The sequence below is a fragment of the Camponotus vicinus genome, unplaced genomic scaffold (assembly GCF_025532165.1).
Source record: "Camponotus vicinus isolate PSW18456_S1 unplaced genomic scaffold, iyCamVici1.0 SCAF_1, whole genome shotgun sequence".
Lineage (NCBI taxonomy): Eukaryota > Metazoa > Arthropoda > Insecta > Hymenoptera > Formicidae > Camponotus > Camponotus vicinus.
In genome coordinates this window covers 1,535,015-1,779,879 of record NW_028141945.1, presented here as the reverse complement: position 1 = coordinate 1,779,879, position 244,865 = coordinate 1,535,015, and the positions used below count along the sequence as shown (strand labels likewise).

Here is a 244,865-nt window from a genome sequence, read left to right as displayed (position 1 = left end):
GTGACTCTGCTATAAAATAATACCGAAGCGATAAAATATACATGTACGACGTGTGTCTGTGAGATATTGTGTACGCGCGTAGGAAGGTGACGTCGCAGGTTGAATTGGAACATATTGATACATTGAGATTTAAGACAAGATCGTGGCTTTGATTCGTCCCAATGTACCGTACACTCATGCTTATTAATACTACAATCGGTGCGTTATCGTCTCATAAATACGGTTGGCGATACGAAAAATCACGCGTCGCCGCGGGCTTGACGCGAAGCGTTAAATCAACCCCTCCTCTTCCTCTTTTCCTGCTGTTGTAAAACTCATTGATGCAAATAGAGCGCATTTGTCACGGTCGTTAAGAAACAAATCGTTCCGTTCCATCACGATCGAGAAACCGTTCGCGCTGTGAACGATCCTGATCGAAATATTCATTGAGATATTTGATTATTTCAAATATTGTATTCATTATCAGTTGCTTTGCAATTATTGTAATTTTATATTTTTTTCATGTTGACACCTAAACGTATGCATATCGTTGCCCGTAAACATTATGTAATATACTATATGAAGTGGATTGTAAGTGAAATGTAACAGTAACTGTTGTCGCAACAATGTCTCGCGAAAAGGAAGAACCATTGCATTGTGGCAAGATTTTATCATTGCAATCGGCGAGCGAACACAACACTGTAGGCCGTGTTTCTCTTTGCAGGGAATGCAAGAGTCATGTGGGTTTCGAGAAAACAAGCGAAATAATTGGACCCTAAGATTCGGCGGAACGCGCGAAGACATATGTGACATCGTTGCTGTTTTTCTTTCGGGAGAATGCAAAGCTTCGGAATCTCGAGCGCATGTAAATTCTAAATTTAAACTTCAACTCCAACATTGCCCCCAAATTTTTCTTGATGTTTCTAATATTTTATTTACATTTCTAACATTTTATTTAATTACAATGTTTCTCTTGTATAATGCTAATTGAAAAAAAGCCTTATTTTCTATCATATTTAACATGCATTTAATTTCAAGCGAATATTTATATTTTTGTGTTTGAAACTTTGACAGTCATATATAAATATCAAGATTAAGAAGACAAAAATGTTTATGCATATCGCGATATAAAACGGTGGCGTCATTGGGCAGTGATAAAGTTTTAAGACGCGGAAATAAAAAAATATGGGCCGCCCTTATAAGGCAGGATCTCACATACGCGTGTATTACAAGACGGCCGAGAGTCACGGGGGTAATTTATGACGCGGGACAAATTATGCCTCACCGAACCGGTAAGGAATTTGTGTGCTGCCGAAGGTACCAGTTGTAACTGCCTACAACGAGTGTTAATTGAAAGCCACACTCCTAAACAATTATAAATATCTTCTTATTATTATAATCAACCGAGTTTATGTCTCCCCCACTTATAACGCGTACAAAATTAAAAAGGAAGAAACCAAAAAAGATATATATGTAAACAGTTCCTCTCGAGGTAAATTTGTCTCCAGAGATATTAAGAATACAGTATATAACTATTTTTCTTAAAATATATATATGTCTTCGATAATATATTTAGCTGTGCAACTTATAATTTCATTACGCGCTTAATGAAAACATTATTACAAATAATTAAGCCGTTGAAATATATATTTTGTAGATATAAATACAAATTTTTAGGAGTTATAAAAGCAAAAAATTTAATAATAATAAAATTGAAAGTAATATTTAAAAAAATTATCCTTTCAAAAAATATAAAAACAGGCACCTATCGTAAATATTGTTTTGTAGAACAATATTATTTTAATTAAAATAAAAATTATAAAAAATAATATAAAATAATGATAATTAAATTTAATTTAATTTTTAAATTTTTTTATAACTAAATTTAAATTTTTAATATTATTAATATTTAAATTTTATTCTTAGTATTTTTAATATTTTAATAACTCTAGTATCTCTATTAAGATATCAAGAAAGTTCTAAAGATCTTAATAGCTCTAATAATCCTATTTGCTGGCTAAGCTAGCGAGAAACCGAGATTTGAGAAGCGTGACTTAATCGCATGCTCCGATCGCAGAGCGTTTTATCGTTTTAATCGAAAGCACCGGTAGCATTCTCAATTACATGCCATTGCGTGAAAAGAAAATATAAAATACGCTTTCAAAAATATACTTTAGAAGATACCTTATACTTTTTACTAGGTATTCTTGCCAGTATTAGGCACTTACTTTGCTTAGCTTATGTAATTCTTCGGGCCATATTGGACTTATCTTTCATCGCTTCTAGCCACATTTATTCTGGCTACATTTAGCTTCTTCCATTTCTAATAAAGATCAAAGAAGGAAAGAAATTCTTCTGTTGCTAGCTAATTACTATCGCCGGCAGATAAGCGTGAAAATTTTACTCTTATATATACTCTTATATATACTCAAGCGACCTTACGATCGTTAATTGAACGTCGTTTTAACGTAATTTTACTTTAACTAAAGCCAAATTGCTAATCAAAATTAATAGATTAATAGATTAATATTCTTATAATAATATATAAAATAATTTATTTATAATAAAATGTAGTTTATAATAAAATAAAATTAATCAAACTTTTATGTTATTTATCATATTACATGTAATTTAATTAATTGATAGCTTGTCTTTACATCAGCTAAAGCAAGTTTTTTAATATGTAATATAGATAGATGAACTATAAAAAATTAAGATAAAGTTTTTTAATACATTATTTATAAAATACATTGGTTAAAATTTATTAATTAAAATTTATTAATTTTCTATCGTTTTTCATTTTAAATTTTAATTTACTTTTACATGTATTTGAAAAATATCTATATTACAAATTATTCAATTTAAGCTGTTCTAGTCCATCCGTTTTAAAATAATGAATCTACTTACAATTTACAAATCCGTTTTCTCTCTCGAAATAAAATAAACTAAAATCTTTTTCACTTTGATCAACTATTTGCGTAAATTAATTTAGTGAATCATATATACGTGTATATATTTTAGGCTTTATCAAATTTTCAATTTCCGAGAGAAATAATTTTATTTGACGTTAAAGAATTTTTCTCTTAATTTTGGTAAATTAATAAAATTTAATTATTGCAACATAATGACTTACTTTTTTTTCTTCTTTGTTTTATTAAAGTCACACAAATTTTTCTCGATTTCTACAGCGATTTGCCTACTATATGTTGCGGCCAATTTCAGATATTCCCAGCACCGAACTAGCAAACAGATGCGATTATTCATTTTTCCTTCCTACTCCGGCAATACCTCTTCCTTCTTGAATAATGTGCATATCTTACCACTGCGGTTTATTACAGCAAAAGCCATTACCGCTGTCATTGCATGCTCACACTGTGTGTTTGAAAAGAGTGTCTCTATTAAACGCGTTATATACGTAGCACGTATGCACGTGTGTTTTATACGTTGGTTGATATATTAAATAATAATCCAATTAGTCATTTTATGTCTAAACATATTGTTAAATATATTTCCATAATATAGATATAATATATTTCAATTTTATTAATACTTCCAAGATTAAAATACTTTATTAGAATATTATATAATTATGCAAAAAAGCTATCTAAAGTTTCCCAGCATACAAACATCATCATTTATGAAATACATCATATTTATACCCGTCAACGATAAGAGACACGCATGTTAAATAATCTCCAGAATATAATCTTAAGTACAATAATTTCTTCTAATAACAACCTAACCGAAAGACATTACTTTAAATTGCATGTTTCGTCGATCGATGACCATCGGAAGGCGAAGTATGTACACATATACATATTTCGTGCATGCGATCCTCTCGAAGTCGTTCGACCGCAGGGACCATCTCGTCGGTTCCACTTCGTTCAGTGATTTGTAATTACTGCTACTAATATGATACACGTCGGCAGTAGCTCTCATTCGAAACGGCAAGCCAATTATGAGTTCGAGACGAAGGCTGAGGGCAAAACGTTATGCGGAGCGAGCTGCAGACGAGTCCAACAGGCTCCGGGAGCTTTACGATCTTACACGGCGCCACAGGTTAATCATCTGAATCTTCCTCTCGCTCTTACAGTCTCTCGGTTGCGGATCTTTCGAACGGATTCCTCGATTCTTCCTGCAACGGTTCCTACCGATCGCTACTGTCTTTGCTGATTCAACGCAGCTTCTCTCGGATACGCTGCTGCTGCTTTGGATACCAGAAGCCCCAGGGCCATACACGCTTCTTCTACATGGACCACCTCCTACGGTCCCAATCTCGTTTTCGTAAATCACAATCATCGGCGAAAAAATTGATTACCGGATCGCGCACTCCCCGCTGCCGTGTTTACTAATCGTGCAACACGATACACATCGGTAATTGGCTAAGAGACGATATATAAATAATTAAAAATAAAAATTTACGATGAAAAATATACAGGCGAGATGCAGCATATGTATGTTGCAACATATTTATAAAAAGTCGCCTCCTGCGTTTTAATGTATCACTGCGAATTTAATTTTGAAGGCTAAAATTTCTCTCGTTTCATTCGCCACATGAACCGCCAATTCTTTAAGCGTGCATATAAATCTTTTTAGATTAAAATATTATTTAGAAAATAGAACTTTATTAGCGGTTCTCCCTGTTAGATTTCATAATTATATTTTTTCACACTTTTCTCTTAAAATAATAAAAATAAGTGAGCCCTTCCCTGTTCAAATTATTGAGTAAAATCTCGTATTTGAATTACGTAAATGACGAACGTATCCGGCTTAATACGATAGCGAGTGAAAAAGACGTATTTCTCGGTCTCACGTGTCCCGGAACTCGATGTAATTTTCATGGAAGATCTGTGTAAGGTGCTAATTAACGTTCCAATAGGATCGACACCGTTCCTTTTCCAAGCGTGCCGCGCGATTCCAGGAACAAAGCCCGAATTCGTGACGCGCCGCCGCGTTCTATCGATCCCCGTCATCGCGATTGAGATGACAAGGTAACGTGGCAGTTCCGTTTCGAAATCATCGGTTTCAATCTTGCGAGAGGGATCTGTGTTTCGAGCATGGTGCGAGAAGTGGTTGGGAACGTGCAAATTGATTTGCGGTCAGTCACATGTCGATGCACGGTCCTGGCGCCACAGTTGGCATTCCGGCATTTCCGGAATGGCATACCGCCTCTCATCAGATCCAGCCTCGCATTAACACGGCTCCATATTAGCAGGAAAGGAGATTCAAGCACGGTGGATTGCCGACGCAATCTCGAGTGACAGTCGCATCGAACACGAAATGGTTAAATATGAACGATCTTAAAATTTATATATAATGTAATAAAAACATGAATATCGATTTATTATCACAAACGCATATCGATTATAAAATATTTTAATCATTATGATATTGTATTAAGCTACGATTTTTTTCATTATTTTTAATTAGCATATTTATAAACATCTAACGCATATATTAATTTGTATTATATATATATATATATATATATATATATATATATATATATATATATTAATTTATATTATATTTATTATATTTATTATATTTATTAATTTCAATTAATAATAAAAAAAATTTACTTCTCTAAATAAAAAATAAAAAATCTTTATTTGACTGACTGGGTAGTTTAATTATTATTAATAAGCGTTGTCGCAGCTTTGCGGAGAAAAGGTGATGCCTGAGCAGCCCGACTGCTAATTTTCTCTTCCCATTGTACACCACCCATCTGGAAAACCATGTAAAGGATAGAATTTCCGGCTCGTCATAAAATTCCGCGACGATCTAACTAACTCCTGAGCGCGCGTAAAACCACGGGTGGCATTGCAGTGTACCGTAAAGTCCCGTTTACACCCGAAACGCGAGTGGTCTTAAGCCAGGTCGAAATCATGTGTGGGAACCAGGACCGCGCGGCACAATGGCAGGCTTATTAAAATTCCTGGCTGTATTTTATGCGCGCGAGACGGTGGGCACCATCTCGCGAGAAGGCACGGCGAGAAGCGAGGAACGATGAGAAAGAAAGAAACAGAGAGGGCCCTTAGTGAAGGAAAGGGAAGGGGGACAATTGGTAGGGGAATCGACGGGGTACGAGAAGGGGGAAAGCCACGCGACTCTCGGGGTCCAGGCTTAATCTCGCCACATCTACACCTACGCTTACTAACCGACATGGTGTGGGTATACCATAGGTAGGAACACGGGCGCATTTCACCGCGACGACTTCGGGTTTCATCCTTTCGCCGGCCTCGTTCGTTCTCCTTCTTAGGCCGGTCTCGGACAGGCTCTCGAAATTTTCCGCTTTAAAAGACACATGGAACGAATTGTACTTCGTCAATGAGATATCATCCGATCGCTTCATCAGCTCATCCGTGCGATAGAAATAAAAGATTATTACATATCGGTCTATCGAAGCATGCAACAAAAAATAATCTAAAATTAATTTAAATTGTCTAGTTAATCGAATTATTTCTTAAAATTTATCGCATCATGTCTCGTGGTAGATCTCGTAACTTTGTTCGTTAGTCGCGTTCGACGAGCGCTAACAGCAATCTTTGGATTATTTCATGATTACGATACCTTGCGGACAATGAAAGATAACGAGCAGAAAAATCTGCTACGCATTAATGCCCCTCCCAGTTATTGAGCAAATCGTGGAAATCCCCTTTCGGCTTATCGTACAAACGACACGCAACGTCGTTGCACGTGTTGCACCTATGCGAAAGTATCTACCGCCAGACTCCTACCGTCGAACATCCTATAGTGCACCGCTAAAGGCGAGTGCGTTACCCTCGCGCATTGCACGCTCTTATCGCGCGACGACCGCTTATCAAGCGCCAGTCTGGCCAGACTCCCTCCGCAGGTGAATGCAGATATGCAATCTACCTGTATTCGCGTTTCCGACGAGAGTGCGCGCGGCTTAGAAAGAGGACTCTTTCTGCATGTCTCTCCTGTGAGTCTCTTATCGCGAATTCCGGGCCGCCACGTCGTGCACCCCACCATCACATCCGGAACGGTAATTGAATTCTCGGTACTCGTAGCAGCGACTATTCGTCTTACGTTAAAGAGCAAATTTGTTTCGTCACCAACACACACACGTACATGTACAGCTCGTTCTCAATAACAATTCCGCAAAATGAGACAGACGAATTCATTAATCGACGCGAGTAAAATTGTCGTCAGATAGCATGAGATCAGCGTATTTGTCGACTCATAAATTATGAAATAAATGTAATTATAATGACATATTTTGGTTCTATTATTTCATTCTCTCTCTGTACGTATAAAATTAAAAAGAGGACGATAATACGGAATCGCTCTGCGTAATTCCACAATATGCTAATTATTTTCGCAAAAACAAACCGTCGAGTAATAATTAAATTTAGATGTTCCTAGTATTCGAAATGACGGAAGGCCATTACTAGGAACGTGTCGAGGTTGTTTTGAAGAGCATAAGTCGAAAACTTACATATAAAAATATACACCTGCTGCTGAAGCGAAGAATCTTTCCTATTCGCGAGAGGTCAAGAGCGTTGAATGAAATTCTTCTACGCGAAAGTTAATTCGAGGAATTCCGACATCTCTCGTCGAGCTCTTCCTGTCCAAGGATCCTCGTCCAGTTGGCCGTTCGCCAGAAGTAAATTAACGTAACGAGGAAAAGAGAGGCAGTTTTCACCGGAAATCACGCGGCAACGCGGCGCAGACAAAAAGGGACGAAGGGAAGAAGGACGGAGATTTCTCCCGGCGAAGGAATCCGTTGCCAATGCACCTTCGATGCGTTCACACCCACGACCGAGTGGACAAGCTGCCGGACCGGGCAGCTCGTACAGTCCCCGCTCCGGGAGGAGAGGAATCGAATTCAATGGGGAACCATTGTTATTTATCTTCCTAGGCGTGTTCTGGCCCGGGTCCAACGGCCCACGTGGCCGCGATTATTTATAAAATCGGTACCAAATAGGGCGCCGTGCTGGGCGTTAACGAGACCCGTGTCACTCCGTTGTGCAATCCGGAATGGAGAGCCGCTCTTTCACGAACAACGCGTAAAAAGAACACGGCGCCTCGCTAATGACATCGATAGTCAACCCACTTGTAAACTCATCGTGCATGCATGTTTTACGTTGATGACGCAAAACTTGGTACGCACGGGAGTAGTAGTAGTAGCAGCCGATGTTTTTCTTTGCGAGATGTAACATCCCTCTCACTTTTTCAGGATCACTCTTTATCAAATATAAGATGACTCTTATTAACACGATTACATTTTTGTTCACGCATTATCATTGATGCGATATTATTATTATTATTATCATGAAAGATTTGATTATTTAAATTTGATATATAATTATTTAATTTATAACATATTTATATTTATATTTATATTAATTTATATTAAAACATATTTATTTATATTAATTTATATTAATACACATATATTTATATTTATATTTATATTTATAAATTCACCCTGCAAACAGCAATATTTATCACGTGTGTTTAATAATCGATTAACGAATTAAACTATATTAGCAAAAATATCTTGCTTTCTAACATCTATCAGATGCAATTTAGGAAAAGTCTCTTACTACATGATACGTTATCGCTCAATATTTAGTATCGCAGAATAGATTAACCGGTGCCGTCAAAGGTGCGCGACATTAAATATCGGGTGCATGTACGCATTATTCTTATCGATACACTATCTCATTCACCTATCGATATAAAAAGCTTGCTTTCAATCTTTATCCTGACTCGCTAGAGAAGCCTATATATTCGAAACAGTCAGAAATCCAAGCAGCTGTGAGAGGTACAGGTTTGGAGAAAGAATAAAAGTTGGATAAAGCGATAGGTAAAAGAAGGAGCAGCCTGTAGATTAACGGAAAATGAGAGTAAAGTCTGGGCGCCTGAATTATTCATCAAAAAACTATGTGCTTAAAAGGTAGGCAGGAGATAAGCGGTAAGCAAAATGCATTAAAGCCGCCAATAAACTTCGCGCTCGAGTGGAATGCTAATATATTATTCGCCGCCAATCCCCTTCCTGCTAGATATCGTCGGACGAAAACGAACATAGTATAGTGGTCAGGGACGTGGAACATGATAGGATTAAAGTAGCCATGCAAATTTATATTACATCTTTTTATATGTGTGTGCGCGCGCGCGCGTGTGTGTTGGTATCAACACAAGTTTACGTCTTAATCACCAGACCGATTGATCTTAATCGGCGCTCTATCCCTTTCCATAAATCTTGCAAGATCGTCAAGCAGCTTCCACGATCATGGAGGTCTCCTACGAAAAATAATCCACTTCTGAAGTGACATGAATAACATTTACGATGCTCGTGAATAGAAAGTAGCATAAAGGTACGAGATAACAGCTATTCAGACTGCTAGACGATAGATTATGCTATCTATAGATTTATTTGACATAGTGAATCGTATATTTTACCGGTGCAATTGACTTCATATCATTGAAAACGATAAAATCTTATTGCAAATATTATAGCTCTGCCGAGTAATATTGCTATAGCTATATCGTATTTTCATTTTATCTTTCTTGAATATATATCTGCAAATTTATAAATTAATATACAAAAGTAAAAATGTTAATCGAATTTTTACTGTTTTAATTTTCACTGAAATATACATGGATTAATAAAATAATATAATGCTCTATGTTAAATTATTCAATCTCACATTAGACCGCATTTTTTGATATGCGAAAAAAGTGAATTATTAGTGTATATTAAAATATACAAGTGTATATTAAAATTAATAAAATTAATAAAATTGTACTGTGGTTTTAAAATGGTATTGTGGTTTATATCTATTGAAATCTAGTATATGCTCTGTTACGTAATTCATTTTCTCTATGGGAGTTCAAGAGCTTACGAGCGATATTCCTGCGAAGGGAAATACTGTTCAACATACTTGATCGGTATTGTATATGGCTCAAAAATGACGAAAGGATAAATATAACGAGGGGGATAAATATTTATGACATCATTCTCGATTGCTCCTCTCGCGAGGAAGTTTCACACGTGCATTGTGTCGATACATCGAGGATGCATTTTAAAAAAAAGAAAGCAGGAGAGAGAGGTGCATATAACGAGTAAATATATTCAAAAAAGAATACCCTATCACGGGGAACTTCGACACGAACGCGGAAAATTTACGCCGGTTTTACGGTCTCGCTATATAATCGAGTTTCGTTTATTTTACGATTTCGCATCTCCATTCCATAGATCATACTGTCGATAGTGTTATCGTGGAACAATATTTTTGACCAACTCCTCGCTGATATCGAAACGTCATAGGTATCGACATATATCAATCCTTTTATTCTTGCGATCGGTCGAGTAGATAGATATTTATTGGAATTTTGTGATCTACGTAACTGCTATGCATTATTCTGTATATTACACATTTTATTAACGTCTAATCTTATTGGAACAATGGAAATTGTGTTATAACACTACAAATTATTTTGTTAATTAATAAATTTTTTATATGATATAAAAAAGAAATATTTCTTATGTAAAAATAATGTCAGAGTATTCTGACTACTTTTTTAAAAAGAAAAAAGGAAAAGATCCAAGATTGAAATCACAGATTGCTTTACTATTAGCCGAGAGAAAGAATCTTTTCACGTGAGTTCTTTGTTCTGTTCAGGGTGACTGGCGAAATAACGACAAAATCGGCTGACGCCAGCAGGAAATTTCGTAATACTCATTGAATTTCCGAGTCTGTTGCGGTTCCGCTTTTAGAACTCTCCATAAAATCGATTCTGTTGACTTCTTTTAAAACCTATTTTGTGTTCTAACATAATTTTTTTTAAATCAATCTTTTTAAAATCTTTCTCATCTTTGATTTTTGACGATATATTCTCATAAATAACGAATAATTTATCGCAAAATTTCTAAATTTTTACATCTTTGTATAAAGTATTACAAATAAATTTCTACATCTTCCAAATTAAAATATTATATAATCATATGTACAAGTTTAGTATTTAATAATGCATATTAAATAAAATAATATAATTTGATTAACAACAAGAAATTATTAAAGTAGCGCAATCCTGAGTTTGACAGGAGATAAAAATCGACAACTTTCTCATCCCTTTGTATTTTCTATCGTCATCGTGAACTCAGTAACACGAGAATGCATGCCATCAATATAGCGAATGCCTCTCTACATATACTTTTATGCATGGTAGCTGTCACGAGTGCAAAAGTTGTAAAAGGCGCGAATGCATATATCATGCAGGCGTAATGCAATATCAGCCGGGGCCTCTTGGCCCAGGGGCCTGACATCCTGGCTATATACCGGTGTAAGTATAAGTAATGCCTGTTATTTGCCGGGTATTAGTTTTTGCACCGGTTTAACTTATCGTCCTCGTAAAGTAGCGCACAATTACCTGTCTCTACTGTGCGAGTGCCAACGCAGAAGCTCATGACGACCTCTCTCGTATCACTTCCGAGAGTGTTTCTCCGTGAAATTACATTCGCCATAAAACGACGATAAGATAAATTGGAATCAGGAAAAAGATTCACTTGAGGAATCAAGAAAAAGATTCACTTGAAGAAACCAGACATTTACTTACTCATAGGATACAGTTTTAGTTTTAGTACCATAACAATTAATCACTGATGATATTTCTTTTAAATTTAAAAAAACCATCAAATATACATCAAAGAAAATATTATTACCGAAATAAACCACTGATCGAAACAAGCATATTATCTCTGACAATTCAAGTAAGCTATTTTAAAAAATGTTCGTCACGCATGCCGCGATGTCATATATTATTTGGATGAATAATGTCGATGACTTACTTATCTCTAAATTATTATGTCATATGTTAAATTTTCAACTGTCATAATTTCAAATAACTCATGCGATAACGATCAATAAAGCACTTCGTCATAATCGCATCATATGATGACTAATGAAGAATCAAATTTTATTGGTGCCAAATTCCTCGCATCGTAAATAAATGTCATAAATCATTAGAACGAATCGACAGAAACTTGTTATCATTATTGACGTCACAGATAAAAATTTATATCGTTTTTATAACATACGAAATAATGTGGAATTTTATGGAAATATCTTCATTCTTTTAGGTTAATGATCGACTTTCAATTACGTTATGCAACTCTATTTTCAGTTACAAATTGTGGTTATATTCAATTATATTTCAATTGCGTTTATATTCAATATTATATAAAAACGGCCATTCCACTTACGCACATATGTACAATAAAATTCGTGCTTCTAATTCCAAATCTAAACCATCATTAGAATTTTTGAGAATCATTCAGACGCCTGAAAAGCATATTTTTTCACGTTATCGACTTAAGGGATCAACCTTTAGCGAGCATCAACGATCTTGTCGGTGGGCTTTGTTCAAAATTACGAGTTGTCTGTCTCTCCTCTGTTTCCTCATTTTCTATTTTTCTCCCTCTCCATCTTTTACCTCTACGTTCGTGTAATCATTTAGGATCGACGATATTTCCGATTACGGGAGTAGCCGCCGTTACGGATAATGAGCCGATAAGGCCAATCATCGAAAAAGCGGTTGGTACACATTTATATGTGTATCCATTTGGTCCAATTAAGGCAAACCGGTAGCAACACGATCACAAGATTCCAACGATTTTCAAAGATTTATCTGCAGTCAGTCGATGACCGCACATCAAATCAATAACAGGATGATGAAGTAAATTCTATTCGCATGCAGATGTGTTCGATATTTCAGGGAAAGTGTGAGACTGCTGGAATTGATGGATGCGATGTGTCGCATCTTACGATATTTAATAATGAAACGAGAATTATAACAATTTAAAGCACATTCCAATGTATTTGAGCACGTTCTCTCACTGTCATTTTATCATGTTAATTATTGATGCATTAATTGTTTTATGTTTTATTACAACATATGACTTTATCCAAATAAAAAATGTAAAAGTTATAAGTACAAAAAAATATTAATAATAGTTTAATAAATTGCGTTGCGCAAAAATAATATAAAATGAATATATAATATATTAATAAAAATTTTTCAAATGTTAATTACGCTAAAATATTTATATTCCAAAGTATTATTTATATGTCTCATTTATTATTGCATATTATAGTGGCGTTATGGAAGAATAAAGATATTTGCAATATGTATTTCAACTCCCTTTTTTATAAATGAAATTTGAAACATATTTGAGAACGGTGTCCATAGTAAGACGTATAACAAAGGATCTCGCACAGGCATCCGTTTATTCGGATCATCCAAAGAATCGAATACTGGTCGCATTTACCCGGATGAGAATCGGGCTACACAAGGGTGAAAAACCGAGTGAAAGTCCACCTGGTGCTTCCGTTGCTCATGCGAGCGGAGCGAAGGGGCGTAAACGCGCGAAAAATCGACATGGAATTTCCTCGATTTTCCTCGAAGGGCGTTGCGTGACCACCCGGCATCTCCGCACATAAATCCAGCCACGACGGAAATCGCAACGATTAAAAGAGAGGTCGAGGTGACACAATACGGCTGTCTGTCGAATATTTACTGAGGTCAGCTCTTTATTGTTACTAGAGCAGCTCTTCTTCTCCGCCTTCTCATATTTTTTAGTATTTGACATCCTGTGTGAGAACACAGGATATAAAAACAATACTATATAAAAGTATAAAAGTATAAAAGTATAAAATGAATTAAGGATTTTACACGAAAAATAATTTTAAAATTTTCAATAATCAATACATGGGATATTTAAATTCAATAATGATGTCCACGAGTACCACACACATGGAAAAATATTTAAATTATTATTTAATTCGTATAATTATGATAATACGTGATTAAGTATTTGCAAAACGTATTAAATTTTTCCACAGAGTTTCGACAAAGTCAAAACGTTCGTGTCGACTGTAAATGTTCGGGTATTTTGATTATGTGACATTTTCTTTGCAAAATCGCCCAAGTATGGAAAACAGAATCCTTTCTCTTTCCTCTATCCGGTTCCTTTCCCAGGAGTTTGATCTTTTCTTTCTCACACATTCCTCCCTTATACTCTCGGATTGTCACTGTTCTTTCGGACCCCCTTGTTGCCTTAGCGGCAATTTAGTGAATGGACGTCTCCAAGTCTCCAAGTCTCCTCTTTGAAAGATCAGAACAACCGCCTTTTAAAACTTCCTCAAATGGAGGCGTTTCAGAAAAAAAACGGTGTATGCAAAAGGAATATAAAACGAAAAGTCATTCTATAAACTTTTAACAATGTCGATACTCAATAGAGCAAAAATCGAACAATACATCCATGCTATTGTAAATTTCTAATAAATTTCCATTATACATCACGCGATAAATACTTAAAGATAACATTCGATATTATCTTTTTTTAAATAGATTATAGATAGACAACGATTATGCTTATGTGATAATTATTGCATTTATGTGTTCGGATATTAGAAGCGACACGTTGCAGCCCGTAATGACTAACTAATAATGTGTCAAGTTATACGCACCAAGAGTTAATGCGTCTGTTAATTCGACTAGGAATAACCGTTTCCAAGTCTAATAAACGCTCGACACGCAGGATAATTAAGCGTACACGCGCATCTAATTGCGAAGATACGTCCGAGAGCACAAGCGGCGTATCTGGTTCTCGCGTGAAATCTCTTACGAAATGGTAGGGATCGCAGCTGGTAGCGGCTGAGCAGGAGGATCTCGGATAGGATCTCTTTTAACGATCGCTGACTTAATATTCTCCCGGCGCGACGGTACTCGATTTAACGAGGGCGGCATCGCTGCGGGCCACAAAACGCACGCGTGCAGCAAGCAGGTGAAGCAACGGCCGGGAAATAGACCGACCGATCCAGGGACTGGTCCAGGGAGCGGAGAAACGCGCCGTACCTACTGAAAGAAACGCGCGGGAACCTGTCCAGGACAAGCCGGCCAGATAAGCAAGTGCGCGATAAGATACGCTAATTGAGAGATCTTAATTGGAGGCTGCGCGCTGGACCCTCTTCTCGCGGCGGGCATACCGCCAACGGCACGTCGTCTCTTCGCCGCATTTGTGAATCCACGACGCTCATCTTTGACTCGTTTTCACGTCATAAGTATTATAAAAAATATTGTGCATTCCGAAACCGCGGATAAGTCCAGACTAACAAAAAATATCGCATATTTTTTTAGTTTATTAAACGTCTAAAAGAATTTCTAAAGTAAATAAATTCATTCTATGTTCGAGTTAAATAAATATGATTATTATAAATGATAATTGCTAAAATAATGTGCAGGATATTTAAGAGATACACAATATCTGTACCTCTTCATTTAAAGATCATTGTGATGATCATTTAAAAGTATTAATATTGACATGCATAATCGGCTAAGCGAATAAAACAATAAGTAGAGACAAAAATTGACTTTCAAATGAACAATACATAAGTTTCACATTTAGTCGCATGAATCTCATAATGCAGATTTTAAATAATTTATTTACTGTACCGTCGACTGGTCCGTGCATTTCGTGTGAAATCTCGGGACACCAATCCGCCGCATCCGCTACGAAAGCGGATTGCGGGCATTATCCGGTAAGATAGAGTTTCCGATAGGGGAGCAGGAAAGCCGCACGTCGAAGAAGATAATCTTAGGATCTAGATGCGGGAACTTACGCACCATAGGACATTGTCAACCTACCCGGTGACGCGTGAATGTACGTTGATATAGAGGGGCCGAAGGAAGGAAAAGGGGTACGCGAGAGATTCGGCAGGGAGGAGAACGAAACGGTAGACTTTGTGTAAGGATAAGGAGGGTGCAACTCACAACGATTTCACGGGCCGATTTTAAGTTAAACAAACTTGAATGAAAGATAGCGCGAGATTTATGGGGAGCAGCTCGAGATTTGGACAGACGAGATTCATGAACATATTTTTCTTTTTACGTCTTCTTCTCTTTCCCTCCTTCCTCCCCCTTCTATATAAGTGTGTAGAAAATCCTGATTCTTTCTCAACCATCGCTGCAAATAGAGAACCTCTCAGGCGGATCGTGTTGCCGCCGCCGTCAGAACGTGTTTGATGTGTTTGATTTTAGCTTTCCGTCTCGAGTGGATGGATAAGTATATTGAGAGCCTCACAAATCCATCACCGGTAAAAATTCGGCGCTCCCTGTGAAGTTGAATTTCTTTCACGACGCTGGAATCCCCCTTTTTTTAACGCTGTCATAAAAGAATCTACAATAATAATGTCTGTCATATTATTATACAAATTTGGAGTTTATATCTGTAAAACGCGCCATTTACAAAATTATTAGAAATAAATGCATAGCGAGATGCTTTTCCCTCCCTTATAAAGAGAAACAAATTATTTAACGACTATCATTACCGAGTCTTAAACTTTATTATTATTACTCTACTTCGGGGAGAGAAACGAGAGATTAACTACGTCACGCGGGTGAGACAAACCCGTCTTCATTTTTTCGCAAACATTTCTGCAGTTTGCATAACTCGTTGGACCAAATCGTATGTCCGTTACTTTATCGCTCTCTGGAGACTGGTTTAGCTACCGTTCCTTCATACTATCGTTTTGCATGCGAACTAAGGATTATAACCATTAGAGGGATAAGAAGTCGGTGTGATAATAAATACGACGAATAGCAGTGTATGAGCGTGTATTTGACAGTGTTTTTCTCTCTCGTACGGCGGCACACATTATTAGAATTCGCAGTACGTATGCGATTTAAGTTGGAATGTTATATTATTGCTAGTTGCTGCCGGGCGTGCTGTGCTCATTCGTAATAGACTTTTGCGCATCGTAAATAAAACGTGTGTGCGTGTGTATGTGTGTGTATGTGCGCGCGCGCGCACGCATTTGTATGTACGTGTGTCTTTCGCGCTACAGCCAAGATGATTAACGCCGAGCAGCGCGAAGGCGCAATCAAAATCGAATCTAATTTCTCCAATCCGGGATGCAACGCTCGTTGAACGTCGGCCAGTTACGAAAGTGGCTCCCTGTCCTTCTCGTAGAAAAATCTCAGTTCGGCTAATTGGCCGTCGTCCAAAATGCGAAGCACCTGCAAGTGTTCTCTCCCTCTAGGGTCGGTCATCCCCTCGAGACGCATGCACACGAGCACAGCACGGCCGGGGTACATCGATACATCGATTTAGTGGGTAACGGGTGGGCCTCTATATTACAACGCGAATTACAGTGTAGAATATCATCATCGTCGTCGTTCGTTATACAACAATCATCGTAATAATTATTATCATCGTTTCATTGTTATCGATCGTCATCGGGTGTGCCTAAGACAAGTCGGTATTAAATATCTTACAATACACATCATCTTTCATATATATATTTTTATTTATATATATATAATATTTATATTTTACCTTTTTCTTTTTTTATTTTTATTTGTTATGTATACTATCTATCTATAGGGAGGGGTAGAGTCAGATTCATCTCTCGTGTTTTGTTCGTTTCATACCGTTTTCTGGTTCGTCAATGGTGAGGATATAAAAAAAAGGAAGGGACTCGGAATAAGCGTGATGATCTGCTCGCAATCGAGTCAGATGAATGATAAGACGATCAGTATCGTATAGTATCAATACACAGTTTAAAGACCGAGGAAAATTTTTTTCTTTTTGCCAATATGTAAGAATGTACAAACCAGCGAATGTTAAACGAAAAAATCGATGCAATTTCTTCTCAATCTCAAAATTACAAAGTACCAAAACGAGACTCGATTACGAATAGTTCGATGAGATCGCGAGAATGACGCTGGTCGGGAATCGCTTTCTTTCTTCTTCATATATATATATAGGAACGGATACATGTACGAACAAATATATATATACATAGAATGACAGTCAGTGACATATCTCGCTTTCGAAGAGACTCGCAAACTCCATAAAAATTATTCTATCATTTTTTTTTACACATCGCCGTGAACGCCGCGGTGATTCTCTGCACGTCGCTACGTGACGTTAGGCTTACACATACAAAAACGAGTTGGTTAATTTTTAGAGGTGGAGTTACAATACCCATATTAGAATACAATACATATATGTTTTTTAGATTAGTTAACTGTTATTAAATTATAAGCGTCGGATTTTATGCCTTTCTCACGATCAGCTGCTGGCATTTAATTTCTGTTTACACGCGACATCTTATCGTGCTTAGCTTGCACTCGCCACGTGCCGATAACGAATCACCGAAAGGTATAATACTTTGTTACAATTAAAAGCAGTCTGTGATAAAAGAGGCAAACAAGGCTGCCGGAATATGAAAATTGTTGTTCCCGAAGAAATAAATGCTTAATTTATTAAGAAACGTGTTGCAAAATTTAATCTTTGATTCGTTGTACGAAACGTGGCGTCACTACGTGCGTATTGCTCCCTACTTTTTTTTTTAACACACATACAAACATCCGTAGGAATAAGCTTTTCTATGCACTGCCACTCATATGCAATTAAATTAATCAAATATTGAGTATTTGTCAGACTTTGCGTAAAAAACGTGTTTTAACGAGTGAAGGAATGCGGAGAAAAGAAAATATATGTCTTTAAGTCAACTGATTATTCAAAAAAAGTAATTCAAATCTTGATAATGTGTGTGTATAATTGAAATATTACTCCTTATTAGAATTTATGAAAATGCATGTGCGTATAAATGTAAATTTGTAATGAATGCTTACTTTTTTACATACGTGGAGAGAATTTACAATACAAAAATAGATTTTCAAGAAAAAAGTATAAATAAGAATTAAAGACTGATGAAACACTCTCGAGCAAATAATTAATGACATCGTATCAAACGATTCACGGTTGTGACGAAATAACGTTGCGCTAAATGCTAATTAAGGAATGTGACTGACAGAAAAGGGAGGAGAGTGAAAAGAGGAAAACGATAGCAACGGTGAGCAACGATGAAAACGATAAAAAGAGAGCAGCGCATATCTTCATATACATACATATATATATATATATATATATACGTACAAACAACGAAGAGTCTCTCGGGCGTTTCGGCTTTCGTAGTACCTAGACATGATTTCAATAAATAAGCTACCTATATAGGGATTGATCTCTTTTTTTTTCTTTGAAGGGGAGAGGGAACAGGCGCTCCTTACGTGGCGAATCTGCGAAAGTGGAATCAGCCCAGGATGCCTTTCTCGTGCCTGTAGAAGATAAAACGGCGCGACGCGCGAGGACAGCGTCCAGTCGGAAAAATAGAAGCGAAAAATAAGATCGCACGAGACGTTCTCGCAAAAAGAACTCGGCGTCCCTGGCTCCCTTCGTCGAGTCGCCACCGCGTCATATATTCATGTACCTAGCCTAATAATACAGTCTGCGATAGCATTCTAAGGATTAAGTTCATTAACGGTAATGCATTATATATTACACGCATTCACACGCGTTCCAGAGGCGAAATACGTATGCACGCAAAATGCACACAAATATAATATATGCTCGCGCACAAACATGCAGTTCCAACCGATCGCCGTTGTCCGAATGCTCGAAAGGAAAAGTGTCTCGAGATAGATTTCACGTGGGAAATTATTTAGAAAATATACGTCGATAGTTTTTCAATCGATGCCATTTTATAGAAATATACTCTTTATCTTTTCTTTCTTTCTTTCTTTCATTGCGTATCTCATAAGAATTCTCAAAAATTACGTGTACAGCTTGTCTGCTGCCAATATATTAGCATAGAGAGCTCTTATATAAATACAAAAGTAATATTTTTTGAAAACGTGACGCTCCTTTTCGAGCCTTGTTTATATTAAGCCTTCAAATGTCCCGCATCTGAAACATTGTGTTTCTTGTATCTCAAAGCCACGCAATGACATCGTTATTAATCTTCCAGGATATTCTCGATATATAAAATTGATCGTAGCCGTGAAACACATCGACGACTCGAGGGGAAAATATAAGCTTGAATTATTCGAAGAAGAAACTCGGAGAACTGTCGTCGGTCGTCATATACTCTCGGCACGTTCGTAATCGATCGTACCATGAGTTTGTGCGTCGGCGGCGGTAAGGCCTGCGTCGCGAACACGCAGGCAGGCACGCACACATTATTCATACACGCGGGCAGGCACGCACGCACGCTACGTTAGGCGGCGTAATTAGCACAGCGAGCGAGAGAGTCTTGCGCGGCGTGAGCTCTAACTGCGCAGGAGGGCGTAAGAACGACGACGTACGAGCGTCCGCGATGTGACGAGTATTTCTTCGCTGGACCAGCGCCGACAACCCGTTCCCGCTTTGATTCCCGGGGGAAGGAATCAACCGCACCGGACATCGTGATCCTCTTACGCATAAATTTATTCAAACTTGAAAAAAGAGCCGAATCAATGAGTGGGGCACCAGTATAATATAAATAAAATTGTCTATTTTTATTTCTTGGTTTCCTTGTATTGAATTGCACCAACATCGGGCATTTTATCGAATTTTTTATATCAATGTCATTTTTGAACGAATCAAGATTACGATAATTGTATTAATTTTTTAATTTCGGAAAAAATATACATGAATGTATGTGTATAATGAACATTTCACGATATCCGGATACCTTTGTCGGGCAAGTCGAGAAGACACGTCCATCGGCGTGCGTCGTCCGCGCGTCTTTTTGCGCTACCATCGCGGGCCAGTGACCGCGCTCGAAGCACAGCAGCCGTTCGGTTGCGTTTCTACGACGTGAATTTCTTCCATTCGCATCAAACGATCGATTGGGCAATAACGGCTCAAACGAATTTACATGACTGTATCGCAGTTTATCGCGACGCGCAGCATCGAGTGTGAAAGAAATACGTACTAATTGGCCACGCTTCGTCACGAGATTAAGAAAAGAAAGAAAGAAGAATAGATAACTAGGTAGATAAATAGATAGAGCGAGAAAAAAGAGAGAGAGAGAGAGAGAGTGATTGAATGTATAAAAAAAGAGACGAGAACAGAGAGATAACGAACGATTCATCGCGCGAACCAAACTCACGAGGAATCAATGATTAGAAAAAAAAACGCTCTTATCGTTACGAGGTACATACTTGCCTGAAGGGGTCAGTCGGGGCAAGTGTAAATCGAACTTAACCGCGTGAAATCGAGATAGCTTCGTCGGGCGGGAACTCGCGCGCTCGCGCTTCCAGGTCGTCCCGCGTCTCCCTCGATCTTACGTCAAGTGGACGCTCGACGACGACGCCCGTTCCCGCCGCGGAAACGTCACCCGGGCGGAAACGGAAACTGAACGGGCGCAGCTATAAGGCGTGCGTATGTGTGCGTGTGTATGCGCGCGTTCTCGCACACGGTTCTCGCAAGCGGTCGCGTCCACGCTCTCGATTCGCCGACCGAATTCGAACGAATACGTGGTGCTTCGAGTCGCGACTCACGAGGCGCCGTTAAGTGGGCTCCTGACATCCCGACCACGAGCGGTCCACCAGCGTATATATATTTGGCAGTCTGATCTCAGGTTCTCACGGGGTAATGGAGGAGGCAGTCTTGATCGGCGAGCTCGCACGCGGCTCAATACTTGCTGGCCTCGACGAGGAGGCGATGACTCTCGTGTCGTCTCCGGGGCTCCGAGTCCGCTTCGTCCTGCCGCATCTTCCAGCGATTCGAATGCCCACGCGAATGGCGACGCGTGGACGTGTGCGCGTGCTCCCTCGCGCTGTCGGCCTGCAACAGGGAGTTCTTCGTGGCCCTCATCACCGGCGATGGTTTCCTCGAGACGACGTACGGCTCCCGCGGCTCCATACCGCCCATCTCCGCGTTCACTAGGCTGTTGTGGTGGTTTATGTCGGCGTGGGGGTTGTACTTGATGAAGTTGAAGCACTCCTGTCTGCCGTGGGGGTTTTTCATCGGCTTACCGAACTTGTTGAAGCCGATGTATCGCGAGCCGTCGACCACGCTCCTGTACCTCAGATACGAGCCGTTGTATACTTCGTAAAACTGGCACATCGGTCCCTTTTGCTTCTTAGGCTGAAAGTAAACAGTCGACGGTTCGTGATATATTATCCGCTGTTTTTCAATCCTTTGCTCTTCGAGATAATAAGGATGCATGTTAAATATCTTTTTTCCGTCGTAAAAAATTTCTTATCTAATCTAACTTTATTCGCGAAAGATAAATTCCATAAATTTTTCACTTTTATTATAATATAAAGTGTAAAATTGCAAAAGATTAAAAAATGTTTATACAAATCTAAGAGTATAATCAAATCAAAATAAAAATATGGATCAATAAAATTATACTTTTTCCTTTTGAATTCGCGAATTGTGTTTTAGGGAATAGATCGAAATTGAAAATTAAATGTATAGATGATAGATCGATGATTTTCAATCATTGCATTCGCACAAAAGTAAACACAATTATTCGAAAACTCCCCTCGCAAGACGGATTCAGGAAATTGAGCGGTAAATTTAACGCACGATGAATCAGGCAAGATTAAGGCTTGTAATACACGTTGTAAACGTTGAAGCATTAAATCATCAGACTGTTAATAATCCAATTTCTAAATTACAGCCCCGCATATAAGTGATGAATAGAAATTTACGAACAGTGCAATGCGAGGCGTTTACCAGTGCGTGTAAATCTACTCGCTCACTCGGGATGATGGAGTATGTCTACTAATTGGTAGGCGAGTAATTACCAGGCCGACAAGTTTCCACCGCTTATTGAAGCAAATGTATCGTTGACTCTTCTCCGCAAAGATGTACAGCTTCCTACTGAAATCTTCCGATTGTGTGGTGAGTTTCTCTGTAACACACCAAAAGAGAAAGAAACATGAAACACTTCGTAACGCGAATTATTTAAATAAAAGTTCGATAAAGTTCATTACGCGAGCTTAAAAATCGTTTTCAAAATTATTCTCTCCCCGTGGAGGAGAGAATAACAGGAATAAAACAATCTGCATTGTAAATAACTCGGGACAGTCCGAGAGGGACTTTGAAAAAACCCTTGCAATTCCTACCAGCTTCGATCTCGGAGGACAAGCGACAGGATGCACAAAGCGAACCGTTTTGTGCTTCGGTATGCGCGCTGGCATATTTCCGAGAAGAGACCTCGTCGAGGTTTATGGCGCGAGTTGTACCTACAACGACGCTGGGACCCCTCTCTACCAAGGCGTTCTTCGGCATCGAGAAAAGAAGAAAAGACTCGGCTAAGCCCGCCGCCGAGGCTAGTTGGTGCTAATGAAGGAGGCACAGACCGTCCGGTGTGTGCTTTGCCACTTAGCGGATCCTGTCGTGCCTCGACCCCGAAGTGCACGTTGCACCGTAGCCAGCGCCGTCTCTCCTTCTCGCTCCGTGCGTCTTCGTGTCTCTTTTCCTCCACCCTTTCTACCTGGTGTTACGAAATTTTGTCGAGTGAGAAGCAGGCACCCTTTGTCTGTCGGATGGAGAAAAAAAGAGGGACCGACCGGTACAGGTGCACGTCGCAACGTTTTTTTTTTCTCCTTCTCCTTTTCATTTCTAGTGCGAGAAACATCTAATTCAATATGCTCACACGTTGCTGTAACGTCAGAATTGGGTCAGAAGAGATGGAAATTCGATTCCTTTCTTATTCCTGTCGTTTACCACAGACGAGAATGTAACGGATATATTTTTATATCCTTCGTAAAGGAGCATTTACTCTCTTCGATTAAGATAAAAAATCTGTAGTTTGTAGTGCTTTAAAGAATCTATTTCGTTCCGACATATGTTGGTACGTAAGAGAATCGTAATGAGAAGAGAATTAAACTAGAAGGGCAAAAGTTTTGTCCTTTCGCTGATAGGTTTGTCTACAGCCGAACGCAACGTTTCTCGGAAACTTTGTGACGGAAGGCGCAATCTTGAAATCGAGTGTTTGTCCATGGGTTAGTAGTGCGGCATGAGCTTCAGTAGTATAGAGAGAATAAAGAAGGTGAATCTGCAGGGTGGCCCATTTGCCGGAGCCTCGTTAAATTCAAGTGGTTCTCGTCGGATACCCTCCAACATCGAAATCAAGAATGTCTTCGAACTGCCTCGTAAAGTCCTTCTTCGATTCAGTCTATTTTTTCTCTCTCTCTCTCTTTCTGTTTCCTTCCTCGTGCTTATATCTCTTTCTCTTATCCGGCTTCCACGGCTCTCCGTAGACAATAAAAACGACAGAGAGGACTTAATTTCAAACTGCTGTTTCGCTAGCCTTTTACAATCTGCGCCAATTAATTGCGCCACTTACGCTAATTAATTAGGTTTACCTCGTAATGGAGCGTCAATTCCGATAGTATCGTTAAAGAGGACAAATAATTGTCCTTTCTATCTATCGCTCGAGATAGTTTAAGTGAGAAATATCTACATGATTATGTACCCTTTAAAGCGGCGACCGATTAATAGATGGTATAATCGAGAGATATATATTTCGAAAAAACTTCCAACTGATTGCTTAATCATGAAATATTTTGTAATTATTTTGCAATTTAGATAGACGATAAATATACATACGTGGATTTTTTAATAGATTGCTTCGCATACAAGAAACTACATCAGCAATCAAAATATTTCATAATAAAAATTATTAAGAGAGAAAAATCTCATATAATTTTCTATTTGAAAATGCTTTTTGAAAAGTTAATTAATAAATTTTTATGAATAAAAATGATCTATGAATAAAAATCTATCAATCACATATGATACATAGATTACTATACTTAATAATTTTAATAAATCACATATTTGATCAAAAAATTTTTATCTTTTCCGTCGATTGGACGCGATTAAATGATAATTAAGTAGCAAAAATAAAACCTTGGAATTATTTTCATTATCATAAAAAAAATATTTTTACAAATATCGATAAAAGTGATATGTTAAATACTTTCTTCATTAATCGAGATCAGTTTATCGATTAATAAACGGTAACAAATTTTATGAAGCAATCGATAATGCGATAAAAGTCCAAAACATGTAACTGCGCTACTTTAATACGCTTATTGGAGCAACTGCGTGAATTATGCAGCTGTAAAAATTCGAGCATAACGAAACTCTAGCAAGTCAATACGGAATATGCGTTACATGATAATGTAAGTATCGCGATGGTTGCAAACAAGTCAGAAACTATACAAGCCGATACTCGCTCTTCCTTCCGGTTCATGACACCGGAATTTTAGATATGCGTCGCGCAATATCTGCGGTACAACGACGGAAAAAGATACGATGATAACAACCCGATGGCAACGACATTACCGCGTCTCACAAAGTCCGCTGTACGTATTTGCTCGCTCCAGTTACCCATTACCGAACTTTCACATTTCCGGTACCTCGTCGCCGTCGACATCGTCGTCGGCGACTGAAGCAATCGCGAGCAGCGAAACTCTGTCGCTTCGTCTCGAAACGATGGTTATCGTTATCAAAGAAAGGAAGTGAGACCGGCGCGCCATTCGAGTGCTGACGCGTTTGTTAGTAAGTTGCCAGACGCGCGGAGACAGGCGTCTACGGAGCATTGATTTCAATCTTCCATTTGATGGATCTCTCCTCGGCCAATGAATTCTCTTCTCAGAATTTCAGGAGATAAATCGAACGCAATAAGCGAAATCTTGATATCGGCGAAAACATTCAGGATTATTTTCAATTAGGAAACGTTTCGAAAAATAATACGAGTACGCTCTATGATTAAATTTCCAAACTCTGATACTGAGTTAAAGAGATAAAATAAAATATATATGTATAGAATAAAATATTAACTATAAAAAATAATAAATATAAAGTAGTTATTAATTAGATTCATAATGATATATTTTCTCATAATCCCTACCTATCGAGAGAGAACGCTATTCGCAAAATATAAAATTCAGGGCATGCAAGAAGCAGAGCTGCATTCCTTCGCAAGACCTATCCGCAATCGATCGACGTAATATATCTTGGCGAAAGATGCCACATTGGAATTTATTCATGGCGCACTCGCAAGCTCGGCGGCGCGTATGAGAATGAAGAGAGGAAGCCACTAAATTTTTCGCTTCAAACCTCTGTCTTCTCTCCCTCAACTCTCCCTCTCCCTCCGTCCTATTCCCTTTCGCTTCCCACCGGCACGTCGCCCTCGCTCTGGTTCCCTCTGATCGGAGCCGCCGCGAGATTAGAGGCTGCCAAATGAATTAAAAGCCAATTTTAATCAAAAGCGGGCACCGGCTTTTAGGCACGATTACCCCGGATAATAACTAGTAGGATGGGCCTGCGCGCGTAAGAGGAAAAGAGCAAGATAGAGGGAGAGAAGAATGGATCCCATATATTACTTCTACGTGCTCCTCGCGATATAGGAACCAATTCGCCGCTCGTTACAGGTTCGCAACTACCTGCGAATTTTTCTATCACGCCGAGGCAAATTCCGCAAACGATTTTACCCCCGCTTGAGCTATGAAACAATCCAAGAAATTGGGATAATTCGGAATCTTTATCTCGTTGAAAAAATGAACGGGAAAAAATGCCGCGAACACGCACGATTCCACGCGAAAAGTGTCGACGCAGCTATTGACATACGATGAGACGACGATGCGCCGGATCGAGAACCACTGGGGCGCTACAATTTCGCGGCGTCGGCGTTATGAAAGCTATAATACAACGCGCGAGGAAGAGATGGCCGGTACCGACCGTGTAAAGCGCAAGAAAAAGTCAAAAGGGAAAGGCAGGAGGAGAAGGAGAGACGCGGCTCACTCGTTATGAGCGCGCGCGTATAATAGCGACCCTGTCATTAACACCTAAACGCACGATTGGCCGATGCGAACGCACCGGGAACGTCCACTCTTGGACGATGTACAGTAGACGAATACCCGGCGCATCAAGACAGATGGGAATGCAACGCGAGGTATCGCGAGATCAAAGGTGCGACAGGTGAAGAGCCTGGTTTATCGGCCTGACACGGTAATCACAGTCCGCCGCGACTCGAATAATTAAATTCCAGTCCGGATGATCGGTGCTGCTGATGCGCCGATTTTCTGCTTGCGTGCCTACCCCTTTCCCTTTTGTACACAGATCCCCATCGTTTTCCCTCTTTGCCTCTTTCGTGTCGAAATTCGCACGGGTATCAGTCGCGAGGGATGCCCGATTTTCGGGCATTAAACGTCAAACGGGACGCTTGGGAGATCGTTTAAATCTGCAGTAAGTACGTTGCGTCATGGTAATTATAAGCGTGTCACGTCGATCGTATCTGTGTTTATTCGACGTGCGGGGGTAACGAAAAGTCGATAATTATTATTTACCTTGATTGTAAATGATAGTTATTATCGTGTTATTTCTGACGCACTCGAATTATGACTTATCATTCCTGGCTGCGTTCCTTCTCTTTCTCTTTCTCTCTCGCATTCAAAGCTTCTATATTTTCTTGCATATATCTAATAATATGAATTGCAATTAAATCATAGCTCGATATCAAGTACATCTAATGAGAGTAATTTATAGAAAAAATTTATAGAAAAAATAATACACATTTACACAATCTTTTAAATATTTATCAACATATCAAAATGATAATTATTGCATTATTTTCATGACTTCATGACGATATGTCCATAGATTACATAACTCATTTAAATTATCGAGATAGTGTGACGATTTATGCCATTTGACAAAAAACACCGAAAGTCACGTGTCAGCTGTCATGTAACTATAACTAGCACGGCAACGAAACTTCGGGAGACTTGAAATTCCCGAAGATTCGTCGTGTCGCATTCTTCGTCAAAACCTGATATACGACCAAGGACGCTCTCACAGTGTCTCAATCCCCCGTGCAGCAAAACATACGTCGTTCTGCTTCGCGAGAGGGACTTGAGTAATCGCCGGTCAGGAGAGACTTGTCGGCAGTTGAGTGCCGTGAGAGGTGAGAGAGCAGAGTAACACGGAGGGAAAAGGTAGAGGGAAACGCGCAAGAAGGCAGGAGGAGGTAAAAAGGGGCAGGAGATGAAGGAAGAGAAGGAGATACGCGAAGGTGATGGATCTTGGGGAGGTGCAGACGCGGCGCGCAGCATGCGGCGCGAAAACTGGCTCCTCTGTTTGCACAAGCGAGCCTTCTTCCCTCCTTTCGAACCTTCCTTTCGTCCCCTACCTCGACGGCGATCGTCTCGAGAGGAACCGCCTCGTACTCGCTCCCGCACGTAGGGCGGACAGCCCGGTTCGCTCGTCTCATCTGGGATATCGCGCGTAAATTCCCGCGGAAAAATTCGCGAGGGTCCGAAAAATATCGCCGTAGGAAGAGCGGTTTTTACAAAGAACTCATGTGGGAGCTGATAAAAAGTTTAAGCTACGATAAAATTTTCTAATATATTAATAGCGTCGTATTAATAAAATTTGAAAATAAAATTATCATGCTCCGTCAGATGAATGAATAATTCATGTTTTAATAATTTTAAATAAATTTGTTTTAATGCAAAGTTATACGCGAAAAATGATAATGATATTATATACTATTATACAGGGCATATAAACTTTTTCACTTCTCTTCAGAAATTATTAACTTAGAGCTCCAAAATATATCGCTATTTATGTCTATATTGGATAAGACTTAATTTGAGATCACTATTAAGGTCATCGGCAAATTATCATAAACGAAAGAGTTATGTAAAGCGAACGCGAGAAGCGTCATTCATCATAATCCCGTGCTAACGATCCACTCGATTTAAGTGAATCAGCCAAAGATATGCGAAATGTCTGACAAATGTCTGGTAAATGTATCATCTTGACACATAAACAAGCGTTGCCGCGATCATGGTGAATGTATGTCAAGGCGATAAAATACAGGTGGAAAACAAGCAAGCACATATATAAATGTTCTGTCGAGAATATCTCCTCTCCTAGCGTTTAAAAAAATAAAGCTAAATTTCTTGTAGTCTGCTTGCGACAAGGATCCAATAAATAAAGAAAGAAGAAAAGGCGAGAGTTCGATGCACGATAGAGCAAACGGCGAGAGATAAACAGTGTCTAGCCGAAAACAATCGAGACGAAGCAAAATTACGTCATAATTCATCGAGGCTCCTCGAGCCGTCCTCTTTTACCCCCTTCGCCTCTCTCTCGATTGTGCACTCAATGCTCCATTCGCGAAAATAGAACTGCAGTTATTAGTTCGTAAAAATGAAGATTCATCCGGAAAAGCTCTCCGCCGTGGAGGCATTTACTAGTGAAAACGAGAGAGAGAGAGAGATATATAAGGTCTTCGACGGAGGTCGATTGATAAGAATCGCAGTAAATTAAGTTCTTTAGTTGCATTGTGTCTGGATATTACAGACGCAAAACCTTCCTTTTATACACGAAACTATCGATCGGAGCGATAACGAGACGCTGAGATGGTGACTGGAATCGATTTAATTAACGGATTTGATTAACTCATCCTAGATGATTACGTTACTACGCGCTCATAACAAGATTTCCTTCACTTTCAAGGTAATTGGAAGATTATATTCCAAATAAGAGAAAAACTATCGATTAATATTAAATAATATTAATTAATAATATTAAAGTTTGGAGAATTAAAAGAAAAAATCTTCACGAAAGAAAGAAGTTTACCTTAATTGGACTATTATAAAAGTATCTCTCTTTGTTACAAAAATTATAAAGACGTAATAGACAAAAAGATTTTTCGCAAAATTTAAAACATTATGATAAGAACAACAAAGTTTATTGTACATACGTGTATATATGTGTATGTAAAATAATTTTCTTGATTCAAAAAATGTTTTATTCATCGCGTTTAAATGCGATATTAGCAATAAGAGACATAGCGAATTACTGCGATCTTACTTACGGTAGGGTGCATTGTGGTCGTCGCGGCCCATGGCTTTGATCGAGCGGCCTATTACGGTAACATTGCCGCTGCTGCAAGTCGAGTAGAGACTCACGGAGCGCACCATCGCCGGCACCGCCCCGCACATCACCACCTGCAATTACAAGAGCCCACTCGTATATTCAAAATTCCTTAGCCACGTCATTCGTGAAATTGTTTTATCGATGCTCTGTTCCGCGAAAGCCGTTTAATGAAATGCATAAAAAAGTCGACGAATCATTCGATGAATCACAAACGGAGTTCCGTGAAAATGAATTACATAATTGCGAGTACTTTGAATCGCAGCACTTTTAATATCAAATCTAATGTACTTTACGATTTGTAAAGGAATTAATCTTCGCATTCAAGATGCTCGTTTTATGACGGTACTACTTTAGCGTAGCTTTATTTCCGATATTTAATGAATTATTCAAATACCGGGAAAAAATTCATACGCAAGCACGATCGTATATTAAAGAAAAAAAGTAAATATAAAAGGCAGTTAAACATCAAGAAATCGTGAAACAGCGAGAGAAAGCAATTCGGATCAAAATTAGAGAATCGCGTTTTATATTATCCTTCGCGCGTTATGCCGATTTCTCTCGATTAAATAGAAGGATCGAGCTGGGGAGAGATAAGAATTCGCGTGCCGTGTTTTCAGAACAACGACCGACCTGAGAATCGTTAAAGACGCCGAAATTCTTTCACGGCCGCCTAAGAAGAACGCTTTTACGATCGGTTCACATATCATGACATCGAGTCATTCGTTGATTCGCTCGGCGAATAGCGTGCGATAAAAGTGCGCCGTGTCGGAGGAAGACGAAAAGTCATCGTGTTCGGAAATAGCATGCATGAAAATCTCGAGAATTAACGAGCGGACACGAGCAAAACATTAATAGTCATCGAGACCGGCGTCTTGTTTATATCGAAAGTGGCGCCGACAATGCACATATGATCGATGCGATACGTTATAGAAACGTCAAAGAAACATCAAAACAAATAGCTTATCGAACAATCATTAAAAAGACATTATATGACGCGTGTCCTTCCATTTATATAGATCTATTCGTAAAACTCGTTAATATGTATAATTTGAATTATGATATCGAGTAAAATTGTAAACATCCTTATAATCAAATAATAAAAATATTTTAAAATTGATTATTATTAAAAATTCAAATTTGCGTTATTGTTCACTTCAAGATTCATCACAAGCAAATACCGTTAAGTAATAATATCATGTAATATTATCGTGTAATAAGCGCTCAATAATGAACAAACATACATGCGAATGATCGAGTTGCGCTTATCGGTTACAGAGAGCAATTAAATTCACATCGCGGAATTTTATTGCAGTTTCATAATCCTGTAACATCCACCTTTTAATATCTTTGACATGGTCGATCGAACACACGTATATAGCTCAAGCGACAAGTAGAGCTTGTATATAACACGCCTCTTCTCTCTATCGTTTAATATACAAAATTAAATAACGACTATACATATATTCGCCGAAACTTTTTACGATGTGACGAGCGTCACATGCCACAAATTCTGCATTCAATGCATTCAAGTGCATCGCAATACTGTGCGCATCGTAATCATGTTTGTCCTTACGTGCATCGCGATAAAAACTCGACACGCTAATTGATTCCGCGTCATCGCCGCGATATTCGCATTATCATTTAATCGACAGGACTTTCAGATCGTAAAGAGAAGCGAGAAGGATAATGACAATCGTCAGTGAATAGCTTTGCAATTTTATGTATCGGCCATTCATTAAATTCTCACGTCGCGAACGTATCGTCAAGGCGATACTCTCGAATATGCTCGTCGCGCTATTTACCAGACAGTTACCGGCGACATCTAAATTTATCGCTCGCGATTCAGCCAACCATCCATTTAATTATTTATTGGATCGGCGAACCATTTATTGCACCGCTCGAGACCGGTATCCAAGAGATATATAAATCTTATTTAAATACGATTCGAGCCTCCGCGCTCGATGGCACTGTCGCGTAGATTGTTCTTATCGTATTGAGAAGTCGAACATAGATCTCCATTAATTTCAAAAACATAATAAATAACAAATGCCATACAAGTCAAATCTGAACAATTTATATAGTACCATCTTCAAGCCTGAGAGGTTATTTTATTAATAACAAAAATTATGTCCAACAAACGTGTAAATTAATACTTGCTTTATATTTTCCCATTCAAAACTATTTTTAAATGCATTAAGCAAAATTGACAAATCATTTCAATTGTTAAAAATTTAAAAGATCAAAATACATTTAAACATGATGCAACAAATTACAAGTTAGAAAAATAGAAAAATAGAATTGGAAACGACAGAGATCCTCAAGAAAAAACCAATTCTTGATATATCGTGTACGCAGTTAATCAAAGTGCGACGGCAAGCTAGCGGTACCGCAATGAACGGCGAGTACTTAAAAATTCAACGTCAAAACTTATAGCGCTTCGCGGCGCCCACAGCGGGGAATTAAACGTACGCCGCAATGAGTTAAGACGAGTTCAAAGCCGGCAGCCAGCGCCGCCTCGGCCATATAAATTGTCAGTGTTGTAAACGCGTAGGAGTGGAAGCGCCCCGATCATTAATCTATGGCAGGTAAGGCGCGGGCCGACGTAATCGCCGATTTACTCGAGTCAACTTGGCACGAGTTTCAGCACGCGATCCTCTCAGGTCCCGACCTCTTCTTCGCGTGCGCGAGATATCTCAGATCTGACCTAGTCACCCTCGCGCGAGATTGCATTGCCTGCCCCACTATATCTTTGCATATATTCGCGAGCTACAAAGTAGGTGATTTTGCGGCTTCGGCGGAATTGCGGCTGGATTCTCGGATACGAACCTCATGCCGCTCGTTACCGTTCGCGAAAACTAGGCCGACCGATCATCAGATTACCTTTATGCAATTGGTTCGTGCTACAAATGTCCGACACATTCAGAGATAAGATTGCAAACCAATTATAGCGCGATGAATGCGTCAGTCTCTGGGCTCTCTGTACTTGTCTACTATACGTTTCTCTTCTTAATTTTTATAAATCGATATAAATTTTTCGAGATCTCCCTTTCTCCACAAGTCTTTTAAACAACATAATTATGATAGAGTATATGTTATAATCCCATTCGTTTTTTTTCAATAATTTAATATAAAGATAATATAAAAAATTGTATATTCATGCATATATCGTAGAAAACTACAATTTCTGTTGGTGTTAAATAATTAATACAATTGGTACTCACCATCAGGAGGCACAAAATCTTCGCTAAAACGGCAAGCTGTGGTAACCTAGAAACAACAAAAATACATCCATTAGTTAAAAATGTCGACCGGGAATATGAACTGGAATACGCGATAAGACTGTTTTATCGCGAATACATTCCAATTTGCAGCGATTCTAAGTGATTTCGTATGCAAATAAATTTCACTTGATTATATAGTAAACTCGCGCAGGACGGTCATTACTATTGCCAACTGCATATATCGAAAGTATAGGTAGGATGCATTTGATTGATAAGAGAAAATGCCCGAGATAATCAGTGTTAGAAAAGAACACATTACTGCCAATAGATTATGCCGCATATTAAATTTCACTCTAATTTATGCGCATATTAAATTCTCCTCAGATTATCCTTTTAATTAATTCCTGCGTTTTATAAATTAGCTAGTTATTATTTAATTATTTACACATTTTTTACACTAGTCATATTAATATATATTTTGATTTCTTTAAAATTACACAGACAGATATTAATGTAAACAATCCATAAAGCAAATAATTAACATTTTCAAACAGTATCTTTTTATAAACGAAAATAATTGCACTTTTCGTAAATTATATAATTAATAACTTTAGATTTAGGATTAGAAAATGTGTAAATAAATTAATTTCATATATAATTATGTACATATATATTATTACATTTTATGTACATATATATTATTACATATATATATTATATATATATTTTACAATTTTCAGCTGTAATGAAACGCGCATTGTCTCACGTAAGATCAACGTGTGTGGCGAGGAGATATCGGAGAGGATCGTAGAAATCAAGAATATAGCAATTGTAAATAACCCAGTTAGACACGCGAGCTACGTGCGGCAAGCCGCCGCGCCGCAAGAGCGATTGCGTAATGCGAATGCATCTCGTGTTATAGAACGCAGGTGAGCAACGATCGCGGCCGTACACCGGTATAGGAACTCTCTCGTTATCCGTCCGCTTTAATTCGGCTGGGTTATTGGCTCCCCCGATACTCGTGGTATCGCCGGGCTGGACGAAATGTGCCTTTCTTTCGCCTCATCCCGCCTACTCCCACCCATCTCAATGCACTCCCGATGCACTGCGCGGAATGCCATTTTCTCCTTCTCTCTTTCTTTCTCTCTCGGCGTCCCCGATCCTCTTAAAATATTCGCTTTATTTCATTTCTGTTCGACGGAATCTTCTCGCGGCGTTTATTTCGGAGCTATCGGATTTTATCGCTCTTCCATCATTTTCCCCTTTTTTCCTCGAGGCTCCCAATCGCGATACGAGATTTCGATTATGCGCGATTAAACGCCGATGTAAATTAAATTCATTATCTTTGGAACGGGGTATCGGTGCGATCTTTGCAAGAATTACTCCGTTTTGCGCAAGATCCATGTCAGGAGGAAGACACGGTAAGTACGCGTGATACAGATTTCGCCGCGGGTTAGGTCTTTGCCATGCATTCATCATCGCACTCCCCGCGTTATATACATCGAGTCGTAACGTGGAGCACGATATGACGTACGCAGTCGACTCAGGTTTCGAGGTATAATTGCACCGGCGCGACTGCAGCAGCGGTGCGGCGACTCGATTGCAAATACACAACTGTATTCGACATTTGCTGCCGGATGTGTGAAGAAACGATTTATGCTTTATTAAATCGAAAGGGACCTCTCTACGCGCGCGTAAAGTATTCTTTAAAAGAACTTCGAAAGATAAGGGCCACACGGCGGAAATTGAAAATTAATTTAATCACGTATCTCGACTGATCATCATTCCAAATTATCATCCATTCTCGATATAATGATAAACAAATATACCTACAATTTTTTAAAAATTCTTGTTACTTTTGAGAAATATATAATTATAATAATAATAATAATAATAATAATAATAATAATAATAATAATAATAATAATAATAATAATAATAATAATAAAATAATAATAATAAAATAATAATAAAATAATAATAATAATAATAACAATAATAATAAATAATATTTATATACGAAGAAAGTTTGGATAAGTAAACCATATTTACGCATTTGATTGCCGTTCGATGTGACATTCTTGTCGCTCGTACACCGAGAATCACTTAGAATGTGCCACATTCCAAAGTATCTAATTTACGTCAGCAGCGTCAATATCGATTTTTCAATTTTCACATCGAACGAAGATCGCCGTCTCTAAACCAAGGTATACGAGTATCCCACTCGCCGGGATGCCGGTTTACATAATTGCAAACTTAGTCACATCGACGTCCCGCTGACAGCTACTCGCTAGCCGTTTCATTAACGGCCGTGGATCACCTCGGACGCGATAATACACGCGGTGTATCGCGACGAAGGTAACCACAGTGTCGAAAGGCGCGGGGATACATTAAACTCCCGAGACGTCTGACGTAAGGAGGAAAACGTCCGAGAGCGAGATGTCCATGAATGTTTCACGATAAGTGTCATCGAAATGGAAAGAGTGCCCAAGAGACCAAGAATTCCATAGCGTTAGACTATTAGTCGCGATCATCGAGTATTTTTCTTCGTCGCTCCAATTATTTTTATAATTTTTTACATCGCCACTTTTAATTATTATAACATTATCGAATTTATAAATCTCTCTAGAATTTAAAGAGATTCGAATAAAATAAAAGCTGGAGTTAATTTCGGTCACTTGATTAACAAGAGTTATTATCGCGTGTATCGATATCGGTGCACGTGATCGGTACACGAGGCGGGATGCTGCGTACTATCGCGTGAACACACGCACTCACATGCCTGCGTAATTGGCGGTACACACATGACCGCGTCTCGTCATGAAATTCCGGAGATTCGCGAAATTCCGGGACGTCGTGAAATCCGTCCGTGACAAAATTCCAACACGCAAGAACGGTCTGCGCACGTCACACGGTCCGTGACGCAGCATCCCAGTCAATGTTCGTTACTTGCGTCTTGTACCGATATCTATAAATAGCTGACTGTGAAAAAAATATCATTACAAAGAAAAAATCTGTTTTTTTTCTTCAAAAAAAATAAGCGATATTCGTGAGACATAGAATTTTAAAAAATAGAATTCTATAATTTCTTGAAGGTTTTTCACTATGGATCCCACGATATGTAACGAAAGAATATAATCAAGGATAAAAAACGAAATTCCCGAATATAAATCGAAACACCCGAAGAATATCCTAGGACACCTATCCTAAATATATGTCGCCATAACTCACCCAATGATAATCGTAGACATAGCTGCGAATCTCCGCTTCGCGGCGTGTCATCTCAATCCATACATTGTAAACCGTACGAATTACGACCAGCTAGCCGCAATAGCGATTTAAACACATCGTCACAGATTCTCGCGGTTGTAGTTGCGGTGATAATATACGATCTACGACGAATACATACGTTACGCGAAGAATACATTCAGACAGATCGATGACACTTTCACGACTCGGTTCGACTGCACTTCTGTCTCGATAGGCGCGAACAAGTCCAATTTCGAAAGCAGCGTTACATCATCATCATCATCGAAATTCAACAAAAAAATCGTGCAGATTTTCGTGTCGATTAACGTGATGCGAGAGACTCGTATCCCAGCAAGATCGACTTTGCGAAAAATTCTCGAGTCAAGCTTATATACGTTATAAGCAGTGAATTCGCGTCACACACAAGCCTATCAAAGCCTAGTCTAAGCTTTCGAGTCGAGGTTTAACCTGGATTTAAGTAGATATCAACGTGAATCGTAACGCTGACGTAATACGCGAATCCCTGCAGTTACGAGAACGGGATTTCCCAGGCGTTGTAAAAGCGATAATTCGCTCTTTACATCATCATTAATTGTCGAGCAATTAATGATGATCGAATTTTAATTTTGAATATCACAATCGATCCACTATTGACGAGATATTGTCTGTGAACCGCGAATGGAAAATTAAATTACCCTGCGGTGGATTCGTTGGCGCGCGAAATCACTTCTCTCGTTGGGAATAATTGACTTGGAACGACGACCCGATCGCGATAGTAGATCCGAAAAATCACTCCGCGAGTACGCGCGACTTAGACGGGATCAGCACGGTGAATGCCGGCGAGGATGCGACATCCCGGACCACGTGGGGACTCATCTAAAGGGGATTTTGGTGGGGATATTTGTCGCCTGCCGCGTGAAAAACTGCCAACACTTGAATAGGCTCCGACACGACGATGAAAAACACGGCTACCGACCCGACGCCGATGACTCTCAGCTGGACACCGCCTGTCGTCTAGGCGGGGTACGCGGATTTCGTGCATGACTACACCACGATCCTGAGGAGTCATGCTGGAGGATCACGCACATCGTCAATGTCGTTTAATGAGCAAGCTAATCTATCACCTAGATCACCGTCCACAAAACTGCCCGACTCGTATATCGAGACTTGTTTGCGTCGCCAACTAAATGAATTACTATCGAACGGTTTGACATATCGCTCCATGTTATAACGTGTGTGTATGTGTATTGCTGAGGGAAAATTAAAGTGAAAATTATGAAACCGCGTTAATTGATAAATTCAGATATCGTTTTCTTTCGCAATAAAAATTATTATGTACTCGATATATTGATATATTCAATCATAAAAACATAAGTTTACTATTAAACGAAATTATTCGCTAAAGAGCTGAAAGGCATTTGCTAAATCATTCTCCAAGTTTCCAGCATTATGGGAGGGGGCGTTATGGGAGATAAACGACGACGTCTCCATTCAGGATAACCGCGAGATTTACTACCTTTGTAGTGCTTTTGCAGCACGAGCCGATCTACGCGAACGCCCCAAAGGTAAAAGTCACCTGGCATCGCGTCACAAAAGCTGGCTGCGAAATGTTTCCTATATAGCCGTGGCAAATTGCGACAAATCACGCGTGTCAATGGATTCCCAGACGGTTACAGTAAATTGTCGTGACCAATCGTGGTGGCAATGCATCGCCAGCGCATCGCGATCAGCATCAACGCGCGCGGGTCACCATTTGATTTAGAACCCGTAAATTCGACCGCTAACTGACTGAACCTAATCGAATAATAATGGACACAATATACAATCATCGTAACCGATAACATGTTACCGATGCATCTGCTGAGCGACAAAATATTTTTTTTTCCTGACTAATACATATAATAAATAAATATCAATGCGTTTCTTAAAAGTATAAAGATCTTTGCAATAATTATAATATATAAAATGATTGATTTAATTTTAATTATTCTCATTTCATTAAAGTTTTCGCAAATATTTATTTTAATCTTTATCTATTTATCTATCTAAGAAAACATTTGCATTTTTCTTGCCCCAATGCAAATATCATTAAAGAAGCAGCTTGTGATAGCAACTTGTCATCATGTCGTAAAAAAGTCTAATGTTTTTCACAAAAAATATTATTAATTTATTTTATTCACAACTAATCATGGTTAATATAAATAAAAAATATATTCATTTATTTCTCCTTCTCAAAGAGAAAATTTTGCAATTATAATCTTTTTCAATTATGAAGCAAACTAATATCATAAATTTTCCAGACAATATCAAGTGTATAATAAATCTTTCACACATCAAAGAGTAAATTTGGACTCATCCATGTGCGTGTTTCGTTAACGATCAAGATCAATGAGTAATCGGAAATAGTCGCGACCGTACACATCAAATTTCACGCATCATTCTTGCCGGATTTACATGAGCCAGTCATTCGCGCCGTTTCCATGAAAAGTACCTTCTAATCCCGCTACCTCTGGGTTCCAGGAGATTACGCGAATTATCATCGAATTTGTCATCGTCATTTACTAGATCAGAGACAATATTACAGTTGTCTTCCATATGCTTGATGCGTCAGATCATTATTTTGATCATTTAAATTTTTCCGAGAAAAATTGTTTCAATTTTTATACAGTTATACGTGTACTATTTAATTTGATTAATGCTAAAAAAACTTTATATTATGAATAGTTTTCTTTTTGTTAATAATACAAAAATTAAAACAAATTATTTGCTTTTATTATCTTCATTTTTCATCATTCTTATTAAGTAAATGCTAAAATATTTTCGCATACTTCGAGAAGTGTCAAATTTGAATATAATAATTATATTAAATTAAAGTTATACGAGGGGTAAACCGCTGATCAAAATTATGTACACTAATGCCTACTAATGCCCAATTCCTGGGCATTACTGCTAAATTTTTAAAATTTAATAATTTAAATTTTAATAAATTTAAAATTATTATTTGGAAGAAAAGACTTAATAATACTTTAATAACGTCCATAATACGCATTAATACTTCAATAAAATCTAATAATGCCCAAGTAATGCCCAAGCAATGCCCAGTAATGCCTCAAATCTGTACACCGCAATGCCCTCAGCGGTTTACCCCTCGAAGTTATATAAAATACATATTTTCTATGCAATTTCTTTACTTTTGTAATAACAAGAAATTCCTTATAGCAATAAGATTGTTTATAATCTATGTGCAAAAGATTAAGGTACTAAGTCGCGTCACTTGCAAAAATAAGTCGAAATAACGCGAATCGTTCTATGGTGCCGAAACTATGCCGGTCGGGACTAGGGATACAGAGCGTAAATTATCTCATTGATCGAGTCCGACTTTTATTCTAGCACGAGCACACTCGTGTCTCCAGGCTGGTGCCACGTGAAGTGGTGGATAGCCGTCGACGTCGTGCGTTTATGGAGAACGGTTAAAGAGACGACGAGCGACTAAACGCGTCCTGTAACGTTACGTAGAGGACTGTCGTGCGTCAAGTATACCGTGCGGCGAGCGGGATGCAAGTGTAAGGGAGAGAAAGAAAGAGAGAAGAGAAATATAAGGAAGGAAAGAAGAGAAGAGCACAAACAAGAAGAGGAGCCACGCGAGAGGAGTACGCGACGTGGTTTTTGCTCGAAAGCCGCGACGTTCCGCCGGCGTCACATTCATTCTGACACGCTCCTCGTCACTCCTCCCCTTCTTCCCCGCTAAGAAAAAACGGTTAGAGAGTAGCAGACGAGAGAGCAAGAGGTAGATGAGCAAATATCATCGCTGCGAAAGAAAAACTGTCCATAATGATGTGTTAATTTTCGTGAATCGCATATGAGCGACGAGCTGTAGCTCTAACGATAAAAATATCAGTTTTTATTAACAATAAATTAATATTGTATTCCATGTAATATTTTATGTATTTTATGTTGATATAATGTTTCTAATTAATTAACTGTAAAATTATATCCCTCGAATGGCATACAATTGTTTAATTTTTTTATAATTTATTTTTTATAATTTTATTATAATAATAATTCGATAACTAAAATTATTGCTGTTAAAGAATCAACGATTTATAACAGACTTCGAAATCTGATATTAAATTTGATTCGATAATTTCAGATTATTTTAAATTAAAATTCGATAGGCGCTCTTTACACGATTGTAAAACGCATTGACTGTTGAAACGGTGTCATCTAGAAACTCGCGATGACTCACGTTGAAATTGATCTCGTACCCCACTGATGAAGTACCATCAAGCTATCCCTTGCATTCCTAGCGTTTTACTTAGACCTACTTAAAAGGGTTGGATCACATTTGATGCTCTTAGGGCGGGTATCGGTTTCAGATGAACGTCTACGGATAGCTCGGCCCGGTTTGAAACCCGGCGCATCCTGCACGACCATTCATTACTCGTCTCATCTCGGCGTTCGTTAAGCCCTGGCCGTTAAAGAGGCCACGGTTAATTGAGTTTTAGGAATTCATTTCGTCGCCGATAACCCATGATACTCTCTCCTCAACGTACCATGCTTGTTGTGACCGACGTCTGACCGAGGAATTTCGAACGTGACGATATCTCTCAAAAGGAGAGCCGCTATGTGTATCGTCGCACATACTTTCGTGTCTTACGATTCAATGTGGGTGATCGCGATAATCGAGAATGTATTTCAATATAAATCAAGATGCGTCGAAAAGGTTTCACGTGCATTATATCAAGGCTTTATCTCATCATTTGTTATTATTAATTATTATTTTAGCAATCACGATGAAATTATATTTTAATCGAATTTCGTGTTTTATATGATTATCCTACATACTTTTGCATACATTCTATTAATATTTTACTATCAAATTTCGATATAATTAAAACAAAATCAAATTGTAAAACATACAAATAATTTTTTTATATGTATCTACACAAAAATATATATTTTTTTAATTTTATGATCCAATTGGATGCAAAAACTGAAGAATGATTCGTATATCATTTCGTCACGGTTATCATATTACCGAGAATATGATTCATATGACGAATTCATCATCGTAACAAAGCATCGCTATGAGAGCAGTGATGAAGACGCAGCAGTGTATATGTGAGTGAACGTGTGTCTATATCATTTTACGGACATAATTGTTACAATTCGGTTGTGTATTTTTAAATAGAAACAGTCAAGGATGCGCTGACACGTATTATACATGTAGATACATTGTTTGCGACGCGTTTCATGCGAAATCACTTGACTATGTGTGCCGCCTCACGCGAATAAAGAGAGGTAAGGAAAGAAATATAGTGTAGAAAGTTTTGTTTCAAAAAGCAACACGTATCGCCGTTCGATTTGACTCATCCACACCGGCATTTGTTGTTGGACCTTAATCTCTAATGGCTCCTATGGGCATTTAAATAACCATCTCGCCCACCCACCATCACTTAACTCTCTCCATGTCTTCTCTTCTTTGCGTCCTTCTATCTTTCTTTTCTCGGAACCCACGGCACTATCAGAGACGCATGTTCTGATGATCGAAGAAAAACGAGTGCCTTCTCTTGGCTTTCCATTTTTTCCCGTTACAGCTGATCAAAAAAACTCACCATTATTCGCAACTATCGTGAAAATATCGTTCCTAAGAGTCAAGGGTTCTACCCCTATATCGTCGAGAGACACGATTTCGATCGGAAGACATGAACGTTACGATCAGGACGAAAAATCGCAGATGGACAAAGACAAATGTTTCTGGTAATATTGCATTACGGAGATGAAAATGTACGAGGTTGGGAGAAAATGGCTCTGCCAAAATCCGTCTGCGACGGATCTTTCTCGCTCGCGAACTGGAGGATGAGTCACAACGGAGTTCGAGTTAGTCATACGAAACTTGGTTAGTCGATGAATCCACACAAGAGCGAAGACGCACTTTTAGGGCACTCTCCCAGCAACCCGAGCCACTGGGAGGGACAGTATACGTCGCGTTCGATCGATTCGGGCAACGATCCACCGATTAAATTTATATTTATAGCGAATCGTTCGTCGCGGGGATAAGTCAATGTCGCGCGAAATTCCGTCAACATCCACGAGAACGGAAAAGTGCTCTCAAGGAGGAAGATTAAATCGAGTCGTTGACGGAACGTACGCGGAAATTTTATGACCCGAGTTTAATGGTCAGACCATTGATCGTAGAAAATTCAACTTCGCTCTTGATCAGACAACTCGGAATAATCCAAGATATAGCATGAGCTGGAGGAGTAGAAATGTAGAAATCAGTCACCTAATTGCGCTATAGATTGCGTTATAGACATTGGAATGAAACTATATATTTCTAAATTAAACATGATTTAAAAAAATAAAATAAAAATGGAGAAATTAAACTATTGGACTTTTCGAGCAATAATGCAGCGAGGTAATTATTTTATTTGCTTATCTGATTAAAAATTTAGTTTAGGCAAATATAATTATGCATTCTGCGTGAGTAATAATATAATGTTCGATCGTAATTAATTGCAAATATCGCGATCGCTTGTGTATAAGAAGAAATATTCTCAATACTAAAGCAATGAATCGCTGATAACGAGAGCGTGGGAGTACGTGGGAGATAAGACTTGCAAAGTCGGCGATGGAATCCGTGTAATCATTCTCGGGTATTTCGTGGAAACGTGCGGCACGAGTCCGAAATAAGTGTATTACGTCAATGGCTTAACGTACATCGCCGCGATATCTAAGACCGATATGTCGTTCTCGCGGTCAACATTGAACAATCGAATGTTTACTTACCCTAGAAAAGGGATATGATATCGAATCTTGATATCTTTATCAAAAATATCCTCAAAGATCGCCGATGATGAACAACGTCATGTTTGTTGGCAATCTTTTTAGCCGACGAGTATCGTTTACGGCATTAAACCAAACTGATGGATACGCAAACAAGTTAAGAAAGCGTGAATGTATCTAAAAAAAATAACTAAAATTATTACGCGTATATTGCAAATCTATCACAAAATTTCATTAATAGAAACTGTTTAAAAAATAAAAAAGAAATAATATCAAATAAAATGTAGAAAAAATAAACGTTATAGTTATCTAATAAAATATTAATATTAATAAATACTAATAAAATATTAATATTAATAAATATTAATATTAATTTAATAATCACATATTCTTTTTCTAAGAGACAAAAAATTAAAAAAGATGTATCAAAAAGATATGTCAACGTCTTGATCGCTAAGTATTTCATTATGTTGCGATATATATAATTTCTCTCTTACGATAACATTCTCTTTAAGCGGTTTAAATGATAGAAAGTTAATTTACGTCTAATTATCCGAAGCGTAGATAATTACACAGTTAATAGGAGCTTATCGATGCCTGCAAAAAAGAGCATTCGGCGATCCGTGCAGGCGAGAGAGCGGGTCTAGAGATGTATTAAGTTAAGAAACGATTTTAAGCCGCCGTGAAATAACTGACCGGAATCGCTCCGGTTTAATAACTCGGAGCCGCCAGCGCGTTCTGCCGATAATCTTCAAATTCGCGATACACTTATTGTCTTCGTGAACGAGCCGCTTTCGAGTCATTAGCCGACCTAATTAAAACGTCGCTATAAACGTTACACCACGCCGTCTGTGAAGCGCACTTACCAACACGCCTTCTTTCCGATAACGAGCAATACAGTTGGATACAATTAGCGATGAAATCAATCGCCTATATACCTGCGAATCCATCAGTATGCATAATCGCACGAGCGCCATTAGCCGCGTCTGCGTGTTTATGTGTGCGTCACGTCGGTGACGAGATGCGAAGGTCTCCTACTCTCCGGCTTCTTCGGCTGTCTCATACGCATGAGTTGTTTTAGATGTAATTAGTGAGTGATTTGCACCGATTGGCGATAGCAGCAAACTGGAGAGAATGAAAGAGACATAAACAAGCGCGCGCGCGAGAAAAAGAGAGAGAGAAAGAGAGAAAGAAGGGGCCTTCCTGCTCTAGGAGTAGAACCAGTCCGAGGCGGACGTACCGCGGCTGTTTCTCCGCTCGCGGGAGGGACTTTGTCATGGCCGAGTGATATCCAATCGGGAATATATTTAGCGAGAACGTGGTATCCAATCGGCGATATTGCTACTAATTGACCCCGTTACTCGCGGACAATCATCTAACCGCGATCAGGTGGTCTGCCATGGCGGAATTTCGATGCCATAGTATTGGTAATTTTGATCCTGGCGTTTTGAATATGTCGCCGCAGCGTAATTTTGTGCCAATATCATAAATAGAAAATGATTGTTGAAATTTAATTAAATCCGTATGGTAATAAAATTTTATATCGTTTATTTTTCGTGTCGTGCAGATGTAATCTAATGGAATGTAAAGAAAGAAAAGATCTCTCTCGGTGTATTTATAGACGATTATATAAAATAATTTTTTTTTTCACTTCTTGGTCACTTTACTCATTTTATGTCGGATTTAATTAATTTTGTTAGCTCCTTTTGATTTCCGAAAGAATAATGTTTGAGCAAGGCCGCCAATTCCCGTCTGTCGTGTTAAAAAAGCCGGTCGCAAGATGTTACGGTGCCTCGGAATCTACGCGATGCGATTAGTAATATTTCATATCGCGTCATTCGATCTTCGTACCGCGCAGGATGCAAATTATCTAGCGACGTTGGTGGTCCGACTTATTTCTTAATTAGCTTTACTAGCTCGAGGGCGCGCGAGGACGGCAAACGAGGAAATATTCTCGTTGCTCCTTTTTTATCGACAAGCTTCTACACCGCTACTCTTTAGCGGGATCTCGACTTTAGCAGGATCCTCCCGTACCATTAACAAGCGAACATTCGCCCAAGAGCGGCCGAATCGCTTACCGATCGCTCGCTCTCGCCGACATTCAGGCTCGTATCTCTCTCCCGTAGCGGCCAACACACGCCCCTGCTCGTCAATTCCGAGTTCTGTTTGCACTGGGCTTTCCGGAACAAGTGCTAAAATACCCGGCGCTACGCATATATTATCGAATCACGCGGCGATTACACGCCAGAAATAAACGACGCCGCTCCCCTCGGCCATAAAAGAGGAACCTCGAAATCGTGTTAATTGCAACAAATATGGGAAGAGGATCCAACATCATCGGGTATGGTAGTCCGATGGGCGGCAAACAAGTACATTTCCCAGTGGGAATACCAAAAATAGTAAGTCTGCGAATCGTATCGCCAGAAATATATCGCCGGTATCGTCTGCCTGGCAAACTTAATTAACTAAAACTTTATGCATTCGCGCATGCATTCGCTGAAATTTACGCGTGCTCGTGAAAAGCAACTGCATACCTCAATGATGTTTTTTCGCAAATGTTTACTTTTTTTCAGAGTTCTTGCTGCGGAACCTTTCGAATTACACACGAAACGGACTTGACGGACGAATACAAGTAGATAGAGTCCGCACTAGTCAGACATACTTCGCGCAATTTTCTCTCTCTCTCTCTCTCTCTCTCTCTCTCTCTCTCTCTCTCTCGTCGCCCGAATTAAATACTTGATATTAGATTGATCGAAAAATATAAATAATACAATTTAAACTATCAAGTTTATTAAAATATATCTTAATTGCAAATAAGATGGCAAACTTAAGCTGTGAAAGGAAAAGATGTATATCTCGTCTAAGTTTTTTGTCTAATAAAAGGCATTGTGTGCCAACGGCTTCTCTTCCATAAAATCTTTCTTTGTAAAATGGAAATTAACTAAGAAGCTATTCTTCAACTCGCGGCACAAATTTCCATTCTAGCCATTCTACGTAAAGTAAATCCGTCAGGCGCCGCGCGCGCAAACAGATATAAAGAAATCCTCGACGGACGTCTCCACGAAATTCGTCTGCGAAGCGGATATCCCGGAACGTATCGTTCGTCAGGGCGTTTTTATAGCGCAACTTTGTCACGTAAGAGTCGGAGAAAGCGCAGAAGTGTCTTTCCACTCACGCGGTGCATACGCACGTTTCTTCTCTCCCCGGCGCGTTCGTCACGCATGTCTCTGTATGCGTATTTCTGCGAGAGCGCGCATATGCCATCCACCGTCCAATCCACGATGACGTTCGACGCCGACGTGAACACCTACACGTATATCGGGAGTCGAGATACTTTTGTTTTTACGGCTTTACGAGCTGTATCGCCGATTGCTCCGTTTATTCAGGTTCAACGATCAGCACCCGGATTCTAGGAGCGATTCGGTCATCATCCCCGAGCTCCTAAAAAATATCTTTTCTCCTCCTTCGTTCGATTTTCCCTTTCTTTCCGCTTCGCCTTCCCTTCGCAGAACCATTAGAGTTCGCGATTATTGGTTTAAAATAAAATTAGTAAAAAAAAGGAAGTTTAAAATGTAATTCAATCATAATTTTTCTACGTGTTTACTATCCTCAAACCTTTCAATTTTTCCATTTGACATTTTCCAAGGCAAACTATTCTTTCAAAAACGCGCATTCATCCCCCTCTTACATGCATATTCTCACGCCTTAATTATTCGACAATTTGTAAAAGCGTCTACCGAAACATTCATCTCTCGCCAGCGGTAAATCTCGCTTGACGCGCGCGAACAATTCGCGAAGATTTCATTCCCGTTCCTCGGCATCACGAGGCGAGAGACGCACTCTGACCACACTTTGCACGCGATTACGACTCACGCATGCGACGACATATCCCCTGCGCGACCGCAAACATTGTGTCATTGTCATGAGAGCACGCGTAGTATCGCGCGTAGGCGGACCGGCCGGGCGAGATGAATTATACAGCGTGAATGTTTTCGGTCTCGAATTTGCATCGCCCGAACGGCTACCGCCCGCTATTCTTAACCGCGGGGGCACCCTTATTCTCTTCTTCCTCTCTCTGTCTCTTCCTCTCGCTTCACCCTCTCCCCCCCCCCCATTCCCTTCTGTTTGCCGGCCAAAAAGGAAGGAACAAGATGTACGACTTTAGAATCCGCCGGCGTATCTAGCTACGGTTATATGCGCCTGGCGCTACGTGTGGCCGATGCAATCTCTCGTTGAACGTAGAAATTAATTGTCAACGGTCGCGTGTCCACCGGTCACGATTAACGATCCCGCAATCCTCGTAACAGACTTGAAATGTTTTCACGGGATTATTTCGAGAGCAGGAAAAGATGTTGAATTATATCACAAAAGTGACATAAACCGCTCTTTGAAATCTTGATCTTTTCAACGAAGAGAAATATCATTTCCTTTAATTTTTTGCACGCGCAGATATTAATCCTGCTTCTTTCGACGCCTATTAACCAAGTCGCGAGATTACTAACGGGGGATCCACGAAGGTGAGATACAAAGAGTTTGCATAATTCACAAGAGTCCTTTGAGAGAGAATAATGTTCTTTGAATTCATCCTCGTCGCGCACAGACGAACGATTCAGAAATGTAAGAATGAAGTTCCTTGTCCCGACGTCGCGCTCTCGGACAACAATAGGACGAAGCAGAAGCGGCGTCTGGACAGGATGCTTATCGCGGGACACGCGCGATAATAAACGTCGCTTTTACGAGAGCGCGGAAAAGAGCGAGCGCGGAGGAAGGCGGGGGTTGCGAATGCGCCTCGCGTACCAGCAAAAGCGTCGCCGTTTGTTTTGCACGCGCCGGCGGAAACGAATCTCCACGATAAAAGCTAGAGTTACGATCGGGCTTTAAGTCGAGCCGGGAGCAAGAGATTGCTGGCGGGAGCGCTCGGATTCGGATCGATATCGCGTTAATTGCATGCCTTCGCGATTGTGCGCTCGCGGTCGCAATCTCTCCATGTCAGTAACATTCGCTTGCTGGAAATCGCGCTCTTTCAACCAGATTCCCTCTTCATCCTGTAATAATGCACTAAGCTCTCAATTCATACATATTTTTTTCAGATTATTTTATTTTTAAATGTCATACGTGTCACAAATACAAGCATATATTCATAGCTGTGTTATAAAAATATTATATAAATATTAAAAATTATTATATATTTAAAATATAGAATTTCTCAGCGAATTTTTAAAAATTTAATTCGTCGTATAATTTGTACCGCAGAATTTAATTTTTCGAAAATGCTAATTCATTTAAATGAATTCCATGAATCGTGATATATGATCCCCTCTTCTTCATTAACCGTCGGTGCCTCTCTTACGAGTGTGTCACCAAACTTCTTGCTTCGACCTTAGCTTTCTCCCTTTCCCAGATATCGCTCGTAATTTATAACAGTCCGACGTGAGTGAGTTCTGCTCGTAAAGCACGAACGAGCGGGGCTCTCGGCGAGAAGGAAAACAATAGCCGCAATAGCAATCTCCTCGGCGGCAGCAGCCGCCTTCTACCTTGGCGTGTCGGGGAGGGCGATCGGAGAACGGCATACGAGACGCAATTCACCGTCGCCACCGCCACCAGGACGAGAGTCCTGGGATCGAATAGCGCAATGCGACGCGGATATCCTCGGCGACCATCTCGCACAAAGGGTTCTCGTGCCGCGGTCTCGGCGCCGTGGAAAGAACCGAGAGAAACAAAAACGCGGAGAGAGAGACGCGCGCGCATCAGACATGCAATAGCGACGCCCCCGTTGTAAATTATCTCGCGGGTGAGACAGAGGGACGACGACACGGAACAAAGCGCGAGAGGAACGGAGAGACGTGCCGAGACGAGAGAGCGAGAGGAGAGGATGCGGCGAGAAAGGAGCCGCGCATGGCGTTGTAAAGAGAGAGCGGCTCGAGGGGTCCTCTCTCCAGCGGTCTAATTAAGAACTCAGGCTAATTCAATTATAATTTATGCCCCGAGGCTGCGTATCCCCCGAAGGTCCGCGGCCCCTCGGGTCCCCTAGGTACGGGCAATCAATTACACCGGGCTAAACGCCACATGTCCGCGGCACGATAATTTACGACGATTTCGGGCTTTCGTCGATCCTCTCCTTTCGCGAACGTCACGACGTTACAGAACCGGCTAGGTCATCGCCGGCAGGAGAGGTCGCGTCGTCCAGAGGAACGAGGGTAAAGGAGGAGGAGGCGACTGACAGTCCGCCGCTTGACAGGATTGAGACGTTCTAGATTATTTGTTTGGAGTGCAACTCCGCCGCTCCGCCCAGCTCATCTCGCGAGCTCTTCTCCTCTCGACGTCTGCGTCCTGCACTCTTTCCCCCCCTTCTCCCCCCGCTCGCAGCCGCCGCCACTTTCTTCTCGTCAGCAACCACCGATGGGCACCTTTTTGCCCTTGCGAATAGCGAGAAAGCGTGTACGCGGTGCACGCACGAGGAGATAGCTTCGCGCGTGGATATTCTGTAGATGCCAATTTGGGACACCTCGACTATCCCGAAAAAGAGACGTACAGTCTCTCGTAGTCAAATGTCAAGGGCAGTATTTTCTTCTTAGTGGAGGAATATTATTATTATTCGGATCATGCGATAATCGTCGATTCAAATTCAGCTGAAAGAATCATCTGTCGAATAATGCGACTGAAGCTTATTATAATTTATGATTTATCGCACTGGAAATGGAGGTGAAATACCGATGACTGGAAGATATTATTCGCACATTGTGGATTATATTATAAAAACAAATATAATAATTTCTGCTTGTGCGATAAGAATTTTAGCACACTTTTGATACTATTGATTATCAAAGGGCTTATGTAGGATATAAATAAAGATAACATGCAGAGATTAATTATTAATTTTTACGCAGCGCTAGAAAGATATATTTCAAATCTTTGTCAATGCTATCGAAATTCATGAAATGTTTCTAACAACAATTCCACTAAAATTGAAACGTGGAACTCGATAAATTGCGCTAAAGTCGCACAAAGAGACAATGTCAATTTACACTAAGGCACATATACAGTCAAAATTACGTCACTGTGATTTACGACTCGCAGTAGAAACGTTTTCTCAGTCGTTCGCTACTCTAAAGCATCTTCTAAAAGCGCAATAAATTAGCATTTAGGATAAAGTATCCACTCATCTGACAGCTAACAATTAACGTGCATCCACCGAGACATTATTACGAAATATATTATATATGACACCCGCATAATCAATCCCTGGTTCTTCTGCTATTATGATATATCGCGAAGAACTCGCTAATCTATAAAGATAGCGATGGGGTCTTTCAAACTAATGCTTACACCGATACTGATCTTCAGTAAATCCAATATAAACTCGTTCAAAACATATTGATACTTTATGTCAGATATATTGAAAATTAATGCAGATAAAAAAGATTGTTTCAGATATAAACAATTTTTAATTAAAATATTTTTTCTGATATTTGTTATGTCGTAGCACGAATATTGACATGTTTTATGTATTACAGCATAACTAAATATAAATACATAATTTTTATTCCATTTGTCACTCAAACGATTTGTGAACTAATATCTCGTTAAAATAAACTAGTATACCAAGCAAGAATATATTACTCCGAATAGCAATAACTTACTTAACGATTGATACACGTGTGTTATAAGTAGTCTACTAGCACGTGCGTCATCGCAATGTTGAAGCTGATGCGATCGATGTATTTTTTTAATGTTTGGAATACCTCTACGAGATACATACATCTGTATAGAATTATTCACGCTCTAATCAAAATGGTAAATATCGGCCGCAAACGCAAAACAGATGTCGAAATGCAAATTAAGAGAAAGTCCGAAATGTGTGTATATGCATACGGAAGCAACTTCTTCTCATGCTACATGTCGCGTGTCACACGCGTGCACAACTGTTTATACGCATGCGCTATGCGTGGTAGACATATGATGTTTCATGAGAAAATTATGCAATCCTGAAACCTGAACATCGTTCTACGATGACTTTATATCAATGGAATTTCATAGGACGTTTTCAAGGAAATGTCCAATTAAGGTAAAGCATCAAGCTTCTGTATTAATTTCACACATTTATTTTTTAGCATTTATCTTCCCGATTGAAAAAATTAAAATATTTTAAAAATTATTTAAACCCATTCATGCTGATGTGATGTAGTAAAAGGCCTCTATAAATGGGAGTAAAGAGTGAATCGAGTTAAAGTTAGAAATTCAGAAAAAGTATAACGGCTGGGCATAAGAGTAACTGCTTCCTAGTAATGCAACCAAGTAAAAGTAGGCAAGTAGCAACGAGTAGAAAAAATAAGCGGACAAGTTTCTAATTTAAAATTCAATTCATTCTTTCGATCCTTCATACCTTCTGTTATTGTTTTATTAAATCTAAGAATAAAATCGTTATAACTTGTGAAGAGATATTCAGTTGTCTTAAATGACAGAACCGTCTCTAAAATTGGATACTCTAGGATACTCTTGAATACTCTAGGATTTTTTTTAGGGAAACGATCTAATAATTTTTTTAATTTTTTTGAAAATAAAGACTGACTTTTTGAGCAAAATTACATACGACAGTTAAAATTAACTTCACGTACTAATTCAGCAATGCGATAGTTCGAAGAAAACGCAATTGAAAGGAAAGACAACAGAGCGAAAGTATGCCTCGTAAGTTCAAATAGCCGCTTGAATCCGTGAATGACCAGCGTCCTGAACTCGATGATCGCGAGTCTATACTTCGACGAGAGGGGAAGCAAAGAGAACGGGCAAGAGATGTCGTACGCGTCTCGTTCCCTCTATAAATACATTTACCTTGTTTGCGGAGCACTTGTACTTGGCGGCTTGTACCGAATGGAATGCGACTCTCCCTCTGTTTCGATCGGTTTTCTCCAAGGACCATGCGATAAAATTTGGACGTGTAGGACTTTCGAAATACTACAATTGCTTACGAAATTCTGCCATTGTCGGTTGTTTGTAATAATCGGCATTTCAACTATATTTTGAAAATTTGATAAAAATACTTTTTACTTATACGTTTTTTCAATTCTAAAATATTAAATGATTTCTGTAATTGTTAAAGTAGATTTCATTATCTTCTAATTATTATTTCCATGCATTCATTATCATATATATTATATATATTTATTATTATTTATCACAGCATTACTGTATCTTTTTAATGTTTTTAAATATTTTCTATACAAAAATATTTTCTACAATTATGTCTTAATGCGCGAATAATATGTTACATCTGTCATATAAAATTATATGCATAGCTGTAACTATTCGTATGCAAAGTTATAAAACAATATTATTCTTTGTATCGTCTGCGAATATTTCTGATTTATTAGCCAGATATTGCACATCTTATTGTTACATACTTAAATATAAAACTTTGATAATTGTCAACGTAATCTTAATCATTGCACACGTGTGCTGATAATAGGTTTGATGAAAATTCTATCGTTTTCTAAGATGGAAAGAACCCGCTGATGATTTCTTTATCGCGTAAAAGTCACGATCAATAATTTTTTAACGCGCACGATCACAAGCCTTCCGTATATCGGTTAAACGCACAGCTGATCGATTAATCACCAGCGTAACTAATTTGATATATGTTTGGTGACTATGCAAAATCGCGTTTTCGCGATCACATTAATCCAGAAATACTGAAATTCGCAATATCGTACCAATCATTTTAAGCACACACAGTAATTAGGATTTTAACAAAGTTTAGAGAATCGGAACTAGCACTCAGTGCGCCATGGGAATCGATTAGCAATTAAGTTATAAATCGTTGCTCAATCGCCGATAGATCTACCGACGCTTCACGAGCCAATAAAAATGCAACGAAAAAAACGAGTCCGGAATAAGGCATCGAGCGAAGCAGTTTGTTAGATCTTGAAAATTGAGAAGGTTTATTACATAATCAAGAAATAATTTGATTTTTTAACATCAGCGGTATAGCATCGCTTATTGGAATTATTAGCGATATCGATCGAATAAACTATGAAGTATTGAATAAAAAGAGTCAAAAATTGAGAATACTAAAAAAAATTTTGTAATCGTTTTAGAGATTTCAAATTTGGTTTTAAATTTCACCGTGGAATTAAATCGGAAGCTAAAAAATTTTACTACAGAATGTGCGGCTGTTATCATTTCAGAATAAAAAAAAAAGATACAATTAATTTAAAAAAAACTGTAAGTGTATCGTGCGGGCAAATGCGCTTTTATCCGTAATCTATTTGCGCGCTATCTCGTTTGTTCGAGTCATAAAGTCGTATTATATATTATTATTATTATCGCAACTATTATTATTTCCATCGCGCGAAACGCACCATCTACCATCGTGCGATAAAACGATAAAAACGGCGGTCGCAAACGTGTGAACCGACATCACGCTCGTGATAAAAAATCACAAACTGGTAACGATAACAAAGAGAAAATACATACTGCCGACTTTTTATCTCGAGAAACTGTGCAGCGCCCGCAGTTTGCGGACGACGAGATGAATAATTCGAAATTCGTCGCATGCGTAGCTTTCACCGATTTCGCGACATCTTTAGACAATTAAATTTTAATATCTCCTTTTTTTGATCGCTAAAGACAAAATTCTACTCGTAATCAAACAAAACATCTCTTAAAAAAAACAATTTAAATCTTAACGCGTGAAAAATCTGAAAAAGATCGTACGGAGAGAATCTTGCAATTCTGACGGCACCGATTGGCGACTGCGCGTGTGGACCGGTCCCGCTCCCTCTCTCTCGGTGCTTCTTGTCCATTTACATACAAATTTATTCGCGCGTGCAGGCGGCATGAATCGGTGCCGCTTCAAAGTAACCGACAAACGACGTCGCCGATTACTTAGCCCGGAGGGTCGGGCCCGAGCGTCTTCTACATGAATGGAGCCGATCGGTCGCTCGCTAGTCGCGCCGCGGCCACGTTTCATATACGTATGCTCTCGCTGATAATGCCTTCGGTCAATAATCATATGCGGCACGCACGCACGCGGCCAGCCTCGCAGGCCTTCGGCAATGCTAACAAGCCTTTGCGGAAAAAGAGTTGGCGCCAAAAATATTTGCCGTCCGACGACGGCTATACATGAGAGCACTCCGCCGATAGGAAGCCGTCGTTTTTTGTCCAGTCCAACTTATTAGGATTCTTTACGCGCTTCCTAGCTGTAATTCCCCTACGTCTCGTTAATTCTTATAAATTGGAGCGGTAAAGAAAAATATTGATCGCATCTCTGCGTATTGTTCGTAAAAAATGTCAATTGTTATCGATATTTATATAAATAATTAAACGTATTTATATTAAATAATTAAATATGTTTAATACGTATAAGAAAAATTAAAAAGTATTTTTTTAAAAGAGGATCTTTTGTATTTTCTTGTAATCTATTTTGCTACAAAATCTAAGAATTTAAAAAGCAGTTGGAAAGAAAGTAAATGTTAGTTGAAAGATCCATAAATCCAAACTCGATATAATAGGAATTAAAAGAATAGCGATGATAATGGTATAATGTAATGCAATGTTTCTTTTCGGTTGGTCGCGCGCGAGAAAAGTTAAATACGTACTTCTTTCTGTGCTCTGTAGAATTGGTAGATTTCCAGAATTCTGTTTTTATATTATCTTCAAAGACAATCTGTCGGCAGTCTGCTTAAATCTGTTATCTAAATCTATATAGTTACTTATCGCTTCTCAATTGATTGTGAGATAATCGAGTTATATCCGTTCCACATCGATAGAAAATTATAAACAAAAAATTGCAAGCACATATTCTTAGCACAATTTTTAAACCATCAAAGGAAATAAACTTAGCTTTATCAAGAGCGCGAAGCGATTAATAAATAAAAAGAATATTTATCTATCGCATTTCGTGTTATTTGTATCAATCAGTGTCACATCGCTTGCAATAAATCTTCAACGTGATTACAAAGATATAAAAGCGGTGTAGGTATAGAGAAATTCTGCGAAAAGCTGATTATAACTTTGCAAATGCTATACAATTCTCTCGCGTTTATCTTTTTACTTGTGTCAATTTCAAGTTTTGCTATCCAACAACACATTGGCGCCATGCTATATTGGTTATAATCTAATCTCGTGATAATGTATCGATGTACGTTTGTGTATCTCATCATGTGGACTTCGGAAAAACTCGCATAACTCTTACAGATACTCGTACACAGATAGCTATTTATATCAAAAATCAGATGCATAAATGCGATATTTGTAATTAAAGACATGCAAAAGAAAAAAACATGAAATCTTAACATTTTAGACTTGATGCGATTTTATATATTATTTCTTATGTAAGCGCAATACGTATTATAATCTACTTATACCTTACACCTTTCGATTACACTCGTAATCGTGAAATTCTATCGCTATATTAATATTATTATCGCTGCACGACAAACAAAATTTATGAATGATGGATTAAATAATTCATCATTTTCTCAATTTGGCTTAGTCGTTTAATTCGAAACAAAATAAAATATAAATAAAGGTTCTTATCTCGCGATATTGTCTATATCTAAAGTGTCTTTAAGGCATTGATTTTTCAATCGAGCATTTTCTTAGCGCAAAAATGATACTTGATCTAATGTAAAGTAGATGTGTAATTCAAATTATTTGAGACGCTTTTTACTGGCACAGTTTCCTCATGCAATATTACAAAACATAACTTTCAATAATCCATAATTCGATATTTTTATCATTAATATTTTACTATCTAGGCAGAATTGACAATCAATTATTAAAAGTAATTAAAATATGGTAAAAATATATAGCAATTTTTAATCTGTAACTACTAAAAGTATATAAATAATTTATATAAAGTATATTAATAAAGTATATAAATAATTGATGTGGACAAGAAATATTATTCTTCTTCGGATTAAGGGGAAATTACAATTTTAAAGCAGAGAAAAGAGAGATCGAGAGATGTTTATTCCTATCAATAGATGGAAACTCTTGGCAGATATATCGAAGAAAGATAGCGGCTGGGAGGAATAAATCAGGCCAAGAAGTCTCGAAAAGCCTCAAGGAAGCGCTCCTTGATATTCGGAATTTAATCGCTCGTATATCCACCATTACTTCTCTATCTTGAACGGCAATTATTGTCAACCGCGTCCTTTGCCTTTCGGTCGGCAGATGAATCTACTTCGACGCTATCAAGCGCACATTATGTGCGTGCACACGTACACGTACCAATGTACCGCCGTGCATACGTGTAGTACGTTATACTGGCACCAAACGTATATAACTCCGCTTTATCGCAGCCATTAAGGAGACATTAAGTTCCTCTGCCAAGGGAACCAGCTTGACGCTAAGGACAAAAATGGCTCGGTGATTTCGTCGGGAAATCTGAGTACACGACCGCAAGGTCGACAAAACGTATCGGGATGCATAACCGCCGCGAAAGAAGTGCGTCTCTTGCGCAAATAACCGTCGTCGCTATCCACGCTATCATTAATCGAGATTTACGCTCGGTACTTAATATTACGTTGAAAGCGCATTGAGACAAATTTTACAAACTGCCGTCGAGCTTAGTTACGATATCGACGTTGGACCCTCTTTACGATAATGGAACTGCTCATATACCTTGATCGGTACGCGAGAGCGTACAAGGTACACGTGGTACGGTACACGAGAGATTAAAGAAATTGATTTCCGCTCCAAAGAGACAGCCACTTTCATAATTTCGTCCCGACGCGATGTACTCGTGTAGCGGTTTCGAAAATCGGTCGGCGCTGACAGCCAAGGAGACAAAAAGAATAAGAATCGATGGCATTAACATTCCAGACATGAATCTCGATTCATGAGATATGCCAAGGTACGACCAGCAGAAAATATCCGACAATTATAATCACTTTGCACGTCCACTTGCATTCGCGAGACGATTAATACAACGTATATCGATTCGACTCATTGTTCGAAACAGATTACCGGATATTATTGTAGATACACTATCGACAATCAAGATGTCAACATTGTATGCCAGCATCCACGTTAAAGTGAGAACTATATTATGAAGAAAATTTACAACTGTATTATGATTACATAACGATCCAAGAATCATAAATGATCGTGTGTAACGAGTGTCATATAATTTTCTGTCAGACCTGAAATCGGCTTAGCTTTCGTCCCGCACCATTCGTCTAAGATGCTGTATTTACATGCACCTTATTACTTTAAGACTATATAAGTGAGATAAGTACGCGGTAATCCGAGCAGTCGATTGATCGAGTTACACACATCCAGTCGCAACCGTAAACAGAGTATCAGCAATACATTAATATCTGTGTCACCTTGCAACGTATCGCCATTCATGCATCAAGTCGCATTTACTCTCGAAGAGTTTAAATTTATAAATTACAGATAATAATGATATCGTTGATATATAATGTAAGGATTATGCAGAAGCATAATTTATTGCAAACTAAACCTCGAGGCATTTATATTACATTTTGAAACGTCATTCTTTCTCCTTTCGTTCTCTTTTTCTTATCATTTTTATTTAAATTTATAAACTCTATATTTTTAATATATATTTTAATTTATAACTCTATATATTTTTAATTTCAAAACAAGATAATAATTAATTTTCAATAATCACATTACTGGATAAATTATGCAGATATTTGGGAAATTTTTTCTAAAAAAAATTGCAATTATCTGTGTCGATTAATTTTGAGAGCTCAACAAGAATAATACGTACGATTCAAAGGGTTGTTTTGTAACAAAGGCACGGTATCTGACCCAGATTAAGGCTATAAACTGTCCAGCCATAACATTGGTGCACCCGCTATGTTCGCGACACTATTATGATAAGTATACGTTGCTCATATTCCGCTCTCTATATTATTAACAATAGCTTCAAGTAACTGACATTTTACAAGTAAAAATCGTGCTGAGAAGCATAATAAATCTTACGGCAAAATAGACGACGTTGCGCGTTACGGAAGCGCCACTGGTGTACAATGCACCGTTACATTATTAACATATTTAATCGCCGTCATATATTCTCCAACGTGTTTATTGCCTCTTTACTCATTTCGAACCGTCAACCTCGGTTTGTCTGCTTCGGGCTGCCCCGGATAAGCTCGCGATGCATACGCACGTCGACGTGAAAACGCCGCAAAAGTGGGGAACGAAAATGCATCTTGACCACGAAACCACGTACAAATTGACGTGCAAATATTAGTCGCACGCGTTAGCGATTCTCAAACAAGTTCAATTACCACAAAGAGACGTGTGCAAGAGTATAGTTGCGTTGACCCACAAACCCTGACTCGCGTTATTAATCGATAATTTATTATTCGTAAAAAAAAAGTTACGGTGAACTATACAAATTTATTTAATCCACACATGTATGAAAAAATTAAGATTATAAAAAAGAAATAATAAAGAATGTATCGCCACATCCGAATCAACACCCTGCCATCAGAGCACTACATTTAAAGTTTAATCGACGTTCGACGCGCGTGGCGTTTATGATAAATTATACCGCCACGCTGGTGTAATAATTTTTTGCCGACGATGCAATGCTGTAATCACCGATTACAACGCTGATATATAGGTTTGGAAATGATGATTCTCCGATTGAATGCATAATTGCCATCGCGGTGAGCGCGAAATAACAGCGCATCAGGCGTGATTCGGCGCGCGAGCTCTTTCTCCTCGAGCCTAATCGATCGGGCTTTTAAGACCTGCCAAACAGCAGGGTCGCGAACAGGGCCCCGAACGCAACCTCGAATTTGTCGGGGCACGTATGTGTGAACTACGAGGAAGATCTCGTCGTAGGTGGTCTCGATAACGACGTTGTACGGACGTATAGATGACTACTATAGGTAGTGTAAAGTCGTTTTAAAGGCTCGCACGCTCTTTCTCTCTCTTCCCGACTCAACGACTTAACTAGCTAACTTGTCCTAGCGTTTTATTTTCCTCCTCTCCACTTGCCGCACTACGCATTCGTCTATTAATGAAACGATTAGCCAGCTCTCCTCGCTAATTTTGCATCGATCGAGCGTCATTATTAACTGCCTTATCAACGTAATATACACACGACTCTAAGTGAAATTACACTCCATGACAAGAATTAAGTCATATTGATCAAGAATTTATACGCCACATCATCCTATAATATCCAAATATTAAAATAATGAAGTCTTTTTACGTAAAAGATATGCAAATTATATATTAAATAATGTAATAATAAATTAATTAAAAGATAAAATAAAATGGTAATCTAAATTGGTAATCAAAATGATAATCTAAAGCAAAGAAAAAAATGCACATCGAAACAGCAATGTAATAAAATTAATATTAATATAAATTTTTTGAATAATTTCTCCTAATGGATTCGATTAAAGATTTAAAGAGTGTAATCATTTACGCAATCAATAGATATCGGTACATCAGACAGAGCCATTATCTAAAGTGTTTGAACTTCAACGATTGTTTTTTACGGATGTACTTACTTGAGCAAAATTAAAAAATTATTCTTTTTATTATTCTTTTTATCAGTTTCCGTTTACTTGTGTTTCATCGTGATGATAAATCAAGCCTAACGATAAAACAGACAGCAGGAAAAATTAAAGGTAAAATAACTTTTATGTTTGTCCCGAGATAGCATAAACTCAGGCGTCAGTGACTTTTTCGTTGCCTTTCCCTTTCTCTTCCTGGATTACATACAACTATTAACGTATTGATTAGATAGAACGATATTCTTACGTAATATTACGTAACAATATCTTATTCGTTATCCTAATTACTCGATTATAAAGGGAAGCTAATCAAATTCTCGACGATATATCGGCAAGATTCGGCTATCTAGCCACGCAAAACGTCGTCACAACCACCGCGCATCTCGTTCATACTACACGTATGTCAATGACGTGCGGTAGATACTTGCCGGGCACTCCGTGGCTAAACATCCAGGCCGCCCGCGTCGTGAACTGAAGATGTTTGTTTGGTTTTCCCACGAAGAATGCCATCAAGCACTCTCGAAAGAGGCGACCGTGCACGTCGAGTGTCCGCGCGTTTCCAAGACCCGACACTTCGATCGCATCGTCCCCAAAGCACATCGTAGCTACGTTATACTAGGCGAGCGTTATACTAGGCAGAGAGCAAAGTTGTACAACCCCAAAGAGCGTATACCTGAACTTCGAGGAAAAACCGACTTTACGCGCACATTACGTGTTTCCTCCACCGTGTATTATAGTCTATTCATACAAAGTATGGAAATAAAATGAAGGCCTATAATTCGCTTTATCTAGGCACATATCGTCTATGTAATTTTCCACGAAAATCAAACAGCGACAATATATCTTTTTCGTACAGGCTGCATTTTACAATTTAAATGAAAATATTTTATGAATGATGACATAAAAATTACTGAATCGTTATAAAGAAGCGACTCAATAATTATAATGTCATCACTCGCAAAATATTAGCGGCAAATTGCACGCCATTCTATATGTTATCTACTTTCTGATCGTAATATTTGTTCATGTTATCGCATTAAAACAGCGGTTATGCAAATTTAAATGTTTTCTCCATATCTGTTTTATCATTGACTCATAAAATGGAGCAGACAGCACGGCCACGCACATAATGTGTGTATATGATTACGAAACATTTGATTATTTTAATTCTCTACTCGATAGCGTCTTATAAAATTAGTCAAGGCGATATCGGGAACAAGACGTTCGCTCGGGAACGGGTAGAAAATTGTGGGAAGAGCCGGGCACAATCGAACAGACATGAGTTCATGAATTTTTCAGGAGTCTCTACGGGGTCGTCGTCACTAAAAGTCGATATCTGCGGCAGAAATGCCACTGTTTGGTCTCTGTCCCGATCTCTCTATCCGTCTTAAAGAATGTAAAGCCATGCTAACTACATGTAGATTCTCATTCCATGCGGAGAGAGAGAGAGAGAGAGAAAATAAAACTTTATCTCACATAAGCTATGTTTAGTGTACTGGTTGCTGAATAACACGTATAAAACTTGGGCAAACTCTTTCTTATCCGTTACAATTCAATTGTTCAAAACAAGAGATAAAAAATCCAAAGGATATAATGATGAATTGTTGATATTTGATAGTGTTCTCTTTTCGTAACAAAGAAATAATCGCGAGATATGCACAAATTTCGTATGTAGTACATATCATAGTAATATTTTCATATATATTACACAATATTTTATATGAGATATCCAGATGTTAAATAATCTATCAAAAAATATATTAAAAGATAGCATAATGATAATTTAAATCTGAATAGAATTATGCATTAAAGAAAAGAATGTATGCTAATACATATAAAATTAACATTAATATTCGTGATAATTTCGAATAATTTCTATTGATTATATTGATTAAAAAAATTGATGTGATAAATTTCATATAATTCTTTCATTAATATATTCATTAAATATTTTATAAAAAAATTAAGCGGAGATAATACATATCAATTACTTCTTCAATTTATAATGAATTGTATTTGCATATCTTTTATTACCTTCGATCCAATTTACTTTCACGATTTTTCATACTTTTAATTTTAGCAATGATAAGCTTCTGCATACGAAACGTTTTATCTGAAAGGGTCATCGCAATGTAAGTGTATCGAATGAGCCAGTTCTCTCTTCCAGTGTTAATATTTCAACGAAATAATCTATGAAAAGACTAACTATACACCTCCTTCTCAGCCGAGATACGATTCTCGATAATGCAAGCAGAAAGAGCAACGACATCGATCATCTAAATATTTAGTCTCACGATCATTGACCTGTCCCAACCATCTCGTTCATAGACGTATCATCCTGTCTTAATCACATAGTATGCCGAGGACAAGAGATCCTACGCGATGTGTGTGCAATAACGATAACCTGACCGATGCAATGCGCATACGCCATCGAGAAGGGACGATAACGCATTGAAACCGTTATCGCCCTCGTATCGTGTTACAAGCCGAGACGATTCGTGACGCGGACGCGTGTCCGAGAGTCATTGTATACCCCCTCGCCTCCCTCGCCCTTTTATTCAGCGGCTTTACTGCTACCACGTTCGATGCAGTAGCGCTCAATGCGTATAAGAACCCTATCTAAGTTGGTATGCTTATTATCCGTCTATGATAGCTAGCGATAGCGGAATCATGAGAATACATGTGCGTAGAAAATATCGAAGGATATTGAAGCATTTATGTGCTTTGGAAGTATCGTAACTTTATTATACTCGTTAGACGCTCGAGTCATAAAATTTTACATTTACACAAATAAATATATGATATTTTTTGTATTTTTTTAATAGAATATATTTGTGTGATATAGTGTTTATAAAAAAAATAGCAAGCTTATTATAATCGAAAAATAGTGAATTCGGTAAAATATATATCACCATTAATGTTACATTTATCTCAACTATCTTTTCGCTGTAATACCGCAAAAATATTTGGCCTTATTCTATAAATAGAACTTTATATGCGTTAGCATTCTTGGCGACTTTCGTAATGTATGTTTTCGACCTGGAAACACATATGTTGCTTTCGCGAGGTGAACACGGTACGTAATAGCAACATTTACATGAACGAATAAAATTGTCCGAGCGTAAGATCTAAACGTGTGTCTATCAAGGCATTCCTCCCTCTTCCTTCTTCTTACCCTAACTGCAAAGACTAGCTTTTTCAAACCCGGCACCATCCCCTTAGAAGTTACGTGACAGGGTACCGAGTTCGATGCCCGACCAGAGGCGAGCTGGTGGAAATGCGGACAAAACAAGACGCGCTGCTCTCACGACAAGTCAGCGGAATAAAGTTTGCCCGGTGACGGCGGTGGTAGTGGTGGCGATGGTGGTGGTGGCGGCGCCCGAAAACTTGGGAAAACTCGAAGTCTTCCCTGGACCCGATTCGAGCGGGAGGACAGGGGGGTTTAAGCACGACGGTGATACGAGGGGGCGAATGTCGGTGGTGGCAATACTCTAAACTAAAGTCGATGGCCGCCGCTCTTTCGGGAGTTCTGGGTGGGTTGGGCGCGCACGATCAACTCGCCGAGTTCGATTTGTAAACAGGACTCTCAATAATGGAAGATTGTTATAACCCGACCGGCACAGTCCCCATCGTATGTTCCTCGAATAAAGAGAAGCAAGAGAACGGGAATAATACGTGAACGAACTTTAAGGTCGGATGATGCTCGCGAATAGAATGGTCTTTAACTGCGAAAAGTGCCGTTCGATAAAAGTTATTGGTTAAATTTATCATCATTTAGCGATACGCACGTATAATTCGATTGTTTTACAGCGAAGAGAGCTCGTATTAGTAAAAAAAAGTTTGTAATAAAAAAACAAATAAAAAAATATTTAATAACGAGCTATTTTTTGAGATTTCGCTATATTTTTTTCTATTTTAATTTTTCAATGATATTTTAATTTAATAGTACATTAATTTTTAATTATAATTTATGTATTATAGTAAATCATAATAAATTCAACTTCAAAAAATCAGTAACCTATAAATCAACCTATTTTCGTCCACTTGCTCTTTCAATTACGAAATAGATGCTTAAAAAAAAATACAAAATGCTCAAACATCTTCGGCGAGAAAAAGGCGATGATAGTTTTATAGCGTTCAACGTCATCAAATTAACCGCTAATCTCAACTCGTCCAGCCTCTCTATTTCATTCTCAGCGTACCTGTCATCGGCCGTGACGTGCCATTACGTAGCCACGGTAGAAAAGTTAATTGCCGCCGAAGCAAGCCCCTACACCAAGACACTCATTAGGTAGCTCCAGAGACCCAATGACGTCAGACCTGGTAACGAGGATATGGGGGCCGATGATTCCTATGTCGTCTACCCTTATGATGTCCGCGCGCATGGTGGCAGTCGATTCATCCGGACTTTCCGTCCTATTCATGCTACTTGACCGTTCATTGTGATTTACACGATCATTAACGATACCAACCAAATAGAAGGAGGCGCGAGTTAAGAGAGACAGAGAGAGCGAGAGAGAGATTTACGCCGTTTTGGAGGACACAGCTGTTTCTTATATCGCCCGCTTCATGGAGGATGTGCGATCTATCCAAGAACGAATCCTTTTACGAGCACTCTGACTCGTTGTTACGACGAACCGAAATGGAATTCAAACTCATCACGAATTGCCCGGCCAGTTAATCGTAGCCAATTAGTAAAACAACGGAAGAATTTATAGGCGCAGCCATAAATCATCCATGCAAATGTTAGATTTTACAACAGCAGAATTGTTTTTCTGCGAGGGCAGCGTACGTAGTCAACTATCGCGTGCAATATTTGATATAACAAATATAAAGAAATTATTTAATTGGAGTAATTAATCGAAAACAATTCTTTTAATTAATACATATCAAAATTGAAAATAATAATATTAAATAACACGATAAAATCAATGACAATTTCCATAAATATTTCTCATTCTTACGCGTCGCGATACGATGTTTTTCTCTCTCTCTCTCTCTCTTTCTCGTTTGTCTAACGGATCACCGCATCCAAGAAACGGGCTGATTAACTTTTTAATTGGAGCCCCACGCCCGGTAATTACAACCGTCGAACCTCTTATCCTTAGTCCTCGTACTTGGCGCAAGCGAGCGCGAGCAGACGTCCATGCCAGTTCGATAATACGCAAACTGGAAATCACCGTGCATGCACGTCCTCGTTGCCTGACATCATTTACTTTGGTCCGTGACGAACGACGCTCAACCACGTCGCTTTTATCCCGCCTTGTCACTACTATGTTGGTTTCAGACAGCGAGAGATGAGCTCGACTTGATACGGACGCGCCGAAGCAGGTGGACGAGAACAGAGACATAAAGGATCAAAAAAAAAGCCGAGCATACCGCACGGATGATTACGCGACGCGTATGACAAGGCCGATCGGCAGCGTGTGATTAAAGAGCTCGGAATCTCCAAAGCGATCCTTCGATCCCTCTTAGAGACGACACGACTCATTCCTTAGGAAGGATACTTAAATTTGATCGAGGGCCGCTAATATCAATATATCGTTCCATAATTTTATCAAAAATTATTATAAAAAAATATTCTTTTTCAATATAAAATCTAATTTAAGATCACCATATTTCCCGTGCAATGTTTTAATTTTATATCAATGTATAAGAAAAAGCATCAAATTAAATTTCAGCTAAAAGGCCTATCAAAAATTAAGTGCATAATATTTTTTATCTACCCAATCGATACTCAATTCACCACAAAACCCTTTAATTATCAATGTAAAATAACTTCATAATTAAACCTTCCACGTAATATGGGATCGATGTAGTATCAAGATATCGTAAGTATCCCTATTCATCCTTCGCGTGCGAGCGATTAAGTTTCCGAGGTCCTCGTACATGCCTGCGCATCCACGCAACGCGAAACGAAAGAGTTGATTTATTAGAGCGACGAAATGATCCTCATTACATCGCTCGTCTTCTTGACCGACCGGATTCTTGATTCAGACACCCGCTCATCTCGTAGCTCCGTTTCGACATCGGGATATCGTCGCATGTTCGTGATCGCATTAAAATTATCATGTAAGCGACGATTTCGCATAATTGCCGTATAAGTTGCAAACTTTCCAAAGCTTATTAGATACGAAGATGCGATAAGTGCGTATGTAAGTAATCTCTTACATCGTGACGAACCGGCGCGAATACTTAATAAAAGAGTATCGCAGCGATTTTGATATAAAACTCATTATTGGCGCAATAATTTTCGTGTGTAATTTTAACACGTCCTGTGAAATTGGGAAAATTTTAGTCGTTGATTCATTGAATTTTCGTTTGCGATAAAAAATAAATTTAAAAAAATGTAAAATATATAAAAATATATTTCTTCTAGAGAAACGAACTGAAAAAGAGAAATTAAAAAAAATCAATGATAGAGAACGTTCTTCGCTGAAGAGGGTAAAAATTTTTTAGTTAGGCTTATATAATACACTCCCCTTTTATATCCCGCTTATATAGTACACACGCAAACCTAGTGATATGCACGACACGTGCAGAGAATAATCGATCGGGGCTTCAAGTGTTTCTTCGTCACGTATCGAAGAACAATGAGCGCAAATTTCCTGCCATAGGCTGAAAAGCAATTTTCATTAATCTTCATATACTTCGCGAGGGTAAAAGCGGAATGTGCGGGCGACCTTTTTCACGTATTAACAAATAGAAGTGTACGTGTGTATTACATGAATGAATACGCACGTGGTGAACGCTATGTTTCTTCTGCGGCCGAATCTTGAATATTTTCTAGAAAAGCGATATTAAAGTCGTAATAACTCGGTCTTGATTCGCTCGTTCTCGGTTAACGACTATCAATGGTTGTCTCTTAAATCGAGTTTTGCGAGCCGAGAGATAGTAATAAAGAAAAAAAGCGCGGAACGTGAGTACGAAGTTTACTACTTCGTACATGGCATATGTCACATGGAGAGACGATTCAGTCGCCACAATTATTGCGCATCGAGAAAACCACATTGAACGCGTCGCAATCGAAGCATGTCGACTTTTATTTGCCGCAAGAGGTAAGGAACGTCGCGTCGATTCGGCCACGATCATCGATCATTCTTACGACTTTATGGATTTTGGTCCACGCGATTTACTTCCTCCTTCGATAATGGTGGACTTTAACACTTTGTCACCGGTTGCAAATTCAATTGCGGTTGAATGCCCCGAATAAATACGTCATGACCGCGATCGATTTACCAAGTCGCTCGGAAGGTAGTAAAATAAAAAGCAGGTTCATGGAACGAAATATTCAAAAAGGGCAAAAGCGAGATTATTCACGATATTCATATTAAGCTTATCGATCCTCCAATGCATTTAGAACAGATACATTAACGAGCGAATAACCGATTTTCCTATAATATTTCATGGAAAAACGAGGTCGCGATGTTTTCATAATTATTATATATAACTCTCAATTATAAATATCGTACTAGATATATTAAAAATATTATTTCAGATATTTACTATTTACTAAATCTTCATTCTAATTAATTTCTTATTTTACTAATTCTAAATTATTAATTATAATATAACACTCTCAATTAAATATCATGCTAGATATAATATATTAAAAATATTATTTCAGAGATATTTACTATTTACTGAATCATTCTAATTAATTTCTTATTTTACTAATTCTAAATTATTAATTATAATATAACACTCTCAATTAAATATCATGCTAGATATAATATATTAAAAATATTATTTCAGAGATATTTACTATTTACTGAATCATTCTAATTAATTTCTTATTTTATTAATTCTAAATTATTAATTATAATATAAGACTCTCAATTAAGTATCATGCTAGATATAATATATTAAAAATATTATTTCAGATATTTACTATTTACTGAATCTTCATTCTAATTAATTTTTTATTTTATTAATTCTAAATTATTAATTATAATATAACACTCTTAATTAAATATCATACTAGATATAATTTATTTATATTATTTATTTATATTAAAAATATTATTTCAGATATTTACTATTTACTGAATCAATCTAATTGATTTCTTATTTTATTAATTCTAAATTATTAATTATAATATAACACTCAATTAAATATCAAATATGCTAGATATAATATATTAAAAATATTATTTCAGACACATATTTGCCATTTATTTTATATAATTCTAATTAATTCCTTATTTTATTAATTATAAATTATAAACAGATTTCATATAGAGTCATACTGCGGATATATGCGGAAGCATCTTTACATATATATGTACATATTGTAGAATATATATGTGCACCGTTCAGATAACCTGGTAGCCCAAGTGGTTCACGAGAGAGAAGCATATAGGGACACTCGTTCCCATAAGCAAAACTCCCGTCTCTCCTTCCGCGAGAACGGGGAGAACACGCAATTCCAAGGGATTAGACGTCACTTGATACCTGTTCGGCTTATGTCCCGTAACGTACACCGGATGTAGAAATGTCCTGAGCCAGCGCATTGCTTTTACCCGCAGCTACCTAATAGCCAGTGGTAGCGTTCAGTCGCCTCCACTACTACATGTCATGACGGAAGGAAGGGGCGCTCTTGCGATCCTTGCCTCGAGCTTAGAACTCAATCCGACCGAGGAGGGTCTAGCACCGACCACCGCGCACGAAGCACGAACAAATTAACTGGCACGCGTGATTCGCCTGTAGCTCTTGAAAGTACGATTACAAAGTAAAATATTTGACAAAATTTTTTTTAGAAATTTGTGCTAAAGAAAAATAACATTTTTAACACGCACTTATCATTCAAGCCAAAATCTTAATTTTCAAACACTGTTAATTTTCCGCAGGGTTTTTATTATTCAAAATAAATAATGTATGGGATCTTTAAGATCGACCAAAAAATCACCTCAATGAATAATCTCTAAAATTCGAATTTGTGCAAAAAAGTTGATCTCTTTTAAATACATTTACTGTCGATTAAAAAAAAAACATTGCCTATAATCATTGTTAATATTTAAATTGTCAATATCTGCAAAGATTATACGATAATGTACTTAAATGTACGCCCTCAATGCGGTAAAAATATTTCTCTGTCTATCGAATAGAAAGGCGGCTTCACATATGCCGCTGACTGCGATTGCAATTTCTCTTAAATATCGATTTCGATGCAAGTCATAACACGTGTTATCGCAGGTTATACTTAGCGGCTTGTACGTATGTATTCTGCTAGGCTTCCAAGCAATTCTCCGTACGAACCGAAAGAATGAATACTTATGCGTATAGGAGAGAGTACCAGACTTATGTACGCACACGGTACGCGGGGTGTTATATTACTTTCATACTGTATTTGTCGTGTGGCCGGACCTACCAGTTCACGATTGCGAGTAATTTCTACGTCGTTAAGTCGCTGGTTGGACTTTCATCGTCAAAAGATAGCAAGGTTAAATTATTGTATTAACATAAAAGAAAGTGGACTGAAGTCTAATATAAATATTTAAGTAAAGTATTTTTACATTTCATATAAGATACATAAAAGATCTAAATATGAATAAAAATTTAATATGTAACAATAATTAAACTATGAATTTAAAAAAATGCTTTGGGAAATATCGAGAAAAAGCTTTCAGGTAAAAGTATAATAATAATACGTAAAAATTGTTCTTCCAAAGAAATAACGATACTTTTTATTAAAAGCAATGCGATTGCATGCTATATATGAAGTCTCAATGTAAATATCCTTGCACATTTATGGCTTTAAAGTAGTTGGACGAATCGAAGGTACTGTATGTTGCACCTGCCATAATCGCAGGGCAGTTTTGCTTGTAAACGAATGCCTTTACTTAACACGTTATCGTGCCTAGTAATTGACCAAATTACCGATAAGGGGTTGCTAGGAAAATCACGTTCGTTCTCTTGGCCGTTAACTAGCCTACTTATGTTAGACGCTTTAGAATGTTTGTCCCTCATTTGGATACGATAATATCGAACATGGATATTTTGTTAAGTTTTGTAATAAGTAAATTTCGTAAAATTCGAAAAACGATTTTATAGACCAGACAGAATGAAAAAATTAATTATTCATAAAATATGTATAATATTAATTGATTATTAATCAATTACGATAATAATTAGTCATCACTAACTCATTAATTAATCATCAATTATAGTATTAATTATGTGAACGTAATGTAACGCACATTGATTGGAAATAATCCATTCTGCGAATTCGATTTTAATATTAAATGAGTAAAAAGTTCGAAGAATATCCATAGATATTTATTTGTTCGATGAAACTCTGTCGCAATAATATTCGATATCAAACATTGTGATGCAAGATAGATAATATCATTACCGCGATCTTTTTTTTTCCTGATTGAATTGTATCCACGCCTATATATATAAATGCTATTCGATATATTATTGTAATCAACACGCAATAATAATAAAATGGATAATATTCTACTACTTTTACATTCTACCACACCATTCTACATTATTCTTCAATCCGCATTAATATAAGGACTCTACAAATGCAAATTTTAACGAATCAAAATATATTTCGTTAAGTTTTTCGTTATTTTTAGATATTTTCTCGTTTTTAATCTTTTCTTTAAATATTTCTTTTTTGTTAAATAAATTAGGTGTAATAATTTTCGCGCATGCAAAAAAAATTATTAAACGATTAAAAATGATTTATAACATAATTAGCAAAATGTAATTTTGCTTTTTCTATACAACATAAATATTTCACAATATCTATACTTGTGTAGAAAAGAATCCATCTGTATATACGCTGTCGAAATGTTATACATGATGCTTTACCTCGCAAAATATGCCTTAAAGATATTTTATTAAAGAAATGATGGAAACGATTGGACATGAAATATCCATGGATTTCTTTAACAAGGTCTAAGAATGAATTACGTACCAAAATGCATCACGTACAGTCATCAGCCCCGCTAAAATCTTTCCTATGTTCGCTTATTATTCACGTTAGCATACGCTTCGTCGCGAATTTACAATATTTGCACATCGTAGATCGAGCTTTCATGAGCTGTTCCATAAAGAAAAATTTGCAAAGATTTTTCATAAAATGTTAATATTAATTTTCGCGTGGTGATAAAACGCCACTATTATTTAACTATCTTTATATTTGCATAAAAAAGATATAAGTGTCTAATTTTAATGGTAATTATTAGTAGGCAATTAAATCTGATTAAAACCGAGGCTGTTAATTAAAAAAAAATCGCAAATAAATGTGAATAAAAGAGTCCAATTATCCTGATTAATCATTATTAATCTATTTAAAATTCATTGTACCTATTCAATGGATGTAAGGTGCGTGCAGACAAAAATCGCCCATCCATTACTGGAAAATACGATAAAAGCCAACGAGTCGTGAAAGGTCCCAGAATCGCGAGGCGTATGACCATACGGCGTAACGAATGCTGTCACTCAGGTCGAAGCAGGGGATAATTCCCTGCGATTCAGATATTGAGCGCCATACAGCGCAAAATAAATGACCCGCGTTACATACGTTAAACCGTACCGCCCGCGAATGAAATATCGAAAAAGTGCCGGTAATTATAAGGATCAGCAGCAGAATAAATCGGAATGCGGATAATGGTTCTGCGTGATAATGGCGTAAAAAAAATTACAATATGATTTTACAAGACAAAGAAGAATATTCGGACACACGTTTGATATCAATTTGTCATTGACAGAAAAATTTTTCATCGGTTTGCAACGATTGATCAAATATAAAATATGGTGATTTGCATAAATAGGGAGGAGAAAAAGAGAAGAAAATAAAGAAAAAAGATAAAAAGAGTATCGAGTATCATTGTCTAATCACGCGGAGCTCACCCGAAAAATATTTTAATTACGCATTTTCCTTATCTAAAATATGCCTCATTATCGCTGACGTGTGATCTGATTTTTCTCGCTGACAACTTTGCCGCCTTCTGATAATCAAAGTGGCGGAATTCCGAATGATCGAGTGTTTATTCGATAAAAAGCAAGCAATCTTGGTCGCCGTCTTCCTAGACTGATCAGAGCCTCGATCTGGAGAGCAGAATTGAGCGATTTGTTGCGACAGTGTGTCGCCTATGAAATCGAAACCTATTCGCGCAGATCTCTGATAAGTCGGAGTGTCCCACTTAATGATTCGAAAGTCCAGTTGATATTTTTTAATTCGTATATTTAGGTGAAGATGCGAGAGAGAGAGAGAGAGAGAGAGAGAGAGAGATGTTTAGATTAATATATATATATCTCTCTTTCGCGATTTAAAACAAGTCGAGAATCGCTGAAAAATTTTGCTGCGCGAAAAATATTAACAGTAATAGAGCAATTATTATTTAAATTGATTAATATTATCTAAGTGTATATTTTTAATTCATATTCAAATAACTACTAAATTTTTACGAAAACAATTAATTAATAAACACGAGAATCATAATAAAGAAATATCTAATATATTATAATTATATTATAATAAAATATATCATGGGACACATGCAAGAGAGCAGAATAAAGAGGTAAAGATCAAAGGACTAAAGATGCTGAATTCAATGCATACACAAGCCGCAAATGTGTATGCAGCACCGTGAAATTCCCTACCTAACGTGAACAACCGTTGGCTCGAAAGGGTATGGCTTTTCGTTAGCCGACTGCAAATCGTGTCAAGGTCCTGTCGGTTACGTTCATCTGCAGGGGTTACTGGTAACGTAACGAAGGGGTGATTGAGTACCGCTGTTTGAGACCGTTATTCAGCAACGGTGCAAATAAATTAAAAGTGATACTTTAAAAGAGATGGAAGCTCCATTTTTTCTCCTTTAAGCATCTCATGCAAATTAAAATGTAATCTCATTCCAAGAGATCTCGAGGTAATTATAATGCAGATTATTATCGGAAGAATGGCTATTTTCGTACATATAACATCAGGGAAGAAGGGCCTGCAAGAGGAGAGAGAGTCGATCTTCTCCCTTAAACTATTCCAGTAGCATACACTGCGCTCGCAACGGATACCGTTATACAAGCGTTGTCGTACCTGTCTGAGGTAGGACTTGTCTCTTACCGTATTTGAACATAACTGCGCTTTAAAATCGACACGATTTTTCGGGTCCACTCGTTGCTTTACCGTCTCATGTTGAAAAATTCCACGAAAAATTTGTGTCTCAAAATGAACACGTTTTTTTAGACTATTTTCTCAGACTCATCGCGCGTTTACGGATCTAACTTTTATTTTAAAATCAAGCACGTTTTTCGACCAAACAAAATCTGCTGTAATTGCATTATTTTTTTTTACATTAATATTATTATCACGAAGAGACTTCAATCGATCTCGAGCAAATCCGCGTATCGATATGTTTAATCTAAATGAAATCTTAAAACCGAATTGTGATTATTACAGTAAAGAGTTTACTCGAGGAACACGTGCATATAACGTCACAAATGATAAGCTGCGAATCGTAAAGAGGGAGAAGCTTATCTTGTTTAAAATAAAAATTAAAATGTATGAGAATAATTTAATAAATACGCAAATAATAAATATATTACCATCAATATTCAATCAATATCATTACTCATATGTATACGAGTCATGTTATATACACGTGCGTGCCTACGTGTATTTAATGCGATTATTAAAATCCTTTCATTCAATTATTGAATTACACATGTTACAATTTCGTCTCGCAAGCTTTGCCGTTTTCTCGTTTTTTCATCTCGTTTATCCGTCGCTAAAGCGCACGTGAACTTTGACAAACAAGCCCGCCGCGAGATACGCATCAATCACGATCCCGCGCGTGTAAACAACTTACATTTGGTTCCGCGTTAGACGACGTGGATTGACGAGATCGTGAAGGAACCGCGTGATCCGAGGCGGACGTCATCCCAGTATTCGTGTACGAGTACCTTTGTCAGCTCGGAGCCAGGATCATTCACCCACCGTCGTCGTCGTCGTCGTCGTCGCGAACGCAATTGCGCGACCACTACTACCACCACCGATAACAATAACAACAACAACACCGCACGTAGCACCAGCACGCGAATCACAAGAGGAATAAATTTTCTTTTTTTTCGCGAATTTTGTGGACGCACGCGTGTGTACGATCCTCGAGGATATACGAGGGGGAGGATGACTCAAGTGTCGGTGTAGTGTGGCGGGAATGCCGAGATCGTCCTATCGTCCGATCCCCTCGGAATCATCTTAACTCGATCGATTCGCGCACGACTCGATCGAGAGAAATATACGCGAGGCGCGCGAGCCTCCTCTCGTCGACGATCCGATGGAGCAACGCGATCGCGCGCAAACTCTGTTCGTCTTATTATGTTTCTCTCTCTGTTTTTCTCATATTAAAAAAAAATCACACTCACGTGCTAAGAGTGAGACGCATCCAGGCGCGTTTGCGTCAGCAGCGTCGACGCATTGCGTCGGGCTGGCCTCCGGGAGCTGCTTTTAAAATCCTCGCATCTAACGACGCCGCTGTCCCTCTTTGTCACTCTTTGCCTCCTCGTGGCTCACTTCGCGCTTCACTTTTGCGATTCTTCCGATCGAGCCCGATCGACGGACGCTCGATTGTTCGCGCACAGAGTTGTTGTTACACACTACCTCGATATCGATACCAGGAGTAAATTCCGAGTCGCTCCGAAGCCAGGCGTTCACCGTCGCGTCACTATCGCGTCTGCGGCACTGCTTGTATTACACACAGGCACCGGTGCTGTTAACCGAGCGAATCGCGTTAATGGCAGCTGCACGTCACGAGACACAATCGCGCATATTCAAGCGAGTCCGCTTGATCGTGCGAAACTTGTCGTTCATCACCCCGATAATGGGAACGATCAAGAACGAACAATGGCAACGAGAGCGTGCTCTCGAGACCAGCGGTGGTCGACGACAACGTGGCCGGTACGTCAAGTCGCTTGGAAGCGCGCCAACGTTCTATCGTCGAGGCAGGGATGGCGGCGACTACGCGCGCGAACGTAGCCAACTTCACGGTACTCTGGAAAACGCGCGGGAAGGAAACTCGCGCTCTTGTCGGCGCGACGCGCGATCAACCCTTAGGAGCGATCGCGCCCTTCGTCGCGCGCGGAGGGAGGAAGGGACGGAGGAGGCCGCGAGATACAGGCGGATAGATGCATCCGGATCGTTCAACGTAACGACTACGACGACGACAATGCGACGGACACGACCGTAACACGCGTAGCACGACGGTAAGATACAACAACAGTGCCGCTCGTCGTGTATCCCGACGGCTCGAAGACGCGCAAGTCAGCCCCACTAGTGTCGGCTCGTCGGCTTACCTGGCCGCTCGCCTGCCTCGCCGCCGCCGCTCGCCTAGAGTGTACCCCCACCCCTCTCGCGCCACCCCTCCACTCGTATGGTACACGAGGCTGCCCCTCCATCTCGGCGCGCTCTTTTCCCTACTCCTCCTTTTGTCTCTCTCTCACGGCATGCAATCCCCCCGCCTCTGTGCCCGTAACCCTACTTTTCTACCTTACGCACTTTTCTTACCTTACCTTACACACGTCCCGTACTCTCTTTTATACGGTCAAGTGATATGGAAACGCGTTTTATATCGCCCAGGCGAGCCGGTGGAAAGATTGCGGCGATTTCATAGCGACACGTGGCGACGGTCCCTGTGCGTTTCCCGCGTCGCAGGAATGGAGAAGTACTGCTCTCGTAATATTTTAGTCCGTATCTGTGTGCATTTCCAGATATTTTATTCATCTGTCACGCGAGAGAGGATTGGAAGGAAATTTTACGATAATAAAGATAACGCGCGCGCACACCTTTACATGTCGTTGCTCGCAAAGTTCTTTCAATTTTGCACATTCGTATTCCGACGAAATCTCGATATTCCCGTCAATTTCTTTATCGTGGCCGTTGAACACCATCTGCTACCAATTCGAAAAGCGCAACTCGATGTTCTAATCTGCGAGTTATTGTACTTTTCAAGTTTCCGTTATCAGTATATTTTTGGCAGGCTATTATCTTCTTGATACTCTTGATAAAACGGCTTCGAGAGAGGCTTGTTATTGCGTCCTCCGTATAAATTTGCGGCATCGAACGCAAACGTTGCTGTTTACCGCGTTCACATTTTCGGAGTATTTCTCGTCAAAAGTTTCTCGAGACACTCCTCTCGCTATCTCTCGCGAATATTCTTCCTGTCGATTCCTCAGCATCTCGGCATCTGGCATCGCGCTCGCCGCCCGAACGTTTCGCACACTCGCATTTTTAAACCATCACGCAATACACTCGCACAATATAAAACTTAAAGGTCACTTTATAACAGAGACAGGCAGACGGACAATCCGCGAAACGAAAGTGCGCGATAGCGCGTCGATAGCGCGCGGCGGAGGAGGGGGGGCGCGACGCGATATTTACTTATCTCTTTTTATTACTTTCATTTCGCCGCCGGGATGTTCATGACGGCCGGGCGGTATATAAATTACAATGTAGGAGACACACGTGTGGTATATTCCGTCGCACTGTCACTCGGTACGTACGTCCGTTGACGAGCGTCCGATTGCGTAATCCACGCGAGAGAGTTTGTTTTTCTAAGTGACTCACAACCGCACGATTATTTTAATATATTTCAATGAATGTCGAATGTGTTGCACCATTCACGAGGCGCTCAAGGACCTTTTCGCGGGACACACGCACGGATTTCGCGTCGTCCGTCATCCGCACGAGATGAACGAAGATGCCAGCGGGCCGCGGTGAACGGGGACAAGAAGGCAGGCCAGGGAAGATGGGACGGGGAGGAGGAAAAAGAATTCGCGATATGCAGCTCATCTCCGCGGCGGAGAACGAGGCACTGATGACGGGAGCGTGGCGATCGTCGCGAGAGCGCCCGGTGGCCCAACACACAACGAGATAATTAATTATCAATCTCGAGCCGCGCGCCGATTATTCCTGACGCGCGCGCGCGACCGCGCGTGATCGTCTCCTCGTTGTCATCGCATGGCTCGCTCGTTTTGCCTCGATAGCGAGGCAAGGAATCGACGACTGCCAACCGAGCGCGCGTTCCTGCGCTCTGCTTACGCTGCACTATTAAATGCGTGTTCAACAAGGTTTCAACATTCGACATGACGCCCGTCGTCGTGTAGATAGCCGACAATAATGTTCGCATTGTACAACGTTTTGTATAACACGTTACCTTTAATAGGGTCATAATAGTGCTAAAATGTCGGGGAGGGGGACGAGCGATATAATCGTGCTTTGCAGTTCATTTCAAGCTTATTTGTTAAAATAAATGTGTAATTGAAGCTTAGAAATTGATGAGGAAAAATATCTTATAACGACTATCATTGAAAATATCTCTATATCAAAGATATTGTACATTATAAAAATTAACGTTTATCTAATAATATACAATGTGATGTAAATTTTATGAAACATTAAATATTGATATTTCCTAGATTCGAATTAATTTTGTATAGAAATATATTGACCGAAATGATACATCTGTCGATGATAAATCGTTTTGAAAGGCGACAATTAATTTTCAAGTTGTTACTTTAATTCGTTTCGCTCGCTAGACGATTAACCGATAAGTGAGCATTAGGGTCTCGTCATTTTACATTTTACGAGATTCAGTCAGCCGTCCCTTTTCGGCTTTTCCTGAAGTTCCGACTACGCGTCGCCAAATCTTACTCCAAGTGGCCTAATTCATCGAACATCGAGGCATCGCATGGGAGAATAGGCGCCTTTTAGGACCGTATCTCGCTGACAGGGGCCCTTTGATGCGTTTAGAATAAAAGTTTGTTTCGCACTTATAATACATAAATAACTTATGTATAACAAGATCTTCAACATTTTTTAACGTAAATCTTTTTTAATGATTTTTCTACTTAAGAAAATAAAATACAATTTATTTCGTTATCCGTATTTTAATAGAGACAAATAAATAAAACTTTTACAATTATATTAGAGTATATGTAATCTGTTGTAAAAATCGAAATAATGTGTTTTCTTCCAAAAATTAAATTTATTCCGAGAAAGTTTTAACATTCCGATAATAGCGAAAATTCCGAGTAGTATACCACCGATGTATACGGTCCTGATTGTCGGTAGATTTGATCTGTACAAAGCGCTTCTACCTATGTGAATTAATCTGTACCATCTGTGTTGGGCTACCTACCCTCTTATACGTTGCATCCTTTAGAAGCCATTCTAAAAGGAAGTTGCTTCACACACACACATACATTAACAGAAAGAGAAGAGGGTGACGATCTATTGGCATATTGAGAAAGAAGGAGAGAGAGGACGAAAGAGAGACGAAGGTGAATCGGGATGTTCGCTTAATTATCAAAGGCGACAAGTGTCGGATGCCGGTGGTACGAACAAAATTCACTAGAGAAACCTGGTTCGATACCTGAGGCTGAGACTGGCGTAAATCATAGAACAATGGGATACGACCTTTGTTCGTTGGTCGGGGCGGAAATCTCCCTGAGAGAAGATGCCTTCACTTCTACGGTCTACGTTTTTGAGAGAAGATCACGTCGTGTCAGTCGACGTGAAATTCTCGAATATGGAAGCTACGGGTTTATACACGTCACGATCAGTGTTTCGAGATATCTGCTTGACCTTCGCTTGACAAGGAATCAATCAAGGACAGTGGTCGCGTGTCAATTTTTGATAAACTGATCGGGTTAAAGTTTGAAACCCTCGCGAAGCAAGTCTTGATTAAGCACGACGCGTCGAAAGAACGTTCCTTCTTATTTAAAACGAAGCTCGCACGAATGTAAACTAGACTGATAATCGTCACTTATGATTTGCTCGAATGACGAATCGTTCGCAGGAGCTGCCCACATCCTCGAACTCTTCCACGCTGAGTAACCGATGACACGGTCACGGATTGAAATATCCCCTCCTCCTCCTCACTTTTCTTCTATTTTTAGCCGACTCCGAAACGAATGAGTCTGCATACACGAAGTCTTCATTAGACTTGACTGCGATGAATGGCGCGTGCTTTAAAAAAGATCAAACGTCCCGAATTCCACGAGGTCACTGGCAGGTAGTCGACGATTAATCGTTGCTAATTAACGCCATAATCTCATGGAATTCGAATCATGACGATATCCCAAGTAATGCTTTCTATGCATACAGAAAAATAATGCGTCTCGCGTATCATTTTATCGATCATGTTGGAGCTGTGTTACTGTGTGCATAATAATCAGTCTGTATTTTTGGAAGATCTGAAAAAAGGACTCAATTGAGTCCAGAGTTCAACGTTGTAATTATTGATATGTAGAAATATTTTATATAATTAATAACATTATTTTCGTACAAATTTAACGTGGATTTTTCATAAAATATTAATATTTTCTTTGTTAAATATTGACTAAAATAAGATATCTTGTTATTATTAATCACTTTACTTTATTTTCTTTCATCTACAAATACTTTGACCGATGTCGTTTCTCTCTTACCTCGCAATCTGATAATTCGTGTAAGAAATGGAAACGCTTCACTGCAGATGCAATGATTGATGAAACGGCCAATGTAATAATGCCTGCATCCATAAACATCACCGATGTTCTAAAATGCGCGTCGTATTTATTACATCGGTGAATAATTGATACGATAAGTCTTATGTGGACAGAAAACATTTTAAGCGGTTCGTTATGTCACAAACGTTGCGCTTTCCTCTACCTCTATTTGTCACAAACTTACCAGGCTGCAGATTGCAGTCTGTGCGTGCCAATTAGTCACTCTCGTGGCAATCTGCTACCTGCGACCAGTTTTAGAACGTAACAAATCGCGACTTATTTCGTTCGGCATCAACTGTGAGCAAAATATCAGAGAAATATTCTTTTTACTTTCTTTTTAGAGACAACGGGTGATATTTTATATCTCTGGTGTTTTGCAACTGTAAATTTGCATAATTAGTAAAAAATTTATTTAAATCGTTGCTTGAAAAAAGTAAAAAATCGTATTAAAGAGGCACGATTAAATGCATTTTTTATGAAGGGATAACAAAAAATAAGCAACATAATAATACAAAATTATATATCCGGAATATGATGTGCGAACACTTTTCTGTCGATGAACATATTTTTACAATCGAAACACCCTTTATCTTCCAAACTGTGCCTGATCCACGAAATGTTATTATGAGTCATCGCTGTCACAGATTGTAGACTGCGTGCCAATCATGCGTTTTGACTTTAATACATTTATCTTCGCTTGATATTCGTCAGACACCTCAGTTGAGACAGTACCTTCATAAATTAAGAATTTTCAATTGTTATTTTGAAATACACATGTATTTGCAACGCAATTTACATCTTTTAATTAATATTCAAGCTTACATATTTCCTCCTCATTGATAAACAAATATATTTAAAAAATATCTATTCTCTAATATTGTTATATTTTATCATATAATTTATCTAATAAAAATACAAAAAAAAACTAACGGTGCAATAACGCGAAATGTGAAAGCGTTGCAAAACTTCTTAATATAATAAGAAGAGAATGTTACAAGACTATAATACATGCGTGCCACACATTCTACATCGATACGAACAAATGACATACGTATTAATACAGATACGTGCATGAGACGAAGAATCCTATACATGCAACAATTATTATATAGCTGCCATACATCGCGCGCGATAATGATTTCTGCGTTTACATAAGATTGGCGGGAAGGCGCTTTTTTTCGCGGATTACGAAACCGTTCGTTTTCAATAAGGTAATAGATGCGAGAAACAATTTCTTTCCGACTCGCTGGCGGCGGCCGCAAAACACTGCGCGTTAAACACGAAGGGAGAGAAACTGGTTCAAAGAGGCCGAGGAGCGGAGAAGCGGAGACCACGTGGAGTGTCGTGTATAGTAGGCGCGCGTCATACGGGTTCCCTTCGGTCCCATGTAGCTTACATGACGGCTCGTATTAAGTCCCGCGGCGCGGCCTGCGCAGACCGCATTTAATCAGTTTGCGGTCGCGGCCCGCTCTCTTATGCCCTTTTAATACGTTTTCTCCTCTCCCCCGTTCCCTTTGCTCTCGCGTGCGACACCGCGACGTAACTCAACTCCCGCGTTCGCTGCGCAATACCGACGAGAAACGATCTCCTCGCTCCTTTCTCCGGATGGACGCGACGAGGTTACCAGCTGGTGAGATCGTCTCTCTGATCCTTTTGTATGTCCTCGTAGAAAGTAAGTCTGACGGGGCGACGGAATGATTCAATCGGAAGTTCTTTGAAAATCATGCGCGGACGCGGTATTCTTAAGAAGCATAGAGATTGTCAGGATCAACTACATGAACTAAAGAAGAAATCAAGATTTATTATTTTTATTGTCAATTTAGCGATACATTCATTGTTTCGTGTATTAAATTAATAGTTATATTATTAATAATTAAACGTTGGATTGTAAACAAATATAAATTATGATCGCATACGGGGGATGAGAACCTAACCGAGTTCGATTTTCTCTGCCTGTTTAAGAGTTTCCTTTCCTCCCGGAAAGAATCCGGGAGTACGAGAGCGGAGGTTTTTAGAAGGTTTTACGCCTGTTTCAGTGGGCCGACTGGCAATTTGGTGGAATTAAATAATAGCGCCCGTCCCATTAACGTAACGACGCACGGTCGCCGGTGTCTCGCAGGATTCGTGAGAGAGGATCTGGAAGTGGATGGAGGCACGCCAGGTACGCTCGACGTTTTATTTCACCGTAACGTGCCAGAAGGTACACATACCTACATCTCAGAAGTCAGGACCCTCCGAGGATACACTCCTTCCCCCCCTCCCTCCAGGTCCTGTGTGGTCTATCGCGGTTCCTCAAATTATTACCAGCAATCTCCCTGAGATTCCTTCGTCAATCTTAAAATTTGTCAAGGATTCCCGCTGCCAACGCCGCACGCGTATTCGCGTCGACTTAAACGTCGCTGGAGAATTAATAAGTGACGTAGCATTCGCTCGCGAGGAACGAAAATCCTCTCGTGCCAACTCTCAATCGACATAAAATTAACCAGACAGAAGCGAGATACACTACGATAAATTACACAAAGTTCATAAAACTTAATGACCAGTGCATTATTTCCAATTTCGCGATCAAGACTTCTCCACTAATTTGCTTGCGAATTTTCGTACTATTTTACTATGATACTATAGCTATTGTTTTAAGTAACTTATTCTCTAATTTAATAAAGCGTTAGATTAAGTAACAAGGATAACAAAATTAAAAGTAAAAAATTTTGCACTGAATCTTAAAAATTATCTATTTATTAAATTAAAAAATTAAAAGATATATAATATATGTAAGCAAATTAGGTAATAAGACTAGTTATACTAGATTCCAATTAATGAGGGAAGAGGGAGGCCAAGACTTAATATATATTATATATTTTTTTTAATTTTCCGTAAAAATTATCTATTTTTTTTTATTAAATTAAAAAATATATAAAATTTAAAAAAATATATAATATATATTAATTCTTGGCCTCCCTCTTGCCTCATTAATTAGAATCTAGTATAACTATAGTCTTATTACCTAATTTGTTTACATATATTCCGATTTTCCTTCCCTCTTTTAGAATTTAGAATATAACGTAGGGGAAATTTAATCAACACACTAGCCTACGCGAACGATAAGAAAAATTTCTTATTGATTATATAACGCGGATGAACACTATTTCTTTATATCTTACGACATGTCCCATGATTGAATCTTCCAGCGTGCAATAAATCTTGGCTCTTTTAGTCTCTATGAACGACCCTATTCTTCCGAGAAACGGACAAAGCTAGTGAAAGAGCGCGCTCGGCCGGCTGGATGGAGCTGCATGAGAGAAGCGAATGAAGACGTAGCTATAAACATAAAAGAACGTGAAACGGGTAAACGGCGCGGTTTTCAGTGCTTAATAATTCTTTTTATGTACTGCCCCGGGCCAGAAACTCGAGCTCCTCTAACAGCGTAGCCCGGCTGGTTGTATCTCGGCCCGTAGCTACTTCGTAGCGCCTTACGATGTTCCTGCGGCAAATTTACGCGACGCGATCTGGATTGATAATACCGTCTTTTCCACAGTGGGTGTAATATGAGAGAGAAAGACACCTTCACCCCGATATTCGACGCGTTTTTGGGCGATTCGCATGACGACCATAACGCCGCGCGGATCCACCGCAGCTTTGTGACACCACAACTTTCCGCTGCAATAACATTCACGCCTCTACAACAACAGCGCGTCTCGTGAGAGACGAGAGATCCACTCTGCAACAATAATACTGCATGTGTGGCCCGGACAGTGGTGCTCAGGCTTTTCGCATTCTTAAGCGTCACTTACACACGCGAGGCAAAAATTTGTAACCGAGAAGCGAGCCATGATTTTTATATCCCGGTACAATACTATATACAAACATCGTATTCAGATAACAAGTACGTAGCGAAATATTATTGTTGATTTAAATTATTTCTGGTGTGTCTCTTCCGCTTTCGCTATCGCAGCCTTTCTTTAAAGATTGTCTTCTTACTATCTATGAATATGAAGGAAAGATGAGCAATTCCGTGAAAAGTAGAAAATAAGCGCGAATGGCATAAAATGTCACGGGAACGTCGCCAAGAAAACCAAGTTCTAACTTACGAAGGTAATATCTGCAAACGGATAATATAGTATACAGGGTGACCCATTTTAACTTAGGCAGCCAAATAACTCGAAAAATAAGCAAGATAGAGAAAAATGTTTTAGACAAAAGTTGTATGGTTTCGAGGGGGCCATAAGATGGTATCATTGGTTTGACCTTGAAGAGTCATTTGAAGGTCACGTGAAGGTCACTTCAATTTTTTTAAATGGAATACCCTATATATTTTTGTACATTCTTGTAGCTTATTTCGAGAGCTTTCCAAAACACTATAATTAAGTACCTTTCCGTTAAGTACTTTTTGAGTTATGATGCTTGAAATAATTTCTTAATTTTACATAAACCGTAAAATATCTTGTAAAATATTCATTTTTCGATTATCTTACCTTAATACTTTTATGTACAAAATAATGAGAGGAATCAATTGGTGTAAAGAAAACACATAGTTGTTTTTAAGAAAAAATATGGAATTGTTAATTGCAAATTACATATTTTTTCTTCGAAACAACTATGTGTTTTCTTTACACCAATTGATTCCTCTCATTATTTTGTACATAAAACTATTAAGGTAAGGTAATCGAAAAATGAATATTTTACAAGATATTTTACGGTTTATGTAAAATTAAGAAATTATTTCAAGCCTCATAACTCAAAAAGTACTTAACGAAAATGTACTTAATTATAGTGTTTTGGAAAGCTCTCGAGATGAGCTACAAGAATGTACAAAAATATATAGGATGTTCCATTTAAAAAAATTGAAGTGACCTTCACGTGACCTTCAAATGACTCTTCAAGGTCAAACCAATGATACCATCTTATGGCCCCCTCGAAACCATACAACTTTTGTCTAAAACATTTTTCTCTATCTTACTTATTTTTCGAGTTATTTGGCTGCCTAAGTTAAAATGGGTCACCCTGTATATAGACGTGTGTAGAACGGCGCCTTGACAAGTGGCGGATTGTCCTCTTGTTGTTTAAATGATCGCGAACGTGTGAATGGATTTTCTGTTCGCAGAAAGCGCGGCGAACTCTACAAGATTTCCATTTACGGTCTTCTCGTTCATGTTAAACTCTTTCGTCAATCACCAAAGCGTAGACTATAAACCCGAAATATCCACGAGATTTAGAATTGTCTCTCGAATAACTACACAATCCTGATGAAAGCATCGTTTTGCAATCTTCATGTGCAAGGATTCGAATTTAGGGCATTAAATTAGAAAAAATTGCGATTGTGCTTTTTATTTATATAATAGTCTTTAAAAATTTAAAATTTTGCTTAAGAATTTCGATATAAGATGAATACACTACCTCAGATTAAATTTGCACAATCGTGTCCATTTCAAATCGCAATAATATATGATTCTTCAGCAAAGTACGTCAGCTACCATAAAACAATTATAATACATAAGAGATTGTACAGCGACTTTTAAATCATATTTATAACGAGTCTATATTGTAGAGAAGGGCATGTGGTACATTTGAGCGTGCATAGATATGCACGTGTAGTCTGATATTTATAATGAAAGCTTCGTCGTTGATTGAAGAATATAAATAATTCGAGACGCCTGCATATCACGATAAGATTATGCTTTATTCCGTATCCGCTAACCTCCGTTTCGTTATCATATGTACTTTATATATTGACTATGAATGTCCTACGTTAGTGTCATGGTACGATTAGCGAAACACTCGTGCGGTGTGCATCGGACTAGTGTCGCATTTATTATGCGTATACGCCATATGACAATATATACATTCGCAATATATACATTCGTGAATGCTTTCTTCTCTCTCTTTCTCTTTTGGAATGAGCATGGGAAATTATTTCCAAGATTGTATCAAGAAACCGGAAAGAGATGTCGATTTGATTAATCAAAGTAAATATCGTGTATGCGCTCTCTTGACATGATTCAAAACATTGCAATCATATCTATATCGCGCGATGGAATTCAATGGTGAGAAGAATTGCTAAAAATAACATCAATGACGCATATTCGCATTATATTCATCATCAATATTTAAAGATATTAATTCTTTTACTGTTAAGAAATAGAAATATATTTTAAACGCATATTAATAAACTTTGTATATAAAATTAAATACCTTCATTAATTAAAAAAAGGAATATTAATAAAAATAGAATTAATCTCTTTTTTTATACACAATAATTACATAATTCAGCAGGCGATACCTATCTGTGCTTAGATACAAAAAAAAAGATTATTTATTAATAACCATATATATAAAATTATATATGAGACATTATTGTAAAATATATTAAAATCTATTAGCAAATATTGTTAAAAACTATGATATCAAAAAACATAACAAGAAACACCATGAATGCAACAGATATGTCTCCTCTTTATTCACACACTATTACTTATATTTTACGCTTTTTTATTACCAATTAATTGTGAAACGGAATATTTGCAATTTGTGCTGTATGTAATCATTAATTAGAATTATACAATTATTTGTCACGCGTTGCCTCTATCGAGAAAGTACATGCTTGACCGACGACACTCTTGCGAGCAAGCGTTGATTTGATTCATCACATTCGACCACGTGGTCAGTCGTGCGAAGGTTTCCAAAGTCCACGTGTCGATGAAGCGATTAAAGCTCTGCGTCGAAGATGCGTGCGCGGTTAACGGAAAGACTTTAACACATACGCATACTAATCCATTTTACGCAAGTGTCAGATATCTTTCGCGCTAGCATGAGACCGACTTATCATTTTAGTATTATGAGTGCGTGTATACGTGTGTGTGTAAACCATAAGAGAAAGACAGAAAGAGACTAAGAATCTTTCAATTGATGAGCATCCCGATCTTATTAACTAGATGACGTAAATTAAATGATGACATTGCGAATGACTCAAAGAATTAATTGTTAAAAATTTTTAATAAAATTTTAATAATTCTTCGATAAATTTTTCAGATGACGCAATTTTGCAATTAATTGAGATTAATACATTTTATAAATGTTTACAGATATAATTTTCTATTATATATAACTATATTAATTAATAAATAAAATTGAAATAAACATTATAATAATATAAATAAACATTAAAATAAGTAGTGTTTGATCAGTAATCGAAATAATCTCTTGTATAGATAAAAAAATGACAAGACACAATTTTTTCAATAAAAATCATGCTTCTTCAGAATTTTACACGTTCAGAGAATTATTTAAGATCGAGATGAACTTACGAGATGAAAAATGATTTCATCGATTATTTCAGGTATCAATGATTATTTTAAGACATCTTTCTCTTATAAATTTTTATATATAAGTTTAAAAATTTTCTGTTACTGTTATATACATATAATACTTATAATAATAAATTTGTTGATAGAAATAAATGAAAACGATGACACTACGTAAGATATTAATAGCAATAAATAGCTTTATACTATTAAACACTAATCGAATCTTCTCAACCGTGAAGGATTTCTGCATAATGAAAGTACTAATTTCCTGCTATTATACGATAGTTTCTTTATGATTTATGGTCACCGGATGTACCGTACAGATGTGTACACATACACATGCACAAAATAAATCAACGTTTATATGATTATTATCATTGCTCTTGACACATTTTTAATTCACAGCTATCTTATTTTTAATTTGGAATAGATGAGATTTGGAATGTTTCGAAGGTAAATATTCGATTCTTTGATAAAGCCATTCCAATCTGCTAAGATGATCCCTTATTAATTATTATACAAATTTTTGAGACTGATTAATTAATTCCACAAAATCAATACTAATCAATTCTTATTAAAATCATTGATAATCTTTTAGATATTTTCAAAATAACACAATGTATATTCAGAACGTGCGGTCGCATTTTTTGGCAAGATGGGATACGATTATTATATTCTATTTCGAATGGCAATAAAGTTTCCTCGTCATTCGTCGATAGACTTCTCGAAATCCATTCAGCGAATGAATAATACTCAGCAGAACGATTCTCGTAATGTTAAGCGCCACCCAACCGTTTCATATCGTCGATAAACCAACACTCGGCCAATATCGGCCATGGCTAAGATTAAAGCTGTTATCGCTGATGTTATTCTCAATTAATCCTCGATGTAGAGTAGTGTCAACCGCGGCGGTGTAACAGGGGCTTTGTGCAACGAATCGATAAGTACACGATTCACACACGCCGATATTACGTTTTTTAATGCCCCAATTTTCCTGACCTCCATTATATCGAAAAGAGTCGCTACCAGAAATACAATCGTCACTCATATTCAATAGCTATTTCAAGAGGTTAAAAGTACAGAAAACTGACGCGAATAGAAGCTTTCTACATAGCATACATCTTATGTAAAATCTATTTCGCTCTTACATATATACAAAGCTTTTCTTAAATATCTATTTATAAAATATACTCTCTCTCTCTTTTTGACTCTTTTAGAAACATACGTTCTATAAACTAATTTAAATATAATTAAAATATAATTTAAAATACATTATAACATATTTACACGCATAACGTGAATATCATAATTAATTACGTAAATTAATTTAATTAATTACACAAATTGATAATTTGTCTGAATTATAAATAAAAGTGAAGAAACATATCATTAAAATTCGAATTATGAGTTATAATTATTTAAGAAGCTCGAGTTTCTTGCCAAATTGTCCGCGATTAGCAAAGGAATGTATCGTTATCGATTGGCGGTCAGTTAAAAAGTATCGTGCAGATCCGATCTTGTCACCAAATATGTAGACATCAAATATATGTATAGACGGTTAGGTTCAGCAAACCGAGACCGATCCGTCTTGCGAACATTATCGCTGCCAAACGCGACAGTGACAAATCTTAGGACATCCCCATTGATTCTCTCACGCATATTCACGCATACGCAATGCGACGATGTCCAGCAAGCGTTTGCGACGTGTTGCGATCTACGTGATTGGTAAAAGTGGATTTTTATTTTTTGTACTCTTTGTCAACTACAAGCTTCCTCGTGTTTCATCGCTGTTTTAATCCAGTTTGACACATGTTCCATACAAGTATCTACATATACACTGATACGCATGTAAATATAAATAGAATGAATGATTCTCCCTTTCGTAATATATTATTATATAACTGCTTTATGAAAAAGATACGACAATATATTTGTATTATTTTTTTATTCCTAATTATTTATATTATTGGTATTTAATAATTTTTACGCCAAATTAATCGAGTTGGAAAAAATTACATGGAGGGAAAAATTACATGGATTACGACTAAAACAAAATATCTTGGAGACAACGATAATCGACAAAGCGCAGCAATTCGCCACAGCCGCTTACTGATTGCGCCGGTGCAACGCGAGCGACAGTGGAATGCGTCGGGCAAATACGAGCGTAGACAAACACAAGGAGGCTACAACGAAGAGGCTGGGGAAAAGGAGTTCTCTCTTCACAGAGATACAGCTCGACGCGAGTCGACACGACCGGCCGCGGAACGTTCGGTTAAAAGTGTTTGCATAAGCACACTGTCCGACTTCTTCGCGATAGTCGCCATCCATGGTACCGGGGCCACTGGTGAAAAATATTCTTCTCCATTTTCGCGGAATCGGTCTCGCTTACTGTCATCCAGAAATGCGAAATCAAATTGCGCGTTTTGTTTAATGTAAGAGCTGTTAAATTGATCCAAAATTGTAAATATACGCAAATGTATCGATAAGTAATATATCATAATATATTATCCTTTTTATTTATTTAATGTTTAAAATTTATACAGAATTTTTCAAGTATCTTTATTTCTTTTCCTTTTGTATTAATTTTTATTTATATTTTTTAATAATTGTGTGTATTGTAATATTGATAGTTTTTTAAATTACAGCTGATCACAAATTTAGATAATTTTACGAATCAATTTTTGACATTTAAAAATATAAAAATTTTTTACTTATTTATTCAATAAAATAATTAGATAAAATATGTTATTCTAGCTATTCTAGTATTAAGCGATTGAACCTAAGTCTTGTATATGGTATAAACGCACGTTCAATTAAGCGAAACGTTTCTTAGGCGAAATTCCTATGCATTATTCATGAGTAATATGGGACTTCCGGAGCAAGAAGCCGGTGAAATTTCTAGGAAAGCTTCGATACCACTGTGTGAACGAATATAGTGCAAAAAAAAGCCACAGCAGTAAATAAATTACGGCTGTGTGCTATATTAAAGGTACGCGTATATTTATTCTCCTGCGGCGACTCTATACTTTCACGTGGCGTAATAACAGCGTGCAGACACCTGCATACGCGCAATAGTTGTATGAGACCAGTCATTGGTCACCAGACTTCCGGTGACACCAATCGACATTCCATTCTTTCGCGTTCATAAGGAAAAAAAATGCATTTGTATTTGTTGATGACAGATAACTCATGCGCGCAATAACAGACTAATCCCGTAGCTATTCGATAAATAGCAGATAAATACGCCCCCCCCCCCTTAGATGTTACACCGAGACGCCTTTTTGCGTCATAATGTACGAGGTCTCGATGTCTTTCGCGAGGAAATTAGTCTTTGCATTCTCGCGGAAATTTTTCGCACTTAAGAAGAATAAAAGTTCTTTGTTGCAAAAATTTGATATCAATCGGATAACGCTAGATAAAAACTAAAAGATATTACAGATAATACATATATATATTACGGATATTTATAATTGTGTAGAGCTATATATACATTTATATAGAGGGAGGTTATGTAAAAATATCGATGCGATATATCTGTCGAATTTTTCGAAAGCTCAATTAAACAGATTTCTCAGTTCTCTCTTTTTTATCTTTTTTCTCTAATCAAGAAGAGTATTCAATTATATAGAATCTCTCTCTCTCTCTCTCTCTCTCTCTCTCTCTCTCTCTCTCTCTCAATCATATAATTAATCAATATAATCAATAAATAAAATAAATTTTATATAAATATAAATTTTTATTTTTTTATCAGCGATTAAAGATACTAGAGAGAGAATATATGCACTAATTATTGCAAATTAAAATGAAAAATTAGTTTTATTGAAGAGAGAGCACGTGACAATATATTCTTACTTTCATATCTTTACTTGACGTACATTACTTATGCATGCGAGTCTACCCTCCCCGGCGCCAGTTTACAAGACGTTCGATCATGTTTTCATCGTTGGCGTTTTATCACCGAGCGGCGCAGCCCGCTATCAAGTAAATTCAATATTTGTGCGGGAGAGATTTCATGACATTTTGCGGGTTGGCTGAATGAGGATTACGCGGAATCCTCGCGTTTGTTGTTCGTAAGCGGCGTCCTCGCAATCATATTTGCACGACGGATTCGTCGCCGCGAATGTAACCAGAGAAATGCAACATCGTGTTAATGCCGGATTGTGTGTGTAAAGATGTCACTCATATCATCTACATTTCACATTTATAACGAATCATACTCAAAAGATCGTTAATCACGATGAGGTAACGTGACTTTCGATATATATCGTTGTTTTCGAATACGAACTTATTATGCGCGCGCGGAGAGCAACATCAGCATCGCGGTCCTTATAAGATCGCCGGGTTAAAGTCCGCGGAATGCTTCGCAGCAATCACTCATTCATGCCATTGCAATTGGGATTAACATCCGAGCACACGACGCGGATAAAGCAAGAAATTAACGTCGATCGGCGATAACGATCGTCATCGCTGCATCGACGACGATCCAGCTGAGTGCAAAAAAAAGGGAAAAAAGGAGAACAGCCAAAAAACAGCGGGATGGAGGGAAAGAGATCGATCGATCCGTCGTGCCCGACGGTCGCTCACTCGCAAAGGTGGCCGCATTCCCGACGCTTGGCGCCGCATACCCGTCGCACCGAGTCCGGTAAACATGGACGAGAGTCAATAAGTCATAAAATCCAACACTTAGGCATCAGCCATTCGCGTATCTGCGCTTCGCCACGAGGCTCGCAGATCGATTCTAGTTACTCGAGAGAGCGTATCTAGGCGCGGGCGAGCGGTCGCTCCCTCTCCTTCCCTCCCTCTCCTTTTCCCGCGGAGGAGTATATTGACCAGTTACGCGATCAATTGACATCAGATTCCCGGAACACTTGAAAAGATTTTTTCTCTTTTTTTTTGCGAGGTTTGAAGGTGATGGCGTTTTATTACTCGAGGAAACGTGAATGGCAATGAACATTCAACGACTATACATACAATATCGTCGGACGGAATAACGACTGGATAGAAATGTACTCGTGAATTGCTCTGCCATTATAACGCTTCCCGCGTTTTGCTCGATTTTTATACTACTGTCTAAAAAATTACAATGCTTTGTTCATTTTTGTCAATTCCGACATTTCATAATACAAATGGAACTCTAAGCTATTACTATAATATTTATGCTTCCTCTCGACTGACTGGAAGTTTTATGTGTAGAAACTGTACATCTAGAAGGAGAAATAGTTTTTATAATACATTTGCAGATAAGTTCTGAAAAAGTTATTTTTGCTGAAAAGAGTAGAAACGCGGTAAAGTCATGATACTTAATCGTTGGGGAAAGAAGACATTCGTACAATGGAGCCCACACGCAAAATGAACACACGAAATTGGCTCATATCTTACCCGAAGAAATATTTAGCTTTCTTTTCATCCTGTATATTATTTCAGTCAAGATCTCTCGAACGGAAGTGCTTGAACGAAAAAGAGCAAACTCATTTCTCACGTGGTGCTCTACCAAACTTTCTTCAAAAATGTCCAAATTCTTCCTCAAAGAATTATCGATATATCTAGGTGAAATAAACAATATAATTATTTTCTCTAAAGGTATCGTTAAATGCATCCTTTTTATCAAGATTGAACGATCGCGTAGCAAAATATCCAGCATCGTCTAAAAATATCAGGAACTAAATTCATATGGATGAATTACGATCGTACTATTCGACTCGAAGCAAAAACATCCGGCTATCCCAGGCTCCCTCCGCATCTCCGCGACTCTCTGTAGCAAATTCTTTCAGATCAATATCAAATATGAGCGTCACTCCGTGAACGGCGACTCCGAGAACGGAGGGGTACATATATGAGGCGCGAGGCGAAAGACAGCAAAATAATTCATTCGTTGTAAAAAAAGTATCTCCGCTCTTTCTTCGAGATGTTAATCCCCATATATATACGCAAGAGTATATCGTTTCTTCGAGCGAAAATGTAATGCCAGGAGAGCGATCGCGTATAGAGAGAGAAAGAGGGAGGGAGAGAGAAGAGCGACAAGAGTAGAAGCGAAAGGGGAAAACGCGAGTTATAAAATTCGTCGAATGTGGAGTACATGAGCCGTGTCGGGGGATGAACAACACATTAGTCAAAGGCAGTTTACGTGGTCGACGAGTGCGCGGCAGCGAGCGACGCGCTAGTATTTGTGAGCTGTCTACCAATTTGTTTCACCGTTTGACAAATGCATTCGGGGCCAGGACGGGCAAGTAGTTCGGCAAACTACGCGTCTGACGGAACGAAACGGCGCGCGGAGGGGCAGGGAAAAGTGGGGAAAAATAAAGTGATACGAGCGGTGGGTATACGGTCGACGTGTCAGTGACGGCAACTGGGTATAGGTGGCCTCTGCCTGTGTAACTGCCGCTGGCGCTTTGGTAGCGCCGCTTTTCTCTCTCCCTCTCTCTCTCTTCCTCTATCTCTCTGCTGGTGTTGGTACCATGCGCGTCGTGACGAGGTACGTTCGCCGGCGAGGTGGTGCGCTGGTCGGAAGAGGAACGCTGGCTCGTGTTGATCGGAGACGTCGGCGGCAATGTGGTGGTGGTGCGGCCGACAGGGGGGGATCGGAGGGGGTTGGCCGAGGATGGCGGGCCGCCGCCCTGATTTGGGTTACTAAACTGTAAACAAATTCTAACTTTTTGTTCCATCGATTATCGATCGGCGCCCTGGGTGCAGGGACCTCGGCAGCACACCGACGCGGCCGCGCGATGTACACGTCGCCGCCGTGAATAATACGATCGGCGACGCTGCTTCTAACGGGTGTCTCTCCCAAGATCGTCTCCGCGACGAAAATCCGACTCGCGAAAAATTTCGGAAGTGAACGATCCTGTGTACGTCCCGTACGTTGCACTACATCATCGGATCGATTTTGCGAAATTTTACCCGCGCGCGAATGTCGCCCGATGCTTTCGGACGATTGTCTCCTACGAGTTTTCATTCGTCAGTGTATTCTAGAGTATGTTATATTTAAAAAAAGAGATTTTACAACAGTCGTAGTATCAATGCTTTTCATGATAATAGTCAATGCATCGAAAGATTTATCCTCGATGTTTCAAAATTATTGTTTGTATTTTGTGCAAGATCACATTTTCGTTTTGCTTAGTTTCTGATTCGTTTTTCGTCTTTTTTCTTCAAGTTATGTTTTTGTGTCCTAAAATATTTTTAACGATTCCGCTGGTCCATTGACTCCCCAAAGTGAGTGACGTAAACGATTCTTGCCGAACTCTTCATACAGGATTTTTGTTACGACATTTTCCTCACCGTGCCCAAATAAACATGATCGTAAAGACCCAGCTATTAGCATTTCGACTTTCATTTTGGCTATCCGAGTTGTCCTCCTTTCCTTTTTCTTCATTTCTCTTTCATCATATTTTTATCTTTTTCCTTTGGAATTTGATTCTCGAGGTGCTTTTTGATCAGAGAGATAATTAAATTTATCAAAAGAATTTTTGTTATAGATGAAATGAAGCGATTCAAACTTTTGGATTCTTTAATTTTAATTTAAAAATTTGGAAAAAAAATAAAAAAATCTGACATCACGATATTTACTCAATTCCAAGTAAATACATGTTTTTAGTACAGAATTTTTTCTGAAAACAATACAATGTAGGATTTACAAAAAGAACATGCAACTTGCATTATTTTTCTTTTTTTTTTTTTAGTATTCTCAAATTTTCTTTTCGATCAGCTTTTCACGATATGCCAATGAAGAAGAAGAAGAAGGAAAACCAACGAGCGAGAATTTTTTTCATCAAAAGCAAAAGAAATGACTATTCGTCGATGACGCACAAGACACAAAACAAACGTGCCGTCGTATTCGTTTGCGATAAATATAAAAATGCAAATGGGAAGAGGACGAAGAGGGTGCGGAAGGACGAGGGATGAGAGGCCGCGATCGTAAACCGGCGCGACGCCAACGGAGATGCGCGTGAATCGTTTTCGAACATAACAAGAGTAATGACAAGAAGCAAAGAAATATGGCATCGATTCGGTAGTAACTGTTGTTAAATTATGGTATCGTTGATTAAAATTTAATTAATGTATATCAGAACTTTCTCAACTAGATGTTCGCGAGCCATCACTTGTAGTGCCTGTTGTGTACATCAGGAATCAAAAGATGCGATCAAAGCTTGACGGTACGTGATGTATTGTGAATCTAACTTATCAAGAATATCTGTTCTCTGTATTGATTATGCTATTACTGGAATTGCGCTAGATAAGATATATTTTTTTCTGATGTTTCCGACGCAAAAGTATGTTAGCTTACTATGATTCAACCAATGCTCTGTTAGTGGACGAATTAAAATTTTATAGAGACAAAATAAATTTATTAAAATAAATTCTATATATTTAAAAATTAATTTACTTCTAATTATTATTGCGATTGTTATCTTGATGCTAAAATATATGCTTCGTTTTCGAATCTCTTACTGGTTTTTGTCTGAAGAAAATTTAACACGTGAAATAGAATATATATTGTACTACCGCGTGTAATCGAAACCGGATTGGAGAATATGCCACCGTATTAAAGACCTCACACCGAGAGAAGCTCGGTGTATCTTAATCGTCTAAATGAAGGTGCGGTATCAGATTCGCAATTTGTTCCAACTAGAATAAGCCAGATAAAAATATAGTATCGATTAGAGCGAGATATAATTGCGAAATAACTAATGATCATATACTAACGAATGACCGATCGAATCATTTTCAGACGATGAGTATCCTTAACTTTTGACGATCGACACTTTAATCATTTTTATTTTTAATTAATTGTCGTACAGAATGTGCGAGCAGTGCCAGTTTATAGAATTATAAATATTTTTGACTATGCGTTTCGTAACATGTAGCATTAATAACGATTACAGTTGCACAGTAAATCATTGTATTCAGGTAGTCTAAAGCCTCGAGCACACACAAATGTTACAAGATGGAACACCGAGCAAGGCTCCCCTTCGAGGTCGTTGCATCCTTTGGCGCAGCGTGGGGTATATTGTGATGCATTCGAAGCCCTACCGCTCACTTTCGCTCTCTTTGAAAATTGAGCCATTCTTGCAGTCCGAGGGACCAAAATACCTTCTCCCCCACCACCTTCTCTTTTCTCTTCAATGGGACAATGTCTCAATGACTATTCAAATGAGGCCTACAATCGTAAGGCTTTGACGTTTGTTTTTTTATTCTATTCGGCTTATATCGGAGTGTGATGGCCGTTGGTCGCACAAATCGGATTAACGTTTGCTCATCTCTTCCTGTCGGTACCCGAGGAGACGCGGGAAGAGAGCAAAGACACGATCGTCGCTCTTTTCGCTTACCATTGTGCGTAATGCATCAAAATCCGCTCGACAATGTCTCGAAACGTACGTGAGCTGACATAAAGCTGACTTAGGTTCCTGACAAAACTCTGCGAAATGGATAAATGAAGAACTTCCCAGGAACAAGTGTTGCAAACTATTTTCTCAATTTTTAAACAGAGATTAATAAATATTATAATTTACTTGTCAATTATTTAATAAAATAACTTATATTAAATAATGTATTTAATTTTCGTTATTTTTTTTATTCTTGAAAAATATGATAGTTTCAATATTATTTAGTACAAAATGTTTTGTTCATAATATAGCTTAACTAAGCAAAAATTTTTCGTAATAATGCATCATATTTATTATTTTATTTATTATAATCTAAGAATAAACGCAGCATGCATAGCATATATGATTTTGACAGCCTTATGCCTATTAATATTGAATCCCTTTAACGTATAATCTTTGTCACACTTGTCAATCATTCTGAAAGCAGACAATTCAGACAGGATAAAGTGCGAGAACAGGAAGGAAAGAAGAGATTTCGTCGACGTAAGCTGATTAACTCGACCACCGTTTAGCCGGTGATTGTGACTCTATAAGAATGCCGATATAAAGGATCGATCGGCGATCAGTTTGCTCAACTGAAGACTCGTTTAGTCTAATCGTCCTGCTTAATCGTATATAATATCATAATCTAATATGGAATATTTGTCATTAAAGTAAAATGCAATACTTTTATTTTCTCCATTTTTTTATTTTACGTCTGAAAGCAAATCTATTTGAATATCGCAGCTTGCGTAGACTATGATTACGAGCCATTATTGTCGTAACTTTACGATGCGATCACGCATAATGTGTCGGATAAGCGAGAGACAAAGCACGTTCATTAATACGCATCATTCTTTCCTGACTGTTCGTGATGGAGATGAAATTATGGAAAGGTATGGACTTCTTACGAAACGTTTCCGAATAATGTTACGAGATAATAGAACGAGCCAAGCGACAATGACGACACGTTGCATAACCAAATCGCCGAAAGCTTCTAGCGCGCCATCGAGGTCATTCACACTCAATGTACTCCGTAAAATTCCCTAAGTGCTTCAAGACCTCTTGTAACGAATAAGTGCATCGTTAAATTAGAGTAGGGGCTTTAGTAACAACTTTGTTTGTTGAAAACATCTATATAATAATTATCTCTGCGTATATTTTAAACTTATATGAATATCCACTAAACAATTTAACAATTCCATTAATATTTTATCTACTTTTTTCTCTTTTCTTCATTAAAATTTGCTCTACAAAATCATGATCTTTACGAAAAATTAATTAATTTATGAATAAAAATATTTTACTTTTTTTAATAAATCTTTAATCAAACTCCCATCTCCTATTAATATTTCATATTGATGAAATTTTGGGTCCTTATTAGGATTATTCCTAGGCATTCAAATTATTAGTGGATTCTTTTTATCTATACATTATTGCTCTAATACAAACTATGTGCATTTAATAGAATTATTCATATTATTCAAAATATTAACCTAAAAAATTATATTTTCTTTTGTGAAATATATATATATTTTATTTTTAATAAATTACAAGTTACTGATTTATAAAAAATAATCATCTCCATTACATGATGTTTTTTTAATTCTTTTAACTGTTTCGCATATATTTGTTAAAATTATTTAAAAATGGAGATATTTGGATTTTTCAAGTATTAGACATAAAATGTAAATCAATCTTGTTAAATCCATACAGTTATAGAGATAACTGTGTTTTACAAAATTTATTATCGCGTAGCAAAAAATTTAAAATCTGCACGGTCGACCGACCGGTAAACGCAGGAATGCATTCTTTCACGTAAAATAACTTGGGAAACGGCCGACGATGACCAAAGGTCAAAGAAACAATCAAATCTTTCAGTTGGGCCCTGCTGCAAGGTAGTTGCTCTACGAGAATTACCTCGCTAACGAAGGGCCAGCACAAATTTATGCGCCGGGGGGCGGGAGCAGCCGCGAAAAATGGATGGACATTCGTCTGTCTACATTCGCTGATGTCGAAGGAACACGCAGCAGTTCCCGATTCCGCTCCTCAAAAAGCCTCACGCGACAGAAAACAAAATCTTAAGAGCCATAGTTCGCGGAACGAGGCGGCGCTGCGACACACCTACGCCAGTGCGTCGTAATTAAACGAGAATCTCGTCCTATTATCGCGTTCCGATAATCTCCTTCCACCTTGCTTAGCCCCGAAAATAAATACCACGCCGGGGAACTGTAATTACTCCTTGTACAGAAATCCGCAAACGCCCCTTCGTGCCTCGTGGGTACAAAAATACCATTTTTGTCGGGCCGTCGAGGGGGGCGTCGAAAGATATTAGCGAGCGTGTATGCCGCCCCCTTCTGCATTCCCTAATATAAGCAATGAACTGTGAGGCGACGAATATAAAACCCGTCGGTCGTGCCGCGCGTTTGGTTCCCTCATTCTTCCCCCTCGGACTAATAGTCGGCACAGGTTTTGCAAAGTGAAACACAGCTGAATCGCCGAACGTCAGTCCACGTAAATTGCCTAATTTAGGACGCGAGGTCAGACGGGTTCGTCGTTTCTTAGAGGCGACGATCCGACGACGGAGAACGAGGGTCGACATTTGACTCATTAGGCTACCGCGAGTAGAACCTCGTGCCGCGTCCTTTTCGAGAGAAAAGCAGACGCACCGGAAGTGAAAGTAACCGGTGCGGAAACATGTACAGAAAACCGACATGGAACGGCAATATATCGCCGGCGACGTGAGACGCGCGCAATCGAAAGCATGCGCGAAACGCGCAGTGTGAAATCATAATACATTATCCCCCGGAAGTGCTGCATCATAAAACTGTGTTTTCTTTTTGCCGGGAGTGAGACACGGGGAACAAGATTTTCAAATTTCGCAACGCAGACATTATTCTCGCGCGTAACCAGAATTGTCGAAAAATATTACAAGATCCAAGATACGTTCTTTATAAGCGCAAAAAAATGCGTACATCCATCGAAAATAACGCACCGATAGATAGATTTCCTTTTCGTTTCATCTCGCGGCGAAATGGTCGGTAACAAAGATGTTGTTGTCCGTCGTGGATATAATCGAGAAGACAAACGAGGGAAAGAAACGTAGTAGCGAGCGGGTGGTGGGTCGGTAAATTTACTGACGGGAAGAGTAACATCGCGTTTTGCGCCGTTTCTACACAGTTACGCGGATAATAGCAGCCTGCGTCCATGTGTTGGTAAACGGCATAAATATGTAGATTCTAGCGCGTTTACTATATGTACGCGGCACGAGCGAACAAATGAGCGAGAGTGTGCGAACGCGCGGGTTGCCGTACCTCACCTCGCCGAGCCGGAGCAATTTGTAGCACGCGAGGTTTGCATCGGCCTCGGGCCCTCGCCACGCGCCACTCGTTCCCCTCACGGTGCCTCGAATGCATCCGCGCCTCGATTACGCATCAATCCTCCCTACGGTCGCCAGCTGTGAATTTTTGGGAAAGAACGTTGGACCTGTCTCTCGACAAAAAGACAGACAAGGATGCGAATATAATTTTCAAAAATTAACAATAGTATTTTACAACTGGAATTGGTTACTATTAATTATTACTTGTATCATTCTGCTTGATAAGAGAATTTTTGTGGCTTAACGCGTTATGTATTTGCTACCGCAAATTTCACTCGTTGTTATGCATCATGGTCATATACAATTACATGAATGCAACGATAATTGCGACAAGTCAATTCGCTCCCCTAACGGTTTCAACGGGCTGTCTCCCCCGGTTTATTATTGAATGTCGCAGGGGTTGCCGCGCATCAGGAAGATCTAATCCGTGGCGGAAGGATCAGCAGCTTCGGGAATCACAGGAGGGCGTTGACGTGCGAGGCTTTGGAGGGTAAACAGTTTGACAGGACACCGTAGTATTTCTATGAGGGTTCTTGGTAAGCGAAAGAGCTCCATGCTGTATGGCAACCTCATAAATATGTACGAATGCGCGCGTATATCAAGCGGAAAGGGTTAAGGTCTTTGTGGCCATGTCCCTTGCAGCAGGATAAGTCGTATATCGATCAATGTACCCAATAAATACGATTTTATTCTCACACTCGTTCTACTTGTTCCTTTATTATACAAGAGCATATATATTTTCCTTCTAAAAATAAATATTTAATAAATATTCTAAAATATATATTTAATAAATATATATTTCTAATATAATACATTATATAAATAAATGTATATATCAATACATTATATATATTTTGTGTGTACTCGTAATCCTAAGCTAAGTGTGATTGGAGAAGTTTTACATTCGATTGATTGCCTGATATCTGAATGACTCTATATTGATGATTTACGGTGATAAAGATAACGATAACGATAAAAATTAATAGCACAACACAATGTATTTTAGAACATAGTATATCTTAAAATAGGATCTCAAACTTTAGACTCGATTTGACGTTTAGACTTTACACCAAGTTTTCTCATCGATATCGGAGCGTTGAAATCGGATGAAAACCACTGCGCGACTGGATGAGCCGCGTGGTCGCGGAAGATAACTGACAGAGCTTAATTGTTTCTGGTCTGACGAGTCTCAATGCAGTCTGCAATACGCAGCAACCAGAAGGTGCGCCTTTGTTCATCGAATCGAAAGCAAAATTTGCACGCATCGTCGACTGCGAGCTCTCCCCCCTTCCCGAAATTTCCGCTGACAAACCCATTCATCGCGAAAACACTCGTTCGGTCTCGTTCCTTAAATTTTGATCCTTTCGCGCTAATGAACGCTAATGAGTTACTTCGTGCGCGCTCGTTTGCGTCGATTTGTTCCGCTGTGCAAATTCCTGAGATCCGGAAGGATCGTCTATCCATCAATCTCAGTCCTCTTTTTCGCCGATATCGCGAGGCGCCTCCTAGCCGCATTCCACAAAATATCATCGAGCACTGCACGAGTGAATCCCCCGCTTGTGGGAGGATTTAATTATCGTGGTATAGAAACGGAATATTTCTGGACTACTCTCCCCCTTTTTTACTACCTCGATAGAACCGTATGTACCTAATGTGCGCGCCAAATAACTATCGAAATTTCGCGTTCCGAGATGCATTCGCTAAATGCGCTTCGCTGCTGTCATCGAGCAATGATTTAATTGATTAAACGTATTTGAATATAGTTGTGCTATTTACTTCAGGTAGCCAAGCTAATGAAATTACTTTATTGTACAGTGACGCATAAATATATAAGTAGACTTCAACATGTGTTTAATCTTCATTTTTATTCTTCTTCATTATTTTAAATTAATACTATCTCTGTCATTTTATTATTAGTCGTTTTCATATTAAAATCTAATTATCTTCAATAATAGTAATAAAAAAAACCAATATAATATTTTATTTACTCTTCATATATGTACGATTTTACCTAGGATACTTTAATGTTAAAAAGTGTTTTTTATGCTTGCTTTAAGCTACGATGATTACTTTTCCGTTGCACATGTATAAAGAATTGTTATAATATACCAAGTAATCTTTTTGAACCCAAAAAAGTCTATTAAGCTTCCCGCTTATCTCCTACTGACCGATCATTAGAACGAAACTATAGCGGTGTTTGAAACATTGTGATTATCTGGATTTAACCTGCGACATAATAGAGGTGTTTAGGAGTGTATTATCAGGCTAATAAGCCATGAAAGCGATCGTAATTACTATATAAATTACCGAAATACCGCAGTTATGAGCGAGTAATAAGAAGACGGATGCCGATAGTGGCTCAACATTTTGGCGCCTATAATAAAATCACCCTGTGATCATCTTCCTCCTCTTTGATTTTTCTTCTCTGCTTAAATCGCCATTTCCATAACTCTCGTGCGATACTGCATCAGGAATATTATCAATTTTCCTCCCATACTCTATACGCGATGTACATATAACTCAAAAACATATAAAAAAACTTTGCATCATAGATTCTTCGAGTACTAGAAAATGATACCGATAAGAAACCGAATATCAATACGTTCAAAACTTGGTCGAGAGCATATCGTATAATATACGACACGAAACTTTATGATTTTTTTATAGATATATATGCGCGTGTGTGCATATACTACGAGGGATACGTATGTGACGCTTATTTTTTAGTGACGCGTCGGCGCCTTTCTTTCCTGAGGGACCAGGGTCGCGGGGTCAGTTGAACGTGGATCGAAGTCTCCTTTTCTTGTCTGCCCTTCTAAAAGAGACAAGCCGGATCGCGTGTCTTTAACGAGAATGAATACGTGCTTTCGAGTAAATAATCACATGCAGCGATTCACTGCGTTTACGTGCATGCAAACAATCGCCTAAACACGCGAGTATTTTTAATTTATCTAACGTTGTCAAATACTAGATGTAAAAGAATGTTGTAAAAAAAATTTAGAAATTTTTATCATTCAAAGAGAAACAGGTGATAATTTCCTCATCAATTTTAAATATCGATTTTAACCGAATTTTTATTTGAAAGATACAAAGATATTTAATCACTAAAAATTGAATGTAAAAATCTGACAGCTTATATATAATTTAACTTTTTTTTTTTAAGAAAAATCGTATAATCTATAATCGTATTGTTCAAAGAATCCAACTGAAGACGCTAGCAATAGTTTTGGGACACTCTGTATATTATGCCAGTAAGCAATGCGAGATAAAAGGCAACATAACAGGAAGAAAAAAAATCAAGTGGAATTTGGAGGCACAATAACCGAGTAACAACCCTTGCCAAGCAGAATATCGGGGATTAAAATACGAGGAAGTAAAGTTCAGGGGGAACCGGGAAGAATTCCAATTCAGATAACGTACCTCTGACATCAACGATACGTGCTGAATTTTCTCCAACCGAGTAAACCTGTCTATAATATCGAGAATTTACAGAGAGAGAAAGAGAGAAAGGGAGTATAAGAGGCAACTGCGGCGATATGAAAATGACTCTACCATATCTGCGAATGGGAGCAAACGATGTTTATTGCGCGCTACTCGTAACGTGGGAAAAGCAATATAAAGAAAACTACGCTGCACTATAGATAGGGGTATACGCTAGCGTTACCGTACCAATGACTTTTTCAGTACTTTCTCGGTTAGATCTGACAGTAATCTCACGAATTTACAATCGATAAGACGTTAGAGTCGTAGGATCAAACGACGATGCCAAAGACTATGAAATGATATAAGGTAAGGAATGTGAGATCATAATATCTTTGTTAGCTTTTCTCACATAATTTCCGCTGCTTGAACATTTCTAAATATATAGATAATATTATTAAACGTTATTAAATGCAACGTACATGATATAATCTGTCTGTGATCAAAATAATATACGATCTTAAAATATTATTCATATCTAGTTTCATGTATCATTACGTACTATTGTATAATATAAAGAAATAGTATTTATTAAATCATTATAATCAACATGTTTGAGGGATAAGTCTCTTCGTAGCATGAACAGAGCATCGATTAATATGATCGGTATTGATTTTATTGCATAACCCATTTCACTTTTATTATTCGCGGTTCAATAACGCGTTCATCTTATACGAAGTGCGCGCCAACTGCCATCGTGCTGGGGAATAAAATCTGAGATAGGTAGATAGGTAGCCACGAGGCACACAGACTTTCTTCGAAGAAGGCGGCTCTTCTTAGCTCAGTCATAACTAACCGAGACTGAGCATTGCCTCCTCCAGCTCCTTCTCCACCTTCCCGGTGCTCATACCCTCGTCGTGCTAAGGCTGTAAACATTTTGGCACCGCGATGCAAGAACAATAATTTAGTAGGCTCATGGGGTCTGCTCGTTGCGACCAGGTCCTTTTTACCGGCACGACGACCGACTATGGATGTACACGACGAGGATACGTCGGGGTGCTTGTAACGCGCCGCGAAACTTGCGCGTTGAGTTGTCGATTTTTGCGAAACGGCGCGTCCCCGGCCGCCAAGAGGTCGTTGACTGGCCGATTCTCACCGGGAAGGCGTAAGGCTATTCGGGCAGGACGATAATTAGCAGTAAATCACGAGAGGATGCGTGAGTGTACAGCACGTGGCCCTCGTACTCCGTAAAACACAAGGGTGGCGAAATTATAATAATCGCTTCGCACAAGAGAAATGCCGGGATCATGTATTTAAATCTTAACAGACGAGAATCGCCGGAGAAATATTGCCGATTCTCTTTAATTTCCCCTTTTGAGTCCTTGTTTCTAAAAGTAAAAAACTACTTTTATCAATAATTGATAAAAAAAATAAAAAATGTTTAATTACTTGTTTTCGTTATAATTAAATATTGATACTAGAAAATATAATATATTTATCTACTACTATCCTTTCTTTCTCTATAAAAAAGTATATGAATTAATATACATATATCTGCTTTATCATAATTCCAGAAATGATTATAAATAAGATTTAAATATTGCAATATATGAGGTAAAAATAACTTAAAAAATTTCTAAATATGTATTTAAAATTAGGAAGAAAACAGCTTATACTGATATTTTATTATATGTATCTGTATGAGACAATTTTCAATCTCTATAAACTATAGGCAAGTGTTTGGAAATACGAGAAAATACAATAAATTTTAATATTTAAGGACATCAATGCTCGAAAAACGTATACTATTGAGTCCGTCACTCGTGGCTTTTTTATTTATTATTTTATACAGCGTTTATCATTTCGAAATATTTCGAAATAAAACATTCCATATAAATCCAAAAATTTGCTAAATAGCATATCTCTTAATATTTATGTAAAATATTTGATTGTATGTTAAATATAAATCTATTATTATAATTATTGCAAATAAATCAAGATTAAAGTTCATCGGATTAAAGAAAATAGCTTCAAAGTTAGACTAATATACGACTCTTTTTGTCTTGCACCAAGTACATATTGTATGATCTCAATTTAATTAACGCTAGAAAGAAATAAGTGTTTTCCCGTTAATTGCGCTACAACAAAACCACTTACGATCTTCGAGACCGCAAAAGGAACGGTGACGACGAGGAAGCAAAACGTCTGGTAGAACCGCAGGCCCGATGCAGGTAGGTAGGCAGGTATATACGCGTATCCATATGTCTGCGCGTTATGGGACCCCGTATAGGCTAGCGATGCGTTATAATTTTTAAGACTGCGTGGATTGAATTTTTATAGGGTTGTTGGCATACGCTTAGCGGGTCAGTGGTGCTCAAACCGCGACGGTCCTACCGAATTTTACGGCATCATTAAGAGATCTCGACAAGTTTGAACACCATTGACAACGTAACGAGACTCACGGACAACCCTATGTTAGCATATGAATACCGGGGTGGTGAAACGCGCTTGCGAGGTAGAAAACATGACCAATAAAAAGAAGTAGCTTAAAAAAAGGGGCGCCGCGACGGATCAGTTTCGTATAATAAGTCCCTCCGTCGATGCCGAGGGGTGTTAATGTCCCCGCAAAAAAAGGGTAGCTCAAGGGCACCCCACGACCTCGTTACGAAAGATTGTGCGAACGACTCATAATTCTACGCCAATCACACTGAAAATAAAATATTTCAAATTTAAATCTACGCTCATTTTTGTCACATTGGAAATGTCATCCGTAACTAATTAGCAATAAAAATTCATAGTGCGCGTGTCACATAGAGAGTTATTTCAATTATCTAAATTATTTTATCTAAATAAATGTCAATCATTCTATATGAAAGATACTGTAAATAATTTATTAACTTCTAATGCGCGAAAATGATTTATGTGTCTTTTACGTGAATAATTTATAAAAAAGCAAGATATATATGTACATATTGCAGGCAATGAACTCTTGGCGCGTGTCATAAGCGACACCTAATAGGTTCATTCAAAAAATCCATCTAGACAGTCACAGCATAGAATCGGCCGTTCCATTATCTATCGTGGGTCAAAGTTCGTACAGGTCATGGCCGTCTTAATTGGCACATTTAGATATCGCCTATCGTCATTTTCTGATCTTTTGCGGTCTATGTGAGAATTCTCCGGACCTTCTTTTAAATCATTATCTTATTCAATTATTATTCTGTCGCGTCGTGTAAAAAGAATCATTAAAAATATTATCGAAAAAATGACGCAGTTATCAAATAATACTCAACTATTAAATATAAATCAAAATATTATTTGAATAAATAAATTTTATTAATTAGCCTAACGAGGCTATCACAGTTGAAATGTGATTAATGACGCGATGCAGCTTTCGGTTAATAGAACAAGCGGAAGAATGCGCTCGTAATTGGAAGCCGTCATCGTTAGTTCAACAACTCGTAATAAAATACATTGTAAAGCATTCGGATATCAACGAAAATTCCGTCAATTTTTATCGTTTTATATTTCGCCATAAATTATACGCGCGGCCAGCTGTTCTCCATAGTTGAGGCATGACCGTAATCATTTCTCGGGAATGCGTAATTAATTTAAACCGTGAAAGGGTTGGTCCCCGACGCGAAACGACGGGAGAGAATAGAGGGTATAGGTAGAGGATAGAAAGGGAAAGTAAAAAGGGTAATCGGGGGAATTTCGGGCGCGCACGTACATATGTGCGCTCCGAGATGAAAAAGAAAAGGGCGCGCGCTGCGCGATGCAGCCACCGCTGTCGGGACACGACGATATACAGCGGAAACTAGGACACGTTCCTTGGGAATCCGGCAAGGTGAAGAAGAAGAATACCGAGAAGAAAGAAAAAGGAGAACATAAAATTATGGAGAGCAAGCTTCGCTGTAATAACATCAGCGGGTCTTAATGGAGGCATCAGCCGATACTTGTGGCACAATTTCACGGGGTTTACGATGGCGTATATCAGGGATCCCGCCGAGCGGATCAGCCCCCGGGGGACCTACATATGTCCCACTGAGACATTCGTAATTACCTCGTCTTCGTCTCACTCGTTGATCTTCCTAATCATGCCTCTTTGTTTGTCTCTCTTTTCGCCGAATGCGTCCCCTTTTCCTCCCGTGACTCCATCTGTTTTCGTTCACCTTATTTCGAATGGGAACAACGCTCCAGAGGTGTTCTTGATACATCCATAAAAGTTACGAGTGTGCCACGAGTTCAACTTGCACCGAATGCTTTGGCATTTTGAGAGATTGAATCGATAACCTTCGCTATTCTTATAAACTCTTATATAATGTTTTTTATGCATCTTGCTACATTTAAAAACATATTTTAATCGACGGAAAATATTATCCGGTCGATTGCAAAACGTCAATTTGTGTATAATATTAAAATTGAAAAAATATGAATAATACATATTATTTTATCTATCTAGTGCATCTATTTCTATGTATTGGAATTTTTGATAGATGTATAGGTGGAGTGTTAAGTTTGACAATATACGAGGATATAATTTGCACATCTATCTACAAACCGAGCGCTGCGGGATGGCTTGACGTTTTCCAATACGACCCCCGCAGATGCATTTTTTACGACTTCACAGGCAAATAATTCACATCTCTATTCGATAGTTGCTCCGATTCAACCCCCTCGTGATAGTGACGAATGTCGCTTGGCAGGCGCATGTAATGCGATTCAAAATTGTTCTATTTTGCAACTCCCAACTTTCCTCTCGGCGATGATTACGATATCAATCTTGTCGATGTGACAAACAAGAATACATATTCAATATCGGCTTACTGAAGCAGATGTAGTCGACAACATTTCATGCTTCTTGTCGCTTGAAAGAAACAATATCTTATGTAAAATGAAAAAATCTATGCAAGTTATAAAGCAAGGACTATATAAGAGAATTTTCAAAATAATTTTTCATCTCATATATATCTTATGCCATTACAGCTAACATAAGTTATCTTCATATTTTTTCGTTATTCACGTTTTTAATCCAGATGTTAAACATCAATTAATGATAATTATTAAATAATTATTTTCTTCTCATTAGTAATGCAAATTAGTAATGCATATTAGTAATGCATATTAATTAATGATAATTAGTATTAATAATTATCTTCTTCTCATTAGTAATAAAAATCATTAATAACAAAAACATAAAACTAAAAATAGTAATCGTGTAGAGATACTAGTTTAATCGGCTTAGCGACGTATTGAAAGACATTAAGTCAACACCAACCAATTAAGAAGTGCCGACTCAACCTGATACAAGAGATACGATCCAATGAGTGGGAGTGGCTTTGAAAGAGCCAAGCAGGTGATGGGTACTATTGTCTCGAGTCACTAAGGCTACGGCTGCGGCCTATAATTTCGTCGAGATGGCCGATAGCACCGATGAAACGCCGATTGAGATCGATATATGCCCATGAGGATATGTGAACTGACAACTTGACCCCGCTGCGGTAGGGTCGAATTGAGAGAGGTCAAGATCTTCTGGACAAATGCCACAGACACATACGCGATGAAGGAAGCTGGGGCATTCATCTCGACAGCAATGTCGGCTACTATTACGGGAAAAACTGTAAATTCTGAGTTAGCGCAGAGTTGGATAGTTTCAAGGATTTAATTTTATTTTCAGATTTTATATTGCGTAAACAAAATCGATTTTATTTTACACGTAATTAATTAATTAATTATTTTGATCTTCTCGTGTAATGTTACGCATTTTATTTTAATATTTCGAACAAATGCTATCATTAATAATTATCTATAATTGCTTTCAATATTAATTTATGTATTATTAGATGAAAAAATTGTCGAAAAAAGGAAAGAATATTTTATATAAATTTTAATTTTAATAACTTATATCTGTTATAGAATTTAGATTTTTCAATATACATAGATATAATTAAAAACGTATAATATACTAAATAATAGAACGCGCGCGCGCATTTAATATTGTTTCACAGCTAACTGATATATTGTGAAGTTTTCATCTCGTGCAATGCATTATCGATGTATCTAAGAGCGCATTGAGAAGAAAAAGTTGAAAGGAAAGGCAAGACAAAAAGCTATGGCATGGAAGACGAGTTTACGATTTCGTCTTGTCATTGTCTGGTATTCGTCTCGGAGTAATTTGTCGATTGGAGGTTTACCCACAATACTATCGATATTTTTTCTCACACATAAGTCTTACTCAATCTCCGTGAAAGTGAAGATAAATTGCACTAAGTTTTTCAATTAAACAATCGATATAATAGATTAGTAAATTTGGCAATATATTTGCATAACGATAATTATGTAAGAAATTCTAACTATTTAATAAAGATTTAATTATTTCAAAGTCTCTTTAATCTAATTTCTTTTATTATTATATAATTTTAATTATTAATTTGCTGTTAATTGCAATTTGTGCAAACTTCTCAGATAAATTCTAAGTAATTATAAATATTAGAGATCTATTTTTCATGTGTCAAGAATAATTTATTAAATATTCTTATTGATAATTATAATATAAAAAATAATTACAAGAAAATTAATTTTATATATATATATATATATATATATATATATATATATATATATATATATATATATATATATATACAGGGTGACCCATTTTAACTTAGGCAGCCAAATAACTCGAAAAATAAGCAAGATAGAGAAAAATGTTTTAGACAAAAGTTGTATGGTTTCGAGGGGGCCATAAGATGGTATCATTGGTTTGACCTTGAAGAGTCATTTGAAGGTCACGTGAAGGTCACTTCAATTTTTTTAAATGGAATACCCTATATATTTTTGTACATTCTTGTAGCTTATTTCGAGAGCTTTCCAAAACACTATAATTAAGTACCTTTCCGTTAAGTACTTTTTGAGTTATGATGCTTGAAATAATTTCTTAATTTTACATAAACCGTAAAATATCTTGTAAAATATTCATTTTTCGATTATCTTACCTTAATACTTTTATGTACAAAATAATGAGAGGAATCAATTGGTGTAAAGAAAACACATAGTTGTTTTTAAGAAAAAATATGGAATTGTTAATTGCAAATTACATATTTTTTCTTCGAAACAACTATGTGTTTTCTTTACACCAATTGATTCCTCTCATTATTTTGTACATAAAACTATTAAGGTAAGGTAATCGAAAAATGAATATTTTACAAGATATTTTACGGTTTATGTAAAATTAAGAAATTATTTCAAGCCTCATAACTCAAAAAGTACTTAACAAAAATGTACTTAATTATAGTGTTTTGGAAAGCTCTCGAGATGAGCTAGAAGAATGTATAAAAATATATAGGATGTTCCATTTAAAAAAATTGAAGTGACCTTCACGTGACCTTCAAATGACTCTTCAAGGTCAAACCAATGATACCATCTTATGGCCCCCTCGAAACCATACAACTTTTGTCTAAAACATTTTTCTCTATCTTGCTTATTTTTCGAGTTATTTGGCTGCCTAAGTTAAAATGGGTCACCCTGTATATATATATATATATATATATATGTATATACAATTGTGACCAAGATCCCAAAATAGATGCCACTCGACCGAGAGTGAATATAAGACGCGCCTGAAATACTTTCGATGATCGATGCTTCGTCATCGAGTGTTTCTAGGAGAGCGTCAGGTTGTCAAGCGATTATGGGACACCATGTAGGGGGGGCCTACGAGGGGGAGAATGTAGGAACGGGACCAGGGAGTCCTTTATGGACAGCCAGTATCACGACTGCTCTCTATTAATCACCGCTCGATGACGGGTACTTGCTCAGTTTCTCACGAGTTCGAACTTGCATTTCGTAGCCCGGCATCGGGCTCGCATTCTGTTATCTAGACTTCGGGCTCCTTTTGATTGGAGGGCGCTACCGCCATAGGGTTTCTCACAGGACAAGGTGTCGAAGTATGATCGAAAAAATTGATATAATGAGACAGATTATCCAATTGAAAATTGTATCTCCTTAATGTCAATATGAATCGACTAGCAATCATCAATTATACGTCGATGCCGACTTCACTTTCTATCAGCCGAATATTATTATTATAAATAAATGCATAAAATACATCATCTTCTCACTCGCTGATCTCTCGACGAATCATTAAAATTCCATCGAGTGTAAAAACAGCACACACACACACACACACACACACAGAAGATACTTTCATATAATAATTATTATCGCAACTTTACAATGATTTACAATATAATTCGCAATCTCACGGTCCCGTCGAAAGAAAAAAAAATAAAGTAGAAAGGTAGGTGATTCTCGCGAGGCGCCGACTCTCACGAAAGAGAGAGTATGAGATTTAATTTATAATTTCGGAAGTGCTGTAAAAGAGAGGAACCGACTGTCGGGACGTCGCTCTGGGGTACAACCTGTCGCCCTTTAGACAAGCAACCCCTACGACAGACACGGATACATATGATAACGATAATATGTGTGTGTGCACATACGCACGCATGTTAACCCATAACCCATGTCCCATCGGCTGGCAGGCATGAGAATCTCGCACGGGGCTACGAATTAAATTTCACAGCTCATGAACAAACGTCAGCTTTGTGTGATAAACTAGACGCCGCCGACATCATTCTCCTTATGAGATATTTGGCGCTATTAATTTTTATATTAATTGATTAAATATATGAAATACAGAAATCGCTTGAAACAAAATCTCTCGATATTTTTTGATCGCACAAACAGACTGTGAATTTGTATGAATTTATTTGTCGCTGAATCACAACGAAAAGACGAGACTATCTCGGATCGTAAAACCGTGAAGGCTTTTTCGGCATTGTCTTAAGTTTCAAGTTTCGCGCGGACCTTTTAAAATTAGGCCCGCGGCAAATATGATGAGGGCAAGAGGGTACGTAAGATACCACTGGGACCGCGATATGAAGAGAGAAACTGGTAAGAGGGAGAGGAGAAGGAGGATCTCACATCGAAAGGTCCCGAGTGTCGTATTATTTCAGGTTTGCATACGTTTCGTGTTTCAGCCCATTATACTCACGAAATCCAGTGCTCTCCCACTCTTTCTTTCAGCTCAAAATGCTCGCGCATCCAAAAAAAATACTCTCGTCCAAAAAAACACTCTTGCCCGAAAAGATTCCCGAGGGACATAAAAGGAGACCTACATAGGGCCAGAGGCGAAGAGAACTGAGAAGGAGGCGCGATAGGAGGAGAAGAACGGTCCTCTCGGTCACGGATATCTATCGCGAATCATAATATCCTGTTATTAACGCGTCGCGGTTATCAGTCGAAAATACATGATTGCTTTTATCGATAATATTATGGAGCGTGTCGCAGAGAAAAATCGTTGAACATTGACATCGCGCGCGCACAATCCACACCAAATTCGACGAAGGATCCTCGTTTTCCTCGAAAAGGATTAAAGGCAAAACGATCGAGAGAATCGCGAAGGACATGTCGAAGACCCGTCTGTCGGAGTGCACGACCAGTTTGGCTACCTATCGTCCAATCAGACAGAAAACTTGGCGGACAAATACGCGAAACAACTTTGTAAACGTGTGTCTACTCTTTTCTCGATCTCATGTCGCACATTCTCACATCTTCTCTCCTGTCCTTCTCCTCTCCCATGTTTGTTCGTTAAACGCGCGAAATGTCATTTTCCAGCCAGGAACGAACCCGGGATTGTTTCACGTCCGCTTTACGTTCGGCAGCAAGGATAACGAGCTTGGGAATTATTTTTCGCCGGTAGTCGAGTGGTTTTATGATCCTTCTATATATAGCAAAATGGGTAATAATAAAAGGATGACCTCGCGTCGCATTCATAGAGACTCTTCTTTGTTGGTCGTCGAGTCGCGACCGATCGCGATTGATCTGATTACAAAATATCATTTCCGCGTAAGCAATTTCAACGATTACGTGATAGGTGGCTGCAGTAGTCGGTTGCATATGGCCAGCTTTAACGGAGGAGATCGTGATAGAAGAGACCGAGAATAGGGTGGCACCGTTACACGCTAACACGATTACCGGATACCGAACGTTCCCGAGGCGCGACTCGTCTCTACAACGCCCTGCTCAACGAGCCTGTGTCCGAGAGAGGCTCAGGATGACATAGGGTTATTGCCGCACCACTGGCTACTATCTGCTCTCGGGCATCAGCCCGTAATTGTTACAAATCGTCGGATGTCCTCGCAAACATTGATCCGTGCTCTAGGTTCAGGAGTCGTTACCGAAAAAGAACAGACTGCGGCCGCTAGGCAAATTCAACGCTTATCTGGAGGCATAAAGCTTTTAAAAACAGTGTAATTAGCGCTTGTGAAAATATCTCCGTCCTGAATATCTAATCTAGTTTGAATATATATCGATAATATCGATACAGCTTACAAATGGTATAGACACTATTCTAGTCGTGTACAAAAAATAAGAAGTATTATTTAATTATTTTCCAATATATTAAATTTTAATTTATAAACAGCATATCTAATAATATCGTTCCTTTGATAAATAAAAAACAAAGTAAATAAAATGCGAGAAGAAATTAATTTCTTTAATTTGAATTATTAAAGATCACAATGAAATGTAATATGTCGAAAGGTGCAATGCACGTTTCGCCATATGATGCACGAGTGAAAACAAAAGTAACAAATTCACTTAAGCTTAAGTCAACTCGCTAATGCAACTATTCAAAGTTACTTCGAGTTGATAATCAGACCGATGCGTTAAAGTTACTAATTGAATTTCACTCGCAGCGCGTAGAGTTGATTCAAATGTCTCCCTTTCTCTCTCTCCCTCCTTTTTCCTCTCTCTTTCTCTCTAGAATGAACTCGGCAACTCAGTTATCATTTGTTGTCACACAACTACGAACACGAGTGTATGAAATGAACGTGGAACATATCTCGGATAATTACATCTTAAATGTAAGCTTCTTTTACATTCATCGCGGAATTCGATTGTTAAGTCGCGTAATCGCGTTGTTATGAATGATTATTACTGATTATTAATATATTAAATTTATTTAAACGATAGCGAAAGTAAAAACAAAGAATTCTCAAACTATTATCACGGTAGTGTAATAAAAAGATATCGCGTCGTCATTATTGTTGCATTGCTTAATAATGAACAGAATTTAGCGCGCATGTAAAGGATAACCGCGCGCGGAGAAAAGATAAGGTCGGAGATATTAGCAACATAAGAGAGAAAATCAGGATGATCGAGTGGCACTAGACAGGAGTGCAGTCTTAATTCCATTAGCACGAGACGGTTATAAAGGTGATGTGATTATAATAAACATCATTGGTCAAGCGTGTGTGGCACTGAATAAATGTTACTGTTATTATTATCGATAATTGGATGAGACTTGCAGAGACATTACCTAAAGCGTTCCGAATAAATTTTATCACTAACATCATTGATACGTGTATCGTTAACATGGCGTAACCTATCTTCGCAAAGAAATATTTGCAACGTACTTGGCAACGTAAATAGTTTACACTTCGAAACACCCTTCTCCGGTTCATTGAATTCCCCCGATATGGATGATATAATAAAATTACATTTATCGATAGAATTACATTACTTTAGAATTCTCATCCGATGAATCATATACACGTATGAATGGTACTCCGCGCTGTTCAATCACCGACTTTGATCACGGACTATCTCTTCTCGCATGAAGCTTGTGAGACTGGAGTACCGGTTCCCGCCTCGCAGATCTTATCGAATGCTACTACACCGCTTCTACCTTTGCGATTGTAAAACAGATGCTCCTGGTTATGTACTGTTACTATCGATAGGTGTCGATCATTACTGATGTGTAATTCTGTCAAGAATTGTACGAGATCTCTCTAACAGCGAATGATATCTCTTTTCAATGCATAAAAAATACAGAGAGAAATTTTGAAAGTCTGTCTCGATAAGACTTCATAATGTATCTTTCTTATAAAAATTTAAAATACATTGTAAAATAATTAAGTTCATTTATCTAATGTTTTTAAGCTAATATATTTAAGCTTATATCTTATGTTTTTAAGCTAAAAAGCATATAATTCAAATATGCAAACTGTCTCAATTATTGTTAAAAATTGATATTTATAATATCTCTCGCAAAAAGATAGAATCTCTTCTATTTAATAAAATATTTTACCCTATTTACTCCATTTCACTGATGTAACTCTTTTTTTTTCTTCATGTTTATTTGCGATTCTCTCAACATAATCTCATCCTAACAATAATCACAAAAAAAAAAACACAACTTACACATATTTCAATATTCTCTCGTAAATAATTTACAATGTAAAACATAATATGCAACTGCGATTATCACCTATAATGAATCATACTACATCTTTAACAAAAATTATGTCTAGGAAACAATGAACACGATATTTTATTTATAATTTTATCGATTTTGAAATATCTAGTGTTTACACCTTTACATAAATTGATTTTATTTACATTAATTTCATATATAATTTTTTCCCGAAAATATTTACGAAAAATTTCTGATATTCTGAAAATATATGTTGCATCTATCTTACATAAATCCCTAGATTGAAAAGATATTAAAAATGCGTACATATCTTGCATTCTTCCGTGTGCAATTATAAAGCCGATAAAACTTAACATCTGCAACGGTATTTTTTTTTCTTCATAAGGATATTGAATTTTCGCAACTTCTACGTTGTTGACGTTTAAGTATCTTAATTTGTATAACAAATATTTTGTTCATACACGCATTCGTATCACAATGTTAACGATCTACTATGATAAAAGAAAAAACATCAAAGACGAGCCTCAAACTTTCGAAACGCGTGTACGTTTAATGGCACGCGTAAAGGGCCTGAAAAGGTGAGAACGGAATGCGGGGACGTTGCTCATTAGCCATCGAGAGACTTCAATCAGATTATAAAAGTTGTCTTGGCAAGGCTGGTGGCAGCCTGTTTGGTTCACGCTCGCCTGATTAGCCGACTTCGACACTCTTTGCAAGACTTAAATTTTATTCTAAACATTTTATCGAAGATGGTGCTCATCAGGCGCCTATCCGGATAATTTTATTATTTGCCGTATGTTATTACGCAATGATGCTTAACGAATGATTTTTACTGTTGTGTAAAATATTTCATTTCACGTAAACAAAGACTACATTTAAAAAATATAAAAAAGATGTTAGAAGATTTTGTCTCATAAGAATAAGATTATCTTGTATTTCATTTTTTCCTTTTATTTTAATAGATTTTAATGCTGCATATATGGAGATGAAATAATTTGTAACGTTTCTATTTTTTTTGTTATCAATCCTTGCTCTTAAAAGCTTAAAACTTACATAAGTTTAAAGGCAATATTTGGAAATAAATATGACAAGTCTGATGCACAGGTAACTTGATGAATACCCTAAATCATAATGACGCGTCTATGATTGTCAGCCTCTGTTTAACGACAGACACTTACTGATAATATGGAAAAGCAAGTTGCAAAGAGAGGTAGGTCTATAAATCTACTTGATTATCGGCAGGTAGCACGTATCTATGCGCTACGTTTATGACAAATTAATAGACTACCTGTCCTCGCCGGTAACCTGCAATCGCGCGCGTTTACCAACTTCGCCGGATTTAAGAGCATTTTAATGCATTAGCGCCGTGACATCCGGCGCGATCATGGGGATTATCTCGGAGCTCGCTGCTCCACGGACCACCATAAAGCGGCTCTCGCTTCGTCGTCAGTTTACGGCTCTGTCATGCCGGTAACGCATCGTAATGCCCGATAATCCTCGTACGTTGTCGTATCTACGCTTCCGTAAGCGCGACACCGATCGGCGGTATTACACAGGTGCTTTGGCATGATCTCGATAACGATATCCCAAGGGCAGATGATGCGTGGTATTTATCGCGACTTAGAATCATTCTAGAATAGGCTTTGTCCCGTACATCATAAATATCATCGACTCATAGAATTTTACGACGCGATAATTTAAAATTAACACCATGTTTGATCGAAATAAACTTTCTTAAGAGGCCGCGATCATTATTATAGCAGTCTTCCTAGCTTAAGATTACTTCCTAAGCGATGCGAAGTGTGTACTGTATCGTCAACATGTGTGGCTAATTTTGCAGCTGAATCTAACTCACATATTTTGCTTTTAAGATTATTATATTTTGTTATGACATAATTATATATCTAATATTTTAATTTTCAGCTGGCTAATAACGGCTAATAAATTATCGATAACAGCCTTGTGGAAACGATTTAAAAAATTATTAATAAAAAATGTAATATTTTTTTAAAAACGTTTCTTCGAGTGATTTATCCTCTTAATTCTTCAAACATATTATATAATTTCAGCGAGTAAAATCCTATGAAAAGAAAGCGTGTAAAAATTAATATCATCGTATCATTAATTTGTAACCGTTCAAACGTAAGACCGAAGAAGCCCGTGAATATAGCTCGTTACAAGTTGTTACAATGAACCACAATCCCGTTGGTTCGGTTTCGGGTATATCGATTCATCAGGTACATCTTTAGTCAGTCTCTGCCGTTCGTATATCAAATTAGTGAGACTACGTAGGATGCGAGAAGCGTACGCGTGTAAGCGAAACGATGATAAAGAGAACAAGAGGGTCGAAGACGAGGAGAAAGCATCCGTGCGAGATATGGCTAGGCAGAACACGGAGAAAGGGGGCAAGCGGAGGAGGATGAGGTTCTCGAGTGAAGAAGCGAGAATCGATCAATCGAGGCCGAGTGACAGGTAACCGGTGGTATCGCGGGCATCGACATGACGACAAGTGCCTCGTACACCGCGTTCCCAGTTACCTACATGCCACGAAGGACATCTTTGTCCCGATGACGTAGCTGTAGTCGCAAGATGCAAGACGCATGCATTGTAATCGTATGGACGATGACAACTTTATATCGGTTCTCTCTTCTCTCCAGCTTGTCAACACGAGTCTGAGCGAAATAAGATTTCATCTTTTTGTTTTTTACGATATCAATTTTTTTCTTCACATCACAAATCACTATATTTAGAAAAGTGTCTCGATATAAAACTATATTTCACAGTTAAAGCAGGTTCCAAACCGGGCGATAAGCACAATCGAGTCCGAAATATTATTAACGCGATACATTTATATGGTTGCTTCAAGGAAAGTTTATTCATTTACTCATCGAAATAATATCTTATATAGCATATATTAGAAAATGTGTATAAGTAAAATCATGTAAGAAAAATACCGTACGTGAAATCTCCAGAAACTGTTTCCGATGCATGGAGAAAAGAATTCCGGTTTGTTGAAATGCCGAAAAAAAGTATAAAGATAATACATGTTAAGCACGGTAAATTGAGACGGCAGTTATTCGTTTCGAAGCATGATGCCGCAAAAGGACCTGTTGTTCCCGTGTGCAAAGAGGCAGTTACAAGACAAACCGCGAGCAGATGGATTAATGTAAAGGCGCACGACCCTAACAAGCGAATTATCTCAGAGATATATTGTGCCGCTTCACGGGTGGTTAACTCCGCGCGAACAGTTCCCAAGAGAGAATGAGAGGCAATCTGTACAGTGCCGCTGAAGGCATAGAGTGGGAGTCGAGCGAGGAAATAGAAAGCGAGAGAAAACGAAACGCGAAAAGAGTAAGAGAGGAAAGAGAGACGAGAGAAACTCGCGGATAAAGAGGGAAAAAGAAGAAAAGAGAGAGACGGAGAGAAGGATCAGCCAGCTCCCAAGTTGAGATGACTGCGGCTTGTCTCCTTCCGTCTCACTCCATGGTAATGCCTTGTAAGCTCTACTAATCTGCTTACCGGTCGTCTCTCCTGATTTACCGAGATGTTTTCATTGTCTTTGCTGACTTTAGCAGCGGACCGTAAAGATCCTCGGGCTAACTTCTCTTTTCGCGCGATTTATCTGTATCTAAACGTCAATGTACTTCTTATAAGAAAGCAGTTCGATTCTCTAACACGCATCGACGACGCTTCGTTTCCGAAATACCATCTTCCTCTTAAAAGCTTTCTTTAACCAACAACTTTATATCCGATCGCAATCGTATTACGAACTTCGTTAAGAGTCAAAAATCGTCTTAACGATTTAATATCTTTGAAACGTTTCATTTAATAGAATCTCGATAAAAAAATTCTACATGGTAAATAAATTTAATCCAACACGAATAGCGCAAGAATATCGATTTGTCGGATCGTGACATATTTAACTGCGAATCTAAGTTCTAATTGTGAGTAAAAATCACGTCGACAGCGAGTTTAGTGAACTTCTCTCGGCAGCAAGATTTTCGAAGGCTGAAAGACACCGCGGAGAGTTCGAAATCCAGCGTCGACGAACGCCGACTTTTTCTTGGAAGAATAATATTTTCTTACGACGAGGAGAGAAAGGAGGAAAACACTTCTCTCCTTCTCTCGAGCTACCGCGCCGATCAATGGTGGAAGTGAATCCCGCCCGCGAGTCTCCGCGATGAATTTTTCCGCGGCACGCACCGACGAGCACGGGATTTAATGGCGGGTACGTTGCACCCCGGACATAAATTTCGCGATCAAAGTGCATCGCGTCGTATCGAGGCGAACTTTAAGGATTTTATGTGATTAAGTTCTCCGCCATTACTGTCCCTCCGACTTTTATCCTCTTCGCTCTCGCTCTCTCTATTTTCGTCCCTCGAACGCGATCCTTTCGTCCGCCGCAATCCCTTTCCCTTTTTCCCTTCGACCCGCGCTTTCTTCCCTTGACTTTTTCCACGATTCTTGCGCCTGCATCGATTGCACTCCCTCTACTATCTTTTAGCCGCGCGCCGCTTCCTAAGTCAGTCGAATGCGACGCAATGGATACCGGGGTTTTATCGAGTTCGACTCGGGCACAGACGACAAATCGTCCAAGTTTCAAGTATTTTCAAAAAGAATCTATTCTGCAAAAATATCCCTGTCGCGCGTTCTCGGTAATGGTGGCACGCGTACTACCGAATAGAGAACGACCGAAAGAGCTGGCTATAAAATACATGTGCATAGATGCATTTACGAAGTCTTCAGGTCCGTAGCAAACGGGAATTCGAAAAGAACACGAGGGGTGAGAGATGAGAATGCAACGACGTAAGGATGGCGATAGGCGAGAGTGAGAGGGTAAGATAAAAGGAGAGAAAGAGAGATGTAAAACGGCTGCTCTCACGTAGCCAAGTTGCTGCCAGTTGTTTTCTCGAGGGACAAATTTATCACCGCGTCTCTTGCACGGCAAGTTTGAGAAGTCAAAATCAAAAGTCGTATCGTATGCGATATCTCGAATCGGTATTTCCGTGACTTCAGGTCGTCGCTCGAAATCCCGAAAATACATGTGTACATATATATTATATACACATATACATGTATGGTCGCTCAATTAGCGCGGGTCGACCGATTCCCGCACTCGACCTACTTTGTGTAAGGATCTTGACCAAGTTTCTCGTATCCGGAATATCGGAGGCTTCCAACCGCGAAGGGAACGAAGCTCCCGTCGTGAACGACGATGAGTACCGCGTAACGAGCGTCGTTGTTCCGAATTGAGAGGTTTTTTACAAAACGTGAGACGTATTTTTAGCACGCTCATAGTACCCCCCGTACATAAACGATGAACAATTGCAAGACGAACGTGAAAGAATGCGAAGAAACTAGCTCTAAAACGAAAATAGTTTGGAAAAAGCTCTCGTATTTCAGTATAAGTTTCATTTTTTGCAGCTTGACAGATACTTTCTTATTTAATAAATAGAGTCGTTATTGTATAATATTTTAAATCTGGTTTTAGATTTTAATTAAATCCAAATATACTATACAATAATAGCAGTCTAATAAAATATCTACATATAAATTTGGAAAATTTTCTAACTATCTAAAAATATCAAAGAAAAAGAGAGATGCATAAGAAAACATAGATTGACACATAGGATAATGTATAGCGCTCGTCTTGTCGCGCCTTGCCTTTCGTTCATTAAAATTTACGATTGTTTTAATTTCTCTCTCAAGCATGTAATATATTTATGTCACCTCCATGATAAAGAAAATAATCGCTCACGTGCGACAATTCGAGACATAAATTTGTAGAATATTATGTAAATTTCTATGCTGTTTCTTTCATAGAATAAACATGAAATAGACATCTTCAATTTATGAATCAACTAGCTATTTATGTAATGTATTTATTTAATGCACTAAAAGTATGAACAACCTAGTAAAATATATATGTTAAATAAATCAATATCGCGTTTCTTATACTATATAAAATTCTCTACCATTTAAAAATTTAACAAGCTCTTCGTTTTTTTACGAAATTCTTTACAATTTAATAAGCCCTCAAAATTTAATAAATCTTTCGGTTTTTAATTAAAATGCACTTTTCTAAAAGCCAATAAAAATATCATGAATCCAGTATTAACTCTAGACGTATTCAAACTAAGATATTTTGAAGAATTTCTGTAAAGAATGAGTCAATGAAATACTGCTCCACAATTCCCAGGGTGTAGAATCCGAGGTACGGGAAAAAACGTAAAAAAGACGGACCTGTAATTTTTTCGCCTCCGCATGACGGAAGGACTATGACGCGTATTGTAATTTTCACACGGCTACGAATCATCCGGAGGCTTCGGGGCGTCCGGCGTCGCAGTCGAAAATTGTGCTAATCCCTTTAAAAACGACCCTCATCCGCGTCCCGGGAAGTGTGATCGGCCGGCGAGGCGTAAGTAACACAACAGGTAGGTAGGTAGGTAGGTAGGTAGAACGGTGGAGGCCACCGGCAACGTACACGAGGAGGAGCGAGAAGGAGAGAACGGCTGGAAGAACAAAAGCAGCAGTAGAGCCACAGGCTCCACAGGTGCTCTTGTGAGCGGGTTTCCGTCCGTTTGGATAACCGCAGACCAGTCGCCAAGGCGTTAGAGCAAACACCGACCGAGGCGAACTTTCTAACGCTATATTGCCACCACTGTGAATCCCTCTCTATAGTCTAGTCCCCTTAAGACTACAATCTTCGAGCCGCTCTCTACCTGCCAAGTCGCGTAAAACTGCCTGTAATCTGGAAACGCAACCCTCCCGAGAAGTTTCTTTTTACCTACAACGCGGCTCGTTGAAGATTGCCCAAGCTGAAAGAACAAGATAGTTATTGCTTTTAGAAAATGCATCTCAATAAAAGTTGATTCCTTTAGCTTTACTATATATTTTAAATAATATATTTTTATAATACTGCCATTATTAGCCGAAAAGTTAGAATCTTGAAATCTATAGTCGTATACGCGCGCATTAGTCTTTAGAATTTTATCGCGTATTGGCATTTATATCTATGGAAGAAGATATTTTATGCTGGTACTAAAAGGATGCGCGTTGAGGCGCTTCCGTAAATCCGCCGATTTTCGCCCTGTCGACTCCGAGACTCCGAGCACGGCTTTAAGCATCTTTCTCACCCCGCGTCGTGTTTACTGCTCGACGGCCATTAGCGAGGATTGCTTGGTGGCAAGTCCATACAACATCATCTCTAACACAATGCGTTATCTTCCTGTCATACATAAATGTAAATATTATTCAATTAAGAAGAGCAAATTAACTAATAAATAATTTTTGACATGCAACGGGTAACAAGCAATTACAATAAATCCTTTCTTATATTTAAATTAATTTTATAGCTATAAAGACATTCGTAAATTTAAATTCGAAGGAAAAATTAAAATGATAATTAGAATTAAAAACAAAAGATATAAATATATACGATGTAATGTAATTTGCAGAAATTGATAACGTTTAGCTTTTTTATCTAATTTATTTAAAAAATACTAATTATATAATATTTTTACTCTATATATATATATATATATATATATATATATATATAACATTTTACAATATCGATGGATGGACGAATATCATAAATAATTAAATTTACATAAATATTTTTTTTCCAAGTTTTATAGCATATTTTTATAATTCTTTATTCATATTGTTCAAAACTCTATAAAATGGCACGTGCTACTCTTTATTCCGTTTTACGTGCTCTATATTACATATGATGTTGGTCCACATCAGAGAAAGGTTATCGGTTATTATCAGACTTCTGACGTGCAACTTCATAGTGGAACAAGTATCCGGACAAGAAAGGAGAATGAGGATCGCGACGAAGATCGTTTTACGAGCTCCGACGAACACGGATCAACAATCGGAAGATGATAGCCGTCTCAATGAGCGGCCATAAACCGACTTTATTGGGGAGGGAGAGTACGGAGTAGAATATCTACCCGAGGAAGTGCGAATACGTCTCTCATATAACGGCACCTGCGGCTCTCCTCCACCTCCTCCTACCTCCGAAGCGACGTAGCCGAATAACGCTGGACCACGCGTCGCCGGAATTTGATTTACAGCACGCTACCACGACGCCAACGTAAACAGGTACCGGCGCGCGAGCATATCGTCGATATATAAATCGTGAGACGTCGTAAGTTTCGGAACCAAAATGGTAATGGCAGTTGTGCAATTCGGCGACGGCCTGTTCAACGCGCTCTACGAATTATACGTGCGCGAGTACAATAACGTTTGTCAATTTCGGTGCGAATTTTTCGCAAAGTTTCTCGCGCGCGACATAACAGTAGAGCACCATTCGCGGCGATGATATATAGGGGAATTTTCTAACTGGAGTAAACTCGCGCGATACAGTATTCATCGATCGCCGCTATCAATAAGCTGCGATATCTGGGATAACAACCTTGATTTGTAAAATCAATACCTTGAATCTTATTGCGATTTGCAATTCGCTGCATCGTTAACTTATCAACCTATTGGAAAAAATCTTTTAGATATTAATAATTATCAATTAATAGTTAAATTCATCGATAGGGAATTATGATATTTTATGAAATCTCATAATATCGTCATAATGAGAAAGATAAAAATAAGTATTTGTTTTTTGTCGATATTTGTTATATACATATATTCAATTAATATTTCTCTCGACACATGCACGTTAAATAAAAAAAAATGTTATTTAAACAATTTATATCTTTCTGCAGTTTATTTTTAGACTGATATCGTGTGTCAATTTTATAAGGTTTCGAAATATATTTTTCACGTACAAAAATATTAGTTGCACCGAAATCGATTGCAAGATCCATGGAGACGTCCTGCCATATTTGCTTCGTGGATTGTAATTCTGACTGGCGAGATTAAATTTAAATTCGGTGAATTCGCCAACGTCAAGCACTGCGTTCGCACGCAAGGCGTGAACGTCATATTATTTTACATTCCTTGTCGATTTTTACGACGAGACCGCGTGTTGTAAAAATCAATAAGGGGGATTCCCATGCGATGGGGAAGCGCGTAGGAGCTGTAGGGTCTCTCGCAACAGCAGCCCGTAATCGGGCAACGCCGTTTTCCCTCTATTACTATTTCGTTATATTATTGCCGATAAAATATCCGCGGAAAACAAGGTACCAAGTTTTTACGGTCCGGAACGGCGTGTGCTTATTTACGCCGAAGTAAATTCCACGCGACGCCGTTTGCGATGCCGTTTGTTCGAGATCTTTAATTGAGGTCCGAATGCGCGAGAGTCAGTACGAAAGCGTTTTGTGCCATTAATAGTCGCGGGCACGCGGATCGTAAGGAAATGCGTAAATTCATCCGCGATCGTTCCGCGAGTTGCGTCGGCCGGCCGTTATGCAAATTATTCCCAGCGCGAGCGTAAACCTCGCTAAACTAGGGTCAAATCCACCGCCTTGAGGAGCCACGCATATATTTGCGCTTACTCCGGCACCGCGAATAAATAATGTACGACCATGTCCCGTAAACGTCAATCTCCGTAAAAAAATGCACCTTGTCAGCCGGGGTGCCGCAACAACACCCAACATTTCGGCAAGCGGCCTTTATACGCAGCCGTATCGGGTATTTACGGCGGTAGGTGGAGTAAGTAAGGTCTGTACCACCATGGCGACAATAGCCATGGCGACAATACAACCTGTCTCTCTCTCGGTACGCGAGAATATGGCGTATCCGCACGCACGAGGGCCACGCCATTTGCGACGCAGATAAGCGGTGAATCGTATGCGGAGGCACGGACTCGGTGACACTTGAAACTTCAGGGTGACTGAGTCAAGGCTCCCGGCACTTCTGCGCCGGCCGGCCTCTCGAAACCCCATCGCGCTAAGACTCTCGCCGCCAACGAAAATAAAGCGGCTCATAATTCACAATGTGAATTTGGAAACCGGATTTGACAATAGAAATAAGATATTAATCTTTTAAGTTGTTTCATCACGAAAAACTATCTTTATTTTCTCTATCTTCCCTTCGACAGTTCCATTTTTAACTTACAAAAGCTAAATTATATTTATAGATGGAAATTTACAATAGAAACGTATCACGCATGCTTTTCTAATTCAATCAGCAAAGCTTCACGATCCGTTTTTGTCCATTGCTTAGTCATGACAAAAAAGAACGGATGAAGAAGTACGAGCAGGTAAGCGTCGAATCGCGATTGGAACGGCGCCAATTCCTCCCGTGGGATACGTGGATTTGAAATTCAACGCGATGAAAGGTTCACCTCCCTCGCGCGCTTTCGGCCGCATCCAACTCGCTAAACTAGTTCGACCCTGTAATATACGCGAGGGCCAAGGTATATATCCCAGTTCGCTAACCCAGAGACCGTAAGCATTGGCATCCTTTCAAGTTTGGCAGGTTCGGCATCCGTTTAATTTAACTTCAGCTTTCAATCGGAGTAAAAGTATATTTTTTATCAATTTTCATTAACACTGGAATAAAACGATGATCAACGAATTTTTAATTCACGAAGGAAAAATGTAGAAAATCTCCTTTTATTTTTTTTTTTACATTTTTATTTTCATCTTTCCGTTATATTAACACTTCTAGGAAATAATTGCTGCACTTGAAAATTTGTTATACTATCTCAATTATTTATCTTTATTTCTTCGAAATTGTCACTTCCCTTCACTACATTCCCTCGATTCACACAAACAATTAAAGGTCGAATAAAAATGTGTTTGAATATTGATATCAAAATCAAGACAATTTAATAAAAATTTAATAAAAAAATTTTATATAATTAAATTTTATATAATAATTCGCGCAAAACAAAGTTGACGTCTTGTTGTAATACATTAAAATCTTTAATAAAAAGTAATTTCGTTAAAATCATTGCAACTAACTCTGCTTGATATTTTACGAAGCAAGTGAATCAGCACTGAAAAAAAATCTTCGAAAAACGAAACGTTGAATTATAACTCAGTTTCTAGAGAGATCGCGATAAACTCGATCGATCCGGCGCCATTTTCTCGGGAAGACACACGACCGGAAGAAATCGCAGACAGCCCGTGGGGTACGGATGTTTGTTTCCACCACTACCGAACGCAAGAATCGCCCGCGGGTCGACAAACGGAAGCAGATTGATGCGCAATGGGGCGATGACGCGTTAATCGCAAATTCCTTTGGAAATCGTCCCCTCGCAATGTCGAGTTCAGTTACGGACCTTTGTACTGTGTCAGAGAACACTATATGAAGGGGCAAGCGAGGACGTAGTTGACGCGGAAATATCGCGGAGGGTTTCGCTTTTGACAAGACCCCGCGAGGCGTAAGGACCATCACTGTGAGTACGAATGCGAATCGCGAGGGTTCGAGATCCTTCCGGCGGTCCTGGACAAAATTCGCCAACGACATACCGAATAATGCACGCACAAATTATACACTATATAGCCTAATGCTTGGTATACATAAATTTTTTACAGAAGGTTTGCATATTTCACTTAAACATAAAGCATGTAATTTAATTAATTATGAGTTAATTAAATTGGACCAGAAATTCTCCTTCATTAACGGTAAATTATGACAATTGTATATATGTCTTTCTGTATCTAACAAAGATATAATTAGTATAAAAAAGGATAACACGAGTTGTTCTCGAAAACATGATAAGATTTATAACTATGATAGCTAAAGATATGCAACTATTGTACTATATTACGTCATAATCTTAAAGCTATTTATTTTGTTGTGATATATAGTAAATCTGATGATGCATATTACATATGCATGTAATATAAATGTGTACGCGAATAATATATTTAAGATACTAAAAATTAGATGATATTTTTACACACATCCTTCGTTTTTTCAAATTTGAGTTTATTTCGGGAAGCTCAAAGCAAACACAGATAATATTACGAAATGTGCTTGGAAAACACGCAATACAATCAGTTTTACAAAATGGAATATCAACAGAATTTAAAATTCTAAAATTCCTTTATTCCAGAATTACCATGTCAATAATGTCCCGTTACATCGCAAACATAGCGATTTAAAGTGAAAATACCAGAGAAATTAAATATACATATGTATCGTGTCATTTACAATTAGTCTCTTTGATATATCTGTTTTTCAATCAATGTCCCCGCGTGACCTACCTCGAAGCTCGCATTTATTTTTCGTATTTTCGGCGCTCGAACAGTATGCTCAATTGCATTAATGCATCCGTACAATTTCTCTATGCAGCTTGAGCTAAATAGGAGGTCAAGCAATATCTCCGCGCCGTAAATGCCGTGCATTTCTCGCGACTCGTTAACAATTCGAGCAGCTAGTTGCGCGGAAAGTAAAGAGATTGCCAAAATATATGGAAGGAAGATACGCGAAACATCCGAGAATAGAGCAAAGAAGGAAATGGATCTATCTCTTTAATCCAGCCTTGGGCCAAGTGATCGTGTCGTCTAATCATGAACAAATTTTCGCTCTTTTCTCGTCGCCGACTCGAAATGGAACGCGAAAAGGAGACGGTTGCGTCACGATTAGAATGGATTTCATCGTCGCGATTTCAGGCGAATGTGGCGAAACGAAACCGGACACGATAAATCTGCGCGCGCGATGTCTCTTCTGCGATTTCCTCCTCGCAAATTGCGAAAATTCGAAGCGATCGCGGGGGCGGTTGAGACGCGTCCGCTTATCGACATATTCGCTCGCCTGAACGCACTTATTCGGAAATTCTAAAGGTCAGCTGGAATGAGTCCGCGTTTGTAAAAGCCATCATAAATTCGCCAGAATATTATCACGCACGGAGGAGAACGAGCGAATTTCCGCGTTATTTTTCCTCGGCCATGAGAGACTTCTCCGAGAATATCATCTCTATGTAATTTTTTGGCGAAGTTGGAACTTTGTACGCGAACAAAATTTCGCGGCGAGCTCCCATTTATGCAAATTTATCCATAATACTGACAATGAATTCCAAAACGTAAACGACTCATGAATTTTTTGCACGGTTTGAAACTCCTTCGCGATTCTCTCGCGATCTTCCTTCGTCGAAAAAAAAGAAAAAAAGCGCGTTACGGGGAGAGAGGGCTGCAAGGCAGACAGCGCGGCTCGTACACTGACCTTATAACGAACATGTGTGTCCCGTGGTCCCTGGATGGACAGTCATTGGGTCTCACACGGGGTGGCTCGTAGTACTCAGACGACGAAGCTTCGAATATGTATCCACGCACGCACGCAACGTTTTCGCACGATCCTGACGCAGTTATCTTGCGACGGTCACGCGTGCGGATTACACGCGTGCGTGCGCCGTGCTGTCGTACGATCCTCGTGGCGTCCGGTGTTGCGATCCTCACCAAAAACTGAACCGACCTCACGATTCCGCGATACTTCACGATTTCGCGGTATCTCACAATCTCGCGATCTCCTCGAGTTTCACGCCAATATAACTTTCCTCCTTGTCTCTTCTTCTTCCTCCTCTTCGTCTTTTTCCTCGTTCGGGACACCGCTTCTTCTGCGCGCAATCGCTTCTTTCGCGCCGCGAATTGCCGATAAAATGAACTGCCGCGTCCCGTGAAGAAACTAAGAAAGTATCGGAGGACGACGTTGGAAGACGACGATGACGATGACGACAATGATGACGAAGATGATGACGACGACAACGACGACGACGACGGTGTCTCGTGGCGGTGGTCGATAGCGCGGCGCTCTACTGACGTCGCGACGCCTCGTCGTGTCGTGGCCCGCGACTCCTGCCCGCCCGACCCCCGTGGCGACCCACGACGCCCTCACTCACTCCGGAACAACCCGGAAACTGACGAACCACCGCCTCCGCCCCCGCAAACTACCCTTATTTCGTGCCCCCACTTGCAACACTGCCACCACTACTGCCGCCAGCGTCGCCGCCGTCGCCACCGACATCGTCGTCGTCGTCGTCTTCGTCGTCGTCGTCGTCGTCGTCGTCATCGTCGTCGTCGTCGTCGTCGTCGTCGTCGTCGTCGTCGTCGTCGTCGTCGTCGTCGACGTCGACGTCGACATCGCCGCCATCCGAAGGACGACTCCGACTTTTGCACGGATGAGGTATCTACCGACAATATCTCCTCTTCTTCTTCCTTTCCATCTCTGTCCTTCTTCCTTTTCTCGATATTTCGGAATGACTTGGATTCGATCGCGTCCGATACCGAGGGATGAGACGAAATTCCGACAATGGCATTCTAGAATCGCGACTTTGTTACGGTCTTGCATCATGCGCGATAACGAGTTTGAGAAAGAAGACGTTTTCGACTCGTTCTACCACTAATGCGATTGTTGTGCCATTTGATCCGTAAAAATGTAACAAAAACAGAAAGCAAGTTTCATTTAAACGATCGCTAATTTTGTTCTTATATAATGGATATCCCGCGAGTATTTACTGAGTTATAAATTTGATAACGTTTACGTTTATGAGTTGAAAAAGCAACAATATAAAATGCTTGGGCACGACAATAAAATTGTACTGAACATTTTTTCTAATGCATTTCATTAGAATAAAAATATTAATAACCATATTAATTGTCACATGCAATGTTACAAAATATTAATATATTACTGTTATGCAGCTTTGATAACATATCGATGCAAAATGAATCTGTAAGTTACATTGCTATAAAACATTGTTTAATGGAAATGATATGGTTTGCTTTTTTCATCCCTTCGCTTGGTGAGTAGTAATATTTCCGCGCAATAGAGCCATAAAACCAAAGGGGCGCAGCAAAAAGCCACCCTTCGTGTCACTTCGGAGAACTTTCTTCGTTGCGTGTGCGTTGCGTGCACGCAAATCGCGCAAGAGCGCGGAACGAACAAGGAAAAACCACCGAAGAATAGCGAGAAGCAAGAGAGGGCAAAAATCCGCGGGCAGTCGGCCGACCACGTGGGTGCCGTCACCGTTACCCCCCGTGTGGCCATGTGCCAAATAACTCACTTGGCACGCGTAAACAATTACTCCGAAACTCATATTATCGCGTTACATTATCGCGTTACATATCTCACGCGTGCATCGCCGCGGGATGCGCCTTCGGTGTCGTCTTGTAGTTTTACAACTTGCGATGATCCAACACTTCGGCAGCGAAAAGCTTCGCTGGAGCTTGAAACAGTAAAAATAGAGCCAACATACGCGATCAAATTAATCTCGAAAAGTGAAGGAAATAAAAGTAAACATTGGATCATTTTGATAATGATGTAATTTTGACTTTCTATTTTTATCAATAATGTGCAATTAATATTTATATCTCTCAAAGATGTTAGTATGTACTAATGGATTACTTTATTATTGAATATGAAATTCATGAAACTGTATAAATATATCTCTATGAATCACACATTGTCCGATAACGCAAACTTGCAATTATATAATCGTTCATTTTTCTCGGTTAACATTCTTTCTATGCCTGCGGCTCGCTGGCGGACTCTCCGTATCCGCAGATCGATTTGGGCAATCGCCAAACTCGATTGCCGATATCGTGGGTCAAGATCCGCAAGACGGCGCAATGTACGTTTCAAGTAAACTCGATAGGTTTAAGGGATTGGCCGAACCCGTCTTTTGTTTCCACGGACAAAAAGATACCATATTCTGCACGTGTATCTGTAGATATGTACGGGTCACTGTGCCACAAAGTTTACAAGAGTTGGTCGAAAGAATGCAAGCCCCACGTTCCCTTATACGCTTATATACGCGCGCATCACGTTAGAGTTATTTATGATGATACCTGTACGCGAATATCGCATTTGATTTACGTCTTCAACTTGACAGTGGTATTTGCAGAAACAACATGTAATGCCAGCGGCATAGCTTATTTGTTCATTGGTTTATTCCTACTTTTAACGGACGACTTTTAGATTACTAACTATATCAGGAAGGTATCGTGACGGCAACAAATTAAATCTATAATTTTACAATTTTACGTACAATAAAATAAATTTCATTATTTCAATCATCTAACAACAATAAAAATATCATATTGGATGTTCTTAATATTATCTGTTATCGGGTTGTGACTTTTATTTATCGATTGTGTAATAAACTCACTGCCCACCACATAAACTATGAAAATGGATGACAAGGCAGATGATTTAGTGGATAAACTGGATCGAGCGGGGACCACACACGATGCACGGCCTCGCACCTCCGATCAAAATTGTATGTTACATTGTTGAGTTATTCCTCGAAGTGAATATTTACAATCGCTGCGAATGATTTACGGGTTGATTGATATGTTCGAATATTGATTTAATTCTGAGGAATTTTATGGCTCAATATATGAAGCCTAAAACATGGTATAACATGGCACTTCAATTGTCTCGCGTTTATGACTATGACAAAAATTAGAAAAACTGATAAGAAAACATGTAATGTATTATATAGGCAATACAACAGCATATGTATTATAAATACATTGTCTAACGCAGTTGCTGCAGTAGGCTTCTCAAATAAAATCTTTTATCAACAAGAATTATTATTTTCAATCATCAAAATTATATGGACAACGAAATTAAATTCCTTTTATAAATTTATTTTGCTACCGCAAATTTCCTTGTTTTGCTGCTTGTATTTATTTTTCCGATAACGAGTTATTTAGAACTCCACGCTTCTAAAGAATTAATTAATTAATAATAAAATAATTATGTACATTAGCAGAAAAATATACTTTATATTATTATAAAAAAAGTATCATTAAATATCTGATATCTCAAAAAATTCATACATAGAATCAATAAAAATAATATATTTGTGTATATGAATTTATATGTGAGTTTGAATATACGTTGTAAATCAATAAAATTCGTCGTAGCATTATACTTATATCTCTCTGTGATCGCATTTCTTTTTTATTAAATTGCGGTTCGTTTTGCGTGAAGAACGCGCGATATATTCAAGAGCAGGCGAAACTCTCCTCGTCAATTTTTCTTATTTTTGGCCGAACCACACTATTGTGATCAGCATTCTATTTCTGGCCGTCGAATTCTAATTTTGCGAGGGCGCCAGTTGAGAACAAAAACTACGAAAAGAAAAGCGTAGGCGAGCGGTTCATTCGTGTCTCACCCATCTTGCTCTTCCTGGAAGATTTAGGCCGTACGAATAACGACGTAAAAGAGGATCATGATGAATTCTAGCATCCCCTGTTCTTCGAATTTTACGCAAAATACGGATTTGTTGACACACAGCGCTTTTAAGCATCCGCGAAATTCGTATGGCGTCATCGCATGGTTTATTTAGCGAAATTCTATTTTTTTCAAATCACGTGTTCATTTTAACTCTAACATTATTTTCCTTTGAAATTTAAATCTCTACTAATCGTGTTCTCATATTTTTTAAATTTACAACGATGCATGTTGATAATTTTTATTCTCTATGAATGTAACTCTTGTCAGGACGGATATTATAGAACAGATAATAAGAGATCACAAATACAATCCTCAAACATTTACTGACAAGTTTATCTTCATAATGCTCAGTATCCGATAACCACTATGCTGTGACCTTCCTCGAGTGACCTCTGACCTTCAGCATTGCCGAAAGACCATCGAGATTCGACCAATTTCACGAATCGCTAGCGACAGACGGCGGATACTGATGTTACTCCGCAGACGATATTCCTATCGCGGTACTCCCATCATCGGCTCGACAATGCAAAAGGTTATCGGCAATGGCATACAGCCAGAAATAGCAGACGGTGTATTGTGTTTAGAATTGTATAGGATATCCGGTTGATTCGAGCTTTAAAGGTGGCGAAGTTGGTAGATGGAAAGAAGGGATAAATATTCGTAATTTTGTAAATATCGATGCGCCGATAATATTCACTTGAGTCACTCTGTGATTTTGAGATTTCTAGAAATTTTTGGCTTAAACAACCGTTTAATTATACATGAAAAAATCCCAGTTTATAGGATTCTGGCTATGACTGGTTTTTTTGTATCATCAATCATCGTTGGTTCTTAGCGAATAAAAGTTGCAGAAACTCTATAATTTTAAATACAATGACAAAAACAATATACGGTCCGAATGATAACAAAATGCAATAAAAAGGAAAGGCTAAAAGACCGTGGCGCAAGATGTTAGAGCGTAAAAAATAGAAGTAATAAAAAAGACTAAGTAAGAGACATAATATATTAATAATCAGTTAGATATAAAAATACATATGTACGTTTCGATCTTTTCAAGATCCTTTTCAATGTTCAAGAAGTCGTTAGAAAATAAATAAAATTAAAGTTTAAAATAATAATAATAGAGCGCGATAGGAAACAAATAGACATTGTGTACAATACTAACGGTCGCAAAATTTAAAACGCTAACAATTGATGTGACGAATGAATTTTTTAGAACAGAAAGCGCATAGACAGTTAGCAAACTAAAAAACTAATAATGTCTGTCTATAATTTTATACAATTATGATGATTAGCATTTTGATAAATTGTCATTATCGATCTTGATAAAAATCATTTGTATTATTCGTAAAAATCGTGTATGTTTACTTTAATACGAAGAGTTATAAGGAAGCATATATATGTATATAAGTCGCCACGTGTGGAGGATTTACGTCAGACGAGAAATTCTTTCCAGACATATCGACGCGGGTTTCATTTCATAGTATGCGAGCATACCATGAACCAATAATATAGTCTAAGATAGTGTCACATTAAAAGTAAATTTTACTTAATTATACAATGTAAATTAAACCACAAAGTACGCTAATATAAAATAAAATTCACGCTAAGACAATTAATTTTGTAAAATGAAAATTCAAAAAAAGCATTTTTAAATGTATTTAGTAATTCACAAGTATTAATATTTACGAAATCTCTTTTATTGCAAATAGTGATTTTTATATTTTCAGTGATTCTAAAAAAAATATATGTTTATTTTATTTCAAAATTGCGTATGCTGATGCAATCGTATCCTGCTTTACATTAAGTAAGCGGTAAACATAGAACTTTTACTTTTGCAAGCAAAATTTTTCATGTCTAGACGCTTACCTATACAGTAACACGTACAGTAAAGACATCCTGTATCCCCGGTCTATCATGTAGTTTGGCATATTCCTTTCACAGCAGTTGATGTAATCCTCTGAACACACGACTGTATTCCCGCGCGAATAAACTCGTTGCGATGCACGACGCGACGCGTTTTCACTCCCGAGGACATACGTCGGGAAGAGCTCGAAAGCTCGCTAAGGAAGTTGTGGGAAACATTGTTCGTGACGGTGGTGGACGCGGGTGAGGGGACATCCCGAAGGAGTCTTAACGTTTTATCCTATCCATGATAGGGGGAAGGATCTCCGTTGTACACAAAGAGAAGGAGAGAGAGAGAGAGAGGGAGAGAAAAAGAGACAAGACCGCGGGACCGCGTCAGCGGCAACCCTTACGCTCTTACGCCCACACTTATGAATCAGTGGATGAATGAATCGACTTTGCCCCACTTTTTGGCGCGTGGGTGTAACGTATCAGTCGGCCAGTCTGACATTTTCGCGCAACGGCGGCAGCGGCAGCCACCCCTTACCGGCAGCAGCGGCAGCAGCCCGGCGGCGACGACGTGGGCGTTGCTGACTCTATATCTACCCACGTAAGTAGACGCTAGTCTAGGACGCGACCACGCAAAAATCCATTTCCACAATCGTCCCGTTTCGGCGGAAAAACAAAATCGTCGTATTGCTGCCATAACAGAGCCGCCGCTATTAACCGCCACGTCACAGCCTGTATACACATATTTATTATCGGCCATCGTTCGACGCGCGATTACCCGTCGATCGCGATCGATAATTGTTGGCGAATCGCGTTATATCGGTGCGATGCAGTCTCAAGGGCATAATAAAGTGTCGCGTCGCGGATAAAATTGCGAACTCGATGAGGCAAGCGAAACAAATAGCGTACTAGTCGTAGGGGTGTAGATCCTATTTTCGCGTGACAATAAAATATTTGGTTACGAGAAATTTTTAATTTATGTAGCCGACGCAGAGTTTACGTTGTTTTAATGCTATTTCGCGAAGGACCTCGATCTGTCTCTATGCGCCAAGCTTTTCGCGTTATCGTTGCGGATGCAATATAGATTTCGTCAGCATTTCGACCTACGCGCACTATCGACATCCTCGATAGCCCGTAACGTGTGTCGAGTAGAAATTAGAAACCGCAGCTAATTTCCCGTTCCCTGTTTTCATGCTGTTGGCGAAGCTATCGACTAAACTCGAGAAAAGTCGTCGTAGTGCATCGCGAGATGCGGTTCGATTAGCGTTGTAGTGGTGAGCGTAGCACTCAATGACGTCAACGGTGTCCCTGTATCCCAAGCTCCCATTAACTTCGAACGCCGAAAAATATAAAAGGAAATTTCACGAGCAAGATACCGCGCTGTGCTAGCTCTCTCGTCTGCGATTAATTCGCCGTTTCTCGTTAATGCTTCCTTCGCCGATATTGGCATTTTTGCGATGGCCTTTTAACCTTGGACCGCGGTAAATGTCACTGATCGATATCATTTTCGTCGACGCATTTATTGCATATCCCGCGTATGCGACGTAAAGTAGCAAACGTGAGATATACCGACAATTATGATAATTTTGATGTCACTTTATTAAATCGATAAAATGACAAAATGGTCGAAATAAATGTAAAATTGATCTTTAAAGTTATTTAATGTTAACGCAAAGTCCACGTGATACTCGTTACGTATTTATGTCCTACAAGTTTATCACATAATCATATGAGCATCAACACAAATGTATATCAATAACTAATTAATTATGTTAACACGTAATAAATAAAGTAATAAATAAAAAAATATTTAATGTCAGTCACTAAACGCGTCGCGCACTTTCTCGGCGGTTTAAACGATGCTCTCTAGAAGCACTACTAACATCGTCTTCGTAAAGGAATCAGCCACGTGCGACGAGGAATTACCGTTTCATTATGCCGGGCGGCAAAGAGAGAAACAACGCGGGAGGAGAGGCAGGGAGTTGAGGCACAGGCCCACAACCGTAGTAAGCATAAAATAAACTCGGAGACGCATGGGGTTCTGCGTTTGCCTCACGCACGTACGGCGTAAGAGGCATGTAGCTACAAATAATAACAGTGATTGTACAGCACGTTTCAAGTGCTATTTCGTATTTCAGAATAAAAGACTTTTAAATTGTTTAACGTTATGTATATCTTGTTAAATACATTTTTGTTTCGAATATTCAATGGAACGCGTATTCGATCATAAGACTAATTGTGACGAAAAAAATCGATACCTAAAAATTAATATTTTATCTCTTTTTTTAATGTTTCTTCGATCAAGGTCATATTAAATTATTAAGAAATCCAATAAGAAGTAAAAGAAGACTAGGAACCGAAGACGCAAGTAATGGTGCGTGGTAGTAATAATATATTATGATGGAAACTTTGTGTAAAGTTATTGAACTTACATACAATAAGAAGCGCAAAAATATATGTAATATATTTAAAGTGTGCTGTCGAAGACGTTTCGACCCTGCTCTAGATCCTTTTCAAAGTCAATTAAGAAAAACATAATATTATTTAAACCAACTAATAAAATAATAAAATGAATAATATAATAAAAGAAAGATTCTTTCTTTCTTTCAATAAGAAAAACATAATATGATTTGATTTTGAAAAGGACTTAGGGTAAGGTCGAAACGTCGACACTTTAAACATATACTTTTACGCTTCTTATTGTATGTAAGTGGAACAACTTTACAAAGTTTCTATCATAATATATTATTACTATCACGCATCATTACTTGTGTCTTTGGTTTCTAGCCTTCTTTTATTTCTTATTGGATTTGTATCATTTGAACCATTTTTACATATTAAAATTTTTACTTATTTATTAAGAAATCATAAATAGATTATTTTTACAGGAAAATAAAGCGCGAGGTATAAAATCATATTTAAAAATAAGAAAAACATAATATTATTTGATTTTGAAAAGGACCCAGGGTAAGGTCGAAACGTCGTCGACAGAACACTTTAAACAAATACTTTTACGCTTCTTACTTTATGTAAGTGGAACAACTTTACAAAGTTTCTATCATAAATATTATTACTATCACACACCATTATCTGTGTCTTTGGTTCCTAGCCTTTTTTTACTTATTGGATTTGTATCACATTTGAACCATTTTTATATATTAAAATTTTTACTTATTTATTAAAAAATCATAAATAGATTAGATTATTTTTGCAAGAAGATAAAGCGCGAGGTATAAAATCATATTTGAGAAATCCTATATAACGTCGTCACGGTACGACAGCAACGCAACGGCGTCATTTTCAAGATGATTACGCCACGGCATTTCTAACCGTTGTATTCCAGATGGAATGTCAAGTGCGAGCTTTACAAACGAACGATCGCGGCACAGCAGAAAAGCAAACAATAGCCGGGAAATTCTTTAACTTTGCACTCGCCTCTAGACACAGACTCCGCTATCTGGCCGAAACCGGCGTCAATGTCAAAGTTATTCATCGCGAATTACAGAGACGAAAGACTCTTTATGTGCAAATGAGCAATAAAAAGGGAATGCAATCCATCATCGCGATGCGCAACGATCGTCAAACCTCAGACGGTGGCGTCAACACGACGCGAAAGACGCGAGAAAATAAAAGCGCGTTGGCTTCGCCTTTATTCGCAAAGTTATCTACGATCATGGGACATTGCGCGAAAATCTTTATTTAGCGTTCACCTCTGGCAAATAACGATACGGAGAGAGATCTAGCCGAGCGAAGCATCTATTGTCGATTAAAGCTATACACAGAGCTATTTCGCGTACAGGCGAACGAATAATAAAGCTTGAAGCTGGCTCTATCGGTCGTTGCGGTCTGGCAGAATATTCCGAATATTTATGGTCAAAATCGGATGCGAGAAAGCCGAGGGTGATATTACCGCGGTACGTAGGCGGCGTAACGCGAAGCATAACTCTATTCGTTCGCCATCTATTCTACAACGTATATCTATACGTTGTGAAATGTATCCCAAGAGAAAAAGGAGTTTCCATGTTCTTGGATATTGTGCCATTCTCTCTCTTTCTCTTCGATAATCGTACATAACTGCGCCCCCTTCTCAACGGGCTTGCTGTCTCATTCTCCGTCGCGAGCTCGTTCATTCAAAACGTTAAATCAATGAGCGTTATTTTTGGCAAAACCCGGCGTCTGCGGCTACATACGTATAGCAATTCTTACGTAAAAATCTCACATACTCAAATTCCATATGACGTGTCAAATACATATCACCGGTTATATTTCAAGTCAAATGTTTCTTTAACACAATATACAAGTATCATAGTACTGGCATAAATAATCGATGTATTATTTTTTTATAGAAACACGATTTATTGACAGGAAAAAATTCTAATAACGATATTAAAAATTACTTAAAAATTCTAATACATTATTTCTTAATTTCTTCTCAATCAATTAATTGTTAATCTCTTAATATCTTTTAAATTATGTTTTATTAAAATGACATAAATCAAACTACGATATTTAATGTACAATAAAGATATTTAATCGCAATTAATCGGTATATCTACTTTTGCTGCTTTAAATTGCACGAATATTTTACAAGAATTTAATAATTTTCTATTGTATATGTGCGTGATTACATATTCTTCTTTAAATTCATCCAAGATGTGTACTCGGAGGGGATATATTACTTTATAAAGATTCAAGCAAACATTAACTCCGCCAAGCGGAGGCGTATCTTCCTCTTTCGCAACTGTGCGTTAACTCTATTGTTCTACCTAAGCCGATTTCTCAGTATCGCATCCCTCTTGGCACATATAAGAGGGTGTGTACCGTCTTATTCATCGTTCGATACGAGGGATCCTTCGGCAATTCATTTGCAATACTTACGAGTCTGCGAGCATCACAAGCGCCAGAAACAGATATAGATTCTGAAGCGGAGCAACACGTATTAAAGATGAAAGGTGCAGACTATTCGCGAGTATATATAAAGCCGACAGGTGGAATTTTCGGTTCTCCAAAAGACCGGTTCTTCGCTTTTCGAAGCACGCACCGAACTTCGGGCATTTGTTTACGATGCGACGATTTGCTTCGGTACCGCGTAATCGCGCGATTCCTTTTCCAATTAAACGAGCTTAATGTCAGCACGTCGATACGAGAGGGAGAAAGAGAGATGGGATGGCGCAAATTAACGCGTCGTAAAATCCGCCGACGTTAATAATGACATTACTACGCCGTCTCGTTCGAAGCATCTCGAGGACATTCAGCATGTTCGAGGGGACGGGAATGAGCTCGTCCAGGAAATCGGTAACCGCATCTTGTGCCGACCAATCCGTTAAACGATCGTCGACGAACATCGACCATCGTTGTGTGCAAGTCTGTGTCAAATTACGGTCTCGCTCGCCTCGCGAGCGGTTGCAGCGACTTTAACCCTTTCGCCGCGCACATTCGCCATCGAATATTTATAGCCTCGCCGCTGGTATTTCTTTATTTCTCGCTGGGATTGTTAGCGCAATTCAATGTGGTCTCTTCGCGAAGCGAAGATCAATGGCGAGTATCGGGAGATACAATTAACATTGCTATCGAAGCGGATAATTAAATTAACGCGGTGTAATTCGATAATAGTTTTCTCTTTTGACGATACGCGTAATTGATGTCAAGGTAATTTGGCGCATTCATTTCTGCTTTCTGATTTTAAACATGACCACACATGCAGCAAGAAGTCTTAAAGCAAGCAAGATCGCAGCTAATGGAAAAATGTATTCATACGCTGAATCAATACTATATTTAAACATATTTTCGAGTATCTTTTGATGTCGCGATAAAGACAATTACTTTCTAAAAAACAAACTGAAGAAAGAAATATTGCTGATAGCTTGCGATATTTAAATAACCGAACGAAAGATATGTCACTTAACGGAATAAAGAATGTGTCATTCTTTGCGCGCTTTCTTGTAGCAAGATTAAGATATCGACCCGACCAGAGGATCTCTCAATTCCTAGCCGCCTAATTTGCCTATCCGAAGGATCGAGTCCGGAATTAAATTAGCGGGAAGCGATAAAGCGGTGCGACGCGACGCGCAAAACGGAGCCTCCGTAGGATGATGTCGCGGCTCGGCCGTGAAACCGGTTGCGTGGAACGTGCGTAAACACACGCGCACGCTGGCGCATGCGGTCGTCGGGCCAGTGCGTGTGCGTGGAAACCCGTTGACAGCGAGGTGAGCGATGGCTCGTCAAGCTGGCTGCCGCTGACAGCTGATGACAGGCGCGCGCACATGTCCAAGACCACACACAATAGCTGTGCGCGAACGAATCCTATGCGACTACGCGCGCTGTGTTCCTTTTCGGAGGATGTCTACCGATTCATATGATAATCGTGGGTCCGCTGCCCTCTATCCGCCTTTATTAAGTGCACCACATCTGACCTATTTCGCTTGTCAGTGAGGAATTTCTGAGTCATCCGCTCCGCGTATCACGCACCTAATGCGCTCTTCCATCCTGATAAATTTTATATCTCCCTTTACTACCTCCTTTCGAAAGTCCGACAGCGACGAAGAAACACGGACAGGAACCCGAGAAGTCCTACTCTATCCGGATATCCGGATTACTCTGCTTGTTTGAAAAAAATCTGTCGAGGGTTACGTCTCTGCGAGAGGAAACGTAATGTTCTTTTAAAATCAAATGCTTTTCAATAATTCAATTAATAAAAATTATAATTTAGCACCTAATAAACAATATTATAATTTTAATAATAATAATAACAATTTACGAATGTTTCGTTGCAATATAATAAAATAGTTCTACATTAATATATTAAGAATAAATATGCAAATTATTTGATGTTATACTTTTACGACTTATTTGATGTTATTATACTTCGCTCGAAACCGGATTTTTTCTCTCAATTCTCGTTACCGCGAAAATAATAAACCAATGGTCCGTAGAAAATCGGCCAACGTTATAAATCCTAGTATTGTTTGTTCAATAAAACGTCGTATGTTATGTTCTATATAACAAACGGCGATAGTTTCATAGAGAAACATCATGGGTTTAATGACTTATATCCAGAAATCCAAAGCACTTCACAAATATTTCAATGATATTGCGCAAATATGCGAAAGCTTACGCAAGAGAATACAAACGTAATATAAACTCCCACGATGTTTCTAAATGAAAAATCTGACCTACTGTGCGCACAACGATCGACACATACGCAGCATTTTCCGGAACAAATAAACGCGCGATATTTCAATAGACAATTCGATTGACCTTTAACAGGAACGTTGATAAACCAGACAATAATTTCCAATATAGCATTTTTAGTTTCTAAGAATCATTTTTTTCTCTTTACGCTTTTCCCCCTTCTTTTCTTTGTTATAATATAATTTTATTCCCAATAAATTTAAAAATATATTAGCCACTCTTTATATAATAAAATATCTACCTATATCATACGTTTCGTGTAAGCAGCGATATCGATTCAATAGTGCCGCTTTAATTAAGCGTTGTAAACATCATTCTGCAATCACACATTGGTCGTTGTCGGTGTTATCGCGAATTCCAGCGCATTACAAGTTCAAAGTTCCACGACGGCGATAACAGACAGATGGTACTAATACTTGTTATACGAACTAATACTTGTTATACTTGTTATACGCACTTCGTACCAATTCCCGAATCGCTAATCATCGGGCTTGTTTCGCGGCTTCGTCATTCGCAATGGATAGCGATCCCCGTGATTATTCGGCTCGAATAGGGTGAAATGGAGAGTCGGTCGATGGGAGAGAAGACCGAAGGGATCGGGAAAGAAAAAGAGGAGAAGGACCGACTGTCATAAATTTAAGCAACAATTAACATTCAGAGTTAAGGCTTGTGGGAACGGACCATTAGCTATGCGTATCTGTAACGCCGTAAGCGCAGAGAGAAGCGCCGCGAAACAAGCCCGTGCTCAACACGAAGAGGCCCATTTTGGCCCTCGCGAAGAGGATTCACGCGCCGCGTGAGAGCAGATGCGAATAGATGGGGCACGAGGAAAAATGAAAAGGAGCGCGATGCATCGCGTCGAGGGTCAGAGGTTAAACTGTTCTCTCAACGGCATACCTGATTTATTAATCATCCGATGCCGCAGGCTACCTAAGTTATTATCCTCTCTCGCCTGCCACTTCGTTTCTCTTTCCCCGAATGGGAGCTCTCTGATACGCCGCTCCTGTCAACCGATCGAGAGATCGCTCCTCGCCAATTAACGTGTATTAAACGTATCGCTCATTTTATGAACATTACTTTTTCTTGATTGAATTAATAGTTGGTGATAATTTTTAATAGACTGAGTTTCTTATTCAAATATTAAGTAATATTAGCCAAAAAATATTATTAAAAATAAATTTCCCCATTCGACTCTTTTTTAATTTCCATCTTTTGCGAGATAAAAATAAAGCATAACTAAATAAATCGAATGATTCCTGTGATTTCTACGTGTCGCGACAATTTCCAGCGAGTCTCGCAACGGAAAGCAAATTCTTCATCCGTTCGGTCGCCGCCTCCAGATAAACGCGTATCGATTATCGGATCGAAGTTGGCGCGACGAATTCCGTATTGATGATGCGAAATATTAAATTCGGAAACGGAACCGACAGTGCTGGTCGAAGTGGTAGGTGAATTCCCCTCATCGACAGAGCTCCCTAATAGAGACGTCGATAACAGTTCCGGCCGTTAATGCGGCATTCCACGCGTGTGCGTGAGGCAGGATCGTATCTCATTGCCATCGGCCGCTACTCTTTTGGCGCCGAGGAATTGATTTCAATTCGCGTTCGGCCAGCCGCCGCTTGTTTCGGCGGATCTGATATCGACGTACGTGTACCGGCGACACCAAACCTGCGATGCATCTCTTCCATCCCGCAACACTTCCACCTACATCCTCTTCTCCTATTCTCTCTGTCGTTCTTAGCTTCTTGTTCGCAGATTGATCGAAAGAAAAGCAAAACGCTTCTTTTCTATTAACTTTCCGACGAAATATATTTTGGCAAAGCGATTTATATCTCCATCTGTATCTCAAAATATATTTGTGCAGAATATAATAGCTGTTAATAATATTAATTTGTATTTTTATATCGCTTGCGAAGGTTATAATTACTATATTAAAATACTACTATATCAAAATTTTCTTTTTACCATTATTTTTAGTTTATAGATAAAACTATGAATATAAAAATTAGCAATCTTTATCGAATTGTTTCGATTTTGAAACATTAAACGAAAATCATTTGGTGTATAATACAAAATATGACATTCTTTTAAAAAATTAATCGATTAAGTATGACGTGAAAGAAAATTTATGATAAATTTATAATATTTGCTATAATTTAATGAATATAAATATAGCACCAATTGTATACATAAATATAAAAATATTGAATGATACCAAATGAAAAAAATATTCAGTATTTCGAACGTTTGCGTTATAGTTATCTATAAAAATTTTTCGTTTTTTTTAATACAAAATATATTGAAATTTTTTATAATAATTTTATAATAATAAATTTATAATTGTATCACGTATGTCTGGATCTTACTAGTATATGATTATATCAGTTCTGAAGAGTCTACAAATTTTAACGTTGTGTGAGTATATGCGTACAAACGCATGAACTTTCTTCGTAGCCCTTTTGAGGCTACACCTACGAAGAGACAAGGTCTTCTCTTCACCCTTTCTCTTTCCCCGTTCCATACACTGACACCATCATTGGCCATGCATCACGCTCTTTGTGTAACGTTACACCATACGCGTTTATCCGAACCTACCCGCACGATAAACATCGCACCGTTATCGATATCTGTCCATATCGATCAAAGGACTCGGGGATAATAAGGCCGTCCAACAATGTCGTGGGAGGCGAGTATTGGGACCATCGAGACAATGTCGCCTCTTCTCTCGATCACAATTGTGACTATCGCTTCCTCGTACTTACACGAGACATGTACCTTTGATCATCCCCGCTGAGATAGATAGACGAATATTTATTGCTAAGATTTATATAATACAAGTTAGTTTGTGTGCGCAGGTAATATTAGTTTAATTCACGGTTAACAGGATCTCAAATCAGGAATAATAACTGGATGCGTGCGATATCATATATTCTATACTACTAAGATCATCCCTTAATTACACAGGCCCACAAAAAAAAAAGTACTCTGTGCTGGCGATCTGACTACGCTAGTCTTATGTATTTTGGCCCGCTGAATTCGAATCTGACGTCAGAATTGCTCCATCACGTCAGTTTTTTTTTAATCTTAAAAGAGAAAGACGAAAATTTCGTAAAAATCGACATTCTAGGGTAGTAAGACTGCGCTTCTTGAGGGAAAAGTTACCGAAATCATATTTCCATGTATTTTCTGGCATTATAAATCCAAATCCGATTTGTCACACCAATCATACCATCGATTCCATTAACATTTGTCATGAAAAAGTAGCAATCTTCCGTATTCCATATTTGATTTTAGTTCATTCATAAATCTTATATTGGAAAGAATTAATCTTATATTCTCCAAGTCCAAATTTTGAGAAAAATTTTTTTGAAACTTACAGCTTCTAGCTGTTGAGTTCGTATAAGATTTCTTTATATAGGTCACAAACCTCTTTTCATGTCTTTAAAGCGCTAGAGGTACATGAAAAAAAAGATTGTGCTATCTGGAGGTAAAAACCTATCTTAATATCTTCGCATCTTGATAAATAGAATCTGTTTGCAGTAAATTTTAGGTGTTACAACCTGAAAAAATGAAAAAAATAAAAAATGAGCACAAAAAAAATTGAGCACAACGTTTATATTCTAGGTCGGATTTGGATTTATAATGTCTGAAAATACATTAAAATATGATTTTGGTAACTTTTTCTTTAAGAAGCACAGTCTTATTACCCTAGAATGTCGATTTTTACGAAATTTTCGTCTATTTTTGAGATTTAAAAAAAACTGTGACGTGATGGAGCAATTCTGACGTCAGATTCGAATTCAGCGGGCCAAAATACATAAGACTAGCCTAGTCAGATCGCCAGCACAGGGTACTTTTTTTTTTGTGGGCCTGTGTTATCATTTAAACTGGATGATTAGTAAAAGCATTATTTTATTGGATATTAAAAATGCATTGGCTAGGCTATAGATATATTCGCGCAGATGCAAATAAATTTAAACGCTTACATGTGATAATATATTTTTTATATTGCTATAATAAAAATATATATTAAACACTTTATAATAAAAATATATATTAAACACTTTATATTAAAAGCTTTATTTCTTATCGCTCATCGTCTTAATACATAACGATATACCTTTAAACTTGAAAAAAATAAAGTGCTTACCAAATGACAAGTTTCCTTCAAAAATGATGCAGCCGACGTGAAAAAATTCCGTTTACTATGCCACTAATCACATATGTCGGGTTCTCGATGAACTTAATTTTCGCGAACGGTGCATTTCGTATGAGTGAGCTACGCGTGTTGCATCGCGTACACGACCCTCCACGAATGTCCAAATGTCGGCGACGCGATGCTTCAAAAGGCCAACGCGATGGCCCGTGCAAAAAATCACGTATGCTTCTTTCGCACGCACGTATCGAAACGTATCGGTGATATCTGTTTCGCAGTATCCGCCCATTATACACATACTACGGGTCGGTAGTCCCACATATGGCGCGCCGATTCGCCAACGACAGACTGTTTGCGCTGTTAATAACGCGCGTTAATCGCTAATTACACATCGTCTTAATTATCGGCTCGTTGTCCGGGACGGGCGTATAAATAGCTATCGCGGAAAGGAGTGAGCGCATTGACGTGCGACAACGACTCTATCTACCGATACCTCGATTGCGAGACTGCTATTGTCCAGGATAGCCATTGACTTATCGCGTTCAAATTATACGATTTATATATTCGGTTTTCTAATATAGATAAAGATTAATGTATTAATTATATATTGCGTAGATATTCAAGAAAATACAAATTTCTTTTAATGTTTTTTATAATCAAACGTGAGCATTTATCGCAGTGCAACTTGCAACATTTCTGAACTTCTGACACGGAAAATATTTTATTTATATGTTTTATATATTCTTTCTTCAAATTTTATACCATTTACGATTATGTAGAAATTGTAAATAAATTATCTTTTTTATTTTAATAAATTCTTTTAATTATATAATTATTTTTCTATTTACTATAAATAATAAATAGAAAATAATGTAATGTAGTTTGATATAATTTTTAAAGTACGTATTATTTGAAATGCGTATATTTACATACAAATGTAACACATAATTTTTTATAATGTGCAACAGAAAATATATATTAAATTTATACCTAGATATCCAGTCTCTAAACAATACGTTAATTAACGTAATAAAAGCAACAACCTTTTTAATTTATAATAAGAACAATTAAAAAGATAATTATATTTACATAATTTTTATTTCTGATATTTCTTCAAAACCTATTCTATCTGATATTAATATTTGTTTAATAACAATTTTAGAAAATTGATACTCTTAGACATGTAAAGTTATTGATACAGGTAGTCAATTTTGATCGGAACAATCGTAAGCCATCGAAGTCGAGATTGTGTAAACACGACTACAGATTAAGCAGATGAATGCGGCGCCAACGTAACGCTGACGCAACATGTAAAGGGGTAATAAACGAGCTAGATGTCTCGCGCGCAAAACCGAATATCGTATCACCTCAAATTTATTGAAAACATGGACGAATTTTTTTCTAATCAAACCAATTAAAATTATCGAAATGTATCGATATTTATAATATATACGAGAGAATATTCTTAAATAATATTTATCTTTACGAAGCAATAAATCAAACATCTTATATATGTCATTTTCAATGTATATCATACTTGCTGTATAAGTTGCAATTAATAAACATTTTTAAATCGCTCTATTAAATAGCGACTTCCTCTTTTTACTGAAACGGGAGCCGGGAGGAATTCAGGCAATGTTGGAAGGCCGATACTAAGAAAGGCGAGGAGCTCGCGGACCGGCTCCGAGTAAAACGATGTGTGTGTGCGTGTGTGTGTGTGTGAAAACGAAAATAAAAACCAAAATAAATGAAAAGGACGAGTACGACGCGGAAGAGAGCAGGAGAAGAAAGAGAGAGAGGGAGAGAGGGTTCGCAAAATCGCCGTGGGCCCCGAAGTGGACGACGCGCGCAGGGCAATAAATATCATGCGATTAGATCTCCGATGCTGCCGCTGTTGGGGTTGGTTACGAACGGAGGGAGCGACTATTAATCACTCCATGTTAATCAAGCCGGCCGCTAAGTAGGCCGCGCCGCAGCATTAAAGTGCACTGCCACGCATCGTATTGGCGTGCCAACGAGACACGCATACATATATGCGTGCGGATCAAGCGTGGTACATAGGCTAGAGGAGACGGAACTAGAAGTAGGAGAGAGGACACAGAGAGAAAGATGAAAAGAGAGAAGCTAAGCTCGAGCTCACACAGGTCTCGTGCGTGAATTAGCTCTCAGCCTCCTATTATTCGACTTCGAGGTCCCTACCTTAAAAGATCTGTACCTATCTACCTACCGCATAGCACGCGCGCGTTCCTTCTCATTTTTGAGGAATTAATCGAGACTAATTACCACGTCGGACGAGAGGGAGTTCGCTCTGCCGATCCCCTTCGCCACTGAATTATAGTATTCAATCTCTATGAAAAAATTGGTGAATTAAGAGAATTCGTAGAAATTCTTTCTGCGAAATTATGAATCTCTCTCTCGAAAAATAAGATCGATATCTTCTTCTACTTTATTTCTATTTATTTGGATTTTAATAATTAAGAAATAATGAACAATTTATTAATATAAAAATTTATATACATAAATATTATTTTTTTATTATTACGATTTAGCTATATTTATTAAACTAATTCTTGAGCTAATTATTTCTAAAGAATATAGGATTAGTTAAACATTTTTACTAATTTTTAATTTTTCTTATCAAAAAACAAAGACTCAATATCACAAAATAAATTATTATAAATTTCTTTTAATCTATTTTTTTCTAATTGCTTTACTTTGCGATTCATTATTGATGCTATCAGCTATGCTATAATTTTAGAGTTTCTGATAGATCGCATCTCAATGAAATGTAAAAGAACTGACCAAAAGAGAAAGCTAAGCGCAAGGAAAGAGAAACAGAGAGGTCTTTATGGACTTGTTTGTCCTCTGCAGATTTTTACGAATTATTTGAGAAGTTCAGTCGAGACGCATCCGAAAGATCGGACAATCACATGGTAGTTAGATCATGCAATCTGCTCATTTGCAATAATCGGGCATCGGTTACGATTCTAGTAATAGAAATTCTCAATATTTTAAATTTTATTTCAATTTAACTTATTTAACGATCATCTAATTAAATCATAATCGGTTATATTACGTTATATTTATGTAGAAATTTTTGCTTAAAAATTCGTAAACGAAAAGTCTGTAATTATATATTTATCGAAAATATTTTTTTGTGAATAATTTTTATAAATATTATGACAAATGACAATTTTTGTATTATGACATAGATAATTCATAGCTATTTTTAATTATTAGATTCGGACAAATTTGCTCCACACGGATCCGCTTTCGAAGTCTCTTTTTTTATCCGATTCTTCCAATTCTTATGTCACGAATCTTCTCTCTTCTGCTTAAAATAGAGTTTATACAAACACCGATCTCTCTGTTTCCCGGTTAAACTCCGCTTCTGCTATCCCCCTCCGATCTGATCGACCAGCGTTCGGCGCGGGCCCGAAACAAGGCGGGTAGTCGCGCGAGCAGCACGAGGCGAGGGCGAGGTAGACGACGTTGTACAAAAGTAAATAAAGTCTCTCAAAAGACTGAGAAAATATGTCGATAAATCTAATGTCTAACTGAGATAGGTATTGGGCGCCGGAAAATAATTGTCTCGCGTGCGCAGTTGCATCGAACGATCACGATGGACGATTGTTTCTCGTGGCGCCAGTAGCCCGCACCAGAAGTTACTTTCGGATTGTCTCCTGTGAGAGCAGGGATCGTGGCGAGAAGGGCGACGATCTTTCCACCTCTGAGAAAGTTTTCGAATTCCTTCTATCCACGACGACCTCTTTTCATCGTCGTCATCATCGTCCCCTTCCCCTTTCCTCTCGTCTCTCCCTCTTGTTATTTCCTTACATTTACATTTAAAGCGTGCCTGCATTAAAATTAACTCAGACTCATGGTACTGGTTCGACTATGATGAAAGCTAATAATTTACGAGTTGTATTTATTCTATTATTTCGAATGCAAATAAACAATATAAGAATAGAAAAAGGAAGTATAATTTTAATTAAAATAATCGTGATCCGCGCGCGTGATTTATTTTAACCGATATAACTTGGAGAAATATATCTTAGATTTAACTTTTTTATTTCCGTAATTATCTTGAAATATTATGAATGTATTTAAAAACATGCAACACGTTCTAGTCTTTTTAATAATATTCAGATATGTCAAATATGTTAACAAGAATTCGTTAATTTCTTTATTCATTAGAGAGAAAAAAAGAGAGAGATTATGTATTATTTATCAAAATACATATATCATTACCTAAAAATTATATTTCAATATATATCAATTAAGATACAAAACATTCTGTTTTTTGTCTTCCCTAATGATTTTCGGCAATACGCCAAAATGCACTATCTGTCACTACAAATACGATAACATGTACATCTATGATCGAGAGGAAAGCCAATTAAAAATACTCAAGCGCACTTAATTTATGTCCTTTCTATCAAGTCTCACTTTTAAGGCCGCCGGGTAAAATTCTCAAGCTCTAAGGCGTTACTCGTGTGTGACGCGTGCAATTTCTCGTGGAATTATTCCACGCACGCCAACGGCAGTTCGTGATATATGGTCAGGCGCGCGCGAGACGTGTCCCTCCTACACACGTGACCCCTGACTCCGGTCCGAATATTGAATCACTTTAATATCTTGGAACGAGATACACGTTGCGCACGACCAGTCATGGCTCGTCCCAATCTTCCAAGCGTACGTTCAATTACATTGGTGGCACGTGCGTACCTGCCTATGTAATCTTAGCAGCGACATCAAATTATCGAGCTACTTTACCATTCAGTATCCTTATAAAATATTTATCGCACATTCGTGCTAGTAAGCAGCAAGTAATTCCCCCACTAACAGATTTAGAACGATTTATATATAATAATATATATAATAATTATCACTCACCGATATGATGCGCAACAGCGGAATTCTAGTATATTATGTTGTATCTGTAAAATACACAAGTATATATCCAGATTATATATAATGTACAAAATAATTAATAATTTAAAAAATAATAACTATGCACAATTATTTTTTTTCATCCCTTAAACAAATACTTAGAACAAAGATTATATATAATTTTTAAAAATTATTAAGTAGTAAAATCAGCAAACTTTTATTTTGATTTTGAATTTTTGAAAAATATTATTTTAGTTACCTTTAAAAAATATAATAAAAATCTAATTTTTATATAGATAATCTACTTATAAATCTTAACAATATATTAAATATCTGATTGTATGTGTGTGTACACACATATATATATGTGTAAATAAAATAAATATCTTCTTATAAAACATTTTAAAGTAAAATCTAAAATAATTTTTATGTATTATATTACAGATAACGCAAAATGAATTATCACGATCTAATCATGGAGATAAAAAATGAACAATTAATTTTAATAATAAATAATAAATTGCAAAATACTCACTCAATGGTTACTACCGATGGCACCTAACCATGCTCCTCTTCTCGTATCCTTTGCTGTTCCTTTGTCGCACTCACAAAGACACTCACTTGTGAAAATACAATTAATTACGATTATGCGCGCACGATTGTAATTATCAATAAAATATCTCGATTGTGCAGGACATTAAACGACACTTTCGACGTTACTCAAGCAGGACGCACATTCTACATTTCGGGAGAATGGAGTGAACTAATCAATAATTGTGCAGCCAAATTCACGTTTCGCTACCGGAACATGATTTTGAATGATTAATAACAACGTTCATGTACAAAGTCAACAATATATGTATATATTTTGATCAATTACAATGACGTAAAATGTATCTCGACGCTCTATCTAATTTTTCATCATATATTTGCAACATTTTCGTCTATGAATGCAAAATTTGAGAATGACAGCGGCAACTTAACCTTGATGCCATGTGATATGATAACGATTCGAGTCAAAGATTAATTATAAAAGACGATAAAACATTAAAAATACACAAATGTAATTTAATATTACACGCGCAAAATATTTCGAACGAGTAAATCTCGCGGAATATATTATTAACGCTCGATATATCGCGCTTTTTCGATCACTCCATCTTGCGATTCGTGTATTGCGTTTCGATTCGCACCTGAATATAAATCGCGTGAAATACCTGCTTTGATGAATAGCCGTTCTCTCGATACATTCAAGAGTCATTAATCGCGAGAATTAATTAATCGCCCGGGTCGATAATCGTTAATTGCAATAGGAAACGATTACATTACAATACGACGACACACGCGGAGCGCGATGTGACGTGGCTGTCCTGCTCGAGTCTCGTCGCGCGAATGACAAGGCCATCGCGCGGTATATAAACATAGCGAGCAATGTTTACGTGCCTTAACCTTGAATACTAAACATAGCGCAACTCTTAACATTTTCGTTGACGCTGTGAAATATTTAACGGATTACAATATAAATTTTATGCGAAACATTTTATTTGAATAAAAGAAAATTAATTATTATTAAATGGTTAATCTGTACACATACATAATACGTGACATTTCTTTATTTGAATTACTCATTCTTGTAATTCGTATATCATTTAATTATTAATTAAATTATAATTAATTTAATTATATATGAATTATGAATACGTAATTAATTATTATATTACTATATAGTAATATTATTATATGTATTAACGCTTAAATATATATAAAATACATGACATTTCTTTATTTAAATCATTAGTCTTCTAATTCGTATATTATTATGTTTTGTTTATACTTGAATATAAAGTGACAAAGAAATCTGCTACTGTTTATGTTTTATCATTCGGACGATGACATTCGAATAGGAAAGTCACAGTATATCGCGTTCCCTTTGTCGTCATATTATATATTTCGGAAAACGATCATTTTTCATTACAATTAAAAATTTTCAACCCATGAATGTAATTAATTCTCGCAAAATGGAGATAACTGGAGATTATTCGTCAAGGTAGATTATTTGCCACTTTATAATCAAGTGTGAACAAAATATAGTGTATTACATAAATTATAAGATTAAGTAATTCAAATAAAAAAAAGTCGTGATATAACTATTTAACGATTTAATTGATTTCTTTTCATGGAATAAAATATTCCGCATAAAATTTTGTTGCAATTAAATCTTTTTTGACGATTGCATTAAGTGTATTAAGTGTTACATATTCGGTCTTTTTACATAGTACATCGTATTACATTAAAGTCATCAATAAAATTATCAATCAGCACTATTAATTTTTATAATTAACGATTTAGAAGCACGTCGAGACAAGCGAGAGCTATTGAGCAAATATTTCGCATAATTTATATAATGCTGAAATACAATCCGAAGCGTAATAATATGTTCAGTAATGAAAGCAACAGAAACTATATTTTCACTTATTTTATATTGTCAGCATATTATTTATTATCAAAAAGTTATATTTCGTGAACAAAGTAATTATCCGATTTTTTTATTGATAATCCTAATTTTCATCTTATTCCCTCATTGTAATAAAGAATGCATCGTATACGATTAAATTCGGGAGTAGTATAACGTTCAATCGACATGCCTCTATAATTACGATCGTGCGCCTAATCGTAATTAACCGTATTTGCACGAGTGATTCTTTTGTGAGTGTTATAAAGAAACGTTATTAAGAAGAGATAAATAAAAAAGAAGGAGATTTGGATGGTTTAGGCGACAGCGGAGCAACTCTTAAGTGAGTATTTCTTGTAACTTATTTATTATTAAAATTAATCGTTCGCTATCTTCGCGATAGTGATCTATTTCACATTATTTTAATATAACGCACAATGCAATGTAATATAATAAAATGTATTTCAAATTTTATTTTAAATATAAATTATTTCTAATAATATATATATATTTTTTTTAACATTGTCAAAATTTATAAATGCTTAGAGTATTTACGTAAAAATATTAGATTATATATATATATATATATATATATTTTTTTAGTATTTTTTAAAAGTTTATCTAACAAATGGTTTTCGAAAATATAATCTTTTTATTAAATATTTGTTTAAAAAATTGCACATAATTATTTCTTAAAATCATTTTGGACTCTGTTTTAATTTGAATATATTTATATTTTACAGATCGGTGTCATATATATATATTACAATTATACCGTTACACATTATGCCGATAAGTACTAAATTATTTTTCATTTTAATAATGGAAGATAGATAAAATAAAAAATATGGAGATAATAAAAATATATACAGATATATTAAATATATACATACATAAGATGTGTTTTATATATACTTATTTAAGAAATATTGAAAGAATCGAAGGATTAAAAGTCCTGTTTTTACCAATATATAAAAACTTGAATTTGCAATGGTAACAGATGCCGCAGTAAAAAATATATTTTTATTTATATTTTTATGAACTCTTTAATATATTTAAATTTATTTTTTATAAATATACAAAAAAATTAATTTAATAACTAGTTTATTATAAAAATTTAAAATTCAAGTCAAGATAGTCTCAGAAAATACTTTATAAATATAATATTTTATAATTCGAAATTTCTTTTTATCATACATGTGAAAAATTACTAGCGGTCATCCCTATATTTTGTATTAAAAATGTAAATAATGTGGCATTCTTCGGTATTTCGTAGAAAAAAATAATTTTTATGAGAATTAGGATTCAAAAGAACTCGTTATATAGATCGAAATTTTCATGCATTATATATAAATGTGCATGAGAATTTCTCTATAATCAAAACTTTTTCTGAATTTTATTAGCAAATTACTTTTCCTTCAACTTGTGATAATTTTATCAGTTTATATCTAGCAAAGTTTTGCAAGCAGAAAATTAGCAAATTTCTCATTTTTGCTCCTGTTTGCTAGAATATTCCAAATTAAACAAGTGGATCTTGTTGTAAGCATTATTTTTAGAATTGTATTTCTAAAAATAATCTGTTTGTGAAAATAACTATAGATTTATTTTCAAATAGGATAAAGAAACTTTCGTAAATTTAATCATTATAGTGCATATCTCTCATATCTAAATGCACACATTTTATTTAAAATTGTACATAGAGTTACTGTCTGTTCTATTCTGTTTTTCCAGTTCATCCTATTTTCACATTTTTTGATTTTTAGACAACTAGTTGTCTTAAATAATGATGTTTGTGGATTTGCAATTTGTGTGTACAATATGAATAAAAAAATATTAAAATTTTAAACAGTATGTTCTTAACATCGTCAGATCATAAAAAATTAAATTAATGATATATTAAAAAGTAATTTAAAAATGAGTTATAAACAGTTTCTCTTTTTGTACGTAATATTTCACTTTCCCATTGAACCAAGATTGCATATAAAGAAGAAAATAGAATCTGGCGAATTTCGATTGCAATCTTATGATAGTGAATATTTGTAACAAATAAACCTAATTAATTTTAAAATAATTGAGAGCATGTAATTTTTAATAGTTATTAAAATAAAAATTAAATGTAAATACGGTTATTAATGATTTAACAATTTACGCGCATGTTGCTTTTTTATGTTGAATGTGCCTCTTTTATGCGCATGAATTTATATGTTAAAAGATTAATGACATTATTTATATGCATATGCATATACATATACACATACACTTCTATTTTATAAACTTTCTATAAAATACCGACCTAAAGATGCCTTTTTAGAAATGTTTATAAAAAAACATGTATACATATATGCATATATATGTACATAAACACGCGCGCACGTGATAATATATATATATATATATATATATATATATATATATATATATACAGGGTGACCCATTTTAACTTAGGCAGCCAAATAACTCGAAAAATAAGCAAGATAGAGAAAAATGTTTTAGACAAAAGTTGTATGGTTTCGAGGGGGCCATAAGATGGTATCATTGGTTTGACCTTGAAGAGTCATTTGAAGGTCACGTGAAGGTCACTTCAATTTTTTTAAATGGAATACCCTATATATTTTTGTACATTCTTGTAGCTTATTTCGAGAGCTTTCCAAAACACTATAATTAAGTACCTTTCCGTTAAGTACTTTTTGAGTTATGATGCTTGAAATAATTTCTTAATTTTACATAAACCGTAAAATATCTTGTAAAATATTCATTTTTCGATTATCTTACCTTAATACTTTTATGTACAAAATAATGAGAGGAATCAATTGGTGTAAAGAAAACACATAGTTGTTTTTAAGAAAAAATATGGAATTGTTAATTGCAAATTACATATTTTTTCTTCGAAACAACTATGTGTTTTCTTTACACCAATTGATTCCTCTCATTATTTTGTACATAAAACTATTAAGGTAAGGTAATCGAAAAATGAATATTTTACAAGATATTTTACGGTTTATGTAAAATTAAGAAATTATTTCAAGCCTCATAACTCAAAAAGTACTTAACGAAAATGTACTTAATTATAGTGTTTTGGAAAGCTCTCGAGATGAGCTACAAGAATGTACAAAAATATATAGGATGTTCCATTTAAAAAAATTGAAGTGACCTTCACGTGACCTTCAAATGACTCTTCAAGGTCAAACCAATGATACCATCTTATGGCCCCCTCGAAACCATACAACTTTTGTCTAAAACATTTTTCTCTATCTTGCTTATTTTTCGAGTTATTTGGCTGCCTAAGTTAAAATGGGTCACCCTGTATATATATATGTATGTATATGTATATGTATATGCATATACATATATGTATATGCAATCGTATATGTATATGTATAAATCATAAAATAAACGCCATGAGATTTCCGACAAGGTGTGTTGCTCATCAATGACCCATATAAAATACGAATTAAAATAAAAAATGTTAGCAAGAGCTATGTGTTATTGATATCGAATAAAAGTAGCACATCACACACAATTTGCAGTACGACTGCCAGGTCATACTTGTCACAAACGGCAGCATCTCTGCTACTCGCCACGGAGTTTCTCGGACACTTGTCAACCCCATTAATATTACACGTAAAATCGTACGTTTAAGTATCATCGTTCTCCTAGCGAATACGTGGTCACTTGGTTTGATTAAATCGTCCCTTCGTTTGCCGTCGTGATTGCGTGACAATCGAAGTCGTAAGCAGATTTTCCTCAAACGTATCCACGGTGAAGTCTTGTTCTTTGTGTGCTTTAGGCATGATTCTGCTGGCCGGTCCGTTTCGCCTTAAGCGAATGTTTATTGCGCGTTCCATGATACCGTTTCTAATTTGCTGCTTTTTTTTCTGCCCTTGGAACTGCTTGGCCACTGCCGTTCTGGAAGGTAGAGGCGGCGGTGGCGGCGGCGGTGGCATCTTTGGCGGTGGTAACCGTGCAGCTGGACCGACTGGCAATCGCGGTGGACCCGCCATTCTCGGCAGACCTGGCATACGTGGCGGGAAACCAGGATGCGGGAAACCCGGTCCGGGCGGGGTCGGCGGCATCGCTGGGCGCATCGGCGGCGGTCCATACCTGAAGGGCCTAGGTCCGTAAAGCGGTGGGCCCATGGGCGGCGGAATGGGGGGCATAAGCGGAGGAGGCATAGGTCCGAATCCCGGTGGTGGACCCGCGAATCTCTGAGGTGAAAATGGACCGCCGTTCGCGAAGCTTCGACGCGACATCGTGAACGCTGGCGGTCCCATCGGTCGACTTGTCGGGTTTTTTAACGAGCGTGCTTTAAACGAATTCTTCTTGGTTGGAACTGCGGTAGGACTCGCCGACCTCAAAACGACTTTGCTCGTATCGATCCTCTCACCGCATTGAAGCTCTTTCAATGCGGTGAGATAAATGTCGCGTTCGATGGGATATCCACGTGCGTCCCCGAAAGCTAAATACAGAGAAAGAGAGTTTTCGTTTGGACAATAAGTTTATCAATAGAACGACGCATATTTTTATGCAAAATATAAGCTTATTGATTGTCATCATGTCAGCTAACCTATTTTGATGTTCAAGGTATCTTTAATTATCATTCTAAATGAGACTTGTAGCGATACACAAGAAAAATTATTATGGAAGAGAACAAGTTGGCAAGTTATAAAAATCTGATTTAAATAATGCAGGAGACAAATTAATTATGATTATTTATAACTTGCAAAAGAAAGACTAGTTTGCGTATGTAAAATCATGGCCTACTATGTATATACTATTTTCTTTCGCGGGGGAACATATGTACGTAGAACCATGATGTCTTTTTACATCATGCGTAGAACAATATTTACTTATAATTCATAAATAATTAATTTTTTGTTGATAGAGTTTTTGATGTTTAATAATAATTATTTATATAATTAAACGGTTGATTAAAATTAGAATTGTAAAATGAAATTCATGAAATCCAATAGTGATAAAATAATATGGCAAATAAATTTGATACCTGATATAAACTAATTTATATAATTTCAAATAATATATCTTTTTCAAATATATACTAATGTATATTCAACATTTAATAATAGTTATTTGTGATTAAAAAGCCTATTAAAATTATAATTATCTCAACCATAAAATCCAATAATAATAAAATATTATAACAACTAAATTTAACGTAACGTTTTTCAAATAACATACCTTTTAAAGAATCTTGAATTACCCAACCCAGCTGTTGAATGAGATACCTATAAAAGATAGTAGCGTACACCTTTCAACAATGGTTTTTCTCAGATTGTTTCAATGTCCGATATTTAAATAATAAATAAATGTCATAAATATAAATTACCTCGATATGATATTAGTTGTACAAAATTCTAACCAATTCTAAACGAGTGTTCAAATACTCATATCAGGTACATATTATGCAAGTATATGGCATACTTAAAATTCGAGTATAAAACTTTGAGATACAGTTTAATATCTCAAGTAGTAACAATACAATATTTAATTTAATTGATTAAAAGCAGAAGCGAGATATTAGTTAAATAATACTTACCTACAAATTAGATAACCAGTACGATTCACTCCGTGTGTGCAATGGATTCCTATAAGTTCACCTGCAACAAGATCATTTACATCATTTTTGTAATTCCAAATCTGATAAATAGCAATATCAATTTTTGAGCAATAGCATTATTAATACAAATGACATCTTATTATATGATTACGCTTTGATACATTATTATAAAAAGAAAAAAATCGCAGGTTTATAAATTCAAGTATCTGACCATTGCAGACGCTTCTCGCGTGTATTTTCTTTTTAAGATATTTCGTAAGTAATGGAGTAACACATAATCTCGATAAAGTAATTATGCGGCGACGCGGATGAGAATCCAGTCGGCGGGACACGCGATCGGTATCTCGAAAGCACTTTCGAGACGTCGAACGGCGGCGAAAAGGACGCGCAGAAACCGACGAGATATTCGCTTACGAAAAAGGCGTGCAATAAGGATGCACCGCTACGCGCGGCAAGACATACGATTCCACGGGTCATCAATTCGGCCTAGGGCATGGGGTCGGCACCTCTCCGAGCCCAGCAAGGGGCTGATTATAATATTATCGCAAATTACCGGCAAAAACTGCGACGAATTCACGACGATTCGTGACTCCGGCTACAGCCAGCCGTTGGATCGCGGCGGCATTTTCGCAAGAGCCGCAATTTTAATAAGAGTAGTTGACCGGCGCAACGATCGAAGAACGCGTCTACCGCCGCCTATCTCTTCTTCTTCTCGCCTTCCCTCTACGATCGCTCCGTTCTCCCTCAACTTTGGCGTCTTCTCGTTTTCAGCGAAGCGCGAACGAGCGGAGGATAAGTACCAAGTACTTTAGAGGCACTTCGTACCTCCTTACGGCTCTCAGTGTGAATTAAGTGGCCCATTGCGGGTCATGCGATACACCGTTTGACCTCTGCGAGCCGCTTGATCGAACGAAGAGTATCGGTGTATCTCTTGTAACGATACACTAGCGCGAGTTATGTCCCTCTCTTTCTGGAATAGACGTACTGTACTACTCGCGAAGGACAATAATGCAAATATATGGGGACTGGAAATGCGAGGCGATAAGATTTTCCGTGAAAAAATCATGATAAACAGTCTAATAAAACTGTTGACCAGAGCTATCTTCGATCTAACAACATGTAGCATCGCAGAAAAAAGTATATGAATAAGCATCATGTTAGTAGACTCGAACGTAAAAGTTGTTTCTTCGTAAGAGGGTCCTTGGATTATCATATATAAGAAAATAACGATGTGAAAATAACAGAGATTGTGAATGCTTAACATAAATAAAACAAATTGAAGGGATAAAAATATGAAATATAAGAAGGATTATAGAGAGAAAGATATTCTTCTATCTCTAAATTTATTAAATTTAGTAAGTTTATTTTACGAGCAAAATTGTAATCTCTCTGGAAAATCGATAGAAGCAAAATTTTTCTATTCCATTCTATTTCTTTGTTGAATTGCTACTGAATAATTTGAAGGATCTCAAGAGTTTATGTGTAATGAATATTGTGATACATTCATTACACTTAAACTTATATGATAATCCAAAGATATATAGTATTTTATAGATATATAGTATATATACACATATATATAAAAATGAAAGTTAAAAGAAAAACTTGTATTTTTTTATATATTTTATATATTTTTTTATATCTTTATATATTCCAACATTCACTAGATTTTAGTGAATTGAAAATACCACACGTTACAATATAACAATCCAAATAAGAAATAAAACTAGAAATAATATAAATCACAGATATAATTTGATATTCCAACTATGTGTGTGTTTTTATATATATAAATATATACAGGGTGTCCCAAAAGTCCTGGAACGGTCGAATATTTCATAAACTATGCATGGTGTAAAGAAAACACATAATTATTTCGAAAAAAAAATGTAATTGTTAATTGCAAATTACATTTTTTTTTTTCGAAACAATTATGTGTTTTCTTTACACCAATTGATTCCTCTCATTATTTTGTACATAAAAGTATTAAGGTAAGATAATCGAAAAATGAATATTTTACAAGATATTTTACGGTTTATGTAAAATTAAGAAATGATTTCAAGCCTCATAAATCGGAAAGTACTTAATGAAAACTAACTTAATTATAGTGTTGTGGAAAGCTCTCGAGATGAGCTACAAGAATATGCAAAAGCATATAGGGTCTCCCATTTAAAAAGTTGGAGGTGACCTTCACGTGACCTTTAAACGACTTTCAAGGTCAAACCAATGACACCATCTTATGGCCCCCTTCAAGCCATACAACTTTTGTCTGAAACATTTCTTTCTAAAGTGCATAGTTTATGAAATATTCGACCGTTCCGGGACTTTTGGGACACCCTGTATAATAAATTAAATTCGCTTCACGTATGTATCTATCACGAGGTCATCTCAAGTTTGTATACGCCAGAAACTTACATCTCTTAGCGGAATCTCAGAACACGTCGACATCTAATGTGAATCTAGAGCCGGCACCCCCGTGGTGCAGTGTGGTCTCTATATTAACAAATATAAACCGATTTTCAAGCATAAATTGTCGAAGACAATTACAACTACTTTATATGCGTTCATACAATCATTTCCGAATATTATTCCTTCTTGATATTTTCATAAAGCAGAATTACGTATTTCATATTTAATTTATGTAAATTACATAACTTAAATATCTGTCTTTAATTTATATAATCATTTTTTTTCACACAAATAAATTTCTGTCATAAAATTATATTTTATCGTAAGGTACATGTATTGATATTAAACAAAATAAAGAGGCAGAGGAATTTTTCACGCGGAATTTTGCTTATCGGAAATCTTTGGCATTTTGAAAACATGAAACTCACGAATTCGCACTTGACTCATGTGTACGTATGTACATGTCCATACATTAGTATGAAATTACAACGACCGGAGAGATATTATGAAGGTCTCTCAGGGCACCCTGCCGTCTTAACAGTTGAAATCAAACGTTGCTCAACGGGAGCCGAAGCAACGTCTTATAAGTTAGCGGAACAAAATGGGCGGAATCAATTATAATTGATATTTTTATTTGTTGCTCATTTGTTGCTAAAAAGTTGCCAAAGAAAAAAATTTGTTGCTCTGTAATTTAAAAAAAAAAATCATGTTCCGCTAAAGGAAGATTAAGTTAGCGGAACAATATATGTAACAACAAAATTATACGTAATAATAATATAAAAATTTGTTGCTAATTTGTTGCTCTTAAAATATTCAATTTGTTGCTTGCAAAATAAATTTAAATAATGATGAAAAACCTTTCACAGCGTGCAGAGTTACAAGAGTAAACTATCAAAAAAAAATTTGTTGCTCACTTAAATTTGATATTGGAATATAGATTGAATTTGTTGCTTTCGAAATATCCAAGTTCCGAATTTGTTGCTTGTAAAATAAATTTAAATAATGATGAAAAACCTTTCACAGCGTGCAGAGCTACAAGAGTAAACTACTAGAAAAAAATTTGTTGCTCGCTTAAATTTGGTATTGAGACATAGTTTGAATTTGTTGCTTTCAAAATATCCAAGTTCCGAATTTGTTGCTTGCAAAATAAATTTAAATAATGATGAAAAACCTTTCACAGCGTGCAAAGTTACAAGAGTAAACTATCAGAAAAAATTTGTTGCTCGCTTAAATTTGGTATTGAGATATTATTTGAATTTGTTGCTCTCGAAATATCCAAGTTTCGAATTTGTTGCTCGCGCAATAAGTTTAAATAATGATGAGAAACCTTTCACAGCGCGCAAAGCTACAAGAGTAAACTACTAGAAAAAAATTTGTTGCTCGCTTAAATTTGGTATTGAGATATTATTTAAATTTGTTGCTCTCGAAATATCCAAGTTTCGAATTTGTTACTCGCGCCATAAGTTTAAATAATGATGAGAAACCTTTCACAGCGTGCAAAGCTACAAGAGTAAACTACTAGAAAAAAATATGTTGCTCGCTTAAATTTGGTATTGAGATATAGTTTGAATTTGTTGCTTTCGAAATATCCAAGTTCCGAATTTGTTGCTTGTAAAATAAATTTAAATAATGATGAAAAACCTTTCACAGCGTGCAGAGCTACAAGAGTAAACTACTAGAAAAAAATTTGTTGCTCGCTTAAATTTGGTATTGAGACATAGTTTGAATTTGTTGCTTTCAAAATATCCAAGTTCCGAATTTGTTGCTTGCAAAATAAATTTAAATAATGATGAAAAACCTTTCACAGCGTGCAAAGTTACAAGAGTAAACTAACAGAAAAAATTTGTTGCTCGCTTAAATTTGGTATTGAGATATTATTTGAATTTGTTGCTCTCGAAATATCCAAGTTTCGAATTTGTTGCTCGCGCAATAAGTTTAAATAATGATGAGAAACCTTTCACAGCGCGCAAAGCTACAAGAGTAAACTACTAGAAAAAAATTTGTTGCTCGCTTAAATTTGGTATTGAGATATTATTTAAATTTGTTGCTCTCGAAATATCCAAGTTTCGAATTTGTTACTCGCGCCATAAGTTTAAATAATGATGAGAAACCTTTCACAGCGTGCAAAGCTACAAGAGTAAACTACTAGAAAAAAATATGTTGCTCGCTTAAATTTGGTATTGAGATATAGTTTGAATTTGTTTCTTTCGAAATATCCAAGTTCCGAATTTGTTGCTTGCAAAATAAATTTAAATAATGATGAAAAACCTTTCACAGCGTGCAGAGCTACAAGAGTAAACTACTAGAAAAAAATTTGTTGCTCGCTTAAATTTGGTATTGAGACATAGTTTGAATTTGTTGCTTTCAAAATATCCAAGTTCCGAATTTGTTGCTTGCAAAATAAATTTAAATAATGATGAAAAACCTTACACAGCGTGCAGAGCTACAAGAGTAAACTATCAAAAATAAATTTGTTGCTCCCTTAAATTTGGTATTGGAATATAGGTTGAATTTGTTGCTCTCGAAATATCCAAGTTTCGAATTTGTTGCAATAAGTTTAAATAATAAACAAATTAAATTACAAGAATATGTATATGACGATACAATAACAATTAATAAGATTTATATGGCCTTGAATACTTGTGCCAAATATATTAAGTAAAAATTTAGTCAATATGTTTTCGATGTAATTTAAACTTTGCACGCTGTGAAAGGTTTTTCGTTATTGTTTAAATTTATTTTGCAACCAACAAATTCGGAACTTGGATATTTCGAAAGCAACAAATTCAACCTATATTCCAATATCAAATTTAAGTGAGCAATACATTTTTTTCTGATAGTTTACTCTTGTAGCTTTGCACGCTGTGAAAGGTTTTTTATCATTATTTAAATTTATTTTGCAAGTAACAAATTCGGAACTTGGATATTTCGAAAGCAACAAATTCAACCTATATTCCAATATCAAATTTAAGTGAGCAACAAATTTTTTTTTGATAGTTTACTCTTGTAGCTCTGCACGCTGTGAAAGGTTTTTCATCATTATTTAAATTTATTTTGCAAGCAACAAATTCGGAACTTACATATTTCGAAAGCAACAAATTCAACCTATATTCCAATATAAAATTTAAGTGAGCAACAAATTTATTTTTGACAGTTTACTCTTGTAGCTCTGCACGCTGTGAAAGGTTTTTCATCATTATTTAAATTTATTTTGCAAGCAACAAATTCGGAACTTGGATATTTTGAAAGCAACAAATTCAAACTATGTCTCAATACCAAATTTAAGCGAGCAACAAATTTTTTTCTAGTAGTTTACTCTTGTAGCTCTGCACGCTGTGAAAGGTTTTTCATCATTATTTAAATTTATTTTGCAAGCAACAAATTCGGAACTTGGATATTTCGAAAGCAACAAATTCAAACTATATCTCAATACCAAATTTAAGCGAGCAACAAATTTTTTTCTGATAGTTTACTCTTGTAACTTTGCTCGCTGTGAAAAGTTTTCCGCTATTGTTTAAATTTATTTTGCAAGCAACAAATTGAATATTTTAAGAGCAACAAATTAGCAACAAATTTTTATATTATTATTACGTATAATTTTGTTGTTATATATATTGTTCCGCTAACTTAATCTTCCTTTAGCGGAACATGATTTTTTTAAAAAAATGACAGAGCAACAAATTTTTTTCTTTGGCAACATTTTAGCAACAAATGAGCAACAAATAAAAATATCAATTATAATTGATTCCGCCCATTTTGTTCCGCTAACTTATAAGACGTGCCGAAGCACAACCACGGTAATAATGTTCATCGGTCGAAAATCAGCCTTGTATACTCAGCAATATCATTAATTAGGTATAAGCCCGCGATTAATTCGGGATACCCGCTTTCTACTGTTAAGATTATTTGCAGAGGTACAGCCTTTTCAGATCTATGTTATAATATAATGTAAAGATAGAATGTTCGTCTATAAATTAACAACAGAAATAATTAATATCGAAAATTTACGAGATCTAAATATCGGAGAAATCGAAGAAATTTTATTTGTTAAATTTATACAAGAGTATTCTTTCTTATTTAAAAATATTTTTAAGGAAAGATGAAATTTAAATGTGATTATTTTATACCACAAGAAAGATTTTAGATAACATCTTATATTTTATTATTATAGATACTTTGTATAAATTCCTTTCATATACAAGAAAAATATGATTAAGTTTCTAAACTCAGAACAGCGGCGCAAAAAATAGCGTAAAAAAAATTCGCTAAACAATTGTTTGAACAAGGTAGAGATCATTATCATATCTTCAGTTCACGTTTAAAACGACAGAAAAACAGGGAGTCGATTATAGATCAAGCTCGTGTATGCTGATGGTGAGGGTGGGCGGTCGCATGCAAATATTGTTTTCATCCGTGCCCCCAAGATATCGCCGACGAAGAAATAAAAGACAAGACAATGCACCCGGAATTGCACGTGCCACTCTGAGTGCAACGTGAAGATTGGTTTTCGGGCTACTGAAGTGGTCGCGAAGTATGACCCGAAGCGACGCGGTAAATGTGGCAATATGATATACACACGAGTAAGGTACGCCGGCTCAAGTAGCCCTTGGTGGATGCGAGATCCTGGTCGTCTCGTGCCGAGAACACTCCTAATAGGAGAGCGAGGATGAACTAAAAGCCCGTCGGAGATATATGTAAGAGCTGCTGAAACCAAGGAACGACGTTAACGTCCGGCGTACATAAACATGAAAATATCGCCGGCATGTTACTGCAAGTCTTTTCGGGCCGCCGATTACTGCCGTCTTAAATCAATCGAACGCTCCAAGTTCGGTCGAAACGCGCATCGTATACGGAGCGTGTCGCGAAATGCTCGACGAACGAAGGATTTTGCGACTTGTTTGGACGAAAGTAAATATTAATCCGGGCTCACACGACAAAAATATAATTTTGATCTTTTCGAATAAAACAGCTCAACGATTTAAATTTTTGAAGAAATAATTAGATATCTATATCGAAATAATTTTTGTGACATATAACTCGGTATAATTTAAATCTTTTAAAACATTTAAAGGAAACACTGAGATAAACAAGTCTGACATGCAATTTTGATTTTTATATGCATCAGAAAGTTAACAAATTATCGAAGAGATAAAAATGATTTGTACGAGTCATTTCTACGTGATCAACTGGCGTCTCGGCATTGGAGGTTTTGGATATACGGTATTGATAAATGCTAAGTGGTGGGCAACGAATGGGCAACGAAGCGGCTCTTTTTGCCTTGGAATGCGTCTCGACTCGTTCTTCGATGGACCACTCCACCTCCAATCTCAAGTTAGTTGATTCGTGAGTTTCCCACGTACAAATCTGATTGCTCTGTAAACCGCGATAACGTAACGGAACGCGTTCATGCAATTTCATCGGCGAGAATCTGGATCAATTACATCCGTTTCATATTTTACAAAGTTCCTAAGGAATTTTTAAAATTTCAATAATTTTAGATTTTGTGTCAAAAATCTGAAAAATACCTCATTAAAAATTCTTTTTCATTTCATATTATCTGAAAACTGTTGTGTATGAGAGCGTGGAAAGTCAAAAAGTGATCCTAAATCTTAGATACGGTTTAAGATATAAAGTACACACTTGAATATAAACTAAGAGATTATCAAACCTTGCTTCTTAAATTGTACAATGAATTCCGATGCAACCTAACAGATATGATTGGTTGTTCGGCATGAAAAAAAATGAAAGAACAGAAACAGATACGCAAAGAAGAGGATAAAAGGAAGAAAGCGACGACGTGAATGTGAAGAAAGAGAAACGAGAGTAGGAGGAGAAAAAGAAACGCTCGGGGGAACTTTCTTCTCTACTGGTTGATAAACGGCGGCAGATAATTAACAATGTCTCGGTATGTGTATTTCACATGCGTGGGCGTCCTCGAATTCTGATCGGATTCGTCGGGATCGTCCCTGTTGTCGTCGTCCTTGTCGAATCGTTCTTCTCATCCGAAGCACAGAAGCCGGGCGAATATCGTGCAATCGCGCCAATAAAACAACCACCGGCTATTCTACATTCGTTCTCGCAACGTACAACACGATCGAACCGTAATCGAGGGAGTAAATTAGAAAGGGATACACTCGTACAGTCGTGATCAACAGTTTCATTCGAGCGAGGATACATACGACGATTTTTATCAATTCTTTCTCGTCGAAAACGAATATCCATGTTTTTTTTCGAGAATTGTTAAACAAAATTTTTTATAAACTATTTCTAAGTGTATTGTTAAACCTAATTTATTATACATTTTAGTTGGCGCCGATCAGAGTCTTGCAATTTTCATCAGATATCTCACAATCAGTGATGTAATTATTCTCGATCAATGTTTAAAGCATTATATACTTGCACAAGATTCTGCTAGATGTGAGAAAGTGATTTTAATGGCAGAATCAAGAAACTTTGTTACAAAGATAGAAACTTGTATATAATTTATAATAAAGAGTCGGCGAATATATAATATTTTTTATGTAATGCAAACTCACCTTCGCCGCATGTTGCCATGAAATCGTCCATCACTTTAAAGAATCTGCAAGGAAAGAAAGCAAAAATTTTTACTTTTAACAAAGCAACAGCTGTACATTAATCTTTATTTTTTTATAATTTTATTTTCCAAAAAGATATTCGATATTACGAGATGAGAGAATCTACTTTTCAACAATCAATTTAAATTTATATAATATTACGTGACCGGAGCCAGCTAAAAAACTTTCCTATAAAAAAAAAAATATGTATCATTGGCATAACATGTATATTTAACAGCGTTTTATATGTATTTTTGTAATAATAATCAGTTTGTAGAACAGCTTATTACTAACGAGCATTAATATTCTTGCTACTTAATTATTTACATGGAAGAATAATTATTTTTATCTTGATTAAATAATATAATTAACATCTTAAATATACCTGATATATAATGTTACAAACATGCATAATAATAACGCCGCCTTTGAGGAGACAGAAATTTTTTATTTTCTCTTTATTTGCTGTCTATAATTTTACGAAGCAGCCAGCGCGACGGCGATCGAATTTCCATGGAGCCGATGAAAAAAGTAATCGGCTAAATAAATATTCAGGTGCTGGTAACCGGTCGAGTAAACCGGCGGTGTAATAAGTGTATGTAATAGGTATGCAGAAGCCGAGCGGCAAACGAAGGGGTATGGTAATGAGACTTAAGAGCCGGGACGTTGCACATCCTGACTTACGGGCGAGTGCAACGAGTACGAGTCTTTTATGCGTCACGTAAGGGCGCTAAGAAGTTAAATCGATTCCGAATTATGTCATGAAAACACGGCGCTCACACGTCCCTGACGTGAATTAATAATAGCTGCAGCGGCGGCGATTTTTCAACGGGCAACACATTTCCCCTTTTGTCTCCTATAAACTTTACTGTGAACTTACTGAGGCGGCTTCTTTGTGATCTATGGGATAAAAGGCAAGGAGAAATGGAGAGACAAGAGAAAGGGATCTCTTCGAAACTTCGCAGATTCAGAGAGATAGAGTGGCGCTTATATAATAGTTTACGAGATGCAGCCATGCATCACGTCGGCTCTCCTTCATCACCGTCCTCGAGAACAAGAGCAGGAGAGATGGGAACGAATTTATTAACGAATTAAGCCTCTATTTTGATTCGATAAATACTCGATTATATACAGAAATACATTATACACATATTCTTCTTGCGTTCCTAGAAGAATTCCGGAAACATTACTAATGTGACATTCCATGTCACGTTGATCTCAACATGTAATATTGATTTAAATATTATATTAAAAATATATAAGATTATATAATATTTTTATTATAAATATTTTATTATTTATATGTACGCAACAATTATAATTTTTTTACATATTTTATCGATATATAATAATTAAATATGTTACTATGTGAAAAGAAAGAGAGGGCAATTCATTACTATCAAAAATTTGTCAAATTTCATATATATATATTTTAGAATTAATTAATAATCTGTGAGAGATATTGTTACATATAATACACCGAATACTCTTCTTCGGATAAGTTTGATAAATGTGTTAACATTTAGTTTCCATGAATATGAGAATAGTGGTGACAAGCATAAAATCGTTTCAATCGTGAGCGCGGCTACGCGATAAACTTAGTTCTCCGAAAAGTTACTACGTTCATCATTGTACGGGGATTGGGTGGCCCAATTGTAGCGGTCTATAGAGCTTAATAGGACCGTTTTAGTGCCTTTGGTCCCTTTCAACTCCGAAACGGACTCCCTATACCACCGATTAGACTAACGCGATTATAAGCACTAACTCATTCACGACTTGCCGACTGGTTCCGACCACCGTTCAATACCGATGGGTTACGAGGTGAGAAGTATTTATAACCTGCGATGCCTGTTAACTCATAATGACTCTTGAAATAGGAGCATCATCTCGTTTGAGGGAGGGGGGAGGAGATGTGTGAACGCACTCCATTAAGATCGAATCATAAACTGTATTCTTATTGTTAGAATTTTCACACACAAATATACATATGTCATAATAATTTTAACAATCTGATGAAAAATTTATTATCACAACAGTACATCATAATTAACGCACGTAATAAGAGAAACTTACATTTACGGCTCGTAGTTTGCAGTACATCGTCTACAAGGTCAGTGTAAAAAATAAAATATACTAAAATATACTTCTGAATACGTATCGGTAGCAGAGTAACGCACAATGTCGACTGTCATTCGCTCACACGGTCGCGCATTTATAATACTTGAAATATTCGTGGCGCGTCTTCCTCGTTTCAAAAACGTGACAGCACAATCACGGAGAAATGCATCTATCATGGGGGATGAAGGCGGAGTGGGCACGGCCTTCTCCGAGATGAAATATTGAAAGATAGCTGCCGGGGCTCCGCGTGCCGCGGTGCGGCGCCGAAACGTGAAAAATGACGAGTGTTAAATTAATTTGACTTTCGGATTTGAATTACAGATTCGAGGCGAACGCGGAGGTGTCGTTGTACACGGCGTTTCGCACTCCACTCTGTAGAAATTCCCCTTGAAGAACCCAATATCGAAAACCAGCTCCAGCACGATGATGCTGATGATGATGATGATGATGATCATCATCATCATCATCAGCGTCATCAGCGCGATGACCATATTTTCTATGCCGTCCTCTTCGGAAAATCAAAATCAAAAGATCTGACCCGCTATGTGAGATGAATGGCCATATCAATATTTATAAAACCAGTCATCCATCAGTGACAAACTCCACTCCAAGAATATTTTACTGCGTTACCCACTATAAATGCATAGGTTTCATTGCGTATACATACACACATATCTATATATATATATAAATCGCGTGTTTATCTTTATATTCAATATCGCGAAATATCATTTATCTCATTCCGATGTCGACTAACAAAATTGATTAATTCAGTTACTGAAAATACTTCAGCTAATAATGTAATTCCGTCTCGTGACGTATAATCATATAATTCATAATATCATATAATTTTGTGCGTTTTTAATTTATCATATACTTTCCAATCTTTTATGATTAAAAAAAAGTGTTCATAATGGACTCTTATTATTTAATGCAAATACTATGATATGAAGAGCGATATTATGATAGAACAATTTTAATACTTTAAACTCATTATGTGCAAGTTTTTAGATAACCGTTCAATTTAATTGTTAATTTTTTTATTTTTTTCCAAAAGTTTACCAACTTTTAAATTTGTTTTTATTATAATATGCGTCGCGCGATTATAATATATTTAATAAAATATATTATATATTATTAAATAAATTATATATCATTAAATATATTATATATTATTTATAAAATATATAATATATTTTGAATAATTTCAGATTTATAAATAACGTTACATATAAGTATACGCAACTTTTATGGCAATTAATAGCGCCTACTGTGGAAATCACATGGTATCCATAACCAAGGTGTTAATGGAACACGGGATCTTACAATCTTCTCAAGTCTAAGCGACTTCGTCGCTAATTAACTACAGAGAGTATATCGAGATTATGTTGCCGATAACTCCGGCCGGTTTTACATAAACCATGAAAATCACGCGTGACGGACGCGTCGGAGGCATTCGACTGGAATAAAGTGAAGCGCCCGTGAAACCGCGAAATGACATTTATGGTAGCGCGATTGTCGGTCGTAAGCGGCGTTCATTTGAATATCGCACGGTGTGTGGTCCTTCGCACGCGCCCACCGTACTACGTGCTCGTTTGCGTGCGTGCGTACATGCGTGCGTGCGTGCATGTACGTAACTTTACCGTGAGATCACGATCGGGCCATGTCCACGTCGTGAGGGCGATGCGATTGCGTAACACAATCGCGCTATCTAAAAATTTCATCGTCGCCCGCTATTTAAAAATCTAAATAGATATCACGTTACAATTGCTGTTCAACGAGATGATGATAAATAAATACACCATGGCGCTTACGAGTTTCTTCAGGATGCAGACGAATCCTGATTGTCATCCGCGAGGACATATAAAACTTCCGTTAGGCGAAGGATTTTTTACGACAGATTTCGTCTGGCCAAAAGATGATCGAAATATAAAAGAGAAAACGTAAAAAAAGAATCATCATGGATGTTCAATCGAGTCGAAGACAACTAGTCAAATAGCTTTATGCCTCTAGCGATTCGTACTTCACGTCAACATAGGTAAATAACAGTTTATTTGACTTGTGCATATCTTGGCGTGAAATCTTTTAATTTTTAATTTATTTTTCCTGTACAATCATGACATAATGGGAATTTTTTGCCTCCTTATTTCTTTCATTTTGCTATGTATTATTAATAATCTCAAAACGCAAATTTTTTTTACTTAAATTTTATGATTTATAAAAATATATAGACACGTGTGTGTATAAAAGTACACAACACACGTTGTTTTATACTGTGAAGAATGATGAGAAAGGCAGTCGATAGTGTCATTGATCGACAGGCGCTATCATGTAAGCCTATAATTGACGTAATTCTTTAAATTATGTAAAAAAATTTTTTCGGCAATATTTTCAAAATTATAAAATACGCGTTTGTTGAGAATCGCGGATAAGTAGCTATGTGTACTTGCAATCAGAGTAATCCTGCTACAGAAGAATATCATACTGCATTTTCCGATCTTGAGACGTATATAACCTAAATTATTCAACATTATAAATTACAACATTTCTACGATCAAAGCGAAAGATTATCTGATTTATTGAGGATATATTAGAAATCTTATAAACTTCAGATCAACACCAGAAGAATGGCGTACGTCGACACGATATCATGAGGGAGATATTGCACCAGAATACATATCGACTCCATCACGGAGAACCCCACGAGATTATTCACGTACTATTCCACGAATCCCTACGAGAAGTCCGCGTGGAATAGATCTCACAGCTGGAGTGGCCATTGTTCCACGACGAATCGATTGTAAGCACAAAACTCGCGTATAATCAGACAATAGCACTCTATGATTCATCGTATAAATATAAGCATATAAGATATATAATGTGAAATATGATTAAGTGAATTAAATCTGATGAAAAATTAGTCTAAAATAAAATTTTAATGCATATTGCTAATTCTATGCTTATCTTTATTCTGGATTACAAAGTTGCTGTAAATTTATATGCTTCAAACTATTTAATACAAAAAACCTATAAGATAATTATTAGACTATAGAACTATAAGATAATTATCTAATTTAATCAAATCTTTCTATTTAGTCGACGCTGTGTCAGACGTCGAGGATTTTGACGATGAAGAAGATTTGGGACGTAAGTTGCATCAACTGCGTTACGATTTATGCACGTTATATTCAAATGTCCCAATAACTCGTCCAATATTATTTTATTTTTCTAGAGCTGGCAAGAGAAACTTTAGAACGATTGAGAAGCGCGGCACAGCCTAGTTATGTTCCAGAATCGACTGTTGCTCCTGGAACGTATAGAGTGAGACGCACAAGAGCGACACAATATCCAACAGAATATAGAAGGCAATATGTGCCCAGAATGACTAGAATTACACCTAGTGGAAAATGTTTAAGAGTAAGCGATTTGACGCGTCTTTCTATTTGTGATATACAGTACTTCGCCTATAAATTTAATACGTCTCGATCAAATAAGGGAAACCAATATATTTCTGAATTTGAATTAAAGTTCGATATTTTGAAAATGTTTCTGATCAAGTTTCTTGGAAATGAAGTATGTGGTCATCTTATGGTTAGAGTTGACCTAGAGCTCCTACCGTTCCAAGCGCAGTTTTGGCTGCCCTTTCTTCCGCTCATAAATTTGTTTTCTCTTATTTTTATTCATGTCTATATTTCGCATCAATCTTCCTTCCGTTGCCCTACATTTAAATGAGAAAACGAAAGAAAGCTTCAACTAGTATCGTCATTAAATTTATTTATAAATTTTATTAAAATCCCTCTATAATTATTATGAAGCGATATTCAATGGTTAGTAATTTTTAATTGTAAAATCACTAATTTATTTCTTTGACAGATGTAAAGACATTGAAGTAACAAAGAAATGCAATCAACGAATTTACACAAGTATATCTATATTTCTCTTTGCATTTTTACACAGCATATTTCATTTATTTGTAAATATTAAGCGCATCATTATTATTCAGGTATGGCAATATACGCACGACATGCAGAAAAAGTAGAGAGAATCCTTGAAGAGAAGAAGAATGCGAGACGTTTAATTACAAAGAAATGAGCATCTTGTTTCGCGTTCGTCGAAATTCACGACCGCGAATTGTGTTTTTACACAAGTACACCTGGACCAGCGAAGGTGGCCTATCGCTGGACGTGAGATCGTGTTTGAGAATGTTTAATGCATGGACCGCGTGGTCGTAGGTAGGTAGATGAACGGTTATCCGATGTTTGTATGGCTATACTCCCAGAACAGATCCCGGAACACCAAAGATATCGTAGAAGTACTGCGCAAACACTCCGACTGACTGTTTCTCAATCAGAGTCGCGCACGGAAGGCGCACGGTTATAGCAACACTCGGTACACGCCTGTTTTCACGGTCATTCCATCTCTTCCAAGTGCGCAATTTGTCATCATATAAAGCATATATCTTTTAAATGCATTCAATTTTAAACATGCAACTATATATCTCCATTTCGAAATGAATTCAGTTAATTGCAGAAATTTATCAAAGATAAAATTTACCACAGAATTTACGATCAGAAATGTAATATACATTTTGACGATGATTCAGAATTTTTTTTTGAAAACCATATGCATATAGTACGATTTAAAAAACCGCAAAAAAGAGAATAAATCTGAATGTATCTTTACATAAATTTGATGTCGTGTTTTTTAAGTTGGTTTCCAACATATATTTAAATGCAATTAAATCCAAAATAAAATTTCTTTCAAAAATAAAGTACTATCAAACTTAAATAGAAACAATAAGATTTCGTTCTTTTTTTTATATTCGAGGATTAATGACGGACAGCCAATAATATTGAATATTAAATAATTATGTTCGAGTAGAAGAAAAAATTAACATTAATGCATGCATACTTATGTTCTATTGATCGAGAACGATCGATCGATTCGTCGAATCCTCAGACGAGGAAGTTTATTCGATGTTTCACGCGAAATCGCTTTTGCACCATTACCTCATATCGCACGAGGAGGCGAACGAGGAGGCGCGTGCACGCGAAGACGCGGAGGACGCGAGTGGTGGCGAATTTACGTAATGAAGCGATCGCCCGGGTGGTCCCGAGCGTGAGACGCGCGTACGCACGTTCCTTCGCCGTCTCGACGCGAGACGCTTGCCAAGGTGGAGAGAACAAAGAGATGAGAGCGAGCTGGAATCTCTCTTGCTCCTCGAGAACGACTTGTAGCGTCGTCCGTACTCGGGCGGACTCGTCGGGGTCGCCGCGAGCCGAATTAACGGCACCGGAAATATGAAGCAACGTGCACGCGCTTGGACGCATTATACGGATGGGAGAGAAACGCGCGAGTACGTTTTACCACCCACAATCACTTGCCAAAAGATGCCTCTCCCGTGATCTCTCCGCGTTCCGTAAGGGCACCGGCCCCGAGACGCCACACGTCAAAATATTTGAGATGGGTTCGCCCCGGGCGCTAAAGGAACCAATCGACGATCTTTCAGAGAAACGTCGTCGGCATTTATGTTCGCGCGATCTTCGGAGATTACCTTTCCCCTTTTGGCGAGATATAGATTTCCTGTGTTGAAAACTTGCAGAAAGTCCAAAGATACTTTTTAATTATGTTTTCAGCCCGCTGAAGTGTGTGTTATTAATTTAGAAGATACGCTCACACAAGGTATATGTATTATCTTTAAATTATATATCAGCTACGTAATTCTCTCGATCGATAATCAAATCTGATTTAATTAATGTATTGCAGACATTACGGATGTTATATATATTTTTCACAATAATAGTAATAATTTATTCATAAAGCTAAGATAGTTTCGATTTTTTCAAATGGTTTCTCTTGTATTCCCCGGATATCGCGAAAGAATATCTTATTACGCTCACTAGAATATATACGCAACATCCTGCAATACAAGACAGAGAACATGTGGAAACTTATGTTCGATGTCCTTGCGAATAAAGACGTCTGTTGTACACCCACGTTTCTTGCACTTTCGCATGTACTCATTTTAAGCTTATAGTATAGTTCTTCGATCGCATTTCATTAATCAGATCACCATCACGTCACAATATAAATGTTATGATATATTAACCTATTATCTTATAAATATTCCCCTAATTTTATTTTAAAGTATATATAATTTTTTCAAATTATAAAATATACATATAAAATTAATTAATAATTTCGTGAAACAACTTTTATTTAAAAGAGTTTAATAGACGTTAATTTGGATTTTTTTCCAATCAGAAACTTAACTTTTATTATTAACTTTACATTTTCTATCAAATATTATTTTGCAGCAATATCATGTCAACTATCTCGTTTTAATTAATTAAGCACATAAATTTTAGAAGTTTGATCATTTACAAATAGAATCTTATGGCACATTTAATAGGTGTGTTTAAATAGAACCTCATTTATATCAAAATAAGCGAAAGAAACAGTTTCGATCTATCTCCTCAACATACATAACAAAGTATAGACATGAGAAACTGGCGAAGCAAAGAGAGAGAGTCTAGAATCGCCAGGAAAATGACAGTGGGGCGGCGTGTTGGATGCGGAGGTGGAGAGTTGACAACGTTGATGAATATAGTCGGGTGCAACATAAATCGACTTGTGCACAATCTTATGCATCGTGAGTACAAGGAACTCGAGCCAGTGCTGCAGCTCGGCAGTCCTCGCATCAGGTTCGCGTTGCATGCGCTTATGTTTCAATTAACATCGTGTTTCACATGAAATTGCTTAATCCGCCGCGCATGCGACTAACGAGCCGCTATCAACGTGATTATCAATAACTAGCTTACTCGTTTACATGGAACAAATGCTAATGCCAAACACGCGTGTTGTTGTCCATGGACGTCTATTAATTTTTTAAAGATAAAGTAAAGTTAGCATATTTTATTTATACATGTTATTTAATTGTAAAGTTATATTATTTCATTTTTTAATAAGAACTATCTGTATTTCTTTCTATTAATCATTTATATACGTATATTAAAATTTAATAATTATAAAATAATTCTCAAAATTGTATTTGCAACCAATGATATAAAGTTGACTTATAAAGAATGATAAATGTGTGTATAATTTATATCTGTACGTTATTTATTTTTATCAATTTTATTAATTTTCCAAAGATAAATTAATTATTGAATGAACGCCATTTGTTGCCATGAATTCAGTTAGCCACTCAAGATGCGCAATTAGCTGCGTCAAATTTAAGACTCCGTCGCGAATAAACATAATCATATGGCTCGTTTTTTTCTCACGATTTCTCCTTTAATTGCCAATCGTTAATCCTGCATGCATAGCGCTGCGAAATAAGGAAACGTCGTTTACCTTCCGAATACCATTTTCGAACGACGGCACGAGCATCGGTGCCTGCTATAAAGATATTTTTGGCATGTTTCGTAGATACGTTCGCGAGGACATCCTTGAGGAAAAGGATCAACTTTGATCTTCCGGGCGGGCGAAAAACGAGAGAGTCGGCTGACATAAGTCAACATTACTGCCTGGTAAATTTCATCGATACGAGCATTTCTGAAGGACCGATTAAAGCTAAATAGAATAAAGATCGAAGAAAAAAGGCAGAAGGTCTTCCTGATTTGCGTCCATGTTGACTTAGCTAGCTTGTCCCATCTCCTCGTCTCGTCTCTGCGCTTTCAAAGTTCAAGGATATCTAGGATATTAAGTGGCGCCTAGTTTTCACCTACTCCGTACCCCCTTCCTCTTTCGCCATCTCTCTTGCTCTCTTTCTCCTTCATTTTAGCCGCGGCAGCGTCAGTAACCGATCCGATCCTATCAAGGATGCAGTTAATTACACGTCGCGCAACAGCCGAGCCACAAAGCCATCAGGACTCGCTCAAAGAGACTAACAAAAGAGTAGTATGTCGGGACCAGACGGGCTATTCGCATACCTGTTGGCTATTAACCGTTGATGCGAATCACCGTTTTATCCTCGAATTATACAAATCGGGCCGCGTCCTTTGTGCGGGCCGATCGACGACCGGGAAAGGAGAGTGAGATGTCGGATGATCGCGAAAGGTCGTGCTTTGACCCGCTCGGCCGGATGGACCAATCAACGTTATTTCTTTTTTAAATTAAGAAAATATCTCGTATATTTATTACGTTTCCCGTTCAGTCGAACAAGTAAATAGTATTTAATGCGACACGATGTTGTTAAAAGAATATGCACATGTCATGTTTTACGCGTACTGCACTTACAAAAGTGTTTTTAGTAGCACTCTTGCCGCGAGAAATAATCGCGTCGAATATCGCCGTGAAATGTCTTTATATTTCTCCGCAAATATTTGGGAAATACGATAATTAATACCTTCATTACCGTAATAATAAATAGTTTTTAAATCTCATAAGAAATCGCCACGTTAATTGCAGCACTTGAACATTGCTCTTTCCTGATCGTATAATACTGTTCTTACACATTAATTAATTATATAGTATTTAGAGATATCTTTTACACACACACATAATAACGGAGAGAGAGAGAAAGAAGAAAAAGAAAAAAAAAGAAAAAAAATAAGAAGACGGAAGACGAGTAAGAATACAGCACAATATTCGGTAAATCATTGGACATTTACCGCAGTTAATTAGTCGACTGACCGGCTCCATCTGACAGTTTTGCATATATCGTTTGGAGAAAAGCCACACGCGTGCGTATGATGGCGCCGTGCAAAGGTTAATATGCGTTCTCATCCCGCACGAGCGAAGTATTGGATGTTATCTTGAGCACCGTAGAAATTTCGAGAATTTTATTAAGCCTCTTCCGACTACCTGACGATCATCAGATGAGGATTTTAATAATTGCATCCTCTCCGTTATCGAAAATCTTGACCAATTAAGTAAAGAAATAAGATCATTGATATAATATCTATTAATATTCTAGATAGTTATATTTATATTAATTTCAGAGATATAAGAGATAAGAAAAAATTTTATAAAATAAAGAATATAACTTTATTTTTGAATAATTTTAAATAAAATAAGTACATTAAAAAAAAATTTTTTTTAATGTAATATCTTGTTATAAGCCTAAATATATTATGTAAAACTCTAAGATGTAAATCCATTATTATAAATATGTATTATTAAAAATTATAATAAAAAAAATTATTAAAAGGATGCTTAATGTCACTATATATTTTCTTATATCGACCATATAAATTTTTAAAAATGTAAAAATCTACGACTATGAAAATAATTCAATTATTTCAAAAACCATGTCTATGCAACAAGGCTATTAAACGCGGAAATTGCATCATCGTTCCTTGGCAATGATTAGCCGAACAGAACAAAAATTATCGCAAATATCAGTCTCATCGTGCAAGGTGGATCGTAACTAAACTCATTACTCGATGCAATATGAACTAAGGAATTTCGGACAGTGTAATACGATTCGCTATATATCGTGTATTTTACGACTTAAATTAGTGGACGAAAATATCGAGAGAGACAAAGAGAGAGAAAGAAAAAAAAGAACGATAAGCGTAAATTTCTGATGCGATACTCGCTTCTGATTTCTCGATGTTCAGAGATAAAAAAAAGGGTACACGCTGTAGTAAACTTTCTTGTAAAATTAAAACGTGATTTGCAGACAGAATGATTAATCGACCATCACTTACACTATACGAATCTCACATTGATCAATCGCCGATCGCTGTGAAAAGGATAGTAAATGTAAAAATATAATTTAAATTAAAGATTAATTTAAACCGTACTAGAAAAGTTTATATGTTATTTCTTGCCTGCATAAATTGGTTGAATTGTTTGCGGAATCCATCACAGTTTGATAGAGAATCATTCTGTGTAAAAATGACTACTTATTGTAATAGAAAAAATGATATCTTTGAATCTTAAGCTTTTTATTAGAAATATAAGAAATTCTGAAATTGGACTTTGCAAGAAATTTACATTTGCAATGTTTTTAAGAGCATATTCTAACAGCGTATTCTAAGATTTAGCGCGATTGAACAAATTATATGTTCTTTAAGCCAACTTAAGTTGCTTCAATGAATGAAGTAACAAGTGCCATAGCGATTACAATAGTAATATTATAAATAACGGACAATTACACTTACTTTTTAACTAGATCCATAGGCGGCACTTTTCTTCCTGGTATAGCAATCTTCTCGTATTTAACACCAGCATTTGTAAATTCCTAAAACAAAGACGTCAACAATATAAACAATCGCATACATATTGTTACGTAACAAAAGCAGTGTGTTCGCTGTCGCATGAAACGCAGATGCATTAATTGAGTACGAGAACTATAATTTGATCGGCCAAGCTATTGTCATGTTAAACTGTCTCGGAGCACTCATTAGAATCACTAATTATCACACATAAAACCGTCAATTACAAACAATGCGAGTAATCATACGTCTCTGAATGCGAGCGTGTCATCCGAGTGTGATGTAAACCGAACGTCGGTAAACCGAAACAATCGATCGTTATGAAGCTTGCAAAGGCGGAAAGGAAATATACGACACTAATCGACATGAATGAAAGCAAGATTCACAGTCATTCGTATCTCGGAAAATACTCCTTGGCAAGTGTGTTCACCTGGAGGCAACAACGAGTATTACATATTTATGAATCTCTCTATCTGTCCCTAATCAATGTTCTTACATCTCACAGTATTAACAAATCTAAAGGAGAAACAGACTAAAATAAAAAATAAAAGTTAACGCAAAAATGTACAATTAACATCTAAATAATCAAGGTCGAATAATAGTATAAAAATTAATCTGCACATGTCATATAATGCATTTATTAACATTTACTGTTATTTTTAGTTATTAAAAAAATATCAACAAGAACAACGACGATGTAGTTCTAACTCGTTATGAGCGCTATCAGATAACAGTTACCACTCGTTTCTCCACCCTAATGACAGATCACGTCATAATAATCAATCTTTTTGACTTTGCTTTTAGCGAGATATTAGAAACTCAATCCTCGTGATCGTGCAGTATTGCTCTTAATGGTTATCTCGAGCTATTTTCTCTTCTCTTGCCGTCAATAATGAACAAGAAATTCTTTCACACGCTCAGGAGTATCTTTAGTTCTTAATCTCAGCAAAAGCAAAACTAAATTATAACAAGTTAAAGAAAAAAATTAATCTTGAAAGTGTATGTATCACGATATTTCATGATAAAAATTCTATTTATAAATTCTTTGATATCTTTATGTAAAAATACTTAGTCACATATCTAATGCAATTTACATTCTATAATATATCTTAAAAATCAGCGTGCATCATACATAAAATTAAGAGAGCTAGAACCGCATCTGATACCGATGATAAAGTCTTCACGAATCGGGAATGCACGATATTTCATGATGAAAATTCTATTTATAAATTCTTTGATATCTTTATGTAAAAATACTTAGTCACATATCTAATGCAATTTACATTCTATAACATATCTTGAAAATCAGCGTGCATCCTACACAAAATTAAGAGAGCTAGAACCACATCTGATACCGATGATAAAATCTTCACGAATCGGGAATGCATCTTTTATCTTTATAATCTTATTTTCTGTTGGGACATCTATCACGAACAGGAAAATTAAAGGATCGGTTAAGCGCTTCATTATATATGTATAATGCGCTCTAATTAGGCGTGGGCGACACCGAAAGATCTCTCTGTTAATTATCGTTGCCTCGCAGCGCTATTGAAGTTTACGGCGCAGCGTTTGTGTGTATTGTTTTAAAAACATATATCCCCTTATTGAGATTCCTCGCGTGGCAAATGGCTGTCCAAACGTCGGTGAAGTCGGGACAAAAAGCAGAAGATGGAGTGACCGAACCGACTCTACGACTTATTAATATAATTGATCGGTCTTTGGTCCTGACAGCTCTGACCCAGAAAACACCGCGGACATATTCTCGCTTGGTCGACACGCCGCCGACTCGAACCAGCGATCAGTCAGCCGATCGAGAATCGCTGGCAGCCGATTATTCCAAAAATCTAATAATAAGTTCATTAGCTCGCGGCTTCTCTATTCTTGTTACAAATTAGTTGGGCTGCTCTCGAGCATTTTTAAATCGAAACCGATTCCAATGCGATATTAATAAGTCGGAGTGAGAGCAAAAAAGGACAGGTGAAGCGGAGGGAGAAAGAAAAATATGATAGACAAATGGAGATAATGCAGACGGTCAAACCGTAAAGTTCGAGGAAGAGAGAGGAAAGAATCTGTATATCTGCTCGATCAAAGAATGCAGCAGGTGACAGCTTGCGAGAGAGTGAGAAGAGAAGATGTCTCTTGTCTCGAGTTACTGAAAGGTAAGGAAGTACGTGCATAAACATAGCGAATTACGGCTTGAAACTCGAACGGTACGCAATATGTTTTCGCATTAACTTTGCGTGGCAATATCAGTATTATTTCATCAGATGATATTGCCTGCATGTCGCTCCTTTTTAATCGCATGCAACGATCTCAAACTAATTTATTTACGTTGTATGTTACATGTATTATGCACTATTCAAAAAAATTTATTTTTAAAGCAATGCAATTATCAATAGATTAATTATTGAAAATAGAGATGTCACTATTGTGGATGAACGTTTAATTTTTATACACAATTTTAAAAAATTATTCACTGATAATTTAACTTTTTAGCTTTATCACTTACCCTTTTATCATAGTAGCGACACGTGTTTGTCAGATCGATGATATACTTGAGACGGGGAAACGATTCCAGCAATATTGTCGTCGTAAATCTGCAACAATAAATATGGCCAGATTATAATGCGTGCTGAATGGTATTTCAATTTATCGATCACTCGTAAAATTGTTGCGCTACTTGAATCGTAAAATATAAACATGACGTCTTCCTTCCTTCGCTCGCGTAGATGAGTGAGGATAGGAAGATCTAATCGACCGAGATGGCGTATATACAGAGAGAGGCCTTTCGAGGGGCGCGATCTGTACGACTGGATGATATATTAAGGGAAGCGAGGAATCTGAGGTTCCAAGCAAAAGGGATTGGATTAGGCGGGGGTGTCGGCCCAAATAGTTTCACCATCCCTTTCGATATATCAAAACCTTCTGAGAGACATACCAGGTGCGTGCATACGTGCGTGCGAGCATGCGTAGATACGAAAACGCGTACGGGTCTGCTTCGAACCAACGATTCCCCATAAATAAACAACCCTCGTTCGTGTACGCGCGCTGAGAGATGTTATTAAAAAAAAGCTCCCGGTGAAATTTATTGGGATACGAATCGATTTAAAAGCTATTAACGGCGAGCTAATGTGATCCTTTAGATTTATGTAACTGACCAAGTGAGAAGTATCGCGTCTTCGAGAGCGCACCACTATAATCATTGCTATAATTTTTATAAATGACGCGATTCATCAACGAACGAAACTATTTTTTTTCTTTCTTTCTTTTCGCGGATCGAGTTACCACGGCGCGACATCACTCTGTCCATCTCGCTAATGTGCTTTAGTACGTTCATGCATCATCCCCTGTCTGCCAGGAGCGAAATTCTGCACCGTACTACAAAGTGCAGATATTTGCGGAATAAAGGAGAGGCAAGCGGTCATGGTGTTTACACGAGGTCTGTCTTATCCGAATGACAAGTCATGCCGATACTTACCGTTCCTGTGGCTGTAGATTCTTCGCTATGGCCTGAAACAAAAAGAAAACAACACTGAGGAAATGCCACGAGAAATAATTAATAGCAAACTTAGCGGTAACCGCAACTACATGGTGCTTCGGAAGAAATTTTAAATAGCGTCTATGAACGACTTTATCTCCGCAATCCGTTAACCACCGCTGCATACCTATGTTTCATGGGACCACAAACGCAAGTCATCTTTTATTTCTCGTTAATTAAATGGAATTAATTAATAGCTTAATAGGCCGCACGAGACGATCGTGCGCCGTGATCGCGTAAGCTAATGAATGATTGATTGACTTAAATCTCACGTCAGATAACGATACATGGCGGGCGTCGATCAACACTCGGGGAAAAAGGCTTGAAAGGCACGCTTCTACGATGATTAGATTATAACACCAACACTCCTTCACGTATCGATAACAAACATGCAATCTGCTAATCCCATAGATATACCATATTATCATGACACGCACTTTTGTAAAAGTGTGTAAAAACTATTTATAATAATTAAATTAGAGGATATACATGTTTGAGTAGAAAAATTGCAGAAAATTAAAACATATAAAAATAAAAATAAATAATTATTATAAAAATAAATAATGATTATCAGAAATAAATCCCCTAATAATGTAAAATTGAATTAAGAATATAGCATCATATTATAGCGCATTATGGATATACGTTCATAATTTAAGATAACAAGTTGCATAGAATATGATAGAAGGTAAATTGAAACTTTCGTTAGTCGACTTGTAGCATCGCATCCGCTATGGGTGGGCTAATGGTAATTACGGGTTTAGACGTTAGCTATCCGATTGGTTGGGCGGAGAGATCGTATCTACAGATGAGTATAGAATGAGTATCGGTCGCATTAATAATAACGGAGTGTGGCTTTCGTATCCGAACGTAATAATCCGACATTGACTAGGCGTGAGACCTTTTCCTTTTGGTAGCCGATCCTGTTCTTCGTATGTTTCACGTTTCAAGATATAATTTCGCAATCAACAGATATAGTTTATAAAATGTTTACGCACAAACATTACACAATGTAAAAGATACATTCGCTAAATTTTCTACAAAAATGTTTACTAAATTTGTTTAAAATGATTAATACATTAAATGCAATTTAGTAAACATTTTTGTTTTGCAATTTGATACAATTTTCAAATCACGAAAAGTGGCATTAATATTAATAATGCAGTAATTACAAGCAGTGCTATACATATGATGTAAGAATATAAGATCAACAATTCAGAGGAACAATGCTCTACGATGCAATCGATTGGCGAATGCCAGTGTGCGCCTCACCTTTGACGGGTTTCACATATTTACGCTCCAAGTAAGGACAGAACGAGCGAAGTAAATGCAAGGATTTACGAGCCTTCTGGGGACAGACATTCGCGGCACTCCTCAACGGAAAGACCAAGATCGGCAGCCCTGGAACGTGGGGACCACAGCGAAGAAGAAGAAGAAGAAGAAAAAGAGAGAGGATTGCAGCAGGTAGCTTTAGCCCACCTGCGAAATTTACTAACCCCGTTCGCGCGTGAGGGGGGAGTTTATTTTTCGCATGATATACTCCGTTCTTCGCGGTTGACAGCCGGATCGCTCTCTCCGCTGATTCCACCATTCAATTTCACGATCTTTAGTCTAATATATGGACCCGTCTAAATCAGGATTATCGGCCGTGCTTGCATTGTGAATCTTCCTGGTCCGCACGAGTTCGCGTAGCATCCGTTATACGTCACGAACTTTCCCGCACGGTATACCCTTCAATTTTCATTCATATTCTTACCTATCCGTTAAAATGTACAGCACTGCAATATTTTCATACAAATTAGAAGATAAAAAAAAATTATAATGTTTCAAAGAATTGAATATTTCTTTCTAACAACTAAATTTCTTAAGAGGAATAATAAAAAATATTTTTATTTTCTTAATAAAAAAATTTTTATTAAAAAATTGAATGGATAAGAAAATTTGAAAAACAAAATTAAATAAATATGGAAATTTAATTTATTAAATTTCAGGAAAACAAAACTCATTTTATTCAATATTTTCATTTGAACATTTCAAATTAGAATGAATAATAATGAATAAATATGTGCATATGTTTCTAATGAATAAATATACACATATGAATCTAAATGTAACATTTGAATAATATTTAAAAAGGAGCATAATAGGAGTCCAAAATAAGATTTCGCATGTCACAAATGTGGCTAGTCAAGAAACAAAGAGACAGATGTTAATCATATTTCGTTTCGTGCCAACAATGTGTCTCGTATTAGCTCTAGCGATGCAAGACAAGATGTGCACCGACACTTGTATCTTATCTTTAATAAAAGATTTTAATGTAATAAAAAAATTGTAGAGAGATACATTAATTGAAATAGATGAAAAAATTGTTTTTATTATCAAACAACGTATATATTATTACTAAACTTTTATATTATTTATAACTATTTTTATATTACTAATACTATAACTCTTTTATATTACTACCAAATAACACATATCCATATCTCCACAGATATATAAATACCGATATATGTGTAATATAATATAATATGTAATATAAATACACATCTCTGTACCCGAGAATTTACATACGTTTAATATACATAAAAATGAGTACTGATCAAAAGTAACGCGGTAAAAAGCTATCGAAAAAGTATGGTCTTTATGCTGTAGGCGTTAACCAATGGTTAATATTGATGATATTTATTGGAAATATTTGCAAGAAGGGTGAGCTTTCATCGGCCTTAGTGTCGCATCATAATATTCCCAAGGTTCTCGCCTGGTCATTCAGAATCGACGGCGTAATCTTTGCAAACGTGAGAACTGGCAAAAACGAGGAGATCAAGAATTCAAATATGAAAATCGACAGTATGATTAAAGTTTCCCAAAAAATAGAAACAATTTATTTATTTTTTTTTTGTAAAATGTTAGAAATAATCATTGCATACAATTACGTGTATGTATTTATTTTCTACAAAAATCTAAAAGGATAAAATGTTTAAATATTTTTTTCTATTTTTAAGTTTGACTTTTCAAAAACTTAAATATAGAAAAAAATTATAATTATATAAGTATCAATTACAATAACATTAATTATATTTAAAATATATTAAATACATATAATTACTAATTATGTAAGTAGATTATATATAATCCTTTAAATAATTTTTTATCATTTTATTTTATTATTTGATGCGCTTATTTTTGTAATTTATGCAAATTCATAGTAATAATTCTTACAACAATTTTTTCTATACACAAGCACAATACACAGTAATTTAGTGAAGCAAAATTAGTGTAATGTAAACTAGGACACCACAGCAATTCAAAAGGTGAAACAAACAATGGCAAGCAAACAGAGGTGCTCTCGTACTAGGAATGAGCGAAACCTCATCAAATTCTACACCACTAGGTTACTGTATTTCCCATGAATTGCTCGTAACTTCTATTCTCCTGAATAGATGAGCATGGAGAACGACCAGCAAAATTTTGCTTTTTGTTAAAAAAATTATTATTTCGTTTAACATGTTCAATATATCTGTTTTATTTAGCATTAATATCCATAGAGATTGTCTTCATATAAATGAATATTATCAAAGATTTATTATTAACTGATCACATGCTAATTCAAATTTTCATTAAGCCTTCTTATAAGATAATTATAATATTTATAAATAATGACAGAGAGAGAAATTTTGATATATAACTCTAATAATATAATAAAATATATATCTCTAATAATATAATATTTATGCTAAACTTTTAAACTTTTTATTATCAGTGCTTGAGCAGAAACAATTATTTATAAAAATACAAACAATTTTATAGATTTGCCATGAAAGGAATCATACCAGAATATATGAGAATAAGAAGGAAATACGAAAAAGGAGGCCAATGACCTGCGAGATGAACATTTTATTGCATAAGAGAGAAACATTTCTACCAGCTATAGTGCCATGCAGGAAGCCCATATAGACTGTTATATGATCATCTCGAACTGATACATATACAATGTTATTCGTATACACTTACTTCTTGATTTGGCAGAAAATTCGAAGCGATCTAAAATGGATCACCTTCGCGGAAAGAAGACATGTACGACAACGCGCCATTCGCTATCAAAGATTTTAAAACATTTATTGAAAGATACATTATCGATTATAATCTCGAGAAATACTGAAAACCTCTGTTTAAAAAAAAAGAATTCGTCAGCCTAACATTTTTACTATTAGAAATTATGTAATTCAAATTTATAATAATCATTAACATTTAACATAATTAAAAGATTAAATTAATGATTTGGATGCTAATTAATAGTTAATTAGTTATGCACAGTTCTGAATTTTTTTGTAATATTAAAATATTAAAAACTACTTCGATTCATCATATAAAATATTTCTTAATTTAACAATTTTGTTCAGAAAAGATACCTTTAGAATTGGATAACAACACTTTGGATAACAGATGAAGCATGAATTCATCAATCTCCGTGCACAGTAGGTGCATTATTTCGGAAATAGAATATCTTCGCGAGAGGGTCTGTGTGGAAAATTGATTCTCTGTCTGAACATCCAGTCCAATAATCACATATCAATTTAATGTATTCCACGGCGTTTTTATGATTCCACATTTTACTGAAAGACTACAAAACTGATCGATACAATATCGATTAGCGACCAGTCATCAGGGCTGATTATACCTGATGAATTGCCCATTAACAAGATTCCAAGAGATATCATACCATTATGTAACAAGATGAAATACAAGATATGTCGAAAGTAATTCTTTGTGCGAGTTTTACGTAAGAAATTAACGCACGTGTAAACTTGAAAAGTCATTATGAAATCACCGCGTACGAGAAGATATCAATAAAATGACAAATGTCAAAATTTTCCAAGACTAAGAAAGAGGGAACGAGAAACGGAAAGAGAAATTGAATCATCTGTACCAACAATCGTCAAGGTTTATTCCAACACGGACAGGATATTACAAGCATTTAGGAATTGATGACAGACATCGATGTACTGCGATACATCGGCGTAGTCTCGCCATTTTGTGTGAATAACGAATTAGTACCGCTCCGACACGAGGCTTTATAAACTACCATCGCGAGCCGCGTGTTCCCTATCACCGACTATCGTGAACGGTCACGGCGAAAGCGAGAACGTGTTTCCCGACCGTGTATAAATAATAGGGCCGCATCGGCAGTCGCTATAATTCAATTCACACCTGATAACCGCGACCATAGAATTTCCATATTACAGGCTATAATAAAATTAAAAATATTTTCGGGGCGGTCCGCGCGCCGCAGGGGTCTCCTTTCTCGTGTCCGGCAGACGAGGATCGCGATCCTCCACGTTCGCCGACACCACGAATTTGTTCCCCGAATTTGTTTCCCGTTGTCGCCGGTGGTCCGTCGACGGCTATGACATACGAGGGAACGCAAAACGATACCGCGAAACCGAAATATTTATATGCCACATGATCGGAACGATACTAGACGCTAGACAACTAATTACAACGAATCGTGAATGAATAATGATCTATTTATGTGATATTCGACAAAAAGATCATAAATATTTGCAATCTATCATCATCTGTTTTATTTTGAGCAATAAAATTGAAGATTTATAGTACCAATTAAAAATCTTAACAGAGAATATAATTTAAAGTAAAATTTAATTTTCTCTCTTTAGTTCACTGAACTTTTAATGCACGATTGGACTTTTAAATTATGTTATACAATGAGATTGTATTATATGCACAATTTTAAAGTAAAATTGGTTCTGAAAGAGAGAAAGAGAGATTTTATGTTATATTTGCTCAAAATATGATAGACTACAAGTGAATGTACTAAGAGATTATGAATAATATTGGATAATTTTATTCACAAAACCACTAGAAAATGAATAGTAATTCAAAATGAAGAAATAAGCCAAAGAGATTATGTAAGATTAATCAGTAAAAATCGATATAATCAATTTTCTACAGAAACAGTATTGCAATATCGACACGATGTACGGTTCCCTTTCGCAGCAATCGCGACATCGCCAACGTGCATTAAACGATATTATGGGTGGGCACTACAAAAGGAAGTTATAACGCTTTCGTGTGGGTAGTGCATCGAATGGAGCTCTAGTAGTCTCTCTAAAGCTACGGTTGCGTGCCATCACTTTGCGGCGTCGAGCTTCCGGTATTCACGGCGTAGTTGCAGCAAACGACCGAAATAACTTATGCCGACATTGGTATTTCCAGTCAGGGATCGAATGCCGTTTTTATTACGAAATTCTTACAGACGAGCATACTGTAAGATCGTAACGACGCCCGCGGAATCGCATTAAGTCGCCCGCCGATGATCCCGCTATTCCCGAAACAAGGAAGATCCCGGCAGTCCTTCATCTCCGTTGCTCGTCATCGACACTGGGCGATGTATTTTTTTTTATACCCTGAAGAACAGCGTGTTGGCGGCTCCAACGAATTGATTGTTTTAGCTACGGGGGTGAGAATACATTATACATTAACGAACAACCGGCGCAACCGAAGACAAGATTAACGACCCGCAGGTATTTATAGCCGTGACTTGTCGGGATCGTTTAAACAAATGTTTGTTTCTTGCCGAGGCGCGACCCCGCCTCGTCAGTTTCTCGAGAAGGAAAGGACAAAAGGTAAGAAAATTTCCCGAGGATCTTAAAGGACCGCATCTGCTGCTCGTGGCGCCGTCGGTGCCCCCTCCCGAGAGCCCCCGCCCATTCGCAGTTGACTGACTCTTTATTTCCCTTTTTCATCCCCCATGCCTCGTCGACGATGCTTTCCGCTAAATCGCGCGTCGCCGCCGAAGTTCATTCGTGCGCGACGGAAACAGATCGACCGACAGATATCGCGGGATCGCCGGCTAAACAAATAATTCCTCCGATATTACTCTATAATGCGCGTAACCAATCGCGCGGTTTCCCCCCCAAGAGGCGATGGCGGAGATTTATAGGATACCCCGCCTGCCGCCGGCAGGATACTATACCTTTCTCTCGAAGACGTTGGAACTAATCAAAGGCGCAACAGAGCCGATAGAAGGCGGCTGTAAGACCAATAAATTCGGAAGTTTCTTCGTCTGTCACCTCCGCGCCCGGTGACACTTTTGTAAACATATGAGCGATCTCGCAGAAGGATCAGGATAGGACGAAGATCCGAAGGATCCGGAATACGGAAATCGAGGGGGAAGGGGATGAAGGAGAGAAAGAGCAGCGGCAGAAGACCGAAGAAGAAATCCCGACGACGCGGGGCAGAACGATGGCAACGAGGGTAAGTTAGGGTGCAGAACGGTGGGCGCTCGCTCATACGCGCGCTATTCACGGGAAATTTATGTATCAGAAGCATAAAGAGCCATAGTGCCGCGTCTCTCGGGCATCAAAAACCACCGGCGAATCTACAATCGTTCGTTCCTTTCATCCCCCAATCTCTCTTTTTTCATCTCGTCCCCCTTTTTACTCTCTTTCTGTTTCTCTTCCTTCTCCCGCTTGCGCGATACAATCCAGACGAATACCGCACTCCGTCACGTATAATGATGCTGGAAACGGGATGGGAGAAATCTATGGTGAAGAAAGAACATACTCTCTAAATTTCTTAGAGTGAAATCTAACTCCAAACGAGTGAATATTCACTCCAAGTGATAGTGAAAATACTGCCACTCGTAATTAGTGAACATTCACTTTTCACAAAAGTGAACTGTTTAACTCTGAACGTAAAGTGAATGTGTCACTCGGTTTGAAGTGAATAATTCACTCAATCAGAGTGGAGTCATCACTTTCGTCAAGTTATTTTTCACTCAATTACAAGTGAACAGATTCACTCTTAGGAAGTGAGATTCTAAGCCGTCTTTTACTAATAATAAGATAACACGTTACGTATATGACGTGAAGCTTTGATTAGTTGAAATGAGAAGCAATCATTGCTTTTTACTTGAATTAATCGAAGCTGAACATCGCACACAGCATGTTATCTCATTGTCGGTGTAAAAGCCGATTAACCTCCTTTTTTCTTGTCATAGCTATATAAATATATTTAACGTTACACACACAAAAATATGTTTACATTTCGAAATATGTTAAAATAAAAAGATATATCCCTAAGAAGTTACTTTAATATGTCTTGTATACCAAGTACACGTGCGACGAGTTGGTAACGTCGCGAGACAACGATACGACAGTGTTGCTAATGGCGGACTCATGCGCGTTTCACATGCGCTTTATTCACTCTTCATGAGTGAAAATTTTCACTCTATATAGAGTGAAAATGCTACATAGAGTGAAAATATTCACTCTACAAAATAGAGTATACATATTTACTCTATTTTGCAGAGTGAATTTTTTACTCTACAACAAAAAGTGAGAAGAATTCACTCCTATGAGTGAAAAATCACTCTAACTAGAGTGACTTGACCAGTCACTCAATTTTTCGAGTGCATTTTCACTCTAAGAAATTTAGAGAGTAGGGACGAACGCGAGGAAGGAGGCACTGGTCGAGAAATAAAGGAAAAGTAATACCATTGCCTCCTTCTCGACGATTCCTGTCGCTCTGTGAGAACTTTCCGCAGAACATTTGCGGGCCATTATTTCCCCGTAAGAATTGGCCGGTGCATGTAACGAAGAAATGGCCCCGCGTCACAGTTACAGTTAAAAAAAAAAAGGAAAAAGAAAAAGATTGCAATCAATTCTTCAATCTATCTTTCAATTCGTAATTTTATATAGATGAATTTCACAAACTCATTGCCACATACAAAATATCGAATATTTCATAGAAGGGTGCATTCCCAATTGCATAAAAAAAACGGGGCTCAATATCTTACAAATTTATAAACATGCCTGTATTCCTAATAGTTCTTTATCCATAATGTATGAAAATTATATTCTTATACATAGAATTCTATTTTTAAAACATTTTTTCTCGTTCTTTTAAAGTTCTGATTTTGATCGCCCTTTTATGATGAAATCCTCGATATTATATTTAACATTTAAAAAAGAAGCACTCTAGAAATTGCGTCGCGATGTAAATGAATAGGAAAGGTTTACGAATATGTTATAAAAAATTATTATGAATATGTTATAAAATTCTAGATTTGATGATCTGATATTCTTAATTATTTCAAATCTTATTATTAGACAAAATATGAAAATCTAGCATGTAATTTTTTTTCTAAAGAACTCTGATATTTCAGATTTATTCTGATAAAACCATATAACTGAAAGTATGAATGCAGATATATGTTCGATAATTTTTCGCTTCTACCTAAAAGCACTGTGCTTTTTCCTTTTTAATAAAAAAATATTTTTCGAATATTATTTGACCATGTTTATGATATTTTTTCGTGTAATATTTCCTAACAAATAATATACTTCACCGTTATTTCATATAATTTAGAAGATTAGATAAATTACATTACAGCGAAATAAAATGTATGTACTCAATTTTGTATATACAAATATTTAGCTCTCTACAACCAATACACGAGATACAATTATTTAATATTTAAAAAATAATTACACACGTACACACACAGTCAAAAGATCTATTTCATAAATGTATACACCTATTGAGTTTTAGTTCTCGGACAAAATAACAGAATGATATTTAAAAAAAAATAATAAAACATGTTAGATGCACAAATGATAACTTGGTGGTAAAAATATTCAAATTAACATATTGCAAAAATAAAATCAAGAATATAATTAATAACAAATAACATATTTTTAATATTTCATGTAATATATTATACGATACTCTCTCTAGAGATTTTGTGTACAATATTAATTCAAGAGAGGAGAAAAATATTTTTAAAATAATTAAATAAAATTTTGTGAAATTATTAGTTAGATATTTAAAGAAAAAGAAAGAGAGAAAGAAGCATAATATTCTCAATAAACGTAGTATCATGAATTTATATAAGCGTTATTTGTCAATAGAGCACGTCATAAGACAACAATAAAAGGTGATAGTGCGAATATATGTCAAGTTGTATCGTGAGAAGCATAAATCTTTGTGAGTCACTAGGTACCCTAACCAGCTGTGAGTACGTACTCCAGATATTCTTTACGACTACGCAAGCTACCGCCTTGCTGTGCACGTACATGTATAAACGGGTAATATCTACGCGTAACGAAGCCTCGCAAAATGAGAGGAATGGTGAAACACGATCGGGTAAGGAGATAAGACTGGCTACTGCGAGATCTCCTTTATTACACGAGCTTCCCGGAATGAGAGGACCCCCGAGATGGACACTCGCCATCTTATCTAGCGGAGATAGACCGCGGTCCAGCTACCATATCTGATGAAACGCGATGGATGGGGGCAGCGTGACACTAAAGTACGAGACAGAGGTGTCCTGCACGTCGAGCTTCCCTTTGCTATAACCACCCCCTTCGGCGCTTGTCTACATTTGCAAGAGCTCTCTCACCGAAACTCGCAGTCTTACCATGACAGAAGCTTTTAACTATTCGCTGTCCTTTCAATTTGCATTTTATTGATGGCACGCTTCTATTATTAATTCATATGCCTAATAAATCCATGCCTAGATAACGCAAGTAGATGGAATTCGGTCATTGAAAATTTAGAAATATTTTTGACATAATAATATTAAACAGAACTTGGAGGAGAGTGGATGAATGAGAATAATAAACATATTGCAAACTAATAAATGAAAATAAATATTAAACAGAACTTAAATGAAAGATTAATGTATATATTGCTATCACGCATTCGCAAATTCCATATCACACCGCTTCCTATTTTAAAATCGAATCGCCGGGCATGACGACGTTAGATAGCAAGACGCAATGTCAATAACAAATAAAATAACCGGCAGCGTCCAATTTAGTAAATGTTCAACACTTCCACGACGCTCTTCCCTCTCTCTTTCGGACATAGATAAAAACTAGTTTCATCAACAAATGACATGTTTATATGCTTTCTTCGGTGTCGATCGGCGGAACTTCGAAAGCAAAGTCGTTCTGGCGCAGTGGGTCTCGGCGTGACGCACGACGACCCCTTTTAGAGGCGCCAGGCTGCTAAGGAAAGAGCAGGAACAAGACGACGACGAAGGAGAAGAAGACGAACATAAAAAGAGGAGGATGGTGAAGAAGAGGAAGAAGAAGGAGAAAGAGCGGAGGAAGAAGAAAAGAAGGAAGGCGTTCCGACGAAACGGAGCGCAGTGTCGGATCCAGATAAGATCTCCAAAATGGGGATCAGTAATATTTTACAAAGTCATCGAAGTTGCTCGCTAACTTCGGCATAAATTACAATCACTGTCTCTCTTTCTCTCTCCCCCGTTCACCTCCTCTCTCCCGACACGCTGCTCATCCTCCTCGTGAAATGCTCTACGGCTATGGGAAGATGAGGAGGCACTCGCGGACCCACCTCTCTTTGGTGAGTGTTAAACAAACACTTACCATTGCTAATAACATAGAACACGCGTTCGCTTCGCAGTGAGCCAATAAATCCGCTTATCTAAAGACCGTGCACGGCCGATTGCTATGGGAACGTAATAATGACGCGAGGACGTGTCCCGAATTAATCACCGTAATCTTCCAATGGGAAATTCGTGAGAAGGATCATTAAACCATTGACGTAATCTTAAGCTAACACTTCTCTCTGTCGAATCAATCCATATTTAGATATCGCCCAATTGGACAATCTTATATATCAAACTACGAGAAAAATATGTAAATTTGATTTATTGTTACCAACTATTGAATTATTGTTACTAACTAAAATTTTAAAAATTCACACATTTCGTAATCTTAAATTTGCAATGAATTTGATTATAATTTGGCAGCGCCAAGGATACCGAAAAAATAATGGAAATGGAAAGCTATAAAGATGTTTTATTTGCCTGGAGTTAAAATACAAACACATTAGCATGCAAGTTGTGAATGTTCCAAAGTTATGCGATAACGATATATACTATTATGCGCGCGCGTCTGTCACATAAATCTCGAATGGTCCAACAATCACAAAAAAATTACACACGATTTCGTAAATTATTCACAATAAAATTCGTGCGAAATTATAAGAATCACCGATTACGAAAGCGGCTATTTACCTGCGAGATTAGCGTCTGCGACAAAGCACAATAGCGCCGTTTATTATTTCCGACAGTGACCAAACCGATCGCTATCACCGTTACGTTTCATCGTGAAAAAAGGAGACGAGAGAATCAGTCAGAAGGACGTGGAGGACCGTGACACGAATACGTTGCACGAGTGATGAAGTTCGCGAGAATTTCGCTCATAAATCATACGTGAAAAAACGTTTGCGGCTAATCCCACACATGGTATGCTAGCAAAAACGTCACGTATGGCAGCCGTGAATAATGATTGCCGCATCGGCGGACAACGAATCGATACAATACCTTCGCGAAACGTTACCATTTCAAAAATCACAGGAACGATTTGGATCGACATGATGCTCTTTTCCTCACTTGCGATGCTTTTCTCGATAGGTAAAAATTAGAAATGAATGAGAGGCCGTCCGGAAAAAAAGATATTCTGCATTCTTAAGTTATCACGGGATTAATCAGACGAATCGAGATGTTTAGCTAAATAAATTAATATATTGTATTTAATATATCGAGAAAAAATTATTTTTCATGTTAAAAAGTAGAATTTTTTTTCTTCTCTCTTCTTGTATCAAACAGAAACAAAGTACATATATCTCTTTAAAAAAAATATTTTATATTCCTGCTAATTATTTCAATCATAATAAAATTAAACTTATACTTTATGTTATAAATAATTAAAAACAGTTATATTTTATGCAATATTATATAATAGTTTTGTAGATATAATTTCGATACCATAATATTTTGAAAAATACACAGCTTGCTAATTTAAATTGTAGATAGAGAAGATGAGATGCGAATAAATTTCACTGCGTAAATTAAAATGCTACATTTTTTATAATATATCTTTGGAAGAACACAATCTTTCAAAAAGTTTTAGGCAAATTTAAAACACAAAATGATCAATCTCTCCGCTCTTCATCTTATTCTCGAGGAACGGCTGCTTATGTGTTCGCTTTTAAGAGTGTGTAACTGAGAAGTTCACGCGATAACAATCTCAATATTCAGAATTTTTGAGGATTGAAATATAGATATCACCCACCACGAGAGATGTTATTTAGCATGCCCTATCTTAACTTCTGGACACGAATTAATATTCTACCACCGTGCAGAAATCGCCCACATTGCCGCAGCAGTTCCAAAAAAGAAGGAAAAAAAAGAAAAAAAATCTATCGAGATAGGCGGTCGAATTCCATATTTGACATCCCTATCGCTCAAGAAGAAATTTGATAACTATCTATCCCATATCTTGACTATTTAATGAAAGTATATGCGTAGTATATATGTATACCAGAGATTCTAGAGATTTAATTAAATAAGTGTGTTAAAAAATTAGAGACTTATATAAAAGTCAATATTGCAAAAAATATTTAGTTTTTCTCTCTTAATTTTTATTTTTAATCATATACTTATTATTAAATTATTATAAACATGGAAATGCAATATATAAATAATAACATGTAAAATTATAAAATAAAATTATTGCAAAAATATTAAGTTTCGAAATGTAAATAGAATAGAAATAAATCTAGTAAAAATATTTCACACAAGTTATCTCTATTCATTTTCCGCTTGTATAATTCATCGTCGACAAAAAAAATTTGCTAAGAAATGCATCGTGTCGAGAGTATATGACTAACACAATTTTAAATTCATCGGGCACACCAAGAAGAAGAAGAGCAAGATAGAAAACCTACTGCGAGGCGTCGGCGAAGAACGTATCACGTTTCGTGTGAGCCGATATTTGTTACAAGTTCTTATAGATGATGAAGAAGCGTTCGCCGTGCGCGAGCCCAGGCAGCCCAAGAATGGGTGGCTGGCCCTTTGAGGGCCCTATTAACAAGTGGCCCCCCGCGGTCACCGCCGCCGCCGCCCAATCAGTTGTGAGTCCAATTCGGAGCCCTAACTTCGACTTGTTTTATGTAATGCACGCGATGCCAGAATCAATTAGCCATGGGACTCTCCTATTTTGCGTATGCATACGCAACGTATATGCATAGCGGGCGATCCCGACGAGCCGAAACTTATTTGCAACTGTCCTGCGTGCGTTAGAACGGCCGATGGACGGAAAAAACCGGTTCCGGCCGCGAGTTAGGCGGAAATTAAATAGCTCGGGACAAACGAGGATCACAGAATGTTGCTGTTCACCTCCGACCGTGTGGCGAATTAGGATCGCTAATTCTTCCGCTCAGATCCCGCGGATTTTTGACACGACCGACTTGTAAAGACCCAACGAATATTGCGGCTGGATAACGGATGGCGCCAAAATTATCTCCCATAAGCGAACGATTAAAATTAACGTTAACTGAACAGGTCTTAAATGTGTGTCTTAAATTTATCTTTAAGAATAAAAGAAAAATATTTTTATTAGATTTAAACACATTTTTATACATATATATTTTTATTTTAAAAATATGATAAAAAATATTGTATTGCATATTATGCATTACATGTGCATGTAAAATGAAATAAATAACATTATCGGCAAGAGATGAAATAAAAAGCTGCGATTTTTTCCTTAAAAAAAAAATTATCGAAACTATCATCGCCATAAATAATCGTCGTTATGATATGTTAATTGATAACTGTTCAACGTTGAGTAACACACAAATGATCATTATTACTATAATTGCCATAAAAAATGGTTCGTTTAATCATATCTTCAATGAGAATAAACAACGCAACGACGTGAGATTCTTATAAGCGGAGAGATGCGACGAATCAATCAGAAGCGATTTTCATCGTAGTAAACACGGTCAATTAAACGGACTATCGTTATGTATTTTAATGAAATCTCAACGCGGAATCGAAAATATATAAAAGTGTTTTATATCCCGTGAAACCTGGGCACCGTTGCCGTCAATTAAGAGACCATGCGCCGCCCATAATTAGCATATGCAACGTGGCGTATGCGCGACCCTTAGGTCGATAACCAGGAAATGACTGATCTCGACTTATTATTTTGGTAATAAAAATGCTGCGGTGCGCCTGTTAGGCACCAATAATATTTTCACATTTATGCAAAATGATTTTTTTCTTTTTTCGAGACGAATTTATCATATGCAAATGCTCATTGTGTGATTACGCTCGCAAATGAGATTATAATATAAATCAAAAGAGAATAATATAGATTGACTGATAAATATATTAAAATAATTTCTCTCAAGTAATATTAAAATATATACGTAAAAATAGCTTGAAAAATAATAAAAATAATCCAATATCGTTTTTTATATTTTCATATTTCTTTTTATAATTAATCATTATAATAATGATTATTTTATAATCTTCAAAAAAAATAAAGAATAAGAGCATATATTTAAAAAAATAAACATTAAAAAGCAGAAATTGATATGGCCTTAGCTATAATATCATTTGTACAATAATTGATGAGATACACGGGATGAAATAAAGAATTTCAATATACGCTCTATCTGTAATTCTCAATAAACAGCGATGAATCGCAGCATGAATGCGTCTATATCAATCAGCGCGCGTGTTATAATGCACAGCGGCTGACAAATTAGAATATATGTTTCACATACTAATCGAAAACTACTAGGAGGACGAGAAGGAGAGGATCGGTGAGACGGTCTGCAAGAATCTACGATAGCATGCGGGAAAGGGGGGAGGGGGACACGCACATATATCATGTTTGTTTATATCTACAGGGAGGGTCATCGCGCGCGCAACAATACGGCAATTTGGCGGCGACCGATACGAGATCTCACGGCGACGACGTTGCCTTCCCACCCTCCTTGCACCCCGGAGTAGACGAGTAGACGCGCGGCTCTCCCGCTTCCACTTCTCTTTTCCTCCGGCTTCGACTCACCGACGCCGCATCGATTTAACGGAGGGACCCGTGCCACGATCCCACGAGCCTGCGTGCGTGCAACGCACCTATACACGCGTGCATGTATCGTAGCGACGACGCGTGTACCTGCGCGCCCGTCGTTCATTTCGAGAATCCAACGCGATCTTATCTGCCGTGCGGTCGCCCCGACCCCCGCGAAGAGAATCTTTGATTTAGTGTAAAGGGAAGGATGAGAGAGGGGAATGGGGAAGAAATGGAAGGGCGGTAGACAAAAAGGGCATCCTGTTTCAGCGAACTGCAGCTGAACGTGAATTCCGCGAGAACATCGCGCGTTTTTAAAAATTTTGTTAATAGAATAATATTCAATTATATACATATATTTATATTGTATATATTATATAATATATTATATATAAGATATATTATTAATATTATTAATTATATTATTTTAATTATTATTTAATTATATATAATTATATTATATAATTATATAATCATATATATATTGTATAATAAGGTAACTGTATAATATGGTCTAGAATTCAACATGGCCTAAATGTATTCTTTATGTTATTTTTTATCAGTTTTCTAATTTTTTAATTCCATTGAAACATGTATATTTTAATTTTCTAATAAGTTACTCTCTCTCTTTCATATCCATTCATTAAACATAACTTATTTTAACATTATCAAAAATTTAAAGCTTAAGTAGGCGATAAAGAATACACTTATAATAGAAAGAAATCGATATATATATATTTTATTTTGAATACATATTTTTAACATATGGATACAATGACATAACAATTATTAATTCAATTATAAATATCTTTTAATTTTACATTAACAACACATGGAATCTCATCAATGTTCTCAGCATGTAAAAATTACAAAATATTTATGTCATGTTGCAGTATTTTGTTAAATATTTACATAATTTTTTTACATAATTTACATAATTTTTTAATTTTATTCTTTATTTCAATTTAGAAAAATGTTTTCTTTCATATTTGTATGCTAAAGTATAATACAAACTAAATAAAAATTGTTATTCTAATTATTTCTTCAATATTCAACGTTGTCAATTTTTATGTGCCGTCATTGTATTCAATCCATTAAAAAGTATGTAATATAATTAAAATTAGTGAATTATTTTTACAGAGATACTCACGTCTTTCAATGGAACTTTGAATGCTAAGATATTAGTACCCTTGATCACATTACCAAAAGGTTTGTACTCCAACCACCTGCAAATATAGAAATTATAAAAATTACAAAATGCTTTTTATCGAATAGTTTATTTATTTAACATTAATGTATACGGTGTTATTAATTCCTGCAAGTTCTGATTTTTTCTTTTCATTTACATTCTATCTTCTTAATTGGAAAATTTGTGGATATCCAATTTTTACTATAATTACATATCCTTAATTCCCGGAAACGCAATATCTTACATTCTTTCTAATCCAGCTTCTCTAATGCTATCTTATTATGAAAACTAGACACTCGATGCGATATAATTATTACATACATATCAAAAACTCGCGATGCCCGATTAAAGATCGACATTCGCGCGCGTTAAAAAAATAATGACTAACAATAATATTTCAAAATTCTCAACGGTTTAAAGTACAAAATGCCATCTGCGAGAAACGGCGGGAAACTACACGAGAATTCATACTCAATCGGTAAGTCAGCTGTCCCGAGGATAGCGTCAGAATTTCCACAGAATCTTACTTTACGGCTCTACTGACATATTTGACACATGAAAAGCGCGCTTTAATTCCCGGATTAACAATCACGTACGATTGCTTTATCAGTGATGCTACCGCAGGATGTGTCTCGAATGTAAAGAAAATCGGCAAAACATAACCTCTCTCAATGTGACCATATTTACGATCGCATTTACGAGCTACTTTGACTACTGCGAGACATTCGGCGATCTTTATTATACAGCAAATGGAAAATTGCTTACCTGTCCGGCACCGAATTCGTCATATTTGCCACACACTCAAAAATCTTCCCGCGAAAGCAATGGCATAATACTGAAACGCAATACCGCCATTACACAGTACATACACACACACACACACACATACATACGCCGAGTGAGCAGCAGCAGACGCGCGGACTCGACGACGCAGTTCGATAGATCGATTTTCGCGCGCGATATCAACGACTCGATTAATTACAACGGTCAACAAATTATTCTCTTGACATTCACGATATTCGATCGCGATTATATCAAACGTCCCGTGTCCCGATGCTACAAATAAATACGCGCGAAACAATGTGAACGAAGACGAAAGTCACTAAACATCTCAATTTCCGATTCCGCTGGAACATCGCGGTTCGATTCCGAGTTTGTACCGTGTTGGAATCCCGGAATCGGACCAGTTTTAACGGAATTTGCAAGTTGGTTTACGCGCCATTTTTATATCGGTCCCATCGAAATGCTTGCGATGCAAATTTAATCGCGTTTCGAACAGTTCGTGAGTGTCGAAAGAACGAAATAAATCGCTGTAATTAATATCATCGTCATAATTAATATTGTGATCGCTGCAATTACAATTATATTACGGTAAAATATTACAAACGCAAGGAAATTATTCGTCTCCAATCATATTCGAGTTATGGAAGTTGCTGTGAGAATAAATATTGTCTACAAATAATCTCGCGTTATCGGAAATGCCGAAAAAAATATTGAACAATTGCAATATTACGCGTAAATTTAATAATATATCGCGTCGATAAACGTGTGACAATTTTATAAAGAAAACTGCGCGACACACAGGGACTACAGGTCAAAATATTGTTAAAGTAAGTAATTTCAAATATTGTTAACTAAATATCTTGCACATGGGCTCTTTTGGAAATTCTTATAACTCAAAGATTTACTACTTTATTATTATGTAACACAAATTATTTTTCACTTTAGAACTTATATTACATATATATCATCCATGTGTTCAAATATACAAAATTATAAATTGTAAATTAAAAAATAACACTAAAGTGATAATTTTTTCAAATAATTTTTATACATTAAAATAAAATGTATTTAGAAAAAAATCTATCAATAGTTATATACTACTTACTATTCTTATTTATAAACTTTTATTAACTTTTATTAGAACGACACAAATCTTAAGAACCCTAACAACACACCATGTCCAAAAGACGTCCATAGAATATCTAGAGGACAGCCAAAGGATATTTTATGTCCTCTGGATGTCCTCTCGATGACCTCTGGACATCTTTTGGACATGTGTGTTGTTAGGGAAATATTATTTTTTAAGAAACGAAATTCAAGTGATAAGCATTATTGTAATTACATTTCATGAGCTTTGAGTATATATAAAAAGAATATTTTAATAATACTGCAAACAAAATTATCACAAATTTGAAATGCATAATTTAGATCACAAGGAATTTAATAATAATATTCTTTCTTAACTGACTGGACATTGATTTGTAGATTCTATAGTTTTAAACTGTAAAATCCTGGATAATATTTTCTTCTCCACATTGAGAAGTTCGGAAGGCTTTTTATACTAAAATAAATAAAGAAAAAAATAAGTAAAAATAATAGTAAAAATATATAGCAAAATATGTATGTAAAGAAGCATTTTTCATACCGTTATAATTAAAGTATTATATTGATGCTTAAATGATATCCTTTCCTGCTCTGGCTTTAACCCAATTCGCTCTAGATCTAGAACTTTTAACTTTTTAAAGTACTTTTTGTTACTCGTACGTACAGTTATAGTATTATCTTCTTCTGCAGTAACAGAATATACATTACTAGGATACGGTAAATTTCTGATCCGCCACTCCAGGCATGTTTTTGTAATTCTTTGTGTAACAAATGGCTGCAACAATTAAAAAATACTTTACTTAGAAAATACTTCATATATGCATTATAATTATCTGCTTATAATTATAGATATCATACTTTAAGTTTTAATTAATTAAATTATATCTAAACAGTTCATACTTATAGTAAGAAAATAACATACAGTATTTGAACTTTCTTGTATTCCATCCTTTTCGATATTATTTTCTTTAGGTTCAGGATCCCCAATTTCTACGATCCAACCAATGTCTGTACCAAAATTATTTTTCTTTTTCCATAGTCTTCGTACTACTACATTTGTATCCATGTTATATTCTTCTACCATTTCTTTCCCATTTTCGAATAAAAAATGAACTTTTCTTTTTCCTATATTAAACATAATTAAAAATCAGTAAATTGTTTGCATTTATCGAGCATATACGTTGCATTTATTATAAACATTGCTCAAAACTTAATTTTTAATATTTTAACGTTAAAAACATCTATTTAATTAGAAGTATAATTTGACATATTACACAAGATATCAATAATAATAATAATTTGATATGAATTTGACATTATGATACATATATCAATTTGAAAAAAAAAAATTTATCAAGGAATCAATAGAACAATTTAAAAAATTTAATAGTGCTCTGACATGATATATAGTTACGTAATAAAGAAAATGTTCCTATTATAATCTTATAAATAAATCTTATGATTCTCTTGTATAATTACATATATGTACAATATTGACTAAACATTTAGAGGTTATAAGTAGATATCTCTAAATACAAAACTGCACATGCAGCCAAAACAAAAGAATTATGGAATAATAATCGTGATTGTATTTAATTATTCTTACCATCCTCAATAAGAACAGTAATTTTGGCATTTTGAATTACTTTCAACCATGATTCAGACGTCATTTTATTTGATAAAAGAAAGATCTATAACGATACAAGTTTCTTAGCAACAGAATGCGATGTATCGAGATAAATATAGAACATATGGACGAACGAGCAATAAATAAACAGAGAATATTAATTTTTATAATGAAGATTAGAAACTTATATCGTAATGAATCCATACAAATTGAACATACACGTGGCTATGAACTATGATTGCACTTCTCGTTGGTAAATGGCTATTCGTGATTCGTGATTGGTGTATATTTTTTATACACTAACCATACCTACCCATTTAAACACATTTAAAGAAGATCGACAGATAGAGAGATATATTTTTCTTTCTCAGCTCATCAGTAGATGCATAACTATGTGTTCTGATCTCTTGTTTCATTTTATTTCTTTGATGCAATATCTACTGAAATTTTTATATGTAATTAAAGAAAAATATATCGTAATAAAGTCGATAAATGAAGTGAAAATGAGACATGCGGAAATATGGAAAAATATATTTTTATTAATATTCTTTGTATATACTTATTTGTGATATTTATTTATTTATTTTATATTTAATATCTTATACGTATCTAATAAAAATGTGTATAATTTCATAAATGTAAATTTATATAGATTTTTATATTATATAAATGTATATTTATGATTGTATATATTATATATAATTTAAAAAAATATTTTTTTTCGAATATTAAATTAATATTAAATTAATCATTATATCATTTTAACTTATTTTGACACATTATAATAAACTTTATAATGAAAATAATCCTGAAATATAATGCGCTGCAGTTATCATATGCTAAAATTGTTTGATATTGGGGGAAATCTTATATAAATCTTGTTTAAAACAAGTATTCATAGATTAGGTATTCATTGATTAAACAAGTACAAACCAATACGATACTTTCCCCAGAGGTTTATTCAGCTTTATTTATATAATATAGAAATTTAATGACAGGAGATCTTCATTGCAATTAGGTAGATCTGCGGAATATTTGCGCAAATCCAATTGTTTGTACAATAGACGAACAGAGTTCTTATAAATTAGTCTTTTACAAAGATTTGCCAATAATGAGATCTCCGCTCGCTAATTGTAAGTACAATATGTAAAAGGCATCCTACACCCCATAATATGAATACAATTGCATATGTAAATGTTAATAAGGAGCAGATTATTAATAATTGCTGACATAAATTGTATCTTCGTTCGTTTTTTAACATTATAACATATATTTTATTATTACTCTTTCCGTATATGTATTTATATATACAGATACATATACATAAATACATACATTCATATATTTCATATATTTTTATTTATATTTATATATTTATATATATAATATTTATAGAAAATTATACTAGCTACATTAATATATACATAAAAAGGCAAATGTGAAATACCTGAACATTTCTCATTTTTTTATTTTATAAAAATATGTGTTTTTATCATGTTTGTTCGTATTTCAAGGAATGCTATTAATATCATAGCATTACAATGTATCGCAGTAAAATGTATTCACATACTTGTATTATATTTACTATATTATTTGTAATATACATATTACAGTATGTTTTGCTCGTAATTTATCTGAATAGAGTGAAATTTAAGAAATTTGTTTAAGCTGCTTTCTATATGGAACACAAAACGGTTCAGAGATTAGTTACAAGTTTGCCAATGCCTCAATCATTTGCCTTTTATCGCTTCACTCTACTTTGTAATCGTCAATTAAATGCAGTTCTAATTTTGCATTATACATCCATGACGCTACCACTCCTGGAATTATAAGCGTTTCACAAATCGATGTGTATTTTCTAAATTTATAACACAACAAAGTTTATTTAATAGTATACATATTGCGCATGATTAACGTTTACTTTATTCGCATCAATATGCATACGATATATTTAATATCGCATTTTGCTCTTGACAAATTATAAGAATGTCATAATTTGGCAATTAAGTATACTACTAACAATAATCACAATCAATCGATTGAAATCACTGGATAGGTACGTTTCAACGTAATCGTCGCACTCCTATATCTATGAGAGTTTTATATTTATATGTGTGCGTGTATGTATATAAATTCAATTTATATATATCATACGCAGATAAAACAATTACATCGAAACGATAAAACCTTTTTTATGAATATAAAAAAAGAGTTTTTTTAATGTATACTGTATCATTTCATATGTATCAGTTACACATACGTATATGCATTTTAAGAAGTTAACAAGCATATTTTACGCATAAAGCAGGAAGAATAATAACTGGAATAAGACATAAATTTAGAGCTGCTTCAATTATCATATGACACAACAGTTCTCATAAGTGATTCCATAATATAATATGTAATAATCTTATTATATATATTTTTTAGTTTCTTATTATTTATGTATATCAATTTATCTTATTATTTATGTATTATAATCTTCCTTTTACGCTAAACATACTGTGATTTATTTAGGCAATTGCAAAAAAAATTCGCATAATATAACTCAATTATCTTTTCAAAAGTACATAATATTATGTATCACTATAAGGCCAATATAAATTCTTGAAATATATTTCTTTATTGATAGTTTAAGTAAAAATAAGAACAGAATACAGGAAATTTATGAAGTTTTCAGTTTTATTTCATTATTCATTATTTCCCTCATTTAAGACAGTCAACAGACAAGATACAATATGTACAAACAAACATACAGAAATACCCAAGGCTGCAATATAAAAATCTTTGATTGTGAAAATATGAAAGGAAGAAAAATGCAAGTGAAAATGTATATATCTTTGGATATGAAAATGTATTCATATAGGTGGTCAAAATAACTGAAAACTGTAATATCACCTTTGCACACAAAAATCATCACTAGGATGATTAAATATAGGATTGAATCCTATTTTTTCTCCTATTTCTCTAAGTATATTATGTTGTCAATAATCGCGTAATCGCGATTAAGCTAGTAGCGTTGACAAATTTCGTTGTTTATTTGGAGTGCGAACCATATAAAATCATAAATTTTGTTTGACGAGAATTATGCGCAGTAATTCTTATAACGTGTACGATCTTCATTCCCCAACACCGTATTCGCCTTCACTACGCTTTGGACGCACGTACTCTGTTCAAAGAGAACAATAGTCAATAACCAATCACATTGATATACAATTCTTTAAGAGCTTCATTCCTTGTGCTCAGGATCGGGTTTAGTCTTCGGTTCCATTGAAGACTGCCGTGATTGGTGTGGATTCGTCTGACTTCTGCGAATTAACACAACATTTCCATCTGCAGACTGTTGAAGACTGTATTCGTATGGATGGTATGGATTACCATCTGAATCTCGTAAAGACTGAAATATAAATATAATTGTAAATAATTAACTATAGGTTTTTTTATTATCTTTAACAACATTTTATCAAAATCAGAAATAATGTATAATGAAATAATTATTTATTTAAATTTTATTTTAAAAATGATTATACGTATATTTAATGTGAAAGAAGTGATATTACCAACCTGAAAAACATGACGATAAAGTTGACTAAATTTATCTTTCACTCGCTGTCTTTCAATGAGCATAAATTCACGTTCGCGAATAAGCCTTAACTTACGATCTCGCATTTCTTTTACTTCGTCAGCTAAGCTTATGATTTGATCCAATTTTCGTTTGCGACAATTCTGTGCAGCAACCTTGTTTTTGCCTCGTCTTCTAATGTCGCGTATTAAGGATAGTTGGGCCTCACTGAGATCATATTTACTGAGACGTTCATTAAACTCGTCCATGGGAAGGTTGATGATATCATTGACTGAAATCGGCACATTCAATGCTCTTGCTCTTTTCTCATCTCTCGTTAAATGCTCTTCGTTGTCATTTTTACGGGCTAAAATTATAAAAAATAAACATCTGATATACTCTTATTTTCTTTCTTTCTAATATTATTAACCATTATTAACAATTATTAACAGTTTTTAAAGAGATTGGAATAAACTATTAAAAATATTATAAACATAGTTACCTTTCTTATCGCGGGAAATTGGACGTTGAAGAGATCCTGAACTTTCAGCAGGCAAATGATAAGTGTGATTATGATGAACATGTTCTATTGCAGATCGTCCTAAAATAAAATTTTTTTTTCAATTTATGTAAAATATTACAGGTTAGATAAAATATATAAGAAGTGATATATTCATCGTCTATAAAGACATTCTTAATATGTTGGATAAGTTTAGATATCAACTTCTCTTACCAGATTGATGACGACTGAAATCCACACTACAACTATATTTTATTTCAGGTTGAGGCCCGGCTGCACCCTCGATTGGTCCAGAATATGTGTTCCCTGGTGCCCCTGCACCAACTGTATGTGTATCATATTCGTATTTCATTGGAGTAGTCGGATGTGCGGTAGCTCCTAAAGGTGAGCCTAAAAAGTAATTTCACAATTAAAATTCTCTGTATCATCTTATGCTCGAAAAGACTGCATGAGATTATTTCTAAATACTAACAAGTGCCTTGTTCTTGGAAATATCGCTTGGCGAACATTTGATGTTTCTTTTGTGCAACCGGCGGTACAGTCCGTTCTGTTTGACATCTCGGAGAACCGGCATTTCTTCCAGACACCGAGTAACTGCAGTCGTATGGCATGCGATATTTGCTATGATGCAATCAAAAGATTAAATCGATAAACATTTTACATATTAAATATGTATATTTTATCTTTTTATTTATAATTCATAATCATTAAGTCTAAATCAGCCAAATTCCATGGCCTAAAGATACAAAACTATTGAACTATTGCTTTTGTTGAATATGATATTTTATCTTAGTTTATATCTAGAGATATATACAATTATTTACGATTAAAATCAAAGAGAAGATTAATTATCTATTTTAATTTTTTCCAAAAATTAAGAATATATTAATTACCTCGCGTAATCCATAGTGTAATGAGAGTCAGCCTGAGTATGGCTGGAATTCGATCCAGTTTCCATCCACTCGCCATCCGAGAGAGATGGTACGCGTTCGCTACCCATACTACTGACAGCGCTGTCGCTTGAAGCGTCCATCCTCTCGTCGACTACACCAGGTAGAGTCGTGACACCCGTCGTAGCCGTCGAAGTCGTACCGCCAGCCGTCTGCACATTCGGTAGAGCCGCTGCACCAGTAGGTCCGGTTGCATTGTTGCTACCGTTGTCCAACATGCGCATGGTATACATGCCTGGAAAACAATAAAAAATAATGTAAATTATATAATTTTATTATATAATTATTTTATGTGAACAATTAGAGAAACTAATATGTATATTTTTAAAAGCTAAAATATATATACTTGAAAAATATTTATTTCAAAAACGTTCGATAACATTATTTTAGTTACGAATAACATGATATTTGTGAGTAGAATATAAATATTTATATTCTTTTACATGATACGATCACTCCTTATCTCGAATGTGACTTTGTATCTACAGTCCTAAACTCATATTTGTAGAATACGCATGTTAAAGTAGGCCATCGCCTACATCTCGTGCGTGAAAATTTTTTGAGGACATAATGTTCTTTCGCAAATATTGTATTTGCGCGAAGTTTAACGCGACTGCAAAAAAACATTTTGCAGAAAATCGAATGCAATTTCTGATATGTTAGTATTCAAGCCTTTCGATAGCAAACACTTCTTTGCAAACATGACATTTGCTACAACCGGTTTTTGCGCGGATGACTATTTAAATTATGTGCAAGTATCACACCTAGCAATCTACTATGATCCGCAGAATATTTTTTGCAAAAATAAAAATATGAAAATATTTAGCAAATTATCTAACTATTGATCTAAAAAATTATTTCTTAATATAATTTGTGTATTTTACATGTAAAAGAAATTATTTTAAGCTTGAGATGATATTCAAGATAATCGAGAATATAGATATATCATTAATCAAACATGCCTATTAATATCAATCAAATTTAAAATCCACCGATTGTACAAGATAAGATCCGTAAAAAAAAACGTGCGACATATGAGAAAAATATGCTGGCATATAAATCCCGTTATCAACAGATAATCATTGTTACAACTAATGTTATATGACTAGTTGCAAGAAAATTATTGCAAACTTTTCACTGACCTATAAACTTTATAGTTATTTTAAAATAGACGATCGATGCAATATTACATGAATAATAGAAATAGAATTCTTTTAGTATCCAATTTTTCATATTTATAATTATCTTTATATATTATCAGTAAAAGCGATTATATATATTACTATAACTTTCAATATTCTCATTTCTAATTTTTTTTTAAAGATGGAGATATATTAGATTTTTAGATAAACACTTTATAAATATCTTCATTTACCAATCCAATTTTCATTATCAATTTAATTATACTATTATGCATTTATGATTATTTATAAAAAAATAATGTTTTTAAAAAAAAATTAAATAAAACTATGACATTTATCGATTGCCATTTGCTTTATTTTATTTTCTTCACAGACAAAATAAATATTTTTTTGTAATATTTTTTTGTAATTTAATGCTTATAGCCACAAATCATTGTCAATTACATTATTATAAATATATAAAATACTTCTACACACTGCCACCAGCGATAACTATTATCATTGAAAAAAATTATTCCGAACATTTTTATATGAGTCGTGATAGTCGATACAAAGTCAGATAAATTTAGATCGGTACCATTTATTTATATTAACGTAATAATATTTTACGTGGCTCTTAACAAAGAAATATCTGAAAAATTTATTTCCGTGTTAATAAAATATGCATCTTCTTAAATCAACACTGCATTTACAGTGCAACGATGGTCTGATACAACATTCTTAGAAGCGGTCAGCGTAACCGAGTATCTTTAAACCGTACGTGACTAGTTCCAGGTTTTACTCGTTATTATTAACTAGTTTCGAGAAAAGGAAGTGCGCCGTGCATTTTTTTAACTCGCTCCTCAACTTTGCACATTTAATCGTCTATTTATCCCCTCTGTTAGACTTCGATTTCTAAAAGCAAGTATAAAAGAAAAAAATAATGCAAATAAAAGAATAGACGTTTATGCAAGTTGCAGCTTTATGATAGTAAACGCGCATATTTATAATATATATAATATTAAGAAAAAATTCAAAATTTCTTTTTTACTGAATCCTATAAAAAATTTAAGATAGATTTATATATATATGAACCTAATAAACTCATATTATGAAACTTTATAGCATGTGTGTTATAAAATGTTTATCTACCATCGATTACCAAATGCTACATAGAGTAGATTTGTCTTTATCATGCTCTCAAGCTGAATCTGCAAAGATAGATTAAGATATTAATATATCTATCTTAAAAGATATTACTTTCATTTCCGTCTTTTGTAAATATGACGATAAGCTGCTTCGTAGAATTATATTCGCGCAATATTGCGAATTTATCAATTTACTACAATTTCCTTTTTCCTTCATGTTTTTCTTTATTCTTGTCTTCTCTAATTTTTATTTCGGATGTTTGTTTTTATTTATTATAACTTTCAATACATTACATAGTCACAAACTTTTTTTTACATTATTTTATTATATAATTGGATATATATTTTTTATACAAAATTAGTATTTTATAATATTTTATATTATTATATTAGTATTTTTTATGAGAGCTAATCTATCACATAAAATCAATTTCATTCTGTTTTCTTATATTTATTTTATATTTATATTCTATATTTATTTTATATATATATTATATTATATATATATATAAAAATTCGTTATATATTTATTCCACATTATATCCATATTATAAAAAAATGTCATTAGATAAATTTTAATCAATATGTATAACCTGCTAATGCGGACACGTATGCATTAAGTATCGAATTATCATGACTCAGCACATCACAGACGATAATGTTATCACGTCAAGCATTACTTCTCAAAGATCAGCCGAGCGTTTAATTCAACGTCGCATTATGTAACGCTTATTTTTACTCAAGTAAAACATTCGAGACTCTCTAATCTTATTATATCCAAGATGATTTCATTAGCGGTGCGTATGATCCAATCGAGCTGTCATACAGGTCGGCAACGACACATCGTGCCGATGACGCAGATCGTATGATCGGACAATTTAAATATATATGTGTAATATGTATTATCTCTTTTATAAAGAGCATTGAAAAATGCTATTCACATTTTTCTGACTTCCCGGTCACACGAGTCAGGGTCGATAAACACGTGACGCGATCGCGATATGGAAATTCGAGTGACATTGCAATTTTCACGGTTTATTTCTAGATATCAGTGAGAATATCGCGTCCTAAGAAAAAAAAAAAACGATGGAGAAATATGCTCAATATGTTTAAAGTCAAAATATTGTCAATATCTTTTTTTCTTTTCAAGTTCTTCTTTATCGCAAGAATATATATTTAATTTCTATATTAAACTAACAAAATTGACTCACTATGAACAATTATAAAGATATAATATTAAAGAAATGAACGCATTTAGTTTACGATTTTAAATAAGAATTATTTGTACGTGGGGCATAAAGAATTTGAATATAAGCGAAATTACCTACTTGGAATATATACAATAACTCCCATCGTCGCCATTCAAGCTCATCGAGCTCGACAATTTCGTGAAGCGTCTTGATTCAACCTTCTTCGCTCTTACAGAGCATCGAAATAATTACGCAAACGATTGCGTTAATCCTATTTTCATTTAACAGAGCGTCATCGGACAGCAAAATCTCTTGTCGACGTGTGCAAATCGTTTCTGGCGAAGTCTAAGAGTCCGGAATCTTCGCAGCTCGATAAAGATCGCGGCATGTACGGGATCGCAGTCTGCGATGAAGCGTTTAGCACCTTCGCTCTGCCAGATGTTCCTTTCTCTCTTTCACAATAGTCATCGAGAGTACGTCGGCTTTACCTCTCGCGCTGGTGCATATTAATTATGGCCAGCTAATGGAAGCTAACATGCTCGGCGCGTCTCGGTTAACAAAATCAACATTCCCAGAACCGCGAGCATACCGCAGAAACGCGACTGCGCACATTCCTCACATAAGTACCATCGTACACGCTATCGCTCGCGAGAGTGGCTCTGTAAGTAACTGTGGCTGAAGGTAGAAGAGTCTATTTCGTCGAAATGTTCGACGATATTATTCGCTGAGCATGTCGGAAGCATGAAAAAAAGTTGACAATCACATGTGTATCAGAAGCACCACGCAATCTCGTGCGACGATACGACAAGACGAATGTCAACTGATATCACCAATGAATATATTATAATACGTTTCCGGGATAACACGCGGGATAACAAACTCTGGAAGTTCCTGTACAAATCGCGTCACATTTCAGAAGAATATATCTGTTGACAGACGAGATTACGAGCCTTTATGGAAATGATTCGACGAGGATGAACCATTACAAAAGTGTGAAAATGTCACTGGATTAATTCTGGTTAATTACATTCTCAACTTTATCATCTACTTTTTCCTCACGTCTTAGCACTTTGTGATCGACGTACGTGCGAACGTCGCGACCTAACGCGACGCGAAAGTGCGGGCGGACTGTCTTTCATACGAGCGTCTTTCAGATAAGACCGGGTAAGGTGTTTCGATGACGATTGATTCCCGTGAAACGAACGCGACGACACTCGCTCGATCTGGCAGACACGAACGCCGCGTAAACATAACTAGATACTCGCGGCGCGGATCCGCGAGTCTGACCGTGCACGGGGCGTAACCACTCGTACAGAGAGGCTGGCGACTAGCTTCACTTTTCACTGCGGCATTGGACGGCATCGGGCCACGCGGTGGGAGCAATGTTGCTGACTGCGCGTATAATTATAGTATTCTCATTATAATTTCGTCATACCGTATACTACGCTTTTTCATGAATCATAACGTACTCGAAATTGCTATTAGGCGCAATTTTGCGTGACGACACGTCGATTCGACGATTATCGCGATTGATTATCGATCTACTATTGATCACCGATATGACTCTTTGGAATTTATCTCGTATTTTTCTTTCGCGACTTCGATATAACGTTGTTTTTCCTGTGCGTTGTGTACATTTGTCTTGTATTTCTTAAATCTTTGTTGTCTATTGTATAAGTTTCGAATCAATTAAAATAATCATTGGAAGTGCAACACAATTTTTATTTTTATAAAACGTATCATATTTTGCGAAACGCAGTAATCAGTTAAAAATATTATTTAATCGATAAAAAGCAATAACAATAACGTATCTTTATATCTTTAAATCTACGGAATCGATGCTGTAATCAATGATATCGAGCCTTTTTTTATCAGTAAATTGGCAAGACTGGTCACTCCTACAAACATCTTTTCTGATAAACAAGTAGAGTATATATATGCGAACAATTTTCACGAGATATATAAAACGGAATAATATAATTCGCCGCGGCGCGATAATTGTCAATTCATCATTTTAAAATTAAAATGCACGTCTTATCATTTCTTGAATCTGAAAATAATCTAGTATCGCTCATGTCTGGATATAATTGATGTCTCGTTTCACTATCATTGCTTGTTTAATTTGTATTAATAAAATCTGGAACCTGAATTGATAAAAATGTTTGCTGGTACAAGTTTAATAAATAATTTTAAACCATCTTGAATGAACTGCGATAGAAGGAAAAATTGTTTATAAATAATGAAAATTGTTTATAAATTTAAAAATATAAATTAATTAAATATGATGGTTGTGTATCAATATTAATTCATCACTAAAGAAACTAATATATTAACATAATTATAAAGCATATATTGCATCTATAATCATAACGGTGATCTTTGACGGTGAAGTCGTAGAACGCGATGCTACAATGATATGAAACAATTCATCATTTCGTAAAATTTTATATACAAGATGTCCATAGAATGTTATATTAATATAACATATATTCTCGAAAAGAGGAAAAAAGAGGGAAGAGAGAAAAATTGCATTCTTTTCGATATACTTGTCAATTTGATCATGCGATTGCACAATTACCCAACGGAAAACCGTGTTGCATCCCCATGTATATCAGTGCTTGACTTAATTTAGCATATGTTACAATGTAACATTTCGCGAATGTAACGTGAGAGAGCTCGGCATGATAATCGCGCGACGTAATAGCCCAGAGAACGTAACTACATAAGTATGCAGGCGGCGGTCATTTGTACTTTCACTGTTCCTCGTGGGTGTAAATCGCAAAGTTGTTTCGCGTGCACGCGTGTAATTATATCTCACCATGTTGCGCGACGAATGGGTGGAGCGCGTAAAAACCTTCACTAATCCACAAAATAGGCCGAAAGATTTTCAGTTCGTAAGGCAAATTAGAGATTAAAATGCTAATTAGAGTGATTTTTTTTACGATTATTTATTATAAAAATACAACTCTCTCTTTCGTAAGTCATTACGTTGCAACGCAAATGACGCAACGAGTGGTTTATTCCGAAAGCGGTATGTTTGCGATGTTACAAGTCATTCTCAGAAACTTTATTAAGTTACAGTCAAGGAAGATTTAATTGACTTATGATATTTTGGAAATAAAGATAGAAAATCACACTTTTAAGCAATAGTTTTAATTTTAACGAACATGAAAAATTTTTCGATTTATTTTATGCACACTGAGAAAAAAAGTTGTTAACTTGTGACTAAACCATTTAATTAAATTATTATTTTTTTAATTGAAATATTTAACTATTTAAATTAAATAATAGATATGAAATCTAACATGACATCTATTTAATTTAAATATTTAAATATTTCAATTAAAAAAATAATAATTTAGTTGAACGGTTTAGTAGTTAACAACTTTTTTTTCTCAGTGCAAGAAGTAGATTATTCTGGTTCTAATAATAATCAAAATAACAGCACGGTTTCATGTGTATTTATTATTAGAGATTAATATTTCTTACAACTTTATTATCCTTAATGATACTTGTTCATTGCAGAAAAAGAATATATTACAACATTAGACTTTCAAGGACTAAAAACTATCGCTTTATTAAAGAACAATAAAGCGCGCTATCTTTTTTTTCAGAATAAGTATATTTATAAAAATTGCAGATTTTTTGCTATACGAGTCACGATATAAAAATACTCTAAAGATCTCATATTCGCGTGTACTAGAGTGGAGAACTTATTCAGATATCAAGGATTCGCGATGTGATGGATAGCTAGGCGAATTCATGCAAAACATTTCAGGTTTGAGGATCGCGAAGGCTCTTTTTTTCTCATTCTATGTTTCGCATAGCACGTGACGACTTTTGAAACCGGGCATCGGGTATCTCGAGCAGCATTTTTTTTCAGAAGTTAATTGGAGAACTAGTAGAAGAGCCTTTCAAGTCACCGAGGTCGCGTGACTAAGCGTTTCAAATATGGACGCGATATCTGTTCGCCAAGCTCGCCGAGTGATAATAAAGAACATGCGGTCGTGCACGTAACTATTTATAACCGTGTGTGGTTTCCGAGTTGAGTTGAAGTGTCGACGCAATGTTTTCATCTAGGATTCTGTTTTGGGATAAAAGCGCGAGTCTCATCGAACAGTCGCAAATTGAGAAATATAATGAGAAGAGAAATATAGAATAGACGATTATATTCGCGCTTTCCTCTCAGTTCTCGGACAAAAATATTCTATCTAATTAATGTAGATTACATAAATATGAATAATTGAACCATCTGGATATCATTATGAATAATGCCAGTTTGTTCAGTCGGACAATCTCGTGAATGACACTCTTGGACTGCACAATTACGGAAAAATCATACGCGATTTTTCGAGCCATTCGCGAATAAGGTATAAAAAATTTCGCTCGCTCGAAACGGAAACCAGTCATCTGAAATTACCCGATACATAATCGACTAAAATTATTGCGAAACATCTGTGTGACGTACGCGATGGAACGAAGCAGCAGTTGATACTTATTATGACGAATAGAGTCAATATTTAAAAGAAGTTTATGTCGTGTATTTGATTACGAAGAATGTATACGTCGTATGTAAATACGAACATAAAACAATGTTACGAAAGTGGAACGATGCAGCATCGTATAATGGAGCATCGTCCTCAAAAGCACCGATAATCGTCTGCTCGTAACTTGAACTGCCAAGTGACAAATTAGCGGTTTTGTTCGTCATGAACGTGACTCGAAGTCGAAGAGAAGTGTGCAGTATATTATCGTGTTGTATAAAGAAACGACTGCAATCGTCGACAGTGATAAAGTTCACGTTTGCTGGACCGCTACGTAGATAGCTACATTGTTTTTTTTTGCGTACGAGTTATTATCTAGCCTTTTATGCGAATAATCTCATGTTTGTCCACGATGATCAAGTACGCCGTGTTTAAAACACTGTGCATGTAGAATTTTCCAAAGTAGTTTTCCAACATTCCATCGTAATGACTCATGCACTTTATTTTTAAAGCACGTAGTAATATATAATAAAAATTCTTATCAATGCAAATTAACTTGATTGGAAATTATACTAAAAAAGCAAAAGATATTAGTCAAGAATTATCAATAATAAAAAACCAGTGTTCTATTACTGGCAAACATTGCTTTAAAGCGTAAGAGAGCTGTTTATGTTTTTAAAACAATTTCTACTTTAATATTTGGTCTTCTATATATTAGAGATAAAAAGAGTTTTTAAAATATAATTTTATTATGCGGTCATCAAGGTAGATAAGTAAACATTAGCACATAAATATGTATAAATAAATAAATTTCCTGAATATTTTAAATTACTAATTAAATTTAGTCATCAATTCTTTATTTTGAAAACTTGTATATTTCTCATTATAAAAAATCAAATATCTTTATTATAGAAAGAATATTTTCTCAGAAAAAAGATCACGGACATTCTAAGTTCTTTTATAATAAACTCTGAACCTCATTATACCTATAAAATTATACATATTTGCAATCGTCTTGCTTGATATAATAATTCAAAAATATTCAACGTTCAATCAGATCTATAAGGACGCAATACAATAACGTAATATCGTTGCAACAATGATTCGCTTCCGAATTCCGGGCATGATTTTATGTGGCAAGTAAGCGCGAGACGAACGAGCGATAGCAGGCAGGTAAGCGGATTTGCAGAACCGCCGTTGCAAATCCGAGAGCAATAAAGAAGCTTTTTTAAAAATCACAAGCGGGAGCGACTCTCGAGCCGGTTGCGAGAGCAGTACCCTCGGTCAGGGTCGGCAAGCGTAAGCGAGCACGAAGGTAGATCAATGTCGGTGTCGGCTCACATGTCACCGGATCTAAAACCGACGATAACGCGTCGCCCTAGACCGTCGTCGAGAAACGACGGTTATCAAAGAGGCGTAGGAAGACGTCGCTGATAATTTGCGGCCGCAGTAATATCAATTTCGCGATACACGTTCGTCTACGACGATTCTACAACTCTCGCGCAGTGAAAAATCACCGCGGAAATAACAACACGGATGCGATAAGCCGATATTCAAATGAGTTCGATTGGATTCTAAGTTCTCTCGGGCTCGCGCGACTGAATCGACCCTGGCAAATGAAATTTAAACGCGCTCACATACGTGTATCTCAGAGAATCGACGGATTCGAAATCCTCTCAAGCCGGTTCTAAACGATCAACTCGTTCGTCAAGCCGAGATGAACTCAGAATCGCATAAGCGCGACGTATATTGACAGGACAATATAACGACTGATGCAGAGATATGTCACATTCTTACTTAAGATTGAATAATGGAATTACTTTTTAGTGTACCACGACAGAGAGAACATTATACATATATTATTTTTATCTTCAGTTAAAAGTGAATTCGATTTTCTCGCGATAAATTCAAAATATTATTCGTCTGTATATTATTCTTATGAATTATAAATTAATTACATAAATGCGAGCATAAATTTGGCACAAATAAATCATTTAGAATCGATTTATTTTTCATGACGACGTCGTTATTCGGCTCAAATCTCATGTCGAGGTAGGCGAATTCTTGGGCACGCGATTTCGCAGCTGTAATGTGAGTAGCTGCAATTTCTATCGTAAGATAATGCCGCGTGAAGCAACGTTGAGTTATTTTTCATTCGTTCTTTTATGTGCACCGAAAGCTATTTTTTATGTAATTACCTATCGGATATTCAGTGGCTGATAAAACGATCTCGGGAGTACTTTACATCGCACTACACAGTGACGATTACTAACGATAATGAAAATTAACTATCGTATGTCACTTTAACTAACGAAGTTAGTGTTTGCTTCCTTTCAAATTATTTCTATCACATCGCTTTTAACTCTCAAAATAACTGTCAAGATTTTTTTTATTTCGCTGCAACTTTTCACATGTGTGTTTTACGTGCGAGTGTATTTCTCGGCCATATAAATCATTCATTATTTTCGAGTGGATTTTTCTTCTGTTTAAAATAAAATAAATCAGAGCGGCAATTTTTCACAGATAACTTAAAAGAAATCGAAGATTCTAAGCTAGCTTTTTAATCGCGATTAAGATAAGATCTTGACGATAATGTGAATGTTTTCCTGAAGGGTAATTGAAAGTCTATGATTATTGCCAATATTATCATCGTTATAAATCCCTCTCTCTCTCTCTCTCTCTCTCCTATGGCGATGCGTGCGCAAATTAATAAAGCGAGGCACGCATCGTCGCCAAATGTCAACCGGCGAAAACGAGATCGAAACGCATTGTCGCCTCGGCTCTCCTCGGGTGAATCAATTTCGTTCTATTATTACGATCGCGAGCTGACGAGATGCAACGGCGAAAGAAGGCAGATGACTCACTTGGCCAATGTGACATATATACATACATACATACGTATATACATATGTACGTATATATATACATATGTACACACATACACAAGTTCATACGCGCACGTGCGCGTTCTTGGTTACGCGCGTTAGAAGAGAAGGTGAGTCGTCGCTGCAACGATCACTGCCTGCAATTGCATCGCGCCTCCCGCTTCTCCTTCATTACTCATCGCCTAAGTGAATGATGCAAATCATGTTCCGGGCAAACAGTCGCATTTACACGCGCGCGCGAGAGAACTTGTACGCGTTTACGTTAACGCATATGGATTTCTCTTTTTTTTTTCGTTGGCGTTGGCGGCCCCCGGACAGCGGTTCCCAATCCCCTTTAACTCGCAATTTCTTTCGCGCAATATTTGCGACAATGAAAACAATTCTGTGTTAAAAGCGAGATGATATTAACTCTTCGAAAATGCTAGAATTTACGCTATTTCATGTTATCCCTATTTTACAGACATTAGAATGTCAACAATTAAAGTTTATTTGTTATTTTATTATATATATATATATATATATATATATATATATATATATATGTAAATAATTCGTCAATTATTAATTATGATTATAAAATAGTTGAAGATGTTGCTATTGATAATGAGTATCAAATGTGAAACGCTTAATGCACTTTTGCATATTACAGCGGTTGGGAATCGCTGGCATAGGGGGACTTGCATAACACTTACATCGTAACTGTCTCTCTAGATCAGCTGACACGCATAATCATTTCGATGAAGTACCATCGTCGTTTCTTTTTCACTCGTTAATACGCTTGTGATTAAACGCAGTCAATGCTTGAAAAACGATAAGCAACATTGTATTGTGTATTTATGTATTAGAATACTATTATATTATTTATCTTTTATTTTTTATTCTGTATCTAGACTTGGATGTTTTTTTTTTTAATTTCACGTTGTATACGGCTCAAAATCAGACACAAAAATATGATTAATTACGTGCTTTACGTGCATTTTGTATCTCGAATGTGCTTGAATTTATCGTTTGAATCTCTTCTTTGAAATCAAATCTCTCATATTAAATTTCTCGTCTGTCAACGAAAAATACACGTAATAGAATGCTTCGAAAATGTTTATACAGCAGGCACGCTCTTATAAACTACCAATAAACTAAATAAACTAAAGATCCCAATAATAGCTAGCTTCACTATTGATCCGATTTAGTGCCGCCGAGACATACAAATCTATTCTTTGTAAATTAATAGGAGACATAATATTACATTCGAAACTCTGCGGTTACAATAATACGACAAACTGTTCTTAAAGATTCTTGTGTATTTTTCATTGTTCATGTAAAATTGAAGCGTTCTAGTTACTAAATATTCCTCTTTTAAATAATTGCATAGTTAATTTTGATGCATTCTATATAAAAGAATAATTATTTTACCCAATCTGAAAATATAATAATTACGTCTTTTGTATTTATATAGAAATAGTCTGTAATTTGTTTATCACAATTTCTTTTTTCTATGATGACTCTTAAAATATGTATATTAGTGTTCTCTTTTGCTATTTAAAAATCTAATCGCCTTTATTATATACGGGCATATGTGCATAACGAGAAACGCGTAGATTCAAAGTCGATCGGTCGACATTCAGTGACATTATTCCAAAGTTGCCGATTCATGTGTCATGAATATGTATTTACAAACGGCAGTACTTATTGAACCACGATAGCTCATTGTTTTATCGCGTTGACTCGTTTAATGGAACCGTTCGAAACGAATGTGATAGCACCTATGGGAACAAGGGGATCGCACTAATTGTCAAAGACGCGACTAGATGCTAATTGTCTCGAATAGTGCACGTAATTACGCTCTCACACGCTTTAGTCACCGTGTCAAAAAGATCTCAGCATTCATATTTGTCGAGTATTATAGAGAAGCGAGCAAACATCAATCTTGTGATCCTGCGACTCGTGTAACTATTACGATTAGTCATAAATAATATTATGCGAAGTCTCCGAAAGGCTCCGCATGTTTTTTTTTCTCTAGAAGTTAAAAATGCGGAGAATAAAATAATTTATTCAACGTCGAAATGCGAGCTATTTTTGAATGATTAGATAAAGATTTAAAGATCTTTTTCTTGATAAAAAAAAAGAATATAATTACGCATATCGAAGAGCGACTATATCTTTAATTTCCTTCCTCGATACAAGACATTTTAATCTTATTTTCAACATGCATCGTCGCGCAAATGCTCTAACAATAAAAAAATATGCGCCTGAAGGTCGCAAATTTATTGTATCTAGGTACAGTTGAAGCATCGCGATTACGTGATTATACTGTGCGCATCTGAATATTATAAAAACGGAATGTGTCTTTAAGTCTAAATAAAATAGCGATAAATCACGTCAAAATCATACTAAGTGCAATACCGTGCTTCTGTCATTTCTATCACGTTTCGCATTATCCATAACAATCCTTAGACTCGTTTCAAGCGAAGATTCGCGATGATTCAAATTCCTTATGGATCGAATATCGACAGCCAATGATTTATGCATAATGATTTAAAATGAGTTGCATACTATACGTCGATTGAAAATTCCATGATTTTTGCGAATGTATTCCGTCGCTCGATCTGCGACCTCGATTTTCACAACACGCGTCTCTTTCCTGCGAAACAATGCGATAGTACAGGAAATCGCGGCGACACGCATAATGTCTTCGAAAGCGTTTGATGAACGACTTGTATTTTACTACGAGGTAAAGAAGCTCGAATCAAGATCTAATCTATCATTCTTCAGTCATAGAATGAAATTTCTATGAACATTTCTTTAAATCTCTTATAATTTACCGAATATATCAACACTACACAGAAAAAAGGACATTCTTGTTTTGAAAATATATTTAGTTTTAACATGGAAATCTTGAAATGAGATTATATTGCGTTAATTAGAGAAAAATATAATTGCTTGAATAATTGCTTACTTGAATGAAGCCATTTTATATAGTTCAATCAAGAAAAATATATTCTTATGATTTAAGATTTAATTTTCTTGAATGAAAAAGAAACAAATGTTAGATAGAAAATAACATTTTTAAATCAAAGATTATAATTTTCCTAAAGTAGAATTAAATAATTATATATTCTTGAGGTAACAATTACAATATTAAAATAAGAAATAAAATAAAATAAAATAAAATAAGACTATAATATTGTTAAAATTTAAAATTATTAAATTCTTCTAAGAAGATTATAAATTGTTGCGTATATATTACGAAACAATGAACGCATTAGTTTAAGTATAAAAGTTTTGATTTGACATATTTTTTTTCTGTGTATATACATATATAGTGTATCGTGAAATATTGAAATATAATAAAGCTAAAAGGTAGTCGCACATGGTAGTCGCGTTATATTAGCCACACCGTCTGAACATTTCAACTGTGAGGATCGTGCACGAGGATATGACGATCAGATATACACCACGTCTTCCCGGTAACGAGTCGCGCGCGTGTCGCAAAACTTCGAGTGACGGTACGTTACTGGAAACTGGGCTCCCTATCACTTGGCATAGCGACATAATCCTCTTCCTCTTTCCTTCGTCTCTTGCATTGTCAGACACCCACACTTAGGAACATCTCACGCGTGCATTGCGTGGCCACATGCATCACCCGCACATGTTTATATATGCATCCTTGTGACGAGTGACGTGCACAATGTAAGTCTGATAACATGAAAATATGATTATAGCTTATTCGCCAAATGACGTATAGTCATTACAATTATTTATTTACTTTTTTATCTTCGTTCATCAATATGTCAAATATTGACAATATATTAATATGACGAGTAAATCTCTAAAATTGACTTACAATTTTCAAGAGATATGTATATTTCAACATGTGAAATAATCTATGAAAAATGGAAGACCATTATATATTACATGTAGTAATAATTTGACAGTCTGGATCTAAGAATTTATCTTTCGCCTCAAGGTTGTGTCGAAGGATCCTTAACTGTTGAACCGCGCAAAAGGACCAGCGAAAAGGATCACGAATGGTCAACACATGTCGCTGTGCAAGTGTAGTCCTTTGATTTAGGATTATTGCAGTTTCGACAGCGGAGAGTAACGTTTGAGTAACGTTTGACTTGAAGTGCATATTGTCCGAGGGACGTTAACGAGTTTTATCAAATCATTTTCAATTAATAATATCACATAATCCTTCTTTTTACGAGTTTATACCTTACGTATCGTGCGACTATTTCTTACACAGTCCATGAATATTTTTGCTACGAGGACATTGCTACAGGAAAGAAAAATAATGAAGCGCCTGTTATAAATTTGATTACTATTGTATGGAAATATGGGAAATCGGTGCCACAATGATTGCATCATTATCAACATACATTCAACAATCAATGAATTAATATACGTCAATATAAAAATGATGCTGATCAATATGAAAATATTGCTTATTATGTAAATATTGCTTACTCTCTAAATTTCTTAGAGTGAAAATGCACTCGAAAAATTGAGTGACTGGTCAAGTCACTCTAGTTAGAGTGATTTTTCACTCATAGGAGTGAATTCTTCTCACTTTTTGTTGTAGAGTAAAAAATTCACTCTGCAAAATAGAGTAAATATGTATACTCTATTTTGTAGAGTGAATATTTTCACTCTATGTAGCATTTTCACTCTATATAGAGTGAAAATTTTCACTCATGAAGAGTGAATAAAGCGCATGTGAAACGCGCATGAGTCCGCCATTAGCAACACTGTCGTATCGTTGTCTCGCGACGTTACCAACTCGTCGCACGTGTACTTGGTATACAAGACATATTAAAGTAACTTCTTAGGGATATATCTTTTTATTTTAACATATTTCGAAATGTAAACATATTTTTGTGTGTGTAACGTTAAATATATTTATATAGCTGTGACAAGAAAAAAGGAGGTTAATCGGCTTTTACACCGACAATGAGATAACATGCTGTGTGCGATGTTCAGCTTCGATTAATTCAAGTAAAAAGCAATGATTGCTTCTCATTTCAACTAATCGAAGCTTCACGTCATATACGTAACGTGTTATCTTATTATTAGTAAAAGACGGCTTAGAATCTCACTTCCTAAGAGTGAATCTGTTCACTTGTAATTGAGTGAAAAATAACTTGACGAAAGTGATGACTCCACTCTGATTGAGTGAATTATTCACTTCAAACCGAGTGACACATTCACTTTACGTTCAGAGTTAAACAGTTCACTTTTGTGAAAAGTGAATGTTCACTAATTACGAGTGGCAGTATTTTCACTATCACTTGGAGTGAATATTCACTCGTTTGGAGTTAGATTTCACTCTAAGAAATTTAGAGAGTACATGTTAAATAATCCGTCACGTGGATTATAATAGACTTTTCAGATATTAATATGTATCTGTTACGTTGTTTGTACTTATAACATGCGAACTAAAATTAAAATTTAATCCTACGAAGAAGAATTCTATTTTATTATATATATATATATATATATATATATATATATATATATATATATATATATACACACACACACACACACGTTTGTTATTTGAAAATAATATATGTATTTTATTTATCAAATATATCAAACTGAAAATGTGACAATTATTTACGTGATAATCGAAATTTATTAAAATCTATCATATATCTATCATATATTATTTATTGTAATAACTATAAATACTAGTTACTACATGAAGGCACAATAAACTTTTCACGAATATCACAAGAGTGGATAAATTTGTCTTACATATTTACATGAAATTTAACGTGGCACATTTTTCTGTTATGCACAATGGGCAATTTTGCATATCACTAGCTTGATACCGGTTGCTTTTATCGTGCTTATGTTCGCGTTCTGGACAAAGGTGCTTTGAGAACAATACGGCTCGAAGGTGCGATACGAAAATGACTCAGCGTTTATATATTAAGTGACAACTGCGCGAGAGCGAACTTTTAAAAATATGGTGCAAAATTAAATTATCGACGGAGGAATTATTTTTAGTCTTAATCTGTCTTAATACTTTAAAATAGTAGGCGCACTGTAAATATAATATATGTCTTCGAATTAATCTCTCGAATAAAAAAAGAATTAATATTTTGTGTAAATACACATCTATGTAAAACATAAAATAAAGTAACAAATAATATTTATAATATTTATAAGTATCATACTTATCGATATATTTTTAAAGCGAGTAGGTTTTTTTATGATTTAGATTTTTTCACTATCTTGCCAAAGGGAGTTTGTAAAAGCGTTATTGAACTACGGACACATGACATGTATATACATACATGAAGAGAGAAAGAGAAAGAGATTAGTAACATGATATATATTATCTTTCGATAATACGAAAAAAAATATAACTTTTTTCTACTGTATCAGATTTTCGTTTATGTCCACCAAATCAAACCATATCGACACATATTTTACCTTCAAGATCAGAATCTATCTATCTATCTATCTATCTATATATATGACATAATATTCTGTTACTTTTAGAGAAAAATTTATATCAAGATACCACTTTTAATATATCAGAAAATTACTCTCGCATAAAGTGTATGTATGTACACATATACGCGCTTTGATATTAATTCCCAAAGATACTACAATAAAATACACGCGAACAATTTTATTTTATAAATTAAATATCCGTTGTTATAGGATATTTATAGCATTCAAAAATCTTTTAACAGAAAAGTTGCAAACAATTCATGATAAATACTTCTATGACATGATGGCATTGCATTTACAAATTGCCAACTTCCTTTTCATAACACATTTTGGTTTTTGTATTCGTTTACAAGGAAAGACTTTTATTGCTCGCTCCGGACAGCGTAAATCAAAGACGCCGTTACGATATTGATAAACAAAACAATCGACACAGATCTTTGCGCCTGTACGGTCAGGCGATGAGATGGAGAGATGGAAGGGATGGAGCTACGTACTGCGCATGCGCATGCCGGTCTTCTCTGCAGCTGATCTGTCGAGAAGTGCCACATAACGTCGATGCGCAATTCGCGGCAGTTGGCCAGTTCGTGTGTTAACGCTTTAGTCTAGCTCTCGTATATTTTGTGCTGTATTTTAATCTCGACGTGACTGCGCATTAAACGATTCGTGAGAGAGGACACGGAGAATATCCTGATTAGTGCTAACAAAGACGTGCAAGGTAAACGAGCGCCAAAGCAATGGTGCGTCTCATTTCAGCCATGTTAGCCGGGATGCTTTGTAATCGATCGTCTATCACGTGGTACATTAATTACGCGTTAGGATTATGTCAGCGTGTAATATTCGCCGGCGACGATGCTTGTCCTTTTTGTTAAACTAATTGTGAGAATGTTTTCTCGCGAATCACTTATAAAGTACATCAGAATAAGTAATGTTGATTATATAATTGTAACATAATACCGACGTTGCCGACAAAAAGCGAGCCGGCGCTTGTGTATTTTCTTTATCTAATTCGTGATATTCCAGTCGAGAGTGATGCGTGCTACGGTCTGATCCTTTGTTATATCGATATATGTATTTGTACAGGAAGCAATCACGTAGTTATTCGAAAAGATTTTTGCACGAATCCCGCGTTTTTCGGTTATTCTTTCATTCTAAAGTACAAAAGAATTAAAAAAATAGTACAATGGTATAAAAATAATTTGATATTTTACGATCAGGCCAAAAGCAAGAAAGTAAATCACGGTAAAAAAAAGTCGATTAGGCAAACGAAATAATTATAAATTTTTTAATATTGAAAATCAGAATAATATAAAATCGGAAAATGATTTGACCGTTAGTAAATAATAAAATGATTTGATCGTTAGAGAAAAAATACACGTTTGTATTGTTTCTAATTGTTATTGTTTAGAAAATATCTATATTACACGAATATATAGAATACGATATTATAAGATCTAAAACGGAAACTTCTGCGGTTATATTTCGTTCGCAATTACACCTTATCTACTAGTTCGTGATATGTTTGTTTTTTCTCTCGATATTTTCATTTCTTCAACACATATTTCTAAGTAAAAACATACGCACGAAGAATGAACGATGCAACTTTTTAGACATTAAGAAGTTATAATATAAAATGTGTGATATTTAATGTTGAGAAATATCTTGATTTTTATCAAGCAAAATTATAATTTTTGCTATTAGTACTGAAAATCATTTAGAAAGTCTTCTCATATATAATTTTTGTATAATATTCGTGCATATAATAAAATGGTTATGAAAATTTATTAGTAAAATGTGTTTATATATGTACACAATCGCAAAATATTACGATACAAAGAAAGTTTTTGTTTATTCATTTTCTTATTTATGTAATTCTTGAGAGATAATATAAATTTAAATTTATTTATTTACATTTATTAACATAAGTGAAAAAATACTGTTAATTTGTTGTATTTAGAGTTAGATTGAATATATTGCAATTACCATATAACTGATTAATTTTACTTTTTCAAAATTTATGTTTGCAAATTATTTTTATTATTACCTTATATTCCATTGTTTTTTGTAGTACAATTTATAATAAATAATATATATTTTTGAAATTTTTTTATATTAAATGGCAATATAACATATTTAGTATAATTATACATTAATTATATATTTTATTTATATATGTCATACATTTCATTTAAATATGTCTACATGCTATATATGTATATGTAATGTGCGAATTATGACAATAGGCAAAGATGGCTGAAGAACAGTGGGGAATTAATGATATGGACTTTTCACAACCACCAATAAACACGTCCTCGGTAAGAATATGATTTTAAATAATTTTTATATACAATTTATATATATATATATATATATATATATATATATATATTGTGTGTGTATATATATATATAAATGATAAAGGAAATAAACTCTGGTCACTAATGTTGGTGTTTTATTTATAAATAGTTTGATGAAGGACGCGCTCCTTCTCGTGGCAAGGGACGTGGCACAATTCCATACAACAATGATACAAATTGTTCTGTGGGAGGGTATAATTCCTACGACAATGGAAAAACAGATGACTATCAGGAAAACTATGGCGATAATAAAGAAGATAATTATGAAAATAATGGATACCAAAGCAATAATGATAAAAGATTTGGAGGAAATAACAGACGACAAGACAACGATAGGCCACGTTATGGAAATAATAGAGGTGGTAGTGATGGAAATGATCGGTGGCAAGGTAATAGAGATAGGAACAATAGTAGACAAAATAGAGGTAACAATGATGGCGAAAATGAGGATAATGGCTATGATAGAAATTACCAAAACGATAGAAGGAACGACAGACCAAGAAGAGATAGAGGTGATAACAGAGGTGGAAGAAGTGGCGGTTATGGTAGGGACAGAGGTGGTGGTGGTGATGATTACAATGAAAACAATGATCAGCAGAACAGAAGACGCAGAGGAAATGATAATGATGGTAGAGAAGGTAATAATGATGAAGAACCAAAGAAAAGGGAGATTTATATTCCACCAGAGCTACCTAATGACGAAAGTTCCTTGTTTGGAAACGATGTATCTATGGGAATCAATTTCGATAAATACGATGACATTGAAGTAAAAGTGACTGGTGAGAACGCACCGCGGCCGATACAATCTTTTAATCAAACTGGACTGAGAACTATTTTGTTGGATAATATTAGAAAATCAGGTTATACAAAACCTACTCCTGTGCAAAAATACGCTATTCCAATTATAATGAGTGGTCGTGATTTGATGGCTTGCGCGCAAACAGGTTCGGGCAAAACTGCAGCATTCGTAGTTCCTATCCTGCACACTCTGTTGGAGAGCCCAAGAGATTTAATTACAACGTCCACTTCCTGCGAACCACAAGTAATTATTGTATCACCCACACGCGAGCTTACCCAGCAGATTTATCAACAGGCCAAGAAATTTTCTTTGAACTCTATCATACGCTGTGAAGTTGCTTATGGAGGAACATCAGTTTCACATAATAAAGAGAAAATATTTGCCGGTTGTCACATTTTAGTTGCAACACCAGGTAGATTATTAGATTTCATTGGAAGAGGAAGAATTAAACTTTCTTCTTTACGTTTTTTCGTATTGGATGAGGCAGATCGAATGCTGGATATGGGCTTTCTACCCGATATCGAAAAAATAGTAGATCATGAAACAATGGTGCCTGCGGAAGAAAGACAGACTCTTATGTTTTCTGCTACCTTCCCAAGTGAGATACAAGAACTTGCAGGTCGATTTTTGAAGAATTATTTATTCCTTGCTGTTGGAATCGTAGGTGGTGCTTGCGCTGATGTACAACAGAATTTTTATCAAGCATCTGGCCAACCCGAGAAACGAAAGTTGTTGAAAGAACTTTTAGATAAACAAAGTCAGATGGGAAGTATAGAAGGTACTTTAGTATTCGTCGAGCAAAAGAGACACACGGATTTCATTGCTGCTTTCTTGTCAGAGAGCAATTTTCCGACGACCAGTATACATGGTGATAGATTACAAAGAGAACGAGAAGAAGCTCTATCTGATTTTAAGCGAGGAAAAATGTCAATCTTGGTAGCTACAGCGGTTGCTGCGCGAGGCTTGGACATTAAAAATGTCGCTCATGTAATTAACTTTGACCTACCAAAGACAATCGATGAATATGTTCATAGAATCGGACGAACTGGACGTGTAGGAAATCGCGGCAAAGCGACTTCATTTTTTGATCCAAATGTAGATACGCCGCTTACTGGCGATTTGATTAAAATTTTAAAACAAGCTGATCAAGCGATACCTGGCTGGCTAGAATCTGGTGGTGGCGGCGGGAGCAGAACCTTTGCGCCAGGAAGAGGATCAAGAAGATTCGGCGGAGAAGATATTAGAGGCGTAAGTAGTATAGAATTTAGGCTCCATAGTAGTTACAGAATTTATATTTCTGATCGAATGTCAATAATATAATTTATTTTTATTATACTTGATAATAAATAACAAGAAAATAGAATAACAAAAACTTTATTATAAAAGCTATGAAGGATACAATTGGATCAAATTGAAAGTTTTAATATTTTTTTATCTAATAAATATTATAGGTATAATTAAATATATATAATTTATTAATATAGAAAAATAGAATTTATTAATAGAATTTACTTTTCTACAGAACAATGATGCATATGGTGAGACATATGAGGACGTTGGTTATGCACCTCCTGTACCGGCAGAACCAGAAGAAGTATGGTAGGCGAGACAAGTGCCTCCTATTTTATATAAATACTACGCGTTTTCTTTAATTTGAAAAAAATATGGTAGATTCTACGTACAAGTCTACATAGAGTATGCACAAAAGTGCATATATATGACAATTATTTTCAATTTTGTTTAGTTTATTGAATTATTTCATAACGTTTGTTATATGTATTACATCTCTTACATAGAGAAAGAATTTAAAACACATTCAGATTTCTATTACTACCTCAAGTTTACAAAAGTATAAATTTAACTATATCTATATATATATATAGTCTGAGAGAAATTACTTCCAATAACTAAGTTTTAGATTATAAAGATATGTAAAAGATTTTAGATTACATACATTTATTTATATTACTTTTTAGTAATATAAATAAAGTAATATAATATATTATACTATACTTAATATAGTACATTATAGTTATAATATAGTATATTACAAAAAAATGTACATTCCTGAATAGGATATAATTAATTTTTTCTTTTCATTTTTCTTTTTTTTTTAATCACAACCAAATATATCCCATGTGATGATATTGTAAGTTTAATTATCTTTGTGATAAGTAATTATAATGATGGTTTAAAAAACATTGTGATTACATTATGTTTCCTTCTGATGTTATATTTTTATACGTTTAATAAAAAATATAACTTTATAACAATTTTTATAGTTTTATAATAAAACACTTTCTTTTAAAATATTTTTCAATATGTTATTTTTAGGTTCTGATATAAATAGTGACAGAAATTAATATATTGTTACTATCAATCATAGCATGCTACATGTATATAGAGAACGAATATGCTTTATTGACTAAAGAATGTTAATAACGACCATATATTAAAAAGCTGTTATAAACTTGTTTTAAATTTCAATTTGATCGAATTCGTTAATTATTAAATTGTTATAAATTGACTAAATTGTATAACTAATTTAAAAATATGTTATTCATATGAATGATATGTTTAAGGATCTTTAAACTCTCTGAGTCCGTGTTTTTAAATTTTACATTATTAAAAAAGTGAGATTTTATTACCTATCGATATATAAGCAATTATAGTACTTACCATCATTCATGGCCATATCCATCAGGTGTAAATCTTCATCATTGAGTAAAGATGAAAGAAATCCGTCAGTAGTTTGGTTGATAGAATCTGTTGTCGGTGTATGATAGTATATCATATCGCTAGGTTCAGATTTATAAGTTGCGCCACTCTCTGCACCCATTGGTTCGCTACTGTTCGTCAAATTCATTGATGTTGCCACAGCTGAACCCAGGTTCGACGACCCACCTGTAACAGTGAGCAGTTCAGTTCAGACAATGAAATTTCTTAGATGACATTTTAGATTATTGCATTCTTCATCTTTTTTATAAAATTGATGACGATCACTTAAATTTGTACAATTTTATACATACATGTGTGTGTGTATATATACACATATACACGTGCATATTATGAATACATAAATATGATAAATATATATTTATTTTTTTATATATTACATATTTTGAAGATAAAAGTTTGCGCGTTAGATTTTGCGCTAATATAAAAAAATCTTTTGGTTAAACACAATTTTCTACGTTACATTTCTGATGACACATCGTATATTAATATGATTTTAATTTATGCTGCAAAGATTTACTGTTACATCAGAAATAATAGTATAGCATTTAATATAAATTAGAAATAAAACTTTTGTACAACTTTTGTACCTTACATAATACTCACCCACATTGTGATAAGGTCCGGTCGAATTGAGATCCCCGACCGGAGGTGCTAAGGTAGGATTATGGAGCAATACATTACGTTGCGCCTCGTAATGACTGTGACTTATGCCGTGTCCTGGGTATCCAGGATGTGCTGGATGTGCAAAATGATCCGGTGCTCCCGGTAGGGATAACAAAGATGCGAGATCCTGCCATCGTTGTTCCATGCTCATCGCTCGCATAAATGGCATGCGACCCTGAAACGCATAAATTTGGTGTTTCTAGAAAAAAAACACAATTTTAATACAAAATAAATAATTGTAATGCTTGCTTTTTTTACAAAAATCATATAATTAATAATTCAAATATTTAAAAAGTCTTTTAGCATGTATACTTTGCTATATTAATGTTATAAAAATATTAATGAAATTTTATATATATAATTGTGATGTGTAATATAACATCTGTTATCTTTATTCTCTCCAAAAGAATTATTAAAACTTCATAATTTTGAAATTATTTTAAAAATCTTGCACAAATATATACAATTAAATTTCATTATTGGTAACAAATACAGTTGACAAATTTTATCCGTGTTTAAACAACATTGACAAAATTATGATTGTTAAACTTCGTAGCAATTATCTTATTTTATACATCTTATTATTAGAATCGAACATCCATCGATCGGATGTCAAGCAAGAGGAATCTCGTGACTATCGTGCCTGTCAAATGTCAACCAGGTAGACACCAGAGAATTCCGAGGAGACAGGAACCCCGCTGATCGCGTAGGTGTTGGTTGCAGGTAAGATTGGTAAAGGATATTAATAACAGCGATACTACGTGTCAAAAGTATCCTTTTCCTCTTGTGTAAGGGCGTGCGTCAATCGTGATCGCGTGTCAATCGATATGTTGGAATTATGATGGGCGAAATTAATGATTGAAAAACGCGGGACCATTTTTATAAGTAGTCACCAAATAATATCACGTTATTAAAATTTCATTTATTGAAATATCATAACAGATTTAAAAAAAAAATATATATATATATAGAGAGAGTTACAATACTCTTTTTTCACGTATATTATATTAATATATGTTCGCCAATATGTGCAAAGTTATACGGACGCAGAGTAAGAAACGTAAAAATTAGTACATTAAACGCTTATTACAGATGAATAATAAGCATCTAAATAATAATTAGCATATTTTCTTGTTTCTTGTACGCTTGTTAAAGCATAGCATAACAGGAAATACGAAATTATACCTTCTATTTCTCTCTCTTTTTCTCTCTAAAGACGCGCGTTTCACGCTATCGAGGAAAAAATATCTATGAACTTCACATATGGTTCAAGAACAAGAAACTTCGACGACATGCGCGCAAAGAGGCTCCCGACTCGTCAGCTAATTGTGAGAGAAGTCTCACGCGAGAACGCGTATATACTTTCACGAAATTTCCTCCCGTTCGCAGCAAGTCGGAACAGGAGGAGAGAGAAAGAAAGAGATTTAAAGTTGCATCTCGCGGCGTAAGTACGGTAGTGCGGCTGTCGAGGGTACGTACCCAACAACCAGCGCCTTAATGCACACAGGTATTGTCGCTAATGCGCTGGAGCGCAAGAAGAAGATGAATAGGAAAGAGCGCTGCCGTTGGCTGGCTGTGCGCGCCGGGCCTGTTGGATTGTTGTTCGCGGGCGCATCAATCAGAGTCGAGCCGGTGCAATCTGTCGAGCGCGACGCCTTTAAGGTGATTCTCGCTTGTCAGCGCATCTGCCGGCCTGCGCGAGCGAAATGTAGGCCGGAGAAGACTTTTGTTCCACGGCGATTTGTCGTACGGCGCGACGCGACGCGCACCGCGCGTTTCTAATGACCGGACTTTACGGCTCATCCTGGTTCGACGTAACGGCCGTGATTGAGTTATAGAAGAAAAAAGCACGCGCCGCGTTTAAGCCTGTCTCTCTTTCTCCTTTCGTCTCGCTAAAAGAGGCGGCGATTACCGTCCGCGACGCGACGACGTGCGACAGGCTTTCCGTCGTCGCTCTGCCGGACGCGATTTCCAGTTTTCAATCATCGCCGGGATACGCGGGATTCGTTATAGCTCGCGGCGGATTAATCCATGACGGAGATGGTTAACGGATGCTGTCTACTGCGACGAGGAACTGGAGTTGTCTGGATGGTGCATCGACTTGAGCTTGTTTAATTGGCGGTTTATTATCAAACTTTTGTCTCTTACTTCAAGGAATGCATCGCTATACTTGCTCGCATATAGACATCTTGCACGTAAAATATGAAATTATAATGCCAGCGGGTCACGTACGACGGGCCGATAGACTGTTATTTTCGCGATTTGATGCACCAAGTATGAATTATCGAACGGCCGCTTAGGTTGCTCGAGATAGCGTTCGTTCCGACGAACTCGCGTCTCGAATCGGTATCTATACGAGTACGATAAACGAACGTTATGTCGCATTCCTCCACTTACTGGCGCTTATGATTTATGTACCACAACACAGTACGTATAGTCTCGTATGCAGCACACGTACATACACGTGCGTACCTCGCGTCTGTATACGCGATCGCTCGCTTCACGCGGAGAATCGTATGAATCTGCGAGAGGCTGCGAGGAAAGATATCTGTGCGCTGGCAGATGTTTGAAACGCGCTGTCGAGGACTCGCTAGATTTCTTCCGAGATCTCTCTCTCCCCCTCTTTATCCCCTTTTACCCCTCTGCAGCTATGTGCTCTTTTTCTACTCGTATTCATTAATATCGTAATTTTATTAAATCCATCAGAGAGGAATTTAAAAACAGATACAGACTTGAAATTGATTTTACTCTGATTGATCGTTAAACAGCATATTTATATTTATATTATCATTTATCGTATTTTAATCGAGATGTTTCCAATGAAATGTTGAGATGAGTTTCATTAATATTATAATAAGTTCCTTAGATATTTGAAACAACACGTAGCTTCAGAGATAATTACCGATAGTTATTAATAAAACAAGTTGTATAAATATTTGAATTGGCAGGTTTATCGTCGTAGTTTCTTACGTCATAAATCTGCTTTCTAGAAAATATTATGTTCCTTCTTTTTTCTATTTAAAGTGCTATAAAATGCGATCAGTCTCTTCTTTTAGAATCGCGTGTCTGCAATTTTGTTTTTATTTCGCCTGTAACATGACGATGTGCACGAGCGGCAACGAAGCTATTTCGATTTATTTGACAGTGATCAACTAACCGCTTGACACCTGCCATCGCCATCGTTAACCTACCGGTCTCTCTACGGTCCTCGATCAGTTACTCCGAGTTACCTACTTTTCGCCTCAACACGTCGCATGTGTTTTCGTACGTGACTGCTGGCAAAGCTCGTTTCTGTCACGAAGGTTGTGAATGAAAATATTGATGGATACGGATTCAACCCTCACCCTTTATGTACATCGCGGTATGTGAAAAATATTTTATCTATCTCCCGATTCTCTTCCTCCAAGTCAGAAACTTTTCCCAGGCCCTCTCAATCATATACAAATATCTGTAATGATAGGATCGTTCGATCTTTGATCACTCGATCTCATTCAAGCATACGTATAGCGATTGTACATATGCTAAGAGATTTTAATTAATCAAAAAAATCACGCGAAACATTGAAAATTGCATCGGAGCACTGCATTCAAGCGATATCTTGTCGCGTCTGTTGTCTTTGATGCATCTACGCGTGGCCTCAATGACCATACGAAGACAGAAATTCGTTTCACACATCCTAGATAGCCCTGGCGCGGAGGCACATTATGCATTTCACAGCGCATAAGTCCAGCAGCTGCCTGGAATCTTGGCGAACGGAACGGACTGTGACGCCCCGTCGCGTTTCTTGGTTCTTGGTGAAAATTGCCCGGTCGGGGTGCGCGTATGTAGGAATTTATGGGCGACAGAAGTGCGCTAAAAACTTAACTTTCTCGCGAGACTTCTAAAATTGACGTGCATCAACGATTTTACATCAACATACGTTTGCAGCGCGATAAAATTTTATAGATGGAGAATGTTTGCATTACAGCGACTTATAACTGAATAAGTCGAGTTACGATTGCAATTATCTTAAAATTATGTAAATCATTATACATGCGTTTAATAGAGCAATACTTAATACTTTTATTTAAATTAAGAAGGTATTAATTTAAGTATTAATTTAATTTAAATTAAAAGTTAGATTTAAATTAAAAGTTTAATTTAAATTAAAATCATTAGATATAATTCAAACCATTCAACTAAACATTTTGACGAAATCGATATTAAACTGAAGGAAAAAGATATCATACAAATGTGTGAACAAGTAGACAATTTCTACCGTTTAATTATATCGCGAACTCAATAAATGCCGGATGTTACGTGTACCATTTTGAAACACACCGTCGGATGGCCGGAAACGACTACCTCCGTAATGCGTCACCGGCAAAACGTAAGTAATTAAAGATACACGAGAAAGACGTGCGCATTACCCGTGATCGCCAATGTAATCTTACGACTAATGGACAAAGATATTAATTATGATTCATTCGGATTCATAGTCATCGGATTAATGCATACTGGCGTGGGTTATCATGGGTTTGCGCTCGCGCCAAGTTCTCCAGCTATCGCCACAAGTGTATCCTAATGTCCGACCGGCATCTGCGTCTCCCTCCGTCTTTCTCATTTCCATAGCGCGCATCCCGTTTCTCTTATTAATTTCGTCTTACGGCTCCTCTCCGACTTCGCAATCCACCTCGTTCGTACCTCGTCTCCGTTTCTACCACGCGGATTGCCTTCTTTCACGATCTTCTTTCTCTTACTCCTTTATCTTCGAGTTCGCCCCCTTTCTCCTCTCCGAGCCTCTGTCTGCCGACTTTCTTCCCTCTCGATTCGTAACTCGGTGTTATGCGTAAATATTGTTCGGCGGTCCAAGGATACTTGGAGGGCCCTCTTCCAGCGCTCGAGGTTCTAAGCAAATATTCAAGTGCCATGGTAAATAACGCGCTACCGGCCGCTCATGGGGCCTAGCAAATCTTTGTGCAAAGATATATACGACGAAGAAATCCGTCAATCACGGTCAAAGGTCATCCGGTAGTTTTCTGCTTCTTCGATTACGAGACCGAGCCTCGCGACTTTGCAAGGCGATCATTATTATCGAATAGCGCGACGATAATGATTGACTCGCTGATATTACTTAATTGACCGATTACGCTCCACATCGTTAGCGATCATGCGTTATTATCCAGTTTCTTTCAAATATTTAAAGAGGATATAGATTATTTCATTCATATCCTTTTTTTTTTATAATACTTATGTATAAGTATGAAATAATAAATCATTATTTATATGTATAATTTATACACATCTTCATAGAAGGAACATTTAGTTTTTGTATATTTTCATAATTGTAGAAAAAAACTTAAGATTTTATCGATCTCCACTTTGTTGCTTCAAATTGATAGAACGATTTATTATTGAATAATTTATTTCACAAAAACTTAATGTGGTTGTATTCTAATAAAAAATGCACGTGTACGAGATAATTTTCCAACTAATACCGGTACATTATACATGCATTGATACATGCATAGTTCATACTCTTTCTGATATAATTAATGAATTTATGTCTTCTTGTTTTAACAAATATTCATAAAGATTAAATTGCAGAAAAAGATCCATAAAATGAGAATAATATATTCCTTTCCACGAAAGATCCATAAAATGAGAATAATATATTCCTTTCCACGAAAATAAATGTATATCATTTTTATCCTTAAAGACTTTGCAAAGAATTTTTAATTATTTTTCTTCATGTTATTATTCTTTCTGTTTTTGTCAGGCCCCGCAGGTGCATGTTGTAGTAGTAATTATTATCACATCTTCGAATTCACTCTCTCATTATTTATGGAACTTCTAAGACATTATTCGTTACCCGCAGGCGAACATTACTTTCTATACATGTCTCATGTGCTTAATTACTAATTACTTATTTTATAATTAATTCTTCTACTCTACTGCGCAATTTAAATGCTTTTCCTGTTGCAGCAAAGAACGAATAAAGTTTTCGTATCAAATAATTAAATAAGACAGGTAGCAATTGTAAAAACGCGTGCATATGTTTTTTTATGATTGTATAATTTATACTTGAAGCTAATCGCAGAAACAACTTTGAGATACATTCGAAAGAAACACGGTAATTTGTATCTTTTTGGATTCCAGTTTTGCATAGTAAATATCATTGTGAAATTTATTGCGATTGTTGCTCAAGGCACAGTTTTCAACAAAATGATAAAAATTTCTGGAGCGATGACACGATGACGACAAATTGATATTGATCTCGCGATTTAAATAGGAAGTCGCCACTGGTAATCCATAGGAGATAATCCGCTAGAAACGGTAACGGGTCGGCTCGCTTAATTACGACTTAAAACTCCGGGAGGGCCTACTGTTGTCAAAACTGCGGCCACTTGGAGCTTTCAACCTCTTCAGACTCCGAGATCATAAGATTTCGAATGAAAAGGTAGAAGGTACCTGTCGAATTCCTATTTCTTTACCACCACATCTGCTTTCTAGAGAGAGTTTTGGTTCGGAATTTTTTGAAGTGTTCATAAGACAACATTTATTTTATAGGATATATCGAATGGAATTATTAATTATTTATTTCTCAAAGATATCATAGATTTGATATTTTTTAAATGTTTTTTTTCAACTTAAGCCAAATGTTGTTTTTGTGTTAATTTTATGAAAAAGAGGCAGAGATATATGATCTAATCTACTATGCATATTCAGACATCTCTCAAAAGTACTCGATCTACAAAACTTGTATTTGAAAAAAAAATTATTGCATGATGTATAAAGAATATAATAAAGTTCAATTAAATGTCAAGAAGTCTCCTTCACAATACAGAGTTCTTGCACACGCACAAGTATGTATATTCAATAAAGTTAAATGAATACAAATCTCCTAGACCTTGAAACGCAAATAACCTGTAATTTCTACACGTGTGCTGTACTATGAACCGCCTTCGATAGAAGTAGATCGCACAAAAAAAGTTTACGCAAAGTTGGAGCGATATCGCACATACCCGAGGCACTCGCTTTCGCAGAAGCACACCGTCCTCCTCGAAAAAAAGGATCCAACGTGATACAATGTCGGATCACGTGTGTCATCCGACTGTAGCGAGTCGCATTACGTGTTCGTCGTTTGTACCTCGATGTATACGGTAACACGTAGCAATTACAGGTGACTGAGGTCAGTGTTAATACGACGGTCGCGTGAGAGAGGAGCTCCAAAAATGATATGGCTCGCGAGCGGCGACGGCGTGGTTTTCTTGCGTAAGCCTTCCATATAATACGCACGACACATCCTTCTCCGTAGGCAAAGGTCCCGGGCATAGAAATATATTAATTTAGTGTACTCATTACGTATTGAAAGAGACCCGCGCTGAGTAATATTGCTCCGCCGGCGGTTGCATTGTAATGACAGTTACACATGCGGGATGCAAGGTCGCATGAGACCATATATATATGTGTGTATATTATATATATATATATATATATATATATATATATATATAAATAATATATGTGTGTGTATGATCACGTAAGAATCACTACGAAAACGAATTTCAGCGACTTGATCATTGATATCCGCTGTCACACAAGTCATTAATGCTATAAATAAATTGAAATTCATTAATGAAGAAAAACGTCATTTTAGACAGCAATATTGATTACAGATTTAAATATTTGCATCCAGCGTAGTTATAGTAATGTGTATATATGTGTATATATGTGTGACAAGTTTCTACTATTTTTACTTAAAACCAAAAATTGAGATCTCTGCATAAAATATAACTTGCTTTATTATCGCGATAAATTCTACATTTATACGTTTTATTCTTTAATAGAGTTTCTTTATGTATAAAAGTTATGCATATACTTTGTTTCAAGTAGCAAAAACATATATTATGATTCTAGAATTAATGGCAGCGAACGCAGTCCATCGCGTTAAGTATTTTCAATTATTATAACCTGACGTTTTTTTTTCCTACTTTGTTCGCAAGACCTTGCGCTAATCTTTATCTCCTTCTTCAACAACTTCGCGCATGTATGTATCTGTTATCGCATTATGCATTTTTATTTAGTTATCATGAGTATTGCGCAATTAATGTAATCTACCTGAAAAAGACCTTCGTCCAATATCAGACTCCAACATTCTGTATTCCCTTGGCAAGTATGCTCGTTGGTTTGCGGATGAGGTTTAATGAAGGCTTGCTGCACGTCATTCATGTGTACCCTCTTCACTCGAAATATGAATTAGGCAGGATACGCGCCGCGATTTTTGATTAACATTAAATTAATCGAATATTATAACAATATTTTTTTCCTGCAATGAACTTCCACCTTCTGGTAAAAATTGCACATCCAATTGTCGCAAATCTTAATTAATTTAATATCAGTTATGATTTTTACTAACGCACTATATTGTGTTATTACAGGGTATTATTTTTGCATTCAGGCAAAAATCCTATCCACTGGCGATTCTCTCTGTGATGCACAACATATCATCTTGAAGAGCATGAAGCTAAGATTTGTGTATTCAACGTGGGCGGTCTCATAAAGTGACCGTGAGAAGGGTTCCTCGTTCAAATCGCCTCGAATCTCGTATAAGTGTTGCGTTTTATAGAGATTGTCATTGCACTAGTTTTATCACTCTTATCTGTAGTTTAATCTTGCATATAAATTCGATGTATTACTCATCGGATTAGTATTCATATGTTTTCGAACTGAAACCGTAGGCGAAACTTTATGCTAAATAAATAAGGCTGGGATGAATTGATTGCGATAGTTCAACGTTCTCATTTTGCAATCAGTTTTTCATTGACTGTACGAGTGTTCTTCCGGTGACGTGGGCGAGAAACTTGGTATCTTCAAGAAGGCGTCTACTACAGGATCTACTTCTTCTTAACTAGAAGAACAATTCCACATTATCGGTAGAATCGCACTCAGTTCGAGGAACCTCCCGGAACTGCTTATCACACCTATCTAACGAACATTCACTGGTGAGATCGCCTTCTTCTCAGGCGAGCGTGTAGCTGACTTTTCCGCAAGATTCGCGTTCACTTCCAACCGCGTGTCGTCCGTCGAGTGTTGGACTGCGCCGACGGCCAGGATCACAAACATTGCGATCGCGTCCACCGCGGTTCATGGTAGTAGGGGCTCATGCTATCTCTCCGATTGGCGGGGCTTTTCAGATGTGTTCCTCCACGTGTACGCGAAGAAGTCCTGCATACGTACGCGTTGCGTCACGTTTCCTCGCTGGACGGATTCGCCGCGGACTACCTGGGTAGGTCATTGTCACGATCATCTTGTCCTACAACGAGGTGATTTCGATTCCGACGGAATTGTATTACATATCCCGGTAAGAGCGAAAATCAAATCCGAGGCATTGCTTACGTTCTAAAAAGTTCCCTGATGTTTTCGAACTCCACGACTTCGTCTTGAAAAATTACATTTCAAGTATGCTTCGTTAAACCGACGATATTTTCGAGATCCGGGGTATAATTTAATTAATTTGATATATACATACATATTTGAATACATTAAAATATTCACGTTTTTCCTACGTGCACATGATTTTAGAAGCAAGGGCAAAGATAAGTTTGGTTTTTTGCTCTGCACTATTAGTTTTTAAATTTCTGTTGAAAAAATAGCGAGATGATTATCACACACGTAATATACAACTCTATGTTTGCATTAGCAATGATATCTTTAGATTACCGCGTAATTGGTCTGTCGCGTCTGATGCAATAATTACGTACTTCTGCAATAACTACATATTTCTATAACATATTTATTTCTGTATGTGCAAAAGTGTAATAATGGCATTATGATATCATTGTATCAGTTAATAATAAACATTAGTATTTGTGTGCTAATGTGAAAACAAATAGCATATTTTATAGAAAACAAATAATATATTTTATACAATTATTATTTGTTTTTTTTATATAAGCAGAAACTTTATCTTTTTCTCTGTTTTAATCTTCTTTAATTTTAAATATCTGTTGTATATAAATTTTACGTATATTGATTTTTATTATTTTTAATGATTTTACAAATATGCAAATACATAGATTTTGCGATTGTATTCAAAAATGATATTCTTGTTTCTTAGGAAATACGACATCGCGTTTAATATCTATTGCATTTGTAAAACTGAAAAGTGCCTTTCGAGCATTATACTCGTAGCATTGCCAAGATACTGTGTGATAAAACATGATTTATACTTTATAAAATGCCAAACAAAACAGGTGATTTACGAAGCATCGAGTTCACACGCGTGGCTTTCTAATAAACGCGATCTATTCGAATAGTAGAACTTGTTTCCCGCAAGTGCAATAAAATTCTATAACGCTATAAAGCGATAATGAGCAAGAAATAATCTTAATATTGAACACGCCAAGTAATATGTCTCATAAATAATGTGCTATGAATGATAATAGATTTGAATAGCAACGAATAAATTAAATGAAAGACTAAAAAAAATTTTTTTTTTAAATTAGCTCTTCGAGAAAGAGAGATACACGGAATATTTAAAATATATCTATCCATCACAAAAAAGTTTTTTAACTTAATAACCGACCATTGCAACTAAACAGTTATTTTTCAAGAATATATCACTGCTAACTGATGTTAAAATGACAAATTTCTGATAAATAAATAATAATTACTTGTTTGTTATAGCTATACGTTGAAAGTCATAAAATGTCATTGATAGTAAGTCACCTATGAACTCTCTCAGACGTGATATCACGGCAATCAGGCTGCATAAAATATAAAGCAAAAACTAGTGATAATTACAATCAAGGAGTTAGCCTTTTGCGAACTGCAAATATATATCACACGACAATAACTAGCTAAAAAACAAACACAATGCGTCCTTCTAAAATAAGTAGTAATAGTCATCTGTGATTGCATGTTTAGATTGCTAGATAGTGAAATCTATGTTTTCTAAGAATTAGAAGACATACACGCATGTTCAAATAGTGCAATCACATAAAAATTTTGAAAATGCATAAAAGACATTTTTATTTTCTTTTGTACTCTCTAATTGTCGATTAAGCAACGAATTTAAACCATAAGATAGTGTAATTAAATTGCGATATTAAATTGAAATACTAAAGTAGATTTATAATGTAAGTGAATAAAACATAAAAAATACATATTTAAACATGTTTTTAATGAATGAATATTAATAAACTCCTAGTTATCTTCAAATATTCCACGAGAATAATTTTAAATGTTTTCCTTGAAGCAAGATTTTTATTTATACACTTTTTCAATCACCATCATAATTGTGTAATATATTAATAATTACTGTGAGAACAAATGTAAAGTTTATATGTAATGAAATTCTTCAAAAAAAGGTATGAATTGCGGAAATGATCCGTTTTTAATATATCCATCATCTCGTTATATTAAAATGCACTAATTTATGACGTATAATTATCTGGCCCCCGTAAGGGGGTGTGGAACCACAGGAATGGAGCCGCATCGGAGTTTTTGTGGTCGACGCTGTAAAGAGTGTCCCCGTTTATGGACCGTAAACGCCGCTCCAACTGCGCGGCTTTGCGCGCCGTTCTTATCTTCTCGACGTTTGTTTCCTACTTCGTATATCACTGGTGCCCCTCGCGGTATCATCACGAACCTCTCATTAACGGAATGTTGAAAAATCGCAAAAATACCATGACTACTCTCGACGACTACATCGCGGCTTTCATCGTTTCTCAAAACGCATATATTGCGACGAGAACATTTATAAGATGCTATAAAAGTCAATTTAGCTAGACATGTTGTCGCGACCTGGGCAATTTTTCGGACAAACTGCGATCATATTAAAACGTAACAAAATGCTATGTACTGTTGCAAGACGATTTAGGATGAAATTAAAATTCTGAAAATTGTATACACAATATGAAGAATTTAAGTATATTAAGCGGAGAATATCATTAAGAAGATTATAATCCACGACGCTCATTCAGAAAATGCATTAGACAACTCATTAGACAAGATAGTCTTTCATTGATTTACTCACGCATTGCATATATTTAATAGGGAGTTTATGTGTACTTTGTAAATCATTATATTGTCGTAATCATGATGACATTGTGTATGCAATAATGAGAGGCACTGGTACACATTCTAACCTACAGGCAATGAAATCAGGGTCGTACGTACCTGGAAGGAGCGATGGTGTGGATGATGGGGATGATGAAACTGCGGTGTGTGAATCATGTCGCCGGTCTCGGGATCTTCGCACCTGGATGACTTCGCGACCTCGGCGCTACTCGAAGTGGTGACCGCCGCCTCGTCTTCTGCACTTGCAGAGTCTTCGGCAGTATCCTCTTTCTTCTTCTTCTTCACTTCTGGTTTTTCCTAATAATCAATCTTGAAATAGTGATCACAGTATTACCAAGAACACAATACTGATCGATAAAAATATCTCAGCGTGTCAAGATATATTAATGAGTTTTTTTGTCGACAAGAGATTTCAGTTGAATAAGAGTTCGTTAACAAAAAACTATATATAATTTTATCATTATTATTCTACATGTTAAGCAGAGACAAGGAATAAGAGAGATAAAGTGTCACGTATCATTAT

At 36.5% G+C, this 244,865-nt stretch overlaps 6 protein-coding genes and 1 long non-coding RNA gene across 19 annotated transcripts in view; 3 read left to right on the top strand and 4 right to left on the bottom strand.

The window, feature by feature from the left end:
• Positions 1-16,609: 16,609 nt before the first annotated feature.
• On the bottom strand, positions 16,610-151,445 carry LOC145967355 (fibroblast growth factor 18). 6 transcript variants are annotated; one of them, XM_083092209.1, is made up of 7 exons: positions 151,161-151,445; positions 150,479-150,681; positions 149,947-149,990; positions 32,971-33,016; positions 29,688-29,820; positions 22,597-22,703; positions 16,610-21,928 (listed from the first exon to the last, which is right to left on the bottom strand). In XM_083092209.1, the coding sequence occupies exons 4-7, from the start codon at positions 32,971-32,973 to the stop codon at positions 21,473-21,475; spliced, it is 699 nt and encodes a 232-aa protein (XP_082948335.1). In that variant the 5' UTR covers positions 32,974-33,016; positions 149,947-149,990; positions 150,479-150,681; positions 151,161-151,445; the 3' UTR covers positions 16,610-21,472. The 6 variants fall into 6 exon arrangements, with proteins under 6 accessions (XP_082948335.1, XP_082948345.1, XP_082948307.1 ...); XM_083092219.1 differs by having other exon boundaries at positions 150,479-150,563; XM_083092181.1 differs by lacking the exons at positions 149,947-149,990; positions 150,479-150,681; positions 151,161-151,445 and adding an exon at positions 127,833-128,434.
• Positions 151,446-155,672: 4,227 nt separating this feature from the next.
• LOC145967509 (uncharacterized) lies at positions 155,673-200,738 on the bottom strand. Its single transcript, XM_083092492.1, has 9 exons — positions 200,654-200,738; positions 199,850-199,925; positions 182,717-182,748; positions 181,748-181,835; positions 179,185-179,264; positions 166,916-166,959; positions 157,950-158,010; positions 157,592-157,638; positions 155,673-156,851 (listed from the first exon to the last, which is right to left on the bottom strand). Exons 1-9 carry the CDS (start codon positions 200,674-200,676, stop codon positions 156,064-156,066), a joined length of 1,239 nt encoding a protein of 412 aa, XP_082948618.1. The 5' UTR covers positions 200,677-200,738; the 3' UTR covers positions 155,673-156,063.
• Positions 171,365-173,778, top strand: LOC145967525 (uncharacterized). The gene is made up of 6 exons (XM_083092527.1): positions 171,365-171,578; positions 171,685-171,872; positions 172,169-172,219; positions 172,305-172,489; positions 172,946-172,995; positions 173,076-173,778. The coding sequence occupies exons 1-5, from the start codon at positions 171,511-171,513 to the stop codon at positions 172,949-172,951; spliced, it is 498 nt and encodes a 165-aa protein (XP_082948653.1). The 5' UTR covers positions 171,365-171,510; the 3' UTR covers positions 172,952-172,995; positions 173,076-173,778.
• An 828-nt stretch (positions 200,739-201,566) lies between the features above and the next one.
• LOC145967516 (protein DPCD) lies at positions 201,567-203,693 on the bottom strand. 2 transcript variants are annotated; one of them, XM_083092514.1, is made up of 5 exons: positions 203,622-203,693; positions 203,382-203,466; positions 202,698-202,900; positions 202,317-202,550; positions 201,567-202,232 (listed from the first exon to the last, which is right to left on the bottom strand). In XM_083092514.1, the coding sequence occupies exons 2-5, from the start codon at positions 203,443-203,445 to the stop codon at positions 202,131-202,133; spliced, it is 603 nt and encodes a 200-aa protein (XP_082948640.1). In that variant the 5' UTR covers positions 203,446-203,466; positions 203,622-203,693; the 3' UTR covers positions 201,567-202,130. The 2 variants fall into 2 exon arrangements, with proteins under 2 accessions (XP_082948640.1, XP_082948631.1); XM_083092505.1 differs by having other exon boundaries at positions 203,382-203,655.
• A 645-nt stretch (positions 203,694-204,338) lies between these two features.
• The window catches only part of Cnc (NFE2 like bZIP transcription factor cap-n-collar), a 100,830-nt gene continuing 60,303 nt past the window's right edge, over positions 204,339-244,865 (bottom strand). For 4 of the 6 annotated variants that reach the window (XM_083078039.1, XM_083078036.1, XM_083078040.1 and 1 more), the window contains exons 5-13: positions 244,442-244,639; positions 232,220-232,478; positions 231,557-231,781; positions 208,378-208,669; positions 207,957-208,105; positions 207,698-207,874; positions 207,467-207,565; positions 206,967-207,331; positions 204,339-206,799 (exon numbers count right to left, since the gene is read on the bottom strand). In XM_083078039.1, coding sequence (XP_082934165.1) covers positions 206,632-206,799; positions 206,967-207,331; positions 207,467-207,565; positions 207,698-207,874; positions 207,957-208,105; positions 208,378-208,669; positions 231,557-231,781; positions 232,220-232,478; positions 244,442-244,639 — 1,932 coding nt within the window. In that variant the 3' untranslated portion in view covers positions 204,339-206,631. The remainder of the gene's footprint in view (positions 206,800-206,966; positions 207,332-207,466; positions 207,566-207,697; positions 207,875-207,956; positions 208,106-208,377; positions 208,670-231,556; positions 231,782-232,219; positions 232,479-244,441; positions 244,640-244,865) is intronic. The other 2 variants (XM_083078038.1, XM_083078037.1) reach the window with 2 other exon arrangements.
• Vas (ATP-dependent RNA helicase vasa) lies at positions 226,244-230,802 on the top strand. 2 transcript variants are annotated; one of them, XM_083078042.1, is made up of 4 exons: positions 226,244-226,461; positions 227,965-228,036; positions 228,188-230,125; positions 230,400-230,802. In XM_083078042.1, exons 1-4 carry the CDS (start codon positions 226,459-226,461, stop codon positions 230,478-230,480), a joined length of 2,094 nt encoding a protein of 697 aa, XP_082934168.1. In that variant the 5' UTR covers positions 226,244-226,458; the 3' UTR covers positions 230,481-230,802. The 2 variants fall into 2 exon arrangements, with proteins under 2 accessions (XP_082934168.1, XP_082934169.1); XM_083078043.1 differs by having other exon boundaries at positions 226,244-226,439; positions 230,400-230,801.
• LOC145959310 (uncharacterized) overlaps positions 235,423-244,865 on the top strand; it is a 22,504-nt gene continuing 13,061 nt past the window's right edge. The window contains exon 1 of the long non-coding RNA XR_014434975.1: positions 235,423-235,640. This is a non-coding gene — a long non-coding RNA (uncharacterized LOC145959310). The remainder of the gene's footprint in view (positions 235,641-244,865) is intronic.

Coding starts and splice junctions, on each gene's coding strand:
- LOC145967509 (XM_083092492.1), bottom strand. CDS start 200,676: ATGACGAATTCGGTGCCGGACAG. Junction 158,011..166,915: donor CATGGCAACATGCGGCGAAG/GTGAGTTTGCAT, acceptor ATCTTGTTGCAG/GTGAACTTATAGGAATCCAT. Junction 157,639..157,949: donor ACTGGTTATCTAATTTGTAG/GTAAGTATTATT, acceptor TATCTTTTATAG/GTATCTCATTCAACAGCTGG.
- LOC145967516 (XM_083092514.1), bottom strand. CDS start 203,445: ATGACGTCTGAATCATGGTTGAAAGTAATTCAAAATGCCAAAATTACT. Junction 202,901..203,381: donor TACTGTTCTTATTGAGGATG/GTAAGAATAATT, acceptor TGTTTAATATAG/GAAAAAGAAAAGTTCATTTT. Junction 202,551..202,697: donor TACAAGAAAGTTCAAATACT/GTATGTTATTTT, acceptor TAATTGTTGCAG/CCATTTGTTACACAAAGAAT.
- LOC145967355 (XM_083092189.1), bottom strand. CDS start 73,912: ATGCGTCTCACTCTTAGCAC. Junction 33,017..73,892: donor ATGCGTCTCACTCTTAGCAC/GTGAGTGTGATT, acceptor TGTTGTTTCTAG/GTTACCACAGCTTGCCGTTT. Junction 21,929..22,596: donor GGTGGAAACTTGTCGGCCTG/GTAATTACTCGC, acceptor GTTTACTTTCAG/CCTAAGAAGCAAAAGGGACC.
- Vas (XM_083078042.1), top strand. Junction 228,037..228,187: donor CACCAATAAACACGTCCTCG/GTAAGAATATGA, acceptor ATTTATAAATAG/TTTGATGAAGGACGCGCTCC. Junction 230,126..230,399: donor GCGGAGAAGATATTAGAGGC/GTAAGTAGTATA, acceptor ACTTTTCTACAG/AACAATGATGCATATGGTGA.
- LOC145967525 (XM_083092527.1), top strand. CDS start 171,511: ATGTGTACTTGCAATCAGAGTAATCCTGCTACAGAAGAATATCATACT. Junction 171,873..172,168: donor TGTTCCACGACGAATCGATT/GTAAGCACAAAA, acceptor CTTTCTATTTAG/TCGACGCTGTGTCAGACGTC. Junction 172,220..172,304: donor CGATGAAGAAGATTTGGGAC/GTAAGTTGCATC, acceptor TTATTTTTCTAG/AGCTGGCAAGAGAAACTTTA.